Source organism: Loxodonta africana, chromosome 19, assembly GCF_030014295.1.
Source record: "Loxodonta africana isolate mLoxAfr1 chromosome 19, mLoxAfr1.hap2, whole genome shotgun sequence".
Classification (NCBI taxonomy): domain Eukaryota; kingdom Metazoa; phylum Chordata; class Mammalia; order Proboscidea; family Elephantidae; genus Loxodonta; species Loxodonta africana.
This window is the reverse complement of record NC_087360.1, coordinates 23,810,043-24,098,400: the sequence shown is the minus strand read 5'-3', so window position 1 is coordinate 24,098,400 and position 288,358 is coordinate 23,810,043. Positions and strand designations below refer to the sequence as shown.

The following is a 288,358-nucleotide window of genomic DNA, read 5'->3' as shown; positions in this document are numbered from 1 at the left end:
AACAAAATTGATAAACCATTGGCTAGACTGACTAAAGAAATACAGGAAAGGAAACAAATAACCCGAATAAGAAACGAGAAGGACCACATCACAACAGAACCAAATGAAATTAAAAGAATCATTTCAGATTATTATGAAAAATTGTACTCTAACAAATTTGCAAACCTAGAAGAAATGGATGAATTCCTGGAAAAACACTACCTACCTAAACTAACACATTCAGAAGTAGAACAACTAAATAGACCCATAACAAAAAGAGAGATTGAAACGGTAATCAAAAAACTCCCAACAAAAAAAAGCCCTAGCCCGGACGGCTTCACTGCAGAGTTCTACCAAACTTTCAGAGAAGAGTTAACACCACTACTACTAAAGGTATTCCAAAGCATAGAAAATGACGGAATACTACCCAACTCATTCTATGAAGCCACCATCTCCCTGATACCAAAACCAGGTAAAGACATTACAAAAAAAGAAAATTATAGACCTATATCCCTCATGAACATTGATGCAAAAATCCTCAACAAAATTCTGGCCAATAGAATCCAACAACACATCAAAAAAATAATTCACCCTGATCAAGTGGGATTTATACCAGGCATGCAAGGCTGGTTTAATATCAGAAAAACCATTAATGTAATCCATCACATAAATAAAACAAAAGACAAAAACCACATGATCTTATCAATTGATGCAGAAAAGGCATTTGACAAAGTCCAACACCCATTCATGATAAAAACTTACCAAAATAGGAATTGAAGGAAAATTCCTCAACATAATAAAGGGCATCTATGCAAAGCCAACAGCCAATATCACTCTAAATGGAGAGAACCTGAAAGCATTTCCCTTGAGAACGGGAACCAGACAAGGATGCCCTTTATCCCCGCTCTTATTCAACATCGTGTTGGAAGTCTTAGCCAGGGCAATTAGGCTAGACAAAGAAATAAAAGGTATCCGGATTGGCAAGGAAGAAGTAAAGTTATCACTATTTGCAGATGACATGATTATATACACAGAAAACCCTAAGGAATCCTCCAGAAAACTACTGAAACTAATAGAAGAGTTTGGCAGAGTCTCAGGTTATAAAATAAACCTACAAAAATCACTTGGATTCCTCTACATCAACAAAAAGAACACCGAAGAGGAAATAACCAAATCAATACCATTCGCAGTAGCCCCCAAGAAGATAAGATACTTAGGAATAAATCTTACCAAAGATGTAAAAGACCTATACAAAGAAAACTACAAAGCTCTACTACAAGAAATTCAGAAGGACATACTTAAGTGGAAAAACATACCTTGCTCATGGTTAGGAAGACTTAACATAGTAAAAATGTCTATTCTACCAAAAGCCATCTATACATTTAACGCACTTCCGATCCAAATTCCAATGTCATATTTTAAGGGGATGGAGAAACAAATCACCAATTTCATATGGAAGGGAAAGAAGCCCCGGATAAGCAAAGCACTACTGAAAAAGAAGAAGAAAGTGGGAGGCCTCACCTTACCTGACTTCAGAACCTATTATACAGCCACAGTAGTCAAAACAGCCTGGTATTGGTACAACAACAGACACATAGACCAATGGAACAGAATTGAGAACCCAGACATAGATCCATCCACGTATGAGCAGCTGATATTTGACAAAGGCCCAGTGTCAATTAACTGGGGAAAAGATAGCCTTTTTAACAAATGGTGCTGGCATAACTGGATATCCATTTGCAAAAAAATGAAACAGGACCCATACCTCACACCATGCACAAAAACTAACTCCAAGTGGATCAAAGACCTAAACATAAAGACTAAAACGATAAAGATCATGGAAGAAAAAATTGGGACAACCTTAGGAGCCCTAATACAAGGTATAAACAGAATACAAAACATTACCAAAAATGATGAAGAGAAACCCGATAACTGGGAGCTCCTAAAAATCAAACACCTATGCTCATCTAAAGACTTCACCAAAAGAGTAAAAAGACCACCTACAGATTGGGAAAGAATTTTCAGCTATGACATCTCCGACCAGCGCCTGATCTCTAAAATCTACATGATTCTGTCAAAACTCAACCACAAAAAGACAAACAACCCAATCAAGAAGTGGGCAAAGGATATGAACACACATTTCACTAAAGAAGATATTCAGGCAGCCAACAGATACATGAGAAAATGCTCTCGATCATTAGCCATTAGAGAAATGCAAATTAAAACTACGATGAGATTCCATCTCACACCAGCAAGGCTGGCATTAATCCAAAAAACACAAAATAATAAATGTTGGAGAGGCTGTGGAGAGATTGGAACTCTCATACACTGCTGGTGGGAATGTAAAATGGTACAACCACTTTGGAAATCTATCTGGCGTTATCTTAAACAGTTAGAAATAGAACTACCATACAACCCAGAAATCCCACTCCTAGGAATATACCCTAGAGATACAAGAGCCTTCATACAAACAGATATATGCACACCCATGTTTATTGCAGCTCTGTTTACAATAGCAAAAAGTTGGAAGCAACCAAGGTGTCCATCAACGGATGAATGGGTAAATAAATTGTGGTATATTCACACAATGGAATACTACGCATCGATAAAGAACAGTGACGAATCTCTGAAACATTTCATAACATGGAGGAACCTGGAAGGCATTATGCTGAGCGAAATTAGTCAGAGGCAAAAGGACAAATATTGTATAAGACCACTATTATAAGATCTTGAGAAATAGTAAACCTGAGAAGAACACATACTTTTGTGGTTACGAGGGGGGGAGGGAGGGAGGGTGGGAGAGGGTTTTTTATTGCTTAATCAGTAGATAAGAACTGCTTTAGGTGAAGGCAAAGACAACACTTAATACATGGACGGTCAGCTCAATTGGACTGGACCAAAAGCAAAGAAGTTTCCGGGATAAAATCAATGCTTCAAAGGTCAGCGGAGCAAGCGCGGGGGTCTGGGGAACATGGTTTGCGGGGACTTCTAAGTCAATTGGCAAAATAATTCTATTATGAAATCATTCTGCATCCCACTTTGAAATGTGGTGTCTGGGGTCTTAAATGCTAACAAGCGGCCATCTAAGATTCAGCAATTGGTCTCAACCCACCTGGAGCAAAGGAAAATGAAGAACACCAAGGCCACACAACAACTAAGAGCCCAAGAGACAGAAAGGGCCACATGAACCAGAGACCTACATCATCCTGAGACCAGAAGAACTAGTTGGTGCCCGGCCACAATCGATGACTGCCCTGACAGGGAGCACAGCAGAGGACCCCTGAGGGAGCAGGAGATCAGTGGGATGCAGACCCCAAATTCTCATCAAAAGACCAAACTTAATGGTCTGACTGAGACTGGAGGAATCCCGGCGGCCATGCTCCCCAGACCTTCAGTTGACACAGGACAGGAACCATCCCCGAAGACAACTCATCAGACATGAAAGGGACTGGTCAGCGGGTGGGAGAGAGACGCTGATGAAGAGTGAGCTAATTATATCAGGTGGACACTTGAGATTGTGTTGGCAACTCTTGTCTGGAGGGGGGATGGGAGGATAGAGAGAGAGGGAAGCAGGCAAAATTGTCAAGAAAGGAGAGACTGAAAGGGCTGACTCAAGAGGGGGAGAGTAAGTGGGAGTAGGGAGTGAGATGTATGTAAACTTATATGTGACAGACTGATTGGATTTGTAAACGTTCACTTGAAGTTTAATAAAAGTTATTAAAAAAAAAAAATCAGATTCCCCTACAACCCCAAAGAGAACGGTGAAAAGGAAAACAATGCCATTTACAATAGCCCCCCCCCAAAAGATAAAATACTTAGGAATAAATCTAACCAAGGACATAAAAGACTTAGAAAATTACAGAACACTACTGCGAGAAACCGAGAGACCTACATAAATGGAAAAACCTACGATGCTCTTGGATAGGAAGACAACATTGTGAAAATGTCAGTACTACCCAAAGTGATAGATATAATGCAATCGTAATCCAAATCCCAACAGAATTCTTCACTGAGATGGAAAAACTATCTTTATATGGAAGGGAAAGAGGCCACGAATAAGTAAAGCTTTATTAAAAAAAAAAAAGAACAAAGTAGGAGGTCTCACACTACCTGGTCTCAGAACCTGCTATACAGCCCTGATAGTCAAAACAGCCTGTTACTGGTACAACAGCAGACACAGACCAATGGAACAGAGTTGAGAACCCAGATGTAAATCCATCCACCTATGGAAAACTGATCTTTGACTAAGGACCAAAGGATACTGAATGGGGAAGAGACAATCTCTTCAATAAATGGTGCTGGCAAAATTGGATATCTATCTGTAGAAAAATGAAACAGGATTCATACCTCACACCGTACAAAAAACTAACTCAAAATGGATCAATGACCTAAATATAAGACCTGAAACTGTAAAGATCATGGAGAAAATATTTGGAGCAATGCTAGGGGCCCTAATATATGGCATAAATAGATTACCAAATATAACTAAAAATGCACATAGAGAAGAAGAGGAACTAGAAAAACACTTATGCTGAACAAAAGACTTTACCACAAATGCCCTGAAAGACCAAGCTACTGGGCTGGGTGCTGGGGACCATGGTCTTGGGGGATATCCAGCTCAGTTGGCATAAAGTAGCCTATAAAGAAGACGTACATCTGACTGTGGTGGTAGTGACCGGGGTCTTAAAAGCCTGCAAGTGGCTATGTAAGATACATCTACTAGTTCCACCCCTCCTGGAGCAAAGGAGAAAGATTAGTCCAGAGGACTAATGGACCACAACTACCACAACCAGAACAGTGAGATATCTGGTTACAACCACCAATGCTTTGACAGGGATCACAGGGAGGGTCCTGGACAGAGCGGGAAAAAAATGCAGAACAAAATTTAAATTCACACACACACGCAAAAGACCAGGCTCACTGGTCTGACAGAGACTATAGAAACCTCAAGAATACGGCCCCCAGACATCCTTTTAACTCAGTACTGAAGTTACTCCTGAGGTTCACCTTTCAGCCAAAGATTAGATAGGTCTATAGGGCCAATAGTAACACGTGTGCTTCATAGCTCAATCATGTATATGAGACTAATGGGCACACCAGCCCCCCCCAAAAGATGAGAAGGCAGGAAGGGACAGGAAAACTGGACAAGTGGAAACATGGAACCTGGAGTGGAGAAGGGGAGAGTGTTGGCACATTGCAGGGCTGGCAACCAATGTCACAAAACAATATGTGTGTATTAACTGTTTAATGAGAAACTATTTGCTCCGTAAACTTTCACCTAAGTCACACACACACACACAAAAAAGAATTAAAAGTAAAAAAAGACTTCACCAAAAGAGTAAAAAGAGAACCTACAGATTGGGGAAAAGTTTTTGGCTATGATGTCTGACAAGGACCCAATCTCTAAAATTTATAGAAAACTTCAACACCTCAACAACAACAAAAAAGACAATCCAATTAATAAACGAGCAAAGGATGTGAACAGACACTTCATCAAAGAAGACATTCAGGCTGCTAACAAACATATGAAGAAATGCTTGAGATCGTTAGCAATTAGATGCAAATCAAAACTACAATGAGATACCATCTCACCCCAACATTACTGGCACTAATTAAAAAACCCCAGAAGATAACGAATGTTGGCAAGGATGTGGGATGATTGGAACCCTTATCCACTGCTGGTGGTAATGTAGAATGGTACAACCACTATGGAAAACGGTATGGCACTTCTTCAAAAAACTAGAAATAGAAATACCATTATGATCCAGCAATCCCACTCCTAGGTGTGTACCCTAAAGGAATAAAAGCTGTGGCAGGAATAGACATATGCACACCCATGTTCATTGCAGCATTATCCACAATAGCAAAAAAGTGGAAGCAAACTGTGCCCATCAACAGATGAATGGATTAAAAAATTGTGGTACATACTCACAGTGGAATACTATGCAACAATAAAGAATAATGAATCCGTGAAACATCTCACAATGTGAATGAATGTGGAGGGCATTATGCTGAGTGAAATAAATGAACTGCAAAAAGACAAATACTGTACGAGTCTGCTTTTATAAAGTAACAACAAAAGGTTTACACACGGCGGGGAAGGGGACTCTTTGATGGTTACCATGGGTGGGAGGGGGAGGGAGAGAAAATTACCAAAGATATAGTAGACACAAGTTAATATTGTTGAAGGGAAAGGCAATAAGGAATATGGGAGAAATCATCACAACATGACCAAGGCAATAGAGAACACTGAGAGGAACACAGGAATAAAGGACAACTATGGTATTTTTATGGTATCTACTACAGCATAGACAATCCTGCAACAATAGAATCAACAAACAATAATCTACGAATGGATACATAGATAGATACGCCAAGAGGGGAGGGAGGGTGTAAGGGAACATACCCACTGGCAGCTACAGGCTTGGTGGTGGAAACTTCTAAATCATTTCTGTGGGTGCTCCTCATATATTAGTGTAGACAATAGAGCACACAAGTGGCACAGCCAGGGAAACCTCTTAGACATAAAACACCTCGCAGGATGAAGTTCCCAGGCTCGAAGGCAAAGGACCATATAGACTCAAGGGACATCTACATTATTGGCACAACATAATTCTTTCTTTTTTTTTTCTTTATTATTGTACTTTATTTTTAAAATAATTTTTATTGTGCTTTCAGTGAAAGTCTACAAATCAAGTCAGTCACACAAAAACCCATATACACCTTGCTACATTATTGTACTTTAGATTAAGAGTTACAGAACAAACGAGCTTCTCATTAAACAAGTAGTACACATATTGTTTTGAGACATTGGTTACCAACCCCACAACATGTCAACACTCTCCCTTCTTGACTTTTGGTTCTCTATTACCAGCTTTCCTGTCTCCTCTTGCCTTCTAGTTGTCCCTGGGCTGGTGTGCCTCTTTAGTCTTGTTTTTTTTTTTTAAATTGTGCTTTAAGTGAAAGTTTACAAATCAAGTCAGTCTCTCATACAAAAACTTATATACACCTTGCTATGTGCTCCTAGCTGCTCTCCTCCTAATGAGACAGCACACTCCTCCTCTCTACCCTGTATTCCCCGTGTCCATTCAACCAGATCCTGTCCCCCTCTGCCTTCTCATCTCACCAGACAGGAGCTACCCACACAGTCTCATGTGTCTACTTGAGCCAAGAAGCTCACTCCTCACCAATATCATTTTCTGTCTTATAGTCCAGTCCAATCCCTGCCTGAAGAGTTGACTTTGAGAATGGTTCCAGTCTTGGGCTAATAGAAGGTCTGGGGACCATGACTTCCAGAGTGCATCATAGTTCTTAAAGGCAGTACTCTGCACCCTACTTTGGTGAGTAGTGTCTGGGGTCTTAAAAGCTTGTGAGCAGCATCTAAGATACAACTATTGGTCTCTTCTAGTCCGGAGCAAGGAGAGGAAAAAAAAAACTAAAGACTCAAGGGAGCAATTAGTCCAAAGGGCTAGTGGATTACATGAACCATAGCCTACACGACTCCAAGACCAGAAGAACTAGATGATGCCTGGCTACCACTACCGACTGCTCTGCCTGAGATTACAACAGAAGGTCCTGGACAGAGTGGGAGAAGAATGTAGAACAAATGATCAAATTCACAAAAAGACCAGACTGACAGAGACTGGAGGAACCCCTGAGGCTATGCCCCCTGAACACCGTTCTAACTCAGAATTGAAGCCACTCCTGAAGTTTGCCTTTCGGCCAAAGGTTAGGCAGGCCTATAAAACAATAATGCATGTGAGGAATGTGGTTCTTAGATCAATCAAGTGTGTGAGATAAAATGGGCAACACAGGGTCAAAAACAAAGACAAGCAGGCAGGAAGGGACAGAAAAACTGGACGAATGGAACTGGGGAACCCCGGGTGGAAAGAGAAAGGGGGAGAGTGCTGACAATGTGGGATTGCAACCAGCGCCACAAAACAATTTGCATAATTTTTTGAATGAGAAATTAATTTGCTCTGTAAACTTTCACGTAAATCACAATTAAAAAAAAAAAAGGTAATGCTCAAATCAAAACTGGATCTATTCTACTTCAAGGCCGTTTTCACCACACCATGGCTATTTTGGTTCCCATCTGGAGAGAGAAAGTCCTAGAAAGCTCATAACAATAGCTAGGTTCTCTGCTTCTGGGCTGTATTCTTTCTCCAGTCTACCTGACAGCCTACCCAAAATCGAATCCTTCCTTCAAGGTCTAATGGAATACCATCTCCTTATGAAACTTCTGATCCAGCTGGAAGCCCCCTCTTCCCTTTCGAACTGCCGTGTAACTTTGGGTCAGTCTTTTGCATCATTTTAGCCTACCGTGCACACCATTCTACCTCCACTGGTCCATAGACCCCTATGGCACGTTGCTCAATGTCAGATGCAAAGCAGAGGCTTCAAAAGGTTGGGTGAGGTAGAGAATAAAAGAATCTATTGTCAGGGTCATTTTTCAAAAGCACAACTCCTATGCTATTCTGATGGGCAGAAACTGTACCCAGAAGAGAAGGGGAAATAACATTTGCTGACTGCCAGTCACTCTGCTAAGTGGGGTTCTACTTACATCGCTTAGTTCAAAGCTAACACTCTTGTGAGCTAGATTTTAGCTCTCAGTTAGAGGTTCAGAGAGGAAGAGTGACTTTCTCATGATCACACAGCTGGGAGATGGTAGAGCCAGTCTTTTTGCTGGACTTCAACGTCCTTGTTCTCTTCACAATTTCATACTGCCTTCAGCCATGGAGCTGGAAGGCTGACATCCCAGGTCTTTCTTGATGGGAGCTCTTCTTTCCTTGCCAGCCGCACTTCTCTATGCTACCTACTCCTTCACACTTGCCTCTTCAGTCAGACCAGTCTGCCTCTTCCCCCTCCCCAGTCGTATCCTACAATCTGGACCTTATTGCATTTCTTTCTCTTAAGCTTTGGAGCTCCTTCTACCAGAGAGTGAGGTACCTGTATGTGCTAATGTCTACAATATGACTTAAAAGTGAACCAAAGTATTGCCTATTGAAATCTCTCTCCAGCTGCACCCAACTGGTTTAATGTGCTCTCTTACTCTTGATCCAGCTACTGTGAACCCTCTTTTGGGCTCTTTGTTCTGTGAATCTTACCATACAATGACACGTATCACTCTGTCTTCATTCATTCAGTAAACACCAAGCTCCTGCTATGTGGAAAACCTTGGTCAGTGTGCTGGCTATACCTTGGTGAATTAGGTAGATACAGCCCTTGTCCTCATGGGGCTAACAATCTAGTGGAGGTGATACAATAAAAATATATTAAGTAACTATGAACTGTGGTATGAAGGCAACTAGCAGGGTACAGTCATGGTGAATGAGGGAGAGAACCTGTGTAGATCAGTGGTCTGGGAAGGCCACAGTGAGTGATATTTAAGCCAAGATCTGAAAGTTGAGAAATTAGTGAGGGGAAGGTGGGATGTTGTAGTAGAGTGAGAGGGTAGGAGGGTGGAGGTTTCTTGGTACACTAGCTAAAGTGTGAAGGCTCTGAAAAGCAGGAGTTTGGGTGGATGAGCTTGGTGTCCTCAAAGAACTGACAGAAGACCAGTGTGGCTGGAATATAGCTAATAAAAGAAACTAGTAACCAATGAGCTTGGAAAAGTAGACCAGCCAATTGGGCATGAACTTGTGGAATGTGTGTCTGTGTGGAAGTGCAATGGGAAGCCACTCAAGAGCTTTAAGCAGAGTGTGACACATTCAGATTTACATTTCAATATCACTATGGGAACCCAAATAGGAAGCTGCTATAACAGACTGGGTAAGAGAAGACGGTGGCTCAGTCTGGGGCAGTGACTCGGATGGAGCTGTGAGCAGGTTCAGGAGGCATTCTGGTCTTGCTATGGAATTGGATTTGGGGTTGACAGAAGTGGAAAGGCAGAAATCAAGAAGGACCCCCGGTTTCTGGCTGGAGAATTGGGAAGATGGTGTTGAGAAATGTAGAGAACTTGGAATCAGAGAATGTGTTTTGGAGGGGCAAAAAGATTGATTTTGGACATGATGATTATTTTTAACAGGTCTGTGAGACATCCAGCTGGTGAAGTCAGGTAGACAAGGCAGGGGATAAATGAGTCTGCAGTCAGAACAAGATCTGAGCTGGACAGAAGATTGGAAGCTGTCTGCACACTGCTTAACTTGCATGTCTTCTTGCTTGCGAGTGCTCTGAGGAGGCTTTTTCATCTCTGGGCTCCTCTCAGGGACTAGTACACAGCTCACAATAATAGTCCATTGAATTAATGGAAAGTTGATTGATTCGAGTCAGAAATTTTAGAAAGAAATGACTGAAGGGAGTCTTCCATTTCCCTACCCAAACCTACCAATAAACCGTGTAAGAAACTGAGGGTAATGAGGCCACAGGCTGGCAGTGTGACCGTGAGCAGGGCCTGCCCTCTGACAGCCTCTGTGAAAACAGGGCGGTGGCATCGGTCGTCTTGGGGGCCTTTCCCTTTCTGAGATTCTGTGTTATTTTCACTGTCCTGAGGTGATCCCCATCCTCTTCCTGGTGTTTTTCCTGCACACTCCCTTTTTCCTTCTGCCCTTCACATTTGTCCCTTCTGCATCCGCCCTCCACCCCCCTTGACTTTCCTGGCCACCTCCCCACCCCCCCTTCCACCAAGGTGGTCACCATGGCAATCATCTCCTGGAAGTGACATCACTCATCTCCTAGGCAACTGTTTCCAGGGCAGTGACATCATTCGACTACCATGGCAACCCTCCAGGAAGACACTTCTGCGGTGAAATGGGCAAACAGAATTCTTACGCATTTCCAGGGGCTAGGGGCAAATCAGACAGAATATTAAAAAAAAAGAAAAAATACCTCAGGAGCAAGAGGAAAAAAGCTTTGGGCTTGTGGGGGAAAGTGGGAAACCGGTGTGGGGCTGGCCAAGAGCAGAAGCTCTGGGTGAACCCCTCCTGTTTTCCCGTAACTAGGCTGACTGTATATCACCAAATTGGGACACTTGATGGTGAAATGGGACACCGTCATAATTATGCCAGGACAATTAGAGGAAACTGGGACTCCCAAGCAAACCAGGGCATGTGGTCCCTGCCCCTTCATCCAGCATGTGCCTGGCCTCTCTCCCTCACCTCTCATTCATCCAACAACGTTGACTTAGCTCTTCCTGTGTGCTGGGCACTGAGGATACAAAAAAAAAAAACACAAAAAAAAAAACACAAAAAAACAAACCAGAAACCTGCTGCCGTTGAGTCAACTCTGACTCATAGCAACCCTGTAGGACAGAGTAGAACTGCCCCATAGTTTCCAAGGAGCGCCTGGTGGATTTGAACTGCTGACCTTTTGGTCAGCAGCCATTACACTTAACCACTGTGCCACCAGGGTTTCCCACCTTTACCTGTCATTCATCCAACAATGTTGACTCAGCTCTTCCTGTGTATTGGGCCCTGAGGATACCACAGGGAGCAAATCCAGCCTGGGTCCCCACCCCAATAGAGCTCAGTCTGTGTGTTGGGTTCTGCCTGGGGAGGAAGAACAGGCAGAAAGCAAAGAACATGGTTCTGTGCCTCAGCTTCCTCCTCTATTAAATGGGGATAATGATGGTAATAATCCCTGCACCATCAGTCTGTGGTGGTGCTAAATGATATGAGTAAAATGTTGGCACAGGGCTCCGACGTAGGATGTCATTGGAATGTTAGCGACTGTCAGAATCAGGGTAGGAGGGCAGGAGGCGAGGGTGGGTATGTGACACATGGATCTGTGAGGATGGAGGCGGGCAAGGCAGGGTACAGGGACATGAGGACTAGCTGGTTGGTGAGGGAGAAACCTCCTTCTCACCAGCTGCCTCCAGTGGAGGCAGCACAGCTCCTACCTCTCCCCCACAACCCTACACCCACTGCGGAGGGAGGGGCCAGGCCTGGTCTCCTTTGGGAAGAGGAGGCCACAGAGGAAGTTTGGAAACAAGCAGATGAGGGTGCGGTCTGGGGTAGGGGACGGGGGTAGGGGAAGGAGCAAGAGGCCTGCACCTGGGCCCTCCGCCCTCACCTATTTCGCATCGCTACCCCCAGCTCTACTAACGAAAAACCAAGATTTTGCTAAAGCCTCCAACTACAGGATCCCTAAAGGCACAAACACACTGACGTTAAAAAGGAGTGCCCCAAGCACATGTGCGTGCGCGTGCGCGCACACACACACACCCCATTTCCTCAGTGTGACAGTTTGAACCAGAGAAAGACAACCAGTAGGAGATTCACATTTAGAGATTTATTGCAAGGAACTGACTTATGCGATTGTGGGGGCCAGCTAGGCAAGTCTGCAGTCTGTAGGGTGGGTGGCCAGCGGGCAGGCTGGAATTGTCCTGCACCAGCTGCAGCTGCTGGCCCCAGACAGAATGTCTTCTTCAGGGAAACTTCAGCTCTGCTCTTCAGGCCTTTCAACTGATTGTGGACTTGAATCTTCTACTGACTATGGACTTTAATTGCATCTACAAAATACCTACATAGCAACACCTAGATTAGCGTTTGATTAACTGGGGACCGTAGCTGAGCCAAATTGATACATAAAAAAGGCCACCACGCTCAGATTACTTTACGTGGCTTGAGCACTTACCACAGTGCTGACGTTTCCATGTGGCATCTCAGTTAATCCTCAAACCATTCTTGCCCCTATTTTACAGGTAAGAAAACAGCTTCAGAGTGGCTGGGCATGGCTTGTCCGGGTGCTCCCGTGTTCTGAACTATTTATTGCTTTCTGCTGTCCCTCCCTCTACCTTGGTTGGCGGTTCAAACCCACCCAGAGGTGTCTTGGAAGTAAGGCCTGGCGATCTGCTTATGAATATGGTCACAGCCTTGAAAACCCTATGGTGCAGTTCTACTCTGCACACGCGGGGTCACCATGAGTGGGACACTAACAACAATCACCACCTCTATCTTGTCTTCTCTTCTACTGCGGCAGGAAGTTAGGGTCCACATCGCGGCGTGTCTCGAGCACATTCCTGCCACTCTAGACCTCAGTTCTCTCCTCCAAGAAGTGGTTCCATTGTCCCCTGCCTTTCTGGAATATAGTGGAAGGGAGGGACCACTTTCTCAGGCCTTTGCTGCCACCTAGGGGTTCTCCGGAGGCAGTCCGGGAAGGCAGGTGAGCGTTTAAAGGTGAGCTGCTGAGGACCAGCGGGATGGCAGGAAAAAAAAAGGGGGGGGGGGATGGGTAATTATGGGCCCAGTAACAGAAACAATGTGAATTCCCCCCGTTCTTGTGCCCACCTGCTCACTCAGGCTCTCAAAGCCTCTGCAGAGTCCTCAAGGATTTCTGAGCGCTGCGGAGGGGAAGGGTTCCGCCCCCGTCGCGCGCAGTCGCAGGCCTGGTCCCCGAAGGGTCCCGCCACCCCCTTCCACAGGCCAGGCTGGTACTGGGTCTAAGGCGAAGCTGGGAATTTCTCTGGCCCCATCAGGCTTCCGATTGTGGAGGAGGAAAAGGAGGCCGGACAGAGCAGAGGAAGAGGGCAAGCGGAGCAACCTGTCCGTAAAGCAGACAATGGGACGCTCCGCCAAGCCCCTTCCCGCGCCTTCCGAACTCCCACCTTCAGGCCCGCCTCTCAACACGTAGCCCCGCCCACGTGGCCCCGCCCACCCCATCCCGCCCCTCAACCCCTAGTCTCCTCTTCTAGCCCCGCCTGCCTCAGTCCCGCCCCCTTCCTTCCAGGCTCGACCACGAGGTGGCGCCACGGAGCCGCTCAAGGCCTTCAGCTCAGGTTCTGGCGGGAGACGGGGTCGTCCAGCTCCGAGCCCTGTCACTGTTTCGTGGTGTTAGAGGCCGCGAGCTGCGTTGGTGGGAAATGAGCGAGAAGCGGACACCAAAGATGAGAGTCTGGCAGCTGCCCAGCAACATCTGTTACAACTATTTTGTCAATCAGTTCCGTCAGTCAGCCCAGTGAGCCCTACTCAGTCAATCCGGGCAGTCAACGTGTTGATCTAGTCAGCCATCGTGTTAGTCAATCTAGCCAGTCAACATGTCAGTCAGTCTAGGCAGCCTGTCAGTCTAGTGAGTGAGTAAATCAATCCAATCAGTTTGTCAGTCATTCCAGTCAGTTAGTCTGTCAATCTATTAAGTCATTTATTTCTTCAGTCAGTCCAGTCAGTCAGTCATTCTAGCCAGTCTGTCAGGCAGCCATCCTGTCAATCAATCAACATGCCAGTCAATCTAGGCAGCCTGTCAGTCAATTCAGTTAGCCGGTTAGTCACTCGGTTGGTCACACCATTTCTCCACCAGTCCTTAATTCAGTTTCTTACCAGGTGGTCAGCAGGTCATCACTGTGCCCTTGTCACCTGTGTCCTTGTATGCTAGCCTTGCACACGGTGATAGCGGGGAGGGTTCATGGGGTTAGTATGGGGAGGAAATAAAATATGTGGAAACTACCCCTTGGTTTTGCCCTCAGAATCTTCCAGGAATTTGATGAAGAGTGGACAATGATGTGAAAAGATCCTGAGCTGGCACTCTTGGGGCCAATAGAGTGGTCCCTGGAGTATGCAGAGCAAGACCCACACTCTGATGGTTGAGCTGGGAGATGCTTCCAAGTTCAATACTTCACTGTGCAGACAGGAATCTGAGACCCAGGGAAGGGTCACTGTGTGAGGATTTCGGGGGGAGGCTGTGCACTTGGTCTAGTCCATTCCACTCTTCATAAGTCAGTGGTGGCCATGATCCTGGCCCTTCTAGGACCTGAGCTGGAGACAGGATACTGGGGTTCTGGTCTTGGCATTGCTTCTGTGTGCCGTTGGGTGAGCCACTTAACTATTCTAGGCCTCAAATGGGGAAAACAATCTTCATAACCTGCCTCCACCTCCATACCCTGTTTCATATCTTGAGTCAGAAATGAGATCATAGAAGAGAAAGCCCAGGTATAAGGAAATCATTAATAGCCAGACTTTCTTGTGGTTTTCCTGAGGCAAAGAGGATAATGGAAGAAAATCAGCAGTGGCCTGAGCCTCTGGGCTCTAGGGGAGACTATGACCTGTTACCTCCCCCACAGGAGCCTGGGGTTCTGACTCTGCCCTGGATTGGCCATGTGACCCTGGGCAAGCCCTGCTCCTTTGTGGGCTTTTGTACAGCAAGGAGTTTGGACTCCATGGTCTCTAAGGCCTGAGGCTTGAGCGGAAAGAAAGAAAATTCCTGAAGAGTGAAATCCCACAAGGGCAGTGTGGGACTCTGACCAACCACAGCACAGGGGCTGGGAACACACCCTGTTGCTTTTTGACCTTGTAGGTGTGAGGGTTGAAGTGCCTGGCCATGTACCCAGGTCAGCGGGGGTGGGGATAGGGAGCAGGGAGGGTAATAGCTGGGTCTTGGGGGTCAGAAATCCTCCCTCAGCCCAACCAGGGTGGGCTTTGGGACTCTTGCTGGAAGGAGTGCTCTGCTGACTACCATGGGAGGGGCAGAGGGGAATGGGTGAGCCTCAGACATACCCCAGGGACAGTGGTCCTCCCCTCTTTCTGCCCCAGCCCTGCCCCTTTTCTCTGAGGCTAAGTACCTGGCTAACCTCATGCCCAGGCCTCCTCAGTGGCCTAGTGAGGCAGGGGCTGCAGTTCCTGGAAGCCCCAGAAGACTAGGGCAAGGCAGACTTCTTTTAGGGCTCTGGTATGATACCCACAGAGGACAGCTCCCCTGGGCAGGGCTGGGAGGTACCGGGAAGAGTTGATTATTCATTCAACAAGTATTTATTGAACATCCATCTTCCAGGCTTTGTGCTAGGCAATGGGAGACAGACATTGTCCCTTTTTATGGAGTGTTGAGTTGTGGTAACAGCAATCGGAGAAAACAAAAAAAAGTAAACAAATTGGCTGAAGTAAAAACTGTGTTAAGTGCTATGAGGAGAGCAAAGAGGATGCTGAGACAGAGGATAAAGTTGCACAGTTTGGAAAGTTTCTCTGGGGAGCTGACATTTACTCTAAAACCTGGGGTGGAATATGTAGCTCTTACTCTGTGTCAGGTTCTATTCTAGTTGGTGCAAAAACAGAGATGAATAATACAAGCGGAAGGAGATAGAAAACACACACACAACCAACCAATCAAACAAATAATTTTAGGGAGTGAGAAATGCTATGAAGACAAGAAAAACAAGATCATGGAACAGAAAATAACTAAGGATGAAGGGACTATTGCAGATAGGTAAATGATGAGGAGTCAGTCATGCAAAGGTCTGGAGCAAGAGGACTCTGGGCAGAGGGAGCAGGAAGTGGGAATGCACTTAGCAGTTTGAGGCATATGGCTGGTGGTGAGGTGCAGAGAGCAAGTGAATGAAGGGTACTGTAGAGCTATGTGAGGAGATTGGATTTTATCAGAAGGCACTAAGGAGCTGGTGGAGGGATTTGGGCAGGGGAGAGGTAGATCTCTCTGGCTGCTCCGTGTGCATGTGTGTGTGCATGCGTGCATGTGTGCGCATGTGTGCAGTGAGGAGGCTATTCTGATAGCCCAGACCAGATGATGTTGGCCTGGGCTACGGTAGAAGCAGTGGAGATGGAGGCAAGTGAACAGATATATTTATGGGCTGAATCAATGGGGCTTGATGACTTTTTGTGTGTGGGGTAGCAGTGAAGGAAAAGGATGACTCTTGGATTTTAGTTCCAGTAACTGGGCAGGTGGTGGTTCCATGGACTGGAATTTGATTGGGTTGTGGGAGATAAGCTTTAGAGAGGAAAACAAGAATGCAGTTTTGGGCAACTTGTCTACAGATTTGTTAGACAGCCAAGTGGAGATGACAAGCAGGCACTTCAGGTGAGAGAACTGGTCTAGAGATAACATTTGGCTTGGGACATGGGGCATGGCTGGTTAGGACAGCAGGCAGTGGGGCTCAAGGTGCCAGAGCCGTGTGTTCCAGTACAGGAGCCACTAGCCATGTGTGGCTGTTGAGCACTTGAAATGTTGCTTTTTCAAGCTGAGATGTGCCATTAAGCATAAAATACATGCTGGATTTCGAAGACTTAGTATGGAAAAAAGAATGTGGAATATCTCATTAATAATTTTCATATTGATTATGCATTGAAATGCTAATATTTTGGATATATTGGGTTAAATAAAATAAAATGTGTAATCAAAATTAATTTCTCCTCTTCTCTTTTACCAGTTTTTAATGTGGCTACTAGAAAATTTAAAATCACATTGTAGCTCTCATATTTGTGGCTTGCATTATATTTCTGTTGGACAGTGCTACCCCAGAGAGTAGGGCTGGGGCTGCGGGGAGTGGGGGTGCACCAGGGGGCAGCACTCATTAGGAAATCAAACGGTGCCTTAGATCAGGGCAATTCTACATGAAGCCCAGCATAGGGGTTGTTGGCCAGGCTTTCCCTTGCTCCCCTTCCTGGAAACTTGTAGGAGGAGAACCGCCCTATGGAGTGCCCACCTCCTTGGCTGTCTCAGTTGGAGTTGAAGAAGAGGCAAGAGGGTCCCAATGAGGTGACAGTATGAATGGTTGGGGAGGGTACTGCAACCTCAGATGGTGAATTCTCATCCCCTTCATATCACCCCTGGCTGACATCGACCCTTTGGGCGGAGCAGAGTATGCCAACCAACAGCTGGGTAGTCACGGTGACTAAGCCCATAAAGCTCACAGAGTTTAATTTATATGAAATAAATGCGGCTGTAACCCATTTTCATCCTTTAATGTTCTAAACACCTTGTTCAAACTGCCCGCAGTGTTTCCAGGTGGCAGGGAAGTGCCACTGGTGGGGGGTGGGGGTGGGGAGAGAAGAACAGCGAGATGATTGGGAGCGAGATTGAATTCACTTCTCTTAGTTTGGAGTTCCTTTCGTGAGCACAGCTGTGTGCCAGACAATGTGCTGGGTGCTATGGGTTGTTAGTGTGTGGCCCTCAAGGCCCAAATACCTTAATATAGGGAGAAGATATGTGTGGAGGTAAAAATAGTGGCACACGAGTGCTCAGAGGAAGCAAAATTAATGCCAATGTGTGTGTGTAACCTTTGAAATCAGAAAAGGTGGCAGGTGACATCCAAGCAGAGGGGCAGGACTTGGCCATGCAGTGGGGCGGGGGTGGGGGGAGGTTAGTAGAGAGATGGTTTTCCAGGCACATGGAACAGCAGGAAAGGACATGGTAATGGGAAGGGCAGGGAGACCCATTTACCTAGAATACCATACATGTGGAGCAGAACTGTAAGCGAAGAAAGTTGGTGCCAGATGGTGGGGGCCTAGATTTCCAGGTTAAGGAGATTGGATTTAAATTGTAGGCGCTTGGGAGCTATTGAAGGTTTTTGAGGAGGACGTGATCTGGACAACACCGCTTAGGAAGAAGAAACCACTTGCCTGGTGATTTTGGTGCTCAGAGGTACGTAGAGTGGAGGAGCTTGTGTGAGAAAAGGAGGGAGGTGAGGGGTCCTGTGGGATTAGACTACAAATGAGACAGTGCTGGTGAGTGGTTAAAAGCTTTGGCTCTGGAGATGGAAAGACCTGGATTTAAACCCTAGTCCTACCGCTTTTTTTGGTAACATCTTTTTTTGAGATTAAGTAATAAAAAAATTACATGAATTAATTGAATACCATTCACCCATTTAAAGTGTATAATTAAGTGGGTTTATAGCATATTCAAAGAGTTGTGCAACCATCATCACAATTAATTTTACTTTCTTAAAGATTGAGGTATAATTCACATGCCATAAAATTCATCATTTTAAAGTATGCAATTCAGTGGGTTTTTTTTTTTTTGTACACCCAAGGTTGTGCAACCACCACCGTCTAATTCCCAAACATTTTCATCACCCCAAAAGAAAATCTCTTCTCCATTAGCAGTAACTCCCCCTTTCCCCTCCCTTCATCCTCTGACAATCACTAATCTTTCTGTCTCTATCTATTTGTCTCTTGTGGACATATCATAAAAATGAAATAATATAATATGTGACCTTTTGTGTCTGTCTTCTTTCACTTAGCATTATGTTTTCCAGGTTCATCAATGTCGTAGCGTGTACCAGTACTTCAGTCCTTTTTACGGCAGAATAATATTCCATTGTATGGATATACCACATTTTGTTTATCCATTCATCAGCTGATGGGCTTTAGGGTTGTTTCCACTTTTTAACTATTATAAATAATGCTGCTATGAACATTCGTGTACAGGTTTTTGTGTGGACAGAGGTTTTCATTTCTCTTGGGTATATTCCCAGAAGTGGAATTGCTGGGTCATATGACAATTGATGGATTCTCTGGGCAAAATATTGAGTGACACAGGAAGCATCAAAAGAAGGTGGAAGGAATACAGAGTCACTGTACCAAAAAGAATCGGTCGACATTCAGCCATTTCAGGAGGTAGCATATGATCAAGAACCTATGGTACTGAAGGAAGAAGTCCAAGCTGCACTGAAGGCACTGGCAAAAAACAAGGCTCCAGGAACTGATGAAATATCAATTGAAATGTTTCAACAAAGAATGCAGCACTGGAGGTACTCACTCGTCTGTGCCAAGGAATTTGGAAGACAGCTACCTGGCCAACCGACTAGAAGAGATCAATATTTGTGCCCATTCCAAAGAAAGGTGATCCAACAGAATGCGGAAATCATTGGACAATATTATTAATGTCACACACAAGTAAAATTTTGCTGAAGATAATTCAAAAATGGTTGCAGCAGTACATTGACAGGGAACTGCCGGAAAGTCAAGCCAGATTCAGAAGATGATGTGGAACGAGGGATATCATTCCCGATGTCAGATGGATCTTGGCTGAAAACAGATAATATGAGAAGGATGTACCTGTGTTTTATTGACTATGCAAAGGCATTTGACTGTGTGGATCATAACAGATTATGGATAGTATTCGGAAGAATGGGAATTCCAGAAGACTTGTGCTCATGCAGAACCTACACATAGACCAAGAGGCAGTCGTTTGAACAGAGCAAGGGGACACTTTGTGGTTTAAAATCAGGAAAGGTGTGTGTTAGGGTAGTATCCTTTCACCATCCAATCTGTATGCTGAGCAAATAATCCAAGAATCTGGATTATATGAAGAAAAATCCAGCATCAAGATTGGAGGAAGATGAATTAACAACCTGTAATATGCAGATGACACAATCTTGCTGAAAGTGAAGAGGACTCGAAGCACTTGCTGATGAAGATCAAAGACCACAGCCTTGAGTATTGATTACACCTCAACATAACGAATAGAAAAATCCTCACAACTGGACCAATAAGCAACGTCATGACAAATGGAGAAAATATTGAATTTGCCAAGGATTTCATTTTACTTGAATCCACAATCAATGCCCATGGAAGCAGCAGTTAAGAAATCAAATGACGTATTGTATTGGGCAAATCTGCTGCAAAAGATCTCTTTAAAGCATTGAAAACAGAGATCTTGCTTTGATGACTAAGGTGTGCTTGGCCCAAGCCATTGTGTTTTCATTGCCTCATATGCATGCGAAAGCTGGATAATGGATAAGGAAGACCAAAGAAGAACTGATGGCCTTTGAATTATGGTGTTGGTGAAGAATATTGAATGGACTGTCAGAAGAACGAAGAAGTTTGTCTTGGAAGAAGTACAGCCAGAGGGCTCCTTGGAAGCAGAGACGGGGAGACGTCATTTCATGTCCTTTGGACATGTTATCGGGAGGGACCAGTTCTGAGAAGGACATCATGCTTGGTAAGGTAGAGGGCCAGGGAAAAAGAGGAAGAAACTCAATGAGACAGACTGACACAGCGGCTGCAACAATGGGCTCAAACATAGTAACGATATTGAGAATGGTGCAGGACTGAGTGAAGTTTTGTTCTATCAGCAGAACCGACTCCATGGCACCTAGCAACAACGTGGCAATTTTATGTTTAATGTTTTTGAGGAACTGCCAACTGTTTTCTAAAATGGCTGCATCACTTTACATCTTTACCAACGATGTAAGAAGGTTCCAATTTCTCCACATCCTTGTCAACATTTGTTACTGTCTTTTTTTAAAAAAAAATTATAGTCATAGTGGGTGTGAAATGGTATCTCATTGTGGTTTTATTTGCATTTCTGTAATGACTAATGATCCTGAACATCTTTTCATGTGTTTATTGACCCTTTGTGTATCTTCTTTGGAGAAATGTCTATTCAAATTTTTTTTGCCTGTTTTTAACTGAGTTATTTTCTTTTTATTGTTCAGTTGTAAGGGTTCTTTGTATATTATGGATACTAGACCTTCATTATATATATGATTTGCCAATATTTTCTCCCATCCTGTGGGTTGTCTTTTTACTTTCTTGATAGTGTCCTTTGAAGCACAGAAGTTTTTAAATTTCATGAAGACCAGCTTTTCTTTAGTTGCTTGTTTTTAGGTGCCATATCTAAGAAATCATAATGTCAGAAAGATTTACATCTGCATTTTCTTCTAAGAGTTTTACAGTTTTTGCTTTTACATTTAGGCCTTTGATCCCTTTTGAGTTAATTTTTGTATATGGAGTGAGGTAGGGATTTAACTTCATTCTTTTGCGTGTGGCAAGACAATTCTTTCCCCACTGAATTGTCCAGACACCCTTGCCAAAAATCAATTGACCATAAATGTATTCCTACCACTTGTTAGCTCTGTAATTTAAGCCTAGTTTTCTCATCTGTGAAATGGTGATGATAATATCCATGACTGACTTATTCATCAGGCACAGGGGGCCCAGTGCCTAGGGCCCATGATAATATCAAGGAATAATGGAAATATTTTAATTGCTTTTAAAGTCAGAAGAAAAAAAAAAAGAACTTTTAGGTCAAAGAAAATGTTCTAGCATCCATATTAATATATTCATCTTTATACTCACACATTTGTAAAATATAATTAAAAAAAATTTTTTTTTTTAATTGAGGAAAGGGACCAGGAAGTTAACCGTGCTGAGGGCTCATGGATGTCCTCCTGCGGCCCTGATAATATCTGCTTCATAGGGTTATTGGGAGGACTAACCACAATGCTCATGTAAAAAACCATGTGCAGTGCTGGCCCATAGTAGGCCATCAGTAAATGGTTGGTGTTTATGGGGAAACAGAGAGAGTCTTCTTCACTAGCCCGGGCCCCTTTAACAGGAGGGCCATGGGAGACTTTTCTGCCCCACTGGTACTTTGGCAGGCTGGAAAATTATTGACTGTGGAAACCCATGAAGAATCCACCCAGTAAGCTAAATGGGAGGTCAGCACCAAGGAGCTGACCCTTAGCACTGATTTCCTGCTCTGACACCTTTGAGGGCTCCAGGGGCACCTTTGGCCTTGCTAGGAAGAGAGAGTTGCTGAAGTGAAGAGTAGGGGACTGAAGAAGAGTCATTCTGCCTTAAGGGCTGGTTGGGTTGGTAAAAGTCCTTTATTATGATCTCTCTACTTTAAGTGGAAGCCAGGTGTCTGCCTTGGTGAAGGCAATGCTCATGCAAGGAGATTTAAATGGCCCTAACAATCCAAGAAAACTAGTTTGTGTAGAATCAATTTCGACTCATGGCGAACACATGTATGTCAGAGTAGTATTGTGCTCCACAACGTTTTCAATGGCCATTGGGAAGTAGATTGCCTCTGGGTGAACTGGAACCTCCAAACTTTTCATTAGCAGCTGAGCGCATTAACTGTTTCCACCACCCAGGGACTCTTTATAAGCTTATACGGTCTTCCATGTAGAAGCCCCAGGTAAGTTCCTGGCCAATACACCCATACATAGCCACTGCTCATTTGTCAGTGGGTGTTTGCATGTTGCTATGTTGCTGAACAAGTTACAGCTGAGCTTCTAGAATAAGCTGGACTAGGAAGAAAGGCCTTGTGATTTGTTTTGAAAATCAACCCATGAAAATCCTATAGATCACAACAGTCTGATCTGAAACGAATCAAGGGGATGGCTCAGAACAGGGCAGCATTTTGTTTTGCTGTCTTTCAAGGAGCCAACTCTATGACAGCTAAGAACAATAACAATAACCCAAGTCTTTTGTTTTTTCTCCCCATCTTTCTTCTTTTTTTGTTTAAATTGAGGTAAAATTCACATAATACAAAATCAACCATTTATAAGTGTACAATTAAGTGGCATTTAAAGTTGCGCAACCATCGCCACTAATTCCAGAACATTTGATCATCCCAAAGGGAAGCCCATTAAGCAGTCCCTCCCCATCGACCCCCGCCCCTCCCCCCTTGCCAACCATGAATCTGTTTTCTATCTCTGTGGATTACCTATTTTGGGTATTTCATATAAATGGAATAATCCAATATGTGACTTTTTCTGTTTGGCTTCTTTCATTTAGCATAATGTCTTGGAGATTCATCCATGTTGTAGCATGTACCAGAACTTCATTCCTTTTGATGGCAGAGTAACGTTTTGTTGTATAGATATACCACATTTTGTCCATTCATCAGTCGATGGACGTTGGGTTGTTTCCACTTTTTGGTGATTGTGAATAGTGCTGCTACGAACATTCGTGTACTAATATTTGTTTTCAGTTCTTTTGGGTATATGCCCAGGAGTAGCAGTTCTGGGTGAAATAATAACTATGTTTAACTTTTTGAGGAACCACTAAACTGTTCCTGCACCATTTTAATTCCTACCAGCAATGCATGAGGGTTCCAATTTCTCCACATTTTCGTCAGCACTTGTTATTTTGGCTTTTTTGATTATATCAGTTCTTGTTTTATGAAGTGGTATCTCATTGTGGTTTTGATTTGCATTTTCCTAATGATGTTAAGCATCTTTTCATGTGATTGTTGGCCATTTGCTCCACTCTTTTCTTAAGCTGAATCAAGCCCAGTTTTGAAGCCAGGATGGATAGAGCTATACCATCCAGAGGAAGTTTTTAGATGTGAAGAGGACTTGAAGCACTTACGGATGCAGATCGAAGACCACAGCCTTCAGTATGGATTGCACCTCAACATAAAGAAAACAAAAACCCTCACAACTGGACCAATGAGCAACATCATGATAAACAGAGAAAAGATTGAAGTTGTTAAGGATTTCATTTTACTTGGATCCACAGTCAACAGCCATGGAAACAGCAGTCAAGAAATCAAAAGACACATTGCATTAGGTAAATCTGCTGCAAAGGACCTCTTTAAAGTGTTGAAGAGCAAAGATGTCACCCTGAAGACTAAGGTGTGCCTGACCCAAGCCATGGTATTTTCAATCACATCATATGCGTGTAAAAGCTGGGCAGTGAATAAGGGATACCAAAAAAGAATTGACCCCTTTGAATTGTGGTGTTGGCAAAGAATATTGAATATACCATGGACTGCCAAAAGAACGAACAAATCTGTCTTGGAAGAAGTACAACCAGGATGCTTCTTAGAAGCAAGGATGGCAAGACTGCGTCTTACATACTTTGGACATGTTGTCAGGAGGGACGAGTCCCTGGAGAAGGACATCATGGTTGGCAGAGTACAGGGTCAGTGGAAAAGAGGAAGACCCTCAACAAGGTGGATTGACACAGTGGCTGCAACAATGAGCTCAAGCATAACAACGATCGTAAGGATGGCTCAGGACCAGGCAGTGTTTTGTTCTGTTGTGCATAGGGTTGCTATGAGTTGGAACCGACTCAACGACACCTAACAACAACAAAATGGCATAGTCTGAGATTCTTTTGATCTAAGCCTGGTGAATTCTTCCTCAGGTTTTATGAGAAAACCCTATCCTATGTATTAGTATTTGAAACAAGATGCTTTCCCTAAAGGGCCCTAATGGGCCAGACTTAGATGTTAAACTTGCAGTCACAGCACCTTTTCTGCCTCCTGTGTCCTGGTGACCCTTCTCTCTGTGGCCTCATCCCACTACTTGCTTTTCCTGCTGGCCACTCTGTTCCCAAGGAGCAACAGTTGTATCTTTGGGAGTTCTTCCTTGCCCTGACAGAATCCTTATTGTTTATCTGGAGCTTAACCGTAGCCCCTGCCCACTTGAGCCTCACTGAATTTTTTCTCCACATCCTACTCATTCCCAGTTATCTTAGATACCGTGACCTCCAAGGTTTCCTAGACTCTCCGTCTTAGCCCTGGGAAGATTTCCCAACTTGGGGGTCCTTCTGTTCTGGCATAGGTGGAGAGAAGGATGGAAGCCTGGCTGGCCTCCCCAAGGCAAAGGGTGTTGGGGTGGCAGATGATTCACATTTCAGCTCTCACCAGGAATCATGGGGAGGTCTCTGGAGGACGCTGGGTATGGAGAAGGAGGAGGTTGCCATGCCAACCCTCATGGTAAGAGATGACAGTGATGACAACCTGCATGCTATTAGTGAGGTACCAACCACAGCCTGGTTTGGCCTCAGGGGTTCCTCCTTTCTGCACCATCGCTCTCACTTTCTTTGATCTTCCACTTACTCACTAACAATGCACATTTACTGTGTGCTGACTCTGCAAGGCATAGTGCTATACCCTGAGACTAAAAAGCCCAGCATTTGAGGATCTCCTAGTGTGGGGAGGTACACAAATTAACAGCTAAATGCAATATGATGTGGCATGTGTCATAGCTGAAGTGTATACGAAGTAGGAACACAACTGAAGGAAAAATACTTCTGCCTTGAGAGAAAGAATGGATACTTGAGCTGCAGGGGAAAGGTGACACTGAGCTGAGTCTTGAAGGAGGAGAGGGGGTTTGCTAGGCTAAAACAGGGGAGAAGGGCCTTCTAGATAAAGGACTCGGGGATTCTTTGCATGGACTCAGATCAAGGGTGATTTTGAGGGGATCGCAGAAGCCCACTGCATTTCCTTTTGTGTCTGCCTCCCCAGCTACACTGGGAACACCTGGAAGTCTAGGAAGCCTGTCTTCCAGAGAGTGGCCCAGCCCCCAAGACCATCTCTTGTCCTCCCAGGTAAATTCATTTGTCCTATGTCCCACCTACTCCGGATACAGCCAGCTGATGTGACAAACTCATGCTAACGTGTTATTGGGAATGGATGGGCTAATTTTTAAATTAAATAATTCACTTGTCTAACAATTATTTGGGCTTGCTATGAGCAAGGCTTTGTGCTAGGTATGAAAGATTGCAGTGTAGTGCTTAAGAAGGCAGCTCTTAAAATCAGAACAAGCTGGATTTGATTTCTACTCTTTAGATGGGAGACCCCACACAAGGTACGTAACCCCTCAGTTTCCTCCTTTATAAAACTGAAACAATAATGCTCTACGGTTGTGGAAGGAGCCCTAGTGGCACAAACGGTGAAGCACTGGGCTACCAACCAACTGAAAGGATGGCAGTTCAAACTCACCCAGAGACTCTGTGGAAGAAAGACCTAGCAATCTGCTTTTGTAGAGATTACAGCCAAGAAAACCCTATGGCGGCAGTTCTACTCTGTCACATCGGGTTGCCACGAGTTGAAATCACTTGATGGCACCTAACAAAAACAACATGGTGTGGTGGAGATTAAGTAAGATAGTGCATGTTTGATCTCTGAGCATGGTGCCTGGTATAGAAAATTTTAATTAAATGTTGAAATACACAGTATATGTTGTTAGGTGCCATCGAGTCAATTCTGCTGCATAAGGGTTTCAAGGCTGTATCCTTTCAGGAGCAAATCTCTAGGCCTGTGACCTGAGGTATCGCTGGTTGGATTAGAACTGCCAACGTTTTGGCTAGTAGTTGACTGCTTAACTAGGTGTGCCATCCAGGGACTCCTGTACAGCATATACAAATATAAAAATATATACATAATATATGTACAATGTACACAATATATACATAATATATACATAATACATACTTTTTTTTTTACAAATAAATGTTTTCCCCCTGCTATTAAAGAGTTTAAAAGACTTGAAATCGGAAAGAAAAGTGCTCAAACTCTAAGGTAATAATGTATTTTTTCCCAGATTATGCATAAGCATTTGAAACAAGGATCCCCTGGGAGACACAGGTCTTAATCAAAGGACAATTATTCCCAGAGACAATCTTTTTGTTGTTCTGTTTTAGGTGAAAGTTTATAGCACAAATTAATTTCTCATTCAAAAATTTATATACAATTTTTTTTTGTGACATTGGTTGCAATTCCTGCAATGTGTCAGCATTCTCTCCCTTTCACTTTACACTCCAGGTTCCCCGTGTCTATTTCCCCAGGTTTCCTGTCCCTTTCTACCTTCTCGTCTTCCATTTTGGTGTTGCCCATTAGGTCTTGTATATTTGATTGAACTAAGAAGCACAGGAAACCCTGGTGGTGTAGTGGTTAAGTGCCACAGCTGCTAACCAAGAGGTCGGCAGTTCAAATCCGCCAGGCGCTCCTTGGAAACTCTATGGGGCAGTTCTACTCTGTCCTATAGGGTCACTATGAGTCGGAATCGACCTCAAGGCAGTGGAATTTTTGGTCAGAAGCACATTCCTCATGTGTTATTGTTTGTTTTATAGGCCAGTCTAATCTTTGGCTGAAAGGTGGACTTCTGGAGTAGCTTAGGTTCTGAGTTAGCAGGGTGTCTTGGGGGTCATAGTTTTGGGGGTCCCTCCAGTCTCTGTCTGATCAGTAAGTCTGGTCTTTTTTTGTGATTTGAATTTTGTTCTACATTTTTCTCCCACTCTGTCTGGGACCCTCTTGTGATCCCTGTCTGAGCAGTTGGTGGTGGTAGCTGAGCACCATCTATTTCTTCTGGGCTTAGGCTAGTAGAGGCTGTGGTTCATGTAGTCCATCAGTCCTTTGGACTGATATTTTCCTGTGTCTTTGGTTTTCTTCATTCTCCTTTGCTCTGAACATGATGGGACCAATAGATGTATTTTAGATGGCTGTTTGCAAGCTTTTAAGACCCCAGATACTACTCACCAAAATAGGATGTAGAACATTTTTTTTTTAATGAACTATGTTATACCATTTTACCTATATGTCCCCCAAGACCATGGGAGAATCTTTTTTTTGAGAGACAAAGCAGGACCAGTGAATGGAAGTTGCTAGGAGGTAGATTTTTGTCCTAGTACAACAGAGATGTTTTTAAGAGAGCACCTTGGAGGTAGTGAGCTCCTCATGTCCTGGGAGGTAACCACGCAGAGGCTGGCTGACCTGTTGGTGGAGATGCTTCAGAGGGCTTCCTGGATTCCTTAGGAGGGTGCAGAGTGGGTGCTGGACACCCGAGAGGCATTTTGCAAAGCGCCTTTTCACCCATCTTTCCAGAAGCTCCTGCCCTCTCCCAGTTTGGGTGGCTCCCTCCTTTGGTGGGACCTGGAGCCCTGCAGATATTGTGGTGCCAGAGGTGGCTGCCAGGGCAGATGCCTCTGGCTGGTGACCTGGTACCTTATCTCCCCTACCCTCCCATCTCTCCCCTGCCTTTTCCGGTGTACCTCCTAGAGCAGAAATAACTGAGGGCCAAACATTAACTGTGAAACCATAAAACCACGTGAAGCTCAGGTGGCTCCCAGTGGCCTGGACTCTCAGTGCCCTGTTATCAGGAAAAGATGCCTCACCTCCCTATGGGTGGGGAGGGTGGGGTGCCTGGGATGATGAGGGGGGCCTAGCACCCAGGCTTCCACCATGGTAGAACATGGGCAGAGGCTGCCCCTGTTGCCTGAGGCAGAGGTGAAGGTTGTTTAGAATCAGATCCTTGGGGTTTGGGGAGAGACCACAGCAGCATCTTTCAGCATCAACAGATGTGTCCTTGCTGATGCAATCACTAATTTTCCTAGCTTGTGATGTGGGCCCTGCTGTATACATACATACATATGTGCAGAGGTTTCATAGACACCAACATAGTACCGAAAAATGTGCGTACCGCTCGTGTACCCTGATGTATAAAAAAAATAATATAAAAAAATAATATTAAAAAAAAAACAATATATGCATGGTGTATAGCCATGCATATATTGTGTCTTAGTCATCCCCAGAGCCTCGCACAGTGCCTGGAACATCCATGTATCTTTGTGGAACTGCTGGGTGAATGATGAGTAAACAAGTGTTTATGCCCAGGGACACACTTGTGCACACTTGTACACATTTGCAGGAGGGAACCGAGTGGTGCAAAGGTCCCCAGGTGGCTCAATTTGTTTGTGCTCAGATACTAACCTAAAGGTTGGTAGTTTGAATCCACCCAGTGGTGCCGTGGAACAAAGGCCTTGTCATCTGCTTCTGTAATGATTACAGCCAAGAAAACCCTATGGAGAAGTTCTACTCGATAACACACGGGGTCACCATGAGTTGAAATTGACTTGACAGCAATGAGCTTGGTTTTTGGTTTACCGGATGGTGCAAACAGTTAATACACTTGGCTACTAAGTGAAAGGTTGGAAGTTTAAGTTCATCTAGTGGTACCTCAGAAGAGAGCCCTGGTGATCTACTTCTGAAAAATCAGCCACTGAAAGCCGTGTGGACCACAGTCTGCTCTAACACACATGGGGTGGCCAAGAGTCAGAGCTGACTTGACAGCAATTTTTTTTCACGTGCAGATACTTGTGCACATTCACATTATACTTATATACACACATTATACATTATATACAGACACATTATACTTACATACACACACACACACTCAAACCAAACAGTAGCATAAATGCTCCTATCCATGCACACCTGTACTTAGTAGTCACATAAACATGACTACGTGTGTGTGTTCAGATTCCTGAGGGACCCTGCTGGATGGCAAAGGTGATGGCTGGGACGAGAGAATAAGATTCCATGTAGGCTGGAAAGGGCAAAGATACGATTCGGCTGGGAAGTCCATCTCTCAGGTGTATGTAGAGGTGCTTGCACGCATTCCAAAGCTTCCACCCTTCTTGTCTCCCTGCTGAGCAAGTTGGTCCAAAGGGGAAAGAGGGCAGGGGTTGAGGAGAGCACCCCAGGGCAAGCAGGATTGAGTGCAGTGTCTCCTAGCCTCTTGCCATCTCTTTGAGGAAATATGTTAGGCTGGCTGGGGACTTTCCTGGGCTGTTGTTCCCTTAGAAAACAGTGATAATAAAATGGGGGGGGGAGGGGAACAGCTCATCGATGCTAAAGGGGTGAAGTTCCATGCAGGCTGAGTCAGTGTGAAGATATTTACAAAGCGTGGGTGTGTGTAGGTGTGTGTGTGCATTTCCACATTAGTGTGGAGTCAGCACCAGGCCGCAGTTTCTTAAACAGGGAGTGAGGCTCTGATCTCACTGTGTGCAGCACCCCTCAATACCCAGGACTGGGAGGCAAGAACTTTGCTCCTGGATCCGGCACTATCACCAACTTGCCCTGTGGCCTTAGGCAAATTGGTTCACCTCATTTTCATTTGTCAAGTGGTCAGCCTGCCTCACAGGGTTTCTGTGAGGGTCCAAGGAGCTAAGAGAGCTAAGGTGCTTTGAACAGTTGAGAACATTTCCTTGTTTTCTTATTTTTCAGTTTGATGAAAAGCATTTCAAATATTCCTGCATCTCAACAACGAACCTGTGCCGTACCCTGGGAACGGTCAGGGGATACAAGGCTGAACACGGTGCAGTTTCTATTCCCAAGGGGAGTAACCAAGCAGGAAGAGCACTCACGGGAGGAGGTCACTACCAACCCCGAATGGCAGTGCTAAATTTTGTACTGGCTCTGCTAGGGAGGCGGTCAGAGGAAGCTGTGGTCACAGGGTCAGAAAAAGGTTTCATGGAGAAGGTGAGGACCAGCAAAATTTAGTCAAGGGAAGAGTTGCGGGGACAGAGCAGTCTGAGTGGGAGGGTAGGGGGATGGCACTAGATGTTGGAAGTACCACACGCCGTCACAGTTATGGACTGTAAAGATTAAGCAGGTTAATTTTTGAATCCTTTCTGGAACTGGCCCAGCCCAATGGTTAATCTGATTGACCCCTTTAGGAATCTCTTGGCATATGTACACACAACAAGAGGTTCCAGAGTGGCCCAGAGCAGATGAGGGGGACCTTGGAGATCACCCCATCCAAGTCTTACCCTTTTCCAGAGGCAATACTGAGGCTGGGAGAGGACAGATAAAGGGACAAAGGCTTCACAGGGAGTTAGTGGCAGAGCAGGGATTTGAATTCATGTCTTCTGAGACAGAGTCTAGTGCCTTTTCTAGGTCACCAGCAGAGCCTTAACAGTGAACTGGGGTTTGGAGGCTTTTGCCTAGCGTTGGGTAAGGTTGAAAGTTAGGATCTTGCCTTGTGAATGTAGTTGTTTGTATTTGCTGATTGTTTTGGGGGCAGAGCCTGGGATTGGACACTGGCCAGGTTCCTGCAAATATCTTAGGTAGGCAGCTCCCTGTGCCTGGAGATTTCAGGGGTGACCAGAAGGTCTTTTGTGTTCCCATAGGGTTGATAGCTAACATTCCAGCAGTGGGGCTTCATGCCCGTGGCTTTAGGCTTTGATCTTTTTTTTGAAACGCTATTCAGTTCTGGGAGGAGGAACATACATAGCAAGCTGTTAATCAGCTCGGGTGCCACGTAAATGGGCCAAGCAAATCCTTTCTGAGAGCTGGTTTTTAAGTTTTTAAAAACATTTTGTTGTACTTAAATATATACAACAAATCATTTGCCACTTCAACCATTTTTGTGTGTATAATTCAGTGACATCAATTATGTTCATTACGTTGTGTAGCCATCACCACTGTTTCCAAATTTTTTCATTACCCTTGACAGAAACTTAGTGGCTCTTAAGCAATACCTCTCCATTGCCCCCTCCCACCTGCCCCTGGTGATGCCTGATAAGCTTTGGCCTCAATGCTTTTGCCTAATCTAGATAATTCATATCAATGGGATCATACAATATTTGTCCTTTGTGTTGTGACTTATTTCACTCAGCATAATGTTTTCAAGGTTTGTCCATGTCGTAGCATGTATCAGGGCTTCATTTGTTTTTATGGCTGAGTAATATTGTATGGATATACCACACGTTGTTTATCCATTCAGTTGCTGATGGGCACTTGGGTTGTTTCACCTTCTGGCTCTTGTGCATGGTGCTACTATGAACATTGGCGTACAAGTATCTGTTTGAGTCCCTGCTTTCGGTACTTCTGGACATATACCAGGAGTGGAATAATACACCATATAGTAATTACACGGGAACAGTGGTGGTTTCAAGGGCAGGATTCTCACCCCTCCGTGAGGGAGGCCCAGGTTCAATTCCTGGCCAATGTACCTCAAGTGCAGCCACCACCTGTCTGTCAGCGTGTGTTGCTATGATGCTGAACAGGTTTCAAAGATGCTGACAGACTAGGAAGAAAGGCTTGTCAATCCACTTCCGAAAAATCAGCCAGTGAAAACTTCACTGGTTCGGTCCCATTGTACATGGGGTCACCGTGAGTCAGGGGCCGACTTGAGGGCAGCTAACAACAACAACAACAGCAATGACAACATGGTAATTCTTTCCGAGGAAAAGTTTTCCACAGGGGCTGTACCATGTTACATTCCCACCAGCAATGAATGAGGTTCCCATTTCTTCACATCCACCGAGAGCCAGTTTTGATGGGGAAAGGAAGCGCGAAGGTATTCAGTGCTACAGGAAGAGGGTAGGAACTTGGTTTTAGAATCAGGCAGACTTTTATTCTTACTAAAAATGCAGTATCACTTCATTAAGGAGCTCTGGTGGCGCAATGGTTAAGCACTCAACTGTTATCTGAAAGGTTGGAGGTTTGAACCCATCAGCTGCTCCCAGAAGAAAGATGCCTCCATAAAGATTACAGCCTTGGAAACCCTACGGGGCAGTTCTAGTCTCTCCTTTAGGGTCACTATGAGTCAGAATCGACTCGATGGCAATGGGTTTGTTTTTTTTTGTTGTTTATCACCTCATTACAGAAAAATCAGAAAATACAGAGAGCAATGATAACAAGAAAACAAACCTTCACAATCTTATTTTCCTCTTCCCCATGCAAATTCTCTGTGTGTGTGTGTAATGTGCACATGTAAGTATATATAGATACATATATACAAACACAAATATATAAAATTATATAGGTTGTTGTTATTATTAGCTGCTGTCAAATTGATTCAGATTCACAGCAACCCCATGTATGCAGAGTAGAACTGCTCCATAGGGTTTTCAAGGCTGTAACATTTGGGAAGCAGATCACCAGGCCTGTCTTCCGTGGTCCCCTGGGTGGGATTGAACTGTCAGTTTTTTAGCTAGCAGTTAAGCACTTAACTGATTGTGTTACTTACAAAAAACAAAAAAAAACCCAGTGCCATCGAGTTGATTCCGACTCATAACAAACCTATAGGACAGAGTAGAACTGCCCCATAGAGTTTCCAAGGAGCACCTGGTGGATTCGAACTGCCGACCCTTTGGTTAGCAGCTGTAGCACTTAACCCCTGTGCCACCAGGGTTTCCTTAGGAGCTCCTTATATATAGATATATGTATATATGCATTAAAGCCCTGGTGATGCAGTGGTTAAGAGTTCGGCTGTTAACCAAAAATGTCGGCAGTTCTAATCCAGCAGCTGCTCCTTGGAAACCCTGTGGGGCAGTTCTACTCTGTCCTGTAGGGTCGCTATGAGTTGAAGTCTACTCGACAGCGATGGGTTTGGTATATATTAGTATTAATTATATGTATATTATGTATTTGTGTGTGAGTTTTTTTATGTGTGTAAGCAAAAAATAATACATAATCTCTTTGATTTCACTCTGGCCTGGGAAGTACACTGAACCACTGACTGGGCAGTACACCCTATGGACATCTCAAAGCAGGCCCCTCTTCTGCATAACCATTAGCTGTGAGTAAAGATAATGCCAGCTTATTCTAATATCCTCTCCTTGCCACTCTTCATTACCCTCTAGGGCAGAGGTTGGCAAACTTTTTCTGTAAAAGGCCAGATAGTAAATATGTTGTATCTTGTGGGCCCCATGGTCTCTGTCACAACTACTCAACTCTGCCATTGTAGTACAAAACCAGTCACAGACTATAGGTAAATGAATGAGCTTGGCTGTATTCCGATGAAACTTTATTTATTGACACTGAAATTTCAATCTCATGTGATTTTCATGTGTCACTAAATTTAATTTTCTCCCTGGAAATTTTTCAACCATTTAAAAATGTAAAAAACATTCTTAGCTGGTGGGCCAAACAAAAAGAGGTGGCGGCCGGATTTGACCTGTGGGCTGTAGTTTGTTGACTGCTGCTCTAGAGTGGTATAGTCCAATAGAACTTTCTGCTGTGATGGAAGTCTCCATCTGTGCTGTCGAATACACTAGCCATGAGCCACATGTGAGCACTTGAGCTACTGAGCATTTGAAATGAGACCAGTGCAACTAAGAAACAGAATTTTTAATTTTATTTCATTTTAATTAATTTAAATTTAAATAGCCACATTGACTTCTGTATTGGACAGAGCAGCTAGAAAGCAATGGTTCTCAGACTTCAGTGTGCACCAGAATCATCTGGAGGGCTTGATAAAATAGTTTGCCGGGCCCTGCCCCCAGAGTTTCTGATTCAGCAGGTCTTGCCTGTCTAACAAGTCCTGGATGACACTGATGCTACTGGTCCAGGGACTGCACTTTGAGAACCACTGCTGTAGAAACTGACTGTGCATTTGACACCCTGAGCCAAGGGGTATCTTCTTTGAGCTCCTCTGTACAAGACGACCTTGCTTCTCTTGTCTTTGAACTTTAGATGGAAGCTGGCCTGGGTGAGAGCTTGAAGGACTAGGAGACAAGAGTTTTGGCTTCTGGTTCTGCTGTGTTGACACTCAACTGGGGAGACCTGGGACAAATTACCTGTAGTCTCAAGGTCTTAGTATCTCTCTGGCCTTTGGTCAGCTCTGACAATCTGTGACTCCCTGCTGGCAAGACAAGGGACCACCCACTCTTTTGATTAGTTCTTGGCCTCCATGCTGTTTTGCGTGCCCTTGGTAGCTATAGACTTGTGCCAGAGAGACCAAGCTCTGGAATTTGGTCCTTATGGAACTTACTGCCTTTTTTTTTTTTTTTTTTTCTGTGCTCAGTTAATGTTTTCTCTACTTATTAAGCATCTGGTATGTACTAGCCATTGTTCTGAACAGAGCAAGGTCCAGGCTTCTGAGCTCACAGCCTGATGGGGAGATAGACACATACCAAATAATGAGAAACAGATTTGAGGAGTGCTGTAGCTGTGTTGTAAATATAATGTGCAGTGGGAACTGGGAGGGTGAGGTGGATGATTCTGTCTGGGAGAGTCAGGAAAAGCATTAGTGAGGTTCTGAACCATATCTTGAAGGTCCGATAGCAGTTTTACAGGCAAAGAGGGCCAGAAGAGAAATTCTAAGTAGAGGAAAATCTTGTGCAAAGGCCTAGTGGTATGAAATTAAGTGTGGCTGGTGCTGAGACATGTGGAAGACTAGTCAGAGCCGAGACTGGACATGTGCCTTCTGAGCTCACTGTGAAAGGATGCTATGTGCCAGGCCAAGGTGTTTAGACTTGTATCCTGAGACAAAAAGGGAATCATGATGGTTTTCATGCTGGACAGCTCTATGTTCACATGTTTGTTTTGTGAGGAGCTCTCTAGCAGCAGCCTGAAGGTGTTGGAGGTGAGGAGGCTGGAGGCAGGGAGAGCAGTTAGGAGGCCAGTCCAACTGTTCAGGAGAGTGATGATGGTGTCTGAATTGAGGTAGGGGCCATGGTGATAGAGAGGAGAGGACAAATTCGAGAGACATTTAATAGGCCTTCAGCTGGGCAACTGGGTGTTTTGCTGTACAGTAGCTCGTCAGGGAAGGGGGCTGGTTAGCCGGAAAAAGTAATGACTTCTGCTGGACACATAGCATTCAAGGGCTCTGGGTACTGTCCAGAGGAGTCCTGATGGCACAGTGGTTAGAGTGCTCAGCTGCTAACTGAAAGGCCAGTGGTTTGAATCTACCAGCTGCTCCATGGGAGAAAGATGTGGCAGTTTGCCTTCTTAAGGATTTATAGCCTTGAGAACATTTTGGAGAAGTTCTACTTTGTCCCATAGGGTCTCTATGAGTCGGACTTTACTCAATGGCAATGGATTTGATTTTGGTACCACCCAGGGAGAACTGTAGCAGTCAGTTTGAGAACTACAGGTCTAGAACTTGAGAAGGGGACAGGGACCATCTCATGCAGTCTCCTCCCACTTACTGCTCCAGCCACACTGCCCCTCTGTTACTTCTTAGACTCTGTCAGCCCAGCTCATTCCCACCTCGTTGTTGTCGTTAGCTGTTTTCGAGTTGACTCTGACTCACAGTGACCCTATGTACAACAGAATGAAATGCTGCCTGGTCCTGCATCATTCTCGTGTTTGAGTCCATTGTTGGAGCCACAGTACCAATTCATCCTCTCTTTTGTTGGCCCTCTACTTCACCAACCATGATGTCCTCCTCTAGCAATTGATCCCTCCTGAGGTTGTGTCTAAAGCGAGTAAGTCAGACAGTGTTCTGTTGTGATCCATAGGGTTTTCATTGGCTGATTTTCAGAAGTAGATCAACAGGCCTTCCTTCCTAGTCTGTTTTAGTCTGGAAGCTCTATTGAAATCTGTCCACCACGGAAGACCCTCCTGGTATTTGAAATACTGATGGCACAGTTTCTAGCATCACAGCAACATGCAAGCCACCACAGTACCTTAGGGCCTCTATTTTCACTCTTCCTCTGGTTTTCTGCATAATGGACTCCTTCTTATTCTTCAGTTCTCAGGTCTGTGAAGGCAAGTACCTTGCCTTGACTGTCTTGTTCAGAAGTAAATCCTCAAGGCCAAGGAGAGTGCCTGGCGCATGGTAGATGCTCAATGAATATCTGTTGAATTAATGAATGAACAGTAGCCAACATCCAGGGGTGACACAAGGGAAAAGCATACTCATTAACTTAAGAAAGCCCTGAGAGGAATCGGATCCAAGGGGAATCCAATCCCCCTCCACATTTGGAGAGAAGGTACTGGGATCCCTTCTGTGTTATTTTTGTTGATAGCAATCCTGTTAAAAATGATAGAGCAAAGGTGGGAGCGCCTGGTTTCAAATTTCCCACTTACTAGCTGTGTAATGTTGGGCAAGACTCTTAAGTGCTTAGTGCTTCAGTTTCATTATCTATGAAATAGGGATAATAATAGAATCTACTACCCTGGGTTATGTGAAGATTGAATGAGATGGTGCCTGTGTAGATAGGCACAGGATACGTGTTCAATAAATATTAGCTATTATTGTTTTTTTTTATTATTGTTAATTGAACATTACCTTATGCCAGGCACTGTGGAAAGGACAAATACAAGTTCTTAATTCACATAATAACCTGGTAAGAGAGAATTTATATTTTTTAAGCCATGACATTGAGGAAACAGAGGTTCCAAGAGAGTAGACCTTTAATCACACATTTACCAGCTGGGAGGTAGAAGCAGTAGGAGTTCAGCCCAGGTTTGTCTGACTCTAATGCCTGTGCCCTTAACCACTGCACCATTCTGCAATCATTTTGCAATGTGACCCTGGAGTTCTGGCCTGGTAAAGGGAGCTGGCCACAGAGGCTGGTCAGAACTTGGGGGTCCTCCCTCTTAGCCTTTAGCCTCCCTGAGCCTGCAGAGGGCCTCTCTGGTTACTCAAGTCAAGAGGAACCCCAAGATCAATCTCCCTAGCTCTGACTGGGAAGACAGGGCACCAGATCTGGGAGACCTTGGACGTTTATCACCTAGTGACCCACACCAACCTATAGTCTGGAATGTTTATGACCAGTCATCACATTTCTCTCCAATATCTAGAACCTCAGGGTAGGATAAGAGACTTTAATTAACACATGATCTTTCCCTTTGGCCAATTAACCTTGAATTATTTTCCTACTTACTAACTTGGTTAATAACCATGATAAGAGGAAATAACATTTGAATTAATTCATTGACAACAAATCTTCTTAAGAAAGTGTTTTATATATACACAGATTCCCATGCACACGCCCACTCAATTGCAAATATGAGAATATGTGTAAGATGTTGCAGGACAGCCAAGATAGCCTCCACAGCACGCGTATATACAATTGGTACACATAGTCCCCTGGAACACAAGCAAGCTTGCAAGGAAACTGCCACATGTGTATTGGATGTGTGTGCCCAACTGTGAACACACAGAAAACAAAACAAGCAGAAATAAATAAAGCAAAGCAACAACAAAAATCCTCAGATGACTATGAAGTTTGGAAGGTCAGAGACTAAGTTAAAAAACTTTAGCTTCCACTCATTAAGTGCTTCCTAAGAACTGGGAATTGTGTCAAACATTACATATACTTTCTCACCTAATTTTTATAAAAACCTTGTCTTAGTTACCTAGTGCTACTGTAACAAAAATATCTCAAGTGGGTGGCTTTAAAGAACAGAAATTTACCTTCTCACAGTTCAGAAGGCTATAAATCTGAATTCAGAGCTTCGGCACTAAGAGAAAGCCCTTCTTTGGCTCTTTCAGCTTCTAGTAGCTGTCGGCAATCCTTGGTGTTTCCTGGCTTATAGATTCAACTATTTTCATTGTGACTGTCTTCCGCCTGTGTGTGTGTCTCTGCATTTATTCTGTTCTTTTTTATTTGATTGTGGTAAAATATATATAACAGAACATTTGCCAATTCAACATTTTTTACATGGAGAACTCAGTGACATTGATTACATTTATCATGTGCAGCCATCATTACTATCCGTTTCCAGGTTATTCCATCCTAATTAGCAGAAACTCAGTGCTCCCTAAACAACAACTTCTCCTTTCCCTCTCCCTTCTGCTCCTGTTGTTGTTGTTAGGTGCCGTCGAGTAGGTTCCAACTCATAGCGACCCTGTGTACAACAGAATGGAACAGTGCCCAGTCCTGTGCCATCCTCACAATAGTTGCTATGTTTCAGCCCATTGTTGCAGCCACTGTGTCAATCCATCTCACTGAGGGTGTTTTTCTTTTTCACTGACCCTCTACCTTACCAAGCATGATGTCCTTCTCCAGGGACTGGTCCCTCCTGATAACATGTCTAAAGTATGTGAGACGAAGTCTCGTCATCCTTGCTTCCAAGGAGCAGTATGGCTGTACTTCTTCTAAGACAGATTTGTTCATTCTTCTGGCAGTCCATGGTATATTCGATATTCTTCGCCAACACCATAATTCAAAGGCATCGATTCTTTGTTTTCCTTATTTATCATCCAGCTTTCTCATGCATATGAGGTGATCAAAAATACCGTGGTGTGATTGTTAAGGTTGTGTCAACTCGGTTGGGCCATGAGTCTCAGTTGTTTGGTGGTTATGATATAGTTTGGCAATCGTATAATGATGTAATCACCTCCATGATGAGATCTGGTATAATGTGATCACCTCTATGATGGGATCTGCTGTGAGTAGCCAATCAGTTGAAAAGGATTTTCCTTGGGGGTGTGGCCTGCATCCATTATATATGGACATTCTAGCAAAGTTCACTGGCTTTTGCTCTGCTCTGCTCTGGATCCTGCATTTGGCTCATTAGCATCTGACCCTCCAGTTTTTGGACTTAGGCCAGCGGCCTGCTGTCTTACCTACTGATCTTGAATTCGTCAGCCTTCAAAGCCATGAGCCAGCAGCTTGACTTCTGATCTGTGGCTCTTGGGTTCGTCAGCCCCTGCAGCTATGTGAGTCAGGAGAAGCCTCAAGCCTGATGTCTGATGCCTGACTTGGGACTTGCCAGCCTCTACAACTGCATGAGCCGTTTCCTTGAGATAAAACTCTCCGTCTAATACGTATATGCTTCATTGGTTTTGCTTCTCTAGAGAACCCAGCCTAAGAAACATGGCTTAGGTCAGGTGTACCTTAGTCCTCAAAGTGACATCTTTGCTTTTTAACATTTTAAAGAGGTCTTTTGCAGCAGATTCATCCAATGCAATATGTCATGTGATTTCTTGACTGCTGCTTCCATGGGTGTTGATTGTGGATCCAAGTAAAATGAAATCCTTGACAACTTCAATATTTTCTCTGTTCTTCATGATGTTGCTTATTGGTCCACTTGTGAGGATAAACTTTGGTCTCTATACATTTGCCTGTTCTAGATATTTCCTATAAGTGGGATAATATATTTGTCCTTTTGTGACTGATGTATTTCACTCAGCATAATGTTTTCAAGGTTCATCCATACTGTTGCGTGTATTGGAACTTCATTAATCTTTATGGCTGAGTAATATTCCATTGTATGAATATGCCACATCTTGTTTATCCATTGTTGGATACTTAGGTTGTGTTACAGATTGCATTATGTTACCCAGAAACATGTGTTGTAATCCTAACCTCTATGCCTGTGGTTATAATCCCATTTGGGAATGGGTTGCTGTCTTAGGCTGTATATATATATTTATATATATTTGTATTTATATCAAGGAAATGGCCCATGAGGTTGTAGAGGCTGTAATGTCTCAAGTCTCTGAGTCAGGAAAGAGGGTTCTCCTGAATCACGTAGCTTCAGGGGCTAGCAAACCCAAGATCGGCAGGCTGGAGAGCAGGGTTATTGCTCACAAGCTGTGAAGATAGAGGAATCCCAAGATCGGCAGGCAAGACCACAGGTAGGCTGCTAGATCAAGTCCCAAGAACAGGAGGTCGGACGAACAGGAGTCAGCTGCAGAATCCAGAATGAGCAAAATCCTCCTAGCCCTGTCTGAATGTCTGCCAGATCCAGGCCACATGCCCAAGGAAACTCCCCTTCAACTGACTGGCTACTCATAGCAGATCCTATCATGGGAGTGATCACATATAAACACTGAGAATCATGGCCCAGCCAAGTTGACACACAATCTTAACCTTCACAGTTGCTAATCAAAAGATTGTTTGTTCAAACCCACCAGCTGCTCCATGGGAGAAAGATGTGGCAATGGGTTTTGGTTTTTAATCTTTAAAGAAGCAAGTTGCCAGGTATTTCTTCTACAGCAGCACTGGGTGGGTTAGAACCATCAACCTTTAGGCTAGTAGTCAAGTGCAAACAGTTTACGCCACCCAGGGACCTATGGGAGTGATCACAGTATCACATCTCAACAGGGAAGTGATCCAAACATTATACGACTACCAAAACACTGAGAATCATGGCCTAGCCAAGTTGACACACAATCTTAACCATCACAGTTGTTATTGTTATGTTAATAGAGTAGGATTAGCATAGGGTGTGTCTTAAGTCAATCTCTTTTGAGAAATAAAAGACATTAAACAGGGATAAAAGGAAAATCAGAGATGGGGGGAGACAGGTGCCAAGCCACAAGAAAATTTTCCAGGAGTAGAAGCTCATAAAAGACAAGGGCCTTCCTCCAGACCAACACAGAGAGAAAGCCTTCCCCTAAAGCCAGCACCCTGAATTAAGGCTTCTAGCCTCCAACAGGAACTGCCAGAAATTCAAGCGGGAATCAGAAGAGGACGTGGAATGAGAGATATCATTGCTGAAGTCAGATGGATCTTGGCAGAAAGCAGAGAATACCAAAAAACTGTTTACCTGTGTTTTATTGACTACGTAAAAGCATTTGACTGTGTGGATCATAACAAATTATGGATAACCTTGGGAAGACTGGGAATTCCAGAACAGTTAATTGTGCTCATGAGAAACCTGTACATAGACCAAGAGGCGATTGTTCCAACAGAACAAGGGGATACTGCATGGTTTAAAGTCAGGAATGGTGGGCATCAGGTTGTATCCTTTCACTATACTTATTCAATCTGTATGCTGAGCAAATAATCCAAGAAGCTGGACTAAATGAAGAACAGGGCATCAGGATTGGAGGAAGACTCATTAACAACCTGCAATATGCAGATGGCACAACCTTACTTACTGAAAGTGAAGAGGACTTGAAGCACTTACTGATGAAGATCAAAGACTACAGCCTTCCAAATGGATTATGCCTCAACATAAAGAAAACAAAAGTCCTCGCAACTGGTCTAATAAGCAACATCATGATAAATGGAGAAAATATTGAAGTCATCAAGGGTTTCATTTTACTTGGATTCAAAATCAACGCCCATGGAAGCAGCAGTCAAGACATCAAATGATACATTGCTCGGGCAAAGACCTCTTTAAAGTGTTATAAAGCAAAGATGTCACTTTAAGGACTAAAGTGTGCCTGACCCAGGTGATGGTGTTCTCAATTGCCTCACATGCATGCGAAAGCTGGGCAATGAGTAAGGAAAACTGAAGAAGAATTAATGCCTTTGAATTATGGTGTTGGTGAAGAATATACCATGGACTACCAGAAGAATGAACAAATCTGTCCTAAAAGAAGTACAGTTAGGATACTCCTTAGAAGCAAGGATGACGAGACTTTTCCTCACATACTTTAGACATGTTATCAGGAGGGACCATACTTGGTGAGGTGGAGGGTCAGTGAAAAAGAGGGAGACCCTCAATGAGATGAATTGCCACAGTGGCTGCAACAATGGGCTCAAACATAATGATTGTGAGGATGGCACAGGACTGGGCAGTGTTTCATTCTGTTGTACATAGGGTTGCTATGAGTTGGAACCACTCAATAGCACCTAACAACAACAGCCTCCTCAACTGTGAGAAAATAAATTTCTGTTTGTTAAAGTCACCCATGGGTGGCATTTCTATTATAGTAGCACTGGATAACTAAGACATTATTTGGTACTGACAGTGGGGTGCTGCTCTAACAAATACCTACAATGTGGAAGTGGTTTTGGAGTTGGGTAATGGCTAGAGGCTGGAAGAGTATTGAAGTGCCTAATAGTAAAAGCCTAGATTGCCTGGAAGAGTCTGTTGGTAGGATTATGGCGTCAAAGATGATTTTGATGAGAGCTACGAATGAAGTGAGAAGAGCTGTAGAGAAAGTCTCTGCTGTCTTGGAAAATGCATATGGTGCCAGAATTTTGCTAGAAATGTGGATGTTTAATGTGCTTCTGATGAGGCTTTAAAAGAAAAAGAAAATGATGAAGATGTGATTGGGCAATGGAGTGCTTTTTATGCAGTGGCAAAGAACTTGTCTGAATTATGTTCAAATCTTTGGGGGAAGGTAGAACTTGTAATAGATGAACTTGGATATTAAGCTGAGGAGATTTCTAAGCAAGATCTTAAAGGAGCCTCATGGTTTCTTCTTGCTGGTTATAGTAAAATGCAAGAGGAAAGATATGGGCTTAAAAATGAACTGTGCAAAACGAAAACAAAACTTAAAGATTTGGAAAATTCTGTACAAACTAAAGACAAGTGTCCTAGAATTATCACCAAGGATGTGGCTACACAATCTTTTGTTAAAGAGATTAAGCCTGTGACTGATGTATCTAACCAACTACCACAGCAGAAAACCCATCAGCTTAGACTGAAGGGGACAGAGAAAAAATGAAAGGAAAGAATGTCTGCCTCATGGAATTCTATAGTCAGGATACAGGTCAAAGGAGATACATCTGTTGTCCTCCAAGAAAGGCTCAAGTCCCAGGAGCTGGTCAGATGAACCGGAGGCAGCCGTAGGATCCAGAGTAAGCAGAAAAACCAGAACGTCTGTTTATATTCAGATGCAGACCACACCTCTAAGGAAACTCCCTTTCAACTGATTGGCTACTCACAGCAGATTCAGTCATGGGAGTGATCACATATAAACACTGAGAATCGTGGCCCAGCCAAGCTGACACACAATCTTAACCATCACAATCCACCCCTTTTCAATTTGGCATGTATACACATCTCCTTATACCATGCATAATCTCTGAATAAAGACAATTATAAAGTCATACTTGTGCCTAACATGATACAACTAACATGCTGTAATGGGTTGAGTTGTGTCCCCCCAAAATATGTGTCAACTTGGTTAGGCCACATGTGGTTGTCCTCCATTTTGTGATTTTACTATGTGTTGTAAATCATAATTGTGCTCATGAGGAACTTAATCGTGCTTAATTGTGCTCATGAGGAACCTTTACATAGATCAGGAGGCAGTTGTTCAGATAGAACAAGGGGAAATTGACTGGTTTGAAGTCAGGAAAGGTGTGCGCCAGTGTTGTATTCTTTCACCATACCTATTCAATCTGTATGCTGAGCAAATAATCTGAGAAGCTGGACTATACGAAGAAGAACGGGGCATCAGGATTGGAGGAAGACTCATTAAGAACCTGCGTTATGCAGATGACACAACCTTGCTTGCTGAAAGTGAAGAGAACTTGAAGCTCTTACTAATGAAGATCAAAGACCACAGCCTTCAGTATGGATTGCACCTCAACATAAAGAAAACAAAAATCCTCACAACTGGACCAGTGAGCAAGATTAAAGTTGTCAAGGATTTCATTTTACTTGGATCCACAATCAACATCCATGGAAGCAGCAGTCAAGAAATCAAAAGATGCATTGCATTGGGTAAATCTGCTGCAAAGGACCTCTTTAAAGTGTTTGAAGAGCAAAGATGTCACCTTGAAGACTAAGGTGTGCCTGACCCAAGCCATGGTGTTTTCAATCACATCATATACATGTGAAAGCTGGGCAGTGAATAAGGAAGACCAAAGAAGAATTGATGCCTTTGAATTGTGGTGTTGGCAAAGAATATTGAATATACCATGAACTGCCAGAAGAACGAACAAATCTGTCTTGGAAGAAGTACAACCAGAATGCTCCTTAGAAGCAAGGATGGCGAAACTGCGTCTTACATACTTTGGACGTGTCGTCAGGAGGGGGATCAGTCTTTGGAGAAGGACATTATGCTTGGCAAAGTAGAGGACCAGCGGAAAAGAGGAAGACCCTCAACAAGGTGGATTGAGGTGCAACAGTGGGCTCAAGCATGACAAGGATTGTAAGGATGGTGCAGGACTGGGCAGTGTTTCATTCTGTTGTGCATAGAGTCGCTATGAGTCAGAACCGACTCGATGGCACCTAACAACAACAACAATAAATCATAATCTCTGCCTGTGATTAAAAGTATTAGGGTGGGATTGTGACATCACCCTTACCCAGGTCATCTCCCTGATCCAATGTAAAGGGAGTTTCCCTGGGGTGTGGCTTGCACCACCTTTTATCTCTCAAGAGATAAAAAGGAAAAGGAAGCAAGCAGAGAGTTGGGGACCTCATACCACCAAGAAAGGAGCACCAAGTGCAGAGCACATCCATTGGACCTGGGGTTCCTGTGCCTGAGAAGCTCCTTGACCAGGGGAAGTGTGAGGACAAGGAATTTCCCAGAGCCAACAGAGAGAGAAAGTCGTCCTTTGGAGCTGACACCCTGAATTTGGACTTTTAGCCTACTTTACTGTGAGGAAATAAATTTCTATTTGTTAAAACCACCCACTTGTGGAATTTCTGTTACAGCAGCACTAGATGACTAAGACATGTGTGTACAACCAAAAATGCACTAGCCCCGTTTACATCTTATATTTTATAAGTGAAGAAAATGTAAATATTTGATACACACATACAAAGCAGAAATACTCATAACTATTACAGCCCTTGTTTCTGCAACTGATCATGTGGGCATAACTGGTATTTAGAATTACCTTCTTCCACCGCCCATTCCATATTCCCTTTGCCCTCAACATGCACCTCAGCCAGTCATAGTATTTGCCTGGTGGGGTGACCCAAACCTTCATTCCTGAAGGGTCTGGGTCATTAGTTGTCATGTCAGAATTGGGTTGCTGTAGTTTTCTATTAACTTTAACCATAGGGCATGGTAGTACTAAGAGATGCCCTAAGGGATCTCCTGCATTCCAGACATACTCTTCTTTACCTCCATTATGTAATATCAATCCCTTTTCTCTTGGTAATCAGAGTCAATCACACCAGCCAGTATGGTAACTCTCTTCCTTGCCTCTTGATCCAGAGGCATAAGGAGCCCAAAGTGGCCAGGTGGCATTCTTAGCTTTCAGTTCAATGGAATCAGTGATGTGTGTCCAGATGGGAGCATTACTCTCTTTGGAACAAAGATCTCTAGACCTGCAGAGCATAATGTCGTGGGGACAGGAAGAAAAAATCTTGCAAGAGGGTCACTAGCAGTAATAGTGAGTGGTGCCACTCCCATTTCCACCCCTTGTTTCCTGGACCCATGAATCCTGGCTATGGGAGAAACAGCACCATATATTGGACGCTGGTTAAGAGCATATACAGCTTCCTGGAGAACATTGCCCCAACCCTGCAAGGTATTGCCACCTAGCTGGCACCATAATTGTGTCTTCAGAAGGCCATTCCATCATTCTATTAAGCCAGCTGCTTCAGGATGATGAGGAACATGGTAAGACCAGTGAGTTTTACGAGCATGGGCCCGCTGCCCACTTCACTTGCTGTGAAGTGAGTCCCTTGATCTGAGGCAATGCTGTGTGGGATGCCATGATAGTGGATAAGACATTCTGTAAGTCCACGGATGGTAGTTTTGGCCAGAGCATTGCACGCAGGGAAGGTAAATCCATATCCAGAGTAAGTGTCTATTCCAGTGGGGGCAAAACACTGCCCTTTCCGTATTGGAAGTGGTCCAATGTAATTGACTTGTCACCAGGTTGCTGGCTGATCACCTCAAGGGATGGTGCTGTATCAGGGACTCAGTGTTGGCCTCTGCTGCTGGCATACTGGGCACTCAGCAGTGGCTGTAGACAAGTCAGCCTTGCTGAGTGGAAATCCATGTTGCTAAGCCCATACATAACCTCCATCACTGCCACCATGGCCACTTCGTTCATAAGCCCATTGAGCAATGATGGGAGTAGCTGGGGAAAGAGAACGACTGGTTTCCACGGAACGCATCTTTGTATCCACTTGATTGTTAAAATCCTCCTCTGCTGAGGTCACCCTTTGGTGAGCATTCACATGAGACACAAATATCTTCACTTCTTTGGCCCATGCAGAGAGGTCTATCCACACACCTCTTCCCCATAAATCCTTGTCTCCAATTTCCCAATCATGTTCCTTCCATGTCCCTGACCATCCAGCCAAACCACTGGCCACAGCCCATGAATCAGTATATAGTCACACATCTAGCCATTTCTCCTTCCAAGCAAAGTGAACATCCAGGTGTACTGCTCAAAGTTCTGCCCATTGAGAAGATTTCCCTTCACCACTGTCCTTCAGAGAGCTCCCAGAAAGGGGCTGTAGTGCTGCCGCTGTCCACTTTTGAGTGGTGCTTGCATATAGCGCAGAACCATCTGTAAACCAGGCGTGAGTTTTCTTCAGTCAACTGATCATAAGGAACTCCCCATGAGGCCATAGGTGCAGACTGGGAGATGGAAGATAATGTGACTTGGGTATTTGGGGCACTGCTTCAGGGAACTTGTGTCTTCAGGTCCTGCTTGGCCCCGATCTCGTATATACCACTTACATTTAATGATGGAGTGCTGCTGTGTACGTCTAACTTTATGACTCTGTGGATCAGAGAACGCCCAGTTCATGATGGGCAGCTCAGGCTGCATGGTGACTTGGTATCCTATGGTTAAGTGTTCAGTCTCTACTAAGGCCCAGTATAAGCCAAAAGCTCTTTCTCAATAGGAGAGTAATTATCTCCAGAGGATGGCAGGGCTTTGCTCCAAAATCCTAAAGGCATGTGTTGTGATTCACCAATAAGGGCCTGCCAAAGACTCCAAACTGCATCTCTATCTGCCGCTGACACTTCAAGCACCGTTGTATCAGCTGGATCATATGGCCCAAATGTCAGAGTGGCTTGCACAGCAGCTTGAGCCTGTTGCAGAGTCTTCTCTTGTTCTGGGTCCCACTCAAATCTAGCAGCTTTTTGAGTCACTTAATAAATGGGCAGTAGTACACCCAAATGAGGAATATGTTGCCTTCAAAATCCAAAGAGGCCCACTAGACGCTGTGCCTTCTTTTTGTTGTAGAAGCAGCCAGATGGAATAACTTATCCTTCACTTTAGAAGGAATATCTAGACACGCCCCACACCACTGGACCCCTAAAAATTTCACTGAGGTGAAAGATGCCTGAATTTTTGTGAGATTAATTTCCCACTCTCCAGCATGCAAAATTTTTACCAATAAGTCCAGAGTCATTAACACTTCTTCCTTACTAGGTCCAATCAGCATAACGTCATCAATATAACGGACCAGTGTGACGTCTTGTGGAAGGGAAAAGTGACCAAGGTCCCTTCGGACTAAATTATGACACAGGGCTAGAGAGTTGATGTAGCCCTTGGGTAGGCAAGTGAAAGTGTATTGCTGGCCTTGCCAGCTGAAGGCAAACTGCTTCTGATGGTCCTTTGAAACAGGTATGGAGAAAAAGGCATTAGCCAGATCGATAACTGCATACCAGGTACCAGGAGATGTATTAATTTTCTCAAGCAATGAAACTACTTCTGGAACAGCAGCTGTAAATGGAGTCACCACCTGGTTAAGTTCTTGATAATCTACTGTCATCTCCAAGATCCATCTGTTTTTTGCACAGGCCAAACAGGCAAGCTGAATGGGGATGTGGTGAGAATCACCACTCTTGCATCCTTCAAGTCCTTGATGGTGGCAGTAATCTCTGCAATCACTCCAGAGATGTGGTATTACTTTTGGTTTACTATTTTCCTAGGTAGGGGCAATTCTAATGGCTTCCACCTGGCTTTTCTACCATAATAGCCCTCACTCTATTTGTCAGGAATCCAATGTGGGGGTTCTCCCAGTTGCTGAGTATATCTATTCCAATTATGCATTCTGGAACTGGCGAAATGTATACAGGATGGGTTCTGAGTTCCACTGCGAGATGGACATGAGGTAACACTTCATTAATAACTTGATCTCCATATGCCTCCACTCTGACTGGTGGGCCGGAGTGATGTTTTAGGTCTCCTGGAATTAATATCAATTCAGAGACAGTATTCTGTAATCCCCCCAAATTCTGATTATTTCCTTCACCCCAATCAACAATTAGTCTAGTTAAAGGCCATAGATCCCTTTAGGGAAAGCTGGGAGAAAGATTAACAATATAAATTTTTGGCAGTGTAGTGGGGCCCTTCCACAAGGGAACTTGGCTTTCCCTTCATTCAAGGGGTTGTGGGTCTGTAAGTTCGCTCAAGTCTGGGAACTGACTGAGGGGCGGTGACTCTCTCTATTCTGGTGATTTGAGTTAAACTGCTATTCACTTGACTTAGAATTCTTCCTCTTGTACAGATTCAGTAAATATTTAGTAGATTTCCCATCTATTTCACTTCTAGGGACACCATGACTAAGTAGCCAATGCCCTAAGTCCATATGAGTTACACTATTCTTTTTTTTCTTTGAATTATTACTATTTTTTAAAATTTATTGTGCTTTAAGTGAAAGTTTACAAATCAAGTCAGTCTCTCATACAAAAACTTATACACACCTTGCTACGTTCTCCTAGTTGCTCTCCCCCTAATAAGACAGCACACTCCTCCTCTCCACCCTGTATTCCCCATGTCCATTCAGCCAGCTCCTGTCCCCCTCTGGCTTCTCATTTACTTCCAGACAGGAGCTGCCCACATAGTCCCATGTGTCTACTTGAGCCAAGAAGCTCACTCCTCACCAGTATCATTTTCTGTCTTATAGTCCAGTCCAATCCCTGTCTGAAGGGTTGGCTTTGGGAATGGTTCCAGTCTTGGGCTAACAGAGGGTCCAGGGACCATGATCTTGGGGATCCATCCAGCCTCATTCAGACCATTAAGTCTGGTCTTTTTATGAGAATTTGAGATCTGCATCCAACAGTTCTCCTGCTCCATCAGTGATTCACTGCTGTCTTCCCTTTCAGGGTAGCCATTGGTGGTAGCTGGGCATCATCTAGTTACCCCGGTCTCAAGCTGATGTAGTCTCTGGTTTACATGGCCCTTTCTGTCTCTTAGGGTCATCTTTACCTTATGTCTTTGGTGTTCTTCATTCTCCTTTGTTCCAGGCAAGTTGAGACCAATTGATGCATCTTAGATGGCTGCTTACTAGTGTTGAACACCCTGTTACCAATTGCCAGTCTGACACAAAGGGTCCTTGTCTTTTCCGGAGTAAGAATACACGCGAAAGACAAACTTTATCTTCAGCAAGCTTTATTTTGCTTGAGTCAAGCAAAAGGAGTCAGCAGGGATCTAAGCCTCTCCAAAAGACTGACTCAAAAAGGGAAGCAAGACTAGGGCTTATATGGGTTCAGTGAAGACAATAGAGTAATGAAGATTTAGTGGGCTCCTTTCAAGGGGTGGGTACTTCTCAGAATCGTGGTGCATGCTAATTAGGTTTCGCGTGCATCTGGAATCCAAGATGGAACCTTCTGATATTCAAGATGGAGTCCTCTTGGCAGCCCTTGGCATCACTTATTATGGGATATAGTGCAAGTGCATTGATCTTTGGCACTACATCACCATCTTCAGAGGGTTAAGGAAGGTTAAACAGCAGTCACACTTTGATCTTCTGTGCATGTGGGAGCCTGTAAAGGGGGAAGGGGCTAGAAAAAAACACCAAGAAGGAAATAGTAATTCACGGGTTGTTTCAGCCTTATCGCATGTTGACAGGGTGTGGCTCTTGTTTACCTAACTTTAGATGGTAATCTTTTAACAGCTCTTTTGTTCCGCCAGCACAGCTAACCCTATCTCTCTCCACCCCAGATGCCACACACCAAAGTGGGATGCAGAACGTTTCCTTAATACATTTCTTACGCCAATTGACCTAGATGTCCCCTGAAACCATGGTCCCCAGACCCCCATCCCTGCTACTCTGGCCTTTGAAGCATTCGATTATATTCAGGAAACTTCTTAACTTCTGATTTAGTCTGGTTGTGCTGACCTCTCCTGTATTGTGTGTTGTCTTTCCCTTCACCTAAAATAGTTCTTGTCTACCATCTGATTAGTGAATAACCCTCTCCCCCATCCCCACCCTCGTAAGGATCAAAGAATATTTTCTTCTGTGTTTAAACTATTTCCTGAGTTCGAATAACAGTGGTCTCATACAATATTTGTCCTTTTTCACCCGACTAATTTCACTCAGCATAATGACCTCCAGATTCCTCCATGTTATCAGATGTTTCACAGATTTATCATTGTTCTTAATTGTTGTGTAGTATTCCATTATGTGAATATACCATAATTTATTTATCCATTCATCCATTGATGGGCACTTTGGTTGCTTCCATCTTTTTGCTATTGTAAACAGTGCTGCAATAAACATGGGTGTACATATTATCTGCCCACGTGAAGGCTTTTATTTCTCTAGGAAAGTCAGATTATTCTGATTACTGCTTCGACTTTGCTGTCCATTAGTGTAACCATGCCCACTTTGTCTTTGTTAGTTGAGTGCAGCCACTAGGCCCCAACTACCACGGGGTCCAATCAGCCCCATTGTAGTTAGGTGTCTTAATTCAGTTAGAGCAGTTCCCACTGTCAAATTTGATTTACCAGAGACAGCAATCACAGCAGTCTTCAAGGACGCTGGAGCTCCTGTCACATGTTTGTTCCTTACAGTGGTAAAAGGTATGTCCTCTGGGCACTCCATGTGTGAGTCTGTGTGTCTAACCTGATAAATCCACTCTAGCATGCCAATTTCCCCAAGCTTTGGATACCTCCTTCTACAGTATACCAAGGCAGGCCTGGTACTTCAACTCAGTTTAGTGTAGGCCACCTCGTAATCCATGCTTCGGCAACTCAACCAAATAAAGTATTAGATCCTTTCCTAACTTCTTGAGCTGAGACATTGAATGAAGAATCTGTGCTTAGTGGACCCATATCAATAAACTCAGACTGATCCATCTTTATATTCCTTGCACCATTATCCCACACCGTTAATAACCATTCCCACACATATTCTGCAGGTTCTGTTTGTATATATTAGAAAATTCAAGCAATCCTTTTGAAATGTAGCATACCTCCTCCTGGTCACACTTTGTGCTTCATCTTTTGGGGCCCGCTGCGACTTAAGTCTAGTTATAGGTCTAGAATCCAGAATCCGGTAGTGTGGAATTGTTTTGAGAACATTTGGCATTGTCTTGGAAAGCATCTGCCTCAGGCGATCCCCCAGGCAATGACTCAGGCAAGGGCTCTTTAGAGGCAGCTGGGCTAAGGCTAATCTCATTAGATGGGAGTGAAAGGGCTAATGGTTTTTCGGGCAGGGTGGTTTACCTTCAGATGGGAGTGGTTCTATTGGTAGGGGTGATTCAACAGAATTTAGGGGCTCAGTGTCTCCATATTTCTGATTATCTGCTCATATGTCCCCATCCCAAATTTCGGGATCCCATTTCTTCCCAATCGATGCCCTTACTTTACCTTCGGACACCTCTCGAGGTCGGCACTTGAGCTGGTGTTGTAATTCAGCCACCCTTAAAATAAGGTTCTGGGTTTAGCTTTTGGCAATTTCAGCTCTGTTACTACAAGAAATAAGGCTTTCTTTCAAAGCACAAGTGGAAGACTTAAGGTCATTCATGTGGCACTTTAGCTTTGACTCTGAAGCTCTGAGTGCCTCTCTTTCTTTCACCAGTTTCTCTAGCGATAGTAGGACCAACCAACCAGCTTCCTTATATTTTTCATTGTGACAAAACTGTAGAAAGATATCACACCATGCGTTCACCCAGAGCCTCGCTTTTCACCAATACCTGATCTACCGATGGTGATATTTTGCGCAATTGTATCACCACCTCATGCCATGGATTAGCAGTGCCCTCTTTACTGCTGGAGTCACCAACATATTTAAGACTAACCAGACTTAAGAACCAATTTAGAAAACTCATAATTACAATTTTGTTTCTCTAGAACTATTCTCAGTACCAAATGTCTTAGGCTGGTTTCTCTAGAGAAGCAAAACCAGTAAAGTGTGTAAATATAAATGTAGAGGGATTTATATCAAGTAAAGGGCTCATGCAATTATAGTGGCTGGAATATCCCAAGTCTGTGGATCAGGACAGAGGCTTCTCTTGATTCATGTAGCTGCAGGGGCTGGCAAACCCAAGATCTGCAGTTCGGAGAGCAGGGCTCCCACTCTCAGGCTGTGAAGATCAATGATTCCCAAGGTCTACAGATAAACTGATAGCTCAAGTCCCAAGAGTTGGAGGTCAGATGACCAGGAGGTAGCTGCAGGATCCAAAGTGAGCAAAAAAGCCAGAACATCTGCTTATATTTGTATGCAGGCCACACCTGGAAACTAGCTCCCTTTCAACTGATTGGCTACTCACAGCAGATTCAGTCATGGGAGTGATTACATGGGAGTGATCACACAGAATCATGTCCCAGCCAAATGGACACACCATCTTAACGATCACAGTTTCAAAGAGACGGATCTTCACTAACTTGGTTCTGGAGTGTGGGTATGCCGTTGACGAGTGCCAGAGGGCGGGGGGCCACTGCCCAAAGCTGAGGGGGCAGGACTACCATGCCCAAGGGGCAGAAGAATGGGGCCTGCTGAGGCCAAAGGGGTAGGGTTGCCACTCAGGTGGACTAGGAGTTAGGGGTAGCCCAAATCTGAGAGAGCAGAGTTGCCATCCCAGTAGGCCTGGAAGAAGAAGTGAAAGCCTAAGGCCAAGGGGTCTCCACCCAGAATCCAAAGAACATGGCCAACACCCATAGTCTGGAGGGCAGGGCCATTGCCCAGATGTCCCAAAGAACAGAGGATTATTTTCAAGCCTTGAGAGCTAATGCAGATTGTTCTGCTGAGTTTCGGAATTGCTTGGTGGCCGTTATCCCATCTTTCTCTCCAATTACTCCCATCTGTAACGGAAATGTCTACCTGGTGTCTGCTCTACCATTGTACTTTGAAACAGATAACTTGTAGTCTAGATTTCACAGGTTCACAGATGAAGAGGAATTTTGCCCCAGGATGGAATACGCCTAAAAGTCTCACTCATATTTGATTTAGTTGATTCAGAAGATGAAATTTTGGATTTGGAGTTGATTTAAGACTTCTGGGATGATATGATGAGGTGAATGTGTTTTACATGTGGCAAGGATGTGAATTTTGCGGGGGCTAAAGGGTGGAATGTTATGGATTGAATTGTGTCTCTCCAAAATACGTGTTAATTCCTAACCTCCATGCTTGTGGTTATAATCGCATTTGGGAATGTGTTGTTTTTGACGTGTTAATGAAGCAGGATTAGTGCAGGGTGTGTCTTGAGTCAATCTCTTTTGAGAAATAAAAGACATTAAATAAGAGATAAAAAGAGAATCAGAGATGGGGAAGCGAGATGCCAATTGAAAGAAGATTGCCCAGGAGCAGATGCTCTAAGAGACGAGGAAATTCCTCCAGAGCTGACAGGGAGAGAAAGCATTCCTCTAGAGACAGCACCCTGAATTTGGACTTCTGGCCTCCTAAACTGTGAGAAAACAGATTTCTGTTTGTTAAAGCCATCCACTGGTGGTATTTCTGTTATCGCAGTACTAGATAACTAAGACAGGTTGTTTCCACCTTTTGGCTATTGAATAACAGTACTGCAGTAAACGTTGGTTTACAAGTTTGTTTGCTTTCCTGCTTTCAATTCTTTTGAGTATATACCTAGGAATGGGATTGCTGGATTATATAGTAGTTCTATGCTTAACTTTTTGAGAAACCACAAACTGTCTTCCACATATTCTGCTTTTTATAAGAGACTGCTGAGAAGTTACTAGGTTTAGGATCCACCTACTCTGGTATCGCCTCATTAGCATAACAAAAGAAAACCTCTGTTTCCAAACAGTGTCATATTTACAGGTACAGGGGTTAAGACTTCCCCATTTCTTTTTGGGGAACACAATTTAATCCACAGCAAACCATATGAGGTAGATATTAGTATCCTTTTTTTCTCTCCACAGGAAGACTGAGTCTGTGGTAAAGTCTGTTCGTCTGTCCTAGTGATTTGTACACATGTTGACATTTGGAAGCTGTGTGGGGCAGCTTGCCTGAGGTCACACAACTGGTAAATCACAGAAGCGAACATTGAAAACAGCTGTGTCCTAACTACAAAACCTTTGTTCTTAACCACTAAGATCATATTGGTCTGTATTTCCACAACAGGGACATAGAGAGAGGAAACACAAGTTAATTTTTACTGAAGAGCAGCATGAGACATCTTCCACAGCCATCAGCCTCAGCTTAGAAGGAACACTTTAGGATAAGAGGTAAAAAAGAGCCATCTCCCCTTTCCTTGCAGAGTTTACATGGAGAACCTTATTCCAAAGTGGTACTATAGTTAGAAAATAAATCAGGTTCAGTTTGGGCTTAAACATAGCCCAGGAGAGAACTCCTGAATGGATTAGAAAGAGGAATTCAGGAGGTTTGGGAAAGGCGCTCATGAGAAAGGACGGTTCTAGAATGACTATCCAGGGTTTTCCCTATCCTGGCTCAGGATCTTCACCCAAACAGCTTCTGTGCTGATCAGATGCAGTTCCTTGGTCCAACCCTGCTAGGCTTCTCTTAGGAACTGGGAGGGTCTGGTCAAGAATTCGATTCTTGTCTCAGGTTGCCTGGCAGAATGCCCCAAAGCAGTCAGTGTGATGCAGGGGAAACAGCATGAGAAGGAAGGGCTTTGGTTCAGCTCCCTCATTCCTCACTGTGTGATCTTGTACAAGACACTGTCTTTGAGCCCTGGTTTCCAAATCCACAGAGGGGACACCATCACAGAGAGGGTTGTTGTGAGGACCAAGGTGCAATCAGATATGCAAAGGGGCTTTCTCTGCCCATGTGGAAATTCCTATCCTATGTTTCTGAAAGGTCAGAATCTTTTTTTGGGGGGTATTTTTTTATTGTGAGAAATGTATACGTAAAGAATCGTTTGCCTTTTCGACATTCTTTATGTGTACAATTCAGTGATTTTAGTTATGTTTATCATGTTCAATCATTATCAATTTCTAAATTTTTCCATCATCTCAGTGCCCCCTAAACAAAGCTCAGTGCCCCCTAAACAATGACTCCGCCTTTCTTTCCCCTCCCACTCCTAGTAACCACTACTAAGCTTTGATCTCTGTACACTTGCCTATCCTAGATATTTCTTGCAAATGGAATCATACACTATTCAGGACAGTCTGTTGACCACACAGTGGATGCCTCTTTCCCCACACTCCACCTCCCATCCCCAGCCAGGGCAGGGTTTCCCTCAATCCGTCTTTCACTGGGACACCCAGATTTGGGCACCCGGCTTCAGACTTTCCTAAAAATTGTTTGGGATAATCGGTTGCCCCTCTTGCCTCAGACTTGTTTGTTAGTTGGAGAAAACAAAAAACCCCAAACCTGTTGCCGTTGAGTCGATTCCAACTCATAGCGATGCTATAAAACAGAGTAGAACTGCTCCATAGGGTTTCCAAAGCCGTAATCTTTGTGGAAGCAGATTGTCACATCTTTCTGCCCTGGAGTGCCTTGTGGGTTCAAACCGTCCACCTTTTGGTTAGCAGAGAAGAGCTTTAACCACTGCACCACTAGGGCTCCTGAATGGGCTGGAGAAGAGGAGAGGTTTTGGGGAGGAGGTGACATCCTCTCTTCCCTCCTTTTTCAAACCACCTATGAGTGGTGGGAGGAAGGTGATTGGAGAGAGAAGCAAGGAAGCTTGAGTAAAGATAGCTTTAGTGTTTTCATCTGTGAAATGAGGTGCCCATGTCTTCGTCGTAGGTTTTCATTTGTTTGTTTTACTGAGTTAAGGAACATAAAAAACCAAAAACCAAACCAAACCAAAACAAAAAACCAAACTCGTTGCCATCGAGCTGATTCCAACTCATAGCAACCCTATAGGACAGAGAGAAATTTCTCTCCTATACCTATATTATTGAGAGTTTTTATCAGGAATGGGTGTTGGACTTTGTTGAATGCTTTTTCTCTGTTGATTGAGATGATCGTGTGATTCTTTCCTTTTATTTATGTGGTTACTTTGATTGATTTTCTAATGTTGAATCATCCTTGCATACCTGGTATGAATCCTACTTGGTCATGGTATATTATTTTTTTGATACAATGCTGAATTCTACTGGCTAGAATTTTGTTGAGAATTTTTGCATCTATATTCATGAGAGATACTGGCCTGTAATTTTCTTTTTTTTTTTGTGGTATCTTTGCCTGGTTTTGGTATCAGGGTTATGCTGGCTTCATAGAATGAATTTGGAAGTATTGTATCCTGTTTTACATTCTGAAATAGTTTGAGTAGTACTGGGTAAGACCTTCTCTGAATGTTTGATAGAATTCTCCAGTGGAGCCATCTGGGCTAGGGTTTTTTTTTGTTGTTGTTGGTAGTTTTTTTTAAATTACCTTTTCAATCTCTCCTCTTGTTAAGGGTCTTTTCAGATTTTCAGCATCATTTTGTGTTAGTTTAGGTAGGTAGTGTTTCTAGAAATTTGTCCGTTTCCTGTAGGTTTCCAAATTTGTTGGGATTTAGTTTTTCATAATACTCTGTTATGATCGTTTTTATTTCAGTTGGGTCTATTGTAATGTCGCCCATTTCATTTCTTATTTGGGTTATTTGCATCTTCTCCAGTTTTTCTTTGCTGAGTTTGGCTAGCGGTTTGTCAATTTTGTTGATCCTTTCAAATAAGCAACTTTTGGTTTTGTTGACTTTTTTCTACTGTTTTTCTATTCTCTATTTCATTCATTTCCGCTCTGATCTTTACTATTTTCTTTCTTCTGGTGGCTGTGGGCTTCTTTTTCTGTTTTCTTTCTGTTTGCTCAAGTTGTGTAGCAATGTTTTGATTTTGTCCCTTTCTTCTTTTTTGATGTGTGCGTCTATTGGTACAAATTGACCTCTGAGCACTGCCTTTGCTGTGTCACAAAGGTTTTGGAATGATGTATTTTGATTCTAGAAAATTTTTTTATTGTGCTCTAAGTGAAAGTTTACAATTTAAATCAGTTTCTCATATAAAAACTTACATATTGTTATGTGACCCTAGTTGTTCTCCCTACAATGTGACAGCACCGTCCTTCTCTCCACCCAGTATTTCCCGTGTCCATTCAACCAGCTCCTGTCCCCCTCTGCCTTCTCATCTTGCCTGCAGACAGGAGCCGCCCACATAGTCTCGTGGCTACTTAGCTAAGAATCACACTCCTCACCAGTATCATTTTATGTCTTATAGTCCAGTCTAATCTATGTCTGAAGAGTTGGCTTCGGGAATGGTTTTAGTGTTGGGGTAACAGAGAGTCCAGGGTCCATGGCCTCTGGAGTCCCTTCAGTCTCAGTCAGTCCATTAAGCCTGGTCTTTTTACTAGAATTTGAGGTCTGCATTCCACTTTTCTCCTGCTCCATCAGGGATTCTCTGTTGTGTTCCCTGTCAGGGAAGTTATTGGTGGTAGCTGGCCACCATCTAGTTCTTCTGGTCTCAGGGTACTGGAGTCTGTGGCTTATTCATTCTAGGAATTTTTTTTATTCCATCCCTGATTTCTTCTGTTGCCCAGTGGTGTTTAAGCAGGGTGTTATTCAGTTTCCATGTAACTGATTTTTTCCCGTGCTCTTCCTGTTGTTAATTTCTACTTCAATGGTGTTTTGGTTGAAGAATTTACTTTGTATTATCTCAGTGTTTTGGATTTTGTTGAGGATTGCTTCGTGGCCTAAGATGTAGTCTATTCTGGAGAATGTTCCATGCATGTTGGAAAAGAATGTGTACTTCACAGCTGTTAAGAGGTTTAGAACACGACTTTGAACTGGTTCATTACGTTTGAAATCCCTGCTGAGAACCTGCATCTCCAACAATTTCCTAGGTGATGCTAATGATTCCACCCCAGATATACTGAATAAGAACCCACAGTTTAACAAGGTCCCAAGGTGATTCTTTTATATAATAACTTTTCAGAACCATGGCTAAACTGGTGTTTCTCAGAATTGGTCCCTAACCAGCAGCATCAGCATCACCTGGGAACTTGTCAGAAATGCAAGTTGTCAGCAGGGGTTCATACTGGAATGAACTGGTTTGAAGGCCTGGTTCAGAAGAATGGTTTCTTTCATTTTTTTTCCTCCTTGTGCTTAAGGTGAAAGTTTACAGAGAATATTAGTTTCTTATTTGAAAATTTATACACAAATTGTTTTGTGACATTGGTTGCAATCCCCACAATGTGTCAGTACTCTCTCCTTTCCACCCTGGGTTCCCCGCTTGCTTTTGTCCAGTCTTCCTGTCCCTTCCTGATTTCTTGTCTTTGCTTTTGGGCAGGTGTTTCCCATGTGGTCTCACATACTTGATTGATTTAAGAAACATGTTTTTTCCTCACTGTGTTAGTGGCCTGTCTAATCTTTGGCTGAAAGATGAGCTTTGGGACTGACTTCAGTTCTGCTTTAGAAGGGTGTCCAGGGGCCATAGTCTTGGGTTTTCCTACAGTCTCTGTTAGACCAGTAAGTCTGGTCTTTTTTGTGAACTCATATTTTGTTCTAAATTTTTCTCCTGCTCTGTCTGGGATAAAATAACATTTTACTGTATTTTCAGTGAAGGTTTACACAGCAGGTTAGGTTCAAATTCAACAATTTCTACACAAGTTGTTCAGTGACATTGGTTACATTCTTCACAATGCATGAATATTCTCATTATTCCCATTCTGGTTGTTCTGTTTCCATTAATCTAGTTTCTTTGCCCCCTTATATTCTCATCTTTGTTTTAAAGTAATTGTTGACTGGTCTCGTACAGGTGATTTTTTAAAGAAGCACAGTACTTCTTTTTTAAAGAAGCACGTTATTTTTTGAACCAATTTGTTATTTAGCTACAAGGTGACCTCAGGGGTTAGCGTCAGTTCAAGATTTTAAGAATATATCAAATTCTACCAAACTTTCAAAGAAGAGTTAACACCAGGATTTCTTTTTTTTTTTTAAATAATTTTTATTGTGCTTTAAGTGAAAGTTTACAAATCAAGTCAGACTCTCACACAAAAACCCATATACACCTTGCTACCCACTCCCAATTACTCTCCCCCTGATGAGACAGCCTGCTCTCTCCCTCCACTCTCTCTTTTTGTGTCCTTTTCACCAGCTCTAACCCCCTCCACCCTCTCATCTCCACACCAGGCAGGAGATGCCAACATAGTTTCAAGTGTCCACCTGATCCAAGAAGCTCAATTCTCACCAGCATCCCTTTCCAACCCATTGTCCAGTCCAATCCATGTCTGAAGCGTTAGCTTCGGGAATGGTTCCTGTCCTGGGCCAACAGAAGGTCTGGGGGCCATGACCACCGGGGTCCTTCCAGTCTCAGTCAGACCATGAAGTCTGGTCTTATGAGAATTTGGGGTCTGCATCCCACTGCTCTCCTGCTCCCTCAGGGGTTCTCTGTTGTGTTCCCTGTCAGGGCAGTCATCGGTTGTAGCCAGGCACCATCTAGTTCTTCTGGTCTCAGGATGATGTAGTCGCTGGTTCATGTGACCCTTTCTGTCTCTTGGGCTCGTAATCACCTTGTGTCCTTGGTGTTCTTCATTCTCCTTTGATCCAGGTGGGTTGAGACCAACTGATGCATCTTAGATTGCTGCTTGCTAGCATTTAAGACCCCAGATGCCACTCTTGAAAGTGGGATACAGAATGTTTTCTTAATAGATTTTATTATGCCTATTCAGTTTTTTTTTATTATTATTCAGTTAGATGTTCCCTGAAACCATGGTCCCCAGACCTCTGCCCCTGCTACGCTGGCCTTTGAAGCATTCAGTTTATTCAGGAAACTTCTTTGCTTTTGGTTTAGTCCTGTTGTGCTGACCTCCCCTGTATTGTGTGCTGTCTTTCCCTTCACCTAAAGTAGTTCTTATCTGCTATCTAATTAGTGAATACCCCCTCCCACTCTCCCTCCCTCCCCCCCTTGTAACCACAAAAGAATGTTTTTTTCTCAGTTTAAACTATTTCTCAAGTTCTTATAATAGTGGTCTTATACAATATTTGTCCTTTTGCAACTGACTAATTTCACCCAGCATAATGCCTTCCAGGTTCCTCCATGTTATGAAATGTTTCACAGATTCCTCACTGTTCTTTAGCGATGTGTGGTATTCCATTGTAACACCAGTACTTGTAAAGGTATTTTGGAGCATAGAAAAGAAAGGAATACTCCTGAACTCATTCTATGAAGCCAGTGTAACCCTGATACTAAAGCCAGGTAAAGACACCACAAAAACAAACAAACAAAAAAAACAAACAAAAAAACAAACCAATATCCCTCATGAACATAGACGTGAACATCCTCAACAAAATTCTAGCCAACAGAATTCAACAGCATATCAAAAATAATACATCTTGACCAAGTGAGATTTATACCAGGTATGTAGGGATGGTTCAGCATTAGAAAATCAATCACTGTAATCCACCACTTAAATAAAACAAAAGAAAAGAATCCCATGATCTGATCAATCAATGCAGAAAAGGCATTTGACAAAGTCCAACACCCATTCCTGATAAAAACTCTCAGCAAAATAGGAATAGAAGAGAAAATCCTCAACATAATAAAGGACATTTATACGAAGACAACGGTCAACATCATTCTAAATGGAGAGAGATTGAAATCATTCCCCTTGAGAATGGGAACCAGACAAGGATGTCCTTTATCACCACTCTTATTCGATATTGTGCTTGAGGTCTTAGCCAGTGTGATAAGGGAAGAAAAAGAAATAAAGGGGATTTGAATGGGTAAGGAAGAAGTAAAAGTATCCCTATTTGCAGATGATATGATCTTATATACAGAAAACCTCAAAGAATCCAAAAGAAAGCTATTGGAACTAATAGAAGATTTCAGCAAAGTAGCAAGATACAAGATTAGCGTACAAAAATCTGTAGGATTCCTCTATACCAACAAAGAGAACTTTGAAAAGAAAATTACCAAATCAATACCATTCACAATAGCCCCTGAGAAGATAAAGTACTTAGGAATGAATCTAACCAGGGATGTAAAAGGCCTATACAAAGAAAACCAGAAAACACTACTGCAAGAAACCAAAAGTGACCTACCCAAACCAAACCCACTGCCGCCGAGTCGATTCTGACTCATAGCGACCCTATAGAACAGAGTGGAACTGCCCCATAGAGTTTCCAAGGAGTGCCTAGTGGATTCGAACTGCCAACCTCTTGGTTAGCAGCCGTAGTACTTAACCACTACACCACCAGGGTTTCCAAGTGACCTACATAAATGGAAAAACATACTGTCTTAGTCATTTAGTGCTGCTATAACAGAAATACCACAAGTGGATGGCTTTAACAAAGAGAAATTTATTCTCTCACAGTCTAGTAGGCTAGAAGTCCAAATTTAAGGCATCAGCTCCAGGGGAAGGCTTTCTCTGACAACCCTGGAGGAAGGTCCTTCTCAACAATCTTCCCCTGGACTAGGAGGTTCTCAGTGTGGGAACCCCAGGTCCAAAGGAAGTGCTCTGCTCCCAGCACTGCTTTCTTGGTGGTATGAGGTCCCCAACTCTGTTTGCTTCCTTTCCCTTTTATATCTTTGTCTTAGTTATCTAGTGCTGCTATAACAGAAATACCAGAAGTGGATGATTTTAAGAAACAGTAATTTATTTCTTCCCAGTAATGTAGGCTAAAAGTCCAAATTCAGGGTGTCAGCTCCAAGGGAAGTTTTTCTCTCTCTGTTGGCCTTCTCATCAATCTTCCCCCTGACTAGGAGCTTCTCTGTGCAGGAACCTTGGGTCCAAAGGATGTGCTCTGCTCCTGGTGCTTCTTTCTTGGTGGTATGAGGTCTTTTATCTCTTGAGAGGTAAAAGGTGGTGCAGGCCACACCCCAGGAAAACTCCCTTTACATTGGATCAGGGATGTGACTTGATAAGCGTGTTGCAATTCCACCCTAATCCTCTTTAACATAAAATTACAATCACAAAATGGAGGACAATCACAGAATACTGGGAATCATGGCCTAACCAAGTTGATACACACATTTTTTGGGAGACGTAATTGAATCCATGACATTCCACCCTTTGACCCCCACCCAAATCACATCCTTGCAACATGCAAAACATATTCATCCCATCATATCATAGCAAAAGTCTTAACTCCAATCCCCAAATCCAAAAATTCCTCATCATCTGTGAAATCTAGAATACAAGTTATCTGCTTCTGACGGTACAGTGGCAGAACAGGCACAAGCTAGACAGTTCCATTTACAAATGGGAGAAACAGGAGGAAAAGAAGGGATAATAGGCACCAAGCAAGTCGGCAGAACACATTACATTAGCCCTTGAAGCTTTGAAAATAATTTTCTGTTCTCTTGAGACAATTTACACAATGACCCTGCCCTCCAGACTCTAGGTATTGGCCACACTCTCCGGATTCTGAGTGGAGGCCCCTTGGCCCTGGGCTTTAGCTCCACCTTCCAGGCCCACTAGGACAGCAACTCTGCTCCCTTGGCTTTAGGTGCACCATTCTCCTAGTTCATCTGAGTGGCGACTCAACCCTTAGAAACATCAGAGACCATGGCTCCACCCTTTGAAACCCCTGATGTCATAGGCACACCTTTTGAGACTGAGGCAGCTTGGCTTCTTACGTTCCTTGTCTCTTCAGCTTCTGTTTCCTGGTTTCTTGACTGCTCAGCTCCTTGGGCCTCATGCCCACATCTGCCCTGCAAGTGTTCCAAAGCTCTGTAGCTCCACCAATAAGTACCTAGAGGCACTCCACTCTGCCAGGAAGCCTTCTGTGGACAGGCACTCAGCTTTCTTGCTCTGTGGATCAGCAAGCCCAGCTCCACCAATAAGTGCCTGGAGGCACCCCGCTCCACCAGGAAGCCTGTGCACAGGCACTCAGCTCTCTTGCTTCATGGGTCAGCTCCAGTGCTGTCTGGTTCTGTTCTCCTGGTTCTGCTGCTGCTGGCCCTCTGTCACTGCTGCTCCTCTATCCATTCTCAGTTTTAAAATCAGTTCCACATTTTAGGTATCTGTTAAAGAAGCACCCCACTCCTGGTACCAAATTCTATATTAGTTCTCTAGTGCTGCTATAACAGAAATACCTCAAGTGGATGGTTTTAATGAAGAGAGATTTATTTCTTCACAGTAAAGCAGACTAAAAGTCCAAATTCAGGGCATCAGCTCCAGAGGAAGGCTTTCTCTGTCGGACTTCTCATCAATATTCCCCCAGACTAGGAGCTTTGCTGCTCAGGAGCCCTGGGTCCAAAGGATGCAGTCTACTCCCAGTGCTTTCTTGGTGGTATGGGGTTCCCAACTCTCTGCTTGCTTCCCTTTCATCTCTTGAGAGATAAAAGGTGGTGCAGGCCACACCCCAGGGAAAATCCCTTTCAGGGATGTGACCTGAGCAAGGGTGTTATCTCCCACCCTAATCCTCTTTAACTACAGGCAGAGAATATGATTGAAAACACATAGGAAAAGCACAAAATGGAGGACAATCACACAATACTGGGAATCATGGCCTAATCTAGTTGACACATATTTTGGGGGAACACAATTCAATTCATGACACATACCATGCTCATGGATAGGAAGACTCAACATTGTGAAAATGTCAGTTCTACCCAAAGCGATCTACAGATACAATGGAATCCCAATCCAAATTCCAACAGCATTTTTTAATGCCACAGAGAAACAAATCACCATTTTTATATGGAAAGGGAAGAGGCCCCAGATATGTAAAGCATTAGTGAAGAAGAACAAAGTGGGAGGCCTCATACTACCTGATTTTAGAACCTATTATACTGCCACAGTAGTCAAAATAGCCTGGTACTGGTACAACAACAGACACAAAGACCAATGGAACAGAAATGAAAACCCAGACATAAATCCATCCACCTATGTTGTTGTTGTTATGTGCCATCAAGTTGATTCTGACTCATAATGACCCTATGTACAATAGAAGGATACACTGCCCAGTCCTGTGCCATCCTCACAATCCTTGTTATGCTTTGAGCCCTTTGTTGCAGCTACTGCATCAATCCATCTTGTTATGGGTTTTTCTCTTTTATTCTGATCCTCTATTTTACCAAGCATGATGTCCTTCTCCAGGGACCCCCGATAACATGTCCAAGGTATGTGAAGATATAGTCATGCCATCCTTGCTAGGAGCAGCTGATACTTGACAAAGGTCCAAAGCCCGTTAAATGGGGAAAAGACAGTCTCTTTAACAAATGGTACTGGCATAACTGAATATATCTATCTGTAAAAAGATGAAACAGGACCCATTCCTCACACCATACCTAAGAACTAAATCAAAATGGATGAAAGACCTAAATATAAAATTTAAATTGGTAAAGATCGTGGAAGAAAAAATCAAGACTATGCTAGGTGGCCTAATACATGGTATAAATAGTATACAAGCCATAACTAATAATGTACAAACACCAGAAGAGAAACTAGATAACTGAGAGCTCCTAAAAATCAAACACTTAAGCGCATCAAAAGATTTCACTAAAAGAGTAAAAACAGAACCTACAGACTGGGAAAAAAGTTTTGGCTGCGACATATCCTATAGGGGTCTAATCTCTAATATCGATAGAAAACTTCAATGGCTTGATAACAAGAAGACAAATAATCTAATTAAAAAATGGGCAAAGGATATGAACAGATACTTCACCAAAGAAGACATTCAGGTGGCTAATAGGCACATGAGGAAATCTTCGCGATCATTAGCCGTTAGAGAAATGCAAATCAAAACTACAATGAGATACCATCTCACCCCGACAATGCTGGCACTAATCCAAAAAAACACAAAATAACAAATGTTGGGGAAGTTTTGGGAGACTGAAACTCTTATGCATTGCTGGTGGAATGTAATTTGGTACAACCACTTTGGAAAACTCTATGGAGCTCCCTTAAAAAGCTAGAAATAGAGATAACATACATTCCAGCAATTCCATTTTTAGGAATATATCCTCCAGAAATAGGAGCCAGCACACAAATAGACATATGCACACCCATGTTCATTGCAGCATTATTCACAATAACAAAAAATGGAAACAATCTAAATGTCCATCAACAAATGAACGGATAAACAAATTATGGTACATACATACAATGGAATACTATGCAACAATAAAGAACAATGATTAATCCACCAAACAGCTCACAACATGGATGAATCTGGAGGGCATTATGCTGGGTGAAACATCAGTCACAAAAGGACAAATATTGTATGAGACCACTATTATAAGAACTCAAAAAAAAGTTTAAACACAGAAAAAGCATTTTTTGATGGTTATGAGGGTGAGGAGGGAGAAGGAGGGGAAATCACTAACTACATAGTAGACAAGGGTCAACTTCGGTGAAGGGAAGGACAACACACAACACAGGGGAAGTCAACACAACTGGACCAAAGCAAAAGCAAGGAAGTTTCCTAAAGAAAGAAGAAGAAAAAAAAGAGTACCTCAGGTTAATAGCATCAGGGAGTCCTCCAGTCTTAATCAGTCCAGTGGGTCTTTTTTTTTTTTTTTTTTAGGAATTTGAGATTCTGTTCCACATTTTTCTCCCATTCTATCAGTGTCCACTGTGGCCCTGATTAGAATGGGCAGTAGTGGTAGCCAGGCACCATCTAGTTTTTCTGGTCTCAGGGTAGATGAGGAGTGGTTCATGTAGACTATTTGTCCTGTGGTTTTGTTTCTTGAGTCTTTGGTTTCCTTCTTTCTCTTTTGCTCCAGACGAGTAGAGACCAATAGCTGTATGTTAGGTTCTCTTTGTCCTTTTTAAAACAATAAATTAAATTATATAGCTGCAGCTAAAGCACCTGTCTGCCCTCTGGAAACAAAAAATACCTGTTCTTTCTGCCTGATTCCCCTTCAACCTTTCTTCCTCCCTCTCTAGAGGTAATCATTATTTTGGAGTTCCATTTATCATTTCTATAGCTGTTTTGCTATACTTCATTTCTACATGTGTATGTACCCATGAAATATATCTACCTATATATGAGACATATTTTATACATATATATATATATATAAAGCTCCCTGGGTGGTGCAAAATAGTTAAGCAATCAACTACTAGCCAAAAGGTTGGAGGTTTGAATCCCCACAGAGGAACCTCGGACAGACCTGGTGATTTGCTTCTGAATGGTCACAGTCTTGAAAACCCTACAGAGCACAGTTCTACTTTGCACACATGGGGTTGTCATGAGTCAGAATCGACTTGACAGCAACAACAACAACATATATAGTTTTGAATGTTTAAAATGCATATAAATGCAACCTGTTGCTGTCGAGTTGATTCTAACTCATAGTGACGCTATAGGACAGAGAAGAGTTGCCCCACAGTTTCCAAGGAGCACCTGGTGGAGTCGAACTGCCGACCTTTTTGGTTAGCAGCCACAGCACTTAACCACTATGCTACCAGGGTTTTCATATAAATGTAAGCATAGTGTAAACTTCTTTTCAGCTTGCTTTTCGCACCCAACATTGTTTTTGAGACTTATCCATATTGACACATTATGATTATATATTTCTAAGAATAAAATATAAAGTGTTCATTACCTGATGTACAGTTAGGTTATTTCTTTTCTTTTTTTATTGTTGTTATTCCAAGCAGTGCTGGAATAAACATTCTTATATCTGTCCCTTTGTGTATATGTAAGAGTTTCTTTAGTGAAGGGACCTACACGTGGAAGTACTTAAAACTGTACACATAGCTCTACTTTTACTAGGTATGGCCAAATGTTATCCACAGTAATTGTACTACTTTCTACTCCCATCAGTAATACATTACAATTCCCACTTCCTCACACCCTCTCTAACACCTGCTGTTCAGTCTATTTTTGTACTGGCCAATCAGATAAGTATAGAATGAAAATTTTTAAATGTGTATTTCCTTTATTACTATTGAACTGGAGCATTTTTTTGGTACGATTATTGTCTTTTCTTCTTTTTGAAATGCCTGTTCATATCTGTTGCCTCTTTTTTTTTTTTTCTGTATTGGGTCTTCTTATTTTTCTTATTTTTTTTTTGTTAACTGTTGTTGAGTCAGCTCCCAACTCACAGCGAATCCATACAGAATGGAATGAAATGTTGTCTGGTCCTGCACCATCCCCATAATTGGCAGTGAATTGGACCATTGTGATCCATAGGGTATTCCTTGGCTAATTTCCAGAAGTAGATTGCCAGGCCTTTCTTCCTAGTCTGTCTTGGTCTGGATGCTCCACTGAAACTTGTTCAACATCATAGCGACATTCAATCCACCACTGACAGACAGATGGTGGCTGAGGATCAGGTGCATTGCCAGGAATTGAACCTGGGTCTCCTGCATGGAAGGTGAGAACTCTACCACTGCACCATTCTTTATATTTTCTGGGTGCTTATGTTTGTGTATATGTTTACCTACACTTTTGTTGGCTATTTTGTTTATCTACACAAATCGATGATAGGTTCCTAGAGGGCACAGACTGCTTGCTTATTCATTTATTATTTCATTCAATAAACAGACTGAGTATCTATTGTGTACATGCACCATGCTAGGCACTTGGGAGCAATGGTAAACAAGGCAGACACATAACCTGACCTCATAGATTTCTCAGGCAAATGAGGTGAACAAGCAATGGAATATGATGGGTGCTATAAGACATACACAGAGACAAAGGGTACCTAAGTCAGATTTTAGGGGAGTAGGGGGCTCCCAGAAGTTATATTTAATCTGAGGTCTGGGGGATGAATTAGTCAGTTGGGGAACTGAACTGTATCTTGTTCCTTTTTTTGTCTCCCCAACACTTTCTCATACAGTACCACCTACCCAGTGGGAATTACTTAGTGTTTATTGACATGAAATGGAATTTTAGGTAGAGGAAAGATGTAGGATAGGTAGGACCTTGTAATATCTCTCTAATTTTACTCAGCTGAAGAGTTTGGCAGGGGAGGGTTCAGCTTCTTCTATGTAGTGCTTGGGACTTCATGGATTTTAGAATTTGTCCAAATTTAAGAGGCCATTGAGTCTAATCTTTCACCCAGTGCAGGAGTTGCCTGTATAAAATCTTAGGTTCGTGGTTAATGTACCTCTGCAGTTTAGTCCCCGATGCTGAGAAGTTCACTCCCATTCTATTTGCACATTTACTCTGGTTGTCACAAAACTCTCCCTTATATTGGGCTGAAGTCTGTCTCTGTGCCTTTTCAATGCATTGTTTCCTGTCTGCCCTCTGGAAACAAAAAATACCTGTTCTTTCTGCCTGATTCCCCTTCAAATATCTGAAGACAATAACCTTTTGAGTTTCCTTTTCTTTGAGTTTCCTTTTCTTCAAATTAAATATTTCCAGTTCAGTCAACTTCCATTTTCGTTCTGAGTCATTCATGGATCACTTTTCTTACTCAATAAGTCTTTGTTACTGACCCCGACGGATTGGAATAAGAGACTTGGCCTCTTCTCTTGAGGAGCCTGGGAAGAAAATGTAGCCTTAAGGATATATATCCACATATGTGGGAATATAACTGCTTTGGGCTATACCCTGATTGTATACTGGAACTATCTGGGGAGTTTTTCTTTTTTTAAGCGGTAAAGAAATGGTTTCCTAGTTTTTTTTAAAGAAATGGTAGTATATTAATTTACACTTTGTTGTAAATAACACATTTTCCTACAGTTAAAAAATATTTTAAACATAAAACAATAAAAATCACAGAAGAAACAATAGGGACAATGCTAGGGACCCTAATACATGGCATAAATAGAATATAAACCATAACTAACAATGCACGGACACCAGAAGAGCAACTAGATAACTGGGAGCTCCTAAAAATTAAACATGCTCATCAAGACTTTACCAAAAGACTAAATGAGAACCTACAGACTGAGAAAAAATTTTGGCTACAACATATCGACAAGGGTCTAATCTCTAAAATCAATAGGATATTTCAATGCCTCAATAACAAAAAGACAAATAATCCAATTAAAAAATGGGTAAACGTATGAACAGACACTTCACCAAAGAAGACATTCAGGCAGATAACAGACACACAAAGAAATGCTCTTGATCATTAGGCATTAGAGAAATGCAAATCAAAACTATAATGAGATTCATCTCACCCCGACATTACTGACATTAATAAAAATAAAAGCAGAAAATAGCAAATGTTGGAGAGGTTTTGGGGCAATTGGAATGCTTATGCAATGCTGGTGGGAATGCAAAATGGTACAGCCACTATGGAAAATGATATGGCACCTCTTTCAAAAGCTAGAAATAGAAATACCATATGATTAAACATTATTCACAATAGCAAAAACATGGAAACGACCTGTGTGTCCATCAACAGATGAATGGATAAACAAATTATGGTACGTACACACAATGGAATATTATGCCACTATAAAGAACAGTGCTGAATCTGCCAAAGAGCTCACAACATGGATGAATCTGGATGGCATTATGCTGAGTGAAATAAGTCAATCACAAAAGGGCAAATACTATATGAGACCACTATTATAAAAACCCAAGAGAAGGTTTACACACAGAAAAAAAACAATATTTGATGGTTACAGTCGGGGAGGGGAAATCACTACCTAGATAGTAGACAAGTATCAATTTTGGTGAAGGGAAAGGCAACATACAATATAGGGGAAGCCAGCACGACTTGACCAAGACAAAGCCATAGAAGCTTCCTAGACACATCCAAGCACCTTGAGGGACAGAGTTACTGGGGCTGAGGGCTGGTGAACATGGTCTCAGGGGACATTTAGGCCAATTGGCATAGCATAGTTCTTAAAGAAAATTTTCTACAGCTTACTTTGGTGAGCGGTGTCTGGGATCTTAAAAACTTGGGAGCAGCCATCTAAAATACATCTATTGGTTCCATCATATCTGGAGCAAAGGAAAATACACAAAACCAAAGACACGAGGAAAATATTAGTCCAAAGGACTAATGGACCACATGAACCACAACCTCCACCAGCCTTGGCCCAGAAGAACTAGATGGTGCCTGACTACCACCACTGACTGCTCTGACAGGGATCACAATAGACAGTCCCAGACAGAGTGGGAGAAAAATGTAGAACAAAATTCAAATTCACAAAAAAAAGACCAGATTTAATGGTCTGACAGAGACTGGAGGAAACCCCAAGACTATGTCCCCTGGATACCCTGCTAACTCAGAACTGAAGCCACTCTGATGTCCACCTTTCAGCCAAGGATTAGACAGGCCAAGGATTAGAAAAGGACAAAAACACATGTGAAGAATGTGTTTCTTGTTCAATCAAGTATAGGAGACCAAATGAGTAATACCTGCCCCAAAGCAAAGACGAGAAGGCAGTAAAGGACAGGAAAGCTGGTGGAATGGACATGGAGAACCAGGATGGCAAGGGAAAGGGGAAGAGTGCTGACACATTGTGGGAATTGCAACCAACATTACAAAACAATTTGTGTATAAATTTTTGAATAAGAAATTAGTTTGCACTGTAAACTTTCACCTAAAACACAGGAAAACTTAGAAAAAATTTAATAGTTTTTGGTGTGTATTCTATGACTTTTGACAAACACGTAGTCATACAACCACCATCACAATCAAGATACGGAGCTGTGGCATCATCCCCCCAATTCTCTAGTGCTGCCCATTTGAAGTAAAACCCTCTCCTCACCTTTAATCCCCGGCAATCACAATTTGTTCTCCATTACTATAGTTTTGTGTTATCTCCCGAATATCAGTGAATGAAATAACACAGCTGTAGCCTTCTAACTCTGGTGTCTTTAACTTAGCATAATATACATGAGAATGATCCATGCTTTTGCGTTTATCAGTAGTTTGTTCCTTCTTATTGATGAATAACAATCCATCTCATGGAAGTACTATACCCTCCCTCTTTCCCCCAGCTGGGAGACACTTTTTCCAATTTTTGACATGTTTCTTGTGTAAACACAGGTTTTCATTTCACTTGGGTAAATACCTATGAGTGGAATTGCTGGGTCATATGCTAAGTATATGTTTAATTTGATAAGAAACTATCAAACTGTAGCATTTTACATTCCCATGAGCAATGTTTGAGAATTTCAGTTGTTTCACATCCTCTCCAACACTTGGTATTTAAAAAAAAAATTTAATTTATTTTAGCCATGCTAATAGGTTTACAGTAGTATCTCATCATTTTATTCTGCATTTTCTTAATGTCTAGTAATATTGAGCACCTTTTCATGTGCTCATTTGCTATCCATATATCTTTTTCAGTGAAGTGTCTATTCAAATCTTTTTCCCATTTTTTAAATTGAGTAGTTTGCTTTCTTATTCCTAAAATTCAAGGGTTAGATATTTCAGATACCACCAAGTCCTTTGTCAGGTAATGTGATTTGCAAATATTTTCTTTCAGATTGTCACTTGTCTTTTCATTCTCTGAACAGTGTCCTTACAGAGCAAATATTTTTAATTTTGAGGAATCCCAATTTATCAATTTTTTTCTTTTATGGATGATGCTTTTGGTGTTATATCTAAGAACTCTTTGCCAAACTAAGGTCATAAATATGTTCCCCTATGTTTTATTTTAAAGATTTTATAAACTGTAAAAATTGGACATTTGGGTATATGATCCATTTAGAGTTAATTTTTGTGTAAGAGATGAGATATAAGTCAAAATTTATTCTTTTGCATATGTCTGGCCAATTTTCCAGCACCATTTGTTGAAAACACTTCTTTCTCCATTGAATTGCCTTTGTGCCTTTGTTAAAAAGTCAATTGGCCATATTTGTACAGGTCTATTTCTGGACTGCACTCCCTGGGTACTGCAAATGATTAACGGATTTGGCTGCTAACTGAAAGGTTGAAGGTTTCAGCCTACTCAGAGGCACCTTAGAAGAAAGGCATCGTGCTCTATTTGCAAAAAAAAAAAAAAAAAACCCAGCCATTGAAAATCCTTTGGGGCATAATTCTACTCTGACACGTGTAGGGTTGTCATGAGTCAGAACAACCTGCTTTATGCAGATCATACAACCTTCCTTGCTGAAAGTGAAAAGGACTTGAAGCACTTACTGATGAAGACCAAAGACCACAGCCTTCAGTATGGATTATACCTTAACATAAAGAAAGCTAAAATCCTCACAACTGGACCAATAAGCAACATCACGATAAATGGAGAAATGATTGACATCAAGGATTTCATTTTACTTGGAGCCATAATCAATGCCCATGGAAGCAGCAGTCAAGAAATCAAACGACATATTGCTTTGGGCAAATCTGCTGCACAAGACCTCTTTAAAATGATAAAAAACAAAGATGTCACTTTAAGGACTAAGGTGTGCCTGACCCAAGCCATAATCTTTTCAATAGCCTCACAGGCATGTGAAAGCTGGACAGTGAATAAGGAAGACTGAAGAAGAAGCAATGCCTTTGAATTATGGGTGTTGGTGAAGAATATTGAATATACTATGGACTGCCAGAAGAACGAACAAATCCGTGTTGGAAGAAGTACGGCCAGAATGCTCCTTAGAAGCAAGGATGGTGAGACTTCATTTCATATACTTCGGATGTATTATCAGGAGGGACCAGTTCCTGGCGAAGTACATCATGCTTGGTAAGGTAGACGGTCAGCAAAAAAGAGGAAGACCCTCAGCGAGATGGATTGACACTGTGGCTCCAACAATGGGCTCAAGCATAACAACGATTGTGAGCATGGCCCAGGACCTAGCAGCGTTTTGTTCTGTTGTACAGAGGGTGGTTATAAGTTGGCACCAACTGGACTGCACCTAACAACAACAACATGAGTCAGAATTGACTGGACAACAACTGATTTGGTTTATTTCTGGACTATTTTCTTCTGCTGATCTAGGTACATATTCTTTTACCAATATCATAATGTCTTAATTACTATAGATTTATGATGTGTTGAAATCAGATAGTATGTGTTCTCCAGTTTTGTTACTGTTTTTTATAACTGTTTTGGCTATTCTAGCTCCTTGGCCTTTCCATATGCTTTAGAATAATCTTGACAGTATCTATAAAAAGTCCTGCTGGGATTTTGATTGGGATTGTGTTGAATCTATAGATCAATTTGGGGGAAAATTGGCTTTTTAACAATAATACTGAGTCTTCCAATCTATGAACATAGTATATTCCTCCATTTATGTAGGTCTTCTTTGATTTTATTTCATCATCGGTTTATAGTTTTCATTATACAGATCCTGCATGTTTTGTTAGATCTATACCTAAGCATTTAGTTTTTTCTACACTCTGATAAATAATATGTAAACTGTAAAAAACTTTGATATCCAATTGTTAATTGCTAGTGTATAGGAATACAATAGATTTTTGTATATTGACCTTATATTCTGTGGCCTTGCTGAATTACTTATAAATTCTGGAATTTTTTTTTTTTGGTAAATTCTGTGAGATTTTCTATGTAGACAATCATGTTGTCTGACAGTAGAAACAATTTCACTTCTCCCTTTCCAATCCTTTCTTCCTCCCTTTTTCACTCTCTCCCTCTTCCCCTTTCTTCCTTCCTTCTTCTCTCTCCCTTCCTCCTTCTCACTTTCTTTCCCTCTATCTTCTCTTCTTCTCTTCCCTCCTCTCTCTATCTCTCTTCTTCCTCCTACCTCTCTCTCTTTACTCCTTATCTTTTTACTTCCTTTTTTCCCTTATTGTACTTGCTAAGGCACTGTTTAATAGAGAGTAGACATCCTTGCCTTTCCACCATCTTAGGGGGAAAGTCATCTCATAGCGACCCTATAGGACAGAGTAGAATTCCGACTTGATGGCAGTGGGTTTGGTTTTGGTTTGGGGGAAAGTCTTCAGTCTTTCACCATTAAGTAACATGTAAGCAGTAGGTTTTTGGTAGACACCTTTTATCAGGTTAAGGAATCTTCCTTCTATTCCTACTTTGCTGGAAGTTTTTATTGTGAACGGATGTTGAATTTTGTCAAACGTTTTTTCTACATCTACTGAAGTAATCATGCAGTTTTTCTTCTTTAGTCTGCTAATATGGTGAATTACTTACTTTGCTTTTCAAATGTGGATCCAGTCTTCCCAGATTGTGTAGAATTGGTTATTATTTCTTCCAAAATTTGTTTGGTAGAATTCACCAATGAAGCCATCTGAGTCTAGACTTTTCTTTGTTGGAAGGTTTTTAAACTATGAATTCAATTTTTTTTTTAAATAGATTAAAGAATGTTCAGTTTATTTCTTCTTGTGTGAGTTTTGGTAGTTTTGTCTTTTTAAGGAAATGTTCTATTTTATTCAGGCCTTTGAACCTCTTCTTCTCTTGAACCTCTTCTTCCCCTTCAATCACGGCTGAGGAAGTGACACTGCAACAGACCTGAATTTTTAAAATTTGGGTGAACCGGAACCATAATCAGAATGGGAAAAATTATGGTCTGAAGCACTGCTAGAAACGTAATCTTCCTCTTAAAACACAAAGGCAGTGTACTGTTGCATGGCAGCCAAATCTCTTGCTTATTGAATTTTGCAGAGTTGAAAACAGTCCCTCTCAAAGATGGCGGCCAATTGCACAGCTTTGAATGTGTGTTGCTGTCCTTGTCTTGACAATAATCCAATCTCACACATCAGGCTCCTCTTCTGAGTCTCCCATTCAAGGGCTTCGGCCTGTAATTTTTACTGTTTTGGTTATGGTTCTGGATCACCCAAATTTTTTCTGTTCTGGTTTTGCTTAACTGGCCATGACTGAACTGGTTTGAAGCTCTGATTTTATCACGGTTATCTGATTTGTCTGTGTAGAGTTGTTAACAGTATTCTCTTATTATTCTTTTTCTCACCTTGACTGTCCAAAGAATGGCGCCCTGGTGGCACAGTGGTTAAGAGTTCGGCTGCCAACCATAAAAGTCAGTCATTCGAATCCACCAGCTGCTCCTTGGAAACCCTGTGGGGAAATTCTAGTCTATCCTATAGGATTGCTGTGAGTCAGAATTGACTTGATAGCAATGGGTTTGGTTTTTGGGTTGTCCAAAGAATTGTATTTTTAGTTTGTTAGCTCTATCAGCTTATTCTCAGTACGGACCATAGTGGGTTAGTCTTTTATTGTTTGCAAAGTCTATACTGACAGAATATTTTTATTTCTGGCATTGATCATTTGTGTCTTCTCTCTTTTTTTCTTGGTCAGTTAGAGATTTATCAATTTTATTCTTTTTTTCAAAAACTCAGCTTTTGCTTTCATTGATTTCCCCTATTGTTTTTGTGTTTGATTTCATTGCTTTTGCTTTTATTTTTATTATTTCCTTTCTTCTTCTTTCTTTGTATGTACTTTGCTCTTTTGTTTCTAGTTTCTTAGGGTGGAAACTTAGATTATTGATTTTAGTCCTTTCTTCTTTTCTAATACACACACCTCTCCTTCTAAGCACTGTTTTAGCTACATCCCACAGCTTTTTAAATCAGACTTTTAATTTTGTTACAACTGTAGAGTCCATGTAATTGTAAGAAACAACAGAAATCCCATCTACACTTTACCCGGTTTCTCCCAATGATAACATCTTGCGAAACCACAGTACAACATCACAAAACCAGGATACCGATATTGACTCAGTCAAGATACAGAATATTCCATCACCACAAGAATCTCTTATGTTACCCTTTTATAGCCACACCTCCCCACCCTCCCCAGTCCCTAACCCCTATCAGCTACTAATCTGTTTTCCATTTCTACAATTTTGTCATTTTGAGAATGTGACATAAATGAAATTATACACTATGTCATCTTTTGTGACTGACTTTTTTCTTTCTTTTTTTAAAGAGGACTTTATTTTTTTATGGCAACTTTAAAAGTAAGATCTTACTGGTTTCAGGAAATCATAGGTTTCTGAACATCATATAAGTAAAGTGATCTTTTTTAAAAAATAACTTTTATACAGCTTCTTCAAACAAGTCAAAAGGTGGCAATGTGTCTGCTATAGTAGTTTGGAGGACTGGAGGATTGATGGGATAAGTAAAAGAACTGTTTTTGTTAGGTGAGTAGATATTAGGTAGTCCAGCATATATGTCCATTTGCAAAATATACCTGATGAGGCTTATCATGGATTGAATTGGGTCCCCCAAAATATCTGTCAACATAGCTGGGCCATGAGTCCCAGTATTGTGTGATTGTCTGCCATTTTATGTGATTTCCCTATGTGTTGTAAATCCTATCACTATGATGAAATGAGATGGATTAGTGGTAGTTATAAGCTAATCTCTTTGAGATATGAAACAGAAGCAAGCAGAGAGACAGGAGGACCTCATACCACCAAGAAAGCAGTGCCGGGAGCACAGCGTGTCCTTTGAACCTGAGGTTCCTGTGCTGAGATGCTCCCAGACCATGGGAAGACTGATGCATCACGAGGACCTTCCTCCAGAACCGACAGAGGGAGAAAGCCTTCCCGTGGAGCTGACGCCCTGAATTTGGACTTGTAGCCTACTAGACTGTGAGAGAATAAATTTCCCTTTTTTAAAGCCATCCACCTGTGGTATTTCTGTTATAGCAGCACTAGATGACTAAGACAAGGCTAGACACCTAAAGCTACTCTTAGCTCCAGGAATGAGTATCTTCCATATCTATCAAAATCAAACACTCTCAAGTTCTTTGGGTCTGGCATAGCAGAACCTAGGGGGTTCCAGATTTCTTGGTAGGTCAGATCCCATCTATATTCCGGCTAGTCTTTTGGAATAAATCCTGAAGATCTTCAATGCTTGAAATTCCTGACAGGGAAATAGGTTTTAGCTGGGCAGCCTTCTCAATTTGCTCTCCAAGAGATCGTGAAAATTTTGGCAATGCTGACGGTTCCGATGTAAAACTCTGTAATTGCTCTATGTTGGCAGTCACTGGAGGCCTGTTGCTCTCAGGGTTGTTTGTGAGAGTACTGATCAGCTGCAGTTTTTTTCTTAGCTTGGATACCTGGGAATCTGAACTTTGGGTTTTTAGTGAATCTGTTCTGTTGGTCGCTTGATTCAAAGACTCTCCTTTCAGAGTGGCAGCTTTATCGCCTGTCACCCTGAAGGAAAGGTTTGCTGTCTTTCTACTTTGCTCATAGCAACCAGATTTCTTTCTATCAGGTTGATTCTCTGAGTAAGATGATTGTCTCATTCATTCCCTCAAGTTTAAGGCCATTCTGTTTCTGGTCCCCACTAGGGCACTGTTTATCTCCTCTCAAGTGTTGTGAAGGTACAGGATATCCTGTTTCAAATTCTTACTGTGGACTTTATTGTCAAGTTCTGGTGTAACTGAAGGCGATGGAACGATCTGGTTGCTTCCACTGGTAGCCTTCAAGAGGTGTTGATTCATATCACTCTGCACTATTTCTGTGGTTTTCTTGTGTTCATCCACAGTTTTCTCTATTGCCTCCACAGCAAGATGGACACTGTTTAAAGTGTTGCCAGTGGAAGCTACACTCTTCTGAAGTCCTTCTACAGTGGCAGGCAGGCTAATTAAGTCGGAAGCTGACTTAACACTGGCTTTGAGATGGTTTACTGCAGAAGTCAACAGAGTAATGTGCTTATTCATTTCTGTGATGTTTATCCAGACCCTTTTTAAGCCCAGCTCTCCAGATTCAGTCTTCTCAAGTTGTTTTTGGCTGCTGAGTGGTTCTTCATTAAGTATGGGAATTTCTTGGAATGAACTTTTCTGATTAGATTCCATCGTTCTAAGTTTTTCCTTGAGGGCATTCAGATCCTCCTTGAGAGCAACCTGCATCCACACCAAGCCAACAAAGGCCACAACACAGGCTGCGAGGATGACAAAAGCACAAATAATCTCAGCACTGTAAATAGTCTCCCCTGACAAAGCTGGAGTGATTTCCGACCACGCTGAATTTCTCTTCTTCCTCAGAGCTGGACTCAGAGTCTGAGTCAGGCAGCTCAGTGCGAAGCAGGCTGTGGCCTGAGCCTTTCTGGGGCTTCTTTCTCCAGCTTCCCCAGCCAGGCCAATCAATGCATTGAGCTCTTTGCGTCCTTTCATCTTCTTGTGTGGAGTGAGTGGAGAGCCAGCTCCTGAGCTGTCAGGTTCATACTCCATGCCCAAGTCTCTGGTTGCCTTGGAGCTGCCTTCCACGGTGGGGAATTCTGGATTGGAGTGCCCCAGTCACTCCCATCCAAGGGTGGGACTGACCAGATCCACTGGGGGCTCGAGATTGGAGCCCAGAGGAAACTGGAACTCAGATAGGCAGGAGAAGTCACATACAGGTAGCCCGAGAGCTGGTGATCCAAATGGATAACACCATGGGTCAGTTAGTTAAAAGGCTGGAAAGAGGGCAACTTTTTATCTTTCAAACGGGGGAAAAGCCAAATTAAAAACGATTTTCAGCCCTGTTAAGCAGGTAATATTACTAAGGATGCTCCAGGAGCTGGGGAAGGGCACACAGATAGCTGTCATGAATCTCCAGGGCAGGATTTCCAATGGAGAGGGAAAAGAAACTTGTTTTTGAGCCTGCGACAGGAAGACCCAGAGCTCCAGGGCTCGGCCTGATAGGTTCCATTCCCGCGCGTGAGGAGACCAAGTCCTGCTGCGTGGGCCTGTGGGGCGCAGTGCTGAGGGGCAAGCCCACCTCAGCCCACCTGAAGCGCTCCCACCCAGAGTCTGAGGTTCCCGGCACAGGCAACTCTCCGCAACTCACACGCACTGCCCGCACCCCAGCCGCGACTCCGCCCCGCCCGGGCTCAGGCCGAGGCTGCTCCTGACCTGTCGGTGGCGGCAGCGGCGGCCACGGGCTCCAGACCCGGGTCAGTGCTCCAGCCCCAATTTACTTCCCTCTTGGCAGCAGCCGCCAGCGCCTGTGATTGACTTTTTTCACACAGCATAATTCTTTTGAGATTCAGCCAAGTTTCGCATGTACCGACAGTTTGTTCCTTTTTATTGCGGAATGGTATTCCATAGTATGGATGTTTAACTATTCATTCACTGAAGGAGAGAGATCTGGGCTGTTTCAGTTTTTGCCCTATTATGAGTAAAGCTGCTATGAACGTTCGTGTACAGGTTTTTCTGTGAATATAAGTTTCCATTTCTGGGATAAACGCCCAAGAGTGAATTGCTGGGTTGTACAGTAGTTGCATGTTCAATTTTCTTTTTAAGAAGTAGCAAAACTATTTTCCAGATTAGCTGTACCATTTGCGTCCCCACCAGCTAGTTTCTCTGCATCCTTGCCAGCATTCCGTGCTGTCACTATTTTTTATTTAACCTTCTAGTATCCAGTTTTTAGGGGCAGTGTTATCTCATTGTGATTTTCATTTGCATTTCCCTGATGGCTAAGGAAGGAGCCCTGGCAATGCGATGGTTAAGCACTTGGCTGCTAACCTAAGGGTTGGTGGTTTGAAACCATCCAGCAACATGGCAGGAGAAAGAACTGGCAATCTGCTCCCATAAAGGTTACAGCCTAGAGAACTCTATGGGGCAGTTCTAGTGTGTCACATGGAATCTCTTACAGCCTGGAAAACCCTATCGGACATTTCGGTGCTGTCACATGGGTTCACTAGGAGCCAAAATCAATTCAGTGTCACTTTACAACAACAATGGCTTAGGATGTTGAACTTCTTTTCATGTGCTTATTGAGATGTCTCTCGTGTCTTTTGCTGATTTTCTAATTGGATTTTTTTTCTTTTATTGTTAACTTTTGGAAATTCTTTATATAAATCTAGATTCTAGTCCTTCGTTAGATATGTGGTTTGCAAATATTTTCTCCCCGTCCGTTGCTTGTCTTTTCATCTTAAAAAAAAAAGGTATCTTCTGCAGGGCAAAGTTTTAAATTTTGATGTGGTTCAATTTATCAGTTTTTTCCTTTTATGAATCATGCTTTTGGCACCAAGTCTAGGAACTCTTTGCCTAGCTCTAGACCCTGAAGAATTTTTTTGTATTTTTTTTTCATGAAACCTTTATTGTTTTACATTTAAGATGTGATGTTTAGCTTGGTGTTCATTTGTGTGTGTGTGTGTGTTGTGTGTGTGTGTGCCCAACTGCTTCAGCACCGCTTGCTGGAAAGTTGCCCTTTCTCCGCTGAATTGCTTTTGTACCTTTGTCAAAAATCATTTGGGCATATTTATATGGGTCTGTTTCTGGGTTCTTTATTCCGTTCCATTGATCCATGTGTGTCTCCCTCTGCCAGCACCACGCTGTCTTGATTGCTGTAGCTATATATAAGGCCTTAATACTGGGTGGAAGAATTCCCCCCACTTTATCCTTTCCTTTCAAGATTGTGTTAGTTATTCTAGCATCTCTGCCTTTCTGTATAAGTTTTAGAATAAGCTCGACCTTGTGGGGATTTTGGTAGGCAACGCATTAAATTTATAGATCAATTTGAGGAGAATTGATGTCTTTATTATGATGAGTCTTCCAATCTGTGAACATAGGTTTTAACTTATCTATTGGCTTTTTGACTTTATCTCTTTGTATTTTTTCTTACTGTGCTTTAAGTGAAAGTTTACAAATCAAGTCAGTCTCTCATAAAAAAACTCATACACCTTGCTACGTACTCCTAGCTGCTCTCCCCCTAATGAGACAGCACACTCCTCCTCTCCACCCTGTATTCCCCTTACCGTTCAACCAGCTCCTGTCTCCCTCTGCCTTCTCTTCTCCCCTCCAGACAGGAGCTGCCCAGTCTCATGTGTCTGCTTGAGCCAAGAAGCTCACTCCTCACCAGTATCATTTTCTGTCTTACAGTCCAGTTTAATACCTGTTTGAAGAGTAGGATTTGGGAATGGTTCCAGGCTTGGGCTAACACAGGGTCTGGGGACCATGACCTCTGGGGTCCCTCCAGTCTCATTCAGATCATTAAGGCTGGTCTTTTTATGAGAATTTGAGGTCTGCATCCCACTGTTCTCCTACTCCATCAGGGATTCTCTGTTGTGTTCCCTGTCAGAGCACTCCTTGGTGGTAGCAGGGCACCATCTAGATCTTCTGGTCTCAGGCTGATGCAGTCTCTGGTTTATGTGGCCCTTTCTGTATCTTGGGCTCATATTTACCTTGTGTCTTTGTTATTCTTCATTCTCCTTTGCTCCAGGTGGGTGGAGACCAATTGATGCATCTTAGATGGCCACTTGCTAGCATTTAAGACCCCAGGCCCCCTGCTGCTCAGTCTGATTTCTTAACTTTGCCTTTGATGTTCAGGGATCCTAGTTTGTCATATATATAATTGATTCACTTGTTTTTTTTTTTTGAGTCTTTGTTATAAGAGGGATCGCCAGAAATGTCTGACTACTCCGCCATCTTGGCCCTGCCTCCTCTGTTTGTATTTTTATTTGGTTGCTCTAGAGATTATAATATATGTACTAAACCCTTCATAGTCTGCTTTATTCTATTAAAACACAGAAATCTTACCTCTACTCTCTCTCCTTTATGTAAGTTGCATGAGGAAAAAAAAAAAAAATGAGGAAGTGGCTCAAATTCCCATGGTCTCCACCCCTGTCACATTATCTGCGCTCTCCCAGTCTGCACCTCTGGCCTCGTGGGGAGTTCCTTACGATCAGATGACTGAAGAAGAGAAAACTCGTGCCTGATTTACAGATGGTTCTGCGTGATATGCAGGGACCACTCGAAAGTGGTCCCTTTCTGGTACCTCCTTGAACGACAGTTGTGAAGGGAAATCCTCCCAATGGGCAGAACTTCCAGCAGGCACCTGGTTGTTCACTTTGCTTGGAAGGAGAAATGGCCAGATGCAAGATTGCATACTGATCTGTGCGTTGTGGCCAATGGTTTGGCTGGATGGTCAGGGACTTGGAGGGAGGATGACTGGAAAATTAGTGGCAAGGTGGTATGGGGAAGAGATATGTGGACAGACCTCTCTGAATGGGCCAACAATGTGACGATATTTGTGTCTCATGTGAATGCTCACCAAGGGTGACCTTGGAAGAGGAGGATCTTAACAATTTTAACAATCGAGTGGAGAGAATGACACATTCTGTGGAAACCGGTCAGCCTCTTTCACCAGCCACTCCCATCGTTACCCAATGGGCTCATGAACAAAGTGGCAATGGTGGTAGCGATGGAGGTTATGCATGGGCTCAACAACATGAACTTCTACTCACCAAGGGTGACTTGTCTACAGCCACTGCTGAGTGAGAGACCAACACTGAGTCCCTGGTATGGCCCCACTCCTCGAGGTGGCCAATCAGCAACCTGGTGGCAGAGTGATTACATCATGGAAAGGGAAGCCTTTTGTTCTTACTAGAATAGACACTTACTCTGGATATGGATTTGCCTTCTCTGCACACAGTGCTTCTGCCAAAATTACCATCCGTGAACTTACAGAATGCCTTATCCACTATCATGGTATCCCACACAACATTGCCTTGGATCAAGGAAATCAATTCCAGCAAATGAAGTGTGGCAGTGGGCCCATGCTCATGGAATTCACTGGTCTTACCATGTTCATCCTGAAGCAGCTGGTGTGATAGAATGATGGAAAGGCCTTCTAAAGACAAAATTATTGTGCCAGCTAGATGGCAGTACCTTGTAGGGTTGGAGCAATGTTCTCCAGGAGGCAGTATATGCTTTAAACCAGCATCCAATATATGGTGCTGTTTCTCCCATAGCCAGGATTCATGGGACCAGGAATCAAGGGGTGGAAATGGGAGTGGCACCACTCACTATTACCCCTAGTGGCCCACTTGCAAGATTTTTGCTTCCTGTCCCCATGACCTTATGCTCTGCAGGTCTAGAGGTCTTAGTTCCAAAGGGAAGAATGCTCCCACCTGGAGACACATCACTGATTCCATTGAACTGGAAGCTAAGAATGCCACTTGGCCGCTTTGAACTCCTTATGCCTCTGGATCAATAGGCAAAGAAGGGAGTTACTGTGTTGATTGGTGTGATTGATCCTGATTACCAGGAGGATATCAGATTGATATTACAAAATGGAGGAAGAGTATGCCTGGAATGCAGGAGGTCGCTTAGGGCGTCTCTTAGTACTACCATGCCCTGTAATTAAAGTCAGCGGAAAACTACAGCAACCCACGACTACTAACGGCCCAGACCTTTTGGGAATGAAGGTTTGCATCACCCCACCAGGCAAAGAACTACAACCAGCTGAGGTGCTTGCTGAGTTAAAGGGAATACAGAAGGGGTGGTGGAAAAAGGTAGTTCTAAATATCAGCTATGACCACATGACCAGTTGCAGAAACCAGGATGGTAATCGTTGTATTTCTTCCTTGTATGTGTGCATCAAATATTTTTTTTTCTTCATTTATAAAATATAAGATGTAAACAAGGTAGTGTGTTTTTGGTTGTATGTGTGTTAGCTGTATCACGTAAGGTGCAAGTATGACTTTAGAATTGCCTTTACTTAGAGATTGTATATGGTTTAGGGAGATATGTATGGGTGCCAAGCTGCCAAGGGGTGGATTGTGATAGTTAAGGTTGTGTGTCAACGTGGCTGAGCCATGATTCTCAGTGGTTTGGTGGCTATGTAATGATGTAATCACCTCTATAAAGAGTTCTGATGTATATAATGCAATCACCTCCATGACGAGATCTGCTATGTGCAGCCAATCATTTGAAAGGGAGTTTCCTTGGTGGTGTGAACTGCATCCAATATATGTAGACTTTCTGGAAAAACTTGCTGGCTTTTGGTCACTCTGGATCCTGCAGCTGGCTCCTTATCTGACCTCCGGTTCTTGGGACTTGAGCTAGCAGCTTACCTGTCAATCTTGGAATTCCTCATCCTCTGCAACCTGTGAGGTATAGGCCTGCTGTCTGACCTGCCAATCTTGGGTTCACCAGCTCCTGCAGCTATGTGAGTCAGTAGAAGCCCCCAGCCTGACCCACAGACTTGAAATTTTCTAGCCTCTACAACCACGTGAGCCATTTCCTTGATATAAATATTTCTCCCTCTGTGTGTGTGTATACATATATATATATATGTTTTGCCAACTTTGCTTCTCTAGAGAACCCAGCCTAGGTGGTGTCATATATATTAAATATACATACACTGAAAATGTACCAAAAATATTATAATTTTTGCTTCCAACAGTCATACATATGTTGTAAAGAAATTCAGAGGGGAACAATATTCTATTTACCCAGATATTTACCATATTTTAAAATTGTGCTTTAGGTGAAAGTTGACAGAGCCAATTAGTTTCTCATTAAGCAATTAATGCACAAACTGTTTGTGACATTGGTTGCCAAGCCCGCAATGTGTCAACACTCTTCCCTTCTCCACCCTAGGTTCCCCATTTCCATTCGTCCAGTTTTCCTGTCCTTTCCCGCCTTCTTGTCTTTGCTTTTGGGCTGGTATGCCCATTTAGTCTTGTATATGTGATTGAACTATGAAGCATGTTCCTCATGTGTGTTATTGTTTGTTTTATATACCTGTCTAATCTTTGGCTGAAGGATGAAATTCAGGAGTGACTTCAGTACTGGGTTGAAAGGGTGTCTGGGGGCCATAATCTTGGGTTTTCTTCAGTCTCTGTCAGACCAGTAAGTCTGGTCTTTTTTTGTGAGTTTCAATTTTGTTCTTCACTTTTCTACCACTCTGTCCTGGACCCTCTACTCTGAACAGCTGTTGGTGATAGCCAGGTGCCATCTAGTTGTTCTGGTCTCAGCCTGGTGGAGGCTGTGGTAGCTGTGGCACATTAGCCCTTTGCACTAATCTTTCCCTTGTGTCTGTTGTTTTCTTTCATTCTCTTTTGCTCCAGACAGGGTGGGACCAGTAAATGTACCTTAGATGACCACTTGCAGGCTTTTAAGACACCAGAATCTACTCACCATTGCATTGTATTTGTAAATCGCTTTGGGTAAAATTGTCCTTTTTTCAATGTTGAGTCTACCTATGCATGAGCATGGTATATTTTTCCATTTATGTAGATCTCCTTTGGTTTCTTGCAGTAGTGTTTTGTAGTTTTCTTTGTATAGATCTTTTATGTCTCTGGTTAGATTTGTTCCCAAGTATTTTATATTTTTAGGGGCTATTATAAATGGTATTATTTTCCCGATTTCCATTTCATGGCTTTTTTTTTTTTTTATTGGTTTATAGGAATCCAACTCATTTTTTAATGTTTATCTTGTATCCTGCTATTCTGCTGAATCTTTCTATTAGTTCCAGTAGTTTTCTCATGGAGTATTTTCGGTTTTCTATGTATTATGTATAGTATCATATCATATGCAAATAGGGACAGTTTAATGTCTTCATTACCAATTTGGATGCCCTTTATTTCTTTTTATTGCCTTATTGTTCTAGCTAGGACTTCCAGCACAATGTTAAATAGGAGTGTTGATAAATGGCATCTTTGTCTTGTTCCTGTTCTCAACGGGAATGTTTTCAGACTCTCTCCATTAGGAATGATGTTGACCATTGGATTTGCACAGATGCCCTTTATTATGTCTAGAAATTTTCCTTCTATACCTACTTTATTGAGAATTTTTATCAGGAATGGGTGTTGGGCTTTGTCGAATGCCTTTTCTGTGTTGATTGGGATGATCATGTGGTTCTTTTCTTTCCTTTTTTTTACATGGTGGGTTACATTGATTGATTTTCTAATGTTGAACCATCCTTGCATACCTGGTATGAATCCTACTTGGTCGTGGTGTATTATTTTTTTGATATGATGTTGAATTCTATTGGCTAGAATTTTGTTGAGAATTTTTGCTTCTATATTCATGATAGATATTGGTCTGTAATTTTCTCTTTTTGTGGTGTCTTTGCCTGGTTTTGTATCAGGGTTATGCTGGCTTCATAGGATGAATTCAGAAGTATTGCTTCCTTCTCTATGTTCTGAAATAGTTTGGGTAGCACTGGTGTAATCTCTTCCCTGAATGTTTGGTAGAATTCTCCAGTGAAGTCATCTGGGCCAGGGTTTTTTTTTTGCTGGGAGTTTTTTTTTTTTAATTACCTTTTCAATCTCTTCTCTTGTTATGGGTCTGCTCAGATTTTCAACATCATTTTGTGTTAGTTTGGGTAGGTAGTGTGTCTCTAAAAATTTGTCCATTTCCTCTGGGTTTTCAAATTTGTTGGAGTATAGTTTTTCATAATACTCTGTTATGATCCTTTTTATTTCAGTTGGGTCTGTTGTAATGTCCCCCATTTCATTTCTTATTTGAGTTATTTGTGTTCCCTCCTGTTTTTCTTTTGTCAGTTTGGCCAGAGGTTTGTCAATTTTGTTGATCCTTTCAAAGAACCAACTTTTGGTTTTGTTGATTCTTTCTATTGTTTTTCTATTCTCTATTTCATTTATTTCTGCTCTGATCTTTATTATTTCCTTTCTTCTGGTAGCTGTGGGCTTCTTTTGCTGTTCTCTTTCTATTTGTTTAAGATGTGTAGCTAATGTTTTGATTTTGTCCCTTCTTTTCTGATTTGTGCAACTATTGATATAAATTGGCCACTGAGGACTGCCTTTGCTGTGTCCCAGAGATTTTGGTAATATGTGTTTTCATTCTCATTTGATTGTAGGAATTTTTCGATTCCATCTCTGATTTCTTCTATTAGCCAGTGGTTTTTAAGCAGGGTGCTATGCAGTTTCCATGTAATTTTTTTTTTCCTTACTCTTCTTGTTGTAAATTTCTACTTTGATGGTGTTGTGGTCAGATAAGGTACCCTTGTATTATCTCAATGTTTTGGATTTTGTTGAGGATTGCTCTGTGCCCTAAAAGTAGTCTATTCTGGAGAATGTTCCTTGAGGGTTGGAAAAAAGAATGTGTACTTTGCAGCTTTGGGTGGAGTGTTCTATATATGTCTGTGAGATCAAGCTGGCTGATTGTGCTCTTTAGCTCTTCTGTATCTTTGTTGAGTTTCTAGATGTTCTGTCCTTTACTGAGACTGGCGTGTTGAAGTCTCCTACTATTACTGCGGAACTGTCAATTTCTCTTTTCAGTGCAGTTAGAGTTTGTTTTATGTATTTTGGAACACTGTCATTGGGTGGGTAGACGTTTATTATGGTTAAGTCTTCATGATGGATCGCCCCTTTAATCATTTTATAGTGCCCTTCTTTGTCTTTTATGGTGGATTTTGTTTTACAGTCTGTTTTATCTGAGATTAGTATTACCACTCCTGCTTTTTTTTGATAGTTATTTGCTTGATATATTTTTTTCCATCCTTTGGTTTTTAGTAAATTTACATCTTTGTTCCTAAGGTATGTCTCTTGTAGACATCATACTGATGAATCATGCTATTTTTATCCATTCTATCGCTCTGTGTCTGTTTATGGGTGGATTTAGGCCATTTATATTCAGTGTAGTTACTGACAGCTGTGAGTTTATTGCTGCCGTTTTGTAGCTTTTTTTTTTTTTTTTTTTTTGTGGTGCTAACATTTTCTATGTTCCTCTTACTCTCCTGTGCTGAGATCCTTTTGTTTGTGGATTTCTTTTGTTTTTGTAGATTTTGTTTTTTGGCCTTATGTTTTCCTTCTTTATTTTGCTGAGTAGGTTTATTAACTTTGTGGGTACTTTGAAATTTACTCTTATCTTCCTAGTTTTGAACCAGTCTATTATTACTTGGTATCACCTTGCCTTCCTCTCCATTACAAAGTTCTATATCTATACCATTTATTCCCTCTTTTTTTGTTCTGACGTTGTTGTCATTTACAGATTAACCTCTCTGGTTCCCCGTTGCAATTCTTTTGGTTTTGGATAGTCCTCGAGAGTTTGTGTCCTAGGTTGGCATCTGGCTGGTACTATCTTGCATCCTCGAATCAGGCTGTGGTCTGATGTTGTTTGTTTTCAGACTGCAGGACTCCCTTTAATAATTCTTGTAAGTTTGGTTTGGTTTTTGCATATTCCCTTAATTTCTGTTTATCTGGAAATGTTCTAATTTCACCACCACATTTGATGGTGAAAAAAGTTTTGCAGGATATATCATTCTTTATTGGCAATTTTTTTCTTTGAAGGTTTTATATATGTCATTCCATTGCCTTCTTGCCTGCATGGTTTCTGCCGAATAATCAGAGCCTAGTTTTACTGTTTCTTCTCTGTATGTGACTTTTGTTTTTCTCAAGCTGTTTGCAGGATTTTTCCTTTGTCTTTGGTTTTAGCAATTGTGATTATGATATGCCTTGGTGTTTTTCTTTTAGGGTCTAATGTGTATGGGGTTTGTTGAGCTTCGTGGTTGGTCAGCTTTTCATCATTCATGCTATTAGGAAATTTTTCTGTCAGCAATTCTTCAATGATCCTCTCTGTGTTTTCCTTTTTCTCTCCCTGTTCTGGAACTCCTATCACTTGAAAATTTTTTCTTTTGATTGTATCCCACATAATTCTCATGGTTTCTTCATTCTTCTTCATTATTTTTTCTGATTTTTCCTCAAACAGAGGTGTATTCAAGTATTTGTCTTCAGGTTCAGTGATCTTGTCTTCCATCATTTCAAACCTGCTCCTCAGCAGGTCTGTGACACTGTCCATTTCTGATATCTTGCTGTCTATCTTTTCAGTTTCTAATTGTTTTTTTAAAATAATTTTTATTGTACTTTAAGTGAAAGTTTACAAATCAAGTCAGTCTCTCACATATAAACTTATATATACTCCCCATTACTCTCCCCCTAATGAGACAGCCCACTCCCTCCTTTCAGTCTCTCTTTTCATGACCATTTTGCCAGCTTCTAACCCCCTCTACTCTCCCATCTCCCCTTCAGACAGGAGATGCCAACATAGTCTCAAGTGTCCACCTGATGCAAGTAGCTCACTCCTCATCAGCATCTCTCTCAAACCCATTGTCCAGTCCAATCCATTCTAATTGCTTTTGTATGATTTCTAGTTGTGAATTTATTTTGGCATTTTGTTCCTGTATTATCTTCCTGAATGCTTTCTTTTTTTTTTTTGTCTGTATCTTCCAGAACTTTTCTGCCTTTTTCATAAATTTGTTTATTTTTTCCTCATTTTTGTCTGATTTTTGCTTCAACTGTTAGATAGCTCTGAATATTAGAGATTTGAATTCCCTCTCAGGTAGTTCTAGTGCCTTTTCTTCTACTGGAAAGCCATCTGGTGTTCTAATTTGCATGCCTACTGGAACCATCCTGTACTGTTTTTTAAAATATGTTTTGATATTGTCTGCTGTCTTTGGACATTCAGTAGCTATTTTCTTCATTTGCTGATTGTAGATTTGTTTGTTTCAGCCTGCTTTTTTGTTTTATTTGTTTATGTCTGAACAGGTGGGCTGTGCATTCTTTGTTGTCTGATCGTCTGTAGTTGTGATACTTTTCACCTCTTTGTCCATTCAGAAGGGCCAGTCACTCAGCTGTGGTGCAGTAGGGCAGGTCAAACTGAAAGGGAAGGGCTGGGATGGGTTGTTAGTGGCACCTACTAGGGCCAACAGGGTGGGCCAGGAATCAGTGGAGGGCAGGTTCTAGTAGGCCATGCCTGAGCTGCTTGGGGGTGTGATGTTCAGTGCACAGTGCAGGTAGACAGGAAAGAGGGGATAGGTTGTGATGTGTGGAGCTAATATGGGTATGGAAAAGAAGAGAGAGAGAAGAGAGAAACAGGAGCCAAAATACAAACAAAGGAAAAAAAAAGAGCGCTAAGGGAGCTTGTCATTGGAGTGAAGAGATGAGAAATGGGGAAAAGCAAAAAGAAAAAAAGAAAAATGTAAAAAGAAGAAAAGTAACTAGATAAAAATTTGGAAAAGAACCAAAAAAAAAAAAAGAAAAGAAAAGCCCCCAGGGGTTCCACTGGTGGCTCCATCAAGACGACAAAAGTGGCTCCCAAGCTGCACAGTATAGCCTGGCTAGAGGGGGTATAGATGTCACACAGCACCAGGTATTCAGGATACAGGAAAAGAAGGTACGAATAGAGAGACAAGAACTGAGAAATGAAGAAAGGGAGAAAGAAAAAGAAAAAAAGAAATGCTCCCAGGGATTCCATCTATGTGGCTGCACAGACTGGGGAAGTGGCTCCTAAGCTGTGCAGCGCAGCCCGGCTAGAAGGGGCTCCCAAGCTGCGAAAATAAAAAGAAAACAAACAAAACAAAATAGAACAAAGCAAAACAAAACAAGCAAAAAAGAAATAAAGTCCCAGGGATTCCACCAGCCTGGTGTTGTGGGCCAGGGTAGTGGTTCCCCAGTCAAGCAGGGCTTCACAGCCTTTCAAGAAGAAGCAAAGATGGCACGCGGAGCCAAGTGTTCGAGAGAAAGGAAGGGGAGGTGGCGGGAGGCAAGAAAGAAAGAAAAAGAAATGGAAAGAAGCAACAGCAGCTCAGGGAGCTGGCCAGTGTGGGTGGGGCAAATCCATGCAGCCCGGCTCCAAAGTAGTTGCCTCCCGGCCAAGAGACTTTGGCTGGCAGGAAGAAAAGGAGGTGGGGATGGGGGGGAGGGGAGAAGGGTGGGGTTAGGAAAGCCTATATGGCTCCTTACTGGGTGCTCTGTCTCATGCTGGGAACTTTGTGAAGCTGCTTTCCTGTACTCCCTGTCTGCTGGTCTCTGATGTGGGCGGGATGAATCCAAGAGCCATGGATGCTGCACTTCCCAGCCGGCTGAGCCACTATAGCCAGCCAGGAACCTCAGAGGTAGAGCAGCAGGGAGAGGATGGCGGGGGTGGGAAAGTGTGTATCGCTGGTTACCGGATGCTCTGTCTCCTGCTGGGAGCTCCATGAAGCTGCTTTCTGTCTGCCTGTCCCCGACAGGAGTCCAGGATGGTGAATCCATGCTGCTTTAGCTGATAGGGGGCCTGTGTACGTATCTCTCCTCGCTCACTGTCCTCTGTCAGTTTCTTATTCCATTCTGTGTTTGGCTGAGTTCTTTATCTCTTCATTTGACACTTTGGTTTCCAGGAATGACATTTGTCTCTGTTTTACTTAGTTTTTCAGGTCTTTGCTGTGTAGAGATGGTGTAGTACTTCTGTCTGTGGCACCATGTTGGCTGGAAGTTCGCTGACCTTATTTTTTCTTCCATGATCTTTATAGATTGTGATTTTACATTTAGGTCTTTGATCCATTTTGAATTAGTTTTTGTGTATGGTGTGAGGTATGGGTCCTGTTTCAATTCTGACAGATGGACGTCCAATTTTGCCAGCACCATTTGTTAAAAAAACTGTCTGTTTTTTCCTCGTTTAATGGACTTCAGGGCTTTGCCAAAGATCAGGTGACCATAGGTGGATGGATCTACATCTGGGTTCTCGATTCTGTTCCGTTTGTCATTGTGGCCATTGTTATACCAGTACCAGGCTGTTTTGACTACCATAGCTGTATAGTACGTTCTGAGGAGGTCAGGTAGTGCAAATCCTCCTACTTTATTCTTCTTCAATAGTGCTTTACTTACCCGGGGCCTCTTTCTTTTCCATATAAAGTTAATGATTAGTTTTCTCATCTCATTAAAGAATGCTGTTGGTATTTTGATAGGGATTGCATTATATTTGTAGATCGCTTTGGGTAGGATTGACATTTTCACAGTATTGTGAAACAAGAGTGGTAAGACTTTGTCTCATATACTTTGGACTTGTTATCAGGAGGGACCAGTCCCTGGAGAAGGACATCGTGCTTGGTAAGGTAAAGGGTCAGAGAAAAAGAGGAAGACCCTCAACGAGATGGATTGTCACAGTGGCTGCAACAATAGGCTCAAGCATAACAATGATTATGAGGATGGTGCAGGATCAGGCAGTATTTCTTTCTGTTGTACATAGGGTCATTATGAGTCAGAACCAACTCAATGGCAGCTAACAACAACAACAATCCATGAGCATGGTATATCTTTCCATTTATGTAGGTCTTGGCTTCTTGCAGTAGTGTTTTGTAGTTTTCCTTGTGTAGGTCTTTTACGTCCCTGGTTAGATGAATTCCGAAGTATTTTATTTTTTTAGGGGCCATTATAAATGGCATTTATTTCTGGATTTCCTTCTGGTAGTTCTCTGTATTGGTGTATAGGAATCCAATTGATATTTGTATGTTTATCTTGTATCCTACTAGTGTGTTAAATCTATTAGTTCCGTAGTTTTCTTGTGCAGTCTTTAAGGTTCTATATCATTTGTGAATAGGGATAGTTTTACTTCTTCCTTATCAATTTGGATGGCCCTGATTTCTTTTTCTTGCTCTATCGCTCTAGGTAGGACTTCCAGCACAATGTTAAATAGGAGTGGTGATAAAGGGCATGACTATCTTGTACTCAGGGGGAATGTTTCCAGCTCCCTCTGTTGAGAATGATGTTGGCTGTTGGTTTTGTATACAAAAAACAAAAACCAAACCCGTTGCTGTCAAGTCAATTCCAACTCATAGCCATCCTATAGAACAGAGTAGAATGGCTCCATAGAGTTTCCAGGGAGTGCCTGGTGGATTCAAACTGCCAACCTTTTGGTTAGCAGCCATAGCACTTAACCACTCTGCCACCAGAGTTTCCTGGTTTTGCATAGATGCCTTTTATTATGTTGAGGAATTTATCTTCTATTCCCATTTTATTGAGAGCTTTTATCAGAAATTGGTGTTGGACTTTATCAAATGTCTTTTGTGCATTGATTGAGATAATCATGTGATTCTATTCTTTTGTTTTATTTATGTGGTGGATTATGTTGACTGATTTTCTAATGCTGACCCATCCTTGCATACCTGGTATGAATCCCATTTTGTTGTGGTGTATTATTTTTTTATATGATGCTAAATTCTGTGGGTAGAATTTTGTTGAGAGTTTTTGCGTCTATATTCATGAGAAATATTGGTCTGTTAACTTTCTTTTTTTTAGAATGAATTTGGGAGTATCCCTTCCTTTTCTATGTTCTGAAATAGTTTGAGTAGTACTGGTGTGAGCTCTTTTCTGAATGTTTGAAAGAATCCTGCAGTGAAGTCATCTAGGCCAGGACTGTTTTTTGTTGGGAGTTTTTTTTTTTTTTTTAAATGACTTTTCAATCTCTTCTCTTATTCTGGGTCTGTTCAAATTTTCTGCCTCAGTTTGTGCTAGTTTAGGTAGGTTGTGTGTGTTTAGAAATTCATCCATTTCCTTAAGGCTTTCAAATTTGTTGAAGCAGAATTTTTCATAGTGCTATGTTATGTTTTTTTTTTTTATTTCAGTTGGGTCTGTTGTAACGTCCCCCATCTCATTTATTATTTGGGTTATATGCTTCCCCTCCTGTTTCTTTTGTCAGTTTGGCGATTTTTTGATCCTTTCAAAGAACCAATGTGGTTTTTTGATTCTTTCTATTATTTTTCTCTTCTCTATTTCATTTTTTCTGCCCTGATCTTTATTTCCTTTCTTCTGGTGGCTGTGGGCTTCTTTTGCTGTCCTCTTTCTTTTTGTTTGAGTTGTAAAGCTAACATTTGATTTTGTCCCTTTCTTCTTTTTTGATATGTGCATCTATTGCTCCCTTTCCTGTATCCCAAAGATTTTGGTATGATGTGTTTCATTCTTGTGTTGATTCTAGGATTAAAAAAAAAAAAAATCCATCTTTGATTTCTTCTATCACCCAATTGTTTTTAAGCAAGGTGTTATTCAGTTTCCATGTTTTTGATTTTTTTTCCTTGCTCTTACTGTTATTAATTTCTACTTTTATGGCATTGTGATCAGAGAAGATGCTTTGTATTACGTCAATGTTTTGGATTTTTGGGGGGGCTGCTTTGTGGCTTAAGATGTGGTCTATTCTAAAGAATGTTCCGTGTGTGTTGGAAAAGAATGTATACTTTGCTGCTGTTGGATGGAGTGTTCTGTATATGTCTATGAGGTCTAGTTGGTTGATCGAGGCCTTTAGATCTTCTGTATCTTTGTTGAGTTTCTCTTTAGATAGTCTGTCATTTACTGAAAGTGATGTATTGATGCCTCCTACTATTATTGCGGAACTATCAGTTTCTCTTTTCAGTGCTGTTAGTTTGTTTTATGTATTTTGGAGCCCTGACATTAGGTGCGTAGACATTTCTTATGGTTATGTCATCATGGTGGATTGTTTGTTTAATCATCATATAATGTCCTTCCTTGTCTTCTATGATGGATTTTGCCTTAAGATCTATTTTACCTGAGATTAGTATTGTCACACCTGCTCTTTTTTGGTTGCTGTTTGTTTGACATATTTTTCCCATCCAATGATTTTTTTACATATTTATGTCTTTTTGTCTAAGGTGTGTCTCTTGTAGACATCATATTGATGGGTTCTGTTTTTTTTTTTTTTTATCCATCCTGTCACTCTCTGTCTCTTTATGGTTGCATTTAAGCCACTTATGTTCAATGTGATTGTTGATCAGTATGAGTTCATTGCTGTCATTTTGTAGTGCTTTTCTTTTGTGTGTGTGTTGTTGATGCTTTCTTTGTTCCATTTACTCTCTTGTGCTGAGTTTCTTTTGTTTGTGGAATTTTGTTGTTGTTGTCATTTCTCTTAATTTTGTAGATTTTTTGTTTACTGAGACTTTATGTTTTTCTTCTTCATTTTGAAGAGTAGGATTGTTAACTTTCTTTGTGGTCACCTTGAAATTTATCCTTATCTTCCTAAGTTTGAACCAGTCTTTTATTACTTGATATTGCCTTGACTTCCTCTCCATTTGAAAGTTCTGAACCTGCACTGTTTATTCCCCCTTTTATTGTTCTGACATTGTTGTCATTTACAGATTGTTGTCTCCAGTTCCCTGTTGTAAATCTTTTAGTTTTGTTTTATCTTTGAAAGTTCATTACCTAGGATGGTATTGGCTGATGCTGACCTGTGTGCTAGATTCAGGTTGTTGTTTGTTCTCTAACCAAAGGACTCCCTTTAATAATTCTTGTAAATTTGGTTTGGTTTTTACTTATTCCCTTAATTTCTGTTTATCTGGAAATGTCCTAATTTCACCATAATACTTGAGTGAAGAGTTTTGGAGTATATATTATTTTTAGTTGGCAATATTTTTCCTTCAAAGTTTTATGTATGTCATCCCATTGCCTTCTTGCCTACATGGTTTCTGCTGAGTAATTAGAGGTTAGTCTTATTCTTTCCCATTTGTCTGTAACTTTTCATTTTTCTCGAGTTGCTCTCTGGATTCTTTATTTGTCTTTGGTTTTGGCAAGTGTGATTATGATATGTCTAGGTGAATTTCTTTTGTGGTCTCTCTTATATGGGGTTCGTTGAGCTTCTTTGGTGGCCAGCTTTTCATCTTTCATGATATTAGGGAAATTTTATTTCAGCAAGTCTTCAATGATCCTCTCTGTTTTTCCATTTTCTCTCCCTGTTTGGAACTCTGATCACGTGCAAATTTTTGCTCTTGATTGTATCCCACATAGTTCTTAGGTTTTCTTTATTCTTCTTCTCTAATTTTTCCTCAAATGACGTGGTGTCCAGGAATTTGTCTTTAATTTTGCTGATTCTGTCTTCCATAGTTTCAAATTGCTCCCAAAACCTCCTATTGCATTGTCCATTTCTGAAATTTTGTTATCTTTTCTATTTCTAATTGCTGTTTTTGTATTTCTATTTATTTATTTATTTTGACGTTTTGTTCTTGTATTGTTTTCCTGGGGTTTTATGAGCATGCTCCTGTACTTAACCATGTGACAGTGTCTGGGCACTTCCTTATGCTACAGCCAGCAAACGTATTCTTACTTAGCTCTGGGTGTGTTAGTGCTGTACCTATATCTCCTATTAGGAATTCCGTGAAGGTGACTTTCTGTGTTCTTCATGCTGGGTTGTTGGCTTTGTCCCAAGATGGCCACACTGTGTCCTGCCAGTTGGCCAGGAACCCCCACTCTGTATCTCTACTTGTTCACCATTTTCTATTAGTTTCTTCTCTTTAGTGGTTTCCAATCTAATACTTTATTCCTTCATTTAAGGTTCAGGGTTTCAGAATTGGCATCGGTATTGTTTTACTTGGTTTTTTGGGTCTTTGTTGCAGAGGGATGGCTTAGTGCATCTGACTAGTCCACCATCTTGGCTCTGCCTCTGATATTTACCATTTCTATTGCTCTTCCTTCATTCCTGAAGCTTTGAGTTTTCCCATGGGATTGTTTCCCTTCAGCCTGAAGAATTTCCTTTAGCATTTCTTTTAGAGCAGGGTTGTCTACTAGCAAATTTTTTTCTTAGTTCTCCTTAATCTGAGAATGTCTTTATTCACCTTCTTACTAAAGGATATTTTCACTGGATATAGAATTCTTGGTTGATGGTTCATTTCTTTTAACACTTAAAAAATGTTGTTCCACTGTCTTCTGGCCTCCATGATTTCTGATGAAAAACTTGCTATTACTCAAACTGTTGTTCCCCTATATATAATGTGTGTGTGTGTTTCCTCTTCTGTGGTTGCTTTAAAGGTATTTATTTTTGGTTTTCAGTTTGATTATGATATGTTGGGACAGGGATTTCTTTGAGTTTATTCTGTTTGGGCATCATTGAGATTCTTGAACCTGTAAATTTGTGTCTTCCCCCAAATTTGGAAAAATTTCAGCTATTGTTTCTTCAGATATATACAAATCCAAGGAAACTCATCCTACCACATTGGTCATGCTTCAGGTTTGACTTCCCTCTGCAATCTGCTTGCTTTGCTTTACAGTCTTTGGGTAGTTGCTTCTTGTGTTTTGTCCTGAGCTTTCAGCTATAATCAGTGGGAGAGATGGATTACAGTGGGTTTACTCAATCTTGGTCAGAACCAGAACCTTTGGAAGTTTATCTTTGAACTTTATGACATAACTTTAGAATTATAGAAAAGTTATGAAATAGCACTAAGATTGTCCCTATACTGCTCATCCAGATTTCCCAAATGTAACATATAACAATGAATATAATAATGTAATATTATTGTTGTTTTTACCTGTCATTGAGCAGGTCCCCAATTCATGGTGACCCCATATACAACGGAACAAAATTCTGTCTTGTCCTGTGCCATTACCCTGTTCAATTGTGGATCAGACTGTTGTGATCCATAGAGTTTCATTGATCAGTTTTTGGAAAGAGATCTCCAGGCCTTTCTTCGTAGTCCATCTTAGTCTGGAAGCTTCACTTAACCTGTTCAGCATCATAGCAGCAACATGCAACCCTCCACTGCCAGACAGGTGGTAGCTGCACATTGACCAGGAATCAAACCCTACTGCATAAAAGTGAGAATTCTATCACTGAACCACCAACCAATGACCATTTGAGAGTCAACTGTAGACATGATACTCTTTTAATTTGAAATACTTCAGTGTGATCTTCTAAAAACAAGGATATTATCTTACATAAATACAAAAAATCAGGGAATTAACATTGTAACATTGCTATAATACTACTAAGGAGCTCTGGTGGCACAGTGGTTAAAGCACTCAGCTGCTAACTGAAAAATTGGCAGCTCGAACCCACCAGCTGCTCCACAGGAGAAAGATGAAGCAATCTGCTTATGTAAAGATTTACAGCCTTGGAAACCCTATGGGGCAGTTCTACGCTGTCTTACGCGGTTGTTATCAGTCAGAATTGACTTGACAGCAGTGAGTTTGGTTGGTTATAATATTATTATCTAATATACAAACTTATCCAGATTTTGCCAAGTGTCCCAATGAAAAGAAAACCCCAGGTCACATGTGGCATTCAGTTGCCATGTCTCTTTAGTCTCTTTTAATCTTGAGCAGTTCCTGTCTTTTTATATTTCATGACATTGATATTTTTGAAGAGCACAGGTCAGTTATTTTACTTTTTAAATTTTTATGGTGGCAAAATATAACTAACAAAAACTTTTCCCTTCAACAGTTTTTAAGTGTTCATTCAGTGACATTAATTCAGGCCAGTTATTTTGACCTGGAGAGTTTTAAAAACCATGTGTGGGACCTCACTCCATGAGATTCTGATTTAATTGTTCAGAGGTGGGGCTAGAAACAACAAGAACAACAAAAATTCCCCCAGGTGGTTCTATTGTGAATCCAGGGTTGAGCAACCATTGGCTTTGAGACTTCAGAATAAGATAATCCCTGCTGGGTGGGGTTAATTAGGGAAAATGAGACTTTGGGTGGGCCTTGAATGATGGTTGGTTAGTCCAAAAGTACAGATTCTGATGTAAAGGTAGATCCCAGGTTTGCCTCTTGCTACCTGTGATTCTGGGCAATTTATCTTATTTCTCCAAGTCTGTTTTCTCATCTGTGAATCTGATAATAAATCTTGCCTTATAGGATTCTTATGAAAATTAAACTAACCAATATATTGAAAATGTCTATCCCAGTGCCCAGTGCATACTGGGTAGCTGCCATGTTAGCATAGCACTGTTAGTATTATCATTTATATAATTAAAGGTAGGGCACTCCTGGAAGAAGGAACGGCCAAAGTAAAGCTGTGAGGTGGGAAGAGTGAGTTATGGAAGTGGATGTGTCCCCGGTGAGGTCGTGGACCACATCTAACTCACCTTTGGTCTCCCCGGTGCCAAGCTATGTGCAGAATGTTGTTCCAGGCAGGCTAGTGAGAGTCAACTCTGGGGTTGGCAGGGGAAGAGAGCTCTACCAGATGTGTGGTGTCCAAAATCCAGGGGTTGGACCTAATGGATGGCTTCCAGTTGGTGTTTCGGGGAGCCCTATGAAGACCACGGGACCCTTGGTAGCAGAGTGTCACTAGGGTTGGTGTCACCCAATGCTGTAACTCATGATGTCACCTCCCCATACTAATTACCACAATATTGTAGCTAAAACAGCAGAAAATTTGACAAAATCAGCGACTTTAAACACACCAGTGGCAACGAAAACGATAGTGCATGCTTGTAATGCAGTGCAGAAAAAACCATGTGATTCGAAGTGTCATTGTAATTGGGTAATAATGGCAGCTCTGAGAGGGGAGAACGTCAGAAGGTTCAAAATGTAAATCAGCATAGAGTTTTAGCCTTGTATATTGATACTTGTAAGCTGGGCTTAACAAAAAATGTTTCTGTTGTTACAGCTAACTAAAAAACCCCAAACCAAACCTATTGCCATCAAGTCAATTCTGACTCATAGAGACCCTGTAAGGACAGAGTAGAACTGCCTCATAGGTTTCCAAGGCTGTAAATCCTTACAGAAGCAGACTGCCGTATTTTTCTCTGTGGAGTAGCTGGTGGATTCAAATCACCGACCTTTTGGTCAGCAGCCAAGTGCTTTAACCACTGTGCTACCAGGGCTACTTCTATAACTAACTGCAGAGATATTTTTATAAAAAATACTAAATTTCTGCTGAAACACTGCACAAAAATTTTATAGACAGTCATTTTGGTGTCACCTCGTCTGACGGTGTCACTATGTGGTCTGTACCCCCTGCACCTCCTTAGGGATGCTGCTTGGTGGGAATGAGGAGAGAAAGTGAAGTGACTCAGGTGTCGAGACTCCTCTCCAAGTTCATTTGCCTTAAATATATACCGGGTAGCCCTGGAAGAGTTTATTTAAATTACAAACTTACCAGATTCAATAGTGACCAAGAGGCCCCTTTCAACTGATAACTTTCCACAGGACTGTAAGATGTGAATCTGGTTCAGCTGCCTACTTGGCTGCCTCACTCTCACAGGGCCTGAGTGTGAGACAGGTCTCCTCCCTCACAGCTGCTAGTGGTTTCCAGCAGTGGTAGGCTGAACAATGTGTTGTTATTAAGCTGCTATCTAGTCAGCTCTGACTCATGGCGATCTTATATACAAGAGAACAAATTGTTTGCCTGGTCCTGTGTCATCCTCACAATTGTCAGATTGTTTGAGTCCATTGTTTCAGCTATTGGGCAAATCCATCTCACAGAGGGCCTCCCTTGCCCTCATTGGCCCCCCACTTCACCAAACATGATGTCTTCCCCTAGTGATTGATCCCTCCTGATGATGTGTGCAAAACAAGCGAACAGGACAATGTTCTGTTGTGATCCATAACATATTCACTGGCTAAATTTTGGAAATAGAGTGCCAGACTTTTCTTCCTAGTCTGACTTAGTCTGGAAGTTTCACTGAAACCTGTCCACCATGGGTGATGCAGGCTGAATGATAAACCAGAAAACTAAACCCACTGCTGTCAAGTTGATTTTGACTCATAGTGACCCTGTAAGACACAGTAGAACTTCCCCACAGGGTTTCTAAGTCTATAAATCTTTATGGAAGCAGATTGCCACATTCTTCTCCCATGGAGTGGCTGGGGGATTTGAATTGCTGACATTTCATTTAGTAGCCAAGTGCTTTAATCACTGCATCAATCATCCCCTCAAAGTACCTATGTTCAAATTCCCAGAACCTGTGAATGTCACATTACAGGGACTTTGCTGATGTGATCAAGTTAAGTATCTTGAGATGGGGAGATTATCCTGGATTATCCGGGTGGGCTCAATGTAATCACAGGAGTCCTTCCTCATAAGGGAGAGGCAGAAGGGGACTTGAGACAGATAAAGAAGGCAGAGGGAGACTTGACCACTGAAGCAAGATGCTATGCTCCTGGCTTTGAAGATGGAGGAAGGGATCATGAGCCAAGCAATGCAGAGATGCTGTTCTAGAAGTTGGAAAAAGCAAGGAAATGGATTCTCTCAGAGAGCCCCAGGAGGAAGTACAGCCCTGCAACACCTTGATTTTGGCCTTTGGACTTCTGAACACCAGAACTTAAGAGAACAAATGTGCATTGTTTTAAGCCACCAAGGTTGTAGTAAATTGTTACAGCAGCCATAGGAAATTATTAACCTACCCTCCCTTCACAGCCTCCTCTCCCTTCTTGAAGGACTTGATGTTCAAGGTGCTACTCTTGCATTTATGGATCACAGGGTGGGCTGTATTTGAGACCTGGTCTAGTGCAATGGCGTCACCCGAGGGGTGCGAAGGGTGCAGAATGCACCAGGTGGGACTCTCAGAGAGGGTGATACCAAAATGACTATAAAAATACCCTTGTAGTTAGTTATAACATCAAAAACAGCTTTCATAAATCAATATACCTACAAGGCTAAAGTTCTATGCTAATATACTTTGTGAACCTTCTAATGTGGTCGGGTCAGGGCTGTCATTATTACCCAATTACAATGACGCTTCGAATCACATGGTTTCGTCTGCACTGTGCTGTAAGAATGCATTGTTGTTTTCGTTGCTGCTGGTGTTTTTATGGTTGTCGATTTTGTTTTTACAGTTGTTGATTTTTTCAAGCTTTCTAGTGTTTTAGCTACAATATTTTGGTAATTAGTATTTGTGAACCTGTATCAATAGCCTTTTTGAGAATGAAGTAGTAATTAAAGGAAAAGAACGAGTGTCACAGGGGGATTAGGATTTATGAGTAACAGTACAAAAAATATTACTAAGGATTCTATATGGTCTGTTATGGGAGGAGGTCCATGGAGGAGTGACATCATAAGTCACCGCATTGGGTGACACCAGCCCTAGTGATGCCACTGGTCTAGCGCTTCCTGAATAGGATCATAGCCACACAACACAAAACAATTAAAAAATGATAAGATTGACCAGATCTTTTGGGCAAATACTTCAGATGGATTTTTTCATCAATTATAAAGGTTTTTTAAAAAAAAAATAAGCAGCTAATTTATTAGTAAATTGACAAAGGCGACTGGTTTTATACAATTCAGTATTTTCCCTTCAAAACAATTGTTTTAAAATGCAAATTTGCTTATTTCTCATCAGATTAAGCAAATTCACACTCACTGAAGCTGCTTATTTTTGCCCTGGATTCAAAGGTTGCACCTGCTCCACCCCAGCTCTGAACACTAGAATCTGTGGGCTCTCTACCCCCGTCTCCACATTTCCCAGGAAAGGGGTGTGACAGTGCTCATAAGGTGATTAGAGTTTCTTGCTTCAGAGACAGGTGTGACAGGAGAAGGTGTGCTAGTCTCTGCAGGCCAAATTTGCCTGAACTGAGCAAGTGAGAGCATGCCCCTGCCTGACTCAGCTGGAGGAATGAAGGAGTTCAGTCCAAAGGCTCAGTCTTCCTTCCCAAACCTGAAAGCAGGAAACTGGGGCAGACCTTAGGGGGAGACTTAGCCGGAATCCCAGTGCTCTGCCTCTACTGTGGATCAAATTGTGTCCCCCAAAATATTTGTAAATTTGGCTAGGCCGTGGTTCCCAGTATTGTGTGGTCTGATTATCCTCCACTTTGTGCTGTGTTGTAAATCCTAGACTCTATGCCTGTGGTGATGTTCACATTTGGGAGTGAGTTGTCTGTTATGTTAATGAGACAGGATTAGATCATGTTAATGAGGGTTAGGGTGGGATGCAACACCTTTACTCAGGTCACAGCTCTGATCTGATCTAAGGGGAGTTTCCCTAGGGTGTGGGCTGCATCACCTTTTATTCTTACAAGATATAAAAAGAGAGAAAGGAGCACAGAGGGAGAGATCTACTACCACCAAGAAAGAAGAGCCAGGAGTGGAGCATGTCCTTTAGACTTGGGACCCCTGTGCTGACCAGGGGGAGATTGATGACAAGGACCTTCTCCCAGAGCCAAAAGAGACAGAAAGCCTTCCCCTGGGGCCAGCCCCCTGATTTTGGACTTCTAGCCTTCTAAACTGTGAGAGAATGAATTTCTGTTTGCTAAAACCATCCACATGTGATATTTCTGTTATAACAGCAATCTTTCCCTGGTCTAGGAGCTTCTCAGTGCAGGGACCCCAGGTCCAAAGGACATGCTCCATTCCTGGCTCTTCTTGATGGTAAAGAGGTCCTTCTCTTTGCTTACATCTCTCTTTTATATCTCAAAAGAGATTGACTCAAGATAAAACCTAATCCTGTAGATTGAGTTCTGCCTCATGAGCATAACTGCCTCGAATCCTGCCTCATTAATATCATAGAGGTTAGGTTTTACAACACGTAAGATAATCACATCACATCACAAAATGGTGGACAACCACAAAATACTGGGACTCATGGCCTAGCCAAGTTGATACACGGCTTTGGGGGACACAATTCAATACATAACAACAGCTAAGACAGCCTTCCACCCCAGGCTGTTCTCGTTTGGTAAGTATTTATTGAGCACCACTTTGTACAGCATGCTCCTTGTCTGGTGCTGTGCCTTCTGTCTGGCTCTCTGAGTTTACTCCTTTTGCTAGGATCATTATCATTGGTCTTTCCAGAGGACCTTACCTCATTCTCAGGTAGCTTCCTTGACCCCCTACCTCTCAGGGCATAGTCCCCATTTTGTGGCCTTCTGGATACTTCAAAGCACCATGTCATAGCACATGTCCTCCTGTGTGGATATGGAGGTCATCCGTTTCCTTGACTGCCTCACACTAGTCTCTGAGTCTTCAAAGGTATGGGTCTAGTTTTATTCGCCTTTGTATCTTCAGCATTCTTCACAATTTCAGGCATATAGTAGGAGCTATATGCTACTATTTTTAATACTAGTAGTATTGCCATATTAACCAAACATTTACTATGTGCTGGGCTTCATGCTATGCGTATAGCACTGGAGGCATAGCTTCTAACATCACAAAAACATGCAAGCTACCACAGTACAACATCTGATAGATGAGTGGTGGAGAATGTGACTAGGGACTGTGTTTTGTTCACTGGTGCCTCTCTACTGCCTAGTACAGTGTGTCTGGCACATAGAGGCATTCAATAAATATTTACTGAATTATGTGACTAGATACAACAGATATCCATCCAAAGGAGACTCTTCATGCCCTCATGCCTTTATTTATGCAGTTCCCTCTACCTGTTATGCTATTAAAATTTTATACTTTTTTTTTTTTTTTTGCAAATCAAAACCACAATGAGATACCACTTAACACCTATTTGTTGTTGCTGTTGTCTGCCATTGAGTCAGCCCCCAACCCACGGCGAACCCATGTGTTACAGAGTAGAACTGCTCCGTAGGGCTTTCTTGACTATAATCTTTGCAGAAGCATTTCTCCAGGTCTTTCTTCTGTGGAGCTGCTGGGTGGGTTCAAACAACTAGCCTTTGAGTTAGCATCTGATTGCAACCGCTTGTGCCACCCAGCCTCTTTTCACACCTACTATGATGGCTATTACTCAAAAAAATTAAAAAAAAAAGGAAAATAACAAGTGTAGGAGAGGATGTAGAGGAGTTGAAACCCTCACGTATTGTTAGCATGTTCGTGGGAATGTAAAATTGTGTAGCCACTGTGGAAAACGGTTTGGCATTTCCTCAAAAAGTTAAACACAGAATTACCATGTGACCTGGCAATTCCATGTCTCAATATATATCCCAAAGACTTGAAAGCAGGGACTCAAACAGATACTTGTATACCAGTGTTCATAACAGCATCATTCGCAATAGCCAAAAAGTGGAAACAACCCAGGTGTTCATCAACAGACATCAACAGATAAATGGATAAACAAAATGTAGTATGTACATAGAACGGAATATTACCCAGCCATAAAGAAAAATGAAGTTCTGATTCATGCTATAACTCGGATGAACCTTGAAAACATTATGCTGAGTGGAATAAGTCAGACACAAAAGGACAACTATTCTATGATCCCGCTTATATGAAATATCTAGAACAGGCAAAGGCACAGAGACCAATGTTTATTAGTGGTTACCAGGGCCTGGGGGAGGGAGGAATGGGGAGGTATTGCTTAAGAGACACGGAGTTTCTGTTTAGAATGGTGAACAATTTTTGGAAATAGATAGTGGAGATGGTAATTAATGCCACTAAATTGAAGACTTAAAAATGATTAAAATGGCAATTTTTTCATTATATGGATTTTCCCACACACACAAAAAAAGTGTGCCAAGTGCTGAGCCCAGACCACTCCATCAACTTTCCTTTGACTTGATTTCAATAATTTAATATAGGAATAAAAACGCTCAGTAGTTACGTTAAAAAAATTATCTATACATACACACACGTACACACGTTTATATTGCTTCTTCCATAAAGCCTTTCTTGGATCCTCAGAGATACTAATAAATATATGTTAAATTCCAGATAGGACATAACCTGCTGCAATCATCTTCTACTTATACCCGTACTTATTAGACTTTCCCTCTGTTTCTCTAAGGCATTATAAAAATTGCAACCTTGGATTAATGAACCAAAATATCAGGCTGCCCTCTTGCTGTCTGGAAAAAGACCCAAAGCAAAACTTGCCAGCAGAGTCACCGCCTGTTCAGCAGACAGCCCCTTAAACATCCAGTAGTTTGAGGGCCCATCACCTGTCTGTTGGTTTGTTGTAATGTAGCTTGTGTGTTGCTATGATGCTGGAAGCTATGCCACCAATATTTCAAGTACTAGGAGGGTCATCCATAGTGGACAGGTTTCAGTGGCGCTTCCAGACTAAGACATACTAGGAGGAAAGGCCTGGAGATCTACTTCCAGAAACCAGCCAATGAAAATCCCAACAGAATATTGTCTGAAAGAATGCTGGAAGATAAGCCCCCTAGGTTGGAAGGCCCTCAAAATACACCATGGCTGCAACAATGGACTCGAGCACACCAAGATCGTGTAGATGGTGCAGGACTAGGCAACATTTTGTTCTGTTGTACGTGGGGTTGCCATAAATTGGAGCTCACTTGATGGCAACTAACAGCAACGGTTTGAGGGCAGCTTAGACATGAGTTCTGCCCATATTCATTTATTTTTTCTAACTATGCCCACAATACATTAATTTATTTAAAATATGGAATAAATTTGAATAAATGCAGACAGACCAAAAGAAAAAAATCCGTTTTTAAGCCCATATTCTATAAATTGCCACTGTTAGCACTTGATGTATATATTCTTTCAGATTTTAAAATATATATTAAATTTAATATACTTAAATGTTAAATATATTAATATGCATAGTATGTACTTATAAATAAGCATCACATATTTACAAAGTGGGATTGGAATATATATAACATTGGGTAGTTCTACCACATCCTTCTTAATGGCCACACATTGTTCCAGTTATGGATATATTTATGTTTTTTTAATGAATCCCCTAATGTTGGTCATTTAGGCTGTTATGAGCTACCATCACTATTGACATTTCTGAGATGATAGTCCCTCTCATACTTGTCTGATTATTTTCTTGGGATCAATTCCTAGGACAGGACCTGTTTGTCAAAGGGCTTGATCATTTTTAAGACTTTGCTATGTGTCACCAGACAGCCTTGCAGAATCGCTATCCCAGATGACACCCTCATCAGCCGAGTGTGAACACACGGTTTCCCCATATCCTCACCATGGTAGGACTAAGAATTATTTTTCATATTTGCCAATCTGCCACTGTTCATATTTCTGTTTGGTTCGATTCATTCACTGTAATGTAGTCTGCATTTATTTTTCATCTCCTTTCCTAGAGAGCTGTCACCTTGTAAAAGAGAAATACCTGGAGGCTGCCCGCATGTCCATGTAGCGGAATGGTTCAGTTAGGTATTGCACGTATATACGATGGAATACTAGTGATCATTAAAAAAACAAGACAGCCATTAACATACAAGAAAGTCTTCCTCAATATATTGCTATGTGAATAAAGCTCTGTAGTATTTCACATTCTAACCAATACCCTGAGGAGCCCTGGTGGTGCAACTCTTAAGCGCTAATAACAGAAAGGTTGGTGATTCAAACCCACTCAGCAGCTCCACGGGAGAAAGGCTTGGCGACCTGCTGCCACAGAGTTTATAGCCTAGGAAACCCTATGGGGGAGTTCTACTCTGTCAGGACTTGCTATGAGTCAAAATTGACTTGATAGCACCTAACAACGTCAATAACAACCAATCCCCTAGGGAGGATGTTTAGGTTTTTTCTAGTTTTTCAGTATAACAATTAATATGCTGAATATCTTTGCTCAGCTGTGTGAGTGATTCTACAGGATAGATACCTAGCAGTTGAAAGTGTCGGGCCAGGGAGCGCAACATTTAAAGGTTGGAGAGATATTGCTATAAACTAATCAAAATCTATACCCTACTAACAGTGTGTGAGGGTGCCCATTTTCTCTTATGGTTGCCAGCACTGGGTATTATTAATCTTTTTGATGTCTTACAGGTAGTCAGTGATTGCTTTTTTTAATGTGACTTTCATTACTAAGGGCTGGCTCTGGCAGATGTCCTTGGGTGGAATAATGCCAGGAGTTGTTCCATAAGAAATCACCCTGTGGACGAATTCATTAGAACCTTGTAGTCGTTGACAACTGGCTGAGGGCAGGGCTTGAGGAGCCCAGAGTTTAGATGGTGAAGAAAGAGGATAGAACTGGGTCTTGGAGCTTTGCCTGGGGAAGGCAGGGTTGGAGGCCTCAGAGGGAGCTGAGGACTGCCCAGGGCAGCTGTAGCAGGCCCATGCTGAGGGAGTAGAGAGGATCGGAGAAGTATAGTGGGGAGGTTCCCAGCCCTGTGGGCATGGGGAGCATATGGGCCAAGAGCCAGGGTCCAGGGCCCTAGTCCCAAGTCTGCCATGGATTCGCCGTGGGATTCCCAAGTCCCTGCCCCTCTGAGCCACAGTGTGTCTGTCTGAAAGATGAGGTGTGGCCTGCATACTCTCCAGGCCCTGCGACCACAGGGACAAAGATGGCCTCCCAGAACCAGGCCTGGGTGGTGAGGCTGCTGCCTCTCAGTACTGAGTTTCCTCTGGTATAAAATGGAAACAGTGTCCCTTGCCCTGCCCATGAGGTTGCTGTGAGGTTCTTGTGAGATGAGAGATGGAAAAAGGCTCTGCTAACAGAAAAGAACAATGCAAATGCAAGGGCTTGTCTTTTTTTTTTTTTTTTTTAGTAACTTTATTAAGGTATAATTTACATATATGAGATATTGGTGGTTCAGTGGTATTATTATCTTCCATGCGGGACACCTGGGTTGGATTCCCAGATGATGCACCTCATGCGCAGCCACAACCTGCCCCTCAGTGAAGGCTTGCATGCTGCTATAATGCTAAAAATGCTAAACAGGTTTCAGTGGAGCTTCTAGACAAGAGGAAGTAGGAAGAAAGGCCTGGTGATCTACTTCTGAAAATCACCCAATGAAAGCCCTGTGAATCACATGGGGTTGTCATGATTTGGGGGCTGACTTGACAGCACCTAACAACGACAACAACAATTTACATACAAAAACATACACAGATTTTAAGCATACAGTTTGATGAGTTTGACCAATGTTACTGTCACCTCAGTCAAGATACAGAACATTGCCTGCACCCCAGAAGGTTCTCTTGTGCCCCTTTGCAGTCAATCACCCCTCTCCTGCTCCAGACAACCACTTTGTTTTCGGTCACCATAGGTCAATTGGTTTTGCCTATTCTAGAATGACATATAAATGGAATACAGTATGTACTCTTTTATGTTCGCCCTTTTTCTTAATTCCACGTCAATGAGATTCAGCATTTATCAATAGTTTGTTCCTTCTTATTAATGAGTAATAGTCTGTTGAATGAATGCACCACAGTTTTTTTTTTTTTAAATCCATTTACCCGTTGGTGGACATTTGGGTTGAACTAGTTTCTGGCTATCACCATGACTAAAGCTGCTACATACATTTGTGTACAAGTATTTTTTGTTGACATATGTTTTCATTTCTCTCGAGTAAATACTTATGAGTGGAATTTCTGGGCCATAAAGTAGGCCCGGAACCCTGGTGGCACAGTGCTCCAGGGTTCTGCAGCTAACCGAAAGGCCGGCAGCTCAAATCCACCAGCTGCTCCTTGGAAACTGTACGGGGCAGCTCTACTCTGTCCTGTAGGGTCACTATGAATCGAAATCAACTCGATGGCAAGGGGTTTGGTTTTGGTTTGTTTAAAGTAGGTATATTAAAAAAAAAAAAAGTAGGTATAGGTTTAACTTTATAAGAAATTGTAAGAGTTTGGAACAATGTTTTTGGAGAAGGCAGAACATTGTATTAGGAGCTCAGAGACCAGGCCACGGCCTTGAACAGGCCACTCTTCCTCTCTGAATCAAAGTTTCCTCACTCCAGAATGAGGGTAGGTTTCCCTGGGTGGTTCAAATGGTTAAGGAATCAGCTACAAGCCAAAAGATTGTCAGAACCAGCCCAGAGGTGCCTGGGAAGACAGGTCTGGTGATCCGCTTCCGAAAGATCATGACCTTGAAAGCCCTACAGAGCAGTGCTACTCTGCACACTTGGGGTCACCATGAGTCAAAATCTACTCTACAGCAACTAACAACAACAAGAATGAGGGTGTGGGTTGAATGCTCTGAACTCATTTTAGCGTGAGAGTCTGTAATTCTCAGGCAATGGGGAATTAGAAAACCTGATGTTTGCCTGATTGGAGACCTGAAGGGAACTGGCCCTCAAGGCCATTAGCAGCAGCTCCCTGTGGCCAAGAAGACACAAGCAGCCTTCCCATATCAGGGCTATCTGGGGATAATCACCGTGATAATCATAGTTGTAGTTTAAAGACACCTTTGCCCCGTGGAGCTCACAGCCCTGTCACATGGAACAATGGCTCTGGAGGATATTTTGCATTGAAGGAAGCCCTGGCAGCCTAGATGTGCTCTCAAACACTGGGAGTGGGAAGCAGTGAGTCACTCAGGACGAGTCAAAACAGGAGATTAAACTGGGACCTGCCATTCCCACTGGCTGGAGAGCAGAGCAGAGCAGAGCAGAAGGGCATTGCAGGTGGTCCTCCATTGAGAATGAGGCCCTGTGGTTGTATCCACAGCCTAAGCCTATAAAAAAATCCTGGTTTGGCTTCTCCACTGGTCTCATCCACAACCTTGAACCATTTCTCTCTTTCATTAGTAATTGCTGTCTCAGCAAGGACAAATTCCTTATTATACCTACCTGTCAGAGCCAAACTGAAGCTAGAGCGTCAATCAGCTGGCTCGCCTCCAATAATTGTTGTGGTTGTTAGGTGTTGTGGAGTCAGCTCTAACTCACAGCGACCTTATGTATAGCAGAATGAAACACTGCCCGGTCCTGTGCCATCCTCACAATCGTTGCTATGTTCGAGCCCATTGTTGCAGTTACTGTGTCAATCCATCTCGTCGAGGGTCTTCCTCTTTTTCACTGCCCTCTACTTTACCAAGCATGATGTCCTTCTCCAGGGACTGGTCCCTCCTGATAACATGAGAAACGAAGTCTTGCTATCCTCACGCCTAAGGAGTATTCTGGCTCTATTTCCTCTAAGACAGATTTGTTCGTTCTTCTTACAGTCCATGGTACATTCAATATTCTTTGCCACCACCCTAATTCAAAGGCATCAATTCTTCTTCCGTCTTCCTTATTCATTGTCCAGTTTTCACATACATATGAGGCAATTGAAAATACCAGGCATGTATCGGGCACTCAAGATATGTTTGTTGAATCAGTGAATGTATTATGGAGTCGGGTTAGAAGCTTTCTGTGTTTCCTTCCAAAACCAAACCTGTTGCTGTCAAGCTGATTCCAACTCATGGTGACCCCACGTGTTACAGAGTAGAATTGCTCTATAGTATTTTCTTGGCTGTAGTTATGGAATCATATCGCCAGGCCTTTCTTCCACAGTCCCACGGGGTAGGTTCAGACTGCCAACCTTTTGGTTAACAGTAGAGAGCAAACCATTTGGGACCACCCAGGGACTTTTTGTGGCCCCTTACTGCTTGGATATCCAGTGATCTTGGAGTAATGTTTAGAGTCCCTGGGTGACATAAACAGTTAATAGGATGAGCTGCTAACCAAAAGATTGGAGATTCGAGTCCACTCAGAGATGCCTGGGAAGAAAGACCTGGTGATCTACTTCCAAAAAATCAGCCATTGAAAACTGTGGAGCACAGTTCTACTCTGACACACATGGGGTCACCATGAGTCAGAATGGACTGAATGGCAACTGGTGGGGATAGTGTTCATCTTCTGTTCACACCTCCCTCCCTTCCTTCTCCTGTCTGTTGATCTTGTAGATCTAGTAGATAATATATTCACATGGCTCGTAAGGTATACAGGATACATAGAGAAAGCCTCGCAGCCATTCAGATTTTCTCCTTGGAGGTAATCATTTTTACCAGTTTCTTGTGTATCCTAGAGATTTTTTTATGTATTGATAAGCAGATATGGACCTATATTCTTCTTCCACCTCCTACTGTTTTATACCGTTTGCACACCATACACTGTTTTGCACTCTTTGCTTTTTTAAACAAACAAAATATCTCAGAGATCAATCTATATTGATGCACAAGAACTTTCTTATTCTTTTTGTTTGTTTGTGGCTGCACAGTATTATTACATGGGTGTACTGTAATATATTTCAACAGTCCTTTATGGAAGGACACGTAGGTTGTTTCCAATATTTTCCCATTACAAACAGTGCTGCAATAAATAACTCTGAATGTAGGTTCTTTTGCCTTTGTGTGAGACTATCTGTAGCATAAATTCTTAGAAGTAAAATTGTTGGGTCAAAGAGTATGTGCAGGTAAAATTTTGATAGACATTCTCAAATTATTTTGTAGAAGTGGTAACAATTTATGCTCCCATCAGCAATGCGTAAGAGTATATTTTTTCCCCTCGCAGCACAATGTGTTATCAATTTTTGAAATAACTCTTTCCAGTCTGGTAGGGAAAAAATAGTATCTCACTGTGGTTTTAATTTGCGTTAATCTGATTAGAGAGAGATTGAGTTTCTTTTAAGATGTCTATGTGCTATTTGTATCCTTTTTTATGAAGTTTCTTTTTTTTGTTGTTCATTTTTCTATTGGGGTTGCCATGGATGGCATAAATAGTATGGCCCAGTTCAGAGCAGAGCTCCAGCTCCTAAAATCTCCTTTCTCTGCGCTCTTTGTTTATACGCCCTTCTTTGGCATTTGGACCCATTCACTGCCGGCAACCTCTGCAGCTCAAGGTCCTGAATTTTCATTGACCCTGTTTTTGCTGTTCTGACTGATGTTCTGGTTGTTTCGTATGTGATACTGAATGTGGTCTTTACTCAACTTTAATCACTCCCTTCCTTCCCAGGGTTATCACTTGGGGAAACCCCATTCTCCTTAGTCATTAACATCTTAAGTTAGGCATACATAATCCTTTTACTGATGCACACCAACTGTGATCATAAAATAACAAGGGGTTATTCATCTCTATATGTATTTTGAAATTCCCTTTAACTCAACACTACTGCCATTGTTGCAATGGGATCACTCTCACCTCACAGAATCTCTGATGCTTGTTGTGTCATACAGCTGCAAAGTGTCACAGCCTGGTCAGGAAATAGATCTCCTAATTTCCAGTTCAGAGCTCTTTCATTTATCTGTTCATCCACCTATCATCAATCCATCTATCCACCTATCCATCTGTCACTCATCCATCCATCTATTGATCGATCGAACGATCCATCCATCCATCCATCCACCCATTCATCCATAATCCATTCATCCATTCATCCACCCATCCGTCCATCCATCCATCCATCCACACACCCACCCAGCCTGTGGCTCCTCCTTGTTTCAAAAAGGATTAGAAAATATCTACAATAAGATTTATGTGATTTACGTATTTATTGGTCTTCTATATGTTCCAGATCACCTATGATAGGCACTTGAGATAGAGCAGTGAATAAGAAAGATGAAGTCCCCATTCTCACAGAGCTTGCCTTCAAGTGGGGAAGTGAGACAATAAACAAACAAGTTATATATATTTTGTTATGAATGCTACAAAAGACATAAACTGGGGTGCAAATGGAGCTGTTTTAGTTAGAATTGCCAGGGAAGGCATCTCAGAGAAGGTGATATTTGAACTGAGACCTGGAGGATAAGCTGATTCAACCATGTGAAGGGCTGGGGGGAGCATCAGGGAGAACAACAAAATGCATAGGTCCCAGAGAAAAGAGCCAGGCATGCTAGAAGAACAGAAAGGAGGCCAGTATGGCTGGAGCCTGGTTAAAAATGGTGTGAGATGGAGAGACTGGCAGGGGCAGATAATGAAGACCAGGGCATGGGTTTTATGTTTTATTCTAAGTGGCATAGGAAATCATAGAAGGGTTTTGAGCACAGGTGTATGTGGCCTGATTTACCTTTTAAAAATCCCCTTACTGCTGTGTGGGGAATGGATTGTAGGGGAACAAGAGTGGGAGAAGGAGAAGACCAGGAGGCTGGTGCAATCATTCAGGTAGGAGGTGGTGGCTGGCCTAGCAGTGCAGTTAGAGAGCTGTGAATGGAGTAGGAATTATTTTGGTGGTAGAACCAATAAGACTTGGTAAAATGTTAGATATGCGGGGGAGATGATGTCAAGAGGAGATTGTGGCTTGATCAAATGAATATGTGATGGAACTTTTCACTGAGGGGAGAAGTTTGGGAGAGAAGTGGGTTTTGTGTGTGTGTGTGTGTGTGCATGTATGTGTGTATGTGAGGGGGGATTTAAGAGAACTAAATGAGAAAATCTCTTTCCACTTACCACCCTGCCTCTGAAACCTCACTGAGAGTCTACATCTTTGGATTTGTACTCTCCACAGCCCTGATGCTGTGTTGCACACACCAATGCTTCTGACCCCCTGGACTTCCAGCCAGGGTATTGCCCAGGGGTCTAAAGATCAACATGGCTCCAACTTTACTCATCATTGTCCTCCCAATCTTATTTCTCCCCCAGCATTCCCAAGCCAGGTGAATGCTCCTTGGTTGCCAACTGAGCTAGAATTTAGGAGTCATCCTTAATGCTTCTCCCTTTTAAAATTGCCAGTCTTGGAAATCTAATTAATCACTTAGTCCTATCCTTTCATCTCCTAAACATTTCTGGAAATACTTCCCTTCCTCTCCACCACCACAGCCACTAGCAAATTTTAAGGCATCCCTCATCATGGCACACCAGATTATGCAATAGCCTGCTCTCTGCCCTTGGCCTTCAGTCTTGGCCCTTCGTGGTCCTCTCTCCCTGAAGTTGCCTGATGGAGCAATTTGAGATATCTCACCTTTCTGTGAAGTTGTTCTTAAACTTTTTTGTTTTTGGGGAGAGGGTCACAGGCCTTTCTGAGAATTTGATGAAAACCATGAGCACTCTCTCCAGGAAAACACAGATCTGACCACAGTTTTGCATACAATTTTAGGGAGGCCCCTGAAACCCACCTCTGTGGGGTCTGTGAATCTAACCAATGTGTTACTGGCCCCCAGTGTTCTATGGAATGAATTCTAGAATGCTTAGCATGACATATAAAGTTCCTTGTGGTCCAATTCCAGCCCATATCTCTGGCCTGATCTCCTGCTGTTCTGCCCATCCATGCAGACCACAAGCACTCCCCATTCTCTAAATATGCATACTGTGTTCTCTCACACCACCATACTTTTCCAAGCATGGTTCCCTTTGCTGGACTGTCTTTCCCCAACTGTGTTGCTTTAGAAACTTCTACTTGCCTGTTAAATATCCCTTTTTAATGTTATTTCTTTCGTCTCTCTCTCAACCTCCTTTAGCTAGACAAGGTTAGGCATGGTCTTTCTTACTGTGCCTCACCATCAGAGCGTGTATCAAATTATTATTGTTTCTGCTTATTATTTTATTTATTCACCCGTTAATGTTTATTGAGCATCTACTATATGAGCCCCAGTCTTAGGACAGTGAAAGCCAAGAGACATTGCCATTACCCTCAGGAAGCTTGTAGTCTAGTGGGGAAGATAGATATTAAACATATAGTTATACAAATAAATATACATTGAAAATTGAGACAAGTGCTAGGAAGGAGGAGAAGAGGGCTCGCTGAGGGACCATTTAGGCTGGGGGTAGGGTGCAGGAAGCCCTTGGAGGAAATTTAGGCTGAGACTAAAGGATGTGTGGAAGCTATCTGGGTGAAGAGTAGGTGGAAAAGTATCCTTGGTGAAGGAAGAACATGTACATATTATGTGTAAACTCTCCTTAATGGACTATGAGGGCCTGAAGGCCAAGATCGTGTTTTATTCAAGTTTGTAACCCCAGTGCCTGGTGTGAATAGATACACTGAATGAATATGTTTCTCAATGTAGAATTATCAGGACAAGCCATTAGATGGAAGGGAGTATTCTATTGATCCAGAAGGTTTTTGTTGGCTAATTTTCAGAAGTAGACCTCCAGGCCTTTCCTCCTAGTCTGTTTAAGTCTGGAGGCTCCTCTGAAACCTGTCCATCATGGTTGATCCTGCTGGTATTTGAAATACTGGTGGCATAGCTTCCAACATCACATCAACACACAAGCCAACACAGTATGACAAATTGACAGGGTGACAAGACTTCACCTTGCTTACTTTGGACACATCACCAGGAAAGACCAATCACTAGAAAAGGTTATCCTGTTAAGTAAAGCAGAAGGCCAATGAAAATGAGAGAAGCCCCCAATAGCCAAACAATCATAATTGCCAGAACAGTGGGCTCACACATATCAAATATCATAAAGATCGTGCAGGATCAAGCAACATTTCATTCCGTTGTGCATAAAACTGCCTTAAGTCCGAGTTGAAACAGTGGCAACTAACAACAATAACATTCTATTGATGTCGTTAGGTGCTGAAAAGTTGGTTTTGACTCATAGGGAGCCCATGTACAGCAGAATGAAACAGCCCAGTCCTGTGCCATCCTCACAATTGTTGCCGTGCTTGAGCCCATTGTTGCAGCCACTGTGTCAAACCATCTCATGGAGGGTCTTCCTTTTTTTTGCTGACCCTCTAATTTACCAAGAACTATGTCCTCCTCCAGGGACTGGTCCCTCCTGATAACATGTCCAAAGTACATGAGATGAAATCTTGCTGTCCTTACTTCCAAGGAACACTCTGGCTGTACTTCCAAGACAGATTTGTTTGTTTTTCTGGCAGTCCATGGCGTATTCAAACTTCTTTGCCAACACCGTAATCCAAAGGCGTCAATTCCTCTTTGGTCTTCATTATTCGTTGTCCAGCTTTCGCAAGCATACAGGGTAATTGAAAGTATCATGGCTTAGTCCTTAGTCCTCAAAGTGACATCTTTGCTTTTCAACATTTTAAAGAGGTCTTTTGGAGCAGATTTGCCCAAAGAAATAGGTCATTTGATTTCTTGACTGCTGCTTCCATGAGCATTGATTGTGAATCCAAGTAAAATGAAATCCTTGACAACTTCAGTATTTTCTCGTTTATCATGATGCTGCTTATTGGTCTAGTTGTGAGGATTTTTGTTTTCTTTATGTTGTTCAGGATAGATATTGAAATGTTCTTTTTGACAATGAATGTGAAGCCATTCCTCTTCAATTTGTCATTCCCGGTTTAGTAGTCCACGTGATTGTCTGATTCAGTCCATACTGAAGGCTGTATAGTCTTTGATCTTCGTCAGTAAGTGCTTCAAGTCCTCTTCACTTACAGCAATCAGGGTTGTCATCTGCATATTGAAGATTGTTAATGAGTCTTCTGCCAATCCTGATGCTGTATTCTTCTTCATATAGTCCAGCTTCTTGGATTATGTGCTCAGTATACAGGTTTTATACAGGTTAAATAAATATGATGAAAAGATACAACCCTGACACACACCTTTCCTGACTTTAAACCACGCCGTATCCCCTTGTTCTGTTCGAATGACTGCATCTTGGTCTATGTACAGATTCCACATGAGTGCGATTAAGTATCCTGGAATTCTCATTCTTTGCAGCACTATCCATAATTTGTTACGATCCACACAGTTGAATGCCTTTGCATAGTCAATAAAACACAGGTAAACGTTTTTCTGACATTCTCTGCTTTCAGCCAAGATCTATCTCTCATCAGCAATGCTATCCCTCATTTTATGTCCTCTTCTGAATCTGGCTTGAATTTCTGGCCGTTCCCTGTCAATGTACTGCTGCAACTGCTTTTGGATGATCTTCAGTAAAATTTTACTTGTGTGTGACATTAATGGTATTGTCTGATAATTTCTGCATTCCATTGGATCACCTTTCTTTGGTATGGGCACAAGTACGGATCTCTTCCAGGCATTTGGCCAGGTAGTTGTCTCCCAAATTTCTTGGCATAGACGAGTGAGCACTTCCAGCACTGCATCCATTTGTTGAAACATTTCAATTGATGTTCCATCAATTTCTGGAGCCTTGTTTTTTTGCCAATGTCTTCAGAGCAACTTGGAATTCTTCCTTTAATACCACTGGTTCTTGATCATATGCTACTTCCTGAAATGGTTGAAGGTTGATCAAGTCTTTTTGGTACAGTGACTCTCTATTTCTTCCATCTTTTTTTTTTTTTTTTTGATGTTTCCTGCATCGTCCAATATTTTGCCCATAGAATCTTTCAAAATTGCAACTCAAGACTTGAATATTTTTCTTCACTTCTTTCGGCTTGAGCAATGCTGAGTGTGTTCTTTCCTTTTGGTTTTCTAACTCCAGGTCTTTGCCCATTTCATTATAATAATTTACTTTGTCTTGTTCATCTGCCGTTTGAAATCTTCTGTTCAGCTCTTTTACTTCATCGTTTCTTCTGTTTGCTTTAGCTACTCAATGTTCAAGAGCAAGTTTCAGAGTCTCTTCTAACATCCATTTTGGTCTTTTCTTCCTTTCCTGTCTTTTTAAATGACCTTTTGCTTTCCTTATGTATGATGTCCTTGATGTCATCCCACAATTCATCTGATCTTCAGTCATTAGTTTTCAGTGTGTCAAATCTATTCTTGAGATGGTCTTTAAATTCAGGTGGGATATACTCAAGGTCATATTTTGGCTCTCATAGATTTGTTTTAATTTTCTTCAGCTTCAACTTGAACTTGCATATGAGCAGTTGATGGTCCGTTCTGTAGTCTGCCCCGGCCTTGTTCTGACTGATGATATTGAGCTTCTCCATCATCTCTTTCCGCAGCTGTAGTCTGTATGATTCCTGTGTTTTCCATCTGGTGAGGTCTATGTGTATAGTCGCTGTTAATGGTATTGAAAAGAGATGTTTGCAATGAATAAATCTTTGGTCTTGCAAAATTCTGTCATGAGATCTCGAGCATCATTTCTATCACCAAGTCCACATTTTCTAACTATAGACCCTTTTTTGTTTCCAACTTTCCTATTTCAGCCCTCAGTAATTATCAATACATCTTGATTGCATGTTTGATCAACTTCAGAGTGCAGAGGTTCGTAAAAATCATCAATTTCCTTATCTTTGGCATTAGTGGTTTGAGTATAAATTTAAATAATAATGGCATTAACTGGTCTTCCTTGTAGGCATATGGATATTATCCTATCACTGACAGTGTTGTACTTCAGGATAGATCGTGAAATATTTTTTTTGACTATGAATGCAATGCCATTCCTCTTCAATTTGTCATTCCCAGCATAGTAGTCCATGTGACTGTCTGATTCAAAATGGCCAATATCAGTCCATTTGCGCTCACTAATGCCTAGGATATTAATCTGTATGTGTTTCATTTCCTTTTGGACAACTTCCAGTTTTCCTAGATGCATACTTTGTACATTCTACATTCTGATTACTACTGGATGTTTGCAGCTGTTTCTTTTCATTTTGAGTCATGCCACATCAGCAAATGAAGGTCCTGAAAGCTCTACTCCATCTATGTCATTAAAGTCAACTCTACTTTGAGGAGGCAGCTCTTCTGCATTCATGTTTTGAATGCCTTTCAACCTGAAGGGCTCATCTTCCAGCACTATATCAGAAATGTTCCACTGCTATTCATAAGGTTTTTCAGAAGTAGACTGTCAGGGCCTTCTTCCTAGTCTGTCTTAGTGTGGAAGCTCCACTGAAGCCTGTCCATCATGGGTTACTCTGCTGGTATTTGAAATACCAATGGCATAGGTTCCAGCATCACAGCAACATGTTTATTGCCACAGTACAATAAACATTTTCATTCTCCTCAAATGACTGATGGATGAAACTCATAAAAATTTTAGGACCAGCCAGCAAGTTGGAGAAGTTACCTGGGTGGGATTCAGTTTTATTCTCCCCAGGTCAGCCCTGTGTCCTGCGTATGGGTTTAAGTTCCCGAAAGGCAGGGACTACATTTGTCTTGTTGACTTTGTGTTCCCAGTACCTAGACAAATGCTCGATCGGGATTTGTTGAATGAATTCATGAATGACACCCGTCCCCTCTGTCACCTTTGTGAACCTCTCCATTGCTTGAGAATTTGTGAGTGTGGTTCTTGTGTTCCTGGAATCTCAGCCTCAAGGGGTAGCCTGATTGATGGGTGGTGTATTGACACTGTGAGTGGTAAGGTGACAGTCTTGGTGAATTTCTTGCCAATGCCTCAAGGCCTCAGGGCTACCTCCTGCCAGGAGCTGCATCTCTGTCTCATATCACAGAGAGAGCCAAGGCACGTGGGATGATATCATGGCTCTCCAGGACCTGAGTGAGAGGCAACACCCCAATCCACTGGCTCTCATCTGTGTTCTGAGCTTTCAGAGAACCAAGGTATTTGGCAGAAGATGGTGCCTGGAATGCTGCTGACTTTTGCCTTTCTCTGTTACAGTGACTCACTGAAATGCTTTCACCTACCCGTAGCTGGGGCCAAGTGCCAAGCTGGGGGTAGACGTGGTGCCAGAGGAAAAAGGGAGGTTGGCGTGGGAGTAGGCTTTGAATCAGGGCTGAGGCTTCACTTCCCTTTTGTTGTCTTCTCTCACCCTCCTGTCTGCATGCAGATGTTAAGATATAGGCTTTGGTATTTGACCTATGTGCCCATGTACCAGCTGAGGAACCTTGTGAAGTTACTTGATCCCTTTGAGTTTCAGTGCTCTCACCCATAAACTGGGGATAACTGTGGGTCATTATGAAGGCTGAAGTAGTATCATTTATCAAAATGTGTAGGACTGTTTGTCTTCTTTGTGTCTGTCTCCTATTCTGTGAGGGTAAGGACACTGGCTCAGGGTCCCAGGTAAGGTGATGATGGTGAAGAAGACAAAAGTTATCGTTTTAATGAGCACTGATTGTGTGCTTGGCAGGGGGCTGAATGTTTTCCATATGTTCTCTCATTTATCTTGGATATTATTGCCCTCATTTTGTAAGCAAAGAAGCTTAGACCTCAAAAAGTCAGATAGTTTGTTCCAAGTTTACCTAGCTAATAAGAGACCAAGCCAGAATTCCAACCAGGTATGCCTGAAGGCCCCCATGCATCTGTCAGGTTTGTCATACTGTGGTGGCTTTGTGTTGCTGTGATGCTGGAAGTTATGCCACTGGTATTCAAATACAAGCAGGGTTATCCACGATGCACAGGTTTTAGCTGAACTTCAAGACTAAGACAGACTAGGAAGAAGGACCTAGCAGTCTACTTCTGAAAAAAAAAATTAACCAGTGCAAACCTTATGAATAACAGTGGAACATTGTCTGATATCATGCCAGAACATGAAGCCCTCAGGTTGGAAGGCACTCAAAATACAACTGAGGAAGGGTTGCCTCCTCAAAGTCGAGTCAACTTTAATGACTTGGATGCAGACAATCTTCTGGGACCTTCATCTGCTGATGTGGCATGACTCAAAATGAGAACAAGCAGCTGCAAACATCCATTAATAACAGGAATGTGGAATGTATGAAGTAGGAATCTAGGAAAATTGGAAATTGTCAAAAATCAAAGGGCATGCATAAAGATCAATATCCTAAGCATTAGTGAGCTGAAATGGGCTGGTATTGGTCATTTTGAATCAGACAGTCATATGGACTACTATGCTGGGAATGCTAAATTGAAGAGGAATGGCGTAGCATTCATCATCAAAAAGAACATTTCAAGATCTATCCTGAAGTACACCACTATCTGTGGTAGGATAACATCCATATGCCTACAAAGAAGACCAGTAAACATGACTGTTATTCAAATTTATGAACCAACCACCAAAGCCAAAGATGAAGAAATCAAAGATTTTTTACCAACTTCTGCAGTCTGAAATTGATCACACATGCAATGAAAATGCACAGATAATTACTGGTGATTGGAATATGAAAGTTGGGAACAAAGAAGGATAGGTAGTTCGAAAATATGGCCTTGGCGATAGAAATGATGCTGACGATAACATGATAGAATTTTGCAAGACAATGACTTATTCATTGCAAATATCTTCTTTCAACAGCACAAACAGTGACTATACATGTGGACCTCACTGGATAGAAAACACAGGAATGAAACTGACCACATCCGTGAAAAGTGATGATGGAGAAGCTCAGAGTCATCAGTCAGAACAAAGCCAGAGGCCGACTGTGGAACAGACCATTAATTGCTCATGTGCAAGTTCAAGTTAAAGCTGAAGAAAATTAGAACAAGTCCATGAGATCCAAAGTATGACCTTGAGTATATCCAACCTGAATTTAAAGACCATCTGAAGAACAGATTTGGTGCATTGAACACTAACGACCAAAGACCAGAGGAGTTGTGGAATGACATCAAGGGCTATACCTGAAGAAAGCAAGAAGTGATTAAAAGCACAAGAAAGAAAGAAAAGACCAAAACGATGTCAGAAGATACTCTCAAACTTGCTCTTGAACATCAAGTAGATAAAGTGAATGGAAGAAATGATGAAGTAAAAGAGCCGAACAGAAAATTTCAAAGGGTGGATCGAGAACCAGTCAGAATTTCTCAAGCTGCAAAAAGTGAAGAAAAAATTCAAGTCTTGAGTCGCAATATTGAAGGATTCTGTAGGATCGCTATGAGTTGAAATTGACCTGATGGCAATGGGTTTGGTTTTCTGTTTATGAGCAAAATATTGAATGATCCAGGAAGCAACAAAAGAAAATGGAAGGACTACACAATCACTGTACCAAAAAGAATTGGTCAATGTTCAGTCATTTCAAGAGGTAGCATATGATCAAGAACTGATGGTAGTGAAGGAAGAAATCTAAGCTGCACTGAAGACACTGGCGAAAAACAAGGCTCCAGAAATTGATGGAATACCAATTGAGACGTTCAACAAATGGATGTAATGCTGGAAGTGCCCACTCGTCAAATGCCAGGAAATTTGGAATACAGCTACCTGGCCAATTGATTGGAAGAGATCTGTATTTATGCCTATTCCAAAGAAAGATGATCCAAAATAATGCAGAAATTATCGAACAATGTCATTAATATCACACTCAAGTAAAATTTTGCTGGAGATCATTCAAAAGTGGTTGCAGCAGTACATCAACAAGGAACTGCCAGAAATTCAAGCCAGATTGAGAAGAGGACATAGAACCAGGGATATCATTGTGATGTGAGATGGATCTTGGCTGAAAGCAGAGAATACCAGAGAGATGTTTTCCTGTGTTTTATTGACTATGCAAAGACATTTGACCATGTGGATCATAACAAAGTACAGATAACATTGTGAAGAATGGGAATTCCAGAACGCTTAATTGTGCTCATGAGAACCTGTATGTAGACCAAGAGGCAGTTATTCAGACAGAACAAGGGCATGCTGTGTGGTTTAAAGTCAGAAAATGTGTGCGTCAGGGTTGTATCCTTTCACCATATTTATTCGGTCTGTATGCTGAGCAAACGATCTGAGAAGCTGGACTATATGAAGAATGCAGCATTAGGATTGGAGGAAGACTCATTAACAACTTGCATTATTCAGATGGCACAACCTTGCAAGTGAAGAGGACTTGAAGCACTTACTGATGAAGATCAAAGACTACTGCCTTCAGTATGGATTGCACCTTAATGTAAAGAAAACAAAAATCCTCACAACTGGACCAATAAGAAAAATCATGATAAACAGAGAATAGATTGAAGTTGTCAAGGATTTCATTTTACTTGGATCCACAATCAATGCCCATGGAAGCAGCAGTCAGGAAATCAAATGATGAATTGCATTGGGTAAATCTGCTGCAAAAGACCTCTTTAAAGTGTAAAATAACAAAGATGTCACTTTGAGGATTGAGGTGCACCTGACCCAAGCCAAGGTGTTTTCAATCTCCTCATATGCATGTGAAAGCTGGACAAGGAATAAGGAAGATAGAAGAAGAATTGATGCCTTGAATTATGGTGTTGGTGAAGAGTATTGAATGTACCATGGAGTGCCAGAAGAATGAACAATTCTGTCTTGGCGGAAGTACAGCCAGAATGCTCTTTACAAGCAAGGATGGCAAAACTTCGCGTCAAATACTTTGGACGTGTTATCAGGAGAGACCAGTGGCTGGAGAAGGACATCCTGCTTGGTAAAGTCGATGGTCAATTAAAAAGAGGGAGACCCTCAATGAGATGGATTGACACAGTGGCTACAACAATGGGTTCAAACATAGCAAGGATTGTGAGGCTGGAGCAGTGTTTCATTCTTTTGTACATAGGGTCACTATGAGTCGGAACTGACTCAGTGGCACACAATGACAACAACAACAACATGCCTGATGGCATAGACACTGCTCTTTCCATTTCTCCATACTGCCTGATAGCTGTTGAGTTGTTGGTTGAGGGGTTTGTGAGCAATGGTCAATGTTCCCCTTTCCTGTTTTAGAATGGTGGTAAGCAATAGAAAATGTCACCCCTGGGCCAGCAGATGTAGCAGGGAATGAAACTTAGGATGAGGTGAGGTTGACATGCTTCTGACATACAACTGACCAGGAATTGAGAACAGAATCTTACCTAAGACACCAGCTATTCAAATTCTGCCAATTTGACAGGTGCAAAAACAGTCTTAGGGAGGGCATTGACTTGCCTAAGGACACTTGGCAGAGGAAGAAGCACCTGAACTCAGGCCTTCTGACTGCTGGCCATGTGTTCTTCCTGTTGCCCCAAGCTGAGGACCAGGGTTGAGGCTGTGAAGAGTTCTGGAGAAGGTAGACTGGGTGTCTTGCAGCATCTCCATGAAGTCTTCCTGAAGCTCACCTGGGGCTTGGGATCTAGAGGAAAAAGTTATAGTCTACCTTCCAGCAACCTGGGTCTGGTCCCAGCTGAAGAATGAGGCTGAAGCCACTCAGCAAGCCCCTGTCAGATCACATCAGATCCCCATGTCAAGGTGATTCTCAGAGAGTGCCCGAGGTCACCAGCACATCAAGGGCCAAGCCAGGGCTCAGGTCCTTGGGTGGAACCCATCATGGATCAACGTTCTGCTGATTTTGGTTTTAGAGGGAGCCTTCGTCCTCCCCTCTTCACTCCCTTCATGCCCAGATACCAGCTCCTGGGAGGCTGCCTGAGGCCAGCTCACTGGCTCCTATTCCTGGTCCTTCTCACTTGTCCTCAGCTCCTCTTTGCCTGGCAGCTGTTTGGCTTTTACCTCTGGGCTTGGACTCATCCCCTCCAGTGGTACCTCCTCTACCCTTCTCCAAACAGCTCAATCCCTCTTCCTCCCGTGAGACCTTCCCCATTCAGACTCATTCCCCATCACTGAACAACAGCCCTCTTCTCTGAGCTTCAATACCTGAGCCAACAACAAAGAAAAGGAAAAGAAGAGATAATTATAACAGCCATCTCAGCCCCTCACCTTTGCAGGTGACTTTCTGTCAGTGACCCCCTTCGCATATATCATCTCAGGTGTCCCTGGTAAGTATGTGAGCCAGTCATTGTTGTCTGTGGTGTTTTGCAGATGTTCAAAGGGAGAGTCATGAATGTTAAGTGAGCTTTCCATGGTCTGCTACTGGTTGGTGGCTGAACTGAGGTTCAAACTAATCATATGGGCCCCCTCCTCAGTTCCCACTTTCCCAAAGCTCACACCCTCCCAACATAGACTGTTGATTACACTGCATGGCCAGAGCTCCAAAACTGGCTGTTTCACCATGGGGTCTCTTGCCAGGAAGTAGTTTAGCCAATGAGAGGTGGACACAGCACATTTTGGGCCTTTCCTAGCTTCAGGCCTGCTGGGTGGGAGCTCCCAGGCTGGCAGAAGCAGATGGGACTCTTGTGGGACCCCCATAGATAAATGGTATTGAAGGAGGCAAAAAAGAGGACAATGGCTAAATCCCAGTTTTTCACCAGGAGTCAGTGCCCTCCAAATTCCTGATTCCCCTCTCTTGCCCTTGTCCCCACCATCTATAGACATTAGCTTAGCAGCTTCAAAGTCACTGAATATTTTATCTTCTACCAACATTTTTGGCTATGACTCTGTGGGCACCTGGCCTTTAAACTCAGAGCCTTAGTTTGACCACTGATTGTGAACTCAGGTGGCCTGAGGTGGGGCCTGCTCTCTGTTACAGACCTATCTTTCCTCATCAGCTTCATCTTCCCCCATTGTTGAAGTTGCTAGTTGTCGTCAAGTTGGCTCCAAGTCACAGTGACCCCATGTACAACAGAACGAAATGTTGCTTAGTACTGTGCCATTCCCATGATTGTTGGCACGTTTGAGTCCATTGGACAATATTCTGTTGTGATCCACAGGGCTTTCATTGGCTAATTTTTGGAAGTGGATTGCCAGGCCTTTCTTTTTAATCTGCCTTAGTCTGGAAGCTCCACTGAAACCTGTCCACTATGAGTGACCTTGCTGGTATTTAAAATACTGATGGCATAGCTTCCATCATCATAGTAACATGCAAGTCACCACAGTGGGACAAACTGATAGACAGGTGGTAGTCTTCTGTCATAGCTGGGGGCTTTCTTCCCTCTCTGGGGTTCTGGTAACAAAGTCCCTTTTAGTGATGTGGTTGGCATCAGTTTGGGCAGGAGAAAGTATCTCTCAGGGTGAGGCCGACAAGATCCTGATCGAGCAGTGACCCAGAAGCTCTGGTCAGCTGTGTAGGGGCAGGCCATGCCTCACACCGTGTTCTGGAAGCATCCACTCAGGAAAACTAGGGTTTAAAGTGTCCTTTTAGAAGAAACCAATGAGGAAGAACAATCACAAAAGGGCCTCAGGCAGCCTGGGGATGATCATGGTTGGGGCTTACTTGCTGATGACATGCTTTTTATCTATTTTTACTTCTATCTCCACCTGGCCACTCTCTGTTCATTGCACCCCTAGCCCCACGCTTGCCTATTCCTGGAATGTCCCTCACTCCTCCTCTTTCAGACCCTGCTCAAGCCTTCCATTCTGGCCTCCCTCCAACCTTAGCTCATTCCCAGGTCAAATTATACGCTAGATGCTCGGAGCATTAGTACTTCTCCTTCAAAGCACTTATCACAATTGTAATTTTCTAGATATTTGTCTCATGTTTGCTGGTGGCCTGTCTTTCCCACTGCGTAGGAGCCATGTGGGGCTTTCTCACTGCTGTATCCTCAGGGTGGGCACACATGACCTGGTACAGAGAAGCAGCTATTTTGTTGCAGGAATAAATGAATGAATGCATTTTCTGGCTTCTCCTTGGCCACTGCCCCTTTCCCTCCCTGCCCGTCCATGTTCTATTGTCCTAGAAAGATCAAAGGAAGGCATGGTCCCTCCTTTGAAGTCCTGTACACTTCCAGTCCCCCATCCCCTTTTTGAATTTGTTCATTCCCAAAGACTCCACTTTCGGTGCCTTGTACTTTTGGAACTTGGCCCAGCCTGGCCTAGACCTGGGCTTTTCCTGAGGGTGGGATCACTTCTGGATCAGACTGGAAGTTCCCTGAGGGCAGGGACTCTGCCTGGCGCAAAGCCAGGAGGAAATGCTTCATGGAATGCAGGAATGACTGGGGCTGCGGCTGAGGACTGAGTTCTCCAGAGGCACCGAAGTGGGGAGCCCTGCTTCCGGAGTCCCCTGAGGAGGAATTCCTGCTCCCTGTGGGCATTATTTCCTTGGTGGTACAAACAGTTAATGTACTTGGCTGCTAACTGAAAGGCTGGAGGTTTGAGTCCACCAAGATGCATCTTGGAAGAAAGGCCTGGTGGTATTCTTCTGAAAAATCAGCCTTTGAAAATCGTATGGAGCACAGTTCTACTCTGAACACATGGGGTTTCCTTGAGTTGAAGTTGACTGGATGGCAACTGTTTTTTAGTTTTTGGTGGGCATAATTTTGCTGGGCCCTGGGCATGCCCTTACACAGTTTATACTCCTGGGGCTGGGTCAGGGAGGGGAGGGGGAATGGGGAAGTCAGACACCACAGACACTCTCTGATGGCAGCCTCAGTGGGAAGAACAAGTGCTGATGAGAGAGGGCGAGAAATAGATCAGGCCCTGGGAGCAGGTGGGCTCTGACCTCAAGGCACCGAGGTGCAAACGGACAGGCCTCTCATCTTTGGGCAGTGGGTGGCTTGCTAGTGGTGGGCAGGGAGGGCCTGAGGCTAAACAGAGCCCTGGCAAGTTTTGTGTGAATCCTTCCCCTCCCCGAGCCTCATTATGTGAACACATGTCCCCTCTCTGCGAGCAGCCACTGTTGGCTCTAGGGCAACCCCTGTGAGCATCCCCCAGCCCTCCCTCTGAAGTAGGCCTGTCCTGGTCTGGGTTGCAGGGCCAGCTCTCTCACAGGCTCCCTGTGTGAACTTGAGTAAATCGCACCTCCTCTCTTGGCCATTGCTGGACTGAGCTCCAGCTTGCAGCCTTGACACCTGTTTCCAGGTGGGCTAGCTGAGTCCCCAGCAAAAGTCAGGTTTTGAAGAACTTCTCTGGTATTATCCCTGCTACCTGCCTCCGAAGAGCCCCAAATGGAGTTATTAGGAAGCAGGTGAGGCCCAGGACAAGGAAATGGTTCCCTGGGAATCCCCTCTTCCAGCCTCCCCTCTTCCTTCTTACAGTGGTGGTAATAGCGCTCCCAGGAGCTTCAGGCTGTGGAGGGGGAGTCAGGAAGATGAGTGGGTGGCCATCCCTGTGACCAAGAGATTGGAATTGTGCAGAACTTTTCCTAGCAATATCCAGCACCCCCCTCTCCTCTCCACAGTGTTCTCCAGCTAAATAGAGAACTTGGCTGGCTCCTGGGGACAGCCATCCCACGGTCTTGCACCCATTTCACGCTCGGAGAAGCTGGGGTGTGGGACTGGTCCAAGAGCAGGTGGGTGACCTGCAGCCTCTAAGCCTTCCCCCCAGGCCACCTGGTCTCTGATGGGAGCGACTCCGGCTCTTTCAGGGTGCGGCCACCCGGCCCTCCAGGAGGCAGGCCGGCAGGTGGCTGCGGGAGAACAGCGGGCCTCTGTGCCAGGCGGGCACCACCCCCCCGGCCGGCCCCTCCCCGCTCGGGACAGCCCTTACCTGCCTAGCTCTTTGCGCCCAATCGCCCTGCTCCCCTACCGGCGCAGCGCAGCGCAGGGACCCCTGCACAGCCGCGCCGCTGCTCACACGTCGCAGGTCCCCTCCCCCGGGGCTGATCATTAACCTGGGGGCTGTATAAGGAGCCAGAGGCCGGGACGCGGGGACGCGTCGCCGCCATGGACAGCAGCACCTGGAGCCCCGCGGTCACCACCGCCGCCGCGCCCGAGTCCTACGAACGCATCCGCAATGCCGCCGACATCTCGGTCATCGTCATCTACTTCTTAGTGGTGATGGCCGTCGGGCTCTGGGTATGTACGGACCTGCGACCTCGGGCAGAGGAGCGAGGGGGAGGGGTGAGGGGCATAACGGAGATCGACTGTCTGGGGGTTGTGGGTTTAATTTCAGCGTCTGTCCAGTGGAGTGGAAACAGCGCTTGAGGGAAGTTAAGAGGGTGCAGTGCAAGGTGAAGGGGACCAAGTGAGGATGGGAAGCGAGGGAGGTGCTAAGGGGAGTCAGCCAGGAAGGCCAGAGAGGTGATGCCAGGGAGTGTACGCTGAGCAGTGTGCAGATGGGAGAGATTGGCTGAGGGTATGAGGAGCCAGGATGCGCACTTGCGGCTGCAGGGAGGGTCTGGGACTTCGGAGATGAGCCCACGGAGCTGACTGTCCTGTCTGATGGAACCTAGGGAGATGTAGAACCTAGAGATACAAGCACTCAGACTGGCAGCCAGCTGCAGGTGCCTGGGCAGCTGGTGGAGGCCTGCTTATTGCCCCATCCTGGGAAGGCTGACCTCCAGGTCTTGATGCCCTGGGGTCCCAGGTGCTGGAGCAGTTGGAGTCCTGACAGCAGTGCCCGGAGAAGGAAGGCACGAGGTGGCTGGGTGCTGGAAGAGGGAAGTACTGTGGCTCTCCTTTGGGTCTCTGGGGACACAACAAACCAGAGAAACTTGTTCTCAGCACCTGGAACTTGGAGATTTCACTATGACAGACTCTGGCACACCCAGCCACGGGAAAAGGAGGTGATTTAAAACTGTGCAAATATTCCAGCCACTTTCAAGGGCTGTCCTGGAGGGTGACAGGCTGAAGGACTGAGGGAGGCTTCAGGGCCAGCCCGTGGCTGTGTTGAGATCTTTGATTCAGAAAAAGGAGAGTGGGCATTAACCTTTCCATGACCATGGAGTTTTTTCAGGAGTAAAAGGAAGTGTTGATTTTTTTAGGTTTTTTTTTTGGGGGTGGGGGGGTGTGTTCATTTTTTAAAAAAGGAATTGTAGAGACCAGCTGTGACTGAAAGCCTTCTGGAGTGTTATGTAGAGTCAGAGTGGTTGACTCTTCCTCTGTACTCTCTGGAAACGCTGGTGGTGTAGTGGTTAAGGGCTATAGTTGCTAACCAAAAGGTGGGTAGTTCAAATCCACCAGGCACTCCTTGGAAACTCTATGGGGTAGTTCTACTCTGTCCTATAGGTTGCTATGAGTTGGTAATCGACTCGATGGCAGTGAGTTCGGTTCGGTTCAGTTATGTACTCTCTGCTTCCTAGACAGAGTGGAAGTGTCCAGCTAGGAGTCAGAATACTCAGGTTACCATACTGGCTTTGACTTGGTTTGAGTCATGTGACTTGGGGTAACCTCACCTAGCCTCAGTTTACTCAAGTGTAAAACAGGTACGATCTTATCCATTTTAATGACTCCTCAAGGTTATAGTGGGGACCTGCAGAGAGATTCTGAAAGCTTTCATGGACTCCTTCCTAGATAGGATACCTTTGTCATTTGACCTCTAGGTATGCATTAGGCCCTGAATAATTTTTGTTCTTTCAAATGAAATGAGCAACGATGGTCAGCAGGATAGTACATCTTCACAAAAAGCCACAGGATGGGCTTACCAAGAGAAATTGAAGCCCGATGTAGTAGTGATTTGCTGAAAGTCTCAATGGATGGAATAGTCCTGGAACTCAGGTCTATTGACTCCTGGTTTTCCATGTGCTTTGCCACCTTGCCTGTCCCCCTCCCCAACCCCATCCCAATTTATAAGTGCTGCAGCCAAGAGTCAAATCCATCATTTGCTAGCTATGCTACTGCCTGTTTCTGAGACAATCACTGTTAATCTCTCTGTTCCCTTACCTGATCTCATCTCAGCCCTGCCAGGCCTGCTGATTATGGTGTTTACACTTTTCAAATATCTGTGAATTGGTATCACTTGCCCTGTTAAATGCTACATAATGAGCCTGTTAGTATTTGTCCATGTTTAATCTTCCCTCATTAGTCAGTGCCTCTGGACCCTGATCATTCAACATGTTGGATTTCTTCCAGTTGACTTCCTCTTTTTGCTATTGAAGCATCAAGAGTGGCTGGGTTAGGGATGGGAATCCTGGCCCCTGCATTGCCTCTGGGCTGTGCAGACCGAATGGTCCAGGCCCATTGTGCTTCCTCAACTTAGAAAAGACACCCATAGTCAATGTCCTGTCTGTCACCATCCCCATTTCTTTTAACACTGTTTTGTTTGGTTTTATCCTCTTCCAACCCTGCCTCATCCATTCGTATTTGGGCCTAGGCTTGTTACTTCTTGAACGCATATTTCTGTTTTTCTTTCTCTACCTCTCTGTTTGTCTTTTTGAGATTGTGTATCCTTTTAAATGGAATCTTTGACTTTACTCTTGCTGGAAGATTCATTAAGCTATCCTGCGACCCCTCATATAGGGATTATTACTTTATGGCCCATTGGCCAAGTCTGGTCTGTTTTTGCACAGCCCACAGCCAAGAATTGTTTTTACACTTTTAAAGGATTATGGAAGATCAAAGAAAACAAAAAGAATGTGTGGCAGAGACCATATGTATCCTGAAAAACCTACAGTATTTGCTCTCTGGTCCTTTACAGAAAAAAATGTACTGTAAATTTTTAGTAGTTTGAACCATAGCATCATTGAATGCCTGAGCTGGAATGGCCCGTGGGGGGAGCCCAGTGTTCCCAATTTACAGATGAAGATCAGAGAGGACGATTAGAAGTCACTCAGATGGATTAGTGGCAGGGATGGAACTAGAATCAAGTCTTATGATACTAAAGGAGTCCCTGAGTGGTGCAAATGGGTGAGCACTCAACTACTAGCTGAAAGACTGGCGGTTCAAACCCCCTGGAGGTGCCTCAGGAGATAGGTCTGGTGATTTGCTTCTGAAAAGTCATAGTTTTGAAAGCCCTGCAGAGCAGTTCTACTCTGCACACATGAGTAGGAATCGATTTGATGGCAACTAACAACAACATGAAGCCAGAGCTAATGCTCTTTCCACTTTTCCATGTTTTCTCCTCCCAAAGATACTACTCTTTCTGAGAATACCTTCTCCATGGTCCTTACCACCAAGCGCATTGACATGACAGTGTCCTGATGGTGCTGCATTCCTCCTTTCCTTACAAGTTTTCAAAAAGCAAGGGCCCAAAATTTATTGAGTTCAACCTTCTTTACCCTTTGCCTGAGTCCCTTCTTTTACCATCTTGACAAAAGTCAACAGCCTTCCACTTTAGTACTTCCAGCAGAATCTCTCCCCAGTGGCACTGCTTCCACCTCTGAGAAATTCTTCCCCAGACCAAGCTGAGACCAATGTCCTGCAGCGCCTCGCACCGCGTTGGCCATATGCCTGGTGCAAACCATGCTCAGCATGTCTGTCCACTTTATGTACTAGGAGATAATTTAGTCACACCCAAGTCTTTTCCCTCCAGACCTAGCTGCCCCAGTTTCTCAAGCTGTTCCTTATCTAAATACAGGTCTGAAATTCCTTCCTTTGTTCAATATTTTTATCCCATTGAGAAAGAAAGAAAAAACAAACAAACCATGGTGGATCAGTAATTGTGCTTCTTTTGCCCCTGTGGCTTGCAATTGTGAGTTCATTCTCTTCTAGTTGTTGGGTAAACAGGCAAATTTAATGCCATGGTTTACAAAGTGGAGTTCTGGAGCCTTGAAACTTTCCTTTTACTCATGCATCCCTTGCTCTTGGAGCCCCTGCCTTTCTATTTGTAGGGACAAACAGTGAGGAAAAGGAAGGCAGGGTACCTGGGCTGCAATGCATACCCCTGGAGTGGGGGGGGCGGAAACAGTTGTGGCTGATTTTATTTCAACTCATGGTGACCCTATGTGTGTTAGAGTAGAGCTGTGTAAAACTGTGCTCCATAGAGTTTTCAATGGCTAAGTTTTGGAACTAGATGACCAGGCCTTTCTTCTGAGAAACATCTGGGTGGACTTGAACCTCCAATCTCTCAGTTAACGGCAGTGAGTTAACTGTTTATATTTTATATTATAATATAAATATATATTATTCTATTAAATAAATAGTGTAATATAATAAATATATTATAAATAAATTATATTTATATTAAAGCATTAGATTAAACATTTTGGGGGATTAAATGATAACACAAGGTAAAAAAATTGTAAGGGCCATAAGAGAAATACAGACGAAGTTTCCAGGTGTTCAGAGGAGGGAGAGATTACTTTTGTTTAGAGAGGGGAGGGTGCCATCAGATAGGAGGAGGCTTCTGTGGAGAAGTGCCAGGTAGGGCTTCCTGGGAAAAGTGGCATTTGAGGGGCCTCGAGGATGAGTATGGGGCCCTGGTGGCACAGTGGTTAACAGCTCAGCTCTTGATCAAAATGTCGACAGTTCAAATCCACCAGTCTCTCCTTGGAAACTCTGTGGGGCAGTTCTACTCTGTCTTATACGGTTACTATGAGGCAGCATTGACTCTACACCAAGAGTTTGGGTGGGTTTGAGGATGGGTAGGTGGGGTCTGGCATTGCAGAGATGAGGGGACGTGCATTCCAGAGAGGAAAGAACCTGATATATACGCACTTCTCCTCACCTTTTTTCCATCCTCAGTGTATTCTAGCCCTCCCTCACATTTTTCCTTTAAGCTCTTAGTTTCTGAGACCAACTAGGGGCTCCAAACCCACTTTTTCTGTCCCTCCAACTCTGCCCAGAAGCTATCAGCCTTCAGAATACCTTCAAAATGACCTTTTCCTGGCTGATTGCCAGAGCCTGGGTCTTTGGAACTTCTTCCCGTTTCACTCCTAGCTACCTTCTCTACTCTTTAGGACTGTTGGTTCTCTTGCTATTCCCACTATGGAGGCCTCAAAAGTATATCTTATGGGAGGGGGGACCCTGCCAGGAGTTCAGAAAGGTTTGAGCCATGTTCTCCCTGTCACTGCCTAGCACACAGTGGGTGCTCAACAAATCTGTTGATTGGATGCATGAATGGCCAGCTCTCTAGGGACTAAGTACCATCAATACATCCTTGCAGTCTGAGCACCTAGTAATGTAGGCTGTCTGTAGTAGCTAAGTTTGGTGAATGAATGGCGAGTGACTGGGTGCCTGACACGCCACCCTCAGAGGATAATTCCTTTGGACCAGAGACAGCGTGAGCCTCAGTGTTCACCTGTGGGAGTTCAAACACCTCTGACAGGGCTAAGTCATTGTCAACCATTAACATCTTCGGGGAGATTATTGAGCTTTAGCTGAGGGAAGGCCATTAACATAGAGAAAGGAGGGAGGAGGGGGCCAGGGACAGAAACACCTTCCCTGTTTTGTGCTGGAGGCCTGTGTCTGGGCCTGAGCTGGGCCAAGAATGAACTAAAAGCTCAAGAGGCAACAGTCCAAGGGAACTGTGATAGGGGCTGGCCATCATTTACTGAAAATTCATGTCATTCTTCTCCTCATAAACCTTCAGTGGCTCCCCACTGCCTCTGGAATAAAACCTATGCTTCGTAGCCTGGCATTTGAGGCCCTGTGGTCTACCCCCAAATATCACCACTCTCTCCATTCAAACGCCTCTTCCAGTTTCACCTGAGGGCACCCCATTCTCTCCGTCCCATACATAGTAGGTGTGTTTGCACTTAAAGGTCATTGCTCAAGCTGTTCCCTTTTCTATGACTAATAAAATCCCATACTTTCTTCAAGATTTGCTGAAATGCTGCCCCTCTCTGAAAGCTTTCCTGACACCCCAGTCCAAAGGAATCCTCCTTCTTCCTCTCTATTTACCTCAGCTGTCATAATATATTGAAAAGTCATGATTCTAAGAAGCTCCTACCTAAATCCTCAGAGAGGAAAGTTTTGAAATGAGTTTGAATGTCCAGTGTTTTAAGTAATATTTAGTACTAACTTACATTCTTATAGTATGTTCCTTCCATCTTTCTTTTTTTATAACAGCTTTATTGAGATATAATCCATATACCAGATGCTTGTTTTTCAAAAGTATGATATTTCATTAGGCACTTTGAGTATGCTTGTAAGAAAGGCATAAAAAGTTACATTTTCACCTGTTTAATAGGCAAGGATACAGACCCGGAGAAGTGAGGTAACTTGCTAGATGAAGAGCTCGGATTAGGTCTAGGACTAGGACAAGCTGTTTAAACCTTCTGAGCCTCAGTTTCCTTATCTGCCAAATGTAGGTTCCTGCCTGAGTGTATGGGCAGGTATGTCCTTTAGGTTTGCAGGGACATTGTCCTAGTTTCCTACTAAATTTTTACCCTTTTACCCTCAGGCTATGTTTTCCACTAATCGTGGGACTGTTGGAGGCTTCTTCCTGGCAGGTCGAAGCATGGTGTGGTGGCCGGTAAGTTTTCCCTGAAATACTGTTTGTTTACAACGAAGTTTCCTTTTCTTCTTGGCTTTGAAAGGCAATGATTCTTCTTCCTCCTTAGATGCCTGCTAGTAGGTCTCTTGCTCGTCAGGTTTCCTGAGCACCCCAATCTCCTGTGGTAAGGGAATTGCCTTTAAATAAATAATGCTTGGAATCCTTCCAGGAGTAAACAGAAGAAAAAGGCTGCACATAGTGGTCAGTGTGAAGAAGCAAAAAGAGCACGCAGACCCAGGTGATCTTGGGCAGGTGTGAGCTTCCACTTCTGTATCTATAAAATGGGGATGATACAATTTACCTTCCACTTTGGTGAAGGGTAAGACAGTACACAGTACTGCGGAAGTCAGCACAACTTGTACAAGGCAAGCTCATAGATGCTCCATAGATAAATTCAAACTCCCTTAGGGACAGAATTGTTGGGCTGAGGACTGTGGGGACCATGATCTCGGGAAACATTTAGCTCAACTGGCATACCATAGCTTATAAAGCAAATGTTCTACATTTTACTTTGGCGAGTAGCATCTGGGGTCTTAACAGCCTGTGAGCGGCCATCTAAGATACTCCACTGGCCCCATCCCTTCAGGAGCAAGGAAGAATGAAGAAAACTAACGATACAAGGGAAAGTTAGCTCAAAGGACTAATGGCCCACAACTACCACGGCTTCTGCCAGATCGAGTCCAGTACAACTAGATGGTGCCCGGCTACCACCACTGACTGCTCTGACAGGGGTCACAATAGAGGGTCCATAACACAGCTGGAGAAAAATGTGGAACAAAATTCTAACTCACAAAAAAAGACCAGACTTACTGCCCTGACAGAGACTGGAGAAACCCCAAGAGTATGGCCCCCAGACACCCTTTTAGTTCAGTAATAAAGGGTCTCCTGAGGTTCACCCTTCATTCAAAGATTAGACAGGCCCATAAAACAAAACGAGACTAAAGGGTCATACCATCCCAGGGGCAAGGACTAGAAGGCAGGAGGGGCACAGGAAAGCTGGTAATAGGGAACCCAAGATTGAGAAGGGAGAGTGTTGACATGTCATGGAGTTGTTAAGAAATGTCATAAAACAATATGTGTACTAAATGTTTAATGAGAAGCTAGTTTGTTCTGTAAACCTTCATCTAAAGTACAATTAAAAAAAATTACCTTCCAGAGTTCTTATTAGGAATCCCTAGGTGGTGTAAATGGTTAAGCTCTCTCTTGACTACTAGCTGAAAGGTTGGTAGTTAGAACCCACCCAGGGGTGCCTCGGAAGATAGGCCTGGTGATCTGCTTCCAAAAGGTCACAGCACTGAAAACTCTACGGAGCAGTTCTAATTCGATGGCAAAGAACATCAACAACAGGGTTCTTATGAAAAGTGGAGACAACATATCTGGTGGGAAAAACAATAGTCAGCTCTTTTGCTTATATTTTAAACCCCACAGAGGAGGGACTTTCTTAGTTCTATCTCCAGAGCCTAATGTAGTGCCTGATATATAGGAAAACAACCAGTTGGAGAATTGATTTTGACTCACGGAGACCCCATGTGAGTGAGAGTAGAACTGTGATCTGCAGGGTTTCAATGGCTGATTTTTGGGGGAAGTAGCTCACCAGGTCTACCTTTTGAGGTGCTGCTGGGTGAACTCAAGCCTCCAACCTTTTGGTTAGTATTTTGTATATTTAAAAGGCATTTTTTCTTGATACTTGTATGTGGGCAGACACTTTCCCAATCAAATGACATGTGCTTGGGAGGTCATGTCAATAGGTCTCTAACTGGTTTATAATTCAGTCCAATGACTTTTTTTTTTTTTATGGTAGAAGTATATACAACAACACATCTGCCAATTCAACATATTTTACATATACAGTTCAATGACATTGGTTATGTGTATCATGTTGTGCAACTATCACCATTACCCATCCAAATTTTTCCATCACCACCAACAATCGAATGACCATTTAGATCCAAAGTTCTTACTAAGGCAACTGGTTGACTAACTTGGCCAGGTTGTGCACTCCCTTGGGCATAAGATACAGGTGAGACTGGCTGGTGAAAGAAGGGGTAATGAAACATACGTACAGAGAAGGGAGTGACAGTTGTGAGTTGGTTGGAGGAAGAGAAACAAGAAAGTAGACTGTTACGTCATAGTATGTGCAGCACAAAGAGAAATTACCAGGAAACAGTGCCACATCTTTCAGTTGGCCTGTAACCAGCTATTTTGGGATGAATTTTAATAACCTGCACCTTCACAGTTGCTTAGGCTATTCACGAAATCATTTCTGTTTGATCCTTAAAGTTACCAAGAACACTGGGCTGATGTTGATTTCTGTGAAGGGTCCCACATGGTAGCTGTCCTGACCCCTTATGTGTGTAGAGGCGTTCATAGCTGGATACCTTCTTTCTCGTTTCATGCCTGGGCCTTTTGCCTTTTCATGGTTTGGATTTTGGTACTTTCCTAAAGGTTGATGTTGAAGAGACAGCTCTGATCCCAACATTCAAGATAAGCCTGGGTCGTCCCCTAGAGCTGTACTGTCCAATATGGTGGCCACTCACCACATTGACTATTAAATTAAAATTAAATAAAATTTAAAATTCCGTTTCTTAGTCACACTAGCTGCATTTCAATTGCTCGATAGCCACATGTGGGTTGTGGCTACCATATTGGACAGCACAGATCTAGAACATTTCCATCACCATAGAAAGTTATATTGGGCAGTACCACCCTACAGATTTCAGAGCCAAGCCTGGTATGAAATTCCACTAGACTTGAGATTCGCTGACTTAGAGAGCTGAACAGGACCTTGAAGTTCACTTTAATTTCCTGCTCATCCAGGCTTTAGCTCCCCTATAGTAAGTCTGCGAAGTGCTATGTGGCTTCAGTCTGCACCCAGCCTCCTTCTCCCCACAACTCTGATAGGAAACTCACTACTTTCAAGATAAAGCATTCCATTTTCAGATAGCTTTTTTCGCTTTCTGTTGCTGTAATCAAGATGAAATTACATCTCTTTAAGTAAAATTCCTAGGTAGGGCTGATTAATTTGGGGTAAGACCTCAACTTCCAATCTCTGGGTTTTGGAGAAGCAGGGACAGGAGAGGCATGGAGCAGAACCACCCTTGGGAGATACTCATATTGGGCTATGCCGGGGAACACATCACATTTTAACCAGAGATGATCTTTCTTCCCAGTAGTGCCCAGGTCCAGATCTGGGTTGAGGGTTGTTGATGAGAGAGATTAACCCCACCCAAAGCAGTTAGGGTTCAGTGATTCATGTGGGGTTTCCCTGGATATCCTTATGTATGTCTCAGTACTGAATTATTCTGACCAACGAAGAAACATGACATCGTTCTTCTTTTGTGCATAATTAACTGCTTCCTTGACAAGATGCAATTGGACTCTTACTTCTCCAACAATAGTTTGCATTTAATGCTTCTGGAGATTTACATATGTGGTTTCTAAACCTATCCAAGTATTGCTATGCTTTCTAAATATACAGATTCCTGGGCCTCACTCCAGACCTACTAAATAAAAAATTTTGGAAGTGAGTTCTGGGAGTTTGCATTTTTAAAAGCTTCTCAGATGTGTTTGATGATCAACCAGGTTTGGGGATCACTGGTTTGGGTAAACTCTTACCTGTCTGGTCAGATTTACTGAGAACATCACCTCTGACAGGGATACTGGGGAAGGAATTCTTGAATGGGGAAGGAATTCTTGAATGGGGAAGTAGCCTCTAAATCCCTTCCAAGTATGAGAATGCTCTAATTCTAGAAAATTCTGTAATAGAATAAGCATAAGCTTCGAAGTCAAAAGGTCTGTCCTGCCATATTTACTAGTTGTGTGACTTTGGGCAAATCAGTGAACCTCCCTGTTTTAGTGTGCTAGGGCTGCCTTTTTAGGGCTGCCATGGCAGAAATACCACAAGTGGGTAGCTTTAAAGAATAGAGATGTATTTTTTCATAGTTCTGAAGGCTTAAAGTCCAAACCACGTTCTCAGTCATGTCGATTCCTTTTAAGGGCTTCTCTCCTAGTTTCTGGTGACTGGTATCAATCCTTGGCATTCCTTGGCATCTACCTTTTCCCCTGTGTGTGCCTCTGTGTCTGTCTTGCTCTTTTTATAACTCAGAAGTGATCAGATTTAGGACCCACTCTACTGATGTGGCTTCATTAGCATAACAAGAGGAAACCCTATTTCCAAAGAGGTTCATACCAACAGGTACTGGGGCCAGGACTTCAATACATATTTTCAGGGAAGAATTCAATCTGTAACACTCTCTGAGCCTCAATCTCCACTGCTATAAAACAGGAGACTAAGGTTTCCTGTAAGGATTAAATGAGATATGTATGTACATCTCTTAGCACTGCACCTGTTAGGAAGTGGAGGGCTATCCATGATATCAATGTGACGCCCAGTGAGAATTTGTCATGGTGCGTGGCACTTAGTGGTAGTCAGTAAATGGGTGCTATTGCCTAAGTGAAACTATTGCTGATGCTTCACTTAAATTGAACCCTCTGATTGATCATGTAAATAAATTAACATGATTTATGTATTTATTTATACTACTGCAAACCGTCAACTCCAGTCACACATGATCCCATTTTAACATCTCTGAAATTGGGCTGTGTCTTAATATCAGTGGCCTGACATAGTATAGGTGGCACTGTTTTTTTCTTTTTTAGCAATACATGGCATGTCTTATAATAGTGAGCATCTTAAATTCAATAAAGGATGGTTATATTCTAAAGTAGTGGTGTTTAAACTATGTTCACTACAACCCTTGGGCTTGGCAAAAATGTCTCAGGGGACACTCCTGTCCCCCCAGAGCAGTCTGATTTTTATTTGTTTTATTTTATGTAAGTGAAGCCTGTGAAGACTTTGTTTGAGAACAAAGTTCTGCTGGCTTACAAAATGTAAAAAACTGCTAATTTATAAATTAGCTTTCATTCTAAAATTTAAAAATGGTTTTAAAACATTGACAGCACACACTCAAAGGAAGGAGTTAAAGGATAACCCCTGCTTTCAAGAAAATCCGAATCTAAGTAATTTCCCTCCAAAGTGAAAAAATATTGTTAACCACATCAGAATGATACTTCTAAACTCCCCTTTGTAATAAAATACAAGGTCAGTTTAAGCCTGATGTTGGTCTCTAAGGTCATAATCAGAATCTCAGTTCTCAACTGTCTTGGCCCAAGGAGGGCATCACAGGGGCTGGCTGCGCAGAAACCTTCCTCCAAGACCCTTTTGCCACTCCATCTACTTCTAGACAGCTAAGCCCTGGTGCTTTGTGCTGCAGGAGGTGTGAGCAGCCAGAGAAGCTACTGGAAGAGCATCCTGGGGGGATTGATTTCTATTTATTTACTTTTTTATTGTGGTAAGTACAAACATAACAGAAAATTTGCCATGTCAACATTTTTTACACCCACTCTTCAGTGACATTAATTACATTCGTCATGCTGTGCATCCATCACCACTATCCAACTCCACATTTTTCCACCACCCTTAACAGAAGCTCATTCCCTGTCGCCCCAAAGCCATGAGTCCCTGTTTCCCTCTCCCTCTTGCACCTGGTAACTGCTAATCAACTTCAGTCTCCGTACATTTGCCTGTTTTAGATATTTCATATAAGTGGGATCATACAACATTTATCCTTATGTGACTGACATATTTTACTCAGCATAATGTTTTCATCGTTGCCCCATATTGTAGCATGCATCTGTAATTCATTTCTCTTTACGACAGAGTAATGTTCCATTGTATGTATGTACCACATTTTTGTTTATCCATTTCAGGAGAGGAGGAGTCGGGCTGACCCTGTGTTGATACACCTGAGGCGGGGGGAAGGGGGGCGTGTGAGGAACTGGGGAGAAAAGCAGGAGGAAGTCAGAGTTCTTAAAGTCTGAAAACAGACTGGACAGAGGAGAGGCCTGTTTAGGGGCACCCTGTGGTTTGGGCACTTCGAAAGGAGCAGTTAGGACCAGTGAAGTTCCAGGAACTCTGAGGAAAAAAAATGATGTCTTTTCTAAAAAAGCAATGAGTCGAGAGAGAGAAAAATAGTTTAGGATAAAATTGCAGGATGATCGGGGAGGAGGTACAAGGACTCAGGGCTGGGTTACAAGAGGCGTCAGCTTACACAGGACTGGCACCCCCAGGAACCTCAGTCACGCTTGAGGCAAGCCAAGCAAACATGAAACCTTATGCAATTGTGGGCTGGTTGGTGGCCCGGGATTCCATTTCTCTGTGGCACCCTGGCTTGGCACCTTGAGCTAACAGCTGTCAGTGTGCTGTGTTGCAATGATTATGTGGGATGTGGGAAATGTGAAAGCAGGAAGGCTGTGAAGCTCAGGGGCTGAGCTTCGAAGAGGAAATTCCCTACTCCTTGGCTAGTGGCAGTATAAATTACTTAGAGAGGTGGGGCCCCAGGTACACAGCCCAGTGGAGGCCTCTTCCTTTGCAGGAAAGTTTGGCCATGCATTCTGGGACCATTAGCTGGCTCCTTGGGTTTTACGGGAACAGCAGGATACAACAGGCTGAACCAACACAGACAAGCCCCTTCAATTCAGAAGTAAGCATTCCAAAGGTCAGGGAGTAGGAACCTGACAAGAAGCCAAAGGACTTGGCTTGTCCCAGCTCTGTGACATACCCAGAAAACTTACAGCAAATTATTAACCTCTCAGAGTCTCCTCTGTAATGTGAATCGGGATCTCATTGGCTCTTCCAGGACTGAGATTCTAAGATTTTCTGCCACAGAGGAGGGAGGGAGCAAAGGAGAAATAGGTGTGGACATTGCAGTGCATCGCCAGCGAGGGCCTTGATGATGGAATGCTTGTGCGTTTCTCAAAAGTCACAGGTTCTTTCCTTTATTATTACAGGATCATCAGAGAGGAGTATATCATAGTGGTTTAGGGCAAAGTTTGGAAACTTTTTTCTGTAAAGGCAAACCAAAACCAAACCCAGTGCCGTCGAGTCGATTCCGACTCATAACAACCCTATAGGACAGAGTAGAACTGCCCCATAGAGTTTCCAAGGAGTGCCTGGCAGATTTGAACTGCTGACCCTCTTGTTAGCAGCCGTAGCACTTAACCACTACACCACCAGGGATTCCTTCTGTAAAGGAGCAGATAGTAAATATTTTTGGCTTTGCAAGCTCTGTGGTATCTGTCACAATTACTTGACTTGCCACTGTAGTGAGAAAGCAGTGATAGACAATGCATAAATGAACGGGAGTGGCTGTGTTCCAATAAAACTTTGTTTATAGAAGCAGAGAGTGGGTCAGATTTGGCCCAAGGGTCATAATTTGCTGACCCCTTGTTTAGGCCTGGGCTTTGGAGTCAGATTGCTTGGATTTGGATCCAGGCTCTGCCCCTTACTAGCTGTGTGACCCTTGGTGAGTTACTAAGCTTGCGATTGTGAGGATATATGCACAGTGCTCAGAACAGTGCCTGGCACACAGAAGATTCAGGTTTAGCTCTTGTCTTTTTTTCAGCTGGAACCTTTTGGAGGACTTTCACATTGCTTATCTGATTGAATCCTAAGTGATAAATACTGCAAAGAAGATGATTAGTCCCATAGGTTGCCCAAGTTCATAGAAGATAATAAGAGAGCTAGGACTACCTCTGTTCTTCTGGCTATTTTGGTCTCTTACTTCTTGTCCTTTCAGATGGAAATTTATGAGGTTAACAGCTGTGGTGTACAGGTTGATCTGAAAACTAAGAAATTCTTCTGTTTAGAGCTGACCAGAGACTGTGATGGAGCCTTGGTGGCACAGTGGCTAAGAGCTTGGCTGCTAATCAAAAGGTCAACAGTTTGAATCCACTAGCTGCTCCTTGGAAACCTTATGGGGCAGTTCAACTCTGTCCTGTAAGGTCGCTATTAGTCAGAATAGACTTGAAGGCGATAGGTTGTTTTTTTTGGGGGGGGCGGGGTAGAGATCCTGATGGAAATTGTCCCTGGGGAAAGAGGGCAACTTTTTAAACTTCTTGAACTCTCTCGAGTAAAATGGATTTTATTTTATTTTTAAGTCTCTAAAACCTAGTGATCAGATCAAAGTTCAGCAACTTATGAGACCACCAGAATGGCCAAAGGGAGTCCTGGAAGAGCCCACAGGCCTAAGACATAGGTGGAGTTCATGGATCAGAGAGGAAGAGAGGGAACCGAGCAAATGGACCCAGGAGAGGCAGGGAGTACACCAAGAGAGCGATCCCTGGGAAGAGGTGACAGGGAAGAAAGACAAGACCTTGGGCCTTCATGAGCATGGGTGCAAGTGAGTGCTGGCTCCTCTGACCAACTCCAGTTGGTCCTCTCTCCCTGCCCTGTATTCTCATTCATTCTGGTGACACAGCAGGGGGGCTGAGCCTCTATTTGTCTTAATCTTCTTTTTTTTTTGATTCCCCACAACAACTAGTCCCGGACTTTGCATGTAGTAGGCACTTGACAAACATTTGCTAATTTTGTTTTTATAGTTCTTTTTATTTTATTTTTTGTTGGTTTTGAGAATATATACAGCAGAACATACAATTCAACAATATATACATGTACAATTCAGTGACTTGATTGCATTCTTCAAGTTGTACAACCATTTTCATCCTCCTTTTCCAAATTGTTCCTCCACCATTAGCATAAAATCACTGCTCCCTAAGTTTCCTATCTAGTCTTTTGGAGTTACTGTTGTCAGTTTGATCCCATATAAACAGTACTTAAAAGGGCACAATGCTCAAGACAGATATTCTTTACCTGTTAAGGTACACTGTTGTAGCTTATCAATGGCGTTAAAGGCTTCAGAGGGTGTTTTTGGTTTAAAGGTTAAAGATTATCTCAGGGCGGTAGTTTTGGGGGTTCATCGAGCCTCTATGGCTCCAGAAAATCTGGATCCCATGAGAATTTGAAAATCTCTTCTGCATTTTCTCCCTTTTGATCAGGATTCTTGTATAGACTCTTTGATCAAAATGTTCACTAATGGCAGTTGGTCACCATCCAGTTCTTGTGGTCTCATGGCCATTGTTTGTGGAGGCAATTAGCCACATGTTCCATTTCCTCTTCCTATTCCTGACTTTTCTTCTTCCTCTGTTGCTTCAGGTGAATAGAGACCAATTGTTGTGCCTTGAATGGCCGCTTGCAAGCTTTTGAGAATTCAAGCACTATGTAACGAACTAGGAAGTAGAACAGAAGCACTAAACGCGATACTAGGCCAAGTAACTGAGATTCCTCGTGAAACCATGACTCTGTATCTCCAAACCAAGAAACCAAATCCCATGAGATATTTAGTTGTATGTAAGTAGCCTCAGCAGCTGTTCTTTCTCTCTTTTGTTGTTGTTGTAATATTTGCTAAATTAAAGAAATGAGAGGGGAGAGAGGGGCATGTCCACAGACCCTTATGCCTGGCCCTAATCAGAGTGGCTATTTTCAGCCCACACTGGAGCCCTTGGTAAGGTTTGATGTGGCCATGCTTCCTTACTATCTCAGGACTTTTGGTGCTTCTCAGCTTGAGGGAAGTTTTCGTAAAACTTGGCAGTACCCATAGATAAGGATCTTCTTTGTGGTGAGAATTTCTTGCTTAGCAAGTGAGTTCCTGCCTTACTCTTGAACGATCTGTTCCCTCCTTTTCTTCTTCTTTTCCTTCTCCTCTTCCTTTTACTCCTCCTCCTCCTCTCCCACCTACTTCTCCTTTTATTCTTTCTCCTCCTCCTGGTTCTCTTTCTTCTTCTTTTATGCCTTCTTCTTTTTCTCTTTCTTCTTCTCTCTCTTTTTTCTTCTCCCTCTTTTTTCTTCTCCACCTCTCACTCCCACTCATCCTTCTCCCCCCTTCTTTTTTTGGCAGAGCCATTTCCCTCCTAATGTTCATGGTGTAGTCTCTTCTGAGGAGCTTCTCTGATTAATGCCCAGCCGCTTGTCACCCCGTGTATTCTTTGTGCTTCTAGGCATCTAACAGTTTAGCACCTCGCAGACAGAGAAAAGAAAAAATGAAATACAATCAATATTCCTACTTGGTTGAAGTCAGAAGAGAGCTGAAACTATCAGCTAAAATGAAGCCTTTGGATTGTCCACATTAGAAGTATATTTGGACTTTGCCTGTCTACCACTGGCATGGCAAATTGAGGCAGCTGCAACTCTGTGTATTTTTTTGGGTAAACTGTATTAGGGGTGTGATTTAGAGTTAAGAGCATGATCTCTGAAGCCAGGTTATCTTGGTTTGAACCCCACCTCCACCAGCTCCTAGCTTTGTGGCCTTGGGTGAGTTACTTAAGCTCTCTGTGCCTCTGTTTCTTCAACTGCAAAACAGAATCACAGCACTTACCCTTTGAAGACTAAATTAATACAAATAGGTAGCATTATTTGGAAATGTTTCTCCATTAAGTGTGGTCTCTGCACATTACTGTAGATTGTAAGAATATCTGTACAGCAGTCCTCTTCTACTCTTACACTTTGAAGGTGAGATACTGAAAACTTGAAGATGGTTCATTTAATGTATTTGGTAAGAAATCGTTGTAAAGGAGCTGGATCCTAAGCCTGCAAAACACATGTTGTAGAGACTTAAGAAGAAGACAAGAAATGTAAAGAGAAGTTAAGAAATGTGAAGAACAAATTAGTAGGGCTTGGTGATTGACAGGATGAGGAAGGTTGTAGAAAATGATAAAAAAAAAAACACTAAACCCAGTGAAAAAAAGCACTAAGTACTTAAAATTTCAAGTCTGAATGTCATGGATGAATGAACAAAATTTTCAGAGAAAAATAGGTAATGAGGAGAAGGTGGCTCTTGTCCACATTGAGTATAGCATGGGTCAATCATAGAGTAGAAGTGGGAAGGCCGTTAAGTGATCACAACAGAACAAGGAAACGATGAGATTTGTTATCTAAAACATAAATAAATTCAAGACTCATATTGGATAATACATGAGGAGTAATCAATGCTGCAAAATGTTTTAGAAAAACCAAGAATGATGATAGACAATAACAATATATTTTAGATTTCTGAGGTTACTTTTGAACTTTGAAAATTTTAATGTAAATAGAAGGGTGAGAAATAGGCTAGAGGATTATTATTGCTCTTACCAAAAGTCTTTTTATTCATGTATGTTTTCTCCCTCACCTATATAAAATACTACCAATAATAGATATCACCTTAAATCTTAACCAGAGACCAGTAAACTTATTGCTAACTTTCTATTCACTAGATCATAATTATATATCAATGGTATGCTGAGAAACCTGGGTCTTTGGCCAAGGAAGCCAGAAAGTGGGAACTGTGGTATTCTCAATCAAGGCCCCCTCTCTGTAGCCAGTAATACGTGAACACTGAGAATGCGTCTGCAATTCAAACCCTATAAACACTCCAACCACAAATACAGCCTCAGCTTTGGATGACAGTTGTTTCGTCTTCTATGCTATGTTTATAGGCAAATGTTTCAAAGGTTCTCAGGGAATATCTCTTTCCCTTGATTTTCTAATGTGTAGTATAAGCTGGATTAGGCTTCCATCTTGTGGTCAATAGCATTTAACTCTTTATAAATGTTTTTAACATTGAGTATTCAGATTTGTGAAAAGTCAAGGATTTCTTAATTCCAGATGCGTCAACAAATTTTTTACTCTTGTAATCACTAAAACATTTTTCAGGTGTATTTGACCTAATTGGGTTGTTTAAGTGGTTTTCAGCTTCAAAATGTTCAAAGTCTTACGTAGACCAGTGGAACAGAATTGAGAACCCAGGTATAAATCCATTAAAAAAAGAAAGTTAATACATGTAAATCTCTTAGAACAGTATATAAACCTATTGCTGACAAGTCAATTCCAACTCAATTATATAGTTAGTACTATTCAAGGGTTTGCTGTTATTATTTCCATCATTATTGTTTATATCTCATCTCCAGATCTTTCACCTTAAACTGTTAATTCCATCATCTATCCATCTATCTGTTAATGCATTGCTATTCCTTCATTCAACAACTACCTGTTGATTCCATGGTCAGAATCTGTGTTAGGTGCTGTATGTATTGGAGACACACACATATTTGCACAAAACATATGTCAAATTATGAATAGTGGTGTTAAGAAAGAAATATATTGAGTCAAGAGAGGTGAGAGGGAGAGGGATCTTAACCTACATAGGAGGGTCCAACCAACCAACCAGTTGCCGTGGAGTTGATTCCAACTCATGGCAACCCCATGTGTGTCAGTGTAGAACTGTGTTCCATAGGGTTTTCAATGGCTGATTTTTAAGAAGTAGATCACAAGGCCTTTCATCCAAGTTGCCTCTGAGTGGACTCAAACCACCAATCTTTTGGTTAGCAGGCAAGCACATTAACCATTTGTACTATCCAGGGACTGACATAGGAGGGCCAGGGAAGGCCTTTCTGAGGATTGGATATTTAGGCTGAGACTGAAAAGATTAGAAGGAACCAGCCAGTAAATAAAGATTGGGGGATGTGCACTCCAAGCAGATGGAACAGAATAGGCAAAGGCCCTAGAGTGGGAAGGAGCTTGAAGTATTTGAGGAACTGAGAGGGAGCCCATGTAGGGGGGAGATAGTGCATTTGGACCGGATCCCTCAGTTCAGGGACCCCGAGTTGTTGATGGTCCCAAAGACAGGCCCATCTGGATTGGTGGGAGGGGAGATCTCCAGCACCCTTGACCTATAAATGCTAACAGAGGACCTCACCTGCCTTTTGTGCCAAAAACACTAGCTTTGGCTGTGGTTTCTTATCCTTCCCCTTTGATTCTTTGATAGAGGAGAGGCTATCTGTGAAGATAATGAATGAAAGACAACAATTATTCATGAGGGAGATGAGCTGTCAAAGAGTAAGTAGGGATTATGATGCCTCTGGAGCAAGGACTGAGTAAATATTTACCAGAAAAAAAAAATTTTTTTTTTTTTAAGAAATGAAATATTCTGAATATATGAGCCCCATGTTGTCTCTGTCTCAATCCAGGATGTGAGATATCTGAGAGAATGGCAAGGGTCAAAGGTTGAATCTCTCTAAACTTCCCCATCTGAAAGAGCTTACTAAGGGAATAGAGAGGCTAACCAAGATGAAAGACAAGCACCTGAGAGAATGAGGGAGGACCCTGAAGCGAAAGCATGGTGCAGATGAGCGCATGAATGAATTGATGAGATGGGTAAGTGGTCTGACCCACTGTGCCCCTCCAGGGAAGTTCAGAAGAGAATGTTCAGGTGGCGGGGGCAGGGGGAAGGAAAGTCACTGTGGGGCTATGTCTCACATCCCCTCTCCCCCAGAGACTTCAGACGCATTTGGTTTGGGTATCTCTGGCGAGTCATTTCATGCTCACCTCTAAGCCTCCTTCTTCTCATGTGTAAGATGAAGATAAGAATAATACATACCTCACAGGACTGTTGTGAGCATTAAATAAGATAAAATGAATGAAGTGCTTGGCCCAACTTTTGGTCCAAAGGAGGCCCTGTGAAAACTAGTGTTCCTCTCTCCCTGGAGGGTGTAGTACCTAGACTGGCAGCATCAGCAAGACCTGGACTCTTGTTAGAAATGCACATTTTCCAGCCCCAATCCAGACCACCTATTCAGAGACTCTAGGGGTGGGGTCTGGCAATTTGAGTTTTAACAAGCCCTTCAGGTGATTTTGATTAGGTTTGCCAGACTTAGCAAATAAAAATATGGTACCCTCAGTTAAATTAGAATTTCAGATAAACAATAAATACTTATTTTTATGTAAGTATGTCCTATGCAGTAGTTGGAATATGTTATTGTTGTTGTCAGTTGCTGACTTTGATTCTGACTCATGGTGACCCAAGTGTTACAGAGTAGGCTATAATCTTAAAGGAAGCAGATTGCCAGGGCTTTTCTTCCCTGGTACCTCTGGGTGCGATCGAACCACCAACCTTTAGGCTAGCAGTCAAGGGCAAACCATTTGCACCACCTAGGGACCTTGTACTTGGGACATACTTATACTGAAAAAACGTTCACCGTTTACCTGACGTTTGGATTTAACTGGGCATTGTGTATTTTAACTCCAGATTCTAACGTATGCTAAAGTTTGAAAACCACTTGTCCAGGATCTCCTAAGGGAGGCCCCTAGTACAACCCAGAGGAGTGAAGAGAGGGCTTGGGATGTCCTGCTATCATTCTTTAAAGGGGAGGACAATAGCAGGGACCAGGAAGCCACTTCCAGAGCTCTTGACATGCTGGCTATTACATGGTCCATTAACAAAGAAAGTAGTTTCCTAAAATTAGCTGAGTGCATTTTCCATTCAAGCTGTGATGATCTTGCTCTCTCAAAGAGAAAACGACCACTCTGTCTCTTTCAGGAAATTCAGGGCATTCTATAAAGACACCAGCGTGCAAAAGCACTGTCAATGTTTCTTCAGAAAAGCACGCATTTGGGGGGCAAGATTTTCTTATAGGCTTCTCACGTTTGTCACCCGATTTAAGCCTGATAACATCCTAGGGAGTTAGGTTAGGAGGGATTCTTTTCCTTGGTTTATAGTGGAGAAACTGAGGTGCAAGACAGTTACTTACTCAAAGTCACATAGTATGTGACAGGATTAGAATCAGATTGGAAAGCTCCCAGTATGCTTAGAAAAAGGGAGGGGTCCATTCTTTAAAGCATGGTTATTGATGCAAGCTACTTTTTCCAAATCCATTAGCTCCCTTTGATTGGGAAGCCAAGAGGACACATACAGTCATTTGTCCACTGCTTTGGGAAATTCTTGATTCCTCGGTGGCCCTCAGTGTGCAATATGCTGTCTTACTTTTTTTTTTTTTTACTGTTGTTTTCTTTTTCTTCATTTTAAATTGAACTTTAGACGAAGGTTTACAGAACAAACTAGTTTCTCATCAAACAGTCAGCACACACATTGTTCTATGACATTGGGTAACAACACAATGACATGGCAACACTCTCCCTTCTCAATCCTGTGTTCCCCATTACCAGCTTTCCTGTTCCCTCCTGCCTTCCAGTCCCTGCCCCAAGACTGGTGAGCCCCTTCAATCTTGCTTTGTTCCATGGGCCTGTTCAACCTTTGGCTGAAGGGTGAGCCTCAGGAGTGACTTCATTACTGAGCTGAAAGGGTGTGGGCCATACTCTCAGGGTTTCTCCAGTCTCTGTCAGGCCAGCAAGTCTGGTCTTTCTTTTTGAGTTAGAATTTTGTTCTACATTTTTCTCCAGCTGTGTTCGGGACCCTCTATTGTGATCCCTGTCAGAGCAGTCAGTGGTGACAGCCGGGCACCATCTAGTTGTACTGGACTCAGTCTTGGGGAGGCTGTGGTAGGTGTGGTCCATTAGTCCTTTGGACTAATCTTTACCTTGTATCTTTAGTTTTCTTCATTCTCCCTTGCTCCTGAAGGGATGAGACCAGTGGATTATCTTAGGTGGTCGCTCACAGGCTTTTAAGACCCTGGACCTTACTCACCAAAGTAGAATGTAGAACATATTCTTTATAAACTCTATTATGCCAGTTTAGCTAGATGTTCCCTGAGACCATGATCCCCACAGCCCTCAGCCCAGCATTTCGGTCTCTCAGGGACTTTGGATGTGTCTATGAAGCTACCATGGCCTTGCCTTGTACAAGTTGTGCTGGCTTCCCCAGTATTGTGTACTGTCTTATCCCTCACCAAAGTTGATCTACTCTTAGGGCTGAGAAAGATGTCTGGGTTAGTGATGCAACGTGGGGCTCTGGAACTGAACAACACTAACCTGAAGCCTTTGGAGGCAATCGAACAATGCTGGCACCATTAACCTCTCAATTCTGTCTCCACCAATCCACAAAGCCAATGAGGTTTCTGGAACAGCACCTCATTCAAACAATTTCATCCATCCAAATACAATTTGGAAATTAGAGTGGTTTTCTTAGGGAAGCAATGTTAATAAACCTCCCTCCCTGCACCAAGCACACATATGTTTTTCTCCCAAGGTTTCTTTTGATGAAGCTTATCTTATGGAGCTTGAGTATTGTTGGTTGTAGTTTGTATCCTGTTAATGGCATGTATTAGGGCCTCTAGAATTGATCCTATTTTTTCTTTTATGAACTTCTTGGTTTTTGGCTTTATATTTAGGCCTTTGATCCATTTTGAATTAATTTTTGTATATGGTGTGAAGTATGTGTCCTGTTTCATTTTTTTTGCAGATGGACATCAGGTTTGCCAGCATAATTTGTTAAAAAGACTGCCTTTTCCCCATCTGATGGACTTTGGGCCCTTGTTGAAGATCAGGTGACCATAGGTGGATGTATTTACATCTGGTTTCTGTTCCATTGGTCAATGGATCTGTCATTGTACCAGTACCAGGTTGTTTTGACTACTGTAGCTGTATAGTATGTTCTGAGATCAGGGAGTGTGAGTTCTCCTACTTTATTCTTCTTCTTTAATAGTGATTTACTTATCTGGGGCTTCTGCCCTTTCCATATAAAGTTGGTGATAAGTTTTTCCATCTCTTTAAAGAATGTTGTTGGTATTTGGATCGGATTGCATTGTATTTGTAAATCGCTTTGGGTAGAATTTGTCTTACATTTCTTAGGGTATGAAAGTAAAGATAAAGTTAATGTGTGAACTTGAATCACTTTCTTCCTTTGAGCTATGAATTTTTTTTTTTTTAAATCTGGAAATGACAAATTTAACCTAATTGTTTCCAAGGTAATTCCAGGTCTAATATCAGATAAGCTGGGCTAAGATACCTGTTTTTTATTTCCTGTTGCACTGAACATAATTTCAGTTAGTACTAAGTGACATTTTCATACCTTTTTCTACATACCCCCCCAAAAACAAACACGTAATTTACCTGCATGCTTTGTTCTTACTCCTCAGCCTCTGCAAATGAACCTGAGATAGCTCTAGAATTGTCCTATATTGTTAAAGGCTTTAAAGAATTGTGTTCTGGTTATAAAAATTATGCAAACTCAGTGTGGAAAATTTGGAAAAGTATGAAAAGAAACACTGTTTTCTCTTCCAGATATAACCACTGTTAACTGTGGGTATATTTTAATCAATTTATATATACATATATGTACACATTTGTTATCGTTAGGTGCCGTTGAGTTGATTCTGACTCATAACGACACTATGTACAACAGAACTAAACACTGTCTAGCTCTGCATCATCCTCACAATTGTTGCTATGTTTAAGCCCATGGTTGCAGCCACAGTGTCAATCCAGCTCATTGAGGGTCTTCTTCTTTTACACTGACCCTCTACTTTAACGAGCATGACATCCTTCTGCAGGGACAGGTCCCTCCTAATAACATGTCCAAAGTACATGAGATGAAGTCTCACCATCCTTGCTTCTAAGGAGCATTCTGGCTGTACTTTTTCCAAGTCAGATTTGTTCATTCTTCTGGCAGTCCATGCTGTATTCAATATTCTTTGCCAAGACTATAAATCAAAGGATCAATTCTTCTTTGGTCTCTCTTATCCATTGTCCAGTTTTCACATGAACATGAGGCAAGTAAAAATACCATGGCTTGGGTCAGGTTAGTCCTCAAAGTGATGTCTTTTCTTTTAACACTTTAAAGAGGTCTTTTGCGATAGATTTGCCCAATGTAATACGTCGTTTCATTTCTTAACTGCTGCTTCCATGGGCATTGACCGTGGATGCAAGTAAAATGAAATCCTTGACAACCTCAATATTTTCTCCATTTATCATGATGCTGCCTATTGGTCTGGTTCTGAGGATTTCTGCTCTCTTTATGTTAAGGTTCAATCCATACTGAAGGCTGTAGTCTTTGATCTTCATCAGCAAGTGCTTCAAGTCCTCTTCACTTTCAGCAAGAAAGTTTGTGTCATCTGCACATCACAGTTGTTAATGAGTCTTCCCCCAAACTTGATGTTGTGTTCTTCTTCATGTAGTCCAACTTCTCAGATTGTTTGCTCAGCATACAAATTGAATAATATGGTAAAAGGATACCACCCTGATGCACATCCATTCTATTTTAAACCACGTAGTATCCCCTTGTTCTGTTCAAATGACTGCCCCTTGGTCTATGCACAGGTTCCTCATGAGCACAATTAAGTGTCCTGGGATTACCATTCTATGTAATGTTATCCATAATTTGTTATGTTCCACATGGTCAAATTCCTTTACATAGTCAATAAAACATAGGTAAATATCTTTCTAGTATTCTCTGCTTTTAGCCAAGATCCATCTGACATAAGCAATGATAGCCCTTGTTCCATATCCTCTTCTAAGTTCAGCTTGAATTTCTGGCAGTTCCCTATTGATGTACTGCTGCAACTGCTTTTGAATGATTTTCAGCAAAATTTTACTTTGTGTGATATTAATAATATTATTAGATAATTTCTGTGTTCTATCACCTTTCTTTGGAATGGACGCAATTACGGATCTCTTCCAGTTGGTTGACCAAGAAGCTGTCTTCCAAATTCCTTGACATAGACTAGTGAGCACCTCCAGCACTGCATCAGTTTGTTGAAACATCTCAGTTGGTAGTCTGTCAATTCCAGGAGCTTTGCTTTTCGCCATTCCCTTCAGTGCAGCTTGAACTTCTTCCTTCTATTGATTCTTGATCATATCCTGTCTCCTAAAATAGTTGAAAGTCAAGCAGTTCTTTTTGATACAGTCTTCCTTTCATCATCTTTTGATGCTTCCTACGTTATTCAATATTTTCCCGTTAGAATCCTTCAATATTGCAACTTGGGGCTTGAATTTTTTCAGCTTGAGAAACGCTGAGTGTATTCTTCCCTTTTGGTTTTCTAACTCCAAGTCTTTGCACATTTCATGATAATATTTTTACTTTGTCTATTCAAGCTGCCCTTTGAAATCTTCCATTCAGCTCTTTCAGTTCATCATTTCTTCCATTTGCTTTAGCTACTCTGCATTCAAAAGCAAACTTCAGAGTCTCTTCTGACACTCATTTTGGTCTTTTCTTTCTTTCCTGTCTTTTTAATGAGCTTTTGCTTTCCTTAGGTATGATATCCTTGATGTCATCCCACAACTTGTCTGATCTTTGGTCATTAGTGTTCAATGATTAAAATCTGTTCTGGAGATGGTCTCTAAATTCAGAAAGAATATACTCAAGATCGTGTTTTGGCTCTCATGGACTTGCTGTAATTTTCCAGCTCCTGCTCACACTTGCATATGAGGAATTGATGGTCTTTTCCACAGTTGGCCTTGTTCTGACCGATGATATAGAGCTTCGCCATTGTCTGTTTCCACAGATGTAGTCAATTTGATACCTGTGTTTTCCATCCAGTGAGGTGCATGTGTACAGTTGCCATGTATGTTGTTGAAAAAAGATATTTGCAATGAAAAAGTCGTTGTTCTTGCAAAATTCTGTCATGTGATCTCCTGTGTCATATTTTCCAACTACCTGTCCTTTTTCATTTCCAGCTTTTGAATTCTGATCACCAGTAATTATCAATTCACCTTGATTGCATGTTCAATCAATTTCAGACTGGAGAAGTTGGTAAAATCTTTGATTTCTTAATCTTTGGCATTAATGGTTGGTGTGTAAATTTGAATAATAATGGCATTAACTGGTCTTCCTTGTAGGCTTATGACTATTTTCCTATCACTGACAGCATTGTACTTCAGGATAGATCTTGAAATGTTCTTTTTGACGATGAATACAATGACATTTCTCTTCAATTTGTAATTCCTGGCATAGTAGATCATATGATTATCTGATTCAAAATGGTTAATACTAGTCCTTTTCAGCTCACTAATGCCTAGGATATCAGTCTTTATGTGTTCCATGTCATTTTTGATGATTTCCAATTTTCCTAGATTCATACTTCATATGTTCCATGTTCTGAATATCAATGGATGTTTGCAGCTCTTTCTTCTCATTTTGAGTCATGCCACATCGGCAGTTGAAGATCCCAAAAGCATTACTCCATCCAAGTCATTAAGGCTGACTCTTCTTTGAGAAGGCAGCTCTTCCCCATTTGTATTTTGAATGCCTTCCAACTTGAGGGGCTCATCTTCTGGCACTATACCAGACAATGTTCTGCTACTGTTCATAAGATTTTCACTGGCCAATTTTTTCAGAAGTAGACTGCCAGGGTCTTCTTCCTAGTCTGTGTTAGTCTGGAAGCTCAGCTGAAATGGGTGACCCTGCTGACATTTGAAATACCAGCGGCATAGCTTCCAGCATCACAGCAACACACAGCCACCACAGTAGGACAAACTGACAGACATGTGGGTATAATTTACTATACATACATATATTTTCAAATAAGGCATATGAGTCCTTGGGTGGTGCAAATTGTTAGCACTAACCAGAAGATTGGAGGTTTGAGTCCATCCAGAGACATCTCAGAAGACACTTGGCAATCTACTTCCAAAAACACAACTATTGAAAATCATATGGAGCACAGCTCTATTCTGACACACATGGGGTCACCACGAGTTGCAGTTGACTCAACAGCAATTGTTTTTTGTTTTCTTATTGCATATTGGTTTGTGGGTTTTTTTTTTTTTTGACATTTTATTATGAGCATTTCACCATGTCATGACAAATTACTCAAGGCTATAATTTTTAATGGCTGCTTAATATTCTATTGCATGTATGTGCCTTAATTTATTCCATCATTTTGCTATTGTTGCACATTTATATTGTTTATAGTTTCCTCTATTGTATATAATGTGGCAATGAATTTTCTAACAAATGTCCTTATGTATAGATCTTTGCATCTCTGATGTACTTAAAATACAGCCCTGAAAGTAGGATTACATAGTGGAAGGTGCTGAACTTTTAAATGGTTTTGATCCATTCTGACAAACTGCTTTCCAGAAAGATCGTATAGATTTACATTTCTATCAGAAATATATGGAAGAACCTGTTTACTTGCAAACACCGAGTGTTATTGTTAAGAAGTTTGCATATTTGATGGACTAACCTACAAGGGGGTCAGATCCCATTTGTGGTCTTGTTCTTATTAACACTGAGCTTGCCAGTTACCATATGGATATCTCCGGGTGGTTCAGAATCTGTAGTATGCTCCACTGTCCTTATGGGCCCCTATGGACCCCTGAGAGGCCAGGCTGGTTGCCTCTTCCCAGGAAAGAGTGGCCCTTGGCCTGTCTCTGTGAAGAGTCTTGATTCCATGCAGCCAGTAGGAACAGGTGCAGCTCTAAGGCATTTGGCTGCCCTGACCCTATTGTTTCTCCCAGAGGAGCACCCAGTGATTTGATGTCACACACTCACTCCTTCAGCAGACCTTTACTGAAGGCTTGCCAAGTGCAAGGTAGGTCCTGTGCCAAGTGGAAGCTGAAGTGCTCTTTGAGGCTAGAAGACATTTGGGGGACAGAACTTGTGCAGAAGCAGTTACCAGTATGGGATGTGACATGCACCACAGGAGTGGAACAGACAACACATAGGGTAAGAATTAGAGAAAGAGGGGACTGCTCTGGATGGAGTCAGAGGAGAAGTGGAATTGGGCTTCATTTTTAGGTAGGTAGAGCTTGATGGAGAAGACGTTCCAAGCAGAGGGAAATGGGGTAAACAAAGGCAGGAGGCAAGAAAGTACAGTGCATGCCTGTGAGACTGTGTGAACATCCCAGGAGACTGAGTCAGTGTGGTTCAACCACAGCTTAAAAAAACCCATTGCTGTTGAGTGATTCCAACTCATGGTGACCCCATGTGTTACAAAGTAAAACCATTTCATAGGGTTTCTTGGCTGTAATCTTTATGAAAGCAGATTGCCAAGTCTTTCTTCTGAAGCACTGCTGGATGGGTTTGAGCCACCAATCTTTAAGTTAGAAGTCGAGTGTGAACCATTTGCACTTAAGCCAGAGCTTAGGGGACATTAAAGTGTGTGGAGGGACTGCTAGAGTGGGGCTGGATTGCAGAGAGCCTTGAGTGCCTGTAATTCCTCTTCCTAATCCCATGCCACGGTGGAGGTTTTCTCCGGTAGGCAGTCTTCGTTGCCTCTGGTGGTTGAAATGATCCCTGGGAACTCTTAAAAACCACATGAGAAGTCAAGAAGGGCAGCCTGCCTCCCTCTGGCCAGCCCATGTCTGGATTAGTTCATTTGTATCTGAAGCCCACCTGGGAACACAGCTAGATGGGGCTGAAGGCAGCAGAGAGCAACAAGGGTGGTGAGGTTCAAGTCAATGTGCAGTGAGAAGCTTAGCTGGGAGAAGACTTGAGAAGGGCATGGTCCCTGTCCTCAGACATAGGAAGAGCTGACTTGAAGAAAAGAGATTTGACTAGTTCTGTATTACCCAGAAGGAAGAGGAAGGACTAATGGGTAAATTTCAGCTCAAGGTAAAGAAAGACCTCTTAATAATTAGAGTTGTCCCATCATGAAATTGGCTGCATTGTAAGGTGGAGATCTAGAAGTATGCATCTAGAAGCTGACCATCCCTTGGGGGTGTTGCAGAGGGGATTCAAGCTACAACATCTGTGGACCCATCCAATGCTAGAAGATTCTATGATTCTATAATTTCTTCACCTATTTCCCCTCTTGCCAACCTTCCAGAAGAGGAAGTTTAGGCAGTAAGATGTGATTGTGAATTCCCTTTTTTGCTTTTTGCAATGTGACACTATTTTATTCCCTATTTTCCATGTTGGGTTTGGTCAGACTGGCTCCTTTTACCCAGTGGCAGTAAAAATATCTATGTACTTGTAATGGCATCTTGAGCCCCGATAGAGGGTGAGGAAGTCTTGGAAAGAAGTTAGTCTGAGCAGGGTCAAGCTGGGGGAGTTTTGGATAAAGACTAAAATCCTGAATGCTGAAGTAATGTGGGAGGAAATTATAGAGGATACAATGATTCAAGTTCATCACTGCGTGATTCATTGGGTCACTCCGTAGATGGGGCATGGTTCCCAAATGGGCATGAGTGTGTGAGGAGTGGACAGAGAGTGTTTGGGAAGCCAGGGAGATGAAAGCATTGTTAATGGGCTCCTGGAAGGGAGGAGTAGTGGGAAAACCTGGTAGGGGGCATGGGTGATAAAACAGGGGTGGCCGTTGTAGCTCTTGATGAATTGTTTTTGAGGGTGGCATAGATGTTCTCTTGTGAGAAGAGGGGAGAGAAAGCATACTGATTGAAGGCCAGCTGAGTGCCAGTCATTATTGGTTCATAATGTCATAAGATTGAGACTTGAAGACGTTATGACCACCCAGAAAGTGGTAAGAGATCACCAAAGTATTCAAACTCTAATTCTTAAGCCCATGTTGCCTTCTTGCTGGAGGGGAAGTTTACCTTGACATATTGCTGAATTCCCAGCACTATGTCTTCAAGCCTGGAGCTGTCAGGAAGACCACTTGGCAGGCCCCATTCGGGGGTCCAGGAGGCTCTCTGAATAGGGAAGGGACATGATCTGAGTTGTACTTCAGGAGTTAACTGGCTATGTGGGTGTAGGATGGCTTATGGGAGGAAGAGGCTAAAGATCAGTTAGAAGCCTGTTGTAACAGTTCTGGTGAGAGATAATGAGAGCTGGTACGAGGGTGATCTAGAAAGCACTAGAGGGCTATGACATTGTGGAGGCAGAGTCAAGGTCTTGGTAAATGATTGAACGCAGGCCATGGGGTGGATGGAGGGAGTTCAGGATGAGGCCAAGGTGACTGACTGAGAGAACAGTGGTGCCCCTTACAGAAATGAATGGAACTTGGGCCCAGGAAATTTTGGTATCCCCAAAGCTTTCCTGGTCCCCATTCCATCCTCTTCTTAGATGGTGAGCCAGAGCCAGCTTAAAGTCCAGTGTCCCCATTTGAGGGGATGAAGGAGAGGCTTCTTGAACTTAAGATTTATCTAATGCAGTTAATCATTACTGGTAATTATGCTCTTAATAGTACGGCATTAGGCTTAATCATTTATCAAATGAGAAGTGATAGATGAAAAGATAGTGGGTCAAGACATGTAGGCCACATGCAGAAAGGAAAGTAGGCTGTTAATGGTTTTAATGACAAACTTTTGCTATGTATACTTTACCATAATAAAATTAAAAAGAGAAAAGAAGTGGCTGTTATCCCCATCAAGCTTTGAAGAAATAGACACAGATATCTCTAGACCTGCCTTCCCCCAGCTTTCTCTTCTTAATGAACAGTGTCAACCCAGTTACCCAAGTCCCAAATATAAGAGTTTTCCTTGATTAGTCTCTTTCCCTCATTGTGCGGGCACCAGTGATTCAGTGGTAGAATTCTCACCAGAATCCTGTGAGGGGGACCTGGGTTTGATTCCTAGCCGATCTACCTCATGCACAGCCACCACCCATCTGTCAGTGGTTGTTTGCATGTTGCTATGACCCGAACAGGTTTCAGCGGGGCTTCCAGACTAAGTCAAACTAGGAAGAAAGGCCTGGTGGTCTACTTCTGGAAACAGCCAGTGGAAATCCTATGGATCACAATGGTTCAATTTCCAACCAATCATAGGCAGTGTTTCATTCTGTTGTGCATGGGGTCGCCATGAGTTAAGGGCCAATTTGATGGCAGCCAACAAGAACAATAATCTATCGACAAGGCCTGTCAACTTTAACATACCCTCAGCTCTACACTTGTCTCTGTCTCCACTCCTCCCATCCCAGTCCACGCTGCTATCATCTCTTTCCTAGCACTACAGCAATAGCCTCCCATCTGGTGTCTCTGTTTTCTCCTTTGTCCTACAACACTACGCTCTCCACACGATTCAGAGTGATCTCTAACAGCAAATTAGGTCATGTCCTTCTTCTGCTTAAAATCCTCCAGTGGTTTCCCATCACACTTAGAATAAAATCCATGAGTTCTATCCTGTTTTAGTAGCACTGCCGTGATCTAGTCCCCACCGACTTCACAGCTGCATCTCACACAATCTTCCATCTTGCCCGTCATGCTCCCCACTGCCACTATGGCCTTCTTTCTGCTTCTCCATTATGTAGGCTCATTCTCACTTGGGATCTTTGCTTTGCTGGAGTGCTTTCCCTCTGATATCTGCATGGTTGACTTTTTTCATTCAGTTCTCAGGTCACCTCCACAGAGGGGTCTTCCCTGACTCTCCCACAAAAGGAGTCACTCTATTACACCCTCTCTGCTTTATTCACTTCACGGCACTTACCACTATCAGGTCCCCCTCCCCTCTACATTTTTTGACTTATTTATTTATGTCTCCTCTGTCAGAATATAAGATTCTTGAGAGTAGGAATTTCGCCTGTGTTATTCACAGTGGAATCCTCAATGATAAGAATAGTGCTATTGAATGCATGGTCTCTTGACTAAGTTTCGGTTTGGGAAGTTAATATTTGTTGATGGAATAAATGAATGTGCTTATATCACTCTCTCCTCATCATCCCAGAGACCTCCCTTCTACTGGATCTTCAGGGATTTCCCTCTCCTCTAACTTAGCATTTGGCATGAAGCACCTGCTGCCTTATGATGGGAGCAGGGCCGGTACAGTTAGGGCAGTTTTTCGGATCCACAGAGTAATGTGCCTTTTGGGAAATATGTGTTTAGTTCCAGATTTGGACCATCTTAGGGACTTTAGAAGGAGCTCTGGTGGCACAGTGGTTAAGTGCTCGGTTGCTAACTGAAAGGTTGGCCGTTCAAGCCCACCAGCTGCTCCATGGGAGAAAGATGTAGCAGCCTGTGTCTGTAAAGATTACAGCCTTGGAAACCTTATGGGACAGTTCTACTCTGTTCTAAAGGGTCCTTATGAGTCGGAATTGACTCTCAATGGCAACAGATTTGGTTTTTTTTGTTTGTTTAAGGAATGTTAGACAAATAACTACAAGCCTCCCTGCATCCGCTCAGCAAGAGTGAGAATACTTATACTCATTTGGTACTTATTGAACGCTTCTACACCTTCTCCTGGGTATGGAAGGATTCTAGAGCTGTCTAGAGTCCTTTTGGAGCTCAGATGCAATTGAGTTGATGGCACAGTACCATGACTGGTCAGTGCAAGATCCCTCTCCTGCTTCACTTGATACTTTCTCCTTTGTCTCCCACTCACAGCCCCATTCTTCTTTTCCCTCTCAAGCCTCCCTTCTTGGGTATTTAACATACGTCCTTCCAGTCTGTCTTCTAATCTATATATTTAGATACGTGTGTATCCTTGAAAAATGCAGTGTTTTCTGCATGTGTCCGTGGAGTCTCTCGGACCTTTGTAAAATATAGCTCTACTATATAGATATGCTTGTTGAAAGTGAAGAGGATTTGAAGCACTTATTGAAGAAGATCCAAGACTATAGCCTTCTGTATGGATTACACCTTAACATAAAGAAAACCAAAATCCTTACAACTAGACCAATAAACAGCATCATGATAAATGGAAAAAAGATTGAAGTTGTCATGGATTTCATTTTACTTGGACCCACAATCAACACCCGTGGAAGAAGCAGTCAAGAAATAAAATGACACATCGTGTTGGTTAAATTAGCTGTACCTTTTTAAGGTGTCAGAAAGCAAAGATGTCAGTTTAAGGACTAAGGTGTACCTGACCCAAGCCATGGTATTTTCAATGGCCTCATATGCGTATGAAAGCTGGACAATGAATAAGGAAGACCAAAGAACCGATGGGTTTGAATTATGGTGTTGGTGAAGAATATTGAATATACCATAAACTGCCAGAAGAATGAACAAATCTGTCTTGGAAGAAATACAGCCAGAATACTCCTTACAAGCAAGGATGGCAAGACTCTGTCTCACATACTTTGGACATGTTATCAGGAGGGACCAGTCCCTCGAGAAGGACATCATGCTTGGTAAAGTAGAAGGTGCGAAAAAGGGGCAGACCCTCAATGAAATGGATTAACATATTGGCTGCAATAGTGGGCTCAAGCATAACAATGATTGTGAGGATGGCCCAGGACTGGGCAGTGTTTTGTTCTGTTGTTCATGGGGTTGCTATGAGTAGGAACTGACTTGATGGCATCTGACAACAACAATAACAACAACATATAGATATGGAGCTCTGATGGTGCAATGGTTAAGACCTCAGGCTGCTAACCAAAAGGTCGGCAATCTGAACCCAACAGCCGCTCCTCGGAAACCCTATGGTGCAGTTCTGCTCCATCCTATGGTGTTGCTATGAATTGGAATCAACTCAATGGCAATGGGTTTGGTTTGGTTTTATATAGATATAACCAAAAAAACCCAAACCCATTGTCGTCGAGTTAATTCTGACTCATAGAGACCCTACAGGATGGAGGAGAACTGCCCCATTGAGTCTCCAAGGAGTACCTCGTGGATCCTAACTGCCCACCTTTTGGTTTGCAGCCATAGCACTTAACCACTATACCGCCAGGGTTTCCAATATAGATAGAGAGAATTATTATTATAATTAATGTAATCTCGTTACTTGGTAGTACATGGAATCACAGAGTTTAAATGCTAGGAGTCACTTGGAAATCATCAGCTCTGCTTCCCTCTCCGCTCACCTCAACCTTGTTTGAGAAGTGAGGACTGAGACCCAGTGGCTTCCTTTTTTAAAAATTTAATTTTATTATTTTTCATTGTGTAAATATATATGTAACAAATCACTTGCCTTTTCAACATTTTTCACGTGTACAGTTCATGACATTAATTAAGCTAACCATGTTGTCCAACTACTACCATTATCCATTTCCTAAGTTTCTCATCACCTTTAACAGAAGTCCAGGGGCTTCCTTCTAAATAAATGATTCCTTTCAACCAAATTGTGCACTTCTGCTCAGAGCCTGTATTGGGCAAGTCCCCAAACCAGGTGTGCTGGAAGATATGAAAATGAATAGCACGGCCCTGACCCTGAGCCTACAGCCTCGTGGAGGACTTCCAGGGGAGGCACACTGGGTGGTGGGCTTCCCATGTCTTACACTCCTTCACTATTCAGCATTGGGCTGGGCACACAGCAGGCTCACAAAGGTCTCACAGAGAATCTCTTTTGGGGATAAGTCCCATTCCCCCTCGCATGTCCCACCTCTGTCCTCAGAACCAGTGGCTGTGACAGACTCTAGCAGGGTCAAGTTCTCAGCTATTTCTCCTTTTCCTTGTCCCTCTTTTGGCTGCCATGTCTCTTCTTTCTCTGGCCCACCTTGTGTGTACTGGTCAAGCAGAGTTCTCACCTGACATTATCTTTGTGTTTACAGATTGGAGCCTCTCTCTTCGCTAGTAACATTGGAAGTGGCCACTTTGTGGGACTGGCGGGAACGGGAGCAGCTTCAGGCATTGCCATGGGGGGCTTTGAATGGAATGTGAGTAACATCACATCTACTGTGTCCTGGAGGTGGAAGGAGACTTAACAGTCACCCAGCTCACCCTGTGCTGTGAGGAACTCTGGGGGTTAGGCAACTCCTTGGAGCTACCTCGAGTACAGATGGAGGAGGGTCATAGTTTCAGGAGCTCCAGAGTCCTGCCCCCTTCCACCAGAAAAAAAAAAAAAAAAAAAAATTTTTTTTTTTTTTTCATGAAAATCCATTGATCTAGGTCAGCCCTGGGGAAACAGAGATTTAGGGGTGAGTTGATGGCAGTACTATGTCTTTCTTCTCTTTCCCATTGGTGTTAAAAAGCCAAGTCCCTCACTACCCTTCCAGTCATATTGGAGGTTTAGAAATGCTTACCACCATTTCTAACTAGCCCTGGTGGCACAAATAGTTAAGTGCTCGACTGCTAACCAAAAGGTCGGTGGCTCCTTGGGTGAACAGACATGGTGATCTTTTCCTGTTAAGATTAAAGCCTATAAAACCCTGTGGGGCAGTTCTACTCTGTCCTGTAGGGTTGCTATGAGTCAGAATCGACTTGATGGCACACAATAATAACAACAACAACCACACTGTTTCTATTATTACTATTAAAAGGCCTCTAAATGGAATTTTACAGGGATGAGTCAGAGAACTCAGTGTTCTCTGTAGGGTCCCGTGCCATGACTGGCAGTAGGCAGCCTTCTGGGCTCCCCTCCACTGTTGCCCAACTCCTCTTCCTGTGTGCCAATCAAACAGCTAAGGCCTTCTCTGGTCTCTGATGGTGCCTAGGAAGTTGTCTTTATAGCCCAAAACAGATAATACATGGTGATTGTTCTGAGCAACTGAGGGAGTATGTGCTGGGGCGAGGTGGGGGACAGGGGGAGTGCTCAAGGCAGCAAGGATGGGTTAAGTTTCCTCCTGATTTGACTCCACCTCTTTTTTGGTTTCAGGCACTGGTTTCGGTGGTTGTGCTGGGCTGGGTGTTTGTCCCCATTTACATTAAGGCTGGGGTAAGTACCTGTTCTGTTATTCCATTTCCTGCTGACACAATATGATATGTGAACTTGGTCCTGTTAGAAGGCAGAGAAGACTGCAAGATAATTGGCAGAGAATCTGTGGCTTGACTTTTGCTCCCAAGGTGTAAAGTTCCTTCCTGCCCATGGGTACATTAACGTGGTCCACTTGGCTTGGGTATGACTGCTGTTTTCAGTCCTGACTCATGACTTATCCCTCTAGGAAATCCCCTAGGTAACCTCCCTCTCTTCAGGGAATGCTCTGAAGTATCATGCCCCATTGCCCTGGGTGTGTACTTGCATGGTACTGCCATACACTTGCCCTTGATACATAGCTTCTGTCTTTGCCCCTTCGTTTATACACACCAGTCGCCCTTATTTGCTGAGTACACAGCTGGTACCCAACTACTGGGTGCACGATTGGTCTCCTGACCAAGTTTCTGTCTCACATTGTACATAGGACAGCTTTAGTATCATCTATTCTGTGAGAAGGGAGCCCTGGTGGTGCAGTGGTTAAGAGCTTGGCTACTAACCAAAAGGTCGGCAGTTCGAATCCACCAACCGATCCTTGGAACCATATGGGGCAGTTCTACTCTGTCCTGTTGGGTCAATATGAGTTGAAATTGACTCAACAGTAGCAGGTTTGGTTCTGTGAGATATAATGAACACCTACTAGGTGTAAAGCCTATGCATTAGGCGCTAAAATCAACACAGAAGAAACACGGGGCTGAGTCTGCATCTTCAGAAGGTTCACAGACTGTTGGTGACACATGTCTGATCCAGGAAACAATAGGCTTAGGGTTGACAGAGCACGATAGGAAATGTGGTTGGAATTTGCAGAGAAGGACTTGGAGGATAGTTGGGCAGGCCTGTAGCCTCCATCCTTGGCACAGCCTGTCTGAAGAGAGGGGGAAGTGCAAATGCTGTCTGGCACCTTGTTCGCTGCCCTGGGAGATGCCACCTCTGTTACGATGTCTTGTCTGCAGTAGGTGCTCTGTACAGGAATATAGAATTCCTTTCTCCTCTAGGGCAAAGATTTACTTTCTTGGTTATGCTTGGTTCCAGTCATGTGTTCATTCAAAAACAGGTGTTTCTTGGGCACCGTCTATGTGCTGGGATGATACCAGCTACCTTGCAATGGCAGGCCACGTGGAACTGAGATGAATAAAAGGCTGGAGGACCAGGGCCATCTGGCTACCTCACAGACTTCTCTGGCCAACAAGGGTTATGAATCCTTGATCACACTACTGTGACTTTGACACAGGGTGGATCCCACTACTCTGCTTGCCCTCGGTGCTTGGTCACTCTGGCTGACAGGGACCTCCCTTGCATCCCATGCAGGTGGTGACAATGCCAGAATACCTGCAGAAGCGGTTTGGAGGCAAGCGGATCCAGATCTACCTCTCCATCCTGTCCCTGATACTCTACATTTTCACCAAGATCTCGGTGAGTCTGCTGCCTTGGGGGCTTGCCCCTGGTTGTCTCAGAAACAGCCCGGTTTCATTCCCCAGCATACGATGGCCCACCAAGAGGCAGCTCTACATGTTTCTATTAACTTGGTACCTTAGGCCTTCTTGCTGCTATGTTAAAGTCCTGTTTCACACATCAAGGAGCCAACACATGGACCTTCTTATCCTCCTTATGGTGCAGTTGAAAACATAAATGGGTTCAGGAAGGTTCAGTGAAAGGCTGTCCTTAAAAGAAAATTAAAAAGGAGTTGGAATGTCTAAGGGCTGACCCCAACCATAGAGGCAGCCATGGGCCTTTGTGCCCTTCAGGGTTAGAATCTGACTCTATGTGCCATTTCTGATGTGCTTCAACATGGGCAATCAGTGCCAACTCTTGAAGGGATCTCAGAGATTGTCTGGTGGAGTCTTACCCTCTTCTTTTACAGACAGAGAAATGGAAGTCACGAGGATGAAAAGAACTTGCTCAGGATCCTGAATCAGGAGTAGACCCCAGCTAGGTTGGGTGCTGAAAAACAGCTTTTCCTGCTTTCTTAAAGCTGAGACAACAACAATATCCAGTTAGTGTCCTGTCACTGCCAGTACCCCTGACCTTTGTGCTCTCTCTGATAATGTGATGACCCATCTGCTTCACTTCTCCTGTCCATCAGGGTCAGGTTTTCATTACAAAATAAAAACCCTGGGCTTTGCAGTCCGATTTCCTTAGAAACCTGTGTGCAGAGCCTTGACTGAGAAGTCCTGGGAGAGGTCGAGAAGTCAGGCCTCTGCTTCCTGGGAGGAAAGATGAAAAGGATGTAAGAGGAGAAAAAGGGATCCTGGAGAAGTCAGGCAGGAAGGAGGAGGAGGCTGGTTAAGGATCCACGCCTCGGTTCAGATATGAGGTGTCACCTGTCTTATGAGCACGTAGAGGAGGGCACTGGCTTCCCCTGCTCGGAAGCAAGTCTTCTCCAAGTCCACAGTTCAAGCGGGTGAAAGTCTGTTGACTGCAGTTGCTATGGAACGGGCACTCTTTGCCCCCGGAGCTGGGGTAGGGGCAGTCATATAAATGAACCGAGTGCCCAGCCTCTCTCCCTTTCTTCCAAGCCATCTATTTTCCAGGTTACTGATTAAACCGCTTTAAACTTGGAAGCCCCCAGGTAGCCAAAGGACCGCCTCTTTCAGCTCAATCCTAATGGCGCCCATCCCCTTCAGAGTCAGCTCTTTCTGACTTTTGCTTTTTAATCATACATGGTGTAGACTGCTCTATCTCGTGTGATTTCTGCCCAATGTTATACCTGCTCCACCTGCTGCCCAGGGCCAGCGATCTCTTGAATAAAGCAGAAGGATGATAAAGCCAGTAAACCAGTTGCCATCAAGTTGACTCTGACTGATGGTGACCCCATGTGTGTCAGAGTAGAACTCAGTAAGGCTTTCAAAACCAAACCAAACCAAACCAAATGCTTTGTCATTGAGTTGATTCTGACTCACAGCAACCCTATAGGACAGAGTAGAACTGTCCCATAGGGTTCCCAAAGAGTGGCTGGTGGATTCGAACAGGGTTTTCAGTGGCTGATTTTTCAGAAGTAGACAACCAGGCCTTTCTCCTGAGGCACCTCTGAATGGACTCAAATCTCCAACCTTTCAGTTAGCAGCCAAGCACATTAACTCTTTGTACCATCCAGGTACTCCAAATAAGGATGATAGCTCCCCTTTATTTAGTGCCAGGCCCTTCACTAGGGGTTTTACTTATACCATTTCTAATTCTCCTAAGAGACCCACTTCACAGAAGAAAAAACTGAGTCTCAGAGAAGGTAGGTAACTTGCTCAAGGTCACACAACTAGTATATAGCAAAGTCAGAATTGGAACCCAGGTCTCTTTAGACCCAAACTCTGTGTTCTCACAATTCTGCACCACACTTGGATGGCATGAAGGTATAAGATGGCAGAATGTGACAGATCATCTCATCCTATGCTCTCCCTTTACAGATGGGGAAACAGGTCTGGAGAGAGGAAGGGAACTTTGTGAGGTTAAATAGCAGAACTAGGATAAGAAGCAGGTTTCCTGATACTCAGTCCAAACCTTTTGACACTGTGCCCCCTGCCTTCTAAATCTTTCATTCCTCCAGGACAGAGTAGGTTAAAATTCAAAACCCTGGAAAAAGATAAGGCAGCCAATAAATGAACGGCACAGTATAAACGAGGCCTCAGAGTAGAACCGGAGAGGAATGTGAGGCAAGAACACCAGCTGCATACTGGGTGTATGAAGGATGTGAAGGAGGGACATCTAGGCATAGTGGAGGGCCAGGAAAGGGTGCAGATAAGCAAGACTTTGCCTTTGCAATTTGGTTGGCTTCAGGCTCACCATGGGTCATAGAGCATGAAATCTTTAAAAGAATTACATTGGTAAGACTATATCTCAAAGAGTTCCTGGGTGGCGCAAACGGCTAAGTACTCAGCTACTAACCTAAAGGCTGGTGGTTTGAATCCACCCAGAGGTGCCTCAGAAGAAAGTCCTCGTGACCTATTTCCAAAAAATCAGCCACTGAAAACCCTATGGAGCACAGTTCTATTCTGACACACATGAGGTTGCCATGAGTCAAAGACGTCTTGGCCTCCTAGGGCCTCACATTAAAATACACATGAGTACGGGGCTCACGGGCAAAAGAAAAGAATTGTTAACAAGCTAAGGTAGTAAGGTATTTATATTTCACAAATAAGGATTGGGGAGAAACGGATAGTTTGTCATGGGCGAGAAGATAGAAGGAGTAGCCTTGTGAGAGCCATGTTCAGGTAGGGGACAACTAGGGCCTGTGCCAGGAGAGCTTGGTGGGGAGGCAGGGGATCAGGGTATGTGTAACTGATGGACAGAGAAAATGAAGGCATTTCAAGCGCAGGACTGAGACCTTGGCCATGGCTGTCATCCTGCAGTGGCATTCTTTTGGGCTCTGACACCCTCACTTGATTGACCCTCATGAATTGAATTTTACTGGCTACTGGGAGCACATTGCCTTACCAAGCTCTGAGAAGTATCCTGTTTTGTAGAATTTCCTGGCGTCAGGTATCTTAGTCAAATGTGCAAAATCACTTGAGATAAAGCCTCAGATTTTATGAATTACAGGTGATAACTAAACATCTCTGTTTGTATTTCCTGGAGCTCTTATCACATCACAGCTACAATAAATCTTTGTAGCAACTCTGCTGTCCGTTTAGGTTCCTAGGGAAAATAAGAGCTTTGTCTTTTGCTTAAAGTTTGAATGTCCGTCACCAGGGCTGTGTACTTTCACAAATGAAAACAAAACAAAACAAACCGTCAAACCTTAGTGCCAGACAGGGTTTGGTTGGTGTTCAGGTATGTCTTGGTTAGGACCAGAATGGGCAGCAAACACGCACATGTGCAATCACAGGATCTCAGAGTATCAGAGTTGAGATGACACAACCTGGAGAGCCTGGTGGATTCAAACTGCAGACCTTTTGGTTAGCAGCTGTAGCTCTTAACCACTACGTACGCCACACAAGGTTTCCGTGGTAATGACAGCAGGGCAAATATTAATGAGGGTATCACAGTCTACTATGGCCTGTTGTCATAAAACATTAAAAATTAACTACTCTGGAAAATAAACCAACCAAGGGCATAAATAAGGGAGTAACAGCTTTGGAATTTTTTTATAACTCATACTTATGAGCTAATCCACAAAATCACAAGTATGTGCACTTAACAGCATTCCACTGCAATAAACAAATGAGGTTCTTTAATTCAGATGACTTTATGGTTACAATATAGAAGCATGGGGGGCATCATTATGAATACTCATCACAATTTCAAGTGGCCCAGTGTCAGAGTCCAGAAGGAGTGGCCATTTCACCTGTAGCTAGGCTAACGCACAGCAGGGGGATCCTTCCTCTTATTCAGCCACTGCAGAGGGCAGGAAGGGACAGGCCCAGGACCTGTGTCAGGGATGTTTTCTCAGCTGCAGGACTTTCCTGCTTCCAGCTCCTGAGATTTCCAAGCCCCTATAAGTCAGCCCTTCCTACTTTAAAGATGAGCAGTCTGAGAAGTGGCAAGGGGAACTGTTTTGTCCAAGGTCACTCAGGCCTGTAGTGGCAGGGCTGTGGCTAAAGTCCAGGTCTTCTGACCACTAGCTCTGGGTGGGGGTGTGGTGGTAGTGGTGGTGGGGAGACTCTTTCTAAGTCACCATTTCTTCCCCCATCTCCTGGCTCTGCCTGTCCTTCTCCACCGGATAAAACAATGATATTAAATCCCCTAGAGTCCCTGGGTTAACATGCTCGACTGCTAACTAAAAGGTTGGAGTTTCGAGTCCACCAAGAAGTACCTTGGAAGAAAGACCTAGCAGCCTAGTTACAAAGAATTAGCTGTTGAAAACCCTATGGAGCGTAGTTCTACTCTGACACATAGGGTCGCTATGAGTCAGAATTGTCCCTACTGTCACTGGTTTATTAGATCCCCTGGGGCTAAGACTATGTGGGAGGCCTGAGAGGAGATGACCTAAGGCATTGGGTCCTCAGAAAGGCCTGCCTTGCTGGGGATGGGTTGAGTTGGGTGAGGGGGAAGGCTGAGGTGGGGAAGGGGGCCAGTGCTTACCTATTAGCACATAAGCATGGAGGTGATATTAGACAAGTTTTCCACCAGCCAAGAGGCTGGGAATAGGGATTCACTTGGGAGGGGCAGGCTGGTGGAGATGTGGTCCTTGGAGGGCCCTTAGGAGGTATGCTGGGGTGGGGAGGGGGAGATAAGAAACAAAAGAAAGTGCTGGCCTGTTCCCAAGCTCTGACTGGTGGCTCTTCACATGGCCTGAAAGGCATTGGGTTTTATGCAGTAAAGAGTTCATGCATCCTGTCCAGGGGCAGTCTGTTTTTTTCTGCATCCAGAGATTTGAAAACACAAGATCCCCCATCATCCCTTCTTACTACCCTTCCTGATAGTGTTGTAGAGACGACATGAAAATTCATTTTGAGCGATCCCCATGCTCTCTGCTAGTCTAAATTAGCAACTGCACCATCCAGCCATGTAGAAGGTTCTTAGTAGCTTTATGAAACAGTTAAATGAGGCATGGAGGAGCAGAAGTAGGGGTGCGTGTTTGGGAACCGCATGAAGAACATAACGGGTGAATTCAGAGGTGAAGAGGAAACAATTCTCTCTGAAGGTGTCTGAGAAAATCTAGATAAACCACCTAGCACTAAGCCTGCCATGCAGGAGGTGTTTAGTGATGTTCTGGTTTTTCGATTCAAGATGAACGCCATCTAGGCCTGGAGGATAAAATTACGATGTTGCTGAAGTTTATGTCCACTCGGGGTGGCAGGGCGTCTACTCATAGACTCTTCGGCACTCAAATTTGCTTTTGGGAATAGGTCTGATAAACCACTGATCACTGAGGTATAAACAATGGGTAATAGTTCACAAGGTGGGTTGGGAGGAACCTCGGGTGTTATAGTTGTTCATCGACAAAAAGAGTGATAACATTAAATAAGTTTGTGAAACATTGCATGCTATGTTCCCCTCCTGGGATTCACACTCCACTGTGTATATTAAAGGTTGAGAAGTTGTGTTGTAAAGAAACTGCCTTCACCTTGTTTAAACCAGCATTTCATAGACTTTTTTTTTTTTTTTGATTGTGGAATCCTTTTATTTGTTGTTGTTGTTGTTTCTGGGAAATTCAGGAATAGAGTGTTGCTCTCCTTCAGATATTCATATTCTTAACTGAGGAGGAATATATTGTTGTCGTTAGTTGCCCTTGAGTCAGCTCTTTCTCATGGTGACCTTATGTATAACAGAATGAAATGTTGCGCAGTCCTGTGCCATCTTCATGATTGTTGGTATGTCTGAGTCCATTGTTGTGGTTATGTGTCAGTCCATCTCGTTCAGGTTTTCCCTCACTTTCACTGACCCTCTGCTTTACCAAACATGACATCAGATTGCTAGAAACGGACATTATATTAGGGGTAAATACATGAACATCTAATTGTGAGATTTCAGCCAAAAGGCACGGGGCCGACCTTTGCTGTTGCTGGTAGGTGTCATCAAGTCGCTTCCAACTCAAAGTGACTTGATGTACTCATAGTACAACAGAACAAAACACTGCCCAGTCCTGTGCCATCTTTATAATCGCTGTTGTGCTTGAGCCCATTGTTAAAGCCATTGTGTCAATCCATCTCTTTGAGGGTCTTCCTCTTTTTTGCCGACCACCTGCTCTACCAAGCATGATGTCCTTCTCCAGGGACTGGTCCCTCCTAATAACATGTCCAAAGCATGTGAGATGAAGTCTTACCATCCTCGCTTCTAAGGAGCATTCTGGCTGTTCTTTTTCCAAGACAGAATTGTTCATTCTTCTGGCACACCATGGTATATTCAATACTGTTTGCCAACACCATAATTCAAAGGCATCAATTCTTCTTTGGTCTTACTGATTCATTGGCCATCTTTCGCATGCATATGAGGTGATTGAAAACACCATGGCTTGGGTCAGGCACACCTTAGTTCTTAAAGTGACATCTTTGCCTTTTAACACTTTAAAGAGATCTTTTGCAGCAGATTTGCCCAGTGCAATGCGTTGTTTGATTTCTTGACTGTTGCTTCCAACTTTGAGCCCCTGGAAATTGCATACACTGATGTGCTGGCTGTTCCACGGTTGCCTTCAGCTCAGGCACTGAGCACCGCCTACAGCCAGCTGGCCTCTCCCATTCCTAACTCTGGCTCTCTCCCCCTTTCCAGGCAGACATCTTCTCCGGGGCCATCTTTATCAATCTAGCTTTGGGCTTGGATCTGTACCTGGCCATCTTTCTCCTATTGCTGATCACTGGCCTTTACACGATCACAGGTGAGTCCATTCAATGGGTCCAGCTGCTGGTGCCCAGCTCAGGTTTGGAAATTGTAAAGAATAAAAGGATGTAGTAGACATGGCTTCTCTTCTCATGGAGGACAGATATACACCTATGAAACAGTTTGAGAATGGGGTATTTGCTTGACACCAACTCAAAAACCTCACAAGTTATATGGATGGTCGCAGAAACCTCCAGTGTTGGCCAGAATAGTGAGGATAACGTCTTTAAAAAAAATTTTTTTTATTGTACTTTAGATGAAGCTTTACAGAACAGACTAGTTTCTCATTAAACAGTTAGTACACATACTGTTTTATGACATTGGTTAACAATTCCATTGATGTGTCAACACTCTCCCTTCTTGACATTGGGTTCCCTATTACCAGCTTTCCTGTCCCCTCCTGCCTTCTAGTCCTTGCCCCTGGGCTAGTGTGCCCCTGTAGTCTCATTTTGTTTTATGGGCCTGTCTAATCTTTGGCTGAAGGGAGAACCGTGGGAGTGGCTTCATTAGTAAGTTAAAAGGATGTCCGGGGCCATACTCTCGGGGTTTCCCAGTCTCTGTTAGGCCAGTATGTCTAGTCTTTTTTGTGAGTTAGAATTTTGTTCTACATTTTTCTCCAGCTCTGTTCAGGATCCACTATTGTGAACCCTGTCAGAGCAGTCAGTGGTGAGAGCCAGGCACCATCTATCTGTACTGGACTCTGTCTGGTGGAGGCCATGGTAGATGTGGTCCATTAATCTCTTGGACTCATCTTTCCCTTGTATCTTTAGTTTTCTTCATTCTTCCTTGCTCCCAAAGATGTGAGATCAGTGGAGTATCTTGGATGTCCGCTCATAAGCTTTTAAGACCCCAGAAGCTACTCACCAAAGTAGAATGTAGAACATTTTCTTTATAAACTCTATTATGCCAACTGAGCTGGATGTTCCCCAAGACCGTGGTCCTCATAGCCATCAGCCCAACAATTCAGTCCCTCAGGAAGTTTGAATGTGTCTGTGGAGCTTCCATGACCTTGCCTTGGACACGTTGTGCTGGCTTCCCCAGTATTGTGTACTGTCTTACCCTTCACCAAAGTTACCACTTATCTGTTGTCTTTTTAGTGTTTTTCCATCCCTACCCCTCCCCTCCTTCATAACCATCAAAGATTGTTTCTTCTTGTGTGTAAACCTTTCATGACTTTTTATAGTAGTGGTCTCATACAATATTTGTCCTTTCGAGATTAACTTATTTCACTCAGCATGATACCATCCAGATTCATCCACGTTATGAGATGCTTCACAGATTCATCATTTTCTTTATACTAGTGAGGACATTTCTTCTGGAGGTGGGGCAGGGCTTGGACTTGCAGGTGTGGAGAGAACCTGGCTAAACTGGGAGAATTAGGAAGGGAGTGCCAGGTTCAGGGAATGGTGTAAGCAGAGGAATGGGGGTGAGGATGGGTATGGCATGGGGTGGGAGGTAGGGTGAGCAAGCAGGTGGGCTTAGCTGGAAGAGGGTGGTCACTGGGAGGTAGTAGAGGTTGGGATTGTGGATGATAAGAATTGATACCTCAGATGAGGTCACACTATAGGCACCTTAGGAGCCCTGTTGGCACAGTGGTTAAGCACTTGGATATTAAATGAAAGGTTGGTAGCTCGAACCCACCAGCTGCTCCATGGGAGGAAGATGGGCAGTCTGCTTCCATAAAGATTACAGCCTTGGAAACCCTATGGGGCACTTCTGTTCTGTCCTATAGGGTCGCTATGAGTTGGAATCAACTCAACGGCAATGAGTTTGCTTTGGGTTATAGGCACCTTGGAAGCCAGACAGAGGCTTTGGGTTTGAGACAGAGAATGGGAGCCACTGTAGGGAGGGAGGGAAGGAGGGAGTTACACATAGAAAGAGGTTTTAGAGGAAGACTCAAGAGGTGTCCAGAGGAGTTGGTGACACAAATAACAACTGAGGACACATTTGCAGAAGTGTTTTTCTGCCCAGTTAGGGGGCAGGATCAGCAATGGAACTTGCTGTTCAGCTGGATCCCTGTCCCTGGGTTCCTGTTCCAGTTAACTTCGGGGGCAAGAAGGTACTTAGATGGTCCGAGAAAAGAGAGTTATACAAATAGCATTTTGAAATGTGATATGCCAATTTGGTAATGTTCCCAGGTGTCTTTGCAGTCGGTTCTTTCTTCTTCCCTGGTTTTGTTTGTGGAAAATTCTTCTCACCGTTGGAGAAGCATCTCCTGGCTTAAAAGGGTCACCTCACTCAAAAAGTTAAACATGGAACTACTATGTTGTTGTTGTTAGTTGCCATTAAGTTGATTCCGACTCATGGTGACCCCATGTGTGCAGAGTAGAACTGCTCTATAGGGTTTCTAATGGTTGTGACCTTTCAGAAGTAGATCACCAGGCCTGTCCTCCAAGGAGCCTCTAGGTGGGTTCAAACCACTAACCTTTTGGCTAGTAGTAGAGAACTTAACCATTTGTGCCACTCAGGGGCTTCTAGATCAACTATAAAGCCAAAAACCTGTTGCAGTCAAGTCGATTCTGACTCATAATGACCTTACAGGACAGAGTAGAACTCCCCCATAGGGTTTCCAAGGAATGGCTGGTGGATTCGAACTGCTGATCTTTTTTTGGTTAGCAGCTGGGCTCTTAACCACTGTGCCACCAGGGCTCTAGAACCTTGTTTCCAAGTCTTTGGGGGTATATAACCAGGAGTGGAATTATTGGGTCATAAGTTGGAATTGACTCGACAGCACTGGATTTGGCTTTTTGGTTCATAGTAGTTATATATATACACACATACACACACACACATATATACACACATACATATATATATGACCCAGTAATTCCACTCCTAGGTGTATATTCCCAAAGACCTGAAAGCAGGGACTTGAAAACAGATACGAATGTTCATTGCAGTGTTATTCACAATTGATGAAAGGTGGAAACAACCCAAGTGTCTATCAACAGATGAATGGATAAATAAAATGTGGTATAAACATACAACAGAATATTATTCATCCATAAAGAGAAAGGAACTTCTGATACCTGCTATGACAAGGGTGAACTTTGAAAACACTATGCTGAGTGAAATAAGTCAGACACAAAAGAGTGAATATTATATGATCCCATTTATATTAAGTATCTAAAACAGGCAAATGCATAAAGACCAAAGTTTACCAGAGGTAGGAGGGAGGGGGCAATGGGGAGTTATTGCTTAATGGACATTGAGTTTCTGTTAAGGATATGAAAAATTTGGAAACGGATAGTGGTGATGGCTACACAACATGGGGAACGTAATTAATGTCTGAATTTTACACGTAAAATGGTTGAAATGGCAAATATTTTTTTATATATATTTGCCCACAATAAAAAAAAAATAAATTAAAAAAAAGGTCACCTAGGTTCTTCTCCATCAAATATGGAGAAACATTCTCCTTTTCCCAAGTCCTCCTAAGCATTTTAGTGAAAAGTGGAGATATGGGTACCTGCTGAGTAGCAGAGCTCTGTAACAGGGCAAGGGAGGGAAGGCACGTGGGTGGTTGAGGGGGTGTGCTCAGAAGGTGTGTGGAGGTAGAAGCTGGAGATTGGGGAAAGGAAGCAGGCAAACAGATTGCCTTCTATGTGAGGTCAAATGCATTGTCTTCTCTGCTTAGGTGGCCTGGCAGCTGTGATTTACACCGACACCTTGCAGACAGCGATCATGCTGGTGGGGTCTTTAATCTTGGCTGGCTTTGGTAAGTGGGGCTCGAGCAGGCTGGAAGTTTGGGCCAGAAAAAAATAGTTGCTATGGAGTCCATGTCAAAATAGAACTGTGTTCCATAGTGTTCTTTTTTTTTTTTTTTTTTAATTGTGCTTTAAGTGAAAAGTTACATATCAGGCCAGTCTCTCATACAAAAATTTGTATACACCTTGCTACGTACTCCTAGTTGCTCTCCTTCCGGTGAGACAGCACACTCCTTCCCTCCACCCTATATTCCCTGTGTCCATTCAGCCAGCCTCTGCCTGCCTCTGTCGTCTCATCTCTCCTCCAGACAGGAGTTGCCCACAGTCTCATGTTTCTACTTGAGCCAAGAGGCTCACTCCTCACCAGTACCATTTTCTATCTTATAGTCCAATCCAATTCCTGTCTAAAGAGTTGGCTTTGGGAATGGTTCTAGTCTTGGGCTAACAGAAGGTCTGGGGACCATGACCTCCAGGGTCCTTCTAGTCTCAGTCTGACCATTAAGCCTGGTCTTTTTACAAGAATTTGAGGTTTGCATCCTACTGCTCTCCTGCTCCATCAAGGATTCTCCGTTGTGTTCCCTGTCAGGGCAGTCATCGGTTGTAGCCAGGCACCATCTAGTTCTTTTGGTCTCAGGTTGATGTAGTCTCTGATTTATGTGGCCCTTTCTGTCTCTTGGGCTCATAATTACCTTGTGTCTTTGGTGTCCTCATTCTCCTTTGCTCCAGGTGGGTTGAGACCAATTGATGCATCTTAGATGGCTGCTTGCTAGTGTTTAAGACCCCAGATGCCACTCACCAAAGTGGGATGTAGAATGTTATCTTAATAGATTTCATTATGCTAATTGACTTAGATGTCCCCTGAAACCATGGTTCCCAGACACCCAGTCCTGGTACTCTGGCCTTCAAAGTATTCGGTTTATTCAGGAAACTTCTTTGCTTTTGGTTTAGTCCAGTTGTGCTGACCTCTCCTGTATTGTGTGTTGTCTTTCCCTTCACCTAAAGTAGTTCTTGTCTGCTATTTAATTAGTGAATACTCCTCTCCCTCCCTCCCTTGTAACCATCAAAGAATATTTTCTTCTGTGCTTAAACTATTTCTTGAGTTCTTATAATAGTGGTCTCATACAATATTTGTCCTTTTGCAACTAATTTCACTCAGCATAATGCCTTCCAGATTCTCCCATGTTATGAAATGTTTCGTGGATTCATCATCGTTCTTTATCGATGCCTAGTATTCCATTGTGTGAATATACCATAATATATTTGTCCATTCATCTGTTGATGGGCACCTTGGTTGCTTCCATCTTTTTTACTATTGTAAACAGTGCTGCAGTGAACACGGGTGTGCATGTATCTGTTCATGTGAAGGCTCTTATTTCTCTAGGATATATTCCAAGGAGTGGGATTGCTGGATTGTATGGTAGTTCTATTTCTAGCTTTTTAAGGAAGTGCCAAATCGATTTCCAAACTGGTTGTACCATTTTACATTCCCACCAGCAGTGTATAAGTGTTCCAGTCTCTCCACAACCTCTCTGACATTGATTATTTTGGGTTTTTTGGATTAATGCCAGCCTTGCTGGAGTGAGACGGTATCTCGTAGTTTTGATTTGTATTGTTTTTTAATGGCTAATGATAGTGAGCAAGCATTTCCTCATGTATCTGTTAGCTGCCTTTTTTGGTGAAGTGCCTGTTCATATCCTTTGCCCATTTTTTAACTGGGTTATTTGTCTTTTTGTAGTTGAGTTTTTGCAGTATCATGTAGGTTTTAGAGATCAGATGCTGATTGGAAATGTCATAGCTAAAAACTTTTTCCCAGTCTGTAGGTAATCTTTTTACTCTCTTGGTGAAGCCTTTGGGTGAGCATAGGTGTTTGATTTTTAGGAGCTCCCAGTTATCTAGTTTCTCTTCTGGTGTTTGTGTATCATTGGTAATCTTTTGTGTACTGTTTATGCCATGTTTTAGGATTCCTAGCATTATCCCAATTTTTTCTTCCATGGTCTTTATCATTTTAGATTTTATGCTTAGATCTTTGATCCATTTTGAGTTAGTTTTTGTGCAACTCCATAGGGTTTTTGATGACTGATTTTTTGGAAGTAGATCACCAGGCCTTTCTTCCAGGTGTCTCTGAGTGGATTTGAACCTCCAACCTTTCAGTTAGCAGCTGAGAATGTTAACCGTTTGCAGGGGCCCTGAGGAGGTGGGACAGCAGTAGAGAAAAGCAAGTCTGGGCAGCTTGCCTGACTCTAGCCTAGGCAGTGAGTTCAGAAGCTTTCTACCCTCCTGAGGGGAGCATGAATTGGGCCATCACTGAGTGTGCAGGGCCTCTTCCTTACCTTTGGAGGTCTCAGGCTGGATTTAATGCTGCCCTTTTTAGACAGTCTGGGTCAGTGGTCTAGTGTTGGTCTGTGATGACATGATCTTCCATCACATTGAAACTGGACAAAAAAGGATAAGAATACTGTAGTGAGTTTCCCATATGTTCAACTATTGAATTTTTAATCTCAGATTATGTCTTGTTTACATTTTAAGGTTAAATGACCTTTATGAATTGATGATAGCAGGAGATAGTTCTTAAAAAAAAAATTGTTCTTATTTGACAAAATTAAAAAATTGGCCATTCAAAGTTAGCCTTCCCCTCTTTCAATTTTTTGAAGTCCTACTTGTCTATGAGATCATAAGGACAAGACTGGAAACCACAGATCTAGGGGGTCTTGCTATGGGAGGTTATAAAATACATTTCATCTGTGTGTACTGTGAAGCCTCTTATCTGCTCTTTATTTTTCCATTTTCCAAGAGCTTTCATTCTGTTTCCCCTGATAGAGCCTGGGGTGGGCAGGGCAGGGAGGGAATGACATATTCAGAGACACACAGCCAATAGACGGCAGGGCTTCACACTCCTCACCCATTCTCTGTCTCTCGCATCACACTGATGGCACCAGGGGTGGTCCCATCTGGTGTGTATGTCTCTAGGTCTGTGTCCAGGCTCCCAAAGGCCATTGCTGATAGCAGGGGCTGAGTGGAAAAAGAGAGAGGTCTAAGAGCTTCCCTTTGTCAAGAAGTTCAGATACTTTCAAAAATTATTCCTTCAGATCCTCACAGTAGCCCTGAGGTGGCTGGGCAGGGTTCATAATCCCATGCTATGGATGAGAAAGCTGAGGCCCAGAGGGGAAAGTGGCTTGCTCAAGATCACACAGCTGATCACACAGTCTGTTGGTTGGATCCTCTTAGTTTCTAAAGTATCCTCAGAGGGAACATGCTATGAAGAGTTCAGAACTTCCGAATATTGATTTTTTTTTTTGTTACTGATGTTTTCCAGCTTTTCATGAAGTGGGAGGGTATGCAGCCTTCATGGAAAAGTACATGAAGGCCATTCCAACCTTGATTTCTGTTGCAAACACCACCGTCAAGGAAGAGTGCTACACACCGAGGGCCGACTCCTTCCACATCTTCCGGGACCCTCTCAGCGGAGACATCCCATGGCCTGGGCTCATCTTTGGTCTGTCCATCCTTGCCCTGTGGTACTGGTGCACAGATCAGGTACCCATGTTGGGAGTGCAGGGTGGACAGGGCCTCCTGCAAGGCACTGCAGGAAACCTTGTTGGTCTTGGTTTGTGGGGTTGGGAAAAGTAGGGTTGGCCTCATGTGGTCAGGGGGCAGCTGGGCTCTGGTGACATGGATTGCCTGGCTAAGGACCCAGGACAGGGAGGGTGAGGAGATGTCTCAGGGGCCTCTGGCCCACGCCCTTCCCTGACTGGGCTTTACCTGGCAGGTCATCGTGCAGCGCTGCCTCTCGGCCAAGAACATGTCTCACGTGAAGGCTGGCTGCATCCTGTGCGGGTACATGAAGCTGCTGCCCATGTTCCTCATGGTGATGCCGGGAATGATCAGCCGCATCCTGTACACAGGTAATGCCTTCTGCAGGACTCACCAGCAACTCTCTTCCGTTTTCCTGGCTCCAAGTCACTTCCAAAGCCTTGTAGCTCTGCTTTCTCTCCCTGTCTTCTTCTTTTCTTGCCATATTATTCCATACTATAGTTCTCCTGCCATACATTGAGCAGCCTGAGGGCTGTGGAGTTGCTTTGTCCCTTACGTTGGTAATTGCTTCCCCCTCTTTTTTCAAATCCTTTAAAGTCATGATATGCCTCCAGTTCTAGTTTCTTCCAGCTAATATTTTGCTAGATTGTTGCTCAGTCCTTCCAGGGCTGTAGTGATGTGTATAATGGCCTTCTTAATGTCAAAGGTCCCCAGCCAGTCTTTCCTTGCCTGCTGCTCTGAGCCCTGCTTTCTGGGCTTTTCTTTGAAGGAGCCCCAGTGCTTGCATTTTACTATCCAGGGTGATATCTTCTTCCTTGGCCCTTTTGTGACCTTTCCAGAATTGCCATTTGAATATCTTTTGTCAGCCTTCATGAGTCAAAATGGTTTCCTGAGATGTGGCATAAAAAAAGCACAGTAGAGTGAAAGTTTGGTGAGCACCTTCCAAAATGAAGACAGGACAGTAGCGTGCTCCAGATAGTACTCCAACACTTCTGTGCTGGCTCACCTGTCAGGAGAAAAATATATGCAACTGAATATAATATGCAACATATTATAATGGCTATACCAAAAACAAAACAAAACCCATTGCTGTCGAGTTGATTCCGACTCATAGCCACCCTATAAGTCAAAGTAGAACTGCACCATAGAGTTTCCTAGACTGTAATCTTTATGGAAAGGAGCCTTGGTAGTGCGGCGGTAAAGATTACAGCCTTGGAAGCCCTATGGTGCAGTTCTACTCTGTCCTATAGGGTGGCTATGGGTTGAAATTAACTCGACGGCAACACTTTTTTAAAAAAATCTTTACAGAAACAGACTACCACATCTTTCTCCCATGGAGTAGCTGGTGGGTTTGTACCCCCAACCTTTCACTTAGCAGCTAAGCACTTAACCACTGTGTCACAGGGGTCCCCTTATAATGGCTATAACCCACCCAAACCCAGTGCTGTCAAGCTGATTCCCTGGTAGTGTAGTGGTTAAGTACTACGGCTGCTAACCAAAGGGTCAGCAGTTTGAATCCACCAGGTGCTCCTTGGAAACTCTATGGGGGCAGTTCTACTCTGTCCTTTAGGGTCACTATGAGTCAGAATGGGTATAATGTATGTTTATTTATAAAAATATTTGAGATACTGCTATATGGGATAGCACTAAGTGAGGTAAAAAAAAATACCTATAGTAGATACTTAATAAATGTTTGTTGATATGAATTCTATCCAAGTTTCTAGAATTCTATCCTAGTCTCTGGAGTCCTTGGGTGGTGCAAATGATTAATGTGCTTGGCTGCTAACCAAAAGATTGGAGGTTTGAGTCTACCCAGTGCTGCCTTAGAACAGGGACCTGGTAATTTACTTCCAAAAATCAGCCATTGAAAACCTTATGGGGCACAGATCTGCTCTGACATACAGAAGTCACCATGAGTTGGAATCTACTCGATGGTAACGGGTTATCCTAGTCTCCAGCACATGTCCCCTTCCTCTCTCAAGACATTTCTATTCTGTCTCTACCCCAGATTCCCAACATCTTGAAAGTACTACCCAAGGCCCTGTCACTGGAGAATTTCCTCAGTTGTCTGGGCTTTCAACCCTACTTGTTAGGGGGTGCTTAGGATAAATCTCAAAATTAGGAACTACAAGTCATTGTGATCTTCAGGTGGAACAAGATAATTATCCCTGCTCAGCTGCAAGGTAGCTAGCCAAAGTCTAAGGACCATGCTCCCTTCCTCCTCGCCCTGGCATTTCCTTGTTTATTCCCTTTTGCCTAGGGTCAATCTCTTCTTCCCAGTCACAGCCTAGGGATGGGCAGGCCAGCAGGGAAGGAGCATGGCATGGAAGGGCTCAGCTGGGAGCTGCATCTTTTGTAGTGCCATTTCAGGGCCTTGAGCAGGAATGTACTGTTTGAACCTTGTTTGAAGAAGGCAAATCTAGGAAACATTTCCCTGATATCTGCTTTTTAACATGGCTCTTCCTCTCTCCCCAGAAAAAATTGCCTGTGTCGTCCCCTCGGAATGTAAGAAATATTGTGGCACCGAAGTTGGCTGTACCAACATCGCCTACCCAACCTTAGTGGTGGAACTCATGCCGAATGGTGAGAGTTTGTCCCTGCTGGTGGGGTTTTATGGGAGGCTAATTGGACACAGCCTTCACACAGATTTATGTGGGCTTTCTGGGGCAAAACTGTTTCTGAGAGTGGGAGGTGGGACGGGGGGAAAGCCTCATTCTGGATGTCCTCAGTTTTTGAACATGTCTTCCCTTGGTGGGAAGGAGACATATGACTTGATTGGGCTCTGTAAGTCCAATCAGAATTGAAAAGGAGATCATTTTTATGTTTTATGAAAACATTTTTTAGGAAAAAAATATGACCTTTTTGTGCTCATCTACAAGGCCTTTCAAAGCTCTTACACAGTGTCTTGGTTATCTAGTGCTGCCATAACAGACATACCACAAGTAGATGGCTTTAACAAAGAGAAATTTACTTTCTCTCACAATCTCACAATCTAGTAGGTTACAAATCCAAATTCAGGGCTTCGCCTCCAAGGGGAAGGCTTTCTATCTCTGTTGGCTCTGGAGGAAGGTCCTTGTCCTCAATCTTCCCCTGGTCAAGGAGCTTCTCAGGTGCAGAGACCCTGTATCCAAAGGACACGCTCTGCTCCTCATGCTGCTTTCTTGGTAGTATGAGGTCCCCAACTCTCTGCTTGCTTCCCTTTCCTTTTATCTCTTGAGAGATAAAAGGTGGTGCACATGATCAAGTAGGATTTATACCAGGTATGCAAGGCTGGTTTAATATCAGAAAAACGATTAATGTAATCCACCACATAAATAAAACAAAAGACAAAAACCACATGATCTTATCAATTGATGCAGAAAAGGCATTTGACAAAGTCCAACACCCTTTTATGATAAAAACTCTCACCAAAATAAGAATTGAAGGAAAATTCCTCAACATAATAAAGGACATCTATGCAAAGCCAACAGCCAACAGCCAACAGCCAACAGCCAACAGCCAACAGCCAACATCACTCTAAATGGAGAGAACCTGAAAGCATTTCCCTTGAGAACGGGAACCAGACAAGGATGCCCTTTATCACCACTCTTATTCAACATCGTGCTTGAAGTCCTAGCCAGGGCAATTAGGCTAGAAAAAGAAATAAACGGCATCCGGATTGGCAAGGAGGAAGTAAAATTATCTCTATTTGCAGATGACATGATCTTATACACAGAAAACCCTAAGGAATCCTCCAGAAAACTACTGAAACTAATAGAAGAGTTTGGCAGAGTCTCAGGTTATAAGATAAACATACAAAAATCACTTGGATTCCTCTACATCAACAAAAAGAACATCGAAGAGGAAATCACCAAATCAATACCATTCACAGTAGCCCCCAAGAAGATAAAATACTTAGGAATAAATCTTATCAAGGATGTAAAAGACCTATACAAAGAAAACTACAAAGCTCTACTACAAGAAATTCAAAAGGACATACTTAAGTGGAAAAACATACCTTGTTCATGGATAGGAAGACTTAACATAGTCAAAATGTCTATTCTACCAAAAGCCATCTATACATACAATGCACTTCCGATCCAAATTCCAATGTCATTTTTTAAGGTGATAGAGAAACAAATCACCAACTTCATATGGAAGGGAAAGAAGCCTCGGATAAGCAAAGCATTACTGAAAAAGAAGAAGAAAGTGGGAGGCCTCACTCTACCTGATTTCAGAACCTATTATACAGCCACAGTAGTCAAAACAGCCTGGTATTGGTACAACAACAGGCACATAGACCAATGGAACAGAATTGAGAACCCAGACATAAATCCATCCACATAAGAGCAGCTGATATTTGACAAAGGCCCAGTGACAGTTAATTGGGGAAAAGATAGTCTTTTTAACAAATGTTGCTGGCATAATTGGATATCCATTTGCAAAAAAATGAAACAGGACCCATACCTCACACCAAGCACAAAAACTAACTCCAAGTGGATCAAAGACCTAAACATAAAGACTAAAACGATAAAGATCATGGAAGAAAAAATAGGGACAACCCTAGAAGCCCTAATACAAGGCATAAACAGAATACAAAACATTACCAGAAATGACGAAGAGAAACCAGATAACTGGGGGCTCCTAAAAATCAAACACCTATGCTCATCTAAAGACTTCACCAAAAGAGTAAAAAGACCACCTACAGACTGGGAAAGAATTTTCAGCTATGACATCTCCGACCAGCACCTGATCTCTAAAATCTACATGATTCTGTCAAAACTCAACCACAAAAAGACAAACAACCCAATCAAGAAGTGGGCAAAGGAGATGAACACACACTTCACTAAAGAAGATATTCAGGCAGCTAACAGACACATGAGAAAATGCTCTCGATCATTAGCCATTAGAGAAATGCAAATTAAAACTACGATGAGATTCCATCTCACTCCAAAAAAAAAAAAAGGCTGGCATTAATCCAAAAAACACAAAATAATAAATGTTGGAGAGGCTGCGGAGAGATTGGAACTCTTATACACTGCTGGTGGGAATGTAAAATGGTACAACCACTTTGGAAATCTATCTGGCGTTATCTTAAACAGTTAGGAATAGAACTACCATACAACCCAGAAATCCCACTCCTCGGAATATACCCTAGAGATACAAGAGCCTTCATACAAACAGATATATGCACACCCATGTTTATTGCAGCACTGTTTACAATAGCAAAAAGCTGGAGGCAACCAAGGTGTCCATCAACAGATGAATGGGTAAATAAATTGTGGTATATTCACACAATGGAATACTACGCATCAATAAAGAACAGTGACGAATCTGTGAAACATTTCATAACATGGAGGAACCTGGAAGGCATTATGCTGAGCGAAATCTGTCAGAGGCAAAAGGACAAATATTGTATAAGACCACTACTATAAGATCTTGAGAAATAGTATAAACTGAGAAGAACACATACTTTTGTGGTTACGAGGAGGGGAGGGAGGGAGGGTGGGAGAGGGTTTTTTACTGATTAATTAGTAGATAAGAACTGCTTTAGGTGAAGGGAAGGACAACACTCAATACATGGAAGGTCAGCCCAACTGGACTGGAAGAAAAGCAAAGAAGTTTCCGGGATAAAATGAATGCTTCAAAGGTCAGCGGAGCAAGGGCGGGGGTTTGGGAACCATGCTTTAAGGGGACTTCTAAGTCAATTGGCAAAATAATTCTGTTATGAAAACATTCTGCATCCCACTTTGAAATGTGGCGTCTGGGGTCTTTAATGCTAACTAGCGGCCATCTAAGATGCATCAATTAGTCTCAACCCACCTGGAGCAAAGGAGAATGAAGAACACCAAGGTCACACGACAACTAAGAGCCCAAGAGACAGAAAGGGCCACATGAACCAGAGACCTACATTATCCTGAGGCCAGAAGAACTAGTTGGTGCCCGGCCACAATCGATGACTGCCCTGACAGGGAGAACAACAGAGAACCTCTGAGGGAGCAGGAGATCAGTGGGATGCAGACCCCAAATTCTCATAAAAAGACCATACTTAATGGTCTGACTGAGACTAGAGGAATCCCGGCGGTCATGGTCCCCAAACCTTCTGTTGGCACAGGACAGGAACCATTCCCGAAGACAACTCATCAGACATGAAAGGGACTGGACAGTGGGTAGGAGAGAGATGCTGAAGAAGAGTGAGCTATTTATATCAGGCGGACACTTGAGACTGTGTTGGCATCTCCTGTCTGGAGGGGGGATGGGAGGATAGAGAGAGTTGGAAGCTGGCAAAATTGTCACGAAAGGAGAGACTGACTCATTAGGGGGAGAGCAAGTGGGAGTAAGGAGTAAGATGTATATAAACTTATATGTGACAGACTGACTTGATTTGTAAACGTTCACTTGAAGCTCAATAAAAGTTAATAAAAAAAAAAAAAAAGTGGGGCAGACCATGCCCCAGGGAAACTCCCTTTACACTGGATCAGGGAGGTAACCTGAGTAAGGGTGGTGTTATAATCCCACCCTAACGTTCTTAACGTAAAATTATACTCACAAAATGGAGGACAACCACATAATACTGGGAATCATAGCCTATCCAAGTTGACACCTATTTTTGGGGGACACAATACAACCCATGACAAACAGGTATTAATATGAAGGCAAAAAGTAAGGGTCCTAGGTCCAAGGGATTTATACCTGGAGAATAAATTGACTTCTAGGCTCTTACAAGGAAATACATAGAGAAAAAGGCAGGGAGTGATTTTAGCTCTAGAATGAGGGAGTTTGAAGCAGTAGGTGGATGGGATACAAGGTGAATTCTTACCATAAGGAATGGGCTATCCCAGGAGATTGAGTATTTAACCTTGAGTCCAGAATGCTGTGGTTTTGGTATAGGTCTAAAAGCTGCTGTTCATATTCCATGTTGAAGAAAAATCTCCTAATTCTGGCTCAAGGGAAGTAAGTCTGGTTAGATTAGGGGGCCTAAGAAGACCAAAAATTCAAAGGTATTAATCAGGAAAATTTAGAACAAGCTTTTACGAAATTTTAGTACTGAAATGAAAGGCCATCTAGTCAAATACCTTCACTTTACACCTGGGGAAACTGAGGCTTACAGAAGAGTGACTTTAAGGCCATACAGAAGCTAAGTGTCTACCACCTTGGCTTGCTTAACTCTGCCCAAGGCTGGAATTGAAGAACTTGGGAGGGTTTGTTTGTTTTTAAACCACAGGCTTGATGCATGACCTTGGGAAATCCCTATGCATTTAAATTCTATAAAAATAGAAGTAATAGTTAACTATTCCGTTCAGCCAGGCTGCTTAGTGATTAAGGTTTTAATTAGCAAGAATCACAGTGGCCTTTTTGGAGTTCTGGCTTGGATAACAATGGCCTCTGTTAAGGGCGGGGTAGGGGGAGAGGGGGACATGGTATGGGGGAGGAGGAACCTGTTGCCAAGGACCCTATAGGACAGAGTAGAACTGCCCCATAGGGTTTCTAAGGAGTGCCTCATGGATAGAACTGCTGACCTTTTGGTTAGCAACCATAGCTCTTAACCACTGTGCCACCAGGGTGGCCTCTGTTAGATGCATTTTTTTTCTTTAGATTAGCAGTCCTGGGGTAAGGAAAATAGCTCTGTGCTAGAGTGGGTTCTACACAATACAAAGATGTGTTGCACAGAGAACACTGAAAAACTGTGTTTACATGTACCATGGCTATTCCTTCCCCTTCCACTGCAATCGAGCAGCTGTGAACACTGAATTCACCATTGACCTCCCTGTGTTTGATCAAATAGGTATTTTTCATTCAGCATTTTTGATCACTTATCCTTCTTGAGTTACTCTCGTCCCTTGAATTCCATGGTACTGTACGCTCCTGTTTGTCTTTTTCTTCCATCCTTTGCTGCTGTTTCTTTTGATTTCATTTTCAGATTCAGCCTTCTCTACTCCAAAAGTAAATGTTCCCCCAAATTTGGCCCTTTTTGCCTTCTAAATAGCTCTTGTATTCATCTACCTTTCTCTGTTTTTACCTCCATAACCCAAGTCTGATATGCCATTATTTCTTACCTGGATCACTATGTTCAACAAACACTTTTTGAGTAAACAAATGAATGAGGATTTGATCACAGTATGGTACAGTGGTAGGAGTTCTGTCTCAGCTTAGCAATTAGCTGGTGAAGTAACCCTGGACAAATGGCAAAGCTAGGACTAGAAGCCCTACATCTAACTTCTTGAAATGGACCTTAGTTGTAGCCACTGAAAAATGAGAGAATTGGAATAAATAATCTTTATAACTCTTTCTATAACTCCAATAGTTTGTGATTCGCATTATAAAAACCCAGGAGGAACCGTTTTAAAAATCTCCTAACAAATGACAAAGTAATTAGATTAGGCAGTTTTCATCATTCGTCTCACAAGATTACAGATGAAATTATTTATGGATAAAAAGCCAAGAGAAATGACACAATCATGTTCCAAAATGATCTCAAGATCCAAGAATGTTGAACCAAATCTAACAAGCTGAGATTTAATAGAGGTATAAGTCAAGTTCTGTATATTTAGGTCCCTCAAACTTAACTGTACAGGATCATTGCAAGAAACTAAGGATGTTTACCTTGGAGAAAAGAGATTTCAGGGGACATGAGTTGTCTCTGAGCATGTGAAAGATGGTAAAGTGGATGAAGGGTTAGACCTGTTCTGTATGGATCCAGTGGGTAACCCAAGGGCTGAGTCTGAAGAGAGGCAGATTTCAGACTAGTCAGTACTATCCAAAAGGGAACAGGGTCTCTGTGGGGCAGTGAATTTCCTATAGCTGGAGGGTTTGGGCAGAAGAAATGTCATGGAAGAGACTCATGTATCAGATGGGTAGTTGACCCCTAAGATTACTTTTACTCCTGAGACTGTGTAATGTGAAACCAGATGGTGGTCCCTTAGCTTGGTCTGGACTTCCAGCTCTTGTAAGTGGAACTTTATGCCCTCACTGGCACTGGAGGGAGAAGAGAGATTATAGCCAACCATGCTTGCCATGATGAAGAAAACTTTAAAAATAACAATACCTTATTCTCATTTGGGCAGGTGTAATGTCATTTAGGAAACCCTGGTGGCGTAGTGATTAAGTGCTATGGCTGCTAACCAAGAGGTCGGCAGTTCAAATCCACCAGGCACTCCTTGGAAACTCTATGGGGCAGTTCTACTCTGTCCTATAGGGTCTCTATGAGTCAGAATCTACTCGATGGCAGTGGGTTTGGTTTTGGTTTTTGGGTAATGTCATTTAACACATCAAGAAATGATTTGTTTACTGGAAGACTTGAAAGTAGAACCTCATCTTTTGAATCCTAGTTTAAATCTCTTTCTGCTATATCATGAATATTTTGGGTGAGAGATCTGTACAATCCCCCTCAGATGAAAACCCACACATGCACACACCACCATGATCATCATCGTTGTCATAATCGATTGCAAAAGTATTTACCTCATATATATTTGTTCTCAGTTCTTTGTTGGCTGCTGTGGGGCTTACGAAATAATTTAAAGCCACAACCCATTCCTTTAAACTTGTAGTCCTTCTGGGAAGATAAATCAGAACATATGGCAGGGTTTCAGAAGGCCTTCATACTTTCCCAGCACAAAAGATCTGAGGTGCTGTGTGTGCCACTCAGGATCTCTTTTTTGTCCCAGGACTGCGAGGGCTGATGCTGTCAGTCATGATGGCCTCTCTCATGAGCTCCCTGACCTCCATCTTCAACAGCTCCAGCACCCTCTTCACCATGGACATCTACACTAAAGTCCGGAAGGGAGCATCTGAGAAAGAGCTCATGATTGCAGGAAGGTAAATGCTGCTTCCCTCTGCCATGCACAAAAAACACTTGATCAGAGTGGTTCTGTCTCTGCTACCCCTCAGCTCACAGAAGACTGGCAGATGCCTGGGTGGAATGAGAGTAACTTTAAATTGGAGATCATCCAGGAGCTGGAAGTGATATCAGAGACCATCTAATCCAATCCTCAGGCTATTGATGAACAAAATGAGGTCCGGAGAATGACCTGCTTAAGTGGACAGTGGCAACGCTAGGACTAGAATCTGTGGTAGGCTCAGTCCCTGTCCAAAGTCCTTATGCTGCCCCATGCTCAGCCAGCAGCTCTCCATGTTGGCCATTTTTTGAGGCCTAGACCCTTCAGTTCTACTCTGTCCTATAGGGTCGCTATGAGTCGGAATTGACTCGATGGGACTGGGTTGGATAGACCCTTCAGATGCCTTGACCTTTTGATGCAAATTTTGCAGAACCATTGTGAAGATCAGGTGAGATTGTGCTTGTGAACATGCTTTGTGAAGTCTAAAACACCATGCTATGTGCACATTTATTATTGTCCGAGGGGCTAATAGACACGACAGATGCAAAAAGCAGCAGAGCAATGATACATGGGTCAGGTGTGCTTATTATCACCATTATTCATGGAGTAGATGCTCTGGGTAGAGGTTTAACAGAAGCTCTGCTATGTCTCTCCATGGAGCCAAGGCAGGTCAACAAGTCCCTGGGATGTCAGTCCAGGAAAAGTTTCCAGTGAAGTACCCAGGAGGAGTATGGGTTTTTACCTCATAGGTCTCATCAGAGATTAGGGTAAAGGAAGGAAAGGAGAAATGGACACCTGGCACTGAGAAGAAGTCTGACCAGGCCAGAGTCTACTTACTGTTTCACAGAAATCAGCCTCATTACCTTGGCTGGTTTTTCCACAGGAAAGAGTTTACTGACTTTTCCTGTTATTTATAAGGCTCAAGACCCAGAATAGAAAGACAGCAACTTTGCTGCTCTGCTCAGGCCTGGAGCCCATGGCCCTGAGATTATGTTGGTGCTCGCATTTCTGGGCATTCCATGATTGCCGCCCTGAGGCTTTTCCCTCCTTGAACAGGTTTACATTTACGTGAAACTGTTTCAGACTCAGTTGTGGGAACCGTCAGAGTGATCAGGGGCTCAGAGGGGGAGAAATGAGCATGGCAGGCCATAGTCAGGGATAGCTCCTGGGGAAGAACCTGAGTTTAGTCTAAAGTGTTGAGTGGGATTTGGTAAGTAGGGAACATGCAAAGGGCATCCCAAAGGGAGAAATATGTGAGCACAGCACTGCTTTGTGAAGATCAGCTTAAGATTCTTTTGCCTTAAATTTGGGTAAGTGAGATAAGGAAACATGGCCTTGTTTCTAATTAAATCAAAAGTGCAGATAAGAAGAGCTTGAAAGAGAACCCTCCAATCTTATCAGAACTTGAAGTGAAACTCAGAAATAGGAGAGTTAGAAGTACCTGGTAATGTCTCTTTCTATCTAGACTGTTCCTTTATAAAATCTTCCTGGTTTATTTTTTTAAGTTTATTATAAAGAAGAAGAAGGAGAAGGAAAGAAAATACTACTATTACTACTAATATAAAGAAAAAACTACTAATAGTTTTTATTATTTATTTAGTGCCTACTATTTGCTTTTTTTTTTATTTGCTAGGTGTTTTACTATCACTGATCCTTATTTCAGACTTGTGAGGTTGGTCATATTGTCCTCAGTTTCCAGAGGAGGAAATCGAGACTCAGATAGGTTGCCTTAGTCAGGGTTCTCTAGAGAAATAGAACCGTGGTTGATGTAAAATGTTAAGTGCTACTAATCAGAAGGTTGGCAGTTTGAATCCACCCAGAGGTGCCTCAGGAGAAAGGCCTGGGGATCTGCTTTTAAAGGTCACAGTCGTTGAGAACCCTATGGAATGCAGTTCTACTCTGACACACATGGGGTCACCATGAGTCAGAAATGACACGATGGCTATTGGTTTTATAGATATGTGTATGTGTATACATATGCATCTGTATGCATTAATGAATTGGCTCCTACAGCAATGGGGAACTGACAAGTTTAAAATTTGTAGGTCAGGTGACAGGCTGGAGATTTCTACGGTCTTGTGTTCCAAAATCCCAAGGTCAGACAATGGGAAATGAAGATTGATGGGTTCTGACAAAATGCCTATTTACATTCTGGAGGCAAAATACGCTCTAGGGAAAACTCCCTTTTTGCTTTGAACGCCTTCAACTGATTGAATGAGGCCATCCACATTATGGAGTGTCATCTGCTTTACTTAAATAATCTGGTTTGATCATTTGTAACAACTTCATAACAGCATCTAGACTGTTAGGTTTGACCAAACATCTGGGCACCATAGCCTAGTCAAGATGACACATTAAGTTAATCATTACAGAGGTTACTCAATGAGTCCCATGTCGTACAGAGAGAATTATAATTTGAATTTGAATCTAGGACTGTCTGGCTCCAAAGTCCATACTCTTGTTCCTATAGTCTATTCCCCCTCAACTGGAATATGTTTATGGTAGTGACTGGGTCTAGGTTATTATTGAATCACTCATAGGTACAGACGACTTTCCTGAAGGCAAAGTTTGGAAGAGAAAAGCCTGAAGAATGAATTTGCTAATTATTTCTCCTTGCTGTGGTTATATTTGCTAATGAGATTTTATGTATATGTATAATATAAATAATAATTTAAAAAATATATAAACCTGTTCTTTTCAAGTCGATTCTGACTCCTACCAACCCTATAGAACAGAGTAGAACTGCCCCCATAGTATTCCAAGGCTGTAAATCTATGGAAGCAGACTGCCACATCTTTCTTCACAGAGTGGCTCGTGGGTTAAAACGTCTGACCTTTCGGTTAGTAGTTGAGCACTTGATCACTGTACTACCAGGGCTCTCTCTATGTATATATGTATACATACAGGCACGCACACAGTAATATGTATTTATTCCTGTGCAGTTATTTTCTGACACTCTATTGTGGGGGCTTTGATTCCAGGGCGTTCATCCTGGTCCTGATTGGCATCAGCATCGCCTGGGTGCCCATTGTGCAGTCGGCACAAAGTGGGCAACTCTTCGATTACATCCAGTCCATCACCAGTTACTTGGGACCACCCATTGCAGCTGTTTTCCTGCTTGCTATTTTCTGCAAGAGAGTCAATGAACCAGTAGGTATCATTCTGGCATGTCCAGAATAAAGACTAAAGAAATTAAAAAAAAAAAAAATAGGAAAAAGTTAATTGCCAAGAGGAAAAAAAAAAGCCTTAGAAAGTTGTATCAATACTATTCACACAAACTCAAGGTCAAGAAGTACTATTTTGAGTGACAAATGAGTGGGGAACAGGTACTTCTTTTTCCTTACTCATTTATTCATTTAGCAGACACTTTCAGGTGCCAGACATGGGGCGAGGAATTAGAAACACAAAGATTTAGGAAACCTGATTCCTGCCCTGGACAAGCGCCCAGCTCAGATGGGGAGACAGAGAAGTGAGTGAGTAATTACATAGCAGGGAGATCAGTGCTGGCGATGGAGGTGTGTCCACAGTGCTGCGGCCACAGCAAGGAGAGAGAATCCACTCAGTTCTCTCTGGGGAGCAGGGATGGGACATTCAGGCTAGAACAACGTTACCGGGAAGGGAGGTGCCTGTGCTCTCCCAGGTAGAGGGAATGACCTGTATAGAGACCCAGACACGTGAACATACATGTCGTGTTTAAAGAGTAGCTGGTAATTTACAGCTATTAAGAACAACACTTGACAAATCATGAAGACCCCTTTTGGCCATCCTTCTATGAACACACTTTACTTTATTATTGGCTCTCTTAAAATGTGGTCTCCAGATCTAGACCTGGCGTATTCTGTCAGGCCTTCAGTGGGACAAGAATCCTTTAGGTGCAGACTGACCAAAAATCAATCACTCTAACATGCAACCACAAAATTCAGTGCAAAAACACATAGTTCAGTTTTATGTTTTCAAATTAAAAACAGCAACTTTGGATCCATAAAGAGGGATGAAGAAGGAAGTTTTATTTATATTTTGATAGGAGAGTTCCTTTCTCCTCCATTCCCAAAGGACCTAATTTCTTTTTCCATGTCTTCAAGGAATACAAATTAATTCACAAATTGTTACTTACATTTGAATGTGCCTAAATCTATAGGCTGGTAGTGATTGTAGCTGAGGACAGGGAGGTTCAAATTATTTTAAAAGTTAAAGACAATTATTTTTGGGATTATTAAGACCTGTAGTTAATATTATATGCCAGTTATTAGACACTTTATTGTTGTTAGCTGCCATCTAGTTGACTTTGACTCATGGCGACCTTATGTACAACAGAACGAAACTTTGCTCAGTCCTATGTCATCCTCAAAATTGTCAGCATGTTTGAGTTCATTGTTGCAGCTATTGTGCTGATCCATCTCGAAAGTCTCCCATGCCCATGTTGGCTCTCTACATCACCAAACATGATGTCTACCTTTAGTGATTGATACTTCCTGATGACATTTCCAAAGCAAAGGAGTTGGATAGTATTCTGTTGTCATCCTTAAGGTTTTCATGGGCTAATTTTTGGAATTAGATCAATAGGCCTTTCTTTCTAGTCTGTTCTTAGTCTGGAAGCTCCGAAGGGTCTGCCACAGGTGACCCTGCTGGTGTTTGAGATGCTAGTAGCATGGCTTCCACCATCATAGCAACACGCAAGCCACCATAGTACAACAAACTGACAAATGGGTGGTATATTAGACATTTTACCCCACTATATTATGAATGTTTCTTTTACGATCCAGGTAAAATCATATCCCTGAAACATGATAAATACATCCACTGAAGGCCTGATCATATTCCAGTCTCCAGTGTTCTTGTTCTAGAAGGCCTGGAGCTATAATTCCCCCCCCCCTTTATTCCCTCACTTCTGTTTCCACAGGTACGCCAGAATGCTCAGCTGTGCTCTGTGTGTGGCATTAGTTAACCCAGAGTTTTCTTTCACAGGGAGCCTTCTGGGGACTGATCCTAGGATTTCTGATTGGGTTAGCCCGTATGATTACTGAATTTTCCTATGGAACCGGGAGCTGCACGCAGCCCAGCAACTGCCCCACAATTATCTGTGGTGTGCACTACTTGTACTTTGCCATCATCCTCTTTGTCATTTCTATCATCGTCACCGTAGTCGTCTCCCTCTTAACTAAGCCCATTCCAGATGTCCATGTGAGTATCCATTTGGGAGGCCTGGCTTTCTCTTGTTTCATGTTCATGCTGCCGTGCTCATTTTCACTGGTCTTGGCTTAGATATTTCACATTCACATGACAAAAATGGGCCATACTTGGCATTGGTTTCAGGCAGAAGGATACAGGACAGGAAGCACAGTGAATCAGCAAGGCCATGTCAGGCATGTGTCTTCAATGGGAGTCCTCACACTATTTCACACTTCAGCCCAGGGTCTATTCTCTGGCCCCATTCCCCAAGTGACAGCTGAAGTGCAAGGAAATGAAATCACACGGGCAGGTGTAGGGGCCTTCCTGGCTCAGAGGCCCGTGTCTCAAATAAAACCTGATATTTCTTATTAACAGTCCCATGGTCCTTAGTTTCTAGGAGTTCCAGCAAGGGACATACCTTGTTACAAGAATCACCACACTGAGGGGAGCCCGAAGTATGATTTCTCATTTGAATTTTTTTTCCGATTAAGTCATAGAAGCTAAGACATTTCTAACAGTATCAATGCCCAATTGATTCAAAACTTCAAAAATTGTGAGTACTTTTCTTTAGTTTTAGATAAACCCCTTGGTTTGGGGTTCATTTATAGCCCTTGCAAGCCAGTTGCAGTTTACTGTTTAGGAGTCATATTTAGCATAAGCAATGTAGTCTGGTAATTCAACACAGCGGACGTTCCAGTTTTTCAGATTTCCAAGGGATCAGAGCTAAAAAACTAACCCAAGGCCATATTTGTCCACAGAAAAGGAGAATGGATTTAGCTAATGCTTTACACACACACACACACACACACACACACAACAAATACAGGCATCCAAAGAATTCTTAAGAGACGTGAAACCCCAGTGCCAAATTTTCAAGAGCTGTGACCAACCTCAATGCCAAACAAAGACTGCTTTCATATTGTCTGCTGGTCAGATTTGTGATGGGCTTTTTCATGTTGTATCAACTGCTTCCCCATGTCTCAGTCTTTTAAAGTATCAAAATGTCAAACACATTTATCTCCATGCTTCTTTTTGCAGTAGAGAAAGCAAGGTAGTCACCAAGACGGTATGGATAGGATGAACACTTTGCGTTGTTTTTCAAACTTCTCCAAGATTCTGGTTCATGCTCTAGACTGTGTCAATAGAAATTGTGCCTCCAGCTCTACCCTGTTCCAATATCATACACATGATTCTGCAGATTTTTCCACCCTGAGTATGACAAACATTTAGCACAAAAATCTGATCTTACATTGTAGGTCTGGACAACTAGGTGTCTAGTCTTGTTTCCCAGTTGTTGTTGTTGTTAGGTGCTGTAGTGTTGGTTCTAGCTCATAGTGACCCTATGTACAATAGACCGAAACACTGCCCAGTCCTATGCCATCCTCACAATTCTTTCTATCTTTGAGTTCGTTGTTGCAGCCACTACGTCAATCCATCTTGTTGAGGGCCTTCCTCTTTTTTGCTGACCCTCGACTTTGCCAAGCATCATGTCCTTCTCCAGGGACTGGTCCCTCCCGACAACATGTCCAAAGTACGTAAGATGAAGCCTCACCAACTTTGCTTCTAAGCAGCATTCTATCTGTACTTCCTCCAAGACAGATTTTTTCGTTCTTCTGGCAGTCTATGGTATATTCAATATTCTCTACCAACACCATAATTCAAAGGTGTCAATTCTTCTTCAGTCTTTCTTATTCATTGTCCAGCTTTCGCATGCATATGAGGTGATTGAAAATACCATGGCTTGCGTCAGGTGCACCTTAGTCCTCAAAGAGACACCTTTTCTTCTTAACATGTGAAAGAGGCCTTTTCAGCAGATTTGCCCAATGCACTGTGTTGGTCGATTTCTTGACTGCTGCTTCCATGGGCGTTGATTGTGGATCTAAGTAAATGAAATCCTTGGAAACTTCAATCTTTTCTTCATTTTTCATGACATTGCTCATTGGTCCAGTTGTGAGGATTTTTGTTGTCTTTATGTTCAGGTGCAATCCATACTGAAGGCTGTAGCCTTTGATCTTCATCAGTAAGTACTTCAACCCCTCTTCACTTTCAGCAAGCAAGGCTGTGTTGTCTGCATAATGCAGGTTGTTAATGAGTCTTCCTCCAATCCTGATGCCCCGTTCTTCTTCATATAGTCCAGCTTCTCGTATTATTTGCTCAGCATACAGATGGAATAAGTATGGTGAGAGGATACAGCCCTAACACACACCTTTTTTGAATTTAAATCATGCAGTATCCCCATGTTCTGTTTGAACAACTGCCTCTTGGTCTATGTACAGGTTTCTCATGGGCAAAATTAAGTGTTCTGGAATTCTCATTCTTCACAATGTATCCATATTTTGTTATGATCCACATAGCTGAACGCCTTTGCATAGCCAATAAAACACAGGTAAACATTTTTCTGGTATTCTCTGCTTTTAGCCAAGATCCACCTGACATCAGCAATGATATCCCTCATTCCTCGTTCTCTTCTGAAGCTGCCTTGAATTTCTGGCAGTTCCTTGTCAATGTACTGTTGCAACCACTTTTGAATAATCTTCAGCAAAATTTTACTCGCATGTGGTATTAATAATATTGTTTGATAATTTCAGCATTCTGTTGGATCACCTTTCTTTGTAATGGGTGTGGATATGGATCTCTTCCAGCCTGTTACCCAGGTAGCTGTCTTCCAAATTTCTTGGCAGAGATGAGTGAACACTTCCAGATTTGCTTGTTGAAACATCTCAGTTGGTATTCCATCAATTCCCGGAGCCTTGTTTTTTCACCAGTGCCTTCAGTGCAGCTTTGATTTCTTCATGCAGTACCATCGGTTCTTGATGATATAGTTGAACATTGACCAATTCTTTTTAGTACAGTGACTCTGTGTATTCCTTGCATCTTCTTTTGATGCTTCCTGTGTCTTTCAATATTTTGCCCATGCTGTTGTTGTTAGGTGCAGTTGAGTTGGTTCCAACTCACAGTGACCCTATGCACAACAGAATGAAACACTGTGTGGTCCTGAGCCATCCTTACAATTGTTGTTATGCTTGAGCTCATTGTTGAAGCCACTGTGTCAATCCACCTCGTTGAGGGTTTTCCTCTTTTCCGCTGACGCTGTACTCTGCCAAGAATGATGTCCTTCTCCAGAGACTGATCCCTCCTGACAACATGTCCAAAGTATGTAAGACACAGCCTCGCCATCCTTGCTTCTAAGGAGCATTCTGGTTGGACTTCTTCCAAGACAGATTTGTTCATTCTTTTGGCAGTCCATGGTATACTCAATATTCTTCGCTAGCACCACAATTCAAAGACGTCAATTCTTCTTCAGCCTTCCTTATTCACTGCCCAGCTTTCACATGCATATGATGTGATTGAAAATACCATGGCTTGGGCCAGGCGCACCTTAGTCTTCAAAGTGACATCTTTGCTCTTCAACACTTTAAAGAGGTCCTTTGCAGCAGATTTACCCAATGCAATGTGTCTTGTGACTTCTTGACTGATGCTTCCATGGCTGTTGATTGTGGATCCAAGTAAAATGAAACCCTTGACAACTTCAATCTTTTCTCCGTTTATCATGATATTGCTCATTGGTCTAGTTGTGAGGATTTTTGTTTTCTTTATGTTGAGGAGCAATCCATACTGAAAGCTGTGGTCTTTAATCTTCATTAGTAAGTGCTTCAAGTCCTCTTCACTTTCAGCAAGCAAGGTTGTGTCATCTGCATAATGCAGGTTGTTAACGAGTCTTCCTCCAATCCTGATACCCTGTTCTTCTTCTATAGTCCAGCTTCTCGGATTATTTGCTCAGCATACAGATTGAATAGGCATGGTGAAAGAATACAACCCTGGTGCACACCTTTCCTGACTTTAAGCCAATCAGTATTCCCTTGTTCTGTCTGAACAACTGCCTTTTGATCTATGTAAAGGTTCCTCATGAGCACATTCAAGTGTTCTGGAATTCCCATTCTTTGCAATGTTATCCATAATTTGTTATGATCCAAACAGTTGAATGCCTTTGTATAGTCAATAAAACACAGGTAAACGTCCTTCTAATATTCTCTGCTTTCAGCCAGGATCCATCTGACATCAGCAATGATATCTCTGGTTCCACGTCCTCTCCTGAAACCGGCCTGAATTTCTGGCAGTTCCCTGTTGATATACTGCTGCAGCAGTTTTTGAATGATCCTCAGCAAAATTTTGCTTGCATGTGATATTAATGATATTGTTCTATAATTTCCACATTCAGTTGGATCACCTTTCTTGGGAATAGGCATAAATATGGATCTCTTCCAGTCAGTTGGCCAGGAAGTTGTCTTCCATATTTCTTGGCATAGACGAGTGAACACCTCCAATGCTGCATCTGTTTGTTGAAACATCTCAATTGATATTCCATCAATTCCTGAAGCCTTGTTTTTTGCCAATGCCTTCAGAGCAGCTTGGACTTCTTCCTTCAGTACCATCGGTTCCTGATCATATGCCACCTCTTGAAATGGTTGAACATCAACTAATTCTTTTTGGTATAATGACTCTGTGTATTCCTCCCATCTTCTTTTGATGCTTCCTGCGTCGTTTAATATTTTCCCCATAGAATCCTTCACGATTGCAACTCGAGGCTTGAATTTTTTCTTCAGTTCTTTCAGCTTGAGAAATGCTGAGTGTGGTTTTTTTTTTTTTTTTTTTTTGCCTTTTGGTTTTCTAACTCCAGGTCTTTGCAGATTTCATTATAATACTTTACTTTGTCTTCTTGAGCCACCTCTGAAATCTTCTGTTCAGCTCTTTTAATTCATTTCTTCCCTTTGCTTTAGCTACTCAGTGCTCAACAGCAAGTTTCAGAGTCTCTTCTGACATCATTTTGGTCTTTTTTTTTCTTTCCTGTCTTTTAAATAAACTTCTGCTTTCTTCATGTATGATGTCCTTGATATCATCCTACAACTTGTCTGATCTTCGGTCATTAGTGTTCAGTGCTTAAAATCTATCCTTGAGATGTCTCTAAATTCAGGTGGGATATACTCAAATTCATACTTTGGCTCTTGTGGACTTGTTTTAATTTTCTTCAGCTTCAACTTGAATTTGCATATGAGCAATTGATGGTCTGTTCCACAGGTGGCCCCTGGCCTTGTTCCGACTGATGATATTGAGCGTCTCCATTGTCTCTTTCCACAGATAGTCAATTTGATTTCTGAGTAGTCCATCTGGTGAGGTCCACTTGAATAGTTGCTGTTTATGTTGTTGAAAAAAGGTATTTCCAGTAACGAGACTTATCATGGGAGCTCTGGCATTATTTCTATCACCAAGGCCATATTTTCCAACTACCAACCTTTCTTCTTTGTTTCCTTTTGTATTCCAATCACCAGTAATTATCAATGCATCTTGATTGCATGTATGATCAATTTTCAGACTGCAGAAGTTGGTAAAAATCTTTAATCTCTTCATGTTTGGCATTAGTGTTTGGTACATAAATTTGAATAGTAATTGTATTAACTGTTCTTTCTCATAGGTGTATGGATATTATACTATCACTGACAGTGTTGTACTTCAGAACAGATCTTGACATGTTCTTTTTGACGATGAATGCAATGCAGTTCTCCTTCAATTTTTCAATTCTGGCGTATTGGACCATGTTGTAGTCCGATTCAAAATGGCTGATACCAGTCCATTTCAGCTCACTAATGCCTAGTATATTGATCTTCAAGAGTTCCATTCTTTTTTGACAACTTCAAATTTTCTTAGATTCATATTTTGTACCTTCCATATTTTGATTACTAATGGATATTTGCAGCTATTTCTTCTCATTTTGAGTCATGCCATATCAGCAAATGAAGGTCCCCAAAGCTTTATTCCATCTGCGTTATTAAGTTTGAATTTACTTTGAGGAGATAGTTCTTCCCCAGTCGTGTTTTGAGTGCTTTTCAACCTGAGGGGCTCATTTTCTGACACTATGTCAGTGTTCTGCTGCTATTCATAAGGTTTTCACTGGCCACTTTTTTCAGAAGTAGGTTGCCTCATCCTTCTTCCCAGTCTCTCTTAGTGTGGAAGCTCTGCTGAAACTTTTCCACTATAGGGTGACCCCACTGGTATTTGAAATGCCAGAGGCATAGCTTCCAGCATCATAACATCACACAAGCCACCACAGTATGACAAACTAATATATGAGTGATGATGTTTCCCAGTAACGATGTTAAAAGGAGCAAACTAATTTATCATCAGTAACAAGAATTCGTTCACTTAACAAAACAAAAAGCCCATTGCCATGGAGTTGATTCTAACTCCTGGTGACCACATTTCTGTATTCAAGGCAGTCCTCTTAGCCTCTGAATAGACATACATCATAAGGTCTACTGTATAAACACATGTATGATTTATATCTAAATTCCCAACATAGTTGGGATAATGCTGAGAATGGGACAGTTATCTGTGTTCTTTCTGGGACTGAGAGGCCACATGCGTTTTCCTTTCTTGGCACATATTCCTTTGTTCTCCCTTCTTCTTTTTGCGAGACACTGTTTAGCTCTTTTTGCTGACCTGTCCTGTTTTCTCTGCAGCTCTACCGTCTGTGCTGGAGTCTCCGCAACAGCAAAGAGGAGCGAATTGATCTAGATGCAGGCGAGGAGGAAATCCAGGAAGCTCCAGAGGAGACCATTGAAATTGGTGACTTATGACTCACAGACTATTTCCAAGTTCTAAAAATTACTCCTACAGTAATAGCAAGACCACTTTCCTGAAGGCTTTACTAAATATCTTCATCAAAGTTCAGATCTCTTCCCTAGAGGGACTGAGGAATGGGATGGGGATGAGATGGATGAATGAGATTTGGGAAGTTCACTCCAAGGCCTAGTCAAGGGGAGGAGAAAGGTGCAGAATCATCCCACCTCTCCTGGCCTCAGATTTTACAGCGATCAGTGAGTAAGTGTACGTGAGGAACATGCCACCCTGCTGTGGGGCATGACCAGGGATGAGAGGAGAGTCAGAGCTCTTCTGACATAGCCTATGAACTGACTGCAGGTGGAATTAAAGCTATGGTCAGTTCTGGGGACCTCAGAAAGATGGGATATAGGCTCTTGGGATTTTATGTCTCTCTGACTTACTGTATTAGATTTAGAAATTCAAATTTCTCTGGAAACCTGATGAAATAATGCTTAGTTGGTGCTCAGAGAATTATCTTGATCATGGAGATATGCTTTCTTTAACTTTAGTGTTGCAACTTTACTTCCCTACATGGCAGAGGTGCACATATGAAGGATGGTTGTGTATATATGTGGCGTGGACAGGCATGGGAGTTCAAGGTCATATGTGCTTGACCTAGTGCTGGGTTGGAAGTCTCATCACTCCATTCAAAGGACAGCACAGCTGCATCAGAACAATTCCTGAATATAGCCACTAGGAATATCATAGAATCCTAACTTTGGAAAGAATCCAAGAGATAATTTGCTTTTATCACCTAAATTTATTTACAGACATGTAAATTGAGATTCAGGGAGGGAGAGACTTTGCATGTGGTTCCAGGTCTCATACAGTCTACTTTTGATCTCTAACGGCCTTTCAGTCCTAAATTCTGTGACTATGCAAGTGCAGGAGGGAACCTGGAGCCGGAGGTAGATGACATGGTGACTTTCTGTTTTTTTTTTGGAACAGGCAGGTGTGAACCCTGTTGTTGCTGTGTGCCATGGAGTTGATTCTGACTTATAGCAAACCTATAGGACAAAGTAGAACTCCCCCTTAGCGTTTCCTAGGCTGTAATATGAACATTACTCCTCCAAAAATATCTTCACTTTGAGTGATAACATCATAGCTGTGAATGGGACATAGATAAGGAGGTATTTTGAGTGCCGAGAGTTTTCATTTGGAAGAAGAGATTATTTTTGTGTAAACCAGAGGGCAGGATTAAGACTTATGGGTGAAAAGAACCCTCCAATTTTAACTCAAAGTTAAGGAGGCAGGATAGGGCAGAGACAGAATGTGGGATCTATAATCAGGCAGAACTGGGACTGAATCTTGGCTCCTTTGCTTACCACACTGGGCAAATGTTCCATTTTTCTAAGGCTTAGATTCCTCACCTAAAAGTATTTTAGATAATAGCCCACACCTCATAGTACTTTTGGAAACATTGACTGAGATAATGTTTGACTATAAAAATTTTTTTTGTCAAAATCATGATTATTATTAAAGAAGAGTTTTATAATTGATTTGGTTTGGAAAGGAATGAGTGGAAAGTGTGTATCTATCAGGGATGCTACAGAGGAGACCCCTACACTGGCTAGAGAATCAACTTGATGACTTCTGAGGTTCAAGGCAGTGCTAGAATTATTGATGAATTCATGGTGCCCTTTTTTATTAAAGCACAATAAACCAAGCTCTCTTGAGGGCATTTACAGACCATGGATATGGCCTCACCATACTCTGAAGTGTTGAGAAATAACAGCATGAAGAAACCTTTCAGCTTCATCATCTTCCCCATCATCATGATGTATGATGATATGACCATAACATATTTTAATTATGAATACCTTACCCTAGATGGGAGCCCTGGTGGTGCAGTGGTTAAGAGCTTGGCTGATAACCAAAATGTCAGCAGTTAAAATCCACCAGGCACTCCTTGGAGACCCTATGGGGAAGTTTTGCTCTGTCCTATAGGGTCTCTATGAGTCAGAATCCACTTGGCAGCAACAAGTTTGTTTTTTATGCTTTGTTTTAGCATCACATCGTTCTTTTAAGGAAAACAATTTAAGTATGATTCTTCCAATTGTACAGATGAGGAAAATGAGACATAGGGACTTTCCCAAGGTTGCTCATTTTTTGAAGTAACCAAGAAAACCATGTATTTCTTACTTGAGCCGATCAGTGAGCCCAATTCCTTGCTATTCCTTCCATTTCTCTTATTTTGGTGGAGTGGTGAAAGGGGAGGGGTATGAGTATGTTTGTCTCTCTTTCTTATGTGTGTGAGTGGAAAGAGAATGGAAGGAGGTTAACATTAACACTACGTGTTTGGTGCTCTCTCATTAAATCTTACAATGACGAAAGTGTTATTTATCCAATTCTATATATGCCTGAGGATAAGAGTGGTGAAGCATCTGGGCCACAAAGCTGGGCTTGGGTCCCAGTTCTGACACATTTGTGTGCTTGATCGCTAAAATTCTTTCAGGTTCTAACATTCTGTAACTCTAGTAGGAAAAAAGAGACTACCGCGCAGTGGATCCTTGGCCATGGTGCTGAAAACTCAATGGGCTTGATCTCATAGCCAGTAAGAAGCAGAGCTGGAATTCAAACCCAGAGTTCAGAAGAGAGATTCATTTTTCTTAATGGGCATACATTAGAGTATCAGGGACAGTTTGATGGTTTGATTCTGTAGTGTTGACATGCACCATCAGAGATCTTTAGGCCATAAAAAGTGTTGATCACTACTGCCCCTGCATCAGAGCCTGTTAGGACAAATCCTTACCACCTGGCTGAGTGTTGCTGCAGTCTGGGATTTCCAGGTGTAGGCAATGCATTTCTGGGTCATCCAGGGCTGCAGCAAGCAGAAATGAGTTTGTTTCTGAGGTGGATTTTTTTTTTTTTATGTCTTTCATATGTCACAGTTCCTTAGCCGGTGGTTAACATTTTTCTCTGATAAACTATTTCCTGTTTGACCCTTACTGTTTTAATCAGGGAAACCCTGGTGGCGTAGTGGTTAAGTGCTGTGGCTGCTAACCAAAGGGTCGGCAGTTCAAACCCGCCAGGCACTCATTGGAAACTCTATGGGGCAGTGCTACTTTGTCTTATAGGGCTGCTATGAGTCAGAATCGACTCGACAGCACTGGGTTTGGTTTTTTTGTTTGTTTTAATCAGAATATATTTCCATTTGACTGATAGGTTATCTTAGGTTAGCTGATCATAAAGATGTAAGATAGATCTATTAACACTTCTTGTGACTAATTTACATCCTTTCAACATTTTGTACCATTTCCATTTCTATAAACGAGAAAACTGGGAAGTTTCTCCCAATGCTAAATGATATTACTTCTCCTTGGAAACCATATCCAGACACTCAGTAATTCTTTTATGTCTTTCCTCTGACACAGAAGTTTCTGAGAAGAAGAAAGGATGGTTCAGGCGGGGCTTTGACCTGTTTTGTGGGCTGGACCAGCAGAAGGGCCCCAAGATGACCAAGGAAGAGGAGGCAGCAATGAAGGAGAAGATGACAGACATCTCTGAGAAGCCTTTGTGGCGGATGGTAGTGAACATCAATGGCATCATCCTGGTCACTGTGGCTGTCTTCTGCCATGCATATTTCGCCTAAGTCCTGCTTTCTGCTGCAGGCTGTGCTCATGAAGGCCAGATTCTTTGCTCTGACTCTCTTTAGTCCCATTCTGTGGTGTGGAAGGGAAGTCAGCCCGTTGTAAATTTTGCTCAGATGGATAGATGTGTACATGTGTAATTACAGGCTAGACAGATGAAAATAATTAGTTTACTGTTAAATTATGTATTTGAAGCCAATATGATCTGGTCAGGTGTACATGCTACAGTTTCAAGAGGAAAATACACTCAGTTTTATCTAGAAAAAGACAAACTAAGAAACAGAAGGCCTGCGATGTCTGATGCTTGTATGTCTCAGGTAGACTCAGCACGTCAACACTGTTTGTAACCCTTGAATATTATTTTGAGAGATCACCTTCCCCTTCTTCTTTTTTTTTTTTTTAAAGCAAATATCTTGCCCCATCATATCTCTGTCAACTTTTTCCTGGCACAAGAAAAACTGGTCTGATAAACTGATGGACACATTAAAGCTGAGGATGGGAGCTTGATAAGGCTCCTGTGCTAGGTGGGTGTTTGCTCTTTGAAGTAGAGGACTGGGGATAGCAACACTTCCCCTGAAGGGAGGGACCAGGCACAGCCTCAGACCAGTGGGAAAGGGATAATCTTAAACCCAGGTAATTTTCTGGTCTTCTTAAAAGTGTCCGTTGTGAGTCCCCCAAATATGGAATTTCACTAATTTTGCCATTCATTATACCTTCTATGTCTTAGCTACTTAGCAGTGTTTGTTGACTGAATGACATGGATATTTATTTATAAACACATGCTTTATTTTTATGTAAGCCTGGCCTTTGGTTAATATTTTCCTGTGGCTACACAAACTTTGTGCTCTGGTAACTATAATGAATTGGAATGCATTTGCCTGAGACCACTCTTGCTCACGGTGCTGTTGTTCCCCTATGACCTTTGAAACTGACTCCAGGTCATATAATAGTGGGAGCAAATGTGTCTCCCAGGGGCATCTTTAGTTTCAAAGAAGCCATGCTCTATTGAAACATCGAAATAATTTGCCTCCCTGTGATTTCATGTGACACAGCTCTTCTTTTTATGTGTCGTGATTGGTGGTCATCAATTGATCAAGGTTAGGGTAGCTGTTTTCTGTTCCAGGCAGTTGTGCCCAACACTCTTAGCTGAGAGGATTGTACTTCTTCTTGAACCTGTTTCCTAGGGAAAGTCTTTTAATCCACTGTGGAATCTCAATTATTATTGTAATATAATCCCACTGAAGTTAAGAAAAATTCACAATGTTAGGACTGACCGATTATGGGCTAACTTTGAAAAGGATGGGGACCTGAAATTCTGCAGAGCTGAGGGTGGTTCCTGGGTGTAAAAATGGTTCAACATGTAAATGGATGGCTTGTTCTCATGGAAAGAAGCAAACCCAGAGATCACTATTTGATGTGTCTTCTCATTCCCCTATAGATGATCCCTTAAGCTAGGCAGAGCAGAGGGAAAAGTGAAGAATTTCACTCAGCTAGCATTGCTCAGAGTACTCAGTCTTGTGTGGAGTTTGTGGTATGTTTTGTGCTTTGAGAGGTTAAAGGAAAAAGTTAGAAAGCTGGTGGATAGGGTGGGTGGCATAAAGTGTCTAGGTTGTCCTGGATTCTGTTTCTGGCTTTGCTCAGGATTCACTGTGTATATTGTAGTAAATTATTTTTTCTCAGCTGTGTATTTTTCTCTTTGAAAAATGGGGACCTTGATGCTTATAGCATCTACCTACCTCCTGTGGGTGTGACAAGGTCACTTTGAAAAGGGAATGGGAGATACCTACATGAAAGATGCCATTTGGATGTTATGGTAAACTGCATTGTCATCTCATAAATTGAAATGTATTGCTCTGATAAAAATAAAAACATTAAAAATCTAACACCCTGTTTTTCTGTTCTCCAAAGAGTCTAGACAAATACTGCACATGTCTGTGGTGAACTTTGTGGTGGCACAAGATATGGATTAGGAAGCAGGAAGCCAGGATAGTTGGGAAGAGAATCTACTGACTTGAATATTGTTTAAAAATGTAGCAAAGTTTGGAGATTATTTTCATTGCAAAACCTCTAGAAAACATGACTACTAGTCAAAAGGTTGGTGATTCAAACTCACTCAGAGGTGCCTTGGAAGACAGTCCTGCTATCTGCTTCGAAAAGATCACAGCCTTGCAAACACTATGGAGCAGGTCTACTCTGCACACATGGCTTCACCGTGAATTGGAATCAACTTGAGTGCAACTCACAACAACCGTACCTGCAATGCAGTAATGTCCTGTTAGAACAAACACTTGGGTAACCAGGGGCCAGTAAGAGATAAATTGTGCTAGAATAACTTTAGGGATGCGGGAAAGAGCTATTTTTCCCTGCGATTGAAGTATGCATTGTACATGGGGCAACTACCAGTTGCCTTTGAGTTGATTCCAACTCAAGGCAGTCCCATGTGTGTCAGAGTAGAACTGTGTTCCGTAGGGTTTTCAATGACTGATTTTTTGAAAGTAGTTCACCAGGCCTTTCTTCTGAAGATACTCTTGTTGCACTTGAACCATCAACACATTGGTTGGCAGCCAAGTGTGTTAACCATTTGCACCACCCAGGGACTCCTACAGGGGGCAAAGTGACTGGTTATTTGCTCAGTTTACAGAATTGAAAAATCATACCCTCTCAGGAAAAAAAAAAAAAAGGCTTTTTTAAATGTGGGTGATTGTTTTATCCCTTTAATAGTTACTGGTAGATAAACCTACCACTCCCATTTTCTTCCCCTGGAGGTGTATTGGCAGGCATTTGAGGCACTTTAGTACGTTCTGGCATCGTGGTAGATATTGGTGCACCTGCTGAAAAAATAAGGAAGTTGGTCTGCACCACATTTCAGTGTTGACAGCCATTTGTATGAGGGAATGCTTCCCAGAGGAGCGATTATGTGCAAATTTTATGTCTTTTGGAGTCTGTGCAGCGAGATAAAGGTTGCAAGTATGTTTGCTATTTCCTTTTTGTTATTGGGAAGATATGGTTACCAGCATTCAGGAATATTCAAGTAAGTGAGGTTTTTTTTTTTTTTTTTTTTTTTTTTTGGTGAAAACAGTTGTGATGCACTTCCTGGGCCATGGTATTGATATGTACATGTGTGGTGTACTTCATGGAATGTGGTACCACTATGGCCCGCTCTTCATCAAACTGATAATTATATGCAGAAAGTGCAATGTTTCTTTAGTATTTTGTGTGTATTTTCGTATCTTTTTGGAGAGCTAAGTAAGGTAGTTTATGGCTCAAGGAAATGTGATGGACCATGGTACCAGTATGTACTGCATTTGCTATGTACTTCATGAAACGTGGTAGAAATATGACCTGCTGGCAATTGGAACTCCATTTTTTCAAATAAAAAATTACCAACAGTGATCCAGCATCCATTCCGTTAGTGAAAAAAACATGGCATCACCAAAAGATTAAAAAAAAAAAATCATTGATGAAGGAATCCTTCAAAATGAAAAGATGGCCTCTTTCCCTGCAGAGTAAAGTTGTTCTTGGGGCCTTTAATCTACCTGGGAGCATTACTTACATCTCTGTAGCTAAGTCAGGCACAGGTGTTCACTTAGTATTTTTTTCCCTTTCGAACTCACCAGAACCCACTCTTTCCCAGTGCTAAATTTACCATCCCCTAGAAGAGGCACTGCAGCTCCCTTTCTTTTTGTCCTGCTTCACCAAAATAAAACCTTGGGAGAAAAACATATGTGTGCTTGGTGCAGGGAGGGAGGTTTATTAACATTGCTTCCCTAAGAAAACCACTCTAATTTCCAAATTGTATTTGGATGGACGAAATTGTTTGAATGAGATGCTGTTCCAGAAACCTCATTGGCTTTGTGGATTGGTGGAGACAGAATTGAGAGGTTAATGGTGCCAGCATTGTTCGATTGCCTCCAAAGGCTTCAGGTTAGTGTTGTTCAGTTCCAGAGCCCCACGTTGCACCCCAACCCAGGCATCTTTCTCAGCCCTAAGAGTAGATCAACTTTGGTGAGGGGTAAGACAGTATACAATACTGGGGAAGCCAGGACAACCTGTACAAGGCAAGGCCGTGGTAGCTTCATAGATACATCCAAAGTCCCTGAGAGACCGAAATGCTGGGCTGAGGGCTGTGGGGACCGTGGTCTCAGGGAACATCTAGCTCATTTGGCAAAACAGAGTTTATGAAGAAAATGTTCTACATTCTACTTTGGTGAGTAATGTCCAGGGTCTTAAAAGCCTGTGAGCGACCATCTTAGATAAACCACTGGTCTCACCCCTTCAGGAACAAGGGAGAATGAAGAAAACCAAAGATACAAGGTAAAGATTAGTCCAAAGGACTAAATGGACCACACCTACCACGGCCTCAACCAGACTGAGTCCAGTACAACTAGATGGTGCCCAGCTGCCACCACTGACTGCCCTGATAGGGATCACAGTAGAGGGTCCTGAACACAGCTGGAGAAAAATGTAGAACAAAATTCTAACTCAAAAAGAAAGACCAGAATTGCTGGCCTGACAGAGACTAGAGAAACCCTGAGAGTATGGCCCCTGGACACCCTTTCAGCTCAGTAATGAAGTCACTTCTGAGGTTCACCCTTCAGCCAAAGATTGAACAGGCCCATGAAACAAAACAAGACTAAAGGGGTGCACCAGCCTTGGGGCAGGGGCTGGAAGGTAGGAGGGAAGAGGAAAGCTGGTAATAGGGAACCCAGGGTTGAGAAGGGAGAGTGTTGACATGTTGTGGGGTTGTTAACCAATGTCGTACAACAATGTTTGTGCTGTTTGATGAGAAACTAGTTTTTTCTGTAAACCTTCATCTAAAGTTCAATCAAAAAAAAGAAAAAAGAAAAAAAGGAAGAAGAGCCAGGAGCAGAGTACATCCTTTGGACTTGGAATCCTTGCATTGAGAAACTCCTAGACCCAGGGAAAGACTGATGACAAAGACCTTCCCCCAGAGCAGACATAGAGAGAAAGCCTTCCCCTGGAGATGGCACCCTGAATGCAGACTTCTAGCCTCCTAAACTGTGAAAGAATAAATTTCTGTTTGTTAAAGCCAAAAAAAAAAAAAGAACAGGTGATTTGATAAATTAATTCCATGCTTGCAAAACTGATAGCAAAAACCTATCTGATAAAAGGACCTTCTTTATATGCAATGCTGGCAGCATGTACACCTGCATTTCAGAATCAGCCAATGGCTTGGATCTCAAACTACAGCCTGCATCGGAATAGCCTGGAGGGTTTGTTAAATCACAGGTTTCTGGAATCCACCGCCATAGTTTCTGATTCAATAGATCTGGAGTGGGACCCCAGAATTTGTATTTTAACAAGTTCCCAGATGATTTTGACCCTGCTGGTAGAGGGACCCCACTTTGAAAACTGCTGACTTAGAAATTAACTTCCAAAGGGGTCATATTTTCTCAGCAAAGCAGGCAGAATTGAAGGAATCTGTTTTCCCATGCCCTCTGTTGAGAATTTTAGTCATGTCTCAGACCAAAAGTCTTCTTTGAGATCAAAAGTATATAGGTATAGGGAGGCGGAGCCAAGATGGCTGACTAGGTAGAAGCTACCTCAGATCCCTCTTGCAACAAAGACTCAGAAAAACAAGTGTTGATCACATACATGACAATCTACGAACGCTGACCATCAAACCCAGATTTAAAGAGTTGACCTGAGTGACAGGTGAGCGAAAAGCTGCATCCTGGAGCAGCAACTGCCTCTGGAGCTGGCGTCTGGCACCACAGCCTTGAGCCTTCAAGGTTCCCTGGTGCTGAGTACTGGGGCTAATTGCGGCTTCCTGAGGTGGGGCAGGCATGGGACACAGCCCTAACCCCTAGCCCCCTGGGGGTAACCTCCGTAGAGACTCAGCCAGTGCAAGCAGGCTGCACACTGATGCGGCTAACGAGAGAACGAGCAACCACGGGGAAGCAGCGACTGTTTTCGGAGCCTGGAGCCAGCATCCCAGTCAGAAAACCTTGGCGCCAGGCTTTGGACTGGGTGCAGGGGAGCTGGGCACGGCATCCTGAGATGGCGCAAGTACGGAATGCAGCCCTAGCCCCTTGAAGTGACCTTGGGGGAAGCCCAGCCAGCGCATGCAGGCAGCGCAGTGACGTGGCTGACAGGAGGAGAAGTCACCGGGAGGCAGCGACTGGTTTTGGAGCCTGGAGTGTGGCGTCCCAGCCCAGGAACCTTGGCGCTGGGCTTTGGTCTGGGAGTGGAAGAGCTGACCACAGCTTCTGAGACAGCACAAGCACAGGACAGGGGCCTGACCCAGCCAGAGCACACAGGCTACACACCCCTCAGAAATCTCAGATAAAACAGCTATCACCAAGCAAGATAAGTAACTTTGTCTATATTCCTGGGTGCTACTCTCTCCTATCTATCTGATCCCTCCCCTCCCTTCCAGCTTCATTAACATTGGAATTTCCTGGGCCAGAGAGCGAAGTGCTCTGTGGGTTTTTTTTTTTTTGTCTTTTCCTAACCAATTCTCCCGGCCTGAAAGAAGCAGCTACAAACAACCCAGGGACCAAAAATCCTTCCCTGACTTCCCAAAATTGGAATAAAAAATATAGAACCAGCTCCAGCCAAGCATATAAGATCCACAGCCTTGGGCTTTCATCCCTACAGGGAACAAGGCAGCTATTAAAATGCAAAGGCAATTCCGATAGTGATCTGACAGTAACTGTTTTAGCGGATTACTGGAAAGACAGGTTTTCCAAGTCTGATATCTCTACCTATTAAACAGAGCCCTCACTGACCCACAACGGGGAACTGAGGGCTGAAGCTCCACCCAAACCACCTAGCCTCCTGCCATAGGGGTCTGAGGATAGTGAGACCTGCCAATCTGCAGAGGTGCATGCAGTGGGGGCCTAAGGTACAGCTGCAGAGCCCACCCACCAAAGTGCTTTAGGACTAGAGACACACCTACCTCATTGGCACTTGGGGAAAGCCTGTCAGCATCCTGCCGCCCCTGGAGTGTGACCCCCCTGCTGCTACTAGGATCTGGTGCTCACAACTATTACCACTACTCCTCTAAGTGAATAGGTGACAGTCTACACCACACACTTGGTGACCCAAAATCAGACTCCACTCAAGAATAGTGAATGGACTCTTAGGCTTATATATCTGGTAACAGCCCAAACCAGCTGGTAATAGGACATAAGTGATTCAAAGGCTACAACAATCAAGACAGCACAATCTAGTAGCCCATCTATGTATATTGAAAAAAAAACAAAACAAGATAAGACTCCGTGAGCAAATATAAAATAAATCATTACAATATCTTATAGATGGCTGGGAGACAGCAGTCGATATCAAACTACATAAAGAAGCAGACCGTGATTGCTTCTATAACTCCCTGAATTAAAGAATCAAAATCTTTCCCAAAAGAAGATACAGTCCTGGAATTGCCAGATGCAGAATATAAAAAACTAATTTACAGAATGCTTCAAGACATCAGGGATGACCTCAGAAATGAAATAAGGCAATCTACAGAAAAAGCCAAGGAACACACTGATAAAGCAGTTGAAGAAATCAAAAGATTATTCAAGAACATAGTAGAAAAATTAATGAGCTGCAAGAATCCAGAGAGAGACAGGATTCAGAAATCCAAAAGATTAACAGTAAAATTACAGAATTAGACAACTCAATATCAGAGGAGCAGAATTGAGGAATTGGAATGCAGAGTGGGGGAGTTGGGGGATAAGGCAATTGACACCAATATAGTTGAAGAAAAATCAGACAAAAGAATTTTAAAAAATGAAGAAGCCCTAAGAATCATGTGGGACTCTATCAAGAAGAATAACTTGCGTGTGACTGGAATTCCAGAACAGGGAGGGATAACAGAAAATGCAGAGAGAATAGTTGAAGATCTGTTGGCTAAAAACTTCCCTGGCATGAAAGCTGAAAGGATGTCTATCCAAGAAGCTCATCGAACCCCATATAAGATTGATCCAAAAAGAAAATCACCAAGACATATTATCATCAAACTTGCCAAAACCAAAGATAAAGAGAAAATTTTAAAAGCAGCCAGGGATAAAAAAAAGATCTCCTACAAAGGAGAATCAATAAGTTCCAACTATTCAGCAGAAACCATGCAGTCAAGAAGGCAATGGGATGACATATATAGAGCACTGAAGGAGAAAAACTGCCAGCCAAGGATCATATACCCAGCAAAACTCTCTCTCAAATACAAAGGTGAAATTAAAACACTTACAGATAAACACAAGTTTAGAGAATTTGCAAAAACCAAACCAAAGCTACAAGAAATACTAAAGGAAATTGGTCAGAAAGTCAATAATATCAGATACCAACACAACACAAGGTCACATAACAGAACATCCTGATTTCAACTCAAATAGGGAAATCACAAAAACAAATTAAGATTAATTTCAAAAAGAAAAAAATGCTCAAAACAGGGAACCATTGACATCATTATGTAAAAGATCACAATAATCAAAAAGAGGGACTAAATACAGGAGGCATAGAACTGCCATATGGAGAGGAAAACAAGGAGATATAGGACGATACAAGTTAGGTTTTTACTTAGAAAAATAGGGTTAAATATTAAGGTAACCACAAAGAGGTCTAACGATTCCATAACTCAAAATAAAAACCAAAAAAACATAACGACTCAGCAAACATAAATTCAACTACTATGAAACACCTAATTTACAAAGAAAAACGTCTCAGCACAAAACAGTAAGTGGAAAAATGAAATTGTCAACAACACACACAAAAAGGCATCAAAATGACAGCACTAAACACATACTTATTTATAATTACGCTGAATGTAAATGGACTAAATGCACCAATAAAGAGACAGAGAGTCTCAGACTGGGTAAAGAAACACGATCCGTCTATATGCTGCCTACAAGAAACACACCTTAGACTTAGAGACACAAACAAACTAAAACTCAAAGGATGGAAAAAATATACCAAGCAAACAACAATCAAAAAAGAGCAGGAGTAGCAATATTAATTTCTGACAAAATAGACTTTAAAGTTAAATCCACCACAAAGGATAAAGAAGAACACTACATAATGATTAAAGGGACAATTTACCAGGAAGATATAACCATATTAAATATTTATGCACCCAATGACAGGGCTGCAAGATATGTAAAACAAACTTTACCAGAACTGAAAAGTGAGATAGACACCTCCACAATTATAGTAGGAGGCTTCAACACACCACTTTCAGAGAAGGATAGGACTTCCAGTAAGAAGCTCAATAGAGACACGGAAGACCTAATTGCTACAATCAACCAACTTGACCTCATAGACTTATACAGAACACTCCACCAAACAGCTGCAAAGTATACTTTTTTTTCTAGTACACATGGAACATTCTCTAGAATAGATCACATATTAGGTCATAAAACAAACCTTTGCAGAATCCAAAACATTGAAATATTACAAAGCATCTTCTCAGACCACAAGGCCATGAAAGTGGAAATCAATAACAGAAAAATCAGGGATAAGAAATCAAATACTTGGAAACTGAATAATATCTTGCTCAAAAAAGACTGGGTAATAGAAGACATTAAGGAGGGAATAAAGAAATTCATAGAATGCAACGAGAATGAAAACACTTCCTATCAAAACCTCTGGGACACAGCAAAAGCAGTGCTCAGAGGTCAATTTATATCGATAAATGCACACATACAAAAAGAACAAAGAGCCAAAATCAGAGAACTGTCCCTACAACTTGAACAAATAGAAAGCGAGCAACAAAAGAATTCATCAGGCACCAGAGGAAAACAAATAATAAAAATTAGAGCTGAACTAAATGAATTAGAGAACAGAAAAAAAATTGAAAGAATTAACAAAGCCAAAACCTGATTCTTTGAAAAAATTAACAAAATTGATAAACCATTGGCTAGACTGACTAAAGAAATTCAGGAAAGGAAACAAATAACCCAAATAAGAAATGAGAAGGGCCACATCACAACAGACCCAACTGAAATTAAAAGAATCATATCAGATTATTACAAAAAATTACACTCTAACAAATTTGCAAACCTAGAAGAAATGGATAAATTCCTAGAAAAACACTACAGAAGGGCCACATCACAACAGACCCAACTGAAATTAAAAGAATCATATCAGATTATTACAAAAAATTATACTCTAACAAATTTGCAAACCTAGAAGAAATGGATAAATTCCTAGAAAAACACTACCTACCTAAACTAACACATTCAGAAGTAGAACAACTAAATAGACCCATAACAAAAAAAGAGATGGAAAAGGTAATCAAAAAACTCCCAACAAAAAAATGCCCTGGCCAGGATGGCTTCACTGCAGAGTTCTACCAAACTTTCACAGAAGAGTTAACACCACTACTACTAAAGGTATTTCAAAGCATAGAAAATGATGGAATACTACCTAACTCATTCTATGAAGCCACCATATCCCTGATACCAAAACCAGGTAAAAATACCACAAAAAAAGAAAATTACAGACCTATATCCCTCATGAACATACATGCAAAAATCCTCAACAAAATTCTAGCCAGTAGAATTCAACAACATATCAAAAAAATAACCCACCACGACCAAGTGGGATTTATACCAGGTATTATTTTCTATTATGCAAGACTGGTTTAATATTAGAAAAACCATTAACGTAATCTACCATATAAATAAAACAAAAGACAAAAACCACATGATCTTACCAATTGATGCAGAAAAGGCATTTGACAAAGTCCAACACCCATTCATGACAAAAACTCTTAGCAAAATAGGAATTAAAGGAAAATTCCTCAACATAATAAAGGGCATTTATACAAAGCCAACAGCCAACATCATTCTAAATGGAGAGAGCCTGAAAGCATTTCCCTTAAGAACGGGAACCAGACAAGGATGCCCTTTATCACCGCTCTTATTCAACATTGTGCTAGAGGTCCTAGCCAAAGCAATTAGGCTAGACAAAGAAATAAAGGGCATCCGGATTGGCAAGGAAAAAGTAAAATTATCCCTATTTGCAGGTGACATGATCTTATACACAGAAAACCCTAAAGAATCCTCAAGAAAACTACTTAAACTAATAGAAGAGTTCGGCACAGTCTCAGGTTACAAGATAAACATACAAAAATCACTTGGATTCCTCTACATCAACAAAAAGAACATCGAAGAGGAAATAACCAAACCAATACCATTCACAGTAGCCCCCAAGAAGATAAAATACTTAGGAATAAATCTTACCAAAGACTTGAAAGACCTATATAAAGAAAACTACAAAGCTCTACTACAAGAAACTAAAAAGGACCTACTTAAGTGGAAAAACATACCTTGCTCATGGATAGGAAGACTTAACATAGTCAAAATGTCTATTCTACCAAAAGCCATCTATACATACAATGCACTTCCGATCCAAATTCCAATGACATTTTTTAATGTGATGGAGAAACAAATCACCAACTTCATATGGAAGGGAAAGAAGCCTCGGATAAGTAAAGCATTACTGAAAAAGAAGAAGAAAGTGGGAGGCCTCACTCTACCTGATTTTAGAACCTATTATACAGCCACAGTAGTCAAAACAGCCTGGTACTGGTACAACAACAGGCACATAGACCGGTGGAACAGAATTGAGAACCCAGATATAAATCCATCCACATACGAGCAGCTGATATTTGACAAAGGCCCAGTGACAGTTAATTGGGGAAAAGGTAGTCTTTTTAACAAATGGTGCTGGCATAATTGGATATCCATTTGCAAAAAAACTGAAACAGGACCCGTACCTCACACCAAGCACAAAAACTAACTCCAAGTGGATCAAAGACCTAAACATAAAGACTAAAACGATAAAGATCATGGAAGAAAAAATAGGGACAACATTAGGAACCCTAATATAAGGCATAAACAGAATGCAAAACATTACTAAAAACGACAAAGAGAAACCAGATAACTGGGAGCTCCTAAAAAATCAAACACCTATCCTCATCTAAAGACTTCACCAAAAGAGTAAAAAGACCACCTACAGATTGGGAAAAAATTTTCATCTATGACATCTCCCACCAGCACCTTATCTCTAAAATCTATATGATTCTGTTAAAACTCAACCACAAAAAGACAAACAACCCAATCAAAAATTGGGCAAAGGATATGAACAAGCACTTCACTAAAGAAGATATTCAGGCCGCTAACAGACACATGAGAAAATGCTCTCGATCACTAGCCATTAGAGAAATGTAAATTAAAACTACGATGAGATTCCATCTCACTCCAACAAGGCTGGCATTAATCCAAAAAACACAAAATAATAAATGTTGGAGAGGCTGTGGAGAGATTGGAACTCTTATACACTGCCGGTGGGAATGTAAAATGGTACAACCACTTTGGAAATCTATCTGGCGTTTTCTTAAAAAGTTAGAAATAGAACTACCATGCAACCCAGAAATCCCACTCCTTGGAATATACCCTAGAGAAATAAGAGCCTTTACACGAACAGATATATGCACACCCATGTTTATTGCAGCACTGTTTACAATAGCAAAAAGCTGGAAGCAACCAAGGTGTCCATCAATGGATGAATGGTTAAATAAATCATGGTATATTCACACAATAGAATACTACGCATTGATAAAGAACAGTGAAGAATCTGTGAAACATTTCATAACATGGAGGAACCTGGAAGGCATTATGCTGAGTGAAATTATGCTGAGTGAAATTAGTCAGATGCAAAAGGACAAATATTGTATAAGACCACTATTGGAAGATCTTGAGAAATAGTACAAACTGAGAAGAACACATTCTTTTGTGGTTACGAGAGGGTGGAGGGAAGGAGGGTGGGAGAGGGTTATTTATTGATTAGATAGTAGATAAGAACTACTTTAGGTGAAGGGAAGGACAATACTCAATACAGGGAAGGTCGTCTCAACTGGACTGGACCAAAAGCAAAGAAGTTTCCGGGATAAACTGAATGCTTCGAAGGTCAGCGGAGCAAGGGTGGGGGTTTGGGGACTATGGCTTAAGGGGACTTCTAAGTCAATTGGCAGAATAAATTCTATTAAGAAAACATTCTGCATCCCACTTTGAAGTGTGGTGTCTGGGGTTTTAAATGCTAACAAGCGGCCATCTAAGAGGCATCAATTGCTCTCAACCCACCTGGATCAAAGGAGAATGAAGAACGCCAAGGTCACACAATAACTATAAGCCCAAGAGACAGAAAGGGCCACATGATCTAGAAACTTACATCATCCTGAGATCAGAAGAACTAGATGGTGCCTGGCCACAACCGATGACTGCCCTGACAGGGAGCACAACAGAGAACCCCTGAGGGAGCAGGAGAACAGTGGGATGCAGACCCCAAATTTTCATAAAAAGACCAGACTTAATGGTCTGACTGAGACTAGAAGAATCCCGGCGGTCATGGTCTCCAAACCTTCTGTTGGCCCAGGACAGGAACCATTCCCAAGGACAACTCATCAGACATGGAAAGGACTGGACAATGGGTTGGGGTGGACACTTGAGACTGTGTTGGCATCTCCTGTCTGGAGAGAGATAGGAGGGTAGAGAGGGTTAGAAACTGACAAAACAGTCACGAAAGGAGAGACTAGAAGGAGGGAGGGGGCTGACTCACTAGAAGGAGAGTAAATGGGAGTATGTAGTAAGGTGTATATAAGCTTATATGTGACAGACTGACTTGATTTGTAAACTTTCACTTAAAGCACAATAAAAATTATTTTACAAAGAAAGTATATAGGTATAGCTGAGGCATAGTATAATGCCTAGTGTAATAGATTGAATCGTGCCTCCTAAAATATGTGTTGAATTCCTAACACTTGTACTGTGAAGTGATTCTGTTTGGAAATAGGATTTGGAAATAAGGTTTTTCTTATGTAATGCTAATGCTATAAAAAGACCAGAATAATCACAGAAACACACACAGCCATTTGAGACAGACACACACAGCAAATGCAACTACAAGCCCAGGAACTTCAAGGGCTACTGGCTACTAAAAGCTGAAATAAACAAAGAAGGAGCTCCCCCTAGAGCCACACCCTGAATTTAAACTTCTAGCCTTCGAACTCACAGAAAATAAATTCCTGTTCTTTAATGCCACCCAAGTGTGACATTTGTGTTACAGCTGTTGTTGTTGTTGTTAGGTGCCTTCGAGTTGGTTCCGATCCATAGCAATCCTATGCACAAGAGAACGAAACACTGCCTGGTCCTGCGCCATCCTTACAATCCTTGTATTTGCAACGAAGACCTCATTGGTCTTGCAAAATTCTATCATGTTATCTCTGTCATTGTTTCTTCACAAAGGCTGTATTTTCAAACTACCAATCTTTTGTTTCCAACTCTTCCATTCCAATCACCAGTAATTATGAATGCATCCTGATTGCACGTTCTATCAATTTCACGCTGCGGAAGTTGATAAAAATCTTCATTTTCTTCATCTTTGGCCTTAGGTGGCTGGTGTGTAAATTCGAGTAATAGTCATATTAACTGGTCTTTCTTATTGTTGTTGTTGTTAGGTGCCGTCGAGTTGGTTCCGACTCATAGCGACCCTATGCACAACAGAATGAAACACTGCCCGGTCCTGCACCATCCTTACAATCGTTGTTATGCTTGAGCTCACTGTTGCAGCCGCCATGTCAATCCACCTCATTGAGGGTCTTCCTCTTCCACTGACCTTGTACTCTGCCAAGCATGATGTCCTTCTACAGGGACTCATCCCTCCTGACAACATGTCCAAAGTATGTAAGATGCAATCTCGCCATCCTTGCCTATAAGGAGCATTCTGGCCGCACTTCTTCCAAGACAGATTCGTTCGTTCTTTTGGCAGTCCACAGTATATTCAATATTCTTGGCCAACACCACAATTCAAAGGCGTCAACTCTTCTTCGGTCTTCCTTACTCATTGTCTAGCTTTCGCATGCATATGATGCGATTGAAAATACCATGGCATGGGTCAGGCGCACCTTAGTCTTCAAAGTGACATCTTTGCTCTTCAACACTTTAAAGAGGTCCTTTGCAGCAGACTTGCCCAATGTAATGCGTCTTTTTATTTCTTGACTGCTGCTTCCATGGCTGTTGATTGCGGATCCAAGTAAAATGAAATCCCTGACAACTTCAGTCTTTTCTCCGTTTATCATGATATTGCTCAGTGGTCCAGTTGTGAGGATTTTTGTTTTCTTTATGTTGAGATGTAATCCATACTGAAGGCTGTGGTCTTTGATCTTCATTAGTAAGTGCTTCAAGTCCTCTTCACTTTCAGCAGGCAAGGTTGTGTCATCTGCATAAAGCAGGTTGTTAATGAGTCTTCCTTCAATCCTGATGCCCTGTTCTTGTTCATATAGTCCAGCTTCTCGTATTGTTTGTTCAGCATACAGATTAAAAAGATATGGTGAAAGAATACAACCCTGATGCACACCTTTCCTGACTTTAAACCAATCAGTATCCCTTTGTTCTGTCTGAACAAATGCCTCTTGATCTATGTAAAGGTTCCTCATGAGCACAATTAAGTGTTCCGGAGTTCCCATTCTTCGCAGTGTTATCCGTAGTTTGTTATGATCCATACAGTCAAATGCCTTTGTGTAGTCAATAAAACACAGGTAAACATCCTTCTGGTATTCTCTGCTTTCAGCCAGGATCCATCTGACATCAGCAATGATATCCCTGGTTCTACGTCCTCTTCTGAAACCAGCCTGAATTTCTGGCTGGTCCCTGTCAATACACTGCTGCAGCAGTTTTTGAAGGATCCTCAGCAAAATCTTGCTTGTGTATGATATTAATGGTATTGTTCTATAATTTCCACATTCAGTTGGATCACCTTCCTTGGGAATAGGCATAAATATGGATCTCTTCCAGTCAGTTGGCCAGGAAGTTGTCTTCCATATTTCTTGGCATAGACGAGTGAGCACCTCCAGCGTTGCAGCTGTTTGTTGAAACATCTCAATTGATACGTCATCAATTCCTGAAGCCTTATTTTTCGCCAATGCCTTCAGAGCAGCTTGGACTTCTTTCAGTACCATTGGTTCCTGATCATATACCACCTCTTGAAATGGATGAATATCGAATAATTCTTTTTGGTATAATGACTCTGTGTATTCCTTCCATCTTCTTTTGATGCTTCCTGAGTCGTTTAATATTTTCCCCATAGAATCCTTCACGATTGCAACTCGAGGCTTGAATTTTTTCTTCAGTTCTTTCAGCTTGAGAAATGCCGAGCATGTTCTTCCCTTTTGGTTTTCCATCTCCAGCTCTTTGCACATGTCATTATAATACTTTACTTTGTCTTCTCTAGCCGCTCTTTGAAATCTTCTGTTCAGTTCTTTTACTTCATCAATTCTTCCTCTTGCTTTAGCTGCTCGACACTTAAGAGCAAGTTTCAGAGTCTCCTCTGACATCCGTCTTGATCTTTTCTTTCTTTCCTGTCTTTTCGGGATGATGTCCTTTATGTCATTCCACAACTTGTCTGATCTTTGGTCACTAGTGTTCAATGTGTCAAATCCATTCTTGAGATGGTCTCTAAATTCAGGTGGGAAATATTCAAGGTCATATTTTGGCTCTCGTGGACTTGCTCTGATTTTCTTCAGTTTCAGCTTGAACTTGCATATGAGCAATTGTTGGTCTGTTCCACAGTCAGCCCCTGGCCTTGTCCCAACTGATGATATTGAGCTTTTCCATCATCTCCACAGATGTAGTCAATTTGATTTTTGTGTGTTCCATCTGGTGAGGTCCCTGTGTATAGTCGCCGTTTATGTTGGTGAAAGAAGGTATTTGCAATGAAGAAGTCGTTGGTCTTGCAAAATTCCATCATTCGATCTCCGGCATTGTTTCTATCACTAAGGCCATATTTTCCAAGTACTTATTCTTCTTCTTTATTTCCAACTCTTGCATTCCAATCACCAGTAATTATCAATGCATCTTGATTGCATGTTCGATCAATTTCAAACTGCAGCGGCTGATAAAAATCTTCTATTTCTTCATCTTTGGCCCTAATGGTTGGTGTGTAAATTTGAATAATAGTCATATTAACTGGTCTTCCTTGTAGGCATATGGGTATTATCCTATCACTGACAGCATTGTTGTACTTCAGGATAGATCTTGAAAGGTTCTTTTTGACGAAGAATGCAACACCATTCCTCTTCGAGTTGTCATTCCCAGCATAGTAAACTATGTGATTGTCTGATTCAAAATGGTCAATACCAGTCCATTTCAGCTCACTAATGCCTAGGATATCAATGTTTATGCATTCCATTTTATTTTTGACGATTTCCAATTTTCCTAGATTCCAGATTCCGATTATTAATGGATGTTTTCAGCTGTTTCTTCTCATTTTGAGTCATGCCACATCAGCAAATGAAGGTCCCGAAGGCTTTACTCCATCCACGTCATTAAGAGCCGCTGTTGTGTTACAGCAGCCCTAGGTAAATGTTATGGACCTAATTGTATCTTCCAAAAGTGTGTGTCTACTTGCCTAGGCCATGAATCCTGATATTGTGTGGTTGTCCTCCATCTTGTGATCTGATGCAATTATCCTATGTGTTGGAAATCCTAACCTCTATGATGCTGATGAGGCAGGATTAGAGAGAGTTAGGTTAATGAGGCAAGGCACAATCTATGGTATTAGGTTGTATCTTGAGTCAAACTCTTTTAGGATATAAAAGAGAGAAGCAAACAGAGAGGAGAGGGACATCTTACCACTAAGCAAGAAGAGCCAGGAGCAGAGCATGTCCTTTGGACCCAGGGTCCCTGCCCTGAGAAGCTCCTAGACCAGGGGAAGATTGATGAGAAGGACCTTCCCCTAGAGCTGACACAGTGAGAAAGCCTTCCTCTAGAGATGGTGCCCTGGATTTGGATTTCTAGCCTCCTAAACTGTGAGAGAATAAATTTCTCTGCGTTAAAGCTATCCACTTATGGTATTTCTGTTATAACAGCAGTTATGTTAAAGAGGCAGGATACATTCTACAGGATTCAGTTGTATCTTGAGTCCATTCCTATCTTAGGCTGGGTTCTCAAGAGAAGCAAAACCACTAAAGCATATAAATATATATTTAGAGAGATTTGTATCAAGGAAATGGCTCACAGGGTTGTAGAGGCTGGAATGTCCCCAGTCCATGGGTCATGCTGGAGGCTTCTCCTGATTCACATAGCCACAGGGGCTGGTGAACCCAAGACTGGCAGGTTAGACAGCAGGGATCTTGCTCACAGGCTGTGAAGACTGACGAATCCCAAGATTGGCAGGCAAGACGGCAAGTAAGCTGCTAGCTGAAGTTTCAAGAACCAGACATCAGAAGAACAGGAGCCAGCTGCAGGATGCAGAGTGAGCAAAAGCTCTTGAGCCTTGCCAGAAAGTCCACTTGTGTTCGATGCAGTCCACACCCCTAAGGAAACTCTATTTCAACTGATTGGCAACTCATAGCAGATCCCATTATGGAGGTGATCATAATATGTCAAATCTTATCATGGAAGTGATCCAAGGCACCTCTGGGTAGACTCCAACCTATTAGCTTGCTTAGCAGCTTAGTGCCCAGGGACTCCAGGTTGTCAGTATATAGTGTCATATTTAATTCTATAGAACAAGACATTGTTTGAATTTTTATGACAATAAGATTGATACGTGTTTCTCATGTCATTTATTTTAAAACATTTTAATTCCTTGACTTGGAAAAAATGTGTTTCAAAACCAATTTCACACAGAGATAATTACATTAAAAATGACAAAATAAAACAGAACTACAAAGACAGAGAAATGTATATATTTAAGTAAATCATGCAAATAAATAAATTAATGTTAAGATATAAAATTAGATTGTGGTAATGGTTACACAATTCTGTGAATACGTTAAAAATCCACTGAATGGGTAAATTCTGTGGTATGTGATTACATATCAATAAAGCTGTTGTAAAAACCAAAGGCTTAAGGGGCCACAGCAGTGCCCAAAGGCCAAGAGGATGGGGTCACAGCCCAAAAGTGAGGGGGGTGGTGCTCTTGTGCTCAAAGGCCAGGAGAATGGATCTTGCCAGATCTGAGGAGTTGAGATCGTCCTCAGATGGACTAGGAGAATGGGGCCACCCAAATCCAAGAGAGCAGAGTTGCTGTCTAGTGGGACTGAAAGGTGGGGCTGAAGCCAAGGGCAGAGCGATCTCTACCTAGAGTCCAGAGGGTGCGGCCAACACCCAGAGTCTGGAGGGCGAGCCACTGTCCTGATGGTCTCAGAGAACAGAGGATTATTTTCCAGGCTTTAAATCTAATGTAATTTGTTTGGCTGGGTTTTGGACTCACTTGATGCTTATCATGCCTTCTTGCATTCTAATTTTTCCTCTTTGTAATGAGAAGATCTACCTTGTGCCTGTTTTGCCATTGCACTTTGGAAGCACATAATTGTATTCTAGATTTCACATGTTCACAAACAAAGAGAAATTTTGCCCTGGGGCGGAGGGGGGAGGGGTGGGAATCAATGGTTTGATATTGTCACATTTAGTGGGAAGGTGGATTTATTTAAAACATAAACTAATAATTTCCATTAGATTCATTAAAAAAAAAAGTTTACAACAGGGATTTACATCTCACCCTACCCACCACCTATTAGAAAATATTTATATATTCCAAACTTTGAGATCAGTGAGGTGAATACAGGAGGAGAACATCACTGTTTTATAAATGAAGAGGTTGCTAGGTATGACAGAGTTGGGATAGGCATTCTTTTCAGTTGGATATCTTCAGAAACTGCAGAAAGTTAAGTGTAAGGTAGAGTAACTTACTTGGAGAGCTGTTAAAAAAAGAATTTGGACCTAATATTCCTAGTTTATACACATATAGGGTCATTTCCTTGGCTCTCTAAATTATCACTGCAGGACCAGGCAGTGTTTCCTTCTATCACACATAGGGTCACTATGAGTCAGAATGATAAGATGGCACCTAACAACAACAAAAATAGCAACAATCTTTCTTTACTGGAGCAAAGGAACAATAAAAGCAAACAACCAGGTCTGTAGTCATCTCATTAGATAAAATTACAAACCGTCTCGCTCTTACGCAACACAAAATCTATGAAAGTGAAAATCAATAAAATTATGCTTTGCTTTTTTTTAAGTAATATTTGAGCAGCTTAGATCCAAGCTCAGGCATAGTAGCCATGGACAAAGACCGTCACTGCCAGGAGGAGGATGCCGTTGATGTTTACGACAGTCCTCCACAAGGGCTTCTCAGATGTGTCCTTCAGCCTCTTCTCCAGGGCTTCTTTCTCCTCTTTGGTCAACTTGGGGCCTTTCTTCTGCAAACCGCAGAATAAGTCATAAGCCTTCTTGAAACACCCACGAGTTTCTTCAGAATTATCTGAGACAAGAAAAGATAAATATATTATCACAAAACATGGGAAATCGAACCCTTTTTCAACTGACCCTGGCTGTTCCTTGCCAAGGCAGTACCTATGACTGTAAAGAGTGATCACAACTACTTCTAAAGGTTAAATATGGATAAAATATAGATAAATTTCAGTATATATAAATAGGAAAATTTTGCATGGCATAAAGCTCAATAAACAAAGTAAAAAGATAAGTGATAAACTGAGAAAAAAATTTATTTTTGTATCACAAAGTTTTAATATCCTTAATATACAATGAGTTTCCAAAAACAAGGAAGAAAAGACCACCAACAATCCCATGTAAACATGCTCGAGAAATGAATAAACAGTTCAAAGAAAAACAGTGGCTCTTAACCCTACTCAGAAAAGAGACATTCAAATTAAAGCTATACTGAGATATCACTTCTCATTTATCAGTGGCAAAAATTTACAAGTTTCACATAATACTACGTTAGCGCAGCTGTGCAGAAACTGGCCCTCCCATGTGTTATGGCTAAGAAAGCATGATTCAGCCCCCACTTAGGAGGATTTAGCAACACACCCACTCCTTGCTTATTAACTTGGTTATGTTTCAAAGATCAGGTCGTTATGTGAAAACTGGTGTTACGTGAAAACACAGGATGGCCACATCGGATCACAAAATGGAGGATGACTACATTACTGCCAAATTACACCATTACATGACTGCCAAATTACATCATTGCATTACTACCAAACCACTGAGAATCACAGCCCAGACAAGTTGACATATAACCTTAACAATCACAACCAGTGTTACTCTAGTCTCGTACCTTGGCATTCATTACTGCCAAATGTATGTTGTTAATGTACAAAATAGTCAGACAGTAAATTCCTTACTATTGTCATAATACAAAAATCTCAGATAACAAGATAGTCAATAAATGAGTAGGTGAAGAGTAGGCGTATAGCAAAATTAATAGGCATTGACCCTTTGACCCAAAATCCAACTTCTCAAAAATCTATTCCAAAGACAGACTGGCTAAAATTTGAAAAGACTTACGCACAAGGCTATTTGTTGCAGCACTGGAAATTTTTAAACATGCTTCTAAATTCAAATGTCTAGGAAAATTCATAATGAAAGTAACATAATATTTAGAAATAAATGATAATGAAAGCTAGCTACAAATTAAAAGCTGTAAGATGCAGCAAAAAACATTAGTTAGAAGGAATTGTACAGCCTTAGATATTTTAGAAAATAAGGGAGGTTGAAAATTAGTGAAGTATCCAGCTTAAGTTAGAAAAAATAGCAACAGAATACATTCAAACAAAGTAAATGGAAGGACGTACAGATAAGAATAAGTAATGAAATAGAAAATAAGGATAATAATAGAAATAGCAAAGCCAAGCATTGGTTCTTAGAGAAAAGAAATATAGATGTATTTAGTGAGATTTATCAAACAAAAAAGAGAGTCTCCCCAAATCATAACTATATTAGAAATTTAAAGGAAGCCAGAACTATAGAGGCAGCAGAGATAGAAAAGACTAAGTAGATATGAAGAAATTTATGCCAATAAATTCGAAACTATGTACCAAATGGCCAAACTTCAAGCAAAATCTAACTTTCCAAAACTGAGTCATGAATAAATGAAAACCCTTAATAGCTCTATAGACATAAAATAAATTTACTCAGTAGTTTAAAGACTCTCTCTCTTTCTCTTCTTCATACACACACACACACACACACACACACACACAAACTCACCAGGTTCTAATGGTATTGTCAAAATGCCCAAAATGTAATGGAGATATCATTCCAAACTTATTGAAATAGTTCCATAAAATGCAAAAAGGGGGCTAATCCCCAATTTATTCTATGAGAATGCTATGATCTTAATACCAAAACCAAACAAAGACTAAGGAAAATTATAGGCCAGTCTTATTTAGGAGCATTGGTATAAAAACCAAAAAAAAAAAAAAAAAAAAAAAATAGGAGGCATTGACCCTTCTTTCAATTTGAAGAACAAAAACTAAACTAAACCAGACCAACTCAAACCAAACAATCAGTGTACAGTTCAAGACAACATATCCTGAAGTGTTAAACTTGTCAGTGGTTTAAAAAATATTGGGTAAACACAGAGCCATGGAGTGGCTGCTGGAGAAATTTAATGAAGGAAGTGAGATTAAAGCTAGATTTTAAAGAATAGGAAAATTTTTTTTCTTGGAGAAACAAAAAAAACCAAGCTCACTGCTATGGAGCCAATTCTGACTCATAGAGACACTAAGACACAGTAGAACTGCCCATAGGGTTTCAAAGGCTGTATTATTTATGGAAGCAGACCGCCACATCTTTCTCCCATGGAGAAACACCGCTGACCTTTTGGTTAGCAGCCAAGAGCTTAACCACTGTGCAACCAGGGCCCCTGGAGAGGTAGAAATATCCTAGGAAGTCATGAGTTTTGTATATGCGGGGAAGTGAGAAAACCTGTTAGTTTGGAATGAAGGGTATATTGTGGAGAATAGCGAGAAATAAGGTTAGAGAAGGAGGTGGGGATAAATGCCTAGTCACAATTTATCAAGACTAATTGGTGGAATACTTGGTATGTGACTAAGAACAAGAGAGTCTGGGACAGATCGTCAGTTCAGTAGCTGACACGTAATTCTGGTTATGTGATGCACAGACAGATGAATGGATAGATTTCGTATGAAACAAATTGTTTTGGTTGTTGGGAAGTTAAGATTTTCCCTAAATGTAACAGCTTTTTCAGAAGCTGAATTTTGTGGCATTTAAGAACATTAAGCCAAACCAGGCACACAGAGTTCCTATATGAAAGCAAAACGAAAACCAGGTATTACCCTCTTCAGAATCATCAACTTCTTCTTGTCTTTTGTCTTCTGCATCTAAATCAATTCGTTCCTCCGTACTGTTTCGAAGAGTCCAGCACAGGCCATGGAGCTGACCAGAGACCACACACAAGACTATTAGTGACGGGAAAATGTTTTCAATAATACAAAAGTGCTTTAGTTTATTGTATGGTTTAAAAAAAAAAAATCAAACAGCTGAGGAGAGTACAGATCACAAAGAAAAGTTCTACCATACCCACTCACCAAAAAACGATAACCACTTTTAAATATTTGTTTTTTAAAATCCTTCTGGTAGTTATTCACAATCTAAATAAGCTTAAACTTAACCTCTACTTCTTGGTTTATATTTTCACAAAAGTTGAAGACTTAGCTCATTTACGCTATACCCCCAGCTTCACTCATTTTCTCTATCACCCAACTGTTATCAGATACAGCGTTATTATTTTCAGTACCTCTAGTGGTATTGAAACTTTTTAAAATATCTACTTAAGTTGTACTGAAACTTTTAAAAATATCTACTTAAGTTGTATTCTGGATCCAGCATGTTAGGGTAGTACCCATGTACCATTCACAATTCTGATAGCAATTAATACCCTTGCATGTCGCTTTCCCAATCCACCTCTCAACTTCTGTCAGCTTTTCCATTATTTTTAAATTGTCAATTTATGTAGAATTTTAATTTTTTTCTGTAAATATGATGACTATTTCCATGCTTTGTATGGTGGTTTTAATTATTAAAAATAAGTAAATAACACTTATGCTATAATGATTATATAACTCCCCTCCCCCACAGGTCCAAGACACACCATTGGCCACAATGAAGAAATATCAGTCTTAGATCATTCTAAGGAAATTAGGCCAAGTATCAATTGTGTTTTTAAATGTAAAATCCATCATATTCTTAAAATCATGCCTCATTTTGATTGGCTTCATATTTACTCCATGACTTTCTTGTACAGATTTATTTTACTAGAATTTGTAGTTGGGTTTTTTATTTGTTACTGACATGAGAAGCATATACTCTCACCTTGCCACTAAGATTCTTAACTAAGACTTCTTAAGCTCCTAAATCATAGTATTTCTTTCACTAAATCCACTTCCTTATGAAAACTCTTCTCAAGAGTCCTTGAATTCCTATTTGAACTTGGACCCAGCACTTTTCTTCTTGTTAGTTGCAGTCGAATTGGCTCTGACTCACAGTGACCTTATGTATAACAGAATGAAACATTGTCTGGTCCTGTGTCATCTTTATAATTGTTGGTATGTTTGAAACCATTGTTGTGGCTATGATTTTCCTCATTTTCGTGGACGCTGTACTTTACCAAACATGATGTCCTTCTCTAGCAACTGGTCTTACCTGATGATATGTCCAAAGTAAGCAAAACAAAGACTCATCCTTGCTTGTAAGGAGCATTCTGGTTGTATTTCTTCTGAGATGGATTTGTTCACTTTTCCGTCAGTCTGCAGTATATCCAATATTAATCACCAACACAATTCAAATGCACCAATTCTTCTCTTCTTTTTTCATTATCCAGCTTTTGCATGCATATGAGGCAATTGAAAAGACCATGGCTTGGGTTAGGTGCACCTTAGTCATCAAAGTGAGATCTTAGCTTTTTAATACTTTAAAGAGGTCTTTTGCAACAAATTTGCCCAGTGCAATATGCCGTTTGATTTCCGACTTCTGCTTCCATGGGCATTGATTTTTTATCCAACTAGACTAAGATCTTTCACAACCTCAAATTTCTCTCCGTTTATCATGATATTGCTTATTGGTCCAGTTGTAAGAATTTTCATTTTCTTTTTGTTCAGGTATAATCCATACTGAAGACTGTGGTATTTTACCTTCATCAGTAAGTGCTTCAATTGTCTTCACTTTCTGCAAGCAAGGTTGTGTCATCTGCATATTACAGGTTGTTAATGAGCCTTCCTTCAATTCTGATGCTGTGTTCTTCTTTATATAATCCAGCCTCTCAGATTATTGTTCAGCATACGGATTAAATAAGTAGGGCAAAAGGATTCAGCTCTGCCTGTATTAGTCTGGGTTCTCTAGAGAAGTAAAACCAGTGAAGCATATATGGATACACATGGGGAAAAATTTACTTCAATGAAGTGGTACATGCACTTGTGAGAAAATGGCTCATGCAGTTGAGGGGGTGGTAAATCCCAAATCTGTGGGACAGGCAACAGGCTGAAAACTTCTGCTGGCTCACGTGGTTGCAGGGGCTGATGAATTCAAAATATGCAGGTCAGGTGGCAGATTGGAGGTCTCTTCTGGCTCACAGGATTGCAAGGATTGGCTAGTCCTAAATCTAGAGGTCAGGCAGTAGGCCAGAGACTTCTGCAGGCTTATGTCCCAACAACCGGAGGTCAGGTGACAAGAAGGGTGCAGGTTCAAGAAAGAGAGAGGACTTTGCCCGATATCCATTTATTTACTGGAGGCAGGCCATACTCCCAAAGAAACTCCCCTTTTAAATGATGGGCTGCTCACATCAGATCACTAAATGAAAGGTGATTACACAGTGTCTGCCAAACCACTGACTATCATAGCCTAGCCACGTTGACACATAACACTGCTCTACACCCACACCTTTTCCAATTCTGAACCACACAGTTTCTCCTTGCTCTATTTGAAGAACTATCTCTTGGTCCATATACATGTTCTATATGAGCACAATTAAGTATTCTAGAATTCCCATTCTTCATAATGCTATCTAGTATTTATCATGAGCTACACAGTCGAATGTCTTCATGTACTCGATAAAACACAGGTAAACATCTTTCTGATATCCTTTGCTTTTGGCCAAGATCTATCTGACACCAGCAATAATGACCCTTGTTCCATGTCCTCTTTTGAATCCAGCTTGAACTTCTGGCAGTTTCCTGTCATTGTATGGCTGCAGTCTTTTTTGATTATCTTCAGCAAAATTTTGCAGGCATGTGATACTAATGATATTGTTAGATACTTTTGGCATTCCATTTGGTACCTATTCTTTGGAATGGCACAAACATGTATTTCTTCCAATCAGTTGGCCAGGTAGGTGTCCTGCAGAAAATCTATCATCCTAGGATTTTTCTATACTGTACTGCTAGGTTAGTTCTGCAATACTACCCATGACTTTCTCTGAAACAGCTATTGATTTTCATCAGTCCATTTTGGAAGTTCACACCTCATGGTGTATTAATGAAACACAAACGTAAATTAGTAAATGGTTTCACTGATTTTGCAGACAAATTTTTTTCCCTCAAAATAAATAATAATTTATGGTTATTTCTGTTGCTTAAAAGAGTTTAACATTTATATTTATTTCTTTAAAAACTGTGATTTGTTGTCCAATGTCCTTTCGTCGAGTTCAAGTCCCAATATTCAGCATAAATACTTACTTATGAATTCCAGTGATGTGTTCTTGGTAAAACCATATAAACCACCCTGGGCCTCAGGTTTTCCCACCCACACATGATCTGCTGGTCGCTGTACTAGGAAATATGCAAATAAGTATTGCAGTGACGATTACAAGTGATAAGCGCAAGAAAACATGTAAGTTATACATGTTAATCAAAAATTCAAAGAATATTAATGTATAAGCAGTATTACATTTTAAAAATGTTTAGCATTTGCCCTTACTTGTGGGTATAGTACCTTACCCAGAGATACCTCTTCTGAACACTTTCAGGTACGTGTGCCTTAAGACTTTTTTCTATGCTTAGACAAACATGTACATATGCCTATATGTATATAAAAATGATACAGAGAAACCTGTGATACCCAGAACTCAACAGGACTGAGTCTTTCAAGTTTTCTGCCTTTGACCGGGTACAGTCTTACCACTTTTCCATTGCTCTCTATTAGTTGAAAATATTTTAGTTTTCTTTCTGTGATAGGTTTCTGCCTTACACATATTCCCGCTTTCTCAGGTTTTACTGTATTATACCATATTGTATTATTCTTCAAGTGGTTTTTTTCTACTTAACTACGTCACGGGCATTTTTCGAAGTTGGCAATAGTGCTTCCTCATGCTTTTGAGTTAGCTGCAAAAATATTCAATGTAAAATTTTTTGTGTACCTATTTCTACAGTGATGAGGATTGGGGCCATCCCGATTTCTTTGCTTGCTATTACAAACCTAGCAACAGAGAAAATTCTTATATATATATACATATTCCTACTCGTACAAGAATTTCTACATAATAAACTTCTAGACGTCAGATTGTTGACTCGTAAAGTATGAGAATTTTAGAGTACAAAGATACTGCCAAATTACTCTTTTACAAATGATACAAATTCATACACTCACCAACAGTTTGGGGCATTTCCCCACATCCTTGCCAATACTGAAAATTATACAAATTAAACTTTTTTTGCCTATCTTAAATAAAAAGTGCATGTCACTGTTCTATTTTGCTTTTTTCTGCTCACTGGTACCACGTGCTTTTTTTTTTTTTTTTAACGTCTGTGCCAGTTTTTGTGCTGTGTTTGAAAACCTATTGCCCCAAACAGGTCCACCCCAGATGACAGCTTTGCTGTGAAGTCTTGCCCAGTGTCTGAGGGAACACTAATTATGCTCTTCCTGGAACCCTGTATAATGATATAAATTACCTCCCAACTGCACTGTGAAACTTTTTTTGAGAATGAAGTCCATTTCCTAATGCCTTATTTTTAAATTCACTGGTGTCTTGCACATACTAGGTGCATATTGTGGTTGACTTAATGACTGGACGATATTCTCTTAGGTTCCTTTTAGATGTACTTACTCTCTAGTGCTATAATTCATTGGCCTGAGACTGGGACACTAGTTATAGTTTTAGAAGGCAAAGAGTCCTTCTTTAAAAATGAGCATTAATTCATTACTCCTTACTCACATGTACATCAGGAATGGGTTTGGTTATAAGGGAGACTCCCAGGATAATCAGGATGGACACGAAAAAGAGGATGATTGCAAAGTACAGATAGTGCACTCCACAGATAAACTCAGGACAGTCACTGGCAGCAATGCAACTCCCTGTTCCATAGGCAAACTCTGCGATCATACGGATAAGGCCGATCACAAGTCCAACGATTAGACCCCAGAAAGCTCCCTGCAAAAGAAACAAGAGCAAAATCAGAGTTTTGGAAAAAGATTAGAAGCTTGTTATAGTAACTCATTATTATCACCCTGCCTGCTTTCTCAACCTCAGGGTCTACATACAGGTAGCCTTAAGTACAAGGTTACCAAAGCAGGGAAAGTAACAAAAATGTGTTATATGAGTAGGTTGTTGCTCTCCTTGGTCCTGAAACATCATTGCTCTGTTGATTCTCCAAATCCAGAACACAGCTGTCTACCCTGACCCACGGTGAAGCTTTCCTTGACTTTTATATATAGATTTTAAGAACTTCTGAGTTATTTTGTATAATAAAGCAAAACTGTGACTCATGTTAAACATTTTACTGTGTTGATATTTGTATTTTAACAGTTCCATTAAGCTTTGGCATTTAAAAGCATTTATTTCTCTGAGAAGTTGGCGGGGATGAAAACATGTGTCCCCTCTTACTCTGCTCAATATGTTATGTTTAAGGGAAGCAATATTTCATGGAGATGAAGAATATGAGCATTTTCTGTAGGAAGGCCTGAGTTTGAATCCCAGTGATCCACCCCATTTACTAATATTAAGTAATTGTGCAAAGTACAGAGATACTAACCCCTTTGAACCTGTTTCTCATATGAAAATTATGAAAGAAAGGCTAACATCTAGGAATAATTAAGAGATTAAATGTACATGGACTATGCTGTTGCTGTTAGTTGCTGTAGAGTCAGTTCTGATTTATGTGACCCCATGTATGTCAGAATAGAACTGTATTCCATAAGGTTTTCAAGGCTGTGACCTTTTGAAAGCAGATTGCCAGGCCTGTCTTCCAAGGTTCCACTGAGTGGGTGCTTAACTGTCTGTGCCACCCGGGAACTTCATGATGGTTTCTAATAATCGATTAACCAAGTACATATATATACATATACACACACACACATATATAATAGTAATTAACATAGTTGAACTGTTATTAGCGTGTTAGGTCTCCTTCTAAACCCTTTATGTATTTTATCTCAAATAATCCTCACGACAAACCCATAAATTAGGTACCATTGTCTTTACAGATAAGGAAACTGAGACACAGATAGACAAGTGATTTGCTTAAGATCACAATGCTATTAAGATAGCAGAGCCAGGTTTGGACCCTGGAAATCTGATACCAAAACCTGTATTGTTCAGCACGGTGCCTTATACGTACATAGTATTTTGTAGGAATGTCAACACTGTACTATGAGTGTGCACTATGTAGTTACACACTTCAGAGAGAGTCAGAAATTGTGGCTGACCAAAACCAATATTGAGATGGAATTTGAGGTGTATAAATAGGGTGAAAAGGATGTGTTTTACTATCCCAGAGAAATAAACAATTTTTCTCACTTCTGCAGGGAAGAAGTTCCCCAGTTTTCACTAACCTGTTCATTGACTCTCTTACAGAAGATGGCAAGCAGGAAGACAGCTGCAATTGGAGGACCAAGGTAGCTAGAAACTGATTCAATATAATGGAATAGTTGTCCATTTTGAGCTACCTGTACAAGCGGGACCCACACAATGCTGATGATAATTAATAGAATGATGAATAACCTGGGAAGAAAACAAAATGATTTAAATGTTAACCAAAAGCTTTCTCAGTATCTCTATTGTGCTTTAGTTCTTGCTTTCATTCTTGTAGCCATACATTGGTTTTCCCAAACAAAATCAAGTCCTCGATGCCACGTGAACCCATGCCATGCTTAATAATTTTCAGTTAGTAGAATGTCAATAAAGCAATTTCTTGTCTATAATTAGCCATAGTATCTTCATTTATGTGATTAGACATCCATTCACAAACCATTCATAAAAACAGTTCAAATCTCAGCAACTGATTAGTCATTCCCTAATGCCACGTACATGTCAATTAGAAATAAACACCACACTATTTCTACTAAAAAAAAAAACTAGCAAGTAATTATTTGTATGATAAAGAAAGCTGACTCTCATTTTTATCTTCTTTTCCTAGCTTGAAGGGAAACTAAATCAGTTTTCGTAGGCTAGAATTAAAACAGCTTCTGTCCCAGAATGTTGAGTGATTTGGCAAGAAATGCTAATTTGTGCATCTTATTACTTGAGTGCACTTGAAGGTAGAAAGAATTGATCAATATATTGGTAAGTTAGTAAAAACCTATTCAAGGTTCCTGGAGCTCAGGGTCCCTATTAGTCAGAATTGACTTGATGGCAATTTTGGAAACCCTGGTGGCATAGTGGTTAAGTGCTACAGCAGTTTGAACCCACCAGGCGCTCCTTGGAAACTCTATGGGGCAGTTCTACCCTGCCCTATAGGGTTGATATGAGTCGGAGTCGACTCAACGGCAGTGGGTTTGTTTTTTTGGTTTATTGGTGGGACTACTATGTCTCAGGCTTCCTGAATTCCAGTCCATCATTTTATCCATGATAGAAACACAGATGACTTACTGTTCTGTATTTCCTACAGCATTTTTCCAGAGTTAAGACTGAGGCCATGGGGGTCCTTGAGAATTTTTCCCTAAGTGTTTCATTTACTACAGTAATTAAAACTGTCTCAAATGTCACCAAGAAAGTACAATCTTTGAAGCAAATTGTCAGTTTCTCTTAACACCTCATTTTACAGAAAAGCTGGCAGGGCTCCTCTTAGATTGATCTTCATGGACACTGCACTCTGGACTGGACTGTTAGTGCCCCTGCGCTGGATCCACTGAGACTGGGTGCCCAGGCTACCCTACTCAATGAATGAGCCATGGGGAGGGCAAGATTCTAGGTTAAGGGAAGAATAGCAGGGCTCCTGTTTTCATTCCACCCAATGGGGAAACTCTGAAAGAAGCTTCACGTGCTAAGCCACGAGTGCGTAATCATATGTTCTCATTATAAAAAATACACACAAATAGAGTACCAAAAAAAAGTAAAGCATAGAAGAAGAAATGATGCATTCATGCTTTTACCACTTTGACCACATTTAGATTTAATATCATCATCAATTTGATCATTTTTGCAAGAGTCATAATCGGATTTCTCTTCTTTTAAAATCTCTTCCCACATTACTTTCTAGCCAGAGTGACTAGATTTTGAAAGACTGGACGCAAAAGACGTGCACACTCCTAGCAATCTACCTGACAGAAATATGTGCCCATGTGCACCAAGAGACATAGACAAAAATACTCAAGGCAGCATTATCTGTAATAGCACCAAACTACAAAATAGTCCAGATGTCCATCAACAGTAGCACGGATAAATTCTAATATACTCCTACAATGGAATACCACACAGCAAGAAAATCAATGAACTACAGCTACACATAACAACATGACTGAACTTCACCAACAAAACCTGAGCAAAAAAAGGCAGCAGGGAACGTATCTGGAGTTATTCTATCTATACATAGTCCAGAACTGGAAAAGACTATAGTGTTAGAAGTCATAGAGTTTTAAAAAAAAATTTGCTTTTGGGTGCTGGTAATTTCCATATCTCAACCTAACTTATGGTAACATGGGTTTCATTTTGTGATAAATTATTGAGCTATATATTTATGCTTTACATGTTTTTTATATGTGTGCTATATTTTAATTTTTAAAAACGTTTTACAAAATGCCATGACAACATATGGTCTATTTGCTAATCATAAAGAGGAAAAAGAAGAATATACCATCCATCCTTTTCGTTTGTTTCCTTCCACCCTGTTCCCTTCAGGGCCCCCGGGTTGCTCAGGGCCCCTGGATTGACATAACTCAATAAATAGACTATTGAAAATAGTTCCTTCTCTGAGTCTGTCCCTTTCTAGGCTGGTTCAATTCTTAATGAATGCATTTGATAAACTGCTATGTAGTAATGCATGGATGACTTAATTTATTACCTCTTTCATATGATAGACATGGAAACTTCTAGAGATAATGCATTAATCTATCAGAGTAAGTAAGAATTTTATATTCCATGAAACACTGACCAATTATTGTGAAGATGTCATTGTGCAGAGGGGATGTAGAAAGAAAGAGTAAGAGACAATCAGAAGCTTTTGAAAGCCTGAAAAAGAAGCTATTTCGTTTAAAGGTATGGCCCCAATGTTTGTTATCTGGAAAGACATAAAGTTAAATTAAATGTCTTCTAATTTTTTTTTTCCCTAGGAGGAAAGGCCTGGAAACCTACTCCTGAAAATCAGCCAATGAAAACCTTATGGAACACAATGGTTTGATCTGCATCCAATTGTGGGCATGATGCAGGACCAGGTAGGGTTTCATTTCATTGTGCTTGAGTTCGCCATGAGCCCAGGCAACTTGATGGCAGCTAACAACAAAACAACAATGTCCTTTCCCCAACTCTGGAATTCTATATGAGTTTCACTGGAACCAAAGATGAGGGGGCTCAAGTTCACTTCTACATCTGCACTTTTCCAGATAAATTTCAGTCAGGAACTAGAGTTCTCTCACCGTCCAGCTATAAGGAGCTCTTTCTCCGATGCCTGCTTCCTAATCTTGGTGTAGAGGTCCATGGTGAAGAGGGTGCTGGCGCTGTTAAAGATGGAGGTCAGGGAGCTCATGAGAGAGGCCAACATGACTGACAGCATCAGGCCTCGCAGACCTGGGGCCAGAAGAGGTGCAAACACTGGTTAGGGAATGGACGCCATGGTCTATAAGGAACTTGTTAAACCAGAGGGTCATTCAAAGATAAAATTGTCATCTGGAACGTTTACCAACTGATGTGCCTATCAAAGCAGACATCAACATGTGATGTTTCCTACATATTTCCTGGTGATTTGAGAATAACCCACTATAGAATTTTTTGTTCTCGATATATATTTAGAGATCATCAAGGGGCACCTAATTTTGGAAGAAACAGCGCAGTGCCACCTTTCTTTGGGGAGGAACTCTTGGCCTCCTGAAGACTTGAAATAACTGGAGAGGAAGAAGCCTAGTAGGCAGTTCTGCTGAAGGCATCTTTGGTGGCACAAAGCTGAAGGTTTTGAGACATGACGGCCACTTTTTGCTCCAGTTCCCACTGCCCATTGTTAATGCCCCTAAACCTCCTAGGACAGAGTGTGGAATGGGGTAGATGTGGTGATGTCACTTGTGGGTCATGCTCCCTTCCTCCTAAGAATGCTCACGTGTATCAGGAGTAGAAAGGTCACAGAAGTATTAGCCAACCTTTGTTGGACCTGTGGTACAAGATCACCAGTCACCCTCAAGTCCTGTACCATACTCTGTTTCTGTATACCATGGAAATTATCACCTTCTAACATCCTATCTAATTTACTTATTTAATATGTGTGATTTATTTTCTCTCTTACAAAGTAGAATGTGAGCTCCAAGAGCACAGAGAATTTTTTGTCTGTTTCCCTCATGTTTCCCAAGAATCAGGGTAGTGCCTAACACAGACAGGCACTCAATAAAACAAAACAAAAAAATAGTTGCCCTTGAGTCAATTCCAACTCCTGGAGACCCCGTGTATCAAAGTAGAACGGTGCACCATAGAGTTTTAAATGGCTGTGCTCTTTGAGAAATAGATTGCCAGGCTTTTCTTCTAATGTGCCTCTGGGTGGATTTCAATCACCAACTTTTAGATTAAGCAGTTGAGTGCTTAACTGTTTGTGCCACTCAGGGACTCCTAGGCACTCAGTAAGTAGTTATAAATCAAATAGATTGGCATCTATTACTTGGACATCACTGGCCTTAAGAAAGCAAGATAAATAGTAAGCCTAGTCTTCTGAGCTTTTAACTTTATGGCTGTGGGACCCTTTTATTGACCAAAAAAAAAAAAATTTTTTTTTTTTTCTTTAAGAGATCATGTTCCTAATTGGCCGGTAGGTCACTCGCAAATCCAAAAGATTAAGGGTTCCTCTACCCAGAAGTGTATCCTCTTTGTCCATCTGTCCCAAGGCCCAGCACAGTGCTGGAAGCCCGTGAAAGGTGCTCAAGAAAGGTCTGGTAAATTGAATTAAATTAATAGACGTGAGGATGACCAAGGATTTACCATCCCCCTTCCTACTGGCCCACCTATACACCAGGTCTCCGAGGCAGTCCCAGCGCAGACGTTGTCTTACCATTGGGCATCAGTTCCAGCACCAGTGTTGGGTAGGCATAGTTAGTGCAGCCGATTTCAGTGTCACAGTGCTTCATACACTCGGAAGGTATGACACATGCCACCTTATCTGAGGAGGGGTTCAGAGGGGAGTTCGGTGAGCTATGGCTAAACAGGCACAACCCATGATCACTAGACAAAGAAGCAAGTTGTAGATTCACAGGGGAAAAGGACATTTGCCTAAAAGTTGGAGACCTAATGTTGGATGGTCATTGCTGAGTGCTCATATCAGGGATCTGGCTTATCTGAGAGCCGAACACGACTTACTATGTGTCCCATGCCTGCAGCTCTGCTTGCACTGACCTAAGGGACAGGGCCCTTTTTTGGGGATGAATGTCCAGCTAGAGCATTAGTGCAAAGAGGGAGCTGATCCCATCCCCTAGAAAAGCAGCAAGAAAATAAATTCTCCCAAGAGCACAGAATTCCATATATTAAAAAACAAAGAATAAGACAAACTTGTGTCTGGTCACATTTAGCCCAGTGTCTTTCCCTTATATCTAAAAATAGGTGCCAGTTGTGACGACCAATTCAGTGGCTGCCCATGTATGATGTCTCACTTTATTGTCACAATTGCATAATAACTTGGTGATTTTTTTTTTTTTGCTTAAACAATATTATGAAAACAGAGACCAAAAATTGGTAATCACCCAGAATACTAACACCTTAGAACACTCACTTCTTTTCCTTTAAAGAAAATTCTTTTGAATCATTTTCCACAGAGGAATGCTTTTTTTGTTTGTTTGTTTTGGCATAACTACAGAAATTGCTTAGATAAAATTTTGTAGTTGTCTTTTTTCATTTAATATAATGTCAGAATTTTCCCAGATTTTGAGATGGTTTTCACTCTCTTGATTGCAGTTTTCCATAGGACAGGTACAAAATTTTTTTTTTAGCCTTTCCTGCTCATTGGACATCTACCTATTCTTTACTGTTTTAAACAACATTGTAATATTATTTCACCCAAATGAAAATGAAAAAACATCAAGTAGATTCAGTGTTTTCTGTATTGACCTGATAATAGTCGAAAGGCCTAGTTATATTTTCTTCACATTTTACAATAAAAAAAGAAAGTTGATTTTTAGGAAGATTTTCAACAGTAGTACTCTCAGTTGACTCAGAAATTAAAGTAACCCAAACAACCTGATTCCAAAGCTGTAAAAGTTGGTGCAGTTCTCCAGCCCTCTCAGAGGGGTCAAGAGAAGTTCTCCAGACCTTCTTTTTTATTTGTTTTGCTTTGGGTGAAAGTTTACAGAACAAATTAGTTTCTTATTAAACAATTAATACACATATTGTTTTATAATATTGGTTACCAACCCAATGTGTCAACATTCTCCCCTTCGAAACCTTGGGGTCCCCATTCCATTTGTCCAGCTTTCCTGTCCCCTCCTGCCTTCTTGTCCTTGCCCATGGGCTGGTGTGCCCACTTAGACTCGTATACATGGTTGAGCTATGTATATTATATGTATATTATTGTTTATTTTATGGGCTTGTCTAATCTTCGGCTGAAGGATGAACCTCAGGAGTGACTTCAGCACTGAGGTAAAAGGCTGTCCAGGGTCCATACTCTCAAGTTTCTCCAGTCTCTGTCAGACCAGTAAGCCTGGTCTTTTTTTGTAAGTTTAAATTTTGTTCTACATTTTTCTCCAGTTCGGTCTGGGACCCTCCGTTGTGATTCTTGTCAGAGCAATCAGTGGTTGTGCTGGACTCAGTCTGGTGGAGGCTGTGGTAATTGTGGTCCATTAGTCCTTTGGGCTAATCTTTCCCCTGTGTCTTTGGTTGTCTTTATTCTCCGTTGCTCCCAAAGGGGTGGGATCAGCAGGTGTATCTTAGACACTCATAAGTTTTTAAGACTCCGGACACTACTCACCAAAGTAGGATGCAGAAGATTTTCTTTATAAGCTGTGTTGTTCCAATTGAGCTAGATGTCCCCCAAGACCATGGTCCCCAGCCCTTAGCCCAGTAATTTTGTCCCTGTAGGAGTTTGGATGTGTCTATGACTTTGCCTTGGTCAAGTTGTGCTGACTTCCACAGTATTATGTATTGCCTTACCTTTCACCAAAGTTATCATTTATCTATTGTCTAGTTAGTGTTTTTTCCTTCCTTCCCCTCCCCTCCCTCACAGCCATTAAAGATTATTTCCTTCTGTGTATAAATCTTTTCATGAGTTTTGATAATAGTGGTCTCATACAGTGTTTGTCCTTTTGTGATTGACTTATTTCATTCATCATAATGCCTTGCAGATTCATCCATGTTGTTAGATGTTTCACAGATTCATTATTATTCTTTATCATTGTATACTATTCCGTTGTGTGTATGTACCATAGTTTACCCATTCATCTGCTGATGGGCACTTAGGTTGTTTCCAATCTTTTTGCTATTTTGGATAATGCTGCAGTGAACATGGGTGTGCATATGTCTATTCGTGTGATGGCTCTTATTTCCCTAGGATATATTCCCAGCAGTAGGATTGCTGGATTGTATGGTATTTCTATTTTTAGCTTTTTAAGGAAGTGCCATATTGTTTTCCAAAATGGCTGTATCACTTTGCATTCTAACCAGCAGTGTATAAGAGTTCTAATCTCCCCACAGCCTCTCCAACATTTGTTATTTTTTGATTAATGCCAGTAATGTCGGGGTGAGATTGTATCTCATTGTAGTTTTGATTTGCATTTCTCTAGTGGTTTTTTTTTTTTTAGTGGTTAGTGGGAAACCCTGGTGGCGTAGCGGTTAAGTGCTACGGCTGCTGACCAAAAGGTTGGCAGTTCGAATCCGCCAGGCACTCCTTGGAAACTCTATGGGGCAGTTCCACTCTGTCCTGTAGGGTTGCTATGAGTTGGAATTGACCCGACGGCACTGGGTTTTTTTTTGGGAATGGTTAGTGACCCTGAGCATTCCCTCGTGTGTCTGTCAGCAGCCTGAATGTCTTCCTTGGTGGTGTCTGCTCATATCCTTTGCCCATTTTTAAATTGGATTATTTCTCTTTTTTTGTTGTAGATGTGTTGGCTTTTCCTGTAGATTTTAGAGATTAGACCTTTGTCTGATATATCATAGCCAAAAATTTTTTCCTGTTCTTTAGGCCTTCTTTTTACCCTTTTGATGAAATCTTTTGAAAAGCTTAAGTGTTTAATTTTTGGAAGATCCCAGTTATCTAGCTTATCTTCTGGGGTTTATTTATTGTTTGTTATGGTTTGTATCCTATTTCTGCCTCATATTAGGGTCCCTAGCATTGACCTTTTTTTTCTTCCATGACCATTATAGTTTTTGGTTTTGTATTTAGGTCTTCGATCCATTCTGAATTAGTTTTTGTGTATGGTGTGAGGTATGGGTCCTGTTTCATTTTTTTAAAGATGGACATCCAGTTTTGCCAGCATCATTTGTTAAAAAGACTGCCTTTTCCCCATTTAATGGACCTTGGGGCTTTGCTAAAAGATCAGGTGACCATAGGTGGATGGATTTACATCTGGGTTCTCGATTCTGTTCCATTGGTCAATGTATCTGTCATTGTACTAATATGAGGCTGTTTTGACTACGATAGCTGTATAGTAGCTTCTGAGGTCAGGTAGTGCTAGTCCTCTTAAAATTGTTCTTCTTCTTCAATAATGCTTTACTACCTGGGGTCTCTTTCCTTTCTATATAAAGTTAATGATTGGTTTTTCTGTCTCATTATAGAATGCTGTTGGTATTTGGATCATGATTGCATCGTACTTGTAGATTGCTTTCAGTAGAATTCACATTTTCACAAGGTTGAGTCTACCTATCCATGAGCATGGTATGTTTTTCCATTTATGTAGATCTCTTTTAGCTTCTTGCAGTAGTGTTTTGTAGTTTTCTTTGTATAGGCCTTATACATCCCTGGTTAGATTTATTCCTAAGTATTTTATTTTTTTTAGGGCCTGTTATAAATGGTATTGCTTTCCTGATTTTCTTTTCATTGTTCCCTTTATTGGTGTATAGAAATCCAACTGATTTTTGTATTTATCCTGTATCCTGCTACTCTGCTGACTCTTTCTATGAGTTCCAGTAATTTTCTTCATAGTCTTTTGGGTTCTGTATGTATAGTATCATATCATCGGCAAATAGGGATAGTTTTACTTCTTCCTTAATGTGGATACCCTTTATTTCTTTTTCTTGCCTTATTGATCTAGCTAGGACTTCCGACACAGTGTTAAATAAGAGTGGTAATAAAGGGTATCCTTGTCTTGTTCCTGTTCTCAGGGGAGAATGTTTTCAGCCTCTCTCTGTTGAGCATAATATTGGCTGTTGGTTTTAAACCAAAAAAATCAAACCCATTGCCATCGAGTCGATTCCCACTCATAGCGACCTATTAGGACAAAGTAGAACTGCCCCATAAAGTTTCCAAGGAGTGGCTGGTGGATTTAAACTGCTGACCTTTTGGTTAACAGCCAAGCTCTTAACCAGCAGGTTTTTGTATAGATGCCCTTTATTATGTTGAGAAATTTCCCTTCTATTTCTATCTTATTGAGAGTTTTTATCAGGAATGGGTGTTGGACTTTATAGAATGCCTTTTCTGTATCAGTTGAGATGATCATGTGATTCTTTTTATTTGTTTTATTTTATGTGGTGGATTATGTTCATTGATTTTCTGATGTTGAACCATCCTTGCATACTTGTTATGAACCCCATTTGGTTGTGGTATATTATTATTTTTTAAATAATAGATGCTGAATTCTATTGGCTAGAAGTTTGTTGAGAATTTTTGCATCGACATTGCTGACAGATATTGGTCTGTAATTTTCTTTCTTTGTGGTGTCTTTGCCTAGTTTTGGTATCACAGTTATGCTGGCTTCATAGAATGAATTTGGAAGTATTCATTCCTTTTCTATGTTCTGAAATAGTTTGAGTAGTACTGAGATAAGCTCTTCTCTGAATGTAGAATTCTCCAGTGAAGCCGTCTGATCAGGACTTTTTTGGGATGAGAGGTTTTTTTTTTTTTTTTACCTTTTCAATCTCTTCTCTTATTATCAGTCTGTTCAGGTTTTCTACCTCATTTTGTGTTAGTTTAGGTAGATAGTATGTTTCTAGAAAAATTTCTATCCATTTCCTCTAGGTTTTCAAATTTGTTGGAGTACAGTTTTTCATAGTACTCTGTTACGATCCTATTTATTTCAGTTGGGTCTGTTGTAATGTCCCCCATTTCATTTCTTAGTTGGGTTATTTGGTTCATCTCCTGTTTTTCTCTAATCAATTTGGCCAATGGTTTGTTAGTTTTGTTGATTCTTTCAAAAAAGCAACTTTTGGTTTTGCTGGTTCTTTTTTTTTGCTTTTCTATTCTCTGTTTCATTTATTTCTGCTCCAGTCTTTATTATTCCTTTCTTCTAGTGGCTGTGGACTTCTTTTACTGTTCTCTATTTGTTTCAATTGTAAAGCTAACATTTTGATTTTATCCTTTTCTTCTTTTTTGATGTGTGCATCTATTGCTATAAATTGGCCTCTGAGCACTGCCTTTACTGTGTCCCAAAGGTTTTGGTATGATGTTTTCTTTATAATTTGATTCTAGGAATTTTCTGATTCCTTTGATTTCTTTCAATGTTTTTAAGCAAGGTGTTTATTCAGTTTCCATGTTTTTGATTTTTTTCCCTTGCTCTTCCTGTTATTAATTTTTATTTTTATGGTATTGTGATGAGGTAAGATGTTTTGTATTACCTCAATGTTTCAGATTTTGTTGAGGGTTGCTTTGTGGCCTAAGATGTGGTATATTCTGGAAAACGTTCCATGGATGTTGGAAAAGAATGTGTCCTTTGCTGCTTTTGGGTGGAGTGTTATATTTATATCTATGGGGTCAAGTTGGTTGACTGTGGCCTTTAGATCTTCTGTATTTTTATTGATCTTCTTTCTAGATATGCTGTCCTTTACCAAGAACCGTGTCCTACTATTATTGTGGAAATGCTAATTTCTCTGTTCAGTGCTGTTATAGTTTGTTTTATGCATTGTGGAGTCTGCCATTGGGTGCGTAGATATTTATTGTGGTTCCGGGGGTCTGTGGTGGTGCCGTTGGGGGCACAGCACTCAGTGGGTTGAGGCCAGGGGGTGGTGTCAGGTGGGGTACAGGGTTCTGTGCTGGTGCAACTCAGGAGTGTGGTGCTGAGCAGGGGAGGGTCGGGGGCAGCACAGGGTGGGGCCTGGGGGTCTGGAGATCTATGCCAGTGCCACTAAGGGGCACAGCACTTGGCAGTCCGGGGCTGGGGGTTGGCAGGGAGTGGGGTCTGTGGAGATCTACAAAAATGTTGCTCAGGGGTGCAGTGCTCGGCATACAGTGCAGAGAGGCAGAAGGGAAAGGAGAGAATGTGAAGTGTGGAGCTAAGTGGGAGAGAGAAAGAAGGGAGAGAAACAGAAGCAGAAAAAAAATGAAGAATAAAAGAAAATAAAATGGCTGCACATTGGGAGTCAGTGGGTGGGTGAGGGGCAGACCTGGGGGAGCTGTGTGCCTGTGGCTCTCTTGCTGAGCTGTGTGGCATGGCTGGTGAAGAAGGGGTAAGGATGGTGCACAGGGCTAGGTGGGTGGGAGAAAGGAAAAAAATGAAGTGAAAGAGAGAGAAGAAGCAAATGAACAAACAAAAACCAAACAACAACAACAAAAACAAACAAATAAGATAAAATATGGCCCCGAGGGAACCAGCCATTTGGGACAGGGCGGACTGAGCTGGTTTCTCTCTGGAGAGGTGAGGGAGGTGCATGGGGCTAGGTAGGCAGGAAAAAAGAAAGGAAGGAAAAGAGAGAGAGAGAGAAAAGAAACAAAAATAAAAAGAAAAACCCAAGACCAAAAAAACAAAAACAAAATATGGCACTAAGAGAACTGTCTGTTTGGGGCAGGGCAGAACCGAGATGGTGGCAAACTGTTGTCTCTCTCAATGGATGGTGCAGCACAGCCTGTCAGGAAGCAGCAAAGGAAGTGCAGGGCCTATGTGAGAGGGAGAAGGAAAAGAGAGAAACGGAAAGATGAAGAAAAATTTTAAAAAATGGTGCTGATGGAGCCAGCCTGTGGGGGTAGTGCAGACCCTGGGAGGCCATGACCCACTGGCTCTCTAGCTGAGTGGTGTGGCATGGCCTTTTGAGAAGGGAGAAGGGGTGGGGGCAGCACACAGGGCTAGGTGGGCTTGAGAAAGGAAAGGAAGGAAGGGAAACAGAGAGAAGAAACAAAACACAAAACAAAACAAAAATATGGCCCTGAGGGGAGCCAGCTGTTGGGGGTGGGGTGGACCTGGGGGAGCATTGAGCCACTGTGTTGGTGGGGGTGGGTGGGAAAGTGTGTATCTCTGGTTACCAGATGTTCTATCTCCTGTTGGGAGCACCATGAAGTTGCCTTCTCATACTCCCTGTCCAGGGTCATTGGTGGCTGTGCTCCAAGATGGCGAATCCGTGTATCACTTTAGCTAGCAGGGGACTTCCACTCCATAGCTCTTCTTGTTCTCTGTTCTCTATCACTTTCTTCTTCCATTCAGTGCTTGATATAGTTCTTTATCCTTTTTGTCTATAGAGCCATGTTGCATAACAATCTCTCTGGACCTTCTTAAGTCAGAGATGCCACTAGACTCAACCACCACAGCTCTCCCTACTCATATTTGCCCAATTCTACGTTATCCTCTTTTACCCTTTTGTTTTGTTTTCTAAACAAATAACCAAAAACAACAGCAACAACAAAAAACAAAATCATTGCCATTGAGTAGATTCCAACTCATGGTGACCCCAAGTGTGTCAGAGTAGAACTGTGCTCTGTAGGGTTTTCAATGGCTGTAATTCTTCAGAAGTAGATCTCCAGGCCTTTCTTCAGATGAGTTTCTGGGTGAATTTGAACCATCAATCTTTTGGTTGACCGTTTGTGCCACCCAAGGACTCCCATTATTCTCCTGACTTGCTGAAATCCAGGCCACTCACCAAAACAGAACTCATAGACTCAAACGTCTACAGGAGACAGGCAGGGAGCATAAAACAGCTAACTGAACAAAGTGTCAAATACACCAAATTTTCTTCTTGAACCTTCTGCACAAGCTGTTTCTTCCAACTTGAATTGAGTTTTTACTTTCATTCTGGGGTTTTCTTGTTTATCAATGTTTTACCACACCTTCAAAACACTTCTCAGAATTCAAGCATAAAAAAGAGAGGACATGTGGACTCGGGACTTGCCTGTGTACAGGATGCGACTGATCATTCCTGGCATCACCATGAGGAACAAGGGCAGCAACTTCAGGTACCCGCACACGACACAGGCGGCCTTCACGTGAGACATGTTCTTGCCTGAGAGGCAGCGCTGCACAATGACCTGCCAGAAAAACACGACTCACTGATGAAACAGAGGATGATTTCAGAGGTGAATCTCTTTTCAGGGTTTAATGTTACATAAGAAGTGAGGCTATGGTTAGTAGAAAACAGAAGGCTTTGGAATAAGATCAGGACTCAAACCCCAACTTCTCTTATATGGTATTTGACCTCTATGAGTTTCAGGTTTCTCATCTTTAATGTTAGGTTATCTCTTGAAAGACATTCTGAATATTTGGTATGATGTATGTAAGGCCTTTCATACATGGCAATTCTACTAAGTCAGTAAATGCCTTTACGTTTTTACAGCTCCCAGGCTACAAAGCAACAATGGCCATGTGCTCCTCCAGGTACAAAGTTCTTGTTACTTCTCTTTGCCACAGATTCTGTGTTTAAGTTGTACCTTAATATTTCAGGCACTAAGTAAGCCACACACTCATCAGTAACTCTCTACTACTGATGGTGTGATTGCCTCCTTGGGAATCAAGCCTGTCACCACGGAAATGTGATAATTAAGGAGCCATCAGAGTAGAATCCTGAGACATTTGTTTCTAGATGTCTTCAGAATAATTCTGAGAACCTCATTTAGTTATGAATCAAATATTACAGTTACAGGAAAAGTGTGGTGGTGTAGTACATATAATTTCATAATTCCTAGTTAAATTGTTTAATCTCTTGACTAAGAATTTTCTAGCAAAGTGGAATTTCTATCTAAGATGGCACAACTTCTTGATATTTTTATTCTCAAGGTCCATCAGCAAACAGGGATGTCTTTTTCTGCCTAATTGCCTTTGGAGAGACAAATCCATCAATGGTGTCATTCAATGCTGGGGGAGAAGATTGCATTTTTAGACAGAGGACTTAGAGCAGACAGTCAGTGGGACAACACACACCACAGTGAGGAGGGGAGCCCTGTCAGTAGACAAGCAGGGCCAGGTATCAGATCTAAGGGTAATGTGAGGCAAGTCAGGGTGTAAGAGGTGAAATATAAAGAAAAAGATGCTCCTGAAAATCATGGTGAAAGGAAGCATTCTTTAGTTGATATGTTAGAAAAACTGGTTCATTATACAGAGAAAAAGAAAACTGGATCCCACACTAACTCACAAGTAACTATTGAATCAGGATGGGCTAAAGATTGTGAAATGATAAGCTTAAGGTTACAGAGATTATTCAGAGAGGAGAAAATTTCAAAAAAGCAAACAAGCAGGCACTGTAAAACAGAAACAAAAACTTAAGGAGCCTTGGTAATTTGGAAATTAAAAATACAAAGGCAGAAAAACCTGGAAGATAGAGTTGAGGAAACCACCTAGAAAGTAGAATACAAGGACCAAGGTATGGAAAATGGGGAGAAAAGATAAGAACACCAGAGAACCAGCTCAGATAATTCAACATCCAACACAAACCCATTGCTGTCGAGTTAATTCTGACTCATAGCTACCCTATACGACGGAGTAGAACTGCCCCATAGGGTTTCCAAGGAGCACCGGCTGCATTTGAACTGCTGACCTTTTGGTTAGCAGCTGTAGCTCGCTGTAGCTCTTAACCACTGCACCACCAGGGCTCCCATCCAAACATAGAAGGTCCCAAAAGAGAAAAATTAATGGAAAAAAAATCAAAGAATCCTTTAGAATTACCCAAGACATCAACTACCTGAATAAACAGGCTTATATATAGGCCCAGCACAATGGGGACAAAAACAGATCCACAAGAAGACACTTTATGGTAAAATTTCAGAACACCAAGGACAAAAGAAAGTAGAACTTCCAGAGAGAAAAGACAGTCACATTCAAAGGATCAATAATTAGAATAACTCCAGGCTCCTCAACAGTAACAATGAAAGTCAGGAGACAATGGATCTATGACTTGGAAAATTATTTCCAATCTAGAAGTTTGTACATGGCCAAACTATCAATTAAGGAAAGTTTGGAGTGAAGATATTTTCAAACATGCAAAGTCGCAATAAATTTATTTCCTATGAGGCCTTTCTCAGGAAGCTACTGGAAGATTTGCTTGCCCTCAAAGGAGGAGTTAATCAAGAAAGAAGAAGACGTGGGCTACTGGAAATAGGAGCTATAACCCAAGAGAGAGGCAAACGGAATTCCAAAGATGGCAGTGAAGGGGGTCCTGTTGAGGATGGGCACTGAGTATAGGAGCAACCTGACAGATTGGGAGAGGCCAAAGGTTCTGGGAGAAAGCAAGAAAAATGAATTTGTAGAATGCTTGATGTATTTTCCTGTATTGAAAGGAGATTCAGGCAAATTGCAGAGGGCTTGTAGTTTAATTAATAATTACCAAGAAAATTTGAAAACCAGAAAAGTTAATTATTAATTTGAGGGAAAAAAAATAGCTATAGTACAAAAATACTGTGTGGCTTAGGTATGAATTACATTTACTAATCATAAAGTGTAAGCACGAAGTGTTGATCTCATCAAAATTGTGATTTTAAATCTGTTGGGAGCCTGGGAAGACAGGAGGTGTGCTTGTGTGTGATTGAGGATGGAAAGTTGAAAGATAGCTAATCGACTGCCTCTCACTTTGGGAAGCCAATAGGAGACTGACAAACCAAGAGGGAGCAATACATGCATGGAGTTTGAATCACTTGAGTGTCATGTTAACAAGCAAATTCTGCTTCAATGGATCTGGGTGTGGTAGGAGAGTTTTCATTCTTAATGAGCTGCAAGGTGACATCCATGCTGATGGTCCACAGAACACACACCGAGTGCAAGGATTTAGAGTACAGAAATAAATCCCAAAGTCACAGCAGAAAGAGCTGAAAGTGTTTGCCTCTGCGAGACAAGAAATAGGGGAGATAGTAGGGCAGCTATTTGTCATAACAAGCCTGGTAGAACTGTTTGACTCTTTAAGCAATGTGTGCGCATGATAGCATCACAAAATGGAAACTAGATTTTCTCTGAGAAGACAAAGAACAACATAAACATGTTAAAACACACACGTGCTCACACACACATCACCTGATCTGTGCACCAGTACCACGAAGCCAAAATGGTCATTCCCAAAATTGTGCCTGGCCATGGAATATTCCCGGTGACAGCATCTTGGAAAATGTGGAAGGAGTCGGGCCCAGGAGTGTAACACGTGGAGCTGACCGTCAGGTTGTCACCTTCAACTACGGACGGGATGGCATTCATGTACTTCTCTGTGAAACTCTCATAGCCACCAACTTCGGCAAATGCTGAAAAGGCATCAGATAAAATGGAATGTCTTACAGAAGCTGAAGACCCCTGGTATTTATGATTATTCTTTTGTGGTGGAGTTGCTCAAGCACATCAGCCTGTTCCTTCTCCCAGGATCCGTGTCCTTCTAGTAGCTCCACTGGTATCTATCATGCTACTAAATTTATTTTCACAAAGTACATATAGCACATCTCTCTTTAACTTTTCTTCTTGTGGTGTTCCTTAAAACTTTGACTTAATTTCTAGACTCACGGTAAAAATAAAACTTTTACCAATAGACCGATATTGATGTCTTACAACCATCCAGAGAAGAAACAAACACGAAGGTAAGCTAACAGAGTGAACCTAACTGAATCAAACCTCAGAAAGCCCCAACTCCTCTGAAAGGGTCAAGAAACAGTGGCCTCTCCTCCTGAGACAGAGCTGGGCTTGTATGATCTTACCACAGTCTTGTTTTCAGGTGAAGCACTGTGTTCTGCCTATGTTACAATTTTTTTTTAAATTGGGAAGGTAAGTAGCAGAAACTGGGGCAGGAGGTTAGATGCAGGTGGAAATGTTGAGACTAAGCCCACAGGGGTCTGGAAAGGTTAGTCAGGAGTGGAGAAGAACTATGGTAAATGGAAACTTAGAAAGGCCAGTCCAGGCACCTAGGACCACTTCATACAGGTTCAAATGATGTAAAACTTATCAAAATATCATGTAATTATAGATTTGAGGTTGATATTAATTTACTTTTTCACTAGTTATTTTACTGAGCAACTATTGTGTACCAAACATTGTGCTGGGAAGTAGGAATGTGATAATGAGCAAAATGAATGTGCCTAGTGGGAGGGGGAAGACAAGTAACCATAATGCAGGGGAATTTTACTGATAAGGGAAATGTGGTTTGTAATGAAATACACAGGAGACTCTAAGTAATGAGGGAATTCCATCTCTTCATACTAAGAATAAAAGAAGTGAGGCTTAGAGAGGCTGAGTAATTACCAGCAAGTACATCAGTGAGGCCAGAAACCAAAGACCGTGAACAAGAATAGCCTAGAAGTTTTCGATAACTAAACAGGAGGGTATGCAAGGAATTGGTACTAGCAGTTGCCTCCAGAGCAGCACTGTGCAATAGAGCTTTCTGTAATAATAGACTGTTCTATATCTGCAGTGCTCAATATGGTAGCCACTAGTCATTTATTGGGCACTTGGAATATGGCTAATGACTGAAGAACTGAATTTTAAATTTTATTTAATTTAAATTTTAAATAGCTACATGTGACTAACAGTATTTGCATTGTCTTAACAACTGTCATTGTGAATTTGTCTCTTTTTGCAATTCTATCAGTGTTTGCATCACATATCTTCAAGCTCTGTGATTAGGTGCACGTGTATTCAGAATTGCTGTATTCAGTGTGGCTGAAGTGGGTTGAGCATGGTGGCTGCAAGACAGGGGAGTGATGAAGAGAAATTTATTTTCACCTTGTTACAGATTGAAATGTATCCCTCCAAAGATATGTTGAAGTCCCACCTGCTGGTACCTGTGGTCATGACCTTGTTTGGAAATAGAGTCTTTGAAGATGTTATCAGGGGAATAATAAAGATCAGAGCAGAAATAAATGAAATAGAAAACAGAAAAATGATAGAAAGAATTAATAAAACCAGAGCTGGTTCTTTGAAAGGATCAATAAAGTAGACAAACCACTGGCTAGATGACAAAAGGAAAAAACAAGAAGAGGCAAATAACCAAGAGAAAAAATGAAAGTGGAGACATTACAACAGACCCAAATGAGATAAAGAGGATTATAACAGAATATTATGAAAAACTGTACTCCAACAAACTTGAAAACCTAGATGAAATGGACAAATTCCTAGAAACACACTACCCACCTAAACTAACACAAATTGAGGTAGAACATCTAAACAGACCTATAACAAAAGAAGAGATTGAAGATGTCATCCAAAAACTGTCAAAAAAAAAAAAAAAAGCCCAGTACCGGATGGCTTCACTGGAGAATTCTACTAAATATTCAGAGAAGAAAAAAAAAAAAAAAAACCCAGAGCCATCAAGTCGATTAGAGAGAGAGTCAACACCAATTCACTCAAACTCTTCAAAAACGTAGAGGAGGAAGGAACACTCCCTAACTCATTCTATAAAGCCAGTATCACGCTGATACCAAAATCCGGCAAAGACATCACACAAAAAAAGAAAATAATAGACCAATATCCCTCTTGAATATAGATGCAAAAAAATTTCAATAAAATTTTAGCCAACAGAATTCAACAACATATCAAAAAATTTATACACCGTGATCAAGTGGGATTCATACCAGGAATGCATCTAGAAGAACTAGATAGTACCCAGCTACCACTTCTGACTATTCTAAGCAGGGCCACAATATGTGGACCCTGATAGAATAGGAGAAAAACGCAGAACAGAAGCCAAATTCTTAAAAAGTCTAGATGTAGTGGACCAGTTTCGACTACAGGCCTCCCTGAGACTATCTCCCTGAGGTACGCTTTAAACCTTGAACTGAAACTATCCCCTGAGGTCACCTTTTAGCAAAATAACAGATTGGTACAGAAAATAAAAGATATTACCTGTGAGTATGGTGCTCCATTAAAAACCATCTACATGAGACCAAAAAAGTCAACAATTACTCTAAAGCAAAGATGAGAAGATAAAGGGGCAGGGAAACTAGAGCACTGGAAACTAAACCACCAGAATGCAATTAAAGATAACTGTGATAACTAATGTCACTGAAAAATTTGTATAGAAATTGCCAAATGGGAACCAAATTTCCTGTGTGAACTATCATTGAAAACACAACAAAATACTATTTTTTTTTAAAAAAGATGTTATTGGTTAATATTAGGTCATACTGGAATAGGATGGGTACTAATAAAATCTGAGTGGTGTCCCTATAAAAGAGGAAAAAACAGAGAGACAGAAGAGGAAGGGCTGCCGTGTGAAGATGAATCTGTAAGCCAAGGAATCACTGGGGCTATCGGAAGCTGAGAGAGACAAGAGAGGATTTTCCCCTAGAGACTTCAGAGAAAGCATGGCTCAGCTGACAGTTTGATGCCTCCAGATCTGTGAGACAAGAAATTTGCTTTGATAAGTCACACACTTCGTGGTATTTTGTTACCACAGCCCTAGGAAAACTATGCACACCCTATACCTATTTACCGTGTGCATGGATTGCCTATCCAAAGATTTAAAAAACACCATAATAAAAGAAAACAAAAATTAGCCAGGTGTAAACTAGATTAATCAATATTGCTTTCTGGCATGACTTCTAAGAATGAACTAATGTTACTAATAAGCATCATCAGAGTCATCAAGGAAAATTCAACCTATGTTTGCATATTCTAACAACAGAGTAGTTCTTTTCATGAATTTTCACCAAAAATAGTCATAAGATTAATACTCAATTATCTAAATTTTTCCTAATATTTAATCCTTTACTTCATGAAGATTCTATATAAATGAAGTTTTCAACTCACCAATATTTATGTAAAGTTGTCAACCCAATAGTACTAATTTTGTCCTTTCTGAACACAAAGAAACTATGGTGAAATAAGATAATTTACCTAAGCAATAATTTTTTAAAGGGAGTAAATCCTTTTCCACTTCCTTCTGCTGAGATAGAAGAGCAAGAAGGAAGTCAGGCAAACATTCCAAAGATGGGAATTATACAAATGATTGGAAAATGAGACCAGAAGGAACTGGAAGGCAGTAGATAAAGAGCAGCCCACATAGACTGAGCAGAAAAAATCATCTCATGATTCCCAGTCCAGAGCACTGCTCACACTCACGCCGTCATCTTCCTTCATTCACTTACCAAATCCCATGAGAATAAAAGAGCCAATCAGCATGACGATGGTCTGAAGAGTGTCTGTGTAAATCACCGAGGCCAAGCCACCTGTGGAGATGAAGAGAAGAACCAAGGATTAAGTGCACTCATCTATTTGTCTTTGCCTCTGGGATCTTCACCCAAACCCTAGAGATGACTAAGTAGAAAATGTATTAAAAGCTCCTAGCTGGGCTACAGACTTGTTTTAACATCATTATCTCATTAGTACTTGTGTCTCTTATTGATTTTTCATTGCCTTGCCCTGACTCAAAATTTTTATGAGTGTGGTTCATCTTTTGGTGAGGTTTTGAAAAATGAGTAGGGGAAATATCATGAAAGTCCCCCCTAATTTACTCCATCTAGTGCAGTTTTGAAAACCCTAGTGGCATAGTGGTTAAGTGCTACAGCTGCTAACCAAAAGGCTGGCAGTATGAACCCACCAGGTGATCCTTGGAAACTCTATGGGGCAGCTCTACTCTGTCCTATAGTGTCGGTATGAGTTGGAATCGGCTAGACAGCAACGGGGTTGGGTTTTGGTTGGTAGTGCAGTTTACCAGAGCTCAAAAAGATCTAGCAAAGCTATTTTTGGTCTAGTGTTAGAGCACATCATTTCTTTTCTCTTTTAAAAAACATTTTACCCTGTTTTAGGTGAAAGTTTACACAGCAAATTAGGTTCTCATTTTAAATTTTTATGCAAATTGTTCTATGACATTGGTTACCATTTCCACAATGTGTCAGTATTCGCATTATTTTCATTCTGTTTGTTCTGTTTCCATTGATCTAGCATCCCTTCCCCTCCTTGCCTTCTCACCTTTGCTTTTGGGTAACTGTTGACCATTTTGTCTCATATAGGGTCGCTATGAGTCGGAACCGACTCGACGGCACTGGGTGGGGTTTTAGTTGATTGTTTAAGGGAGCACATTCCTCGTGGGTGCTATTAAGCCAATCTATTATTTGGCTGAAAGGTGACCTCTAGAAATAGCTTCAGTTCCAAGTTCAAAGGGTTATCTTAGGGTGATAGTCTCCAGTGCTCCTCTAGTCTCTATTGGTCCAGCAGGTCTAGCTTTTTTCGTTGTCGTTGTTAGGTGTTGTCAAGTTGGTTCTGGCTCATAGCGACCCTATGTACAACAGAACGAAACACTGGTGTCTTGCACCATCCACACACTCGTGTTTATGCTTGAGCACATTGTTGCAGCCACTGTGTCAATCCTTCTTGCTGAGAGTCTTCCTCTTTTTCGCTGATCCTCTACTTTGCCAAGCATGATGTCCTTCTCCAGGGACTGATCCCTCCTGATAGATGACATGTCCAAAATATATGAGATGTAGTCTCACCATTTTTGCTTCTAAGGAGCATTCTGGTTGTACTTTTTCCAAGACAGATTTATTTGTTCTTTTGTCAGTCCATGGTATATTCAATATTCTTCACCAATACCACGACTGAAAGGAGTCAATCCTTTGTTCTTCCTTATTCATGGCCGTACTTCACATGCATACGAGGCAACTGAAAACACCATGGTTTGAGTCAGATGCACCTTAGTCTTCAAGGTGACATCTTTGCTTTTCAAACACTTTAAAGAGGTCTTTTGCAGAAGATTTGCTGCTTCCATGGGTGTTGATTGTGGATCCAAGTAAAATGAAATCCTTGACAACTTCAATCTTTTCTCGGTTTATCATGATGTTGCTCATTGGTCCAGTTGTGAGGATTTTTGTTTTCTTCATGTTGAGGTGCAATCCATACTGAAGGCTGTAGTCTTTGATCTTCAACAGTAAATGCTTCAAGTCCTCTTCACTTTCAGCAAGCAAGGTTGTGTCACCTGCTTTACGTAGGTTGTTAATGAGTCTCCCTCCAATCTTGATGCCCAATTCTTCTTATTATAATCCAGCTTCTCGGATTATTTTCTCAGCATACAGATTGAATAGTTACGCTGAAAGGATACATCCCTAACACACACCTTTCTTAACTTTAAACCACACAGTATCCCTTTATTCTTTTGGAATGATTGCCTTTCGATCTATGTACAGGTTCCTCATGAGCACAATTAAGTGTTCTGGGATTCTCATTCTTTGCAATGATATTCATAATTTGTTATGACCCACACAGCTGAATGCCTGGGCATAGTCAATAAAACACAGGTAAACATATTTCTTGTATTCTCTGCCTTCAGCCTGGTTCCACGTTCTCTTCTAAATCTGGCTTGAATTTCTGGCAGTACTCTGTTAATGTACTGCTGCAGCCGCTTTTAAATGAACTTCAGCAAAATTTTACTTGTCTGTGATATTAATGATATTGTTCAAGAATTTATGCATTCAATTGGATCACCTTTCTTGAGAATAGGCATAAATATGAATCTCTTCCGGTCAGTTGGTCAGGTAGCTGTCTTTCAAATTTCTTGGCACAGACGAGTTAGCACTTCCAGCACTGCATCTGTTTGTTGAAACATCTCAATTGGTATTCCGTCAATTCCTGGAGTCTTGTTTTTTGCCAATGACGTCACTGCAGCTCGGACCTCTTCCTTCAGTACCATTGGTCCCTGAGCATACGCTAGCTCCTGAAATAGTTGAAAGTCGACGAATTCTTTTTGGTACAGTGACTCTATATTCTTTCCATCTTCTTTTGGTGCTTCCTGCATCGTTTAATATTTTCCCCATAGAATCCTTCAATATTGTAACTCGAGGCTTGAATTTTTATTTCAGTGCTTTCAGCTTGAGAAATGGTGAGTGTGTTCTTCCCTTTTGGTTTTCTATCTCCAGGTCTTTGCACATGTCTCTATAATACTTTACTTTGTCTTCCTTTTGCTTTAGCTACTTGACATTCAAAAGCAAATTTCGGAGTCTTTTCTGACATCGATTTTGGCCTTCTCTTTCTTTTTGGTCTTTTTCTTTCTTCCCTGTCTTTTTAATGATCTCTTGCTTTCGTCATGTATGATATCCTTGACGTCATTCTGCAACTTGTCTGGTCTTTGGTCGTTAGCCTCTTTTAGGAACCTGAATTTTGTTCTACAATTTTCTCCCATTCTATTGTGTCCCTGGTCAGAATGGTCAGTAGTGGTAGCCAGGCACCATCTAGTTCTTCTGGTCTCAGGTTAGAAGAGGCAGTGGTTGGTGTGGGCTTTTAGTCCTGTGGATTAGTTTCTTTGAGTCTTTGATTTCCTTCAGTTTTGCTCCAGATGAGTAGAGACCAATAGTTGTATCTTAGGTGGCCATTTGAAAGCTTTTAAGACCTCAGACACTACTCTCAAACTAAGATGTAGAACACTATCTTTATGAAGTATGTTACACCAATTGACTAAGTTGTCCCACAAGACTATAGTCCTAAGCCTTTTAACTCACTAAACCAATCCCATAAGTTGTTTGGGTATATCTTGGAAGTCTTTGTAACTGTGCTCCCTATGTGCTTTATTATACCAAAACCAAACCCATTGCTGTCAACTCAATTCTGACTCATCATGACCCTATTGGACAGCGTAGAACTACCCTATAGGATTTCCAAGGAGTGGCTGGTGGATTAGCACTGCTGACCTTTGGTTAGCAGCTGAATTCTTAACCCCTATACCACCAGGGCTCCATGCTTTATTGTTGTTGTTTTAGGTGCCATCAGGTCAGTTCTAACTCATAACCTCCTTAGGTACTACAGAATGAGACACTGCCCTGTCCTGCACCATGCTCACAATCATTGTTATACTTGAGCTTATTGTTGCAGACACTGTGTCAGTCCATCTCGTTGAGGGTCTTCCTCTTTTTCACTGACCCTCTACTTTACCAAGCATGATGTCCTTCTCCAGGGACTGATCCCTTCTGATAACATGTCCAAAGTATGTAAGATGTAGTCTTGCCATCCTTGCTTCTGTGAAGCATGTTGGTTGTACTTCTTCCAAGACAGATTGGTTCATTCTTTTGGCAGTCCATGGTACATTCAATAATCTTTGCCAGCACCACAATTCAAAGGCATCAATTCTTCTTCGGTCTTCCTTATGCATTGTCCAGCTTTCGCACGCACATGATGCAACTGAAAATATCATGGCTTGGGTCAGGTTCACCTCAGTCTTCAAGGTGACATCTTTGCTTGTCAACACTTTAAAGAGGTCTTTTGCAGCAGATTTGCCCAATGCAATGTGTCTTTTGATTTCTTGGCTGCTGCTTCCACGGGTGTTGATTGTGGATCCAAGTATATATATAGATATATATGCAGCACAAATAAATATGTATATACTATGCCTACAGATAAACCTATACATGAATGTGCACTTATTCCTGTTGCCCTCCTATACACATATATGCATGCATATCTACCTATGTAACCATGAACAGACTTTTTGGTTGTTGTTATTACTGTTTTTGCAAAATTGTACTGAAATTGTCCCTTTTTCTTGTGTACTTCTTAGTATCTTCATTTACCTTGGTCGAGTTGTGCAGACTTAATCCATATTTGATATTGCCTTTCCCATTACCAAAAATAACAAGTGTCTACTGTTTTTTTTACTATCTAGAAAGCTATTCCACTTCCCTTCTCCTCCCATACCTGGTAATCATCAAAGAATGTTGCTTTTTGTGTGTATATCTATTCTTGACTTTTTATAATAGTGGGCCATACAACATTTGTACTTTTGTGATTGACTTATTTCACTCAACATAATGTCTTCCAGATTCATCCATGTTATAAGATGTTTCGTGGACTTCCTGATTATTCTTTGCAGTTGCATGGTATTCCATAGGATGTACGATAATTTGTTTATCCATTCATCCGTTGATGGGCACTTAGGTTGTTTCCATCTTTTTGCTATTGTGAATAATGCTGCAGCGAACATAGGTGTCCATATGTCTATCTGAGACTCTTTTATTAGATCTCTAGTGTATATATCTAGGAGTGGGATTGCTGGATCTTATATTTCTATTTCTAGGTTTTTGAAGGAAGAGCCATACCTTTTTCCATAGTGGTTATACCATTTTACAATCCCACCAGAATATAAGAATTCCAATCTCCCACAGCTTCCCCAGCATTTGTTGTTTTTTGTTTTTTTTTGATCATTGTTGTTTTTGCAGGGGTGAGATGGTATCTCATTTTAGTTTTGATTTGCATCTCTCTAAAAAAAATTTTTTTCTTTGTAATAGCTAATGATTGCAAGCATCTTTTCATGTATTTGTTGGCCACCTAAATGCCCTCTTTGGTGAAGTGTCTGTTCATATCCTTTGATTATTTTCTTATTGTATTGTTTGTCTTCTTGTTGTTGAGTTGTTGAAATTTTCTATATATTATAGAGATTAGACCTTTGTCAGATATGTCATTGCCAAAGGTTTTTTCCCAGTCTGTAGGTTCTCTTTTTATTCTTTTGGTAAAGTCTTTTGATGAAAGTATTTAAATTTTAGGAGGTTACAGTTATCTAATTTATCTTATGTTGTTCATTCGTTTTTAGTTGTGTTTGATAGGCTATTTATGCAGAAAGCTAGGTCTCCTAGTTTTGACCCTGTGTTATCTTCCAGGAATGTTATAATTTTCATTTTAACATTTTGGTCTTTGAATCATTTTGAGTTGGTTTTTGTGCATAGTGTGAGGTATGGATCCTGCTTCATTTTTCTGCAAATGGATAACCAGTTTTGCCTGTACCATTTGTTGAAGAGACTGTTTCTTCTTGGTTGAGTGGACTTTGACCCTTTCTTGAAGATCAGCTGCCTGTAGATGGATGGATTATAACTTCTGGGTTCTCAATTCTATTCCATTGATATATGTCTGTCATCGAAACAGTACCAGGCTGTTTTAATTATTGTGGCTGTATAGTAAGTTTTCAGTTGGGAAGTGTGAGGCCTCCTACTTTGTTCTTCAATATTGCTTTAGCTATTTGGGGCCTCTTTCCTTTACATATAAAGTTGGAGATTAGTTTTTCCATTTCATTAAAGAATCTTGTTGGCATTTGTATTGTGATAGCATTATATCTATAGATGGCTTTGGGTAGTATCGACATTTTCACAGTATTAAGTCTTTTAATCCTTAAGCATGGAATGTTTTTCCATTTACGTAGGTCTGTCTTGGTTTCTTCCAGTAGTGTTTTATAGTTTTCCTTGTATAAGTCTTTTACATTCCTGGTTAGGTTTAGGCTTTCTTCATTTTTCTGGTAATTTCTTAAAATAATATTAAGGGATCTGTCCTCTATTTTGCTGATTCTTTCTTCCATTGATTCATTTATACTTCTATGTTCTTCCATTGAGTTATCTATTTTATTGTTAATCTTCTGGATTTCTAGTTTTTTTTTTTTTTTGTATGGTTTCTAATTGTCTATTTATTTTGCCATTTTGTTCTTGTATTGTTATTTGGAATTCTTCTAGGGTTTTGTTTGTATTTTCCTTGATCTCTTTGAAGAGCCTAAGTCTTGAATTCCTTATCAGACAGTTCTATTACCATTTCCTCATCAGGAAGGTTTTCTGTATCTTTATTTTGCTCACTCGTTTAGCCATCTTATTTTGTTTCTTCATGTGATTTGTTATTGTCTGCTGTCTGAGGCATAAGGTGTTAATTTATTTATCTAGATCTTTCTTTGTCAATTGTATGTTTGTTTGTTTCGTCCTGATTTTTTTCTTTTGTTTTATATATCGTGAGCTTTGTTTCTTCTTGTTCTCTTTGGGATGTCTTTCTTCCTTTGTATTATTTTAATTGTTGTTGTTTTGGTTTTCTGGTACTGGTTTATGTGTGACTTCAGTGATGCTGGTTGATTGGGTATAATTTCCTCTCACTAGTGGGTATGGTGGGTCCTATCTAGTTCTCTGTGGTTGAGTTCATATATCTTCCCTTACAATATTGAGTGGAGGTGGGAGAGCAGATTCTTTCCCCGATATTGGGTGCAAGTGTTGAGTGGTCAAGGTCCCGCCATAGACTTTGTGGGACCCTGGGGTCCTTCCAGGTTGGTGCTAGCAGTTAGTGTGTCCTCTGGAGGTCAGGGAAGGACATCTCTGTAGCTCTGTGAGGGAATGCTAGCCAAAAGGATGGGATAGGCCCTCTGTGTATACATAAATTTGTGTCTCAGTAGGTAGTGGGGGAATCAAGGGGCTTTGGTGCATGTGCAATCAGCCTGCAGGAATTGTCTGGGTGTGGCATGTATACCGTCGCAGCAGGGCAGACATTGGATGAGGGGGCTAGGATCACCTGCTTGTTGTTTGAACAGAGGTGTACATGTCCAGGTTTGTCTACACAGTATCTTTGTCTCCCAATGGGAATTCCATGAAGTTGCCTTCCTACGCTCCTTACCCAGGAATTCTGCTCACTTTTTCTCAAGATTGCCATGCTGTACCAGGTCAGCTGTCAGGGTGCGTATGATCCATAAGTCCCCTTGTTTGTTTTATAAATTCAGTTTCTCCTTGCATTCAGTGTTTGATTTAATTCTTCGTTCTTCCATTTGCTGCTCAGCATTCCAAAATTGTCAACTGTATTTGTTTCACTTGGTTTCTCTGGTCTTTGCTGTGTGGTATGTCTGACTAAGCTGTCGTCTTGGGCTATCCTTGCACATTGCTTCTTTGGTTGAATACTAGAAATAGTAGTTGACTTATATTTTGCTACAATGTTGTACCAAAAAACCTAAAAACTTCTGTTTAAACTCTAGACACACTAGTTACATAGTCAGGGAGATATCTCCTTTATGAGAGTGTCATAGGGAAACAAAACGGATCCTGAAAACACCAGATTTACACCTCCATCTCTCACTTATCCTGAAACATATGCTCATTGTATGAAAATGGCTCTAGAACTATCTTGATTGTTTAAGCTGTTCTTCTTTTTTTTTTTTCTTACAGAGCAGGTATAATTTAATTTTCTTAATTTAATATACATGTGACACTATTCCAACATACCTGGTTTGTAAGAAACTGCTTAGACTATTGCCACACACCTTTCCCCCACAGCCAGATCACTAACCCAGTTCTCCTTCCTGACTCTGCCACTCATAGCCCACCACCATACCCTGGCATCCTTTATTCATTGGACCCCACCTTGCATTATCCAGTCTCATGTGTAAACTGCTATTTTGCCCTGACCTTCCATCTGTATTATCTGCTGGGTTCCTAATTGTCAATCTGGGTAATAAACACACAGCTGAAACAGATCACCAGTTCCCCACCCCCAGTACTCACATCATTATCTTTGACCAAGGAGCTCATATCTAATACTGACGATTCTATTTTCTTTGCTCTAATTGTGTTCCTGGGCCTGAACCTGACTCTCATAGTGGGAATAGGGTAGTGTCCTTCAGTGGCATTACTAGGAGTGTTTAGTGGGTGCAGACTGTACCTGACGACACTGTCAGATGGGATGACACGAAAATGATTGTCTATAAAAATATTCCTGTAGTTAGCAATAACAACAAAACCATTTTCCTTAAGCCCAGTTTACGTGTATCAATATACCTATAAGGCTAAAACTCTGTGCCTATTTACTTTTTGAACCTTCTAATACACTCTAATCAGAGCTGTCATTATTACCCAATTACAATGATGCCTCGAATCACATGATTCATCTACATGTGCTACAAAGACTCACTGTTGTTTTTATTGCTGCTGGTATTTTTATAGCTGTTGATTTTGTCAAATTTTCCTGTATTTTAGGTACAATAATCTGGTAATTAGCATTTGCGAACCTGTATCAACAATTTTTTTGATAATGAAGTAGTAATTAAAAGAAAAGAAGGAGTGATACATGGGAATTACAATTTATGAGTACCATTAGTAAAAAAAAAATTACTAAGGATTCTGTATGGTCTGATATGGGAAGAAGTTCAGGGCAGGGGCTGACACCATGAGTTACTGCTCGGGGTAACACCAACCCTAGTGATGCCACTTGTGTCCTTACCTTCGTGGCAACAAGGCTAATGCTGATGTTCCTAATTGAAAGTTGTAGTGGGGCGAGTAGGAGGCAGCAAGTGAGATAAACATGCAATGGACTCACCAGTGATTGTGTACACAGCAGTGATAGCCAAGAGGGCGATGATTGCCACGTAAAGGTCCAATCCCAAGGCCAACTTGATGAATATGGCTCCAGAAAGGATGTCTGACTGAAAAGGGACAGTTTGGATAAAAAAGAAACATGTAGTTTAGACCTCTGGTTTCTCTGCTCCAACGTCCTCCCTCTCATTTTCCTAGTTGACTTCTACTTGTTCTTCAAAACTCATTTGAATGTCCCTGTAGTGATATCAGAAACCCTGGTTGTGTAGTGGTTAAGTACTACGGCTGCTAACCAAAAGTTCGGCAGTTGGAGTCCACCAGGTGCTCTTTGGAAACTCTATGGGTCAGTTCTACTCTGTCCTATAAGGTTGCTATAAGTCGGAATTGACTTGACGGCAACGGATTATAGTGATACCTTTCACAGAGTCTCAAACTGTGATTTTTACTCTCTTTCCTTATGTCCTCATAGTACTTAGTTCATTGCTCAGTTGAGGCATTTCTTAAATGAAGTGACATGTCCTGAGAACTTTCTCTGTACCAGGAACTTTATATGCTTATAAGAACACTCTTGACTGTGATAAAACACTTTTTTTTCCACACATTTTTAAAATCAATATTCTTGTTTGCCAGTGAAGATTTTCACACTTACATATGTTTGCTTTATTTTGTTACAATTATATACAAGACTGGGCCTATTTCAGGGGATGAATTGAATAATATTTTTTTCTGTGTTGTGATAAAACTTAAGCTGTTAAATGACTATATTCTTCTTGAAACCTTGAAAGAATTCACCCCTACCCCACTTCACTTCACAGAACTACCTGTAAAGTATTTTTGTTGTTATAATCACTTTGTATCTGAGTAAACTAAGGTCCAGAGAGGTTAATTAATTTGCCTAAGGTCACCCAGATAGCAAGTGGGAAAGTCAGGATTTGAATCTGTACAGCGTGACCCTAACCATCACACTGCTGAACACTTTGTCATACTACCAGTATGAAACTTAACTTAATGATATGGATCAGGCTCACCCAGAAGTATAGAGAAATGAACCTGGGAAGAGGGTGATTATGGCAGCATAATTTGTGAATCTCCATATAAGAAAACATAAGAAGTAGAAGCAAAACCAAATCACGCGAACATTTCCAACAAAAGTAGGTGACAGAGAGTTCCAGATGGAGTGGGGGAAAAGTGTGGAGCAGGACTCATAGTCACATAAAAAGACTGGGCTTAATGGTCTGGCAGAGACTGGAGGAACCCCTGAAACTATGGCCCCCGGATGCTCCGTTAACGCAGAACTGAAACCATTCTTGAAGCCCGCTCTTCAGACAAAGATTAGACAGGACTATAAAACAAAAAATAATGTATGTGGAGAGTATGCTTCTTAGTTCAATCAGATACACGAGGCCAAATGGGCAGCTCCTGTCAGAGGTAGGATGAGAAGGCAGAAAGGGACAGAAACTGGTTGAATGCACACAGGGAATCTGGGGTAGAAAAGGGGAGAGTGCTGTCACATTGTGAGGATTGCAACTAATGTCTCAAAAATAATATATGTATAAATTTTTGTATGATATATTCACTTGAGCTGTGAACTTTCACCTAAAGTACAATAAAAGAAATTCAAATCCTATCTTCAGCACGAAGCAAAAACAGTAAAACTGGCTACTTACCTGATTACTTATCCCAGCTGCTAGACTTATTTTCAATTTAGTTGATTTTAATTTGTTGTAAAGTGCTATAAAATACCTTCATTTAACTGACATCATACAAAACTCAGGGCGATGCTAATTTCTCTTTCAGTTGCAATGCTTGTTAAAAAAGATGATGTCACTGTTTCTCCCTTCCTCTGACTGTGCACATGGGTTTCAAAGATAAAAATGTTCCTTACCTGGAATGTGGGCTGAGAAGGAAGAGCTGGGTAGGGCTGGTTGTTAGAGGTTCTCAAGCATGTGCTAATATTGCTGAATTTCATGGTTATGGTACTTTAGGTTCTGGAAAATATGGGGCTCCTGAAACCTGCTTACTCAGTGGCCATCAACTCACTCTAAATCCCTCCCAGCTTTCCCAAATAAAACTCATAGCCCTGATTTCTGGTAAAACAAAAAAAAAGCAAACAAACAAATAAAAACAAGCAAACAAAAAAAACAGTATGGATTGCACCTCAACATACAGAAAACAAAAATCCTTACAGCTAGACAAATAAGCAACATCATGATAAAAAGGGAAAATACTGAAGTTGTCAAGAATGTCATTTTACTTGAAATCACAATCAATGCCTGTGGAAGCAGCAGTCAAGAAATCAAATAACGTATTGCACTGGGCAAATCTGCCACAAAAGACCTCTTTCAAGTATTAAAAAGGAAAGATGTCACTTTGAAGACTAAGGTGTGCTTGACCCAAGCCGTGGTATTTTTATTCACCTCATATGCATGTGAAACCTGGATAATAATAAATAAGAAAGACTGAAGAATAATTGATGCCTTTGAATTACAGTGTTGGTCAAAGAAAGTTAACAAAACTACACATCAAAATAAAGAAGAAAACATAAAGCCTCAATAAAAACAAAATCTACAAAAAAAAAAAAAAAAAGAAATCCACAAACAAAAGGAACCCAGCACAGGAGAGTAAGAGGAACAAAGAAAATGTTAGATGAATCTATGAAGACATTATGCTGAGTGAAATAAGTCAATCACAAAAGGACAAATATTGTATGAGACTGCTGCTGTAAAAACACATGAAAAGGCTTACATACAAAAAGAAACAATATTTGATGGTCATGAGAGAGGGGTGGGGATGGAAAAACACTTAATAGACAAAAGATAAGCAGTAGCTTTAAAAAAATTTTTTTTTTTTTTTGGTGAAGCGTAAGACAGTATACAATACTGGGGACGCCAGCACAACCTGTACAAGGCAAGGCCATGGTAGCTCCGTAGACACATCCAAACTCCCTGAGGGACTGAACTGCTTGGCTGAGGGCTGTGGGGACCATGGTCCCAGGGAACATCTAGCTCAGTGGGCATAACAGAGTTTATAAAGAAAATGTTCTACATTCCACTTTGGTGAGTAGCTTCTGGGGTCTTAAAAGCCTGTGAGCGGCCATCTAGGATACTCCACTGGTCTCACCCCTTCAGGAGCAAGGGAGAATGAAGAAAACTAAAGATACTAGGGAAAGATTAGTCCAAAGGACTAATGGACCACATCTATCACGGCCTCAACCAGACTGAGTCCAGTACAACTAGATGGTGCCCGGCTGCCACCACTGACTGCTCTGACAGGGATCACAATAGAGGGTCCTGGACACAGCTGGAGAAAAATGTAGAACAAAATTCTAACTCAAAAAGAAAGACCAGACTTGCTGGCCTGACAGAGACTGAAGAAACCCTGAGAGTATGGCCCCCGGACACCCTTTCATCTCAGTAACGAGGCCACTCCTGAGGTTCACCCTTCACCAAAGATTAAACAGACCCATGGAAAAAAACAAGACTAACGGGGTACATCAGCCCTGGGGCAGAGACTGGAAGGCAGGGGGGAACAGGAAAGCTGTAATAGGGAACCCAGAGTTGACATGTTGTGGGGTTGTTAACCAATGTCATAGAACAATGTGTGTACTGTTTGATGAGAAACTACTTTGTTCTGTAAACCTTCATCTAAAGTTCAGTAAAAAAAAAAATAAAACATGAATTATGGTGTTGGTGAGGAATGTTGAATATACCGTGAACTGCCAGAAGAATGAACAAATCCGTCCTGGGATAAGTACAATCAGAATGGTCCTTAGAAGCAAGGATGGTGAGACTTAGTCTCACGTACTTTGGACATGTTACCAGGAGGGACCTAGTCCCTAGAGAAGGACATCATGCTTGGTAAAGTAGAGTGTCAGTGAAAAACAGGAAGACCCTCAACAAGATGAATTGACACAGTGGCTGCAACATTGGCTCAACACGGCAATGAGTGTAAGGAAGGCCAGGACCAGGAAGTGTTTTGTTCTGTTGTACCTAGGGTAGCTATGAGTTGGAACTGACTCAATGGCACCTAACAACAACAAAAGAAGCTGGGGTATAAGAATCTTTCCAGGTTCTTTCCTCTTTGGAACATTTTTGACTGTCCTTTAAGGAGACCCAATATTAAATAAACTTAAATGAAAAAAAAAATTAGGCGACAAGGTGTTTCACAAACACACCAAAAAAACCAAAAAACCAAACCCAGTGCAGTCGAGTCGATTCCAACTCATACTGACCCTATAGGACAGAGTAAAGATGCAAGAAATGGGCACAAGTCACCCACAAATCACAAGGCCTACATGGTAGCAGGATTTGGGAGAAAGTAGAGGGAAACAAAGACTTATTTGAAGAACAGCATGCTGATTTTAGGACAGCAGTTGAAACTGAAGACGTTTTGCTCTGTTAACTAGTGGTGAGTGTAAGAATTCCCTGGTGAGCTCTGAGAGGAAACAGAGTAGTCTAGGCCATATCAACTTTCAAAACCAACTGCCAAAACTCCCTTTCAAGACAAGGCCCCACTGAGAAGAAACTACTGGAAGTGAAATAAAAACTGAGCAAAACGTTGTATTTGACTACACAACAATCTTGAGGGAAGGGTATGGAGAAGATTTGCAAAGAAATTCTGAATCCTTTTTTAGTTTGTCGTTTGTTGTAGTGGTATGGGTAAGAATTCCAAAACTATTTTAGATATATTGTAGGATAGAGGAGATTAGTAGAGATGTTGATAATTTGGGGGAGCTAGAGTCCTCAAGTATGGAAGAAGGTACAAATACGGAATTGGGGAAGGCAAGAAAGAACCCTATACAGATGGATTGTAATTTTTTCTTTTTTTTTGTCCTCAAGTATGGAAGAAGGTACAAATATGGAATTGGGGAAGGCAAGAAAGAACTCTATACAGATGGATTGTAATTGGGGATATTAATGTGAATGTATGATTTCTAAAATATGAATATTTATGTGTATATGTACACCTACATGTATACGTATGAGTGTATATATTTGTATGTATATGTATATACATAATTCTGTCTGCTGAAAGGGTGAAGAAACAAAGAAAACTCAGTACAAATAACCACATTTATCACCCAGATTTTGGTCTTTAATATCTTTATCCACTGAAAAACCAAGTATCCCCAGAGAAATGGCTGATCTCCAGACTGATGCAGGGCTGGTGCAAGGTGAGTTTAGAACATCTTGCTATGCTAGAGCATAAAGAATTGCTCTAGAAAATAATGGATGTATGTCACATTTTTTACATAGAAGGAGCCAGCTATGTTAAATCTGGGATATATGAGCACCAAAATAATTACATACAATAATGATTTGTAAACCATTGATTAAATAAAAATTCTGAGTCTATTACAAGATAGACAGATAAATAGGTGACATTATATATATGTGTATATATATATATCTAGGGAGAAAGATAGAGGTGGACAGACAGATAGATTAGATAGATAGATAGATGATAGATAGATGATAGAGATAGAGAGATGAAGAGAGAGACAGAGAGATAGAGAGATAGACAGACAGACAGACAGATAGACAGATAGATAGATGGGTAGGTAGATAGATGGGTAGGTAGGTGGGTAGGTAGGTAAGGGAGAAGGGAGTGCTCTTGCCCTCATAAGGATGCTGAATGTGACTGGTAAATAAGGAGGGAGTGCTAGAATCAGAAAATCATCATTCTGCAACCACTGTAGTAAAGATTGGAGCAGGTAAGAGCCATCAATGAACGATAAATCTAGTGATAAATTGTGATGAAAATCTTTGCATGGGCTAAAGTATCCCAAACTGCTTATTATTTAAAACAGAAAATAAAATAGTAATTATACATTGGAGAAATCCAGCAACACCTTGACCAAGCGATCAAAATTCACATCATCATTGAGAAACAGATGGACATCAAGTAACTTTAGATATGATACCTTGAGAAGGACACAACATCACCTGTATAGTATTCTAGCAAAACATGCATAACTTGAACTTAGTCATGAGGAAATATAAGACAAATCAGAAATGAGGGGTGTTATAAAGAGAGAAGAGGAATTATATTATTTAGAAAAAAATTCGTATCATACAAGACAGAGAAAGGCTGGATCCTGTGCTGGAAAGAAAAAAATCTACAAAAGGTATTTTTGGGTCAATTAACAAAATTGGAATTCAGATACAGATTAGTATTATATTAATGTTACATCATATTATATCAATGTGCAATACAATAATTACTGAAGTTGATAATTTTAATAAGGGTTTTGAAAGAGAATATACCTATTTCTAGAAACAGGATATGCGTATTGAAGTATTTTGGAGGTAAAGAGCAATGATATATAACTTACTCTCAAATGGTCAAAAAATGAGAGGAGAGAGAGCAAGAGAACACAAAAATGGAGTAAAATGCTAACGAAGTCAAAAGTCAAGATTTATTATGCAGTTGCAATAATTAAGACAATGTGGGATTGGTGCAAGGCTAAGCAAATAGACTAATAGAAAACAATAGGGAACCCATAAATGGACCCATAGAATCACAATGGCATTACAGAGCAGCAGGCGAGGATAATCTTTTCAATAAGTAGACTGAGCCAAGGCGATATCTATACAGAAAAAAAAAAAGAAACTTGATCCCTACCTCACAAAAATTCATTCCAGGTGGAATATAGATCTAAATGTGGGAAATAAAGAGAGAGGGAGATTGAGCGACAGAGTATGAGGATGAGAAAGAAGAGAAGAGAAGGGAAGGGAAGGAAAGAGAAGGGAAATGAGAGAAGAAAGAAAAAAGAATTTGTGTCCTTGGGGTAAGGAAAGATTTATTACACAGAACCAAAAAGCACCAAAAAGGAAAAGATTGTTAAGTTTAATTATATATATCAAAATTAAGAATTGTTCAAGTAAAGACAAACCACAGCTAAGGAGAAGATATCTGTAACACGTATAAACCCACAAAGATCCAGTATTTCAAATATATAAAGAACTCCTACAAAAGAATAAGTGATAAGACAACATAATAAAAAAAAAATGAATGTGAGACTTGAGTAGGTACTCTCCAAAAAACCAAACCCATTGCCATCCAGTCAATTCTGAATCATAGTGACCCTAGAACTGCCCCATAAGGTTTCCAAGGAGTGGCTGATGGACTCTAACTGCCGACCTTTTGGTTAACAGCCGAACTTTTAACTGCTGCCGTCAGGGTTCCTACATTTCAAAAGTGTAGCCAAATAGTAAATAAATGCCAGAAACACCAGAAAAGGTGCTTGACCTAATTGGGAATCAAGAAACTGCATCGTCCTTCATTTATAGCTGTCTCATTCATACTGATCTACATAGGGGAGCAATTATTTAACAGCATTAGGATATCTGTTGTTAGGTGCTGTCCAGTCAGTTCTGACTATGTAAGACAGAAGGAAATCCTGCAGCTCTGCTCCATCCTCCCAACCCTTGTTATGCTTGAGGCCATTGTTGCAGCCACTGTGTCAATCCATCTCATTGAAGATCTTCCTCTTTTTCACTGACCATCTACTTTACCAAGCATGAGGTCCTTCTCCAGCAACTAATCCCTCCTCATAGAAAACATGTCCAAAGTATATGAGACATAGTCTCACCATCTTTGCTTCTAAGGAGCATTCTGATTGTACTTCTTCCAAGACAGATTTATTTGTTCTTTTGGCAGTCAATGGTATATTCAATATTCTTCACCAACGCCACAATTCAAAGGCATCAATTCTTCTTTGGTCTGCCTCATTCATTGTCCAGTTTTCACATGCATATGAGGTGATTGAAAACACCATGGCTTGGGTCAGACGCACCTTAGTCCTTAAACTGATATCTTTGCTTTTTAGCACTTTAAAGAGGTCTTTTGCATCAGATTCGCCCAGTGAAATGCGTCATTTGACATCTTGACTACTGCTTCCGCGGGTGTGGATTATTAATCCAAGTAAAATAAAATCCTTGACAACTTCAATCTTTCTCCATGATTCATGATGTTGCTTATTGGTCTAGTTGTGAGGGTTTTTGTTTTCTTTATGTTTGAGTATAATCCATACTGAAGGCTATGGTCTTTCATCTACATCAGTAAGTGCTTTGAGTCCTCTTCATTTTCAGGTTGTGTCATCTGCATAACTCAGGTTTTTAATGAGTCTTCCTCCAATCCTGTTGCCATGTTCTCCTTCATATAGCCCAGCTTCTCAGATTATTTGCTCAGTGTATAGATTGAATAGTTATGGTGAAAAGATACAACTCCGACGTACATCTTTCTTAACTTTAAACCATGCAGTATTCCCTTGTTCTGTTTGAATGAATGCCTTCAGGTCTATGTATAGGTTCTGCATGAGCACAATTAATCCTTCTGGAATTCCCATTCTTCTCAATGTTATCCATAATTTGTTATGATCCACACAGTCAAATGCCTTTGCATAGTCAATAAAACACAGGTAAACATCTTCCGGTATTCTCTGCTTTCAGCCAAGATCTAGCTGACATCAGCAATGATATCCCTTGTTCCACATCCTCTTTTGAATCCAGCTTGAATTTCTGGCTGTTCTCTGTTGATGTACTGCTGAAATTGCTTTTGAGTGATCTTCAGCAAAATTTTACATGTGTGTGATATTAACGATATTGTTCCATAATTTCCACATGCTGTTGGATCGTCTTTCTTTGGGATGAGAACAAATATGAATCTCTTCCAGTCGGTTGACCAGGTAGTTGTCTTCCAAATTTCCTGGCATAGATGAGTGAGCACTTCCAGTGCTGCATCTGTTTGTTGAATCATATCAGATGGCATTCCATTAATTCCTGGAGCCTTGTTTTTTTGCCAGTGCATTCAGTGCAGCCTGGGCCTTTTCCTTCAGTGCCATTGGTTCTTGATCATATGCTACCTTCTGAAATAGCTGAATGTTGACCAGTTCTCTTTGGTACAGTGTCTGTGTATTCCTTCCATCTTCTTTTGATGCTTCCTGTGTCATTTAATATTTTCCTCGTAGAATTCTTCAGTATTGTAACTTAAAGTTTGATGTTTTTCTTCAGTTCTTTCAGCTTGAGAAAAGCCAAGTGTGCTCTTCCCTTTTGGTTTTCTATCTCCAGGTCTTTGCACATTTCATTATAATACTTTACTTTGTCTTCTCAAGCTGCCCTTTGAAATCTTCTGTTCAATTCTTTTACTTCATCATTTCTTCCTTTTGGTTTAGCTACTCTACATTCAAAAACAACTTTCAAAGTCTCTCCTGACATCCATTTTGGTCTTTTTTTTCTTTCCTGTCTTTTTAATGACCTTTCGCTTTCTTCATGTATGATGTCCGTGACATCATTCCACAGCTCATCTGATCTTGGGTCATTAGTGTTCAATGTGCTAAATCTATTCTTGACGTGGCCTCTAAATTCAGGTGGAATATGGTCAAGGTTGTACTTTGGTTCTCGCTGACTTCTAATTTTCTTCAACTTCAACTTGCATATGAACAATTGATGGTCTGCTCCATAGCCGATCCCTGGCCATGTTCTGACTGATAATACTGAGCTTTTCCATCATCTCTTTACACAGATGTAGTCTATTTGATACCTGTGTATTCCATCTGGTGAGGTCCATGTGTATAGTCACCGTTTATATTGGTCCCTCCACGTCATTTCTGTCACCAAGGCCATATTTCCTAATGCCAATCCTTCTTCTTTGTTTCCAAGTTTTGCATTGCAATCACCAGTAATTATCAATGCATCTTGATTGCATATGTGATCAATTTCAGACTGCAGAAGTTGGTAAAAATCTTTAATTTCTTCATTTTGGGGTTAGTGTTTGGTGCGTAAATTTGAATAATTAACTGGTCTTCCTTGTAGGTGTATGGATATTATCGTATCACTGACGTCATTGCACTTCAGGATAGATCTTGAAATGTTCTTTTTGATGATGAACACAACACCGTTGCTCTTCAATTCATTATTCCCGTCATAGTAGGCCATATCATTGATTGAAAATGACCAATACCAATCCATTTCAGCTCACTAATCTTTAGGATATCAAATTTTATGAGGTCCATTTCATTTTTGATGACTTCTAATTTTCCTAGATTCATATTTCATAATTCCATGTTCTGATTACTAATGGATGTTCACACCTGTTTATCTCATTTTAAGTTGTGTCACATCAGCAAATGAAGGTCCCAAAAGCTTGACTCCATCCACATCATTAAGGTCCACTCCACTTTGAGGAGGCAGCTCTTCTCCAGTCTTATTTTGAATGCCTTCCAATCTGAGGGGTTCATTTTTCAACACTGTATCTGACAATGTTCCTCTGCTATTCATAAGGTTTTCAGTGGCCAATTTTTTCAGAAGTAGACTGCCAGGCCCTTCCTCCTAGTTTGTCTTAGTCTAGAAGTTCTGCTGAAACCTGTTCACCAAGGATAACCCTGCTGGTATTTGAAATACCAGTGGCAAAGCTTTCAGTATCACAGCAACACTCAAGCCACCACAGTACAGGAAACTGAGAGACACAGATAGCTGGTGTAGTCATGCCCAATCACATACATATTAATACACAAATTATTTTATTATGGATCCCTTCGCTCTTATATAGTACAATTAAGACATTAAATCGATGGTTTTGAAATTATATGTAAGTAGCTTATATTATCAATGATTTTTATTTCAGGATAGTTAAGGAGGCATTATAATATATTGCTCATAAAAAAGATGCATTACATTTATTAGCCAGAATTTTCTTTTGTTATTAAAGGCATTATTGGAACAATTGCCAATATTTAAATTAAGTCTATGGATCAGATAATACCTTGTATTAAGGTTAATTTCCTGATTTTAAAATTTACAATGTGGTTTTCTTAAAAAATGTCAACACTTTGGGAAATAGAAACTGAAATTCATAGGGGTAAGGGTGCAGCTTCTTGTCTTGATTTATATATATTGCTATGGGTTGGAATTGACTCGACAGCACTGGACTGGGTTTATATATATATATATATATATATAAAACTAACAAACAAAAAAAACCAAACCCACTGCGATCGAGTAGATTCCAACTCATAGCGACAGAGTAGAACTGCCCAATAGAGTTTACAAGGAGGGCCTGGTGGATTCAAACCGCTGACCTCTTGGTTAGCAGCCTTCGCACTTAACCACTGCACCACCAGGGCTTCCATATATATATATATATATAAATTCTCAGTATGTATATTATAGGAGATTGACAACCAGTGAACAAGATGATCTTTTCTAAGGCTGGGGCAGGGCAGGATTATGAAAATAATCCTAATTCCTTATAATTAATTGTTTAATAAGTAACCAGGGCAGAATCTGTTGCCGGAGTGTATAAATACACAAAAGGTCATGTCAATGATTAATTGCTGTTAATACCACTTGAAATGTCCTTGGAGGCAAGAATGGACTCCTGTCACCATATCATTCCAACCTACCTAAGATCAGCTGTCATAAGCTGCTCCCCCTCCACTCCCAGCTCCACAACATTCCGACCCTTCCCTAACCCCTCCCCACCACCAGGAACCCTCCACGCCAGGAATCTGTATCTCTCAGGGCCCTTTGGTCACTGTCACTCTGCCCTAGCACTTTGTTCATGTCCTTTAGAACCATAAAACTGTAGATGTCAGAGCCAGAAGAGAACTGGGAGATTAGCAAGTCCAACCCACTGTGGAACATGGGAGACCAAGGGCCCAACACACTGGGCACCTCTGCTTTCTTCTGCATCTCCTAACCTTTCACATTTTGTGGACTTGGCTAATGCCTCCTCCATGAAGACAACCTCCATATTCCACCCATCAAGGAACACTCTCTTTCCTGTGTATCATTAGCATATGTCTGTACTTGTCTACACATCTCTATTTCAGTTCATATTTTAGTATCTTCTCATGTATTTTTTTTTTCATATATTGTCATAAAGTGCTAATTATTTCATGTGTAAGATTCTGGCGAGCTCCCAGCACATAGGAACCTTTGTTACCCCTAACACGGAGCTCACTAGCAAACAGTAAGTGCTGAAAAAATGCTCATGCTGCATTAGGAAGGCTAATGCCATCTAATCTGAATGGTTGGTTTTTTTCCAACACTGAATCAGCTCAACAGAAAAGCAATAGTGAGGATCAGCTTCTTCTGTCACGAACATTGAGACAACTACCTGGACTATAAACTTCCAGATTATTTCATTAATCACTGATAGATGAGAAGTAAATGATTTACTCTTCCTTTGTTTTCTACATGTGCTGCTGAATCTTCACTTTTTTTTCTCTTTACTCACTGATTGTCTCCAAGGAGTGTAGCTTTTAAATGTCTTCTAAATTATTTTAACACTAATTTACAGGGGCAATCTTAGATAAAATAGAATAAGTTTAAGAAAATTCAGTGTAGAACAATGCAAAACACTTTTCTTTGGGTTCGTGTGTCAGATAGTCCAACTGAAAATAAAAATATAAACCCAAAATGATTCTGTCAAAGAGAACGAAGAGGATATTACACGGTGGAAAAGCAGGAGACCACAGAAGTCCTCCTCTTTCCCACTACTAAATAGCTGTGTTACTTGAACGAGACATTTTGTTCTTTCTGTACATCCATTTTTTCATACCCTTAATGAGAACCTGGACTTACAATCTGAAGCTTCTTACAACTTGAAAACTATTGCTCTATGAACACATGGTCTCTGAAGCTCCTGTTTTCCCACAAAGACTTGGTAGAGAGACCCAGCTTGTTAAGACACCCACATGGCTCCAGCTATAAAGGCTGTCAATAGTCTACTCCTCTAGCTCTCTTATCTTAGCACTCTACCCATCAAGGCAATCACTCAAAAACAAACAACCAGGGGGCTCTGAACTCACTGAGATTCTCAAAATCACACAGATTAAGACGGTCAGGATGGAGAGGTAGATCTGGAGTCGCTTCCCACCAAAGCGCTTCCTCAGATATTCTGGCATGGTCATCACCTGCAGAGACAGACACCAACAGGGATTCATTGCAGAGCAAAAGCACATTTGGATCATTCAACATTTACTAAGCAACTGCAGATGGTTAAGCACTGTGCATGGCACCTTGGGAATACAGAGGTGTGAAAGGAATGATCTCTTGGTAGAGCAGCAAGGTACAGGAGCTGGAGTCAAAGAATCCTGGGATCTGTTCTCAGCTCTGACATTTACTTCTTCAACAGGTTCCTGCCCATTGCTCCACCCAGCCTCCATTGCCAACATCCACACCCTGGCCCTGGTCCATGTGCTTCAGCCACATGAAACAATTTCCAGATCCCCAAATGTGTTTCACACTTTGTCATTCTGGGCCATTGCAGGCAATATATCCCCTGCTTGGGCAACTGTTTTCACCCATCTTTGACTGGTTGACCCATTCCTCAAGCCTCCACTAAGATGGTCCTTCCTCAGGGAAGCTTCCCTCAGTGCTCAGCTTGTATCAGGAATCCTTCCACTTCCCAGAATCTTCCAGAAGTCCAATTTATTTGTTCTTCCTTCCTGGTTGGGGAGATGTGGCTTCTTGTTCACAGACACATCCCTGAGGCACATGGTGGGAGCTCAAACATTTCTGAAGAGAAAGACTCCCATATGGCTAACTCCAACCAAGATGCCCCTCCTGACCCACCAGCTCAATTGCCTGATAGGTGTGTCATGCTAGTGTCTGAAGGGAACCAAGACCTCAGTCAGTTCCAAAAAGAACTCATTATTCTGCCTGTTGTATATCATATGGTCTCCTATGGGATTCCTTCCCTCCATTAACAGTGGCCTTATGTGCCAGGTACCTGAGCTTAAAGTCTTAGGATTGCTCTGGATGCTTTTCTCTCCACTGTCTTTCCCTAATCTGTCATCGAACCTGTCATCTCTACCCCAGAAACTCTTCCTCTTCCCGTTTGCTTTCCTGGAGCCTCCCAAGGCATCATATAAACTTTCTCATTATCCTTTCTTCAGCAGGTGTCCCCTCAAGTCCATTCTCCACTCAGCTGTCTGAGTGAAACTTCCTAAAACAGGAACCTGATCATAACCCTTAACTGCCTGAAAGCCCACAGTGACTGCCTGTTTCTAGGAGGTTAAAGGGCACACCTTTCAATCTCAGGTACACACAAAGATTTCACTCTCAAACCTACCTACACCTGCAGACCTCCTCCAATCCACCACTCCTTCCACATATTTAAACAATTTCTCTTGGCCTTCAACACTCCAAGTCCTTTCACGATTTTTAGTCTCTTTATATTGTTTCCTCCAATCCTCTATGATCCCACTTTTCTACCTACAGAAGTATCACTTATTCCTCAAGACTGGACTCAGGTAATTTCTAACAATCAATTTTTGAAGCACGTGTGTGGCTCAGCTTTAGTATTCCTACACTAGGCTGGGCTGACCTCTATCACAATGGTCATTGTTCAGGGCCATCACTGATTTGTCTCCTTGCTGCAGCCACAGTATACACTGGGTCTCTCTAGGGAAGGAACGGGGTTTTGGTTGTCTGTATATTTCTAGAAACAGACCAGCTGAGTGCCAAGTATCTAGACATCATGGTTGAGCAGGATGAATGAGAGAATAAATGAATCCCTGAAGTACATCTGAAAGATGGGCACAGAACACCCAGTTGAATATACTCACCCCCGCCTTGATGTATATAGGGACAAAAATCCACCCTAGGGCTGGCAACAGCAGTGCAGCCTACAGAAAGAAAGGAAAAAGAAGTAAATTTAAAGAGACGTGGCTGTAGGCCTCATCACTTCATGAACTCTGAGTCTGGGGGAAAAAAATGTTTTTTGGGTCCTGTCCCACCCTACCCAATTATGATCCCTAGACAATAACTATGGGTTCCTTTCCTGTTTCCATGATTCATAATTCATAATGTCTAGGGGCTTAGGATGTGACAAAAAATGTGTTATGAAAAATGAACAGAAGATAAAGGGACTGGACCCAGCTGGACCCCTGGAAGATTATACAGTCTTTGCCAAAATAAAATAACCTTGGAATGGTAGGAATTATAGGCAGAGTGACAAAACGATGATAACGAAAGTTGGAGATAAGATAACGTTACTAGTTCTCCCCCAAGTCTTAAAATATAAGGACAATCATATACTCTTGCATTAATATGTAATGTTTATAGAGAGGCTTCACATATATCACTCATGTTGCTCTCATGACAACTAGGTGATGCAGGTATGATAAGTACAGTCTTTCCTGTCTTATAGAGGGGGAAACTGAGACTCATTGAGATAAGGGAAGCGCAAAGTCACATGCTCTAAGAGGTGCAGCTGGAGCCTGTGCAGCCTGATAACCACACCCACTCGGACATAGGGCACGTCTGTCCATGTCTTTGGGGGCTGGGTCCATTCCAGTTCCCTGATGTTATCTAAGAAAAAAAGAGTGGCAAAAAATTCAACAAAGGGGCACAGTCATTTGTAATGACTCAAGGTCACTTCCTAAGACTGATGGTCTGCTTACACTTTTACTATGGTTCAAATTTCTTCCATACAGACATCTTCCTCTGGCTGATATGTACTCACATGCACATGCAAACACTGGAAATGATATGAGAAAGAAAAGAAAAAACTCATCCACCTCAAGAAATATTTCTGGCATGTTCACTATGTGCCCAGCCATGTGCAGGATGATGGGGCGGTATGAGTGGGAGAGATAACATGGCCTCTTGTCTTAAAGAACTAGCAGTCTAATTAAGGAGACATAACTTCTACAGTAAAATGACAATAGGATACTTGGGAACTCAATCACAAAGAGTGTAGATTTTACCTGCTATCTCTCACGCCAGTCACTCCTCACTCCACCGTCACTGACTTGGTCAGGCCCCATTTGGTTAATTCCTACTCCTTCTCCAGGTATCAGCTTCAGGAAGCTCCCTCAGCATGTACTAAGTCCCACCCCCTGTCCACAATAGATGCCCCTCCTGAAACCTGCACAACTTGTACAAGGCAAGGTCCTGGAAGCTCCATAGACACATCCAAGCTCCTTGAGGGACCATATTGCTGGGTTAAGGGTTGTGGGGACCATGGTCTAGGGGACCATCTAGCTCAACTGGCATAACATAGTTTATAAAGAAAATGTTCTACATTCCACTTTGATGAATAGCGTCTGGGATCTTAAAAGCCTGTAAGCGGCCATCTAAGATACTTCACTGGTCTCACCCCTTTGGGCGCAAGGGAGAATGATGAAAACTAAACGTACAAGGGAAAGATTAGTCCAAAGGACTAATGAACCACACCTACCATGGCCACCACCAGATTGAGTCCAGTACATCTAGATGGTGCCTGGTTACCATCACTGCTCAGCAATGAAGTTACTCCTGAAGTTCACCCTTCAGCCAAAGATTAGACAAGCCCATAAAACAAAATGAGCCTAAAGGGGCACAACAGCCCAGGGGCAAGGACTAGAAGGCAAGAGGTGACAGAAAAGCTGGTAATAGGGAACCCAAGGTCATGAAGGGAGAGTGATGACATGTTGTGGGGTGGTTAACCGATGTCATAAAGCAATGTGTGTACTAACTGTTTAATGAGAAAGTAGTTTGTCCTGTAAATCTTCATCAAAAGTACAGTTAAAACAACAACAAAAACAGTTCCTTTCCTGTGAGATCCCCCAATAGCTGCACATGCTTCTGCCCTTGTACTTCCTAAGCTGTACTGAATGTGTGTCTGTCCCTCCCACTGGAATGTAAACTCCTCAAAAGAAGGAAGCTTGGCTTTTACATTTTTTTATTCCTTGCATATTGTTCAGAGTTGGACACATGGTGCGATAGTTTAGGGAGGAGCGAGATGATTGAGAGCTAAAGTGGCTAAGAAGGTCAAGTGAAAGTGGGCTTGAGTCAGATAAAAATCACATTCATAGTGGGAGTAACTACTTGAGCTAAAGCCTGGAGGAGAGGAACGATATGTCTGGAAGGAAGGTCCCGAAAGTCAAAAAAGGGATAGACTAGAAGAGAGTAAAAATAGAAATCAAACCAAAGAGAAGTTTGTATTATACAGACTCCCAGAAAAAAATATATTGGATATGCGCTTGATTGAAAAGGAAAAAGCCTGTGATATAACTTACATTCCATTCAAATGCTGCAACAGCAATGCCTGAAGCTGCTCCCGTTCCAGCCAGTCCCACAAAGTGGCCACTGCCGATGTTACTAGCAAAAAGGGAGGCACCCATCTGGAATCCAAGAGACAGATTAGGATCAGAGTTGAAAGACTCAAATCAGAATTCTTGAAAACAGGTAAATGTTGAGATGCTTCAATTGCTACTCCTTTTTTTAGGGCAATAGGTGGCAAACTGTGGGTGTGGGATGGTTTTTACAGGTTTGAATGTTGAAACAAAGCCAAAACAAACAGTCTAGAGAGGAAGAATATTTTGAGAAATGTGAAAATTATATGAATGTCAAATTCTAGTATCCATAAATAAAGTTTTACCCTAACGCAGTCACACCTATTTGTTAATGTATTGCCAATAGTTGTTTTTGTAGTAGAATGGCAGAGTTGTATGGTTGTGATAGAGTATATGGCTCAAAAACCACAAATACTTACAATATGGCACCTTACAGAAAAATCTTGCCGATTGCTGCCTTAGGGGAACATAGGCCTATCTACCTCCAACTCTGAGTTGAGCCTGTCCTTGGTCAAGAACTTCCAGACCTCCCACCAGCCCCGCTCTTCTGATCAGCCTCAAGAACCCCAAAGCTAGTGAAGAATAGTGCTTCCCTCTGTCCTCCTGGCTCTGGGACCCTCTTCTCATCCTTTCCGTACATCAAGTCTTATGCCTCTAGATCAAGAGAGATCTCTTGAGTGGGCACAGATGAGCCCCAGTCCTGACAGACCCGAACGTGTGTGTGTGACCCCTGCAGTGTCCACTCCTCAAGTGTATGCTCTCCGTTCCCAACTTTCCAGCCCTCTGTAAAATTACCTTTTCTATTCAGACATTTGGGGCCTGGGGATGGGATTGAGGCTGTTTGTGGCTAAAGGATTGATTCAGCTCTGAATATTTTCAAAAAATAGTCCTAAATAGAAGGACAAAGAAGGTAATGTCTGATTGGACATGCCAATAAAAATCCATTTCAAGCTTTCAGTTCATCACTGGTTGTCCCCTTTAATCACTCTGGTCAGATCATTTCCCAGTATCCATATGTTTTCATACTATATGGACAATGAGTTCAGCGGATCTGTGAATGAGGCACTTACTGAGCATCCACTGTATACTCAACCAAGTGCTGACACTCTAAGTGGTTCAGAGGACTTTGTCACTCCTCTGCTGCAATGGGGGGCAGGCTGGGCAGGAGAAGGCCAGAACCCAGCAAGGAAAACACCAACTGGGCAAGAATCAAAGAAGCCTCGACATTAGCATCATCACAGGGGAACATACAATCCATTACCAACTAACTCCACTCAATACCAGGACTAAGAGTTCAGGTGAAGGCTGGAGTGAGCTGGGATGCTTCTCAGATGAAGAAGGACTTGAGCTGGGTGTTGAAAGAGGACAGTAGAGAGGGTGAGGCTAATCCAGATAAGATGGGCAGCATTAACTCAGGCTTGGGAACAAAGAAGGGACGTGCTGGCATAGTATGAAGCTGAGGCAGAAAGTTCTTGAGGAACCGGGAAAAGGAATCTGAGGGAAAGCTGAACTAGGGTCCTTAAGTGTCAGACAAGTGGCTCTCATAACTGGTGACAAACTATAACTTAACTAAAACTACAGGGAAGAGCCCTGAGGTCAGGATTTAGGAAAAGAGATGCCAGCAAGTGGGCAACCAGTGTAGCTCAGAAAGTATCATCAGCCCCCATATTTCCTTTATTCACTCTTACATACATGCAAGAAATTTAATTTCAGGAAACCCTGGCCCACTCACCGGACACCAGGTCATATCTCGACCAGCCAGGAAGAAGCCTCCAATGGTGCTCCGGTTGGTCTTCAGCATGGCCTGAGCAGAAGGGAAGACAGGTGAGGGTCAAACTGAACACGTTCACCCAGGAGCCCAGATGCTCTGGCCAGGGTGCTGACAGAGGCGACTGCTTCAGCACTTCTAAAGAGAAAAACATTTTCTGGAAGCTGTGATGTAACTGAAGTCCTGCTTAAGGACTTCAAAAAAACATAGTTACATAAAAACCTAGAGCTAGAAGGAACTTGAGAAATCCTATTCCTCAATTGCTGTCCTAAATGCTCGGGTTCTTTTAATTTACTCAAATAGTGTGAGGTACCACGAAAGCTGGGCTTGAAAGAAACTTGGCAGCCTCAACCCCATTACCAAAAAGAAAGACTGAAAGTAAATGGCCTAGGCACCCCAAAAAAAAAAAAAAATTCAACTCACTAAAAAAGTGAGCAAACAGCAAAGGAAAGTAAAATGCATGAAACAATAAAAATAAAATTCTTATTCACTCATGCTGGTCACTGGGGATGCCAAACAGCGTAAGTCTGACATTCCCAGTGCTGGCTCTCCTCATAATGATGGGGTTGTTAGGCGAATAAATTAACTCACGCAGCTCAGTATAAATCTTACTTACGTCACACACTCACAAATGACTTTGGCCAAAGACAGTGAAATTTGTGAAAGCTGTCATGTTTCCTCAGCTTTGTCACTCCACACCCCTCCCTCCATAAGACACCTTCCCCCCATGCCTGTGCCCACCCCAAAGCCCCACTGCGCTCCCACATACCCACAACCCAACCACCATCACCACCACAAAGTAGATGACAATGACAGAGATGTCAGCAGCGTTTTGGATGCGCTCTGACATCACAGGCTGCTCTGAGGCCCCAGTCGTGGTGCTGGGGCTTAATGTGCTGGCCATGGCTGCAGGTGGTTCTTCCCGCTTCCAGGGTGGCCCCTTTCTTATATTAGCTCTGGGTTAATGATCAGCTTTAGGCCTGTGGGGCGTGATATCAGAGCTGGCACCTGGCACGGGGACTTTTAAACCTGTCCTCTGAAGCTGGGCTCTGAGACCCTGGCCCTCCAGCAGTCAGTGTTGGCGTAGGCAGAGGCTGAGAATGAGGCTTGAGGGTCTAGAAATGAAGTGAGAATTGGAGGTGGAGGGGGCAGAGTCACTGTGTGAAGTGAAGGGGCCAGAAAAACAGCCAGGAAGGGACAGAGGGCAATCGTCCTTACGGATCAGATAAGATTCCTGAACCAGAAGCTATATACCTTGAAAACGAAGTTAATTATGCATTTCATGGGTTCTAAAGACCAAAAAAAAAAAAAAGGTTTTTTTTTTTTTTTTTAAAGACCGGGATAACTTGAAATGGGCTTCACACGACACATTAGGACTGTGGTAACCTGTGCAAAGAGTTGTTGGTGGCTAGATCAGAGGTTTTGACCTGAAAGCATGACTCGGGGCCCATGACCCCAGGGCCACAGCCAGAAGTTCAAGGTTAATCCCTGACAGTCTTGATTTGCACTGGTGGCCAATCTGAATGGTCTAGTTGCTGACCATTTGTCCTTTGAGAATGCCAAGGGATCCAGAGTCATTCAGGAGACATCATCCCCCTCCTGAGGGTGAACCAGAACCAGACATATCAGGAACTAAGTGCTGGGAGTCCTCAAAAAGCCCACCGGGAAGAGTAGAAACTCCTGTGGCAGGGAAGACAGTCTTGTCATCCATTTCATCAGGGAGAACCACCTAGTTCCAAAATAAAGAGTACAGACTCCAGTGCTGTTTCTCTAGAGCACAGTCCTTAACTTCCCTAAACTTTACACCACTTTCAGCTGTAAAGTGGGAATACTAATTCACTCCCACATGAATGGAAACTACTGACCCTAATCTTTATGAGTCAATGACCACCAGTCAGGACATCTAAGAAATTAAGGGCTGTGATCATGTGATCTCAAAGGAGAGGGATATGAGGTTAATTCTTACAATGTTTCAGTAGAGTGCTGCTGCTTTGAGGTGAAGGATGCCCCAGGATAGACTTTTATTCCCACTTTGAGACAGAATCAAATTTTAAGACTATCGGTGAAGAGCATCACCAGGAAGAAGCTGGACTCAGACAATTACATTCCAATTGGGTTCCATCTTAAGAGCCATGGTGTAGCTTTTGTAAACCACACCAAGAAAGCAAGAATTCAAACAGGAGGAACAAAATGCTAACAAAGGGCCAGATTTAGGTGGAAGTAGAGTAAGTAATTATGAAATGAATGACCCCATCCTGCACTGATTCAAAAAAAAAACATTTCTGAGTGCCTAAGTCATTGCAGGCTCAGTAAAACCCGTAATGAATAATTCCAAAACAGGGAAATTCGTAATTGTTGTTGTTGGGTGTCATCAAGTTGGCTCTGACCCATAGTGACCCTACGAACCACAGAATGAAACACTGCCTGATCCTGTGCCATCCTTAAAATCGTTGTTATGCTTGAGCCCATTGTTGCAATCACTGTGTCAATCCGTCTCATTGAGGGTCTTCCTTTTTTCCGCTGACCCTGTACTTTACCAAGCATGATGTACTTCTCCAGGGACTGATTCCTCCTGACAATATGTCCAAAGTATGTAAGACGCTGTCTCGCCACCGTTGCTTCTAAGGAGTGTGCTGGTTGTACTTCTTCCAAGACAGATTGGTTTGTTTTTTGGCAGTCCATGGTATATTCAGTATTCTTCACCAACACCACAATTCAAAGGCATCAATTCTTCTTCGGCCTTCCTTATTCATTGTCCAGCTTTCACAAGCATATGAAGCAATTGAAAATACCACAGCTTGGGTCAGGCACACCTTAGTCATCAAGGTGACATCTTTGCTTTTCAACTCTTTAAGAGGTCCTTTGCAGCAGATTTACCCAATGCAATGTGTCTTTTAATTTCGTGACTACTGCTTCCATTGATGTTGATTGTGGATCCAAGTAAAATGAAATCCTTGACAACTTCAATCTTTTCTCCATTTATCATGATGTTGCTTATCGGTCCAGTTGTGAGGATTTTTGTTTTCTTTAAGATGGGGTGTAATCCATACTGAAGGCTGTGGTCTTTGGTCTTCATCAGTAAGTGCTTCAAGTGCTCTTCACTTTCAGCAAGCAAGGTTGTGTCATCTGCATAAACACAGGTTGTTAATGAGTCTTCCTCCAATCCTGATGCCCTGTTCTTCTTCATATAGTCCAGCTTCTCAGATTATTTGCTCAGCATACAGATTGAATAGGTGTGGTGAAAGAATACAACCCTGACGTACACCTTTCCTGACTAAACCACTCAAAACAACAAAAAAACTATATCCCCTTATTCTGTCTGAACAATTGCCTCTTGATCTATGTACATGTTCCTCACGAGCATGATTAAGTGCTCTGGAATTCCATTCTTCACAATGTTATCGATAATTTTTTATGATCCACACAGTCAAATGCCTTAGCATAGTCAGTAAACATCTTTATGGTATTCTCTGCTTTCAGCCAGGATCCATCTGACATCAGCAATGACAACCCTGGTTTCACATCATCTTCTGAACCCGGCCTGAATTTCTGGCAGTTCCCTGTTGATATACTGCTACAGCTGCTTTTGAATGATTTTCAGCAAAATTTGCTTGCCTGTGATATTAAAGATATTGTTCAATAATTTCTGCATTCGGTTGGATCATCTTTCTTGGGAAGGGGCATAAATATGGATCTCTTCCAGTCAGATGGCCAGGTAGCTGTCTTCCAAATTTATTTTTATTTTTATTGTGCTTTAAGTGAAAGTTTACAAATCAAGTCAGTCTCTCATACAAAAATTTATTTACACCTTGCTATTTTTTTATGTACTCCTAATTGCTCTCCCCCTAATGAGACAGCACAGTCCTTCCATCCATTCTCTCTTTTCATGTCCGTTCGGCCAGCTTCTGACCCTCTCTGCCCTCTCATCTGCCCTCCAGACAGGAGAAGCCAAAATAGTCTCGTGTGTCTACTTGATCCGAGAAGCTCACTCTTCACAAGTATCATTTTCTATCTCATTGTCCAGTCCAAACCCTGTCTGAAGAGTTGGCTTTGGGAATGGTTCCTGTCTTGGGTTAACAGAAGGTCTGGGGACCATGACCACCTGGGTCCTTCTACTCTCAGTCTTTTTACCAGAATTTGGGGTCTGCGTCCCACTGCTCTCTTGCTCCCTCAGGGGTTCTCTGTTGTGTTCCCTGTCAGGGCAGTCATCGGTTGTAGCCAGGCACCATCTAATTCTTCTGGTCTCAGGTTGATGTAGTCTCTGGTTTATGTGGCCCTTTCTGTCTCTTGGGCTCATACTTACCTTGTGTTTTTGGTGGTCTTCATTCTCCTTTGCTCCAGGTGAGTTGAGACCAATTGATGCATTTTAGACGGCCGCTTGCTAGCATTTAAGACCACAGACCCCACCACCAAAGTGGAATGCAGAGTGTTATCTTAATAGAGTTTATTATGCCAATTGACTTAGATGTCCCCAGAAACCATGGTCTCCAAACCCCTGCCCCTGCTTCACTGGCTTTCGAAGCATTCAGTTTACTCAGGAAACTTCTTTGCTTTTGGTTTAGTCCAGTTGTGCTGACCTCTCCTGTACTGTGTGTTGTCCTTCCCTTCATCTAAAATAGTTCTTATCTACTATCTAATTAGTGAATATCCTTCTGCCACCCTTCCACCCCTTCTCATAACCACCAAAGAATATTTTCTTCTCTGTTTAAACTGTTTCTCGAGTTCTTATAATAGTGGTCTTAAACAATATTTATCCTTTTGCAACTGACTAATTTCACTCAGCATAGTGCCTTCCAGATTCCTCCATGTTATGAAACGTTTCACGGATTCATCACTGTTCTTTGTCAATGTGTAGTATTCCATTCTGTGAATATACCGTAATTTATTTATCCATTCATCTGTTGATGGGCACCTTGGTTGCTTCCATCTTTTTACTATTGTAAACAGTGCTGCAATGAACATGGGTTTGCATGTATCTGTTCGTGTAGAGGCTCTTATTTCTCTAGGATTTATTCCAAGGAGTGGGATTGCTGGATCCTATGGTAGTTCTATACGGAGCTTTTTAAGGAAGCGCCAAATCAATTTCCAAAGTGGCTGTAACATTTTACATTCCCACCAGCAGTGTATAAGTGTTCCAGTCTCTCCACAACCTCGCTAATATTTATTATTTTGTGTTTTTTGGACTAAAGCCAGCCTCACTGGAGTGAGATGGAATCTCATTGTAGTTTTTATTTGCATTTCTCTAATGGCTAATGATAGTATTTCCTCATGTATCTGCTCACCACCCAAAAGTTTCTTTAGTGAAGTGCCTGTTCATATCTTTTGCCCATTTTTTAATTGGGTTATATGTCTTTTTGTAGTTGAGTTTTTGCAGTGCTATGTAGATTTTAGAGATCAGGAGCTGATTGGAAATGTCATAGCCAAAAATTTTCTCCCAGTCTGTAGGCAATCTTTTTACTCTTCTGGTGAAGTCTTTGGATGAGCATAGGTGTTTGATTTTTAGGAGCTCCCAGTTATCAAGTTTCTCTTCTGTATTTTTTATTGTTAGTAATGTTTTATATACTGTTTATGCCAAGTATTATGACTCCTAGCATTGTCCCTATTTTTTCTTCCATGATATTTATCTTTTTAGATTTTATATTTAGGCCTTTGATCCATTTTGAGCTCGTTTTTGTGCATGGTGTAAGGTATGGGTCTTGTTTCCTGTTTTTGCAGATGGATATCCAGCTACATCAGCACCATTTGCTAAACAGATTGCCTTTTCCACATTTAACAGACATTGGGCCTTTGTCAAATATCAGCCGCTCATATGTGGATGGATTTATGCCTGCATTCTCAATTCTGTTCCATTGGTATGTATCTATTGTTGTACCAGTGCCGGGCTGTTTTGACTGCTGTGGCAGTATAATATGTTCTAAGCTCAGGTAGAGTGAGACCTCCCACTTTGTTCTTCTCTTTCAGTAATGCTTTGCTTACCCGGGGCCTCTTTCCTCTCCATATGAAGTTGGTGATTTGTTTCTCCATCTCATTAAAAAAAATGCCGTTGGAATTTGGATCATAATTGTATTGCATCTATAGATTGCTTTGGGTAGAATAGGCACTTTTACAACGTTAAGTCTTCCTATCTGTGAGCAAGGTATGTTTTTCCACTTTTGTAGGCCTTTTTTGGTTTCTTGCAGTAGTGTTTTGTAGCTTTCTTTGTATAAGTCTTTTACATCTCAGATAAGATTTATTCCTAAGTATTTTATCTTCTTGGGGGCTACTGTAAATGGTATTGATTTAGTGATTTCCTCTTCGACATTCTTTTTGTTGGTATAGAGGACTCCAACTGATTTTTGTATGTTTATCTTGTATCCTGATATCTTGCTGGACTCTTCTATTAGTTTCAGTAGGTTTCTTAAGGATTCTTTAGGGTTATCTGTGTATAAGATCATGTCATCTGCAAATAGAGATAATTTTACTTCTTCCTTGCCAATCTGGATGCCCTGTATTTCTTTATTTAGCCTAATTGCTCTGGCTAGGACCTCCAGCACAGTGCTGAATAAGAGTGATGATAAAGGGCATCTTGTCTGCTTCCCGTTCTCGAGGGGAATGCTTTCAGATTGTCCATTTAAGATGATTTTGGGTATTGACTTTTATAAATGTCCTTTTTTATGCTGAGGAATTTTCTTTCTATTCCTATGTTGCTGAGAGTTTTTATCATGAATGGGTGTTGGACTCTGTCAAATACCTTTTCTGCATCAGTTGATAAAATCATGTGATTCTTGTCTTTTGTTTTATTTATATGATGGATTACTTGTTTTTCTAATGTTGAACCATCCCTGCATATCTGGTATGAATCCCACTTGGTCATGGTGAATTTTTTTTTTTTTTTTGATATGTTGTTGAATTCCATTTGGCTAAAATTTTTTGAGGATTTTTGCATCTAAGTTCGTGAGGGATATAGGTCTGTAATTTTCTTTTTTTGTGGTA

The 288,358-nt window shown here is 41.8% G+C and overlaps 2 protein-coding genes and 1 pseudogene across 3 annotated transcripts; 1 reads left to right on the top strand and 2 right to left on the bottom strand.

Annotated features, from left to right (window-relative positions):
• Nucleotides 1-76,708: 76,708 nt before the first annotated feature.
• Nucleotides 76,709-78,156, bottom strand: LOC100674943 (EF-hand calcium-binding domain-containing protein 14-like; annotated as a pseudogene).
• A 49,673-nt stretch (nt 78,157-127,829) lies between these two features.
• On the top strand, nt 127,830-204,548 carry SLC5A1 (solute carrier family 5 member 1). Of its 2 annotated transcripts, none has more exons than XM_003419185.3 (15): nt 127,830-127,961; nt 134,167-134,238; nt 162,189-162,293; nt 163,232-163,291; nt 164,636-164,740; nt 171,467-171,572; nt 175,212-175,292; nt 178,595-178,815; nt 179,048-179,183; nt 181,288-181,395; nt 188,460-188,610; nt 191,612-191,780; nt 193,596-193,811; nt 200,315-200,420; nt 203,831-204,548. In XM_003419185.3, exons 1-15 carry the CDS (start codon nt 127,830-127,832, stop codon nt 204,046-204,048), a joined length of 1,986 nt encoding a protein of 661 aa, XP_003419233.1. In that variant the 3' UTR covers nt 204,049-204,548. The 2 variants fall into 2 exon arrangements, with proteins under 2 accessions (XP_003419233.1, XP_010597018.1); XM_010598716.3 differs by having other exon boundaries at nt 203,801-204,548.
• Nucleotides 204,549-224,117: 19,569 nt separating this feature from the next.
• Nucleotides 224,118-282,290, bottom strand: LOC100674370 (solute carrier family 5 member 4). The gene is made up of 15 exons (XM_003419184.2): nt 282,156-282,290; nt 281,351-281,422; nt 279,562-279,666; nt 277,126-277,185; nt 275,365-275,469; nt 262,555-262,660; nt 253,620-253,700; nt 249,571-249,791; nt 246,467-246,602; nt 238,287-238,394; nt 236,677-236,827; nt 233,659-233,827; nt 232,043-232,258; nt 227,175-227,274; nt 224,118-224,332 (listed from the first exon to the last, which is right to left on the bottom strand). The coding sequence occupies exons 1-15, from the start codon at nt 282,288-282,290 to the stop codon at nt 224,118-224,120; spliced, it is 1,980 nt and encodes a 659-aa protein (XP_003419232.2).
• Between the last annotated feature and the right edge of the window lie 6,068 nt (nt 282,291-288,358).

What these genes read in the sequence shown, in the direction of transcription:
- SLC5A1 (XM_010598716.3), top strand. Translation starts at nt 127,830, where the DNA reads ATGGACAGCAGCACCTGGAGCCCCGCGGTCACCACCGCCGCCGCGCCC. An exon ending in CCATTTACATTAAGGCTGGG is followed by an intron (nt 163,292 to 164,635) that starts GTAAGTACCTGT and finishes CATCCCATGCAG; the next exon opens with GTGGTGACAATGCCAGAATA. An exon ending in TTTAATCTTGGCTGGCTTTG is followed by an intron (nt 175,293 to 178,594) that starts GTAAGTGGGGCT and finishes GATGTTTTCCAG; the next exon opens with CTTTTCATGAAGTGGGAGGG.
- LOC100674370 (XM_003419184.2), bottom strand. Translation starts at nt 282,290, where the DNA reads ATGGCCAGCACATTAAGCCCCAGCACCACGACTGGGGCCTCAGAGCAG. An exon ending in TTTTATTCTCATGGGATTTG is followed by an intron (nt 249,792 to 253,619) that starts GTAAGTGAATGA and finishes ATGCCTTTTCAG; the next exon opens with CATTTGCCGAAGTTGGTGGC. An exon ending in GGTACTGGTGCACAGATCAG is followed by an intron (nt 246,603 to 249,570) that starts GTGATGTGTGTG and finishes TTTTTCTGGCAG; the next exon opens with GTCATTGTGCAGCGCTGCCT.